Source organism: Cervus elaphus, chromosome 11 (assembly GCF_910594005.1).
Source record: "Cervus elaphus chromosome 11, mCerEla1.1, whole genome shotgun sequence".
Lineage (NCBI taxonomy): Eukaryota > Metazoa > Chordata > Mammalia > Artiodactyla > Cervidae > Cervus > Cervus elaphus.
This window is the reverse complement of record NC_057825.1, coordinates 6,584,003-6,870,005: the sequence shown is the minus strand read 5'-3', so window position 1 is coordinate 6,870,005 and position 286,003 is coordinate 6,584,003. Positions and strand designations below refer to the sequence as shown.

General features: G+C 46.4%; 6 protein-coding genes across 30 annotated transcripts; 2 read left to right on the top strand and 4 right to left on the bottom strand.

The window, feature by feature from the left end:
• Positions 1-7,561: 7,561 nt before the first annotated feature.
• Positions 7,562-20,517, bottom strand: PTGES (prostaglandin E synthase). Its single transcript, XM_043916619.1, has 3 exons — positions 20,239-20,517; positions 15,912-15,994; positions 7,562-8,190 (listed from the first exon to the last, which is right to left on the bottom strand). The coding sequence occupies exons 1-3, from the start codon at positions 20,365-20,367 to the stop codon at positions 7,941-7,943; spliced, it is 462 nt and encodes a 153-aa protein (XP_043772554.1). The 5' UTR covers positions 20,368-20,517; the 3' UTR covers positions 7,562-7,940.
• Positions 20,518-72,316: 51,799 nt separating this feature from the next.
• TOR1B (torsin family 1 member B) lies at positions 72,317-79,568 on the top strand. 2 transcript variants are annotated; one of them, XM_043916615.1, is made up of 5 exons: positions 72,317-72,589; positions 73,224-73,489; positions 75,202-75,377; positions 76,969-77,096; positions 77,554-79,568. In XM_043916615.1, exons 1-5 carry the CDS (start codon positions 72,391-72,393, stop codon positions 77,793-77,795), a joined length of 1,011 nt encoding a protein of 336 aa, XP_043772550.1. In that variant the 5' UTR covers positions 72,317-72,390; the 3' UTR covers positions 77,796-79,568. The 2 variants fall into 2 exon arrangements, 1 of the variants encoding a protein (XP_043772550.1); XR_006343308.1 differs by lacking the exon at positions 75,202-75,377 and having other exon boundaries at positions 77,554-77,710.
• A 1,982-nt stretch (positions 79,569-81,550) lies between these two features.
• Positions 81,551-89,758, bottom strand: TOR1A (torsin family 1 member A). Its single transcript, XM_043916616.1, has 5 exons — positions 89,273-89,758; positions 88,360-88,625; positions 85,544-85,719; positions 85,318-85,445; positions 81,551-82,150 (listed from the first exon to the last, which is right to left on the bottom strand). Exons 1-5 carry the CDS (start codon positions 89,451-89,453, stop codon positions 81,900-81,902), a joined length of 1,002 nt encoding a protein of 333 aa, XP_043772551.1. The 5' UTR covers positions 89,454-89,758; the 3' UTR covers positions 81,551-81,899.
• Positions 89,759-90,995: 1,237 nt separating this feature from the next.
• C11H9orf78 (chromosome 11 C9orf78 homolog) lies at positions 90,996-99,558 on the bottom strand. Its single transcript, XM_043916617.1, has 9 exons — positions 99,401-99,558; positions 98,962-99,021; positions 96,656-96,707; positions 96,457-96,527; positions 95,839-95,916; positions 95,094-95,291; positions 93,972-94,108; positions 93,768-93,866; positions 90,996-91,657 (listed from the first exon to the last, which is right to left on the bottom strand). The coding sequence occupies exons 1-9, from the start codon at positions 99,481-99,483 to the stop codon at positions 91,566-91,568; spliced, it is 870 nt and encodes a 289-aa protein (XP_043772552.1). The 5' UTR covers positions 99,484-99,558; the 3' UTR covers positions 90,996-91,565.
• A 120-nt stretch (positions 99,559-99,678) lies between these two features.
• Positions 99,679-141,776, top strand: USP20 (ubiquitin specific peptidase 20). 3 transcript variants are annotated; one of them, XM_043916614.1, is made up of 26 exons: positions 99,679-99,785; positions 110,027-110,142; positions 113,033-113,129; positions 117,528-117,581; positions 119,405-119,467; positions 119,776-119,907; positions 120,890-120,986; positions 121,344-121,413; positions 122,569-122,682; positions 123,741-123,819; positions 125,644-126,091; positions 126,612-126,752; positions 127,100-127,209; positions 127,497-127,669; positions 128,314-128,408; positions 133,636-133,669; positions 133,849-133,894; positions 135,041-135,221; positions 135,422-135,548; positions 136,070-136,239; positions 136,320-136,401; positions 137,372-137,480; positions 138,340-138,442; positions 139,534-139,605; positions 140,117-140,293; positions 140,538-141,776. In XM_043916614.1, the coding sequence occupies exons 3-25, from the start codon at positions 113,049-113,051 to the stop codon at positions 140,275-140,277; spliced, it is 2,742 nt and encodes a 913-aa protein (XP_043772549.1). In that variant the 5' UTR covers positions 99,679-99,785; positions 110,027-110,142; positions 113,033-113,048; the 3' UTR covers positions 140,278-140,293; positions 140,538-141,776. The 3 variants fall into 3 exon arrangements, with proteins under 3 accessions (XP_043772549.1, XP_043772547.1, XP_043772548.1); XM_043916612.1 differs by having other exon boundaries at positions 140,427-141,776; XM_043916613.1 differs by having other exon boundaries at positions 99,773-99,908; positions 140,427-141,776.
• Positions 141,777-146,706: 4,930 nt separating this feature from the next.
• FNBP1 (formin binding protein 1) lies at positions 146,707-280,112 on the bottom strand. Of its 22 annotated transcripts, none has more exons than XM_043916591.1 (18): positions 279,824-280,112; positions 233,517-233,632; positions 221,065-221,121; positions 220,212-220,359; positions 204,430-204,492; positions 203,890-203,994; positions 178,243-178,371; positions 176,440-176,586; positions 175,072-175,269; positions 173,929-174,111; positions 170,928-171,011; positions 168,116-168,130; positions 164,443-164,552; positions 158,595-158,727; positions 156,215-156,336; positions 155,759-155,898; positions 153,492-153,650; positions 146,707-149,661 (listed from the first exon to the last, which is right to left on the bottom strand). In XM_043916591.1, the coding sequence occupies exons 1-18, from the start codon at positions 279,845-279,847 to the stop codon at positions 149,654-149,656; spliced, it is 1,941 nt and encodes a 646-aa protein (XP_043772526.1). In that variant the 5' UTR covers positions 279,848-280,112; the 3' UTR covers positions 146,707-149,653. The 22 variants fall into 22 exon arrangements, with proteins under 22 accessions (XP_043772526.1, XP_043772527.1, XP_043772533.1 ...); XM_043916592.1 differs by having other exon boundaries at positions 155,759-155,895; positions 279,824-280,111; XM_043916598.1 differs by lacking the exon at positions 170,928-171,011 and having other exon boundaries at positions 155,759-155,895; positions 279,824-280,111.
• Between the last annotated feature and the right edge of the window lie 5,891 nt (positions 280,113-286,003).

Sequence of the window (286,003 nt, the reverse complement as noted above, 5' to 3'; positions counted from 1 at the left end):
AGGCTGGGAGACTTTGGAATCCTCCTCCCTCCGCCTCCCCTTTGCCCATTTGGCCAAGCAGGCTTGGGACGGGGCATGGTGTGCCTCGGCTTCTGTTTCTGTTTGAAAGACGGGAACTTGAGAGAAAGAGGGAGAGATGGAAGGAAAGGCAGCCTCTGGCTCTTCTTGCCAAACCCAAAACCTGAGAAATAAAGACCAGAGTTTTACCTTAGGCGAGGCACATCTCCAGGCCTCAGTTTCCCCCCTCTGTGAAATGGGGGTGACGACAGAAGCCACCTCACAGGACTGTTGGCACGGAGTGACCCTCCATCAACAAGCGCTTTGGTGGTTTTGGTGGAAAAATACAGAGCGAGGGGTGGAGTTTGAGGAAGTCAGCATACTCCCCATTCTGGAGTAAAATTGGCTTTCCTTGCCCAGAGAGTCTGGCTCTCCCCCTTGCCCCTTCCAAGCACACACTCCGTGGGCATAGCTGGGGTCGGGGGCCGGGTACCAAAGCAACATGGCACCCCCAGCTTCTGCACTTTTGCTTCTGGCCCCTGGAGGGCGCTGTGGAGAGCTCTGTGTCTGTTCTCCCACTAGACACAGAGCTAGGAAAATCAGGGCTCTCTCCCACACAGATGGCCAGAGCCGGCCCAGGCTCCTGACCTGAAGACAAAGTAGCAAGCAAGTCCCAAATCACCAGCAGGGGTCCCTGTATAAACACCAACACAAGCATTTTGGAAAATGTACCAACAGCCTCAAAAACGCTTGCATGCTTTCACCCAGTAATTCCTTCTCTAAGCCCTACTTCAAAAAGTAATCCAAAATAAGGGGGCGGGGGCGGGGAGGGGGTAGCAATGTGTGCCAAGGTGTTTGTCATACATTTTCGTACATGCAATGTAAAAAACCTGGGAAGACCCAAACCAGAATGCAAATACTTTATAATGGCTCACAATCCACTTGTCTCCATGTTTTCTGTAATGAGATTAATAACCTCACAGGGAAACAAGACAAGCAGGCCAATGTGATCGTCCCAGCTATATAAGTAGCTCTTTGAAGTAAGAGGAAAAAAGTGCTTTCTTCCCTTTTATGTCCCTTTCATGGTGCCTCAGTTCAGAGATGGACTTGTCTTTTCAGTGACTATTGATGAGTGAGTAGCCCCCATCTGAAGCTCTCCCCTTCACTCCTGTTACCCCACTGGGAGTCCTCCAGGTCTTGAAGCTTGTGATTATCAAGAATTCCCTTCTCTCTTGAAAGTGCTGGAAAGAGTGTATTGAGAGCTTCTTAACATTTAGCTCACATCTTAGAAGACGTGGGAATGGATTGAACTTGGGAATATGAGGGGTCAGGAGTGGGCCCCTAGAACTCGAAGGTGCCCTTGAAAAAGTAGTGTGGATGGCATAATTCTAGGATGGCCCCATGATTCCCACCCCAGGCAGACACACTCTTCGTCATACCCTCTCCTTGGGTAGGGGTGGAATCTCTGACTTTATGTGATTAAGGTGCCTACTCAGTTGACTTTGATCAAAAGGATTGTCCTGGGTGGGCCTGGCCTAATCAAGTAAGCCCTTTAAAAGACAGTCCAGGTCTTTTCCCTGGAAGAAGAGATTCAGAGCAGAGAAGGAGGCTCCCTCTAGCCTTGAGAAACAAACGAGAAACCAATCCTGCTGACGTCTGTATGAGCTCAGAAAGGACACTGAACTCCAGATGAGACCTCAGCTGGGGACTCCTTGACTGCAGCCTGAGAGACCCTGAGCAGATGACCCAGTTAAGCTGTGCCCAGGCTCCTGACCTATAGAAACTGTAAGATCATAAATGGCTTTTTTTTTTTTTTCTTTTTGCTGTGCCACACAGCTTGTGGGATCTTGGTTCCCCAACCAGGAGACCAGGGATTGAACCTGTGCCCCCTGCAGCGGGAGCAGAATATTAACCACTGGACCTCCAGGGAAGTCTCTGGATGTTATTTTCAGCTGCTATGTTTGTGGCAACTCGTTACCCAACATCAAAAGCTAAAGCAGATGGAGACGGAGCTTGGAAGTCCACTTGAGCCTGGCTTCTCTCTACCCATGGCACACCCAAAGGACCCCAGACCCATGACACAGACCTGAAGCCTCTGCTCAAATTACCTGCCATCTTAGCACTTTCTGAGCCATTCTGCGTAAGACAGATTAACTGCCCTAAATGACAGTCTTGATCAAGTTCCTCTCCTTCCTAAAGCCTCCTGGGGCCCCCCAGGACCCTCCCAACAAGGTCCCATCACCCAGATCAGGTGTTGAGGTCCTGGCATCCAGCTCTACTCTCCATGTCCAGCCTTAAACCCCTCTTGTTTCTACCCCAGATTCTTCAGACAATCTTGACAACTCATCCCCTCTCCCCACGGTGTCCCCTCCTCCCACACTCCCCTAGCAGCAACATTCTGCCCACCCAGTCCTCCTCCTCCAGTGAAAACGTATTCCTTGGAGGGTTACAATGTAGTGCACATTTTTTTTTAAAAAGCAAGTTAAGGGACTTCCCTGGAGGCTCAGTGATGGAGAATCCATCTACCGATGCAGGAGACACAGGTTCGATCCCTGGTCAGGGAAGATCCCACATGCTGCGGAGCAGCTAAGTCTGTGTGCCACAGCTACTGAGCCTGTGCTCTAAGCCCGGGGAAACGCAACTGCTGAGCCTGAGTGCCCTAGATTCGGGGCTCTGCAACAAGAGAGGCCACTGCAACGAGAAGCCCATTCACTGCAACTAGAGAGTGGCCCTCGCCCACCACAACTAGAGAAAAGTCCACCCAGCAATGAAGACCCAGCACAGCCAAAAATAAAGAAATTTTTTTAAAAAAGCAAGTTGAATTCTAGACGGCAGGCCCATCCGCATGTCTGAGGAGATGTGTGTAGTATGAAACAGGATAATCCAATGTCATAATTTTATATTCAGAAAATGGAAAGAACAGCTCTATTATTTTCATAATTCAAACTGTGAAAAAATGAAGCTACTTTACATCTTCTTGGTGGGCACACAGACCAGGAGGAGCAACCACTGTCTCCTGGGTGGCCACACAGCAGGATCTCTGGGAAAGGGAGGTAATATAGAAAGTATAAATATCATGTGTTTAATATGCATAAAATATATGCATATTACATATTTTACATACAGTTTGTATGTTTATTTAATAAGCATAGTTTAAAAATCTGGAAAGTCATAGCGTGAACTGTTGTTTTCTCAGGGAGGTAGATTGTGGGTGGTCTCTATGCACACTTGTAACATTTCCCTACTTGGGTACTAAAAGTTGACAAAACTCTTTTTAGAACCCTATTCAAATTGGAACCATCTTTTTGGAGAACAATATATACTATACACCTTAAAAACAGGCATGCCTTTTGGCCCAGTAATTTTACTTCTAGTAATGTACCTGAAAACAATAGATTGGCACAGACATTTATGTTCGAAGGTGCCCATGAAAGCATTGCTTATGCTGATGCAACTTGGAAAATTAATTATCCAACAATAAGGGCAGATAAATAAATGATGAGGGTATCCGGGATGATGGAAGGCCAGGGAGCTGTTAAAATTCATGGTATGGACCATCGAAAGCCCTGGGAGGAAGTGCAGAGGTATTATTAAGGAAAATCTCAAACAATGACAAAAGGGCCAGATTTTGAGCTCCTGAGAACAAATATCACCTGCATCTATGACACACCAGTGACATCTCCCCTATGCCAAACACCCTCAATTCATATTTTTCTGTTGTGGAATTCCATCCGGGATAAAACCAGTTCTGAATCCCTATGTCTATACTATGTGTACACACACACACATATGCATTTATTTTACACATCATTCGTTCATTAATAGACATGCCCTAGAAGCCAGGTGCTCTTACAAGCCCTGGGGACACAGGTGCGCAGGGAACGACACAAACCCAAATTTCTGCTCCCCCAAAACGCACATTCTAGAGGGAGAGGCGGACGAGGAGGAAGGAAGATGCTGCGGGGCTCGCCAGCCCCCGCCGAGTGGGAAGAAGCCAGCAGAGGGCCTGGCACACACAAGCTTCTGGCCCCAGAAGCCAGTGGCCTCTTGGGACACGCACAGAAGTCCCAGGAGCCCTTAATGCTGTGGGGCTTGGGCTCCACCTTCCGAGGGGGACCCCAGGTTCCGATCCTGCCTCCAGGGCTGAAAACCAGCCCCTTTGTCCTCTCATCCTGGCCTGTTCCTCCAAGTCCCTCACATACCAGGGTACCACGTACCAAGGACCACATACTCTTGAAGGCTAGAGCCATGAAATTCATTAAACGAGGGAGCCCCAGCGGTTCCCCCAAGGGGCCTCCTAGAAGACTGGGGAGTCCAGTTGGGGCCCACCGGCCATCACCTGGCGTGGGCTTCCTCAGAATGGGTGTGTCCTGGGATGGGGGAAAAGGTTCTACCGCATTAAACCATATTGGCAACATTTTGAGGTGACGGCCTCAACTCGCAGCCCAAGGGCCCTGTGACCCTGGGGTCTGTGTGACATCCCGGCCCTGCTCGGGGCTTTCACCTGACTCAGAGCCGAGGAGAGGATGCCCCCTTCCCAGACACCAAGCCCCAGCCAGGGGTAGCCGTGTGTTTCCAGGCCCGGACTGTGCCCCAAAGTCCTTGCCTGCACCCTGGGCCTTGGTTCCAGAGGCCCCAGGCTCCGCACGGCCTCTGCTTTGCTCCACCAGCCTCCCCGCCCCCGCCCAGGGTCAGGAGGAAGGTGGGGGTCTCATGTGCGGGTGGAGCCCAGGAGGGTGAACGGGAAGTCAGAGGAACTCAGGCTGGGGCCCGAGGGCAACTGGCGCTGGTGCCCAGCATGGCCTGGGGCAGGGTGGGGGTGGGGCTGAGCACTGGTCAGCAGACCCCCCCTGCCTCACCGGTCTCACCCGCTGCTGCCCAGGAGAGGCACACAGGCTTTCGTGGCCTGGGTGTGCGGCCACAGGGGCAGCTGCTCCCCACTGGGGAGGTCGCCTGCAGCCCTTCCCCAGTCCTGGAGGGTTGGGTCTGTTCTGGAAAAGTCACCTGGCTCCTGCCAGCTGCCCCTGGACAGCAAGCACCCTGGGGCGGCCCCTCCCCGCCACTGGGCTGCACGCACCTCTCTCCTGGGCACCCCCCCCCAGCTCCTGGAGGGGCAGTCAGGCACCGTCTGTACCACCCGGGGATCAAGGGCCACTGCCCAGCTGTTGACCTCACTTCACTGCCCTCTCTCTCCAAGAGAGAGGGTTTGTCAAACAAACCCAGATCCCCAAGCCCACACCGGCTTGTCCCCAGCCTGGCCCGGAACCCCGCAACAAGGCTCCAAAGCTTCGAAGGAGCCCCGTTGCCGCTCACCCCTTTAATCTCCTTCCCCTCCTCATCCACAGCTCCCCCCTCAGTCCCACCGTTCATCAAAACCCCATCATCCTCCCTTCATGCCCCCCCTCCCTCCCACGCCTCCCCTCCACTTCCCAGGCGCTGACCTCAGGGGGCTGAGCTCTGCTCGTCTTTGTATCTCAATTCCTTCAGCCTGATTGGACAACCCCCCCCAAAAAACAAACCAGCCTGACTTACCCCCATCACAGGTGAGTTGCCACCTCCTCCAGGAAGCCCCTCCCCAGCAGGGATTAGAGGCCCTCCTGGGGCTCCCACTGCCCACCCCCCCATTAGGGCGCTGAGGGCTTGGAGTTGTCACTGTCTGAAGTCTTGCTGTCCGCCCAGCCCCACTGTTGCGGCTCAGCGACCGAGGCAGGGCACAAGGGGCTGCGGCCCCTGCAGCTCCGAGGGGCGGCCCCCTCACCTATTTCCAGGGTCACGCAGTCCCCGTGAGTGTCGGATGCCCTCCTCACCCGGGTCTGATCTGGGCACTTTGCCTTCTCAGCCCCTCTTTCCCCAGAAGGGAAAATATTAAAATACAAGCGCACACACTAGGTCCGTGCTTCTGTTCCACCCCAGCTCAGGGACGCTGGACAAGCCGCGGTTCCTTTCAGAGCCTTTCCTCATCAAAAAGCAGAAATACCTCCCTCCTGGGATGTGTTTAAGCTTCAAGTGGGGAAAAAAAAGTTGTGAACACCACGCCCAGCCCCTGCTTAGCGGACAGCAGGCACTGCTCACGGGGCTGTGCCTTCCTGTTTCCCGGATGTGCAGCGGCGGCCTTGGAAGGGACGGTCCAGTGGTTTAGATTCCATGCTTTCAATGCAGGAGACGCAGGTTTGATCCCCGGTCGGGTACGTAAGATCTCACATGCTGTGGTACAACTAAGCCCATGCACTTTAACAAAGACTCGATGCAGCTGATAATAATAATAATAATAATATAAATAAACATTTTGGGGCTTCCCTGAGAGCTCAGTTGGTAAAGAATCCGCCTGCGATGCAGGAGACTCTGGTTCGATTCCTGGGTCGGGAAGCCGCTGGAGAAGGGATAGGCTACCCACTCCAGTATTCTGGCCTAGAGAATTCACAGTCCATGGGGTCGCAAAGAGTCGGACTCAACTGAGAGACTTTCACTTTTTCCCTTTTCCTGAACAGAGGCTCATCTCACCACCAGGGGGCAGTGTTACCCACTGGCAGTTCCCAGCGCGGCCGGACGGGGCCTAACTCAGAATTCTTGTGAGGCCTGGGGTCCCCAGGGAGGCCCGGCCCACTCCCGCCGCCCTACTAGGCAAGCCCGGCGGTCCTCATCAGTCTCCCGGGGCAGAGGTTCAGGGGCTGCAGGGTGGTGGGAGGGGGCATCCCCAGATCCTAGAAGAAAGGGGCAGTGCTGGGTGGGGGTGGTGGGTGTGGAAAGTGAGGCCGGAGGGCGCAGTGGTTAGAGCCGGTTTGGAAGCCAGACACAAGCTGGGTTCAGAGCTGATCCTGCACTGCACGGAGTCCACTCTGAGCTTTGATTTCCTCCTCTGCCAAAACGCTGGCTGAGTGCCCCTCCTACTTGCCCGTGGCAGGAGGTGGAGAGGGTGTCTCCCAGGAGTCTGCTTGCATTCTGAGTGGTGTAACGCCCTAGTCTGGGCGTGTTTGTGTGTTTGCCCCAGACACAAGCCCACAAAAGTGTCCAGGGAGCCAGAGCCTCGGCCAGCCCGGACAGCAGCGGACGGCCAGGAAGCAGCAGGCAAGGCGCTGAGCTGGTCAGACACTTCTTAATGGCTGAACCCACACAGTCTTAGACCAAGGGTCCAGGGGCACATCGGCGGTTTTCAAACCTCACAAATATGGAAGGAGCCAGAAAATTTCTTCTAGCGGTTGGTCCTTCAAAGCCCATCATTCTTGATTGACAGCGCTTTGGAGCAACTAAAGCCTCAGGAAGAGAAGGCCAGCCTTACTGGTGGGCCCTCCCAATCAGCGCCTGTGCCAAGGAGAGAAACGTCGAGCCAAGGAACGTGTCCGGAACACAGGGAAGTGTCAGCGGGGCACGAAGGCACACAACCCCACCCCCACCTCACTCAACTCCCATCCTAAGGGAAATTCACACCCTGCCTGCCCTGGGCCTCCCCAAGACAGAACTGGCAATGATACCCAGGTCCCGCCATTGCTGGGACTCTCAAGGGAGCTTTCTAAAAATGCAGATGCCCAGGCTCCCCTCTTGACCAGCCGAACCAGAATCTCTGTGGTGGAGGTGAGAAGTCCTCATTTATTACATCCCTGGATTCAGAAGGTCATTAGGTTCCAAAACCTGAACCGAGCCTCTGTTCACTTTTCTCAGCATTGGGGAGGAAGAGGGAGGCAGGTTTTTACAGTGGAAAAATTTTCTATCAATCATGACAATCCATCTCTAAACGGTTCCAAAATCGGCCGCTTCACCCAGGAATCCAGGGGACACACGGGCAAACACACACAGGGCCCCCGGGCCCAAGATCATGTGCTCAGTCAGTCGCCAGGAAACCAGGCCCCGGGGCCTGTCACAATCTCAAAGGGGCCATCGGTCCCCCAGGTTCAGCCCCGGAGGCTCGTGGCCAGCGGTCTGGCGGCCGAGGTGGCGTCCGCGGCTGGTCACAGGTGGCGGGCTGCCTCCCAGACAATCTGCAGGGCCATGGAGGCACAGGGGAGCTGGGCCAGGGTGTAGGCCAGGGAGCGGGTGGGCGCCCGCAGTTTCCCCAGATAGGCCACGGTGTGCACCATGCGGCCCAGGAAGAAGACCAGGAAGTGCATCCGGGCGACGAAGGGGTTCGGCCCGAGGAAGGAGTAGACAAAGCCCAGGAACAGGAAGGGGTAGATGGTCTCCATGTCGTTCCGGTGGGCTCTGAGAAGGCAAAGGGGTGCGGTCAGCCAGGTGTCAGCTTTGAGAATGTCCTGGATGCTGGGACCCTCTGCCCCCAAAGGCCCTGCACCCCTGGGAATCATCTCTGGGGTGCCAGACTCACGTCCGTTGTGGCCGGGACAAGGAGGTACCCCAGAGGCAGAGGGGGATCATGACTCCAAGCTGGTGCCTGCAAGCAGCTCAGGAACTGCAGCCCTGTTAATGGCCTGGGAGCCACGAAGGGCTGCCGCCTGGGTTTTCCTACCAAGCCCTAGGGCTCGCCAGGACCCAGCACCTGCCATGGTCTCCCCCGTCCTCCCCTCTGGCCTTGGACACCAGCAGGGGAAAGTGGGGCTCACTGGGGTTGCATGAGAGCTGGGGTGGGGCCTAGGTCTGCCTCCAGCCCCTGATCTTTTTTTTTTTTTTTTTCAGTTTTGGCTGTACCACATGGCTTATGAGATCTCAGTTCCCTGACCAGGAATTGAACCCAGGACACAGTAGTAGAAGTGCTGAATCCAAACCACTAGATTACCAGGGCACTCCCCAGTCCATGCTGTGTACCTTTCCCCAAGGCAGGGCTTTTCTGAGGCCGCTTCCTTCTGAATGCAGGTTCCTGGGCCCTCCCCAGTAGGACGGGCTAAGAACACATGTCTGACAGCCACGCCTGGCTCTGTCTTCTTCTGCCCCTAAATCTAAGCAAACCCTTCCTCCTCTTGGGGATTCAGGGATAACAGTAACAACTTCCACTCATGGAGCCAGCCAATCGCTGGACAGTAGTGAGGCTGTTTCATCTGTGCTACCCTGCTTCTTTCTTTGTTTAAAATGATCAAGTGTGTGTGTATGTGCGGTGATGGGGGTGAGCGTGGGGGTGGCTGTGTTTAACCCGGCCATAAAAAAATGACCAACAAAGAAAACTCATCCACTTCAGCTAAGAGTCGGTTCACATTTTCCATGACTCCTGCTAATGGGCAGCTTCCTCTGTGGAGGGAGGTCGAGTCCCATAAATTAGAGACTAAGCAAGAGACCAAAGCCAGAGATGGCATGCTGGAGGCGCAAATAAACAGGAACACAGTGCCCGAGCTGTGACCTCCCCTGAGGACAGGCCACATGTGTGAGGCGTGGAGATGCTGCTGGAAGTGAAGCCCCTTCTCCAAGCCTTTCAGCTGGAAGGTTTCACCAAGGTTGCACCAGCAAGCCAGGCCCAGCCCAGCAGCCCCTAAGTGGGGACCTGCTGTGGTCCTCCTCTTCCCTCCCACTCTTGCAAAGAGAGTCTCAGCCAAGGGCCATGGTATGTGGATGCTAGGAATTGGGCAGGGCGGGGAGGAGGAGCCCTCCACAATCCAGGGCTGCAGGGGTCTCTGCAGCATGACTAGGGTGGGTGTGGTCAGGGAAGGAGACATTTGTGGTGAAGCCTGAAAAGTGAGGGGCCATCTGTGCAGGGATGAACTCTCCAGGGAGAAGGTGGGCATGTGCAAAGGCCCTGAGGTGGGAATGAGCAGAGTGTGTTGAAGGCTCTGGAAGTGAGCATTCCACATGTGTCTGGAATGTGGTCATAAGAGGGAGTGAGGCAGGATCAGGATAAGCTGGGGAGAGAGCCCTCAAGAAGCAGAGTAAGGGGTCTGGAATTCCGTAAACCTATCAGGGCCTGGATCTTTCTTACATCAGACTCGGGACATAGCAGTTGGTGTCTCTGTCCCCATATCTTGGACCAACCAACCATGGGTCTTCCTTCTCCTTATCTCACAGAGCCTGACCTCGGGACCCAGCCCCAGGGAACACAAGTCTATAGCAGGGTTGGTCTCACAAGCTGGGGGAAATACTGCTAGATGCCCATGTGAAAGAAGCCGGCTGGGTTTTGGCTTCAGGGACAAAGTGGGGGGGAAACTGGGGATGGGGGCCACTCCAGCTCCTCAGTCGAGCAAGTCCCTTATGTTATCTGGGAAGAGGCAGCAACTGTGGCTATAAAATCATCCCATGCTATGGAGAAGGAGCTGTGTAACAACAACCCCCCCACACACACACTCAGACAGACACCTCGGAGAACCTATTTCTCGTGAAGTCTATGTGTCCCAGAAAATGTGGTCTGCCTCCCACAGGTGATTCATGAGATGGTGCCAGCTGGGAGTATTTTTGTCATCCTGGATGTTTCTGGGAAAGTTTCAGGAAAAGCATAACTAGCATATGATACCCATTCATTCAGGCACTTCTCCTTAAAGGAGGTATTTACACTTTAAGGGTGAGTCACTTCTCAGAAAGCTGTTGAGAGGATCCTTGGCCAAACCCCAAGCACAGGTGAGGTGAAGAAATCAGGGGACACAGGGCGGGGAGAAGGCGTAAGGATGGGAGGTGTGGCCCCACCTCCTGGCCCCTGCATTCAGGACTAGAGGATTGAGGGGGTCACCTTCGAGGGAACAGAGGTGTCGGGGAGCTGATAAAGCCCCTCAGCTCTGACCTTCGGCCCCTGGGGTACCCAGTCTCCCATCCTCCTCCCTCTGGTACACTGAAAACCACAGCGGGGCCCCACAAAGCCACAAGTGGTAAGGATGGAGGAGACGTGGGGCATTCAGCTGGATGAGGCAAGGTAACTCATGCCCTCCTCCCATCCCAGGATCTGAGCAGAGAGACACGGAGAGAGTCACGTACCAGACAGAAGCTTGGGCAAAAACGTGTCATTCCAATAACAACCACTTTTTTTTAAGGTAAAGGTCGCTCAAAGCTGTTTCCTGCCAGACTGGACTTGCATGGCCTCCTGCAGCATCAGGCCGGCCCCTTCCCCTCACCAGATATTGCAACACTAGCTGCACTTTCCTGCATCAAGTGACAGGGGTGGGGAGAGGGCCCTGTCCCCGTCCCCACCAGCTCCTCCTGGGCAGGGATGGCGGCTGGCAGCCAGCCAGCTCTCTCCTCTTGTGTTGGGCCCATTCTTATCCACCCAGAGGATTTCTTGGAAGTCAGGTTTGATACGAGGTAAAGGCTATTTAGTTTTAAAGGCAGGTATAAAATAGAGTTAAACTGCATTCTTGCAAGGAGGGCAGAGCCCATATCTGACGGCCTGGGCTCAACGGCAGCTTAGCCATCATGAGCGATGTGGCCTTGGCAGACCGGCTTCCTCCACTATAGCTACTAGTTCCGCCCTTGGAAGGTTACTGCCAAGTGGACGAGTTGGTCCCTATTATGCTTAGAACCCTGCCTGGCTCTGAGCTCGTTGCTGTTTAGTCACTTGGTCATGTTCATCTCTTTCGTGACCCCAGGGACTGTAGCCCACCAGGCTCCTCTGTCCATGGCACTTCCCAGGAGAGAATCCTGGAATGGATTGCCATTTCCTTCTTCAGGGGATCTTCCCGATCTGGGGATCCAACCTGTGTCTCCTGCACTGGCAGGGGGATTCTCTACCACCGAGCCTCCAGGGAGGCCCCCTGGCACGGAGTAGCTTTGCCCTGATCTAGCTGTCTCCCTCTTTGTCATCATCACCATCACCAGCCCCGTCCTGGACACGACTGCTAAAGCTGTTTTGCCAGACTCCCAACCACCCTCAGAAGGGCAGGCCAAATTAATAAAAAACATTTTATGGCACGGGGGCGGGGGGAGGAAGTGTGCGAGGCCTGCAGCCTGCAGCTCGCTGGGTGCTCATTAGACACTTGGCCTTGGCCAAGTCTCTGTCTCTGGGCATCTGTCCACCATCCACAAATAATGTGCTGGGTGGTGTCTTAAGGGACTTCTAATGCAGAGATGTCGGGACCCAATCTCCTGACAAACTAGTTCACTCAGATGTCATCTACACGCTCCAGATAATCAGAACTATCCCAAAGCTTGGGTCAGGTGCTTATTGTCTTCCTTTCTCGGGGCCACTTAGAGAGCCCCCCGCCCCACCCACCCATAGCAGTTGCATTCACACAAACTCAGAATTTGGTCAAAAGGCACAACGCCAGACTTCGATGAAAAGTGAAAGTGTTAGTCACTCCATCGTATCCAGCTCTTTGCGACCCCATGGACTGTAGCCCACCAGGATCCTCTGTCCACGGGGATTCTCCAGGCAAGAATACTGGAGTGGGTTGCCATGCCCTCCTCCAGGGGATCTTCCCAACCCAGGTCTCAAACCCAGGTCTCCTGCACTACAGGCAGATTCTTTACCATCTGAGCCACCAGGGAAGCCCAAGAATACTGGAGTGGGTAGCCTATCCCTTCTCCAGGGGGATCTTCCTGACCCAGCAAATGAACTGAGTCTCCTGCATTGCAGGTGGATTCTTTACCAGCTTAGCTACCAGGAAAACCGGAGAAACTTAATAGGGAATCGCTAACAGGATGAGCCTGGGTTTCAAAGCTTTCCTTGAAATCTGTTTTCCGACTTCCCCCAGAGTGGGGTTCATGTTTGGGCTCCAGCCTACGCTCATCCACAAGGCAGATCTGTGCTCTAAGAACCAGGGCCTAAATGTTTTCCTGTTTGTGTAGAAGGTGGCCCTGGCTGCGCTAAAAGCCCTGGTCTAATATTTAACTCACTTTTGCTTCCAGGGCATCTCCCATCAGGTTCCAGCCAGTTCTCCGGTAGCGGATGGCAGGATGTGTGATTCTCTGTACCCTTGAGGTTTCATGAAGTTTTGTGAAGTCAGGAGGAGGAGCCCTGGGGGGCCCAGGAGCCCCTGGGTCTGGCATAGTAAGTCCCAGTAAATACCAGTCCATGGAAGGTCCCCAGTAAACACTCACTGAATTATATAAAACATTATCAGATAAGAGGTGCTCAGAAAGTACTGAACTGAATTTCAGCCATTTGAGCCTTCGTACAGTAGATAATAGGGGCTTCCCTGGTGGCCCAGTGGTAAACAATCCACCTGCAATGCAGGAGACATGAGTTTGTTCCCTGGGCCGGGAAGATCCCCTGGAGGAGGAAATGGCAACCCACTCCAGTATTCTTGCCTGGGAAATCCCATGGACAGAGGAGCCTGGTGGGCTACAGTCCAGTCACAGGAGTCAGACATGACCTAGTGACTAAACAACATCTGTAGATCATAGGTCCTTTTGTTCAGAAATAAAAATTAAATTGTGTGTGTGTGGGGGGGTGTTGGCGGTGTCTCGGCACCAGGCAGGTGTGTGGTCTCTCCCTGGCATGGTTACAGCCAGCAGAAATAAAGCACTCAGGAACCTGTGTAACTACTCCTGTGCCACAAGTAAGCTTTGCTACGCAGAACTACACACCCTGGGAGAAAACAAACACTCCTCTGGGTGGATGTTCTGAGCTGGCTCAGGGTATACACAGTCTTGGCAGCCTGCTGTCCCTGCTACTAATCACACCCTTCCCCACAAGCAGATGGCCTGAGGGTCACGTATGGATTATCGTGATGGGTGAGGCTTTTGTTCACCAAAGTACAACTAGTGCTTAGCACAGTACGTAACACTTAGGAAGTGACGTGAAAGTCGCTCAGTCGTGTCCGACTCTTTGTGACCCCATGGACTATACAGCCCATGGAATTCTCCAGGCCAGAATACTGGAGTGGGTAGCCTTTCCCTTCTCCAGGGGGTCTTCCCAACCCAGGGCTCGAACCCAGGTCTCCCGAATTGTGGCCGGATTCTTTACCAGCTGAGCTACCAGGGAAGTGCCTGATGCTTAGGAAGTGCTCATTAGATGTGGAGTGAACTAACAGATGGACAGATGGACGGATGGAACTCATGTGAAGGACTGTATCCTGTAATTACATTGTCGTTGTGGCTAAGTTGTATCCAACTCTTTTGAGACCCAACGGACTGTAGCCCCTCCAGGGTCCTCAGTCCATGGGATTCTCCAGGCAAGAATACTGGAGTGGGTTGCCACTTCCTTCTCCAGGGGATCTTCCCGGCCCAGGGACTGAACTCATGTCTCTTGCATTGCAGGCGGATTCTTTACCACTGGGCCACCAGGGAAGCCCATAGTTACATTCAGTTCAGTTCAGTTCAGTTACTCAGTCGTGTCCAACCCTTTGCGACCCCATGAATTGCAGATTAGAAAGTGTGAAATAGCAATGAATCTCACTTTCTATATTATGCATTTCTGTAACTTTAAAAAACCGCAAGTACATGTGTCATCTTCAATGGCCAAGAAAAATGTAAGGAAAAACCCCACTGACTTTCTTTCAGTAAAAGAATCTCTATTATTTTTACTGCTTTGTCCCACCCATGTCTGCCTGTGACTCATGGGAACGTGATAAGAACCATGTGAGGGTTTGTCTCCATCTCCCTCCTGTCTAAGCTGCCCATCCTTCCCATCCCCATTCCACTCCACTGACAATCCCCATCCCCGGGGAGGGCCTCCTCCTGGTTCTCCAGCCTGTTGGTGTAAAACAACAGAGGAAACTGCCAAAATACCCACTGAGACCAGCTTTGTGATTAACATCTGATGGAATTTTACACAGCCCCTTCCTTTTCTTGGCCGCACGTGAGGCTGGTGGGATCTCAGCTTCCCGACCAGGAATTGAACCCAGCCCACAGCGGTGAAACCACTAAGTCCTAACCACTAGACCACCAGGGAACTCCCTACACAGCTCTTTTTTAAGAATCACTTTTTGAGTAGTATTTACTGACATGGAAAGTGCTCATGAAATAGCATTATTTGAAAAAATGCAGAACCCCAAATTAGGTGTACAATGCACGCCTTAGGCTATAAAAAATATTTAGACAGACGGAAAAGAGGAGCTAGAAGAACATGTCAACAGTGATTGGATTTGTGAGTGGTTTCCCCCCTTATCCTCTACACGTTTTCAATATTACCAAACTGCAATGAATAGTTCTGATCTCTATAAGAAAAAACTGGTTTTGATTGACTGGGGAAAGCTAAGCCTACGAAAAGATGTTCAGCTTCATTCGGAAATGCAAAGTAAAGGGGCTTCCCTGGTTGTCCAGTGGTTAGCCACAACTAGAGAAAGCCCATGCTCAGCAACAAAGACCCAGCGCAGCCAAAAAAGAAAGGAAGGAAGAAAGAAATGCAACGTAAAAGTGAAAAGGGACATACATTTTCACCCGTCATATTGGCAGGAGCATAGAGACACATCTCACACACCAGTGGTGGGAATGGACTTAGGCACCATTAGACAGTATTTCTTACCATTTGAATGCATCCGGCAGGTTTGTTCACACGTACACACAAAGGCAAAGGAAAGAGGTTTTGATGCACTCTGTTCATAACAGAGAAAGACTCAGCCTAAATGCCATCAGAGGGGAAGAGGTTGGATCAGTTACGGACCATCCATTCAACAGAGAAACGGCATAAATACGATGGCACCGATGTAATGAACGAGGCCCCTATATAGGCTGATGTGAAACAATTTCTGTTGTTACACTAAAAAAAAAACCCACAGTATAAATAAGTGGGTAAAGGGTGATCCTTTGGGGATACAGTGGAAAAAGCACAGCGTGTGTGTTGTAAATGCAGAAGAAGTTTCTCCAAGAAGATGCATAAGACACCGGTAACAGCGTGAGCCCCTGGAGAGCAGATTCTTCAGGTCAGAGGTTAGAGACGGACTGAATAAATTCACACTGAATAACCTTTTCTAACTCTGTCATGCTGAGCCATGAGGACATACTATAATACTTTTCCTAACTTTTCTTTTCTTAACTAATACTTAACTAGAAATGAAAACTGTTTAAGAGGATTCAGAAGACAGAAGATCTTGGCTCCTGGGCATCCTCCAAGCGCCCCATGTTCAGAAGAGGGTCTGAAAGAACAGGCTGTGATCTGGCCAAGGACCAAGGGTACTTGCCTGAGGCAGCGTTCCACATCTGGGTCGTTCCGGCAATACTGGAGGCCTCCATGTCTCTGAGCATCCTCGGGGTTGGCAAAAGCCTGGAATACATCAGCTGAGAATTACTGTTCATGAGATGGACGGCCCAGTGGACTAGGTCTGTGGCGATGCAGTCACATACATGTCCATTCAGCAGTGTCCGTGAACTCCACTGTGTGCCCAGCGCTGGGGACTCATTGTGAACAAGGCTGCTATGAACTAAATGCTCGTGTCCCTGCGAATTTCCTGTGTTAAAACCTGACTCCCCCCCCTCCCCCGCCCCCAAAAAAAAACCTAACTCCCAGTGTGATGGTGTTAGGAGGTGGGGCCTTTGGGAGGTGATGAGGTCATGAGGGTGGAGCTCTTTTGAATGAGATCAACACTCATAAAAGAGACTCCAGAGAGCTCCCTTCCCCCTTTGCAGTGTGAGGACCCAGCAAGAAGACCGCCATCTATGAACCAGGAAGTAGGCCCTCACCCGACACTGAACTTGCTAGTGCCTTGACCTTGGACTTCCCAGTCTCTAAAACTGTGAGAAATAAATTTTTGTTGTTGCTAGGCCACCCAGTCTCTGGTATTTTTTTGTATAGCAGCTTGAAAAGAGTAAGAAAAAGGCCCCCTTATCCCTGCTCTTGGGAAGCTCACAGTGTAATGAGGGACTTGCCAATGAACCAGAAAAGATCAGGTGGTCAGAGTAAGGAAAAAGAAGACAGGGTTAGCTTTGAGAATGTTCATGGGAGACCCGACCAAGTCTAGGAATCAGAGAAGGCTTCTCTGAGGCAGTGACAGTAAAGCTGAGACTTGAAGGATGAGACAACATTAACCGGAAAATGGGAGGGTTATAGCAACCACATTCAAGGCATCAGGAACAGCATGTGCAAAGGCCCTGGGGTCGGAAGAAGAACATGTGTGAAGAATAAAAAACCAGCATGGCTGGAGCAGTGACAAGCAAGGGACAGAGTTCCAAGATCAAGTTGTAGGGGTCCAAGAGGCATCCTAAGAATTTAGACTTTGAACTGAGAGCAGTGAGAGAGCCTTGACAGGCCCCAGTGAGAAACCCAGCCCCACAGGAACTAACTGCAGGTATCTGAACTTTCCTGGGTCTCAGCTTCCTCATCTGTGAACTCCAGATCACATTGAGATCATCTACCACACGAAGGAAGTTAAGTGGAGATGCCATGGCACAATGCCTGGTGCCAGGAGGGCGCTCGATGAATTGTCACTGCAAAGCAGGGAGGGACCTGAGGTTACACACACTCAGGTCATCGAAGTCCACACCTATTGCTTCTGCTCCACCATTGCCTGTGGGCATCCAGCCAGCCCACCCCACCAACCCCTCAGCAAACTTGAATCTCTGTAGCATGCTTTCTACATTGCTCATCCAATGACAGATCCTACTGCTTCCAATATCTGGCCCCTCAGTCGTGACCAACTCTTTGCGGCTCCAAGGACTGCAGCCCGCCAGGCTCCTCTGTCCACGGGATTTCCCAGGCAAAAATTCTGGAGTGGGTTGCCACTCCCTTCTCCAGGGGATCTTTGTGATCCAGGGATCAAACCCAGGTCTCCTGCATTGCCAACAGATTCTTTACCATCTGAGCCAGCAAGGAAGACCCTAGTCTGTCCCCAAGTGTTTGCTTTTCTTCCCCCCACCCTGTCTGATGGGTCTGGCCCTCCTCACCCTGGAGGTGAATGCAGTGTCTGTCATGATCAGGAGCCCCCACAACCGCAATTCCTCTTTGCTGGCCCTTAAGTCACAGAATCACTGGTTCTGATGGCCCTGCACACAGTACGTGGGCCTGTGACACTTTTCACAGGGTCTTGGCATTCAGTGGGCAGTCATCCTAGGTGCCCACAGTCCACGAGGCTGCTCACCCCCGAAGACAGCATGAATACACGTTGGCTGGGTCAGGAGCCGCGGCAGTGCAGGCATTGGAAGCAGAAGCACTGCCTCCAGCAGGGACCGGGGGTGGGGTGGGCAGGCCTTGGGATGTACTCCCACCAGGAGACCTATGGCCGGTCATGTTAATTCCAATTGTTAATAAGTAATGAAGATGGAGTAGGAAATGGCAACCCACTCCAGTATTCTTGCCTGGAAAAGCCCACGGACAGAGGAGCCTGGCCAGCTACAGTCCAAAGGGTTACAAAAGAGTCGGACATGACTGAGCGACTAAACATACATATATGTATATTTTTTTTCTTTTCACAGAATTGGGCAAGTAAAGCACTTGTAGGCTTGCCTAGTGAGTTTTTCATTATGCTACAATGTTTTAAAGTATTCTTTCAACGGTTTTAGTAAATCCACAAAGTCCGGTATAACTCATTCAACTAGGGCTTCCCTGGTGGCTCAGTGATAAGAGATACAAGTTTGATCCCTGATCTGGGAAGACTCCACGTGCCTCAAGGCAACTAAGCCCGTGAGCCACAGCTACTGAACCTGTGTTCCAGAGCTTGGGAGCCGCAACTACCAAGCCCATATGCTGCAACTACTGAAGTCGGTGGGCCCTAGGGCCCGGGCACTGCAACAAGAGAAGCCACTTCAATAAGAAGCCAGCGCACTGCAAATAGAGAGTAGCCCTGCTCATCGCAGCTAGAGAAAAGCCTGCAAGCAATGAAGACCCAGCACAACCAAAATAAATAATTTATTCGGCTATAAAAAAAAAAAAAGTAATGAAGACTAACAATGGTGGGGGCATTTGCTCAGTGCCAGGCACTGAACTCTCCTGGTACTACGTGACTATCCTGAAGTTTACCAATGAGGAAATCAAGCTCTCAGACTTACCCACAGTCCCCAGGCTAATGGGTGGAGGAGCCAGAGCATCCCCGAGTCACCTCCCCATGGGGTAGTTCCCCCAGCTCTTCCCTGGCTGCCTGAATGCAGGGAGCAGGAATGAGAGGGAAATTCACAGGGTTGGGAGAATACAGGGACAGCCCAAGTGGTTTCCTTCTGCCACGCCCTACTGACCCGACAGAAAGGCACCCCAACAGGTTTGACTCTTCCTTCCCTAATCCTCGTGAAAAGGAAAGCTCTGGGCCCAGCACGGCCCTGGGAGAACGCCATCCCCCCATGGCAGGGTGTGGGTTCTGGAGCTGGGCACCTGGATCCAAACCCTGCCGTCACAGGCAACATCAGCTGTCGGAGCCCAGGTTTCTGGTGTGGATCAGAAGTTGAATACGGCCCCCTCCTCCCCACCATGATGGGGACTAACGCTCACTCCAAGAAGGACTCAGTCTGTGAGGAAGACTCTGTGAGGCTGTCCCCACGCATGGGGTAGGTACAGGGCACGGGGAAGTCAGGATGACCAGTGTGCCTCTCTCTGCTCCAGGAGTTTCTTCACCTGGGAGGCCGACCTGCCTTGTGTCCTGTCTGTACCTGCTGAGACTCGGGGCTGAGCAAGACCCGCCCCGGCTCCCCCGCCGACCGTCCACCTTCAGGACGATGTCCGAGCCAGCCTCGACTTGCCTTTGAGCTGGGCAAAGGGGCAGGGCCGGGGATATCTCCTCTCTGAAATACCTGGTAGATAATCAAATATCCCTCGTGGCGCTCAGGATGGCTGGCGAGCTCGGCCAGAACGTTTCCCCCGGCTCTGGCTGGAAGCAGCCCTCCCGCCCAGCGGCTCCCCGCGCCCCGCCTCACCCCACACAGGCTCAGATCTTGGCGTCAATCTTTATTGTTGTTTTGGCTCCGGGACTCCGATCGGTGGGGGAAATTCCTCTCGGAGAACTCCAGGGGAGCCTGGCCCAAGATCTGCCGTGCGAAGGCTGCGGTGGGTTTGGGAGCGACCTCGCCCGGGGCCAGTCGGGAATTTCCACTGAAAGGTTTCTCGGGGCTCCTGCTCGGCCGGTTTCCATCCCACCCAAATATCAGCTCTTCGGTGCGGGAAACCGCCGGGTCAGAGGGAGGCTGAGCGCCCCTGCAGTTTCAAGTGGGACTCGGGAATCTGGCTGTGCCGAGAACTTACCTGGGGACACAGCAAGCGGGTAAAACGCTCTTAAAACGCAGAGCCAGTGCTCGCTTAGGCGGCGCCAATACTGAGACCGGAGCGCTACCGAGGTGAGCACGGCCCCTGCGCAAGGAGAACGTGCAAATTCGGGTTAAAACAAAGACAACCACGGGTCACGGACATGCGGGCCACAGAGGAGCCATCCCACAGGGCTGGGAGGGGCAGGTCCTTCCCAACCCGCTCCCGCACGCTCCGGTGCCGGGATGACTTCCTGGCAAAGGGTCCGCGACTCCAGCCTTCCCGGCGGCTGCCGGAGACGTGAGCGCACTCACGCGGGACTGGGGGTCCCAGAGAGCCGCACATACCTTCTTCCGCAGCCTCACTTGGCCGGTGATGATGGCCACCACGTACATCTTAATGACCAGCAGCGCGCTGCAGAGCAGAAAGGCGGGGAGCACCTGGCCGTTCATCAGCTCCAGGCCGGAGGGCGGCATCTCGGCGGCGGCGGCTGGGGGTAGAGACGGCGGGCAGAGAGCTCGGGCGCGTGTGTCTCCGGGAGCAGGGAGGGGCAGCGAGAGCGCAGGGAGGCTTGTCCGTACTCTGCACCCGCCCACTACCAGCCAAAGGCAGCAACTTCGGCTCTAGGCTCTAGGGTTTTGGAAGAAGCAGAGTCGCCGTGGGGGGTTTGTGGGTGGGGGGGCTGTCCCTACTGGGCCTCTAGCCCCGCCCCACCCCTCCAGGGCAAATCCTTAAACGCTTTCTAGTCTAGGAACTGGAGGGTTGTATGGCCCTGCCTGCCTGCCAGGGGGTGCAGCAAAGCCAGGAGCCTGCCCGACCTCCACGGGGTGGTAGATTCACTAACCCGGGCCTCCCTGAGGGTCAGGGCAGGGAGTGAGCTTGAGATCCGAACTCTCTGCCCCCACGTTCGGCCTGGACACTTGAACCGCAGCGTAAGGACACTAAAATGTCACTTTGTTGAATAGTGTGCCCCTCCCCCCCTCTCCCCACTCCCAAAGATGTCCAGTCTGCATCCTCAGAGCGCGTGTGTATGTTAGGGAACATGGCCAAGGGGCTTTGCAGGGACTAAGTCAAGGTCCTAAAATGGGGAGATTTTCCTGCATTATCCGTGAATCCAGTTGAATCAGAAGAGTCCTCCTGGCTCAGTGGTAAAGAATCCACCTGCCAATGCAAGAGACACAGGTTGGATCCCTTATCCAGGAAGATCCCACATGCTGTGGAGCAACTAAGCCCATGCCCCACAACTACTGAGCCTGTGCTCTAGAGCCTGGGAACCCCAACAAGAGAAGCCCGCACACTGCAACTAGAGAAGAACCCCAGCTCGAGAAAATTCTGCACAACAATGAAGACCCGGCACAGCCAAAAGTGACAACAAATCAATAAAAAGAAGTGTCCTCCTAAAAAAGAGAGGCTATAGAATTGGGGGAGAAAGCTGTGAAGACAGAAGCAGAGGTCAGAGAGAAGAGAAGATACTACACTGTTAGCCTCAAAGGTGAAAGGAAGATGAGCCGGAGAACGCGGCCTGGCGGCCTCTAGAAGCCAGACAAGACTAGGAGAAGAATTCTCCCCCAGAGCTTCTAGAAGGAACCAGCCTTGTGGGTACCGTAACTGTAGCCTACCGAGATTGATTTTGGGCTTTTGGCCTCCAGAACTATGAGATAACACATGTGTGTTGTTTTATGCCACTAAATTTCGGGTAATTTATTACAGGACCCATAGGAAACTAGCGTACTGTTCTACTGTCTTTTAGTATCACTTTAGTTTTCCAGGAAATTCCCAGGCAAATGGTTTGATTGTTCATTACAGGAACTTCTCAAAAGATCCATCAGCTCTTCGGTGATGATCAACAGTTTGTGAGCCCTTTGAATTTCTTGCTTCAAAATCCTCACCCACCTGTGTCCTCCCCTCCCCATAGCCCCTCCCCAGGTGTGCGGTGGGACCTCGGCAAAGGCAGTGATCTTGTTGCTTTAGTTTTCCCAAGGTGGCTGGCTTTGCTAGGGGGCTTCTCGATGGCTCAGCAGGTGAAGAATCTAATCCCTGGATCAGGAAGATCCCTGGAAGAGGAAATGGCAACACACTCCAGTATCCTTGCCTGAAAAATACCATGGACAGAAGAGGCCGACGGGCTACATAGTCCATTGCGTCACAAAGAGTTGGACATGACTAAGCACTCGCCTGAGACCCTGGGGAAGTGGGGAAGATGGAAAAATTACTTTCTTGTGCCCACTCTGACCTTGGACCTGCCCAGAAGGATAGCACTGTCAGTCTGGTGACCCTAAAACTGGGTTCCCCCTTGGTGGGTGTTGAGTCAAAAGACATACCAAGCCAAAGATCAGGAGAAGGAAGGATTTATTTCTTGCAGCAAGTAAGAAGAACACTGGGTATCTTTCAGCAATCAGTGTCCTCCCAACAGCATAACTGGGGAAGTTTTAAGTTTAGGGTGTATGCGCATTCATAGAGGGGCTTGAGCAGAGGACAATCCATCAGAGAATCATGGCAAAGAGTCCAAGCTCTGAGAGTGAAACTGAAGTCGCTCAGTTGTCTCCAACTCTTTGTGACCCCATGGACTGTAGCCTACCAGGCTCCTCCATCCATGGGATTTTCCAGGCAAGAATACTGGAGTGGGTTGCCATTTCCTCCTCCAGGAGGTCTTCCTGACCCAGGGTTTGAACCCGGGTCTTGAGCATTGTAAGCAGGTGCTTTACTGAGCTGGGGAAAATGCTCTTAAAACACGAGGCCCGTGCTCGCTTCAGTTCAGCCCAGTCCTCAGTCGTGTCCGGCTCTGTGCAACCCCATGAACCGCAGCACGCCAGGCCTCCCTGTCCCTCACCAACTCCCGGAGTTCACTCAAACTCATGCCCATCGAGTCAGTGATGCCATCCAGCCATCTCATCCTCTGTCGCCCCTTCTCCTCCTGCCCCCAATCCGTCCCAGCATCAGAGTCTTTTCCAATGAGTCAACTCTTCGCATGAGGTGGCCAAAGTATTGGAGTTTCAGCTTTAGCATCAGTCCTTCCAATGAACACCCAGGACTGATCTCCTTCAGGATGGACTGGTTGGATCTCCTTGCAGTCCAAGGGACTCTCAAGAGTCTTCTCCAACACCACAGTTCAAAAGCATCAATTCTTCGGTGCTCGGCTTTCTTTCTAGTCCAACTCTCACATCCATACATGACCACTGGAAAAACCATAGCCTTGACTAGACGGACTTTTGTTGGCAAAGTAATGTCTCTGCTTTTTAATATGCTATCTAGGTTGGTCATAACTTTCCTTCCAAGGAGTAAGCGTCTTTTAATTTCATGGCTGCAATCACCATCTGCAGTGATTTTGGAGCCCCAAAAAATAAAGTCTGACACTGTTTCCACTATTTCCCCATCTATTTCCCATGAAGTGATAGGACCAGATGCCATGATCTTAGTTTTCTGAATGTTGAGCTTTAAGCTTTCTTAATGTTGAACTTTTTCACTCTCCTCTTTCACTTTCATCAAGAGGCTTTTTAGTTCCTCTTCACTTTCTGCCATAAGGGTGGTGTCATCTGCATATCTGAGGTTATTGATATTTCTCCTGGCAATCTTGATTCCAGCTTGTGCTTCCTCCAGCCCAGCGTTTCTCATGATGTACTCTGCATATAAGTTAAATAAGCAGGGTGACAATATACAGCCTTGATGTACTGCTTTTCCTATTTGGAACCAGTCTGTTGTTCCATGTCCAGTTCTAACTGGTGCTTCCTGATCTGCATATAGGTTTCTCAAGAAGCGGGTCAGGTGGTCTGGTATTCCCATCTCTTTCACAATTTTCCACTGTTTATTGTGATCCACACAGTCAAAGGCTTTGGCATAGTCAATTAAGCAGAAATAGATGTTTTTCTGGAACTCTCTTGCTTTTTCTATGATCCAGTGGAGGTTGGCAATTTGATATCTGGTTTCTCTGCCTTTTCTAAAACAGCTTGAACATCTGGAAGTTCACGGTTCATGTATTGTTGAAGCCTGGCTTGGAGAATTTTGAGCATTACTTTACTAGCATGTGAGATGAGTGCAATTGTGCAGTAGTTTGAGCATTCTTTGGGATTGCCTTTCTTTGGGATTGGAATGAAAACTGACCTTTTCCAGTCCTGTGGCCCCTGCTGAGTTTTCCAAATGTGCTGGCATATTGAGTGCAGCACTTTCACAGCATCATCTTTCAGGTGGCGCCAATACTGAGACGAGAGCGCTACCGAGGTGAGCACAGCCCCTGCGCAAGGAGAACGTGCAAATTCGGGTTAAAACAAAGACAACCATGGGTCACGGACATGCGGGCCACAGAGGAGCCACAGGGCTGGGAGGGGCAGGTCATAGCCACCAAGATGCCGCCCTCCTGCCTGAAGCTGATGAACAGCCAGGTACTCCCCGCATTCCTGCTCTGCAGCGCGCTGCTGGTCATCAAGATGTACGTGGTGGCCATCACCGGCCAATGAGGCTGCAGAAGAAGGTACGTGCGGCTCTTGGGGACCCCCAGTCCCTTGTGTGTGCACTCACGTCTCCCGCCGCTGCCGGGAAGGCTGGATTCGGGGACCAGAAGTCTTCCCGGCCCTGGAGCATGCAGGAGCGGGTTGGGAAGGACCTGCCCCTCCCAGCCCTGTGGGATGGCTCCTCTGTGGCCCGCACGTCCTTGTCCCGTGGTTGTTTTTGTTTTAACCCAAATTTGCACATTCTCCTTGCACAGGGGCCCTGCTCTGGGCCACCAGGGAAGTCCAAGCGTTAGTTGATTGAAATTTCAAGGCTCAGAAAAAGTTATTAACATTCCCCAGGTTTCAGTTGATCTGGGCACCAAGCATGTAAGGAGGCTTTAAAATCCGAAAAAAACCACCTAGGAAGGTGCTCCAGGCTAATTTTTATCATGGAAACTTTACTTGTGAGTTTTTACAACTCCTCCTGCCTGATAACAGTTTGTTCTTTGGTTCCCTTAAACTCATTATTATTGAGACCTGTTCAAGGACTAGCACTGTGGCCAGGCTTAGACCACAAAATGGCTTAGGTCAAAATGGCTTCTCTTGTGTCAAGAAAACTATATATGGTTCTTTTCTTCTGGGGATGCCCTACCCTATCTTACAGCCCAGCCTGTGCTCCAAAGCAGCAGAGACCAAGGAAACACCTATAATAGTAGTAATAGTAGTGTTAGTCCCTCAGCTGTGTCCGACTCTTTGCGACCTCATAGGCTACAGCCCATCAGATTCATCTGTCCATTGGATTCTCTAGGCAGCCACACTGGAGTGGGTCGCCATTTCCTTCTCCAAAACTCAATGGCTTATAGACTCTTTGCAACCCTATGGACTGTAGCCCGCTAGGCTCCTCTGTCTGTGGGATTTCTCAGGCAAAGAATACTGGAATGGATTGCCATCTCCTTTTCCATTGGAGCTTTCCAAACCAAGGATCGAACCCATGTCTCCTGCATTGGCAGGCAGATTCTTTACCACCGAGGCACCAGAGAAGTGCTCCAAAGCAGCGGAAACCAAGGAAAGACCTGAGCAGAGGGCAAAGACACTGGCCGTGGACTCTGAAGCCAGATGCAGCTGGCCTCCCTCGAATCCCAGAGCGAGCCCTCAGTGACAGCTGTGTAGCTTTGGGCAAGCAGCCGCCCTCTCTGAACCCACTTATTCAACTGTAAAATTCAGCCGACAGTCAATCACTCCCCACAGTAGTTGTGGGAATGAAGAGGAGTCATGTCTGATTGTTAGCACGTGGTGCATAATTGACCCTCCATCAGTAGGAGCCTCTGAACCTCTGTTTCCTCCTCCAAATGGGGATAGTGATGGCTAGCTAGCAAGGTTGCTGGGAGGGAGACTCTTGGAAAATGCCCACTCTTGCTGCGGGTAACAGTGGGTTGGAGGGGTGGGGGAGGGGAGGGGAGGGGCTAGCTTCTTGTCCATTTGTATGTGCCAAGCCTTTCTTTATCCGGACAAAAGATGTGTTTGTAAACTGATACCCATGTCACTGGAGCATGGGGCTGCCAGACAGATTGTCCCAGCCTCATGAGATAAATGGTAGGCCACAATCAAGGACCATCACAGAAAGCAATGGATGTCCTGAAACGTGTTTTATCTCTGACAGGAGACGGGGAGGAACTGTACTAACTTGCTCATTGCTGATGTTTTGTCTGAGAAGAGAGGCTGCCCACCTCTCTTGCCCTCAGCTCAGGAAAACCACTGGAGGGGGCTGTCTCCCTCATCCAAAAGCTCAGGTATGGGGCAGGGGTCTTTCTCTGCACCACCCCAGAACCGTGGACTGGAGACAGCCAAGGGGAGACCCTCATGTTCATCCCTCCTTGGGCCAAGGGGCATGCTTGGCCTTCTCAAATAGCTAGATAGAAACCTCACCAGAAGAGGCAGGGAAAACCAGGGTAGACCTACTGTACCTACTGTAACCTCTAGCTGAAAATAAGAGGGACTTTGTAGGGGAGGCCCTTCTGACCTACGTGTGTGACTTCACGGTAGGAATCTTTCCCTCATCGTCTGCTGAAATGAACCAGCTAAGCCAGGGCCCAGTAAGGACAACAAACCCTTCTCTGATCTTCTTTCAAGAATTTCCCTAAAGCCTCCCTCAGCCTGCGGAGCTGCCTGTTGTTGTTTTTGGTGGTGGTGTTAATTTTCTCTGAGCTCCAGTTACATTCTTTGCCTGTAAAATGGGATCCGTGCCCCGCCCCGCTCCACTCCTTGCAGGGGGGGTGGGGGGGGGGTGGGGGCGGTGCACGGCGGAGAACAGGAGGTGGGAGCGTGCACCATGGGCCTGGCCCTCAAGGCCTCCAGAAAATACAGGGGTGAATGCACAAAAATGAGGGCAAGAGAAGACCCAGAGCCACCCCGGGAGGAGGCCTGCCTCCTGGGCTTTGTAAATATTTTGTCTTGCCCCAGGTAGTAGTTCCACAGGTGAATTTCCTAAAAATTCACCAAGGTATAGTCAAAATGTGTTACATTGCTGTATTAAAAAAAAAAAAAAGCTACAAAAGTCTCCCCGTCCCAAGTCTACAACCCTGAGCAGACAGCAGCTGTTGTGTGCCAGCCTTCTTCCAGCTCACCCTCCTCGGCATTTCCCGAGGATCAGAGACCAAGTTCTTCCCGCTGTTTCAATTGTCTGTGACTTCAGAGAAGGCTTAGAGAGACGAGGAAATGGCCCCACCTCAGTTCCTGACCTCAGTCTTTATTACTGGGGTTTTCTCCAGCCAGGGATGGGGAAACGCAGTGATTAATTAAAAAAAAAAAAAATTAGACTGTCTCAGCATCATGACTTTTCAGAGAAGCAATGTTTGTGAAATGTGGTATGTGGTCAACGGGAGAAGGAAACCTGGATGAGTGAATGATTTCAGATTGCTCGGCACCCTCTCCTGGGGCAGAGGCCACCAGGTGGGAACCCTGAGCTCCCCTTGAGACGAGCAATTCAAGGAAGGGCTGTTATTTTTCACCTGCCAGCTCAGCTCTCCTTTCTGCCTTCCTCTGGGAAATCACAACTTTCATTTCCTTGCACCCCAGGGTAGCCATGTGACCCAGACCAGCCAATCACAATGTTCTTAGCATCTGGCCACTGAGATTGGTCCAAGCAGAGCCAATCAGGAACGTTCCCTGGGAGTTTCTATTCCCACACTGATAGAGAAATCCCTCTAGCCTCCAGGTTTGGGGGTGGGGTGGGGGTGGTGTTGGCCTGAAGTTGTGTGCAGCCATTCACGCTCGAGCTGTCCCTGCGCGGCACAGGCTGTTATTCTCAAGGAAACAAAGAGGCTCCAATCTCTGACTCACCCAGCCTAGGAGTCTAGGCGTTTCCTTTTTAGCTTCAATAAAACATCACTCAAATCACATCCCTCCTCTGCTCCAAACTCTGCAGTAGTGCCCATCTCACTCAGAATAAACGCCAAAGTTTGAACAATGGCCCATGGCCCTAGCCCATCTGGTCCCCATCTGGTTTTCTATGAACTCCTTTTTTACTCCTTCCTCTCCTCATTCATTCAGCTCAGTCACACTGCCCTCCTTGCTGGTCCTCAAACATAGACCTGACACTGTCCTTTCTCTGATCCTCTGCCTAGAATTCTCCCTTCCCAGGCATCCGTTGCATTGACAACTCACCTTCAAGTCTTTGCTTAAGTCTCACCTTCCCAATCACTCTGAATCAGTTTTGAAGCCTGTCTCCACCCCCAGCTCTCCTGATGCCATTTCCTTATCTCCACTTTTTCTTTTCTTAACACATATCACTCAAAGATACATCAGATAATTTATTTAGTACCCTTACCTCACAATTCATTCCAGTATTCTTGCCTGGGAAATCCCCTGGACAGAGGAGCCTGGCAAGCTACAGTCCATGGGGTCACCAAAGTGTCAGGCACCACTTAGTGACTAAAATGCTCTAATACGTGGCTTTCTTGGGCAGGGGTATCTCTTTTGTTTACTAATGAACCTTCAGCATCAGTCCCAATATGCCTGACACGTAGACACCACTGTTACTTCTTGAACGGAATTGAACTGAAGTAAGATGATTTGATTTGGATATCTTTATAAATATATCTAGAGTATGAATCTAGTCCAAAATAAGTAACGTCCAAGAATTTAGTTCTGCATTCCAACTCCTATCTGCTTACTTCTTGGAATTCCCCTGCAGCGAGCCTGGCTGTCTCTTCTGCCCGCCAAAAAGAGAGCCCAAGAAGAGGACTAGGTGTCTCTGAGTGGGACTGGCTGCCAAGCAGGTTGGGACCAGAACAAGATTGCCCCAGGACACCTGTCTTTGATAACTATTCAGTTAAGGCTGGAAAAGAAAATGTGATTTTAAATTTGGGTAGTTGGCATGTTGACAGCACAAACACTCACCCAGCAGTGTAGAAATACAGAAGCTGATCTTTATTGACAAGGATAAATGGTTAAGACCGGAAGCCACCTGTCAGTGAATCAGGCCGATCTGGGGCTTCCCGAAAAGCTATGACAAACCTAGACAGCATATTAAAGAAGCAGAGACATTACTTTGCCAACAAAGGTCCATATAGTCAAAGCTATGGTTTTTCCAGTAGTCATGTACAGATGTGAGAGTTGGACCATTAAGAAGGCTGAGTGCCAAAGAATTGATGCTTTCCAACTGTGGTGCTGGAAAGGACTCTTGAGAGTCCCTTGGACAGCAAAGATTTCATACCCATCAATCCTAAAGGAAATCAACCCTGAATAGTCACTGGAAGAACTGATGCTGAAGTTGAAGCTCCAATACTTTAGCCACCTGATGCCAAGAGCTAACTCACTGGAAAAGACCCTGATGCTGGGAAAGATTGAAGGCAGGAGGAGGAGGGGAAAACAGAGGATGAGATGGTTGGATGGCATCACTGACTCAGCAAACATGAGTTTTAGCAAACTCCAGGACATAGTGGAGGACAGAGAAGCCTGGCATCCTGCAAGGAGTTGGACAGGACTTAGCTATTGAACAACAACAGGTGGTGCTACTCATAAAGAGCCCACCTTCCAATGCAAGAGATGAGAGAGACTCGGGTTCAACCCCTGGATCAGGAAGATCCCCTGGAGGAGGGCATGGCAACCCACTCCAGTATTCTTGCCTGAAGAAGCCCATGGACAGAGGAGCCTGGTGGGCTACAGTCCATAGTGTCACAAAAAATCAAACATGACTGAAGTAATTTAGCATGCGTGCATGCCAAGCTGTCTGTCTAGGCTCCTGAGCCCAGCCTGACCCTGAAACCCATTCTTGAGATAACCTTCAGGGATTATGCCATCCCACTAAGGACAGGAGTCGGATGCGATGATGGCCCCAGGATCACTGTGGCATTGCCCTCACACCCGACACTGGGCTAATCACAGACATCATGATATTCAACCTTCCTGAGAAGAGATGACTGTTAGACCCACTTTTGAGATGCGGGGCCCAGATGGAAGCTATACTTACCATGGATCCTACAGCTGAGTTTTGGTCAAGGAGGACATTCTTTTCATTTATTTACTTATTTAAGGCTGCACTGGGTCTTCGTTGCTCTGCATGGGCTTTCTTTAGTTGCGGTGAGCAGGGGCTACTCTTCGTTGCTGTGTGTGGTCTTCTCATTGCGGTGGCTTCTCTTGTTGTGGAGCACAGGCTCTAGATATGCAGACTTCAGTAGTTTCAGCCTGTGGGCTCAGTAGCTGTGGCCCATGGGCTTAGCTGCTCCACGGCATGTGGCATCTTCCTGGACCAGGGATCAAACCCGTGTCCCCTGCATTGACAGGTGGATTCTCATCTACTGCCCTACCAGGGAAGTCCAAGGTGGACATTCTTGTCACAGAGTCAGTGCTGTTCTGCCAGGCCCACAGGAGCTGGTATGTGGCAGGCACTCCAGAGGCAGCAACCTTTACTGTGTAATTAAAAATTGTTTTTGGCCTCACCATGTGGTCTGAGGATTCTCAGTTCTCTAACCAGGGATTGAACCTGTGCCCTTTACCATAGAAGCATGGAGTCTTAACCACTGGACCACTAGGGAAGCCCTCTGTTATAAATCAATTTTTTTAAATTTTTAAATAATTTAATGTGTAATATAGGGTCCTTTCCACTCTCTCCAAGCTTCTCCACATCAAGAAACTCTCAGGAAGCTCTTCCTAATGAGAAATAGCAGGATTGCTCAGGTGTAAAGGCCAGTGACTATCCAGAAAAGACTGGATAGTCACACAACGGAATATTATTCAGCCATTAAAGGGAATGGAGCACCGATACAGACTACAGTTCGGATGAATCTGAAAAACATCAAGACAAGAGAAGGGAGCCAGACACAGAAATCCACTTACTGTATGATTCTCTGGATAAGTGTCAACTACAAATTGGCACTTACCAAGAGCACTGCCAATGACTGAACAACAAAGGTGTTTGCTATCTGCCTACATGGAGACTGAACCCCATGCTGCCATAGCTGGTGACCTTCAACAATCCCTGAGGGAGGTCAGGGTGGAGTGAGGCACTCTGTGCTCCAGGGAATCTGGTGGGACAGGCCTTTAGCTAGTTGGATGTTTTTAGGAACAGATTTTATTATCTCAATCCTTGCATCTCCACATATCTAGAGAAGCACTAAATCCCTTCATGGTGACATCAGATCCTCATGACTAACAAAAACCTTTTGTAAAATGAGTGCTTCATGGCATTGAACTCCCCCTTCACAGAACCTTCAGTTCAGTTTAGTTCAGTCGCTCAGTCGTGTCCAACTCTGCAACCCCACGGACCACAGCACGCCAGGCCTCCCTGTCTATCACCAGTCCCGGAGTTTACTCAAACTCATGTCCATTGAGTCAGTGATGCCATCCAACCATCTCATCCTCTGTCGTCCCCTTCTCCTCCCACTTTCAGTCCTTCCCAGCATCAGGGTCTTTTCAAATGAGTGAGCTCTTTGCATCAGGTGGCCAAAGTATTGGAGTTTCAGCTTCAACATCAGTCCTTCCAGTGAATATTCAGGACTGATTTCCTTTAGGATGGACTGGTTGGATCTCCTTGCAGTCCAAGGGACTCTCAAGAGTCTTCTCCAACACCACACAGTTCAAAAGCATCAATTCTTCAGCAGTCAGATTTCTTTATGGTCCAACTCTCACATCCATACATGACCACTGGAAAAACCATAGCCTTGACTTGATGGACCTTTGTTGGCAAAGTAATGTCTCTGCTTTTTAATATGCTGCCTAGATTGGTCATAACTTTTCTTCCAAGGAGTAAGTGTCTTTTAATTTCATGGCTGCAGTCACCATCTGCAGTGATTTTGGAGCCCCCCCAAAAAAGTCTGTAACTGTTTCCACTGTTTCCCCATCTATTTCCCATGAAGTGATGGGACCAGATGCCATGATCTTAGTTTTCTGAATGTTGACTTTTAAGCCAACTTTTTCACTCTTTCACTTTCATCAAGAGGCTCTTTAGTTCTTCTTCGATTTCTGCCATAAGTGTGGTATCATTTGCATATCTGAGGTTATTGATATTTCTCCCGGCAATCTTGATTCCAGCTTGTGCTTCATCCAGTCCAGCATTTCTCATGTTGTACTCTGCATATAAGTTAAATAAGCAGGGTGACAGTATACAGCCTTAATGTACTCTTTTCCCTATTTGGAACCAGTCTGTGGTTCCATGTCCAGTTCTAACTGTTGCTTCCTGATTTCTCAGGAGGCAGGTAAGGTGATCTGGTACTCCCATCTCTTTCAGAATTTTCAACAGTTTGTTGTGATCCACACAGTCAAAGGCTTTGGCATAGTCAATAGAGCAGAAATAGATGTTTTACTGGAACTCTCTTGCTTTTTCGATGATCCAGTGGATGTTTGCAGTTTGATCTCTGGTTCCTCTGCCTTTTCTAAATCCAGCTTGAACATCTGGAAGTTCACAGTTCACGTACAGCTTCTATTAGGTCCATACCATTACCAAAACCTTATATATTGACTTCCCCACTGCCACTTTGGAGCAGTCTCTCAGAGCTATCTGAGATGCTGCCTCCCGGGTTGCAGTCCTTATTTTGCCCCAAATAAAACTTAACTCACAACTCTCAAGTTGTACATATTTTCTTTTTAAGTAAACCTAGGCAAGTGTCCAGGAGAGGCAAATCCAGACAGAAACAGATGGTGGTGGCCAGGGCGGCATGGAGTTGGGGGTGGGAGTGAGGGTTTGAGGCTCACGCGGTTTCCTTGTGGGAAGATGAAAATGTTTCAGAGAGGGTTGGTGGTGATGGGTGCACAACAGTGGGAACGCACTTGATGTCGCTGAATTGTACACTTTAAAATGGCTAATTTTCCATGAAAAAGAAAAGCCAAGGTGGCCGTCTTGTTTGTGGCTGTATTTGCACACCTAGAGCGGTGTCTGCATAGAGCTGTGCCGGGTCAGCATTTGTCGGGAGACAGACCGCCTGCCTGTGTGCACAAAACGCTGGTGAGTTGCTGGGGCCGGCCATGGCTCCCATCCTCGTCTGTCTCGGGAGAGGGAAACGCCCTCCGGACTCTTCTGAGCTCTGACCCAGCGTGTCCTGGATGGACTCCATTTGCTGCTCCTGGGCTCCGGGCCTCAGATCCCGGCACTGATGTCAGGAAGAATCAGCAGTTCCTGGAAACAGCCTGGGGACACAGCCGAGAGGAGCAGGCGGAGTGGGTAGGAGAGAGGAGAAATGTTTGTCTCAGCATGAACCACGGCCAAGAGGTTTCCAGGGAAGTGGCAGTCAGCCTGAGCGTGGACTCCAGGCAGAGGCTCCGGGATCAGCCAGGGTCGAGACCCTTCCCGCGTCCAGCTCTCAGACACATCGGGAGCCCATTTCCTAGGAGGCCCTGGAGGGGCTCTTGTGCATTCCTGGGATGGCGACAGCTGGCTGAGGTTTTCAAAGGCAAGAACGACGGGAACACCCCCGCCTCCCTCTTCTTCAGCAGCCTCCAGGTCCCCAAAACTTCCTCCGCTCCACCAAAAAAAGCACCACCCCGTCTCCCTCCAGGACAAAGACAGGCTTTTATGACTGTGGGTTTCTAAATGAATCCTCCAGATATGCCAGATGCTGAAACTGTCCAGGGGGCAAAGGGGTCACTTCCTCCTTTAGCTCCGGTGCAAGGGTCATCTCTGCAAGTCCCGGTTGGGCCATCTCCACCCGAACCCTGCCAGTTTGGGGAACTCACTGTCTTCCAGTAATAATAACAAGAACAACAGCAGCAAGGGCAGCAGCTGTTAGCATAGGTAACCTCCCAGGAGCCAGGCTCCCTTTACACACCACAAACTTGCCTTTTATCTCTAGCACTTCGCCCTGTGTTAGGGAGCATTCTCAGGCCGGTTTCCTGCATGTGAAAATGGACTCAGGGCTCTGAATGACCTTCTCTAAGGTCACAGATTTGGGCAGAGATAGAAATACCCCAAGACAGAGCCCAAGCTCTCAGCCTCCAGGCAGAGCTGAGGTTTGAACTGAAGTCAGCCATTCCCGTCCTGCAAAGCTCTGTTCATAATTCTTCCTTCACACAGAGCTGGATCTGCCCTCCTGCGCCACTGAAAATACTGCTATTCCCTTCTTCTCCCCAGTGCCCTTCAGAAATTGGAGGACACGCTGGGTCCATCCCAAATCTCCTCTTCCAGGTGAAACAGCTGCCACCCCAGCCGCTGATCCTTAGAGTCCATGTTTTCCAGCGGCCACGATCCAGTTCAGAGAGATTCCTCTTAGAGGGGCCATCACCCCATGTGCCACTGAGCCAACTCAGACCAGAGGGGAAAATTCTTACCCTTCGTGACTACAGACACAGGATGCACGGTGACCCCAAGCCGGTCTGGTTACCAAGTTTGTGGGCCCCAGTGCAAAATGAAAATGCAAAGTGCCTTGTTCAGAAGTCATTAAGAAGACAGCAGGGCAGTAAATCAAGCTCAGGACCCCGTGTGAATGCAAGAGACTGGCCCTGAGCTCAGGGTGACTGAGTGTGGGGTGAGGGAAGGAGGCAAGTCCTAACCAAAGCCAGAGAAGGAATAACATCAGACCTTGATAGGGCCTTTCAGGGGGCCAACATCTTAAAATAAGAACTCAAACAGTAATTGTTGTTGTTTGTGGTTCAGTTGCTAAGTCACACATGACTCTTTGCAACCCCATGGACTGTAGCATGCCAGGTTCCTCTGTCCTCCACTATCTCCTAGAATTTGCTCAAATTCATATCCATTGAGTTGGTGATGCTATCTAATCGTCTCATCCTCTGTCGCCACCTTCTCCACTTGCCCTCAATCTTTCCCAGCATCAGGGTTTTTTCCAGTGAGTTGGCTCTTTGCATCAGGTATCCAAAGTATTGCAGCTTCAGGGTAACTTATCCTAAGAGCTAATGAGAGGTCTCACGACAATCTTTTGGAGCTAATACTCATAATGCCAAGATTTCCGATATTCATAGAGGATTCCTGAGGTTCCAGGGAGAAAAACAGCAATAGTAACAGGATCACAAGTGGAGAATTCAAATCCTGATCCACAGAGTTGCAGACCCATGCTCTGAGCCCCCTTTGCAGTCCAGCCTCTACAAAGACAAGAGGTAACATGTCTGTAGGGTGTTGAATAATGTCCCCAGTAAAGATATGTCTGAGTCCTAACCCACAGCACCTGTGAATGTGACCTTATTTGGAAATGGGGTCTGTATTAGGGTTTTCTAGAGAAACAAAATCAGGAACTTCCCTGGTGGTCCAGTGGTTAAGAATCCACCTTCCAAGCCAGGCGACAAGAGTTCAACCCCTGGCCAGGGAACTAAGATCCCACAGACTGCAGGGCAACTCACCCCGAGTGCCACAACTGCTGAGTCTTAGTGCTACCATGTAGATCAGACACCTCTCCCCCAAAAAACCAATCATCAATCAAATCATATATATCTCTATATATGTATATATATATACTACAGACAGAGAGAGGAGAGATTATATGACTATATAGATATAATCTAAGTGGCTTCAGTTGTGTCTGACTCTTTGTGACTTTATGGACTGTAGCCTGCCAGGCTTCTCTGTCCATGAGATTCTCCAGGCAAGCATACTGGAGTGGGTTGCCCTTTCCTTCTCCAGGGGATCTTCCCAATCCAGGGAGCAAACCCGAGTCTCCTGAGTCTCCTGCACTGGCAGGGAGGTTCTTTACCACTAGCACCACCTGGGTATCTATATATAATCCATTTAGAGTTTGTCTATCTATCTATCCTCTAAAGGGATTTAGAGGTTATAAATGAGAAATTAGCTCATGTGATTATAGAGCCTGAGAAGTCCTGTGAATTGCCATCTGCAAGCTGGAGACCTGGAAAACTGGTGGCATAGTTCAGTCCAAGTCCAAAGGCCTGAGAACCAGGGGGGTCACGGGTTTAAACCTCAGCCTGAGGACTGGGGAAGTGAGTGAACCTGGGAGACAGGAAAAGAAGGGTGAATCGTCATTCAGCCCTGGTGACTGGACGAAGCCCACCTTTGCTGGGGGGGCGTCCTACTTTCCTGAGTCCACTGATTCAAATGCTGATCTCATCTGGAAACATTCTCACAGACACCCTCAGAAATAATGCTTAATCTGGGCACCCAGTGACCAGTCAAGCTGACACATTAAATTAATCAGCTCGGGGTCTTTGCATATGTAATTAACTTTGTTGTTGTTCAGTCACTAAGCCATGTCCCACTCTGTGACCCCACGACTGCAGCATACCAGTCCTACCATACCTCCCCTATCATTCACTATCACCTAGGTCCTTGATTAAGTTAAGGATCTTGAAACGAGGTCATCTCAGATTTGAGGTGGACTCAATGCAATGGCTGGTGCCCTTGAGAGAGAACAGAGAAGGAGACTCAGACTCAGAAGAAAGGCCATGTAGAGATAGAGGCAGAAATTGGAGTGATGTGGCCACAAGCCAAGGAGCACCCTGCCAGCCGACACCTGAAGCTGGGAAAGAGGCGTGAGAGAGACTCCCCCAGCGGTGACCAGCCCTGCCTACACGGGGGTCTCAGACCGCTGGCTTCTAGAACTACTAGAGAAAAAAAATTCCGTTGTTTATATGCGGTAATTTGTCACGGCAGCCCCAAGAAACTAACAAAATGTCTTTCTGTGTTTTTAAAAGGGTTTGCATGTCCACAGGACACGTGTAACTGCTTCTTGGATCTCTGGAGAGTGCTTACTTCATGTAATCCAGCCAAAGACCAAAGATATCTTTAACCAGTACTGCCAACCTAAAAATAAATCTGCAGGCACCTTCCTGGATCCACAGAGACCCAAGGACTGCAGATGGGAAGTGTGACTCTGGTTCAACACCTTGTTGAACAAGGAGCCAGAGAGGAGAGGTGGCTTCCTTTCCTTGGAGAAAGGTCCAAGGTCACCACGATGGCCAGCCACAGTTCGTAAGTAACAATTTTCTAGTAGCCATGTTAAAAAAAAAAAAACAAAACAGTGAAATTAATTTCAATAACTGTTTGAATTCCCCCAGAATATTGTAACAAATCACCAGAGATTTGGTGAAGTTAAAACAACAGAAACTTAACTCTGTCAAGTTCTGGAGGCTGAAAGTCTGAAACCCAGGTGTCAGCAGGGCTGTGCTCCCCCCACCCTCTAGGAGAAAATCTGTTCTTGTCTCGTCCAAAACCTCCTTGGCTTGTGGTTGCACTCCTCCCACTTACAAGGAAGGAAGCCTGGTGTACTATGGTCCACAGGGTTGAAAAGAGTCAGATGCAACTGAAGTGATTTAGCATACACACAGTAATGTATTTTATTTAACCAATAGATCCAAAGTATCATCTTAACATGTAATCAATATTTCAAAATGATTAATTAGATATTTAACTTCTTTTTTTCATATTCAGGTATGAATTCTATACTCGTGACACATCTCAGTTTGGACTTTTCACATTTCAGGAGCTCAGGGATCATTTCTGGTTTGAGGTTGCCATAGGGACAGTGCAGCTCTACATAAAATATTTTAGGACTTGTCTTTCTGGTTCTTTTATTATTTCCTTAAGACACTTGATATAAAAGTCACAGATGTGATTAGAATCTCAAGCGAAACTCATGCCTTTCAGTTCAGCTCCCAGGACCTGTGAATCAGTCTGTCGAAGCTGCCTGTGAGGTACCCAAATCGGGGGCTGATTTCGAGCAAGTTGGACTTAAAAACTTCAACTCTGAAAACCCCAGCTTATCGCCAAAAGAACAGAACTCTGCTTCCTGTCTGTGACGATGATGCCAACCCAGGAGTTGAGTTTTAGTTTGAAACGTGCTGACTTTCTGTGACCACTCTGTGTGTTAAATCTTCTTATCCCACTTTTGAAGAAAGTAAAACTGGGACCTGGAGAGGCCCAGTGACCTGCCCTCGGGGCCAAGCAGCAAGGAGCACAGGCCTGAGTCAGGTGCTGCCGGGCACCACCTGAGCCTCACTTTCCCCATCTCTACAGTGGGTGTGAGAATAGACCTTCCTCTGAGGATGACTGAGCTAATCCAGGTATAGCACGTAGCATTGTGACTGGCATTACATGTACATGGCTGCTGCTGCTGGTGTTGGGATAGGTTTATTTAAGTGATCCAGTCTAACTCCAGAGGCAGAGCCCTCGGGCTGGGACGTGAGTGTGTGTGTGTGTGTGTGTGTGTGTGAAGGGCCACCTGCCCTCCAATTGTCAACTCAGTGGGGATCAAGACTGATATTGAATTAATTACCTGAAAACAGGATAAGAACCATTCATAGGGACTTTCCTGGAGGTCCCTTTGGATATTCCCATCTGAATGCAGAGTTCCAAAGAATAGCAAGAAGAGATAAGAAAGCCTTCCTAAGTGATCAATGCAAAGAAATACAGGAAATAATAGAATGGGAAAGACTAGAGATCTCTTCAAGAAAATTAGAGATACCAAGGGAACATTTCATGCAAAGATGGGTTCGATAAAGGACAGAAATGGTATGAACCTAACAGAAGCAGAAGGTATTAAGAAGAGGTGGCAAGAATATGAAGAAGAACTATACAAAAAAGATCTTCATGACCCAGATAATCACGATGGGGTCATCACTCACCAAGAGCCAGACATCCTGGAATGTGAAGTCAAGTGGGCCTTAGGAAGCATCACTATGAACAAAGCTAGTGGAGGTGATGGAATTCCAGTCGAGCTATTTCAAATCCTAAAAGATGATGTTGTGAAAGTGCTGCACTCGGTATGCCAGCACATTTGGAAAACTCAGCAGCGGCCACAGGACTGGAAAAGATCAGTTCTCTTTCCAATCCCAAAGAAAGGCAATGCCAAAGAATGTTCAAATTTGCACAATTGCACTCATCTCACATGCTAGGAAAGTAATGCTCAAAGTTCTCCAAGCTCGGCTTCAACAGTGCGTGAACCATGAACTTCCAGATGTTCAAGCTGGTTTTAGAAAAGGCAGAGAAACCAGAGATCAAATTGCCAACATCCACTCGATCATCGAAAAAGCAAGAGAGTTCCAGAAAAACATCTATTTCTGCTTTATTGACTCTGCCAAAGACTTTGACTGTATGGATCACAACAAACTGTGGAAAATTCTTCAAGAGATGGGAATATCAGACCACCTGACTGCTTCCTGAGAAATCTGTATGCAGGTCAAGAAGCAACAGTTAGAACTGGACATGGAACAACAGACTGGTTCTAAATCAGGAAAGGAGTATGTCAACACTGTATATTGTCACCTGTTTATTTAACTTATATGCAGAGTACATCATGCAAAATGCCAGTCTGGATGAAGCACAAGCTGGAATCAAGATTGCTGGGAGCAATATCAATAACCTCAGATGTGCAGATGACACCACCCTTATGGCAGAAATCGAAGAAGAACTAAAGAGCCTCTTGATCAAAGTGAAAGAGGAGAGTGAAAAAGTTGGCTTAAAGCTCAACATTCAGAAAACTAAGATCACGGCATCTGGTCCCATCACTTCATGACAAATAGATGGGGAAACAATGGAAATAGTGACAGACTATTTTTTGAGCTCCAAAATCACTGCAGATGGTGACTGCAGCCATGAAATTAAAAGGCATGCTTTTTTAATTTCACCAAGACGTTGGTTCGAGCAGCAGGAACAGATCAAAGAACACTGAGAAAAGGCCCCTCCATGAATCTGCTTGTTCTTTGAAAAGAAAAGCTCTGCCCAACCTAGACAGCTTATTAAAAAGCAGAGACATCACTTTGCCAACAAAGGTCTGTCTAGTTAAAGCTATGGTTTTTCCAGTAGTCCTGTATGGATGTGAGAGTTGGATTATAAAGAAAGCTGAGCGCCGAAGAATTGATGCTTTTGAACTGTGCTTGGAGAAGACTCTTGAGAGTCCCTTGGACTTCAAGGAGATCCAACCAGTCCATCCTAAAGGAGATCAGTCCTGGGTGTTCATTGGAAGGACTGATGCCGAAGCTGAAACTCCAATACTCTAGGCTCCTGATGTGAAGAGCTGACTCATTTGAAAAGACCCTGATGCTGGAAAGAACAGAAGATACCAAGAGAGATGGAAAGGTGGGCATGGGGATGGAGCCTGGACCACAAAGAGGAATCTGAGCTCAGCAGTCTGAGAAGTCAGTGGGAGCAGCAGCAACAGATCAAAGAACATTGACAAAAGGCCCCTCCCTGAATCTGCTTCGGGTCCTCGCCAGCCCTGGCATCCTCACCTGTGTTCCCATGTCCCCCCGGAGAGGTTCCCCTTGCACCGCGGCATCTCACAGGAAGTCCCTCGAACCCCGAAGCCTCAGTGCGGCTCTAGCAACCAGGAAGCTCCCTGCCACCAACCAGAGATAGTCAGTGCTGGTCTGCCGCCTGCTCTAGTTGGGGCCGGGATCCCCCGGAGACTAAGGCCCCACAGAAGAACTTTTCAGGTCTGGCTTGTCCTCTGAGGACCATAGGATAAGATGACATTTTCTATGCAAGCCTCTCTCTGCTTCCCTTCCCCGACCTGACCCTAACTCCTCCTCCCTGAAGGCCTCCCTGCTCTCACTTCATCCCAAGAGCCAGATCCCCCCTAACAGATAAGATCACAGTATTGACCCAGGCCCACCCCTTCCAGCCAGCAGCCGCCTCCTCACTGTGGATTTGCTACCTGTCCATTCTCTGGGCAAGATTCTGGCCATGTGGACCCATCAAAGGCCACTAGGGCAGTGGGTGCGTCACTGTTGACCATGTTGGCAGCAGCAACTGAGATAGGAGACAGACCAGCACTCTGGGGAGGGGGTGAGACCCCAAGGACACGCAGGCAAGTGTGGCCCCAGACAAGAGTGAGACCTGGCAGAGAGAGCTGGCTTTCCCTCCCAGACAGGCCAGCTGAGAGACGGAGCTTCAGTTTGAGCTGTAACCACAAGCAGGGCAGTAAACTTAGTGATGAAGTAAAAATTGTTACATAAAAAGATTAATAACAATGAGTCAACTTTAGCTGCCGGACTCTGTGCTCAATACTGTGTATACACTGTCTTAGTCAATTTTCTTCCTTATTCCCATTTTAGAGGTGAGGAAGTTGAGGTTCAGAGGAGTGAAATGACTTGATCAATTTCCATGCTAAACCACAGTGAGATCTACATACATATACCTGATATATGTGAAAAAGGCTTCAGAGAGCTGGGGGGCGGGGTGGAGGAAAGGACTGAATGGGCTGATGCTCAGATGGTGCTGACCCCCTACAGGGCCAGCTGGACGCTTTGACCTTTCCCACAAGTTCCAGGTTCCAATTCAAACTGTCCACCTCAGAACTGCAATCAAGTGTGCCCTCATCGACTGCTCAGCCCAGAGCACTGGGCTATGGAGGGGCGTAGGATGCTCGAGAAGCTCCCTGAGCTTGGGGCCAGGAGAGGACGGATCAGGTACGCCCCCACCCCCACTGTTCCAACGCAAGCTGCAGCCAGGGACCCGCGCAGCTCGGTTTTAAGCACCTCCAGAGGCCCTGTCCCTCCTACCTCATCATAAACCATCCCCTCCCACTCGGGAGACAACACAGTTTTGGCCGCAGTTCCGGCACTAAGGAAAAAGTGCTGCTTCCTCCTGGGTGGAGGTCGGATCTGCTCCCAGTTGTCAATGATCCCCCAGCTCTGCACAGAGCAGGTGAAAAGTCAGGCGGGTGATCGGAGTGCCAAGGCCAGCCCCCGTGGGAACCAGGGACCCGTGAGGCCCAAGAACAGTTTTTGTGTGTGTGTTTGTTTTTGGCTGTGCCACAAGGCTTGTGGGATCTTAGTTCGTTGACCAGGGATTGAACCCAGATCCTCGGCAGTGAGAGCTCAGAGTCCTAACCCCTGGATCAACAGGAAATTCCCAAGAACAGCCATTTCTTTCTATTTTTTTCTTTAACATTTAATTAGTTGCCATATGTGGGATCTAGTTCCCTGACCAGGGAGCAAACCCAGGTCCCCTGCATTGGGAGCATTGAGTCTTAGCCACTGGCCCGTCAGGGAGCTCCTGAGAACAGCCGTTTCTGCAGGTTGCAGAATTTAAGTGGGAGACTGGAGTGCCCAGCCGAGGTGCCTTGCTCCCTCATTCATTCACTGATTCGTCCATTCAAGTCCTGGACCCTGAGTGCTTACGTGTGCCAGGCACTGCGCCATAAGCCCGGGTCACAGAGGTCATATCAGAGGCTCCCGACATTGGGAGGGGTTCAGGGCTCTCTCTGAAGCCATCACTTGACCTGGTGACCTCTCTCTAACCCAGCCCTGGAGTTCCTCTGAGCCAGTCTTGGCCCTCCATCCTGCCTCATCCCTTGTCCCTGGGTACCCTTTGCTGAGCTCACAGGCGCTGACTTCAGTGATGTAACTGCTGGCCTGAAATCTCAGGGGCTTGGGGCTTCGCTCTTCTCCAGCGTGACTCAGGCCGGGACAGGACCTGGGATGTGGTAAGGTTCTCCATTTTTACGCAATTGTTTTCTTCACTCAAACCACAGGCCTTGTAGGGGCCCCCCTCCCACCCCCGCTTCTCAACCCGGTGACAGTCAGGGTTTAGACATTGAGTAAATAAAGAACCTCTCCTCTGCTGGGCTCAAGGCCAGTCCTCAAGAAAGTGCCGCAGTGGAGGCAGGCTCCGTCCAGAAACACCCTCTGCCCCGCAAGGCTGGGACCGCCTCCCTCCCTCCTCCCCCTCCTCCCTCTTCCTCCTCCCCTTCCCTTCGCCTCTTTTCCCTCTGCCCCAGGCAACAAAGTGGTCTCACGTTCCACTGCTTAGCAGTGGGAGATCTGATTTTTCCTAAACTTACTGTATTTCCTTTGGTTTTATTTTTGTTTCTTTATTTATTTGCACGCAGTGGGGTCATGTGCCGCACAAGGGATCGTCCATCTTCGCTACAGCATTCGGCATCTTTAGTTGCAGTATATGGGGTCTTCAGTTGTGGCATGCCAACTCTTAGTTGGGCATGTGGGATCTAGTTCCTTGACCAGGGCTTGAACCCAGGGCCCCTGCATTGAGAGTGAAGAGTCTTAGCCACAGGACCACCAAGGGTAGTCCCTGGGTCTCTATATTTCTGAAAAAGAAAACCTGAATAGATGAATGGATGATTCATTCATTCGCAGAGCAGAGTGTGTTAATAGCACGTGTTCAGGAGTCAACCCGTTGGTGTGTCCAGCTTCCCTGCTTGCTGTCTTTGCGATCGTAGACCGGTGGATCCCCATTGTGCCTCCCTTCCCTTACATGGGGTGTGGTGAGCACTGAGGAGGGCTTCCCAGGCGGTGCTGGTGGTAAAGAACCAGCCTGCCAATGCAGGAGACATAAGAGACGCAGGTTCGATCCCTGGGTTGGGAAGATCCCCTGGAGGAGGGCATGGCAACCCACTCCAGGATCCGTGCCCGGAGAATCCCATGGACAGAGGAGCCTGGTGGGCTACAGTCCGTGGGGTCTCAGAGAGTCAGACACGAGTGGCTTGCACACACGCACTCAGGAGATGGTGTCGGCGAGGTGAGGATTAGCCAAGGTGCTGAACACCTCCCTGAGGGCACTAGGAGCCTCCGAGGGTCTCAGGCCGGGGGGCGAGCGGTCAGGTCTCTGGCTGCCGGGGGGACGGGATGCCAGAGGAGAGGGGACAAGTGAAGAAGCCGGTGCTGTTGCCCGGGTGGGAAAGGATGAGGCCCGAGAAAAATGCGGCACAGAGAGTGGCAGGCCTGAGCCATGGGCTGGCCATTAGGTGTCAGAGACAGAAGTCAGAAGAGTGGGTCCCTCTGGGTGAAGGAGGGGAACCAACTGGGATGAGGCACAAGGGAACTTCCTGGGTGCTGAGAAATTTCTCCGTCTCCATCTGGGTGGTAGTTACATGCATGTCTACAAAGGTTTAAAAAATTTTTTTTTTGTGGAGCTGTCCCTTAAGGTTTGTGTAGGTTACTGAGATAAATGGTACCCCAATAAAACAATAAAAGGAATCCCCTGGCGGTCCAGTGCTTAGGATTCAGCGCGTTCACTGCTGGGGCCCAGGTTCAACCCCCTGGCTAGGGAACTAAGATCCTGCAAGCCAAGTGGTGCAGCCAAAACAAACAAACAAAAAAAGTAAATATATGAATTTAAAGTAAAATCCCAGTGCCCATATCTAGGACTTGAATAGCTGAGGAGATGGGGATGTCATTTCTGGAGGTGGGAAGCCTGAAAGAGATGATGACTTGAGAGAAAAGATCAAGAATTAGGGGGGACTAATTTGTGGGACTCCCCTGGTGGTCTTCTAGTGACCAAGACTTCAGGCTCCAAATGCAGGGGACTTGGGTTCAATCCCTGCTCAGGGAACTAGATCCCACATGCTGCCACTAAAAGATCCCACATCCTGCAGCAGTCAAAATAAATAAATAAAATATTAAAAGAAAAAACCAGTGACTGCCGTGAGAGAAGGGTTGGCAGTGGGGAAGGAAAGGGATGAGCTGAAAGTCCTTTGAATAAATCAGATGTTATCTTGCCTGGGGGACTTTTCATTGAAGCTCTCCGAATTCTCCACATGGAGCTTAACAGAAACTTAGATATTAAAAAAAAATGTTTTTTAGTCAGCAAAAGCTCATGTGATCTTAGGTTAGAGTGACAGAGCCCAGGACCAAGCCATGGAGAGATGGCCCAAATACATGACTTTTCCATTTCCAGAACAGCCATTGTATCAATCCCTTTCTCCTACAAACAAAAGCAAAGAGCCACACACAGTGACAGTCGTACATTTCTATCAGGGGAGAAAAAGCGCGTGCTAAAAGACCCCCATGCTGGGAAAGATTGAGGGCGGGAGGAGAAGGGGACGACAGAGGATGAGATAGATGGTTGGGTGGCATCACCGACTCAATGGGCATGAGTTTGAGTAACTTATGGGGTGGCAAAGAGTCGGACACGATTGAGCGACTGAACTGAACTGAAATCCCCTCAGTTGTGTCTGCCTCTGCCACCCCATGGACTGTAGCCCTCCAGACTCCTCTGTCCATGGGGTTCTCCAGGCAAGAACACTGGAGTGGGTTGCCATTTCTCTCTCCAATGCATGAAAGTGAAAAGTGAAAGTGAAGTTGCTCAGTTGTGTCCGACTCTTCCCGACCCCATGGACTGCAGCCTACAGGCTCCTCTGTCCATGGGATTTTCCAGGCAAGAGGACCAGAAAGGCCCGTTGCCTTCTCTGAAAGGAGGGCACTAGCTTATAATCTCAAGGCTGTATGATCACACGTGATGCACAGCCCTGGGTTGAATATCAGCGGGCACAAACCAACCGGAAAGGTTGACTGGAGAAATCTAAATAAAATCATGTTTTATAAAAGATGAACATTTTCTGAAATGGAGACATGGAAATCATTGACTGATGAAAGCAGCTCATAAAACTGTGTATTTTGTTCCCCCAATGAATTCACACCAGGATCGTTATATCAGGCTCTCCCAAGAACAACATTCTCCTGTAAAAATACAGCATCCCTGTCATCCGGTGATCTGGTCTTGTGAGGTCTTTCTGTCAGGAACACGAAACCCCAGCACGAGCGCACACATGCCCGATAAAAGATCCAGAAGGCTCCGGTATTTGACCAGAGTCACCTGACCTCTGGGGTGTTAGGGAATGAGGGGGTTGAGTTTATTTTTGATCGTTTGTATTTTACATTTTTTAAAAAACATGTCCTGTTTCTGTAATTTCAGAAAGTACATATATTTATGTGTGTGTGTGCTTAGTCGCTCAGTCATGTCCAACTCTTTGCGACCCCATGGACTGTAGCCCGCCAGGGTCCTCTGTCCATGGGGATTCTCCAGGCAAGAATACTGAAGTGGGTTGCCGTGCCTTCCTCCAGAGAATCTTCCCAACCCAGGGATCGAACCCAGGTCTCCCACATTGCAGTTGGATTCTTCACCTTCTGAGCCATCAGCGAAGCCCAAGAATACTGGAGTGGGTAGCCTATCCCTCCTCCAGGGGATATTCCCGACCCAGGAATCAAACCAGGATTTCCTGCATCGCAGGCGGGTTCTTTACCAGCTGAGCTACGAGGGAAGCCCACACATAAGGGTCTCCCCTGGTGGCTCAGACAGTAACGAATCTGCCTGCGATGGATAATATACGTTTGTAAAAGTTTATTTAAGTGTACACACGCATATTACAGGGTGTTTTTATTTTTAAAAAACTCTCCAGTCAAAGAAGTGCTGGGTGGCCACCCAAGGCTTCCCATTCACCTCTGTTTGACCCTTCACTTGGTTGCTGCGTGCATGCTAAATTACTTCAGTCATGTCCAACTCTGCGACCCCATGGACTGCAGCCTGCCAGGCTCCTCTGTCCATGGAATATTCCAGGCAAGAATGCTGGAGTGGATTGCCATTCCCTTCTCCAGGGGATCTTCCCAACCCAGGGATCAAACCCAAGGTCTCCTGCACTGCAGGGAGATTGTTTACCGTCCGGGCCACCAGGGAAGCCCTCACTCTGTTGCTGAGGGCCTTTGAAACCTGTGTGAGTTCTCAGATGAAGGGGAGGTGCCATCAAGGAAATCAGAGACTCCCTACAGGTAGGGCGCCTGCGCCCAGTGGCGCGCCCCCTGGCGGTGGGCCCCGGCTGCGCCCCAGCGCCACCGCCAGACCAGCTGTGCGTGTCCTTTGCTCTGGGCTCTGGCATCCCACCTGTGTGCCCCTTGCAACTTCCGTACTGAGACCCCCGGGCACGGCCAGATGCTGCGCATCACAAAGGTGTTGATGTGTGAGCACAGCTCTGGCGGCTGCGCTGCGTTCCCGACCCAGGCGCCTCCGGCTATAGCCAAGCGCGAGGTGGAGCAGACGGGCGCCAGGACAGGGCCCGAGGTGGGCTGCAAGCAGGATCCGTAAAGCCAGCCAGAAAGCAAGTGCCTCAGCCTCGAGGCGCTCAGTTCATTTCAGTCGCTCAGTCGTGTCCGACTCCTTGCGAAACCATGGACTGCAGCATGCCAGACTTCCCTGTCTATCACCAACTCCCAGAGTTTACTCAAACTCAGGTCCATCCAGTCGGTTATGCTATCCAACCATCTCATCCTCTGTCATCCCCTTCTCCTCCAGCCCTCAATCTTTCCCAGCATCGGGGTCTTTTCCAATGTTCTTCGCATTGGGTGGCCAAAGTACTGGAGTTTCAGCTTCAGCATCAGTCCTTCCAATGAATATTCAGGTCCTTCTAGGGAATATTTAGGACTGATTTCCATTGGGATGGACTGGTTGGATCTCCTTGCAGACCAAGGGACTCTCAAGAGTCTTCTCCAACACCACAGTTCAAATCATTAGTTCTTTGGTGCTCAGCTTTCTTTATAGTCCAACTGTCACATCCACACATGACCACTGGGAAAACCACAGCTTTGATTAGGCGGACTTTTGCAATGTCTCTGCTTTTTAATAAGCCGTCTAGGTTGGTTATAGCTTTTCTTCCAAGGAGGAAGCGTCTTTTAATTTCATGGCTGCAGTCACCATCTGCACTGATTTTGGAGTCCCAAAAAAGAGAAGTTTGTCACTGTTTTCACTGTTTCCACATCTATTTGCCATGAAATGATGGGACCGGATGCCATAATCTTAGTTTTCTGAAAGTTGAGTTTTAAGCTAACATTTTTACTCTCCTCTTTCACTTTCATCAGGAGTATCTTTAGTTCTTTGCTTTCTGCCATAAGGGTGGTGTCATCTGCATATCTGGGGTTATTGATATTTCTCCAGGCAATCTTGATTCCAGCTTGTGCTTCATCCAGCCCGGCATTTCACATGATGTATTCTGCATATAAGTTAATAACTTATATTATTTAATTGACAATATACAGCCTTGACATACTCCTTTCCTGATTTGGAACCAGTCTGTTGTTCCGTGTCAAGTTTTAACTGTTGCTTCTTGACCTGCATACAGGTTTCTCAGGAGGCAGGTCAGGTGGTCTGGTATTCCCATCTCTTAAAGAATTTTCCACAGTTTGTTGTGATCCACACAGTCAAAGACTTTGGCGCCTAGAGTCGGTCAAACGTGGCTTCACATTAGGACTCCTTCAGGTTCATGTGGGAGGACACAGGCGAGGTGTTCCAGGTCCCAAACCTTGCTTTTCTCATCTACCAAACCCAGACGAGGGCAGCTCAGCTTTCGACACCACCTGCCACCTCGCCTCCGGAAATGTGGGCAGCAGTCCCGGCCTGGCTCTTCTGAGGACTGAGTGACTGCTCTGGCACTTCCCTCAAAAGCCTGCCCCATGCAAGTTCTCACACGGATTAGCAATCTGCATTCATTTTGGTTCAGTTCCAAGTCTGGCTTCCGGGCATGCGTGTTGGTCCAGTGGTTAAGAATCCGCCTTGCAATGCCAGGGACACCGGTTCAATCCCTAGTCTGGGAAGATCCCACATGCCACGGGGCAACTAAGCCCGTGTGCCCCAACTACTGAGCCCACAAGTCACAGCTCCTGACGCACACCTAGAGCCTGTGCTCCGCAAGGAGAGGCCAGCGCACGGAGAAGCCTGAGGACCTCGGCTGGAGAGTAGCGCCCACTCTGCAACTGGAGAAAACCCACTGGCAGCAATGAAGCTTCAGCGTCGCCAAAAAATAAGAACTATTCAAAAGGGAAAAAGAAGTCTGGCTGCTCATGACAGCCAAAGGCAAGCCTCAATCCTTCATTAGCTCTTGAGTTAAAAACAACAACAACAACAAAAAAAAAACCCTGAAGGATGTTACTGACATAATTGGGGAAATTTCAATGTGGACCACATGTCAGATAACATCGTGTTGAAATTAAATTGAGTAAGATGATGGTGATTTTAGATGCTGTCCTTAACCTTAGGAGACTCGTGATGAAGGGTTTAGGGCTGGAGTTTAATGATCTCTGCTTTCAGATGGGTCAGGGAAAAAAGAAAGAGGAGCCCAGATGGGGACTTCCCTGAGGGTCCAGTGGCTAAGACTCCGTGTTCCCAGTGCAGCGGGCCCGGGTTTGATTCCCCCCTCAGGGAACCGGATCCCACATGCCACAGCTAAGGGTTTGCATGCTGCCACTAAAAGACACCCCATGCCACCACCAAGTAAATAAAATTTTTTAAAAATATTTCTTTATTTGACTGTGTTGGGTTTTCATTGTGGCACACAGGATCTTCAATCTTTGCTGTGGCATGTGGGATCTTTACTTGCGGCATGCAAACTTGTAGTTGCAGCATGTGAGATCTAGCTCCCTGACCAGGAATCTAACCTGGGCCCCCTGCATTGGGAGCAGAGTCTTAGCCACTGGACCGTCAGAGAAGTCCCCATCCTGACATCACAGAAGCTGTGATGCCCACCCACTGGCCCTAGGTTGAAATTTGGTGGGCTAGACAGAAATGGGAAGCAACCTAAATGGCCATCAACTGGCAAATGGAGAGACAAAACTCCAACTACCATGGAATACTATTCAGCAAGAGAAAAGAATTATCTACAGGTACACACTGCGACCCAGATGAACCTCAAAAATATGCTTTGGAAAAGAAGCTGGACACAAGACACCACGTATTATACAGTCTGTTTATGTGAAGTGTCCAGAAAGAGCAAAGCTACAGACAGAAAGATTAGTGGTTTCCTGGGGCAAGGACAGGAACTAGCGGTCAGTGTACATGAGGGATCATGTTGGGTTGATGGAATGTTTTAGAACTGATTTATGGTGATGGTTGCATAACTTGGTAAATTTGCTAAAAATTACTCAATTGCACACATGAAAAGTGTGAACAATACGGTATGCAAATACGCCTCAATACTGTTGTTTTTAAATGTCCCTGGGCCGGAGCACACTGACTAACAGTTTCGGGGTTTCAGACGCTCGGGGTCCCGTCACCCTTGCTCGGCGACCTTCTCCCCTGCCGTCATCTTCTTCACCCTCCGGTCATCCTGGTGCTGCCCCCACTGGAAGGCGGGGCCGGGTCTGTTTTGCTCACACCACACACCAGGGCCTGCTCGAGGAAGCTGCTGTCTAAATATTTGTCTAATGAGTGAAGGGATGGTGTCATATTCCCCTTCGGGAAATGGCAGGGTTTCTACTTGCCCCTGTTACAGGGTCATCAGATATTTCACCACTATCCTTTTCCATGGCTGTGTGTGTGCTAAGTCACTTCAGTCGTGTCAGACTCTTTGCGACCCCAAGGACTGTAGCCCGCCAGACTCCTCTGTCCATGGGATTCTCCAGGCAAGAATACTGGAGTGGGTTGCCATTTCCTCCTCCTGGAGATCTTCCTGACCCAGGGATTGAACCTACGTCCCTTATGTCGCCTGCATTGGCACATGGGTTCTTTACCACTAGCGCCACATGGGAAGCCCCCTTGGCTGAGTACCTGGGAATACCTTTATCCCTCAGGAGAGCATTAAATTCTGTTCATCATGTTGCAGTTTGAAACCTTGTCCTTGTTCCCTGGAATTGCTGACTTTAGAGTGATTTCAGGGCCTCCCTGGTAGTCTAGAAACTTCCCTGGTGGCTCAGATAGTAAAGACTCTGCCTGCAACGTGGGAGACCCGGGTTCAATCCCTGGCTCGGGAAGATGCCCTGGAGAAGAGAATGGCAACCCACTCCAGTATTCTTGCCTGGAGAATCCTGTGGACAGAGGATCCTGGCAGGCTACAGTCCATGGGGTCACAAAGAGTCAGACACGACTGAACAACTCACACTTTCACCTTCACTGGTAGTCTAGTAGTTAAGACTCCATACTTCCAATGCGGGGGCCATGACTTGGATCCCTTGTCAGGGAACTAAGAATCCACAAGCAGCATGACACAGCAAGAAAAAAAAAATTAAAATAGAGTGATTTGGGCTTTAGGGTCTAACATTCTACCATTTACCAAAGGCTTACCGTGTGCAGGGGCTTCATGTGTATAATTTCATTCCACCTTGGTATGAAGTTGCAAGTTCTGTGGACCTGTTGTTATTATTTTCCCTAGTTTGCAAATCAGAAAACCGAGGCCCAGAGAGGTTAAAGCAGTCACCCAAGGTCACACAGCTGGGCAGAAGCAGTGTCAAGATGTGAACTCAGGACCTTCCAAGTCCAGGCCCTTGAAACTAAACACACATCTGAGTCATTCAGTGAAATGATATCCATCAGACACAGGGGCAGGGAAGGGGGCTTGAGAACTGGAGTTTCCCTGAACCCTTGTTGACATCTGTTTTAATGCCCACAGACTGCATCTTGGGTAATTTTAAGAACTAAAAAAGAGATACTTTATTAATATCAGTGAATAGTATAGCTACTTCAACGAGGGGTCCTTTTGTTACCTGGGTGCCGCTGTTTTCTACCTCTGCTTGTCTCTCAAGATCGCAAGTAAATTTTCTGCCTTGGCTCTTCTTTTGCAAAATTTCTTCCTTGTTGAAATCGCTGGGGTGAACCCAGATTTCCCGTTTTCTAATCCTGCGTGCTGGCCCCATCTAGTGGTTAAAGTTGGGAACTACACCAGCCTTCCTCTGACAAGCTGCGGGGTGAGGCGAGGTTTTGGGGCATGAATGCCTCCTGAGCTCACTTCAGTCGCTCAGTCGTGGCTGACTATTTGCGACCCCATGGACGGCAGCACGCCAGGCTTCTCTGTCCTTCATCATCTCCTGGAGCTTCCTCAAACCCATGTCCATAGAGTCGGTGATGCCATCCAACCATCTCATCCTCTGTCGTCCCCTTCTCCTGCACTCCAGTGGTCATGTATGGATCTGAGAGTTGGACCATAAAGAAGGCTGAGCACTGAAGAATTGATGCTTTCAAACTGTGGAGTTGGAGAAGACTCTTGAGAGTCCCTTGAACTGCAAAATCAAGCCAGTCAATCCTAAAGGAAATCAACCCTGAATATTCATTGCAAGGACTGATGCTGAAGCTGAAACTCCAATTCTTTGGCCACCTGATGTGAAGAGCCAACTCATTAGAAAAGACCCTGATGCTGGGAAAGATTGAGGGTAGGAGGAGAAGGGGGTGACAGAGGATGAGATGGTTGGATGGCATCATTGACTCAATGGCCATGAGTCTGAGCAAATTCTGCGAGATGGTGAAGGAAAGGGAAGCCTGGCCAGCTGGGGTCCATGGGGTCGCACTGAGTCAGACTGAGGGACTGAACAGACAAGCCTGCGTGCTCTCTCCATCTAGTGGTGAGAGTTGGGAAGCACACCAGCCTTCCTCTGACAAGCCGCAGGGTGAGGCAAGGTTTGGGAGAATGGATGCCTTCCAGTGCTTCTGGGACAAAATTAGCGACAGCCTTCAGGTCACCAGAGCCCAGTTTCTCCAGATGCGTTCTAGCTACCTTTTTGGAGGTCACCCTAACTCTATTATTTAATTATAAACTATTTCATCAAAGGAAACAACATAACATCCTAGGTGTAATATTTTGCTGTATTTCCTGCAGCTCTCAGAATCTTCAGTAAAAGCGGACCTCTAAGCCCCATCCCTTTGGCCTTCCTCCCAAAAAGTCATCAGTTGATTGATGCCAAAATTGAGAGCATCAGTTCCTTGTGATTATATTTTTTTTGTTTGTTTTATTTGGCCTAACTGAGTGGCATGTGAGATCTTAGTTTCCCCATCAGAGATCAGATCTGTGCCCCCTGCATTGGGAAAGCAGAGTCTTAACCACTGGACCACCAGGGAAGTCCCCCCCTTTTTTTTTTTTTGGCTTTGCTTTAACCACACGTTACATGGGCATCTCTGGTGGCTCAGACATAAAGAATCTGCCTGCAAGGTGGGAGACCCAGGTTCCATCCCTGGGTTGGGAAGATACCCTGGAGAAGAGAACAGCTACCCATTCTAGTATTCTTGCCTGTAGAATTCCAAGGACAGAGGAGCCTGGTGGGCTACAGTCCGTGGAGTTGCAGAGTCTGACAGGACTGAACAACTAACACTTCACTTTCACACGTTATATAGCCATACGCAATGTGCACTTGAAATATGTAGAGATTCCCTGGTGGTCCAGTGGGGGCTTAGGTTCAATCCCGGCTCAGGGAACCGAGATCCCACCAGTTACTCATCAAAGCAAAAAATGCAAACCCATAAATCATGTACTGTACATATCCTTTTGCTACTTTTTCTTTGTCACTCAGCTTTGGTTCCTGAAACTTACAGATAGTAATCCACATAGTTCTAGTGCAGCCATTTTTATCTTCTGTATAACATCCCATTGTAGGACTAAACTATGGTTTGTTTATCCTTTCCTCTAGTGATGGAAAATTAGTCTTGATTCCAATTTTTAATATTACGAATAACACTACAGCAAACATCCTCGCATGTGTCTCCTTGTGTCAGTGGGTGGGTTGCCCTAGGACTGGGCTTTGCCAGGAATGGGTTACAGGTGGGCAGGTGGGAAGGGCCAGAGGCAGCCAGACCCCTGAGCCCAGCAGATGGAATTTCTGGGTCACAGGGCATGTACGTCTTATGTCTTCAACTTCGCCAAGTATTGCCAAATTGGTCTAATCTCCAGTGCTACCTCTTTAACTGACATCCGGGGGCTCTAGTTCCCCCAAGAGATCTGGGTGGCTGCCATTTCCTGGGTATATAGCTTAGCCCTGGAGTGCATGCCACCATCTGCTCATTTCACAGATATTTCTTGACATCAGCTGTGCCATGAGTCATACGATCCCTGTGTCTGACCCAGGAAGCTCGTGTCTTTGACAGCCTCTGTGAAGCTGGCAGGCTAACGACCTGTGAGCTTGCCAACAGGGCAAAATCTGAGACCCTTCCCCACCATGTGCAAGGCATTGCCACGAGCCTGCCGGGGGCAAACAGAAGGGTCCCTCTTGGCCTGTTTTGAAGCTTATGATGGTTAATTTTATCCATCAGCTTGAATGGGTCATGGGGGTACTCATGTATGTGTGTGTGTTAGTCGATCAGTCTTGTCCGACTCTTTGCAACCCCATGTACTGTAGCCCACCAGGTTCCTCTGTCCATGGGATTTTCCAGGCAAGAATACTGGAGTGGATTGCCATGCCCTCCTCCAGGGGATCTTCCCAACCCAGGGATTGAACCTGGGTCTCCTGCATTGCAGGTGGACTCTTTACCTTCTGAGCCACCAGGGAAGCCTGAGGTGCCCATATATTTGGTTTAATGTTATGTCTGGGTGTGTCTGTGAGAGTGTTTCTGGATAAGATCAATATTTTTTTCTTTTATCATACCTCATGGATTGCAATATCTTAGTTCTGTGACCAGGGATCGAACCCAGACCCCAGAAGTAGAAGCACTAAGTCCTAACCACAAGACCACCAGCGAATTCCCAAGATCAATGTTCAAATTGGTAAACGAGTGAAGCTGATTGCCCTTCCCAATATTGGTGGGCTTTATACAGTCCATTGAAATCTGGGTATAATAAAAGGCTGAGTAAGAAAGAAATCTCTCTCTGCCTCAATGATTTCAAGGTGTGACATTGAACTTTTGCCCTAGAACTCAGACTCAGGCTGAAGTTCTTCTGGGGTTCAGATATTTCAGCCTCCATAATCATGTGATCCAATTCTTTGTAATAAATCTCATACACACACACACACACACACACACACACACACACACACGTGCTTACCAGGTGGCTCAGTGGGTAAAGAATCTGCCCGCAATGCAGAAGACACAGGAGCTGCAGGTTCAATCCCTGGGTTGGGAAGATCCCCTGGAGAAAGGCATGGCAATCCACTCCAGTATTCTTGCCTGCAGAATCCCATGGAGAGAGGAGCTTTGCGGGCTACGGTCTATAGCGTCACAAAGAGTCAGACATGATTGAGAGCACATATCCATCCACACATATACATCCTGTTGGTCCATTTCTCTGCAGAACCCTGGCTGGTACAAGGGGCTCATGGTTAAGAAAGAACTTCACACCGCACCCTGTTTTTTCTAATAGCATTTGTTACCATCGGGTGATCACAGCAGTGCTTTTGTTCCTTTGCTTATTATCCATTTGCTTATTATTCACAACCCCATGAAAGGAGGTCCCTGGTCTGTCTTCTTCACCCTTGCAGAGAGCCTGGCATGTGGGTGATGCTCAAAGAATCCCGGCTGAGTGAATGAATGGATAAACTTAGGCGCTGGACCAGAGCAGAGTGAGAAAGGCGTGGTGGGTGTGGACATGTTGTACTGGAGGAGGGTGGGAAGTAAGTAATCTGCAGATTCTGAGCATTTACGATTCCCTACAAGTACCACCCCTCAGTTGCCTGCGCTCGTGGCAGGAGGGGCGTCCTGTGCTCAGAAGCCAGCACTGGAGCGGTGGATGTGTAGTAGGTTCCTTTGGTGGGAACAGCCCTCTCCTCATCCCACAGTTACACTGGGGGCAGCCGTGGTCATACCAGGAGATGCCGCTCCCACCCCAGGCCACAGCTGATTGGATCAAGAATCACCCTGATCCAGACTGGGCCAATCAAATCGCTTCCCTGGGAGTTTGGATTGGGGCTAAGCGTCAACAGGGAGAAAGAGAGAGTGATTCATGGTTTCTGGGTGTGTGTGTATGTTGGGACCTGCACATATAAAACCAGGTGCTGTGCAGAGAAGAATGGAGTGGGGCCACACCAGGGAGCTGATGAGAGAGGAGGAAGAGAGAGGCAGGCACTCTGGACCTGACTCAAGTCCTTCCTTGGCCTGTGAGCACTTGCACTTGGGCACTGAGACCCCACTGGGCCTGATGACCCAGTTACTTTTACCGCTCAATCCAGTTCTGGTGTTTTCTTTAGCTTGAAACCCACAGTCTCTGTGGATGCAATCAATGTGTGAACTTGCCACTTGGGTGTGTGTATCCACCTGGGAGGAAGATCCTCTTTCCTCTTTGCGTTTTGCCTGTTAAATGGGAGGGCAGCCCTGGGCCCATGCCTATTGGGAGGTCAAAGCGGGTGACTAGGTCCCAGGGGGAGAAGAAGCCAGCTTTGGGTTAAACACATTCCATAGGGAAGCCAGACCAGCCATTCCCGGACCTGGCTCTTAGCCGTCCATTTGTGATTGACTTGGGGACCGGAGGTGGCACTTGTTTAGGGAACAACGGTGAGAGACCTGAGTGGTGTGTAGGAGCAGAAAGAACAAGAAACTTCTTCAGGAGGTTTTTCAACAACAGCAGTAATGTCTTGGGGTGTTTCCCAGCAAGACTGTGTTTATAAAGAATTCTCCATGGGGCAGCTGGTCAGTCTCAGGCAATGTTCGTGGGACTTGGAGGGATCATAAAAGTGAGATGGAAGAATACTCCCTCCCCAACACACACAGCCTTGATGATACTGGATTGTAATTGCTGGGACCTCCCCCCTCCCCCCACCCCCGCCAGAAGGGCACCCTGATGGGCAGCACCTCCCAACATTGTAAATCCCTAGGGGTATAGATACAGTGCTTGACAGAGAAAGCCTTGGACTGCTAGAAGGTAAAGGAGTAGAACAGACGAAAGACATCCAGAAGGACTTCCGTGGTGGTACAGTGGTTGAGAATCCCCCTGGCAATGCTGGGGACCCGGGTTTGATCCCCAATCCGGGAAGACCTCATATGCCCCGGAGCAACTAAGACTGTGCGTTGCACTACTGAGCCCATGTGCCGCAGCTGCTGAAGCCCAAGCACCCTAGAGCCCGTGGTCCACAACGAAGAGTCGCCCTTACTCACCGCAACTAGAGAAAGCCCGCGTGCAGCAACAAAGACCCACCACCGCCAAAAATAAATACATAATTTAAAAAAAGAATAGGGTTTGGTGAAAGTCTGTACCAGAAACAAAATCGCAGAAATGCACAAGAAAAGAGAAAATCAGAGAATCTCCTGGGGTAGCCTCTTGATTTGATTTCTTTAAAAAAAGTCACCCAGGAGTGCAAGGAGAGAACTTTCCAGAAGTCTTGCCTTCCACGCCATCTGCTCCCTGCCCACCTTCTAGGTTCCCACCCCATCCTACACGTCCATCTCACTGTACTCACGTCCCATGACCACACAGCTACTCCTCCGTCTTCCCTGAGCCCTCTGCTAAGAGCCCCACACTCATCCTGACAGGTGACCTGTAAGGCAGGGGCTATGGTTACAGCCATTCTACAAATGAGGAACCAGGGCCCAGAGAGCAAAACTAACCTGCCCAGGGTCATATGCGTGGCCGTAGCAGAGGCAGAATTTGAACGCAGGCAGTTTCTTTCCTGCAGGTTGGAAGAGAGAGGGAGGCAGGGCAGCGGGTGAGGAGGGCTCAGGGGGCCTCCCAGGGTCTGAGTACCCATCCTGACTCCACCACTGTCTACTCATGTGACGAGTTTCTTGGGCACATCATTCAACCTCTTGGAATAAATATTCCAGCTGTAAAATAAAGATTTCCACTTCACAGGGCTGGCTGAGAATTAAATGAGATAATGACTCTAATGCACCCAGAACCTGGCCCTTAGCAAGCTCTTAAATAAAACAACATATAATAATGTTATTTTAAAAACATATGATAGTCTATAAAAGTGTCCAAATCCACAGTGATTGAAAATAAATCAGTGATTGATTGACAGGGGAGGAGGCAGAAGGGGAGAGATGAGAATTACAAAATGGCAAGGGGACTATTCTGGGGGTGTTGGGCGTATAAATGTGTCAAAACTTGGTTTGATTTGTTGTATGTCAACTTTGGATCTTGCCTGGTGGCTCAGTGGTAAAGAATCTGCCTGCCAATGCAGCAGACTCAGGTTTGATTCCTGGGTTGGGAAGATCCTCTTGAAAAGGAAGGAAATGACAACCCACTCCAGTATTCTTTGCCTGGGAAATCCCAGGGACAGAGGAGCCTGACGGGCTACAGTCCATGAAGTCAGACATGAAGTCCGAGAGGTCTTCAGTCCATGAAGTCCACAGAGAGTCGGACATGGCTGAGCGGCTAAACAACAACAAAGTGTTGTTTTTACCTCAATAAAGGTAATGTTTGAAGACATATGTAATACTCCATAACCATTAAGATTTTACAGAAATAAAACGGGTATCTCTGTAAAAGGTAACAAGAAAAGAACACCAAATGTCATGTGCCCCGGGAGAGCACCGCCGTATGAAACAGACACTGGTCAGACTAAGATGAGAACAGCGCTTAGGGTGGGCAGCTGGCTTTTTATATAATCTAGGAGTGTGAACTTCTTCTGTCGCCTTTTTTCTAAAGGGCACGGAGGTAGTGGGAGTGGGGATGGAACCCAGGTCTCTGAGCGCTCAGTCCAGCAGCTCACCAGCACCCTCTAGTGCCTCTCTCGGGGCAAGGGGCCTCCAGCCTGGAGCAGTTTCCCATTCTATCAGCCTGGTGAAACCTCTCCTTACCGTCAACTCGGGAGCGCTCTGGGAAACAGGTGTGGACCAGGGGGGCGCTGTCTCTGGTCCTGAAAATCTCCTCCAGCTGCGAACCCAAGGGCCGTGCCCTTGCCCGCAGCAGAGGTGCATGTTGCGGGTGTCAGTTGCTCAGTCATGTGCCCTCTTTGCGACCCCACAGACTGTAGCCTGCCAGGCATCTTTGTCCACGGGATTTTTTTCAGACAAGAATACAGGAGCGTGTTTCCATTTTCCTCCTCCAAGGGATCTTCCCAACCCAGGGATCGAACCCGAGACCCCTGCGTCTCCTGCGTTGCAGGCAGATTCTTTACCAGCGGAGCCATCAGGGAAGTCCCATCCTGCGCAGAAGCACCCTTCCAAGACTTTCCTGGTTGCTCTTTCGAGTTATGATGGCCTTTAGGAGTCAAGCTGGTGGTTCTGAATGTTTCTTATTATCAATGTAAGCATTGTAGGTGATGCTCCAAGAAGGAAGTGATAGAAAGTGTAAGGGGGAAAGGGACGTTGTAGGGACCAGGGGACGGTGGGAGTGAAGGGGTCAGGCTTCCAGGGACAGTGATGCAGGATGGCAGCTACCATGGGCTTGGACAATTTATGAAGACGGAATGTGGATGTGAAATACCCAGAAGCACTCCCCTTTGTAAGATTTATAACAAAAACTAATATGAAGTGGAGGACTTCCCTGGTGATACAGTGAATAAGAATCTGCCTATCAATGCAGGGGACGTGGGTTCAATCCCTGGTCGGGGAAAATTCCACATGTCTCAGAGCAACCAAACCCATGCACCACAACTACTGAATCCTCACACCCGAAAGCCCGTGCTCCCCAACAAGAGAAGTCAGTGCAATCAAAACTAAATAATTAAGCTGATTTTAAAAATATGAAATGGAGTTAACAGTTCTGATGGAGTGGCCACCCAGAGCCATATCTATGCTACCAAAACGGAAGAATTCATGTAGATCAAACTTGTCCACAGACAGCTTCAGTGCCTGATGTTGTCTGAAGAAAATATGAAACTCCCTCAGTCGCCTGAAGGACAATATTATAGCAATTAATAATAATAATAAAAAACCCCACAGGCTCTCCACCACCATCCCCCCAATCTGATTGCTTCATTTTCCATGGCAGCAAGTTTTCTAGGTATGCCTTGCAGATCTCAGAGTACTAGAAGCTCCCATTCAAAGACAATTTCTCTCTCTCTCTCTTTTTTTTTTTTTTGACAATTTCTTTTAAGATATTCTTTTGTTTGTTTGTTTTTAAAATATTTATTTTTATTTGGCTGCACTGGGTCTTAGTTGCAGTATGTGGGATCTAGTTCCCTGACCTGGGATCGAACCTGAGCCCCCTGCATTGGGAGTGCAGAGTCTCAGCCACTGGACCACCAGAGAAGTCCCCACAATTTGTCTTAGGATTCTCTAAATGGACTAATTTTTATCTTAAGATACTCAGTGATACTGGAAATATGTAAGTGGTTTTACATTAAAAAAAAAATAAAAGCTTTCTTAAAAGAAGAGGAATGGGGCCTTGTCAAGATCATTATGTAGTTGAGGGACATGTGGGGGGTCAGTTATGTCCTCCTGAAGCTCAGATATGACCGGATTGTCCAGAAAGGTCTTTGTGAGAGGTTTTGAGGTCCTCTGCCCTGTGGTCATCTTCCCATCCTCCATAAATTCCAGTGGCCATCTTCAAGATAAGTGGCCAAATGACAAATGAGGAAATATTCACATTTTCAAGGGAACAAAATGCCATTTGAGAAAGCACAATAGCACAAATGGGGAGGGTTACCCAGGTACCACAACAGCCTTGCCCATGGCTAGCTGATCCAAGGTCAAGATACTGGGGTTGGGTCCTTCAGCTTCTCTCTCCATGGAGGCAGTGCCAAGCCAATAGGGCCTCGGAGCCTCCACCACTGACACCCACACGCCCCACTTCTGGGATCCTCTCTCCCAAGTCGGGGGTCACTCTGTTTTTTACATTTCCATGGGCCACCCTGGATTCTTCTAAGACGCCCTGGAGAAGCCCAAGCCAGTCAGTATCAGCATCTGTTTCTCGGAAGCAAAGAACCTCAACTGATAGCACAGGTGGTAACAAGGGCGGGGAGACAAGCTCGGGGAAACGCGGGGTTTGGACTTGATTACTGAACCCGTGTGGAGACACTGCAGGAGGCACCCCATCCCCACCCTCCATCTTCCAAGAGGGGAGACCCAGAGCTCAAAGGGACCAAAAGCAAAGCAAGCATCACCCCAGCTCCCCTGGGGACTACGTGCTCACTCAGGAGAAGAGCTCTAGGACTCTGAGAAGCTGAGACCAAGAGCCCCCTCCACCACCACCATCACCAGGACACGCTGGGTCCGAACAAAACTGGAAAGTGGAAAGCAGTTGAGAGACACATGCACATGTCAGCATCTTGCCTCCGAGGCCCCCAGGCCTTTCTCTGAAGAATTGTCTGGGAAAATTTTCTACTGTATCCAAAGGACCAGGACCTCTGGAGAGTTGACAGATGGGTCCTATGGGGGCTAAACCGCACTGTGGTCTAAAATTCCATTTTTCCAGATCTTTGCTAGAGAAAAAATGGGGTGCGGAAAATTGCGTAATGGACATCACGATGGGCCGTCTGGAGGCCTTGGGAGAGCTGGAGCTCCAGACCCTCGGAAATGCCCCGACGACTGCCCTGGTGGTCCAGTGGAGGGGACAGAGGTTCGATCCCTGCTCCAGGAAGATTCCACAATCGGCGGAGCAACTAAGCCTGCGAACCACTTCAACAGAAGCCACTGCAGAGAGAAAACCAGACACTTCAGCCTGAGAGTGGCCCCTGCTCGCCAAAACAAGAAAGCCCATCTGGGTCAACAAAGACCCAGTGCAGCCAATTAATTCACTGAAAAGAGAAAAGAAATGCCACCTCTGAAGGAACTGCGGGAATCCGCTATTTCACGTAGTCAGGCCATCTGGGGGAGGGGGGTGCGGGGTGTGAGAGCTATAGATTTTGAAGGTTATCCAACCAAGGAGGGCTGGCAGAACTGGGGACACACAGGAGACTCTGCAATGGGGGGGCTGGCTCAGCAGGCCAGGTGACCGGGGATCAGGCAGCATTGGAGGCTGATTAATGCAAACCTGGACCAAAGACAGACCCTGTCACATGACATCAAAGGGCATAAGTAGGGCTGGAGCCTCACACTTCAGGAAGCATACCCCTGGGTACTGCAGACTTTCCAAGGAGAGCTCAGCATGAATAATGGAAAAGGAATCAATCCTTAGATCCTCAGCTTCCACTGAACTCCTTCCTAAAATTGATCTCCCTTTCTCAACCTGCCCTTTTTGCACAGTACAGAAGAAAGAGCTGGCTTTCAGCCACCCCATCTCTGACACCATTTGAGAAACTGAAGCTGTGGGTACCAGCGACCCACAGCTTCAACCATGGCCCCCACGATCGATGTATTCATTACTTACCAAAAGGTTAAAAACATATTCATGCTATTTTGGCTGTTGTGGCTAAAGGACAGTTAAAAGGATAACTCAATCCAGAAAGAAAATTTCGACATTCAGAGGGTTATAATCAGAGGAACTTAACATTTTTTTAAGTTAAAACAATATTTTGTTGTGGTTGGGAAAGACATATCATATGATGTTATGCATAAGTGGAATCTAATTTTTTAAAATGATACAAATGAACAGAATGAACCGAACAGAAAAAGTCTTACAGATATGGAAAACACACTTGTGGTTACGAAAGGGGAAGCATGGTGGGGGGATAATTCAGGAGCTTGGGATGAATATATACACAGTACAAGAAGAGTCCCCTGGAGGAGGGCATGGCAAAACCCAGTCCAGTATTCTTGCCTGGAAAATCCCACAGACAGAGAAGCCTAGCGGGCTACAGTCCATGGGGTCACATAGAGTCGGACACGACTGAAGCCACGTAGCAGACACGAACACATATTTGTTGTCGTTGTTTAGTCGCCCAGTTGTGTCCAGCTCTTTGCAACCCCATGGACTACAGCACACCAGGTTTCCCTGTCCTTCCCCATCTCCTGGAGTTTACTCAAACTCATTTCCATTAAGTCAGTGATGCCATCCAACCATCTTATCCTCTGTCGTCCCCTTCTCCTCCTGCCTTCAATTTTTCCCAGCGTCAGGGTCTTTCCTAATGACTCAGCTCTTTGCACCAGGTAGCCAAAGTATTGGAGTTTGAGCTTCAGCATCAGTCCTTCCAGTGGATATTCAGGGTTGATTTCCTTTAGGATGGACTGGTTTGATCTCTTTGGAGTCCAAGGGACTCTCACACATATATAAAACAGATAATCAACAAGGACATGCTGTATAGTACAGGGACTCTACTCAGTATTCTGTGATAACCTATATGAGAAAATAACCTTAAAAAAGATGAATACATGTATATGGATAACTGAATCACTTTGCCGTACACCTGAAACTCACACAACATTATAAATCAAGTATACGCCAATAAAATTAAAGTTCAAAAAAATTTAGTTGTAGTAATAGACATAAAACTTGCCATCCGAACCATTTTTCAGTGTATAGTTCAGTATCGTTAAGCACATTCACGTTGTTGTGTCTCCAACTTCCAAAGCTCTTTTCATCTGGCAGAACTGAAACGCAACACCCAATAAACTCTAACCTCCACTGCCCGGCCCCCAAACCCTGGCACCCAGCATTTGGCAGTCCAGTCTCTACAAATTCAACTATTCTAGGGACCTTGCATGAGCGGAGCCATACAGTATTTGTCCTTTGTGACTGGCTTATGTCACTTAGCATAGGGTTCACAGGAACTTTCATACACTTTACAATTTTAGTATATATTTCCACTTCTGTTGCCCCTATGTATGACAGGTGATCAGTAAAAAGAGTGTTTTATCACTTTAACGATTCATTTTCATGGGTACAGAATAGATCATTTATCCATTTCACATCCATTGCATTCAACCATTTGAGCATTCTCTGCCCATCAAGTGCAATTTATACACTCTCACAAACCAATTTCAGTTTAGAAGAAGCAAAACTTTTACATGATTATGATTTTTACAGTATCACCAACAGTGAGACAGTAGCACATACAAAGCTATCTTTTTTAAAGAAAGAAATCTTTTATTTGAGAATAGTTTTAGATTTACAGGAAATTTGCAAAGTTGATACAGACAGCTTCCATATAGCCCACACACCTAATTGCCCCTCCCTCCCCTCTTTTTTTGGGGCAGCCGCTGCACCGCTTGTGGGTTCTTAGTTCCCTGGCCAGGGACAGCACCTGAATCCCCTGCATTGGAAGGGAGTTCTTAACCACTGGACCATTTAAACTGACAATGAGGAAGTCCCTCATTATAAGTTTAAATGTTTGCAAAAGACTCCATATCCTGTCTATTATTAGCATAGACTATTTTAAGATAACATTGTTACTTTAGTCTTCTAGGTACGCTCAGTGGAATCTGAACTCCATGGTAGTTTCACCTGCCTTCCTCCATTTATAAAATGCAGGAACAATTCAGATATTTACAATCAGTTTTTTGTACTTGAATTCATTCACATTTCTATCCTGTTACCCTATCGAATGTCATCCTAATGAAGTGTACTTTCTGAAAGAAGTAGTTTATTAATCATCCCATCTAATTTATCTAATATATATATATATTTACGTACACACACACATATATACTACAAGTTAAAATTTAATAGGAAACTTTTTCTGGTGACCACAAAGCTCTAAGTGTTTAAACATTTCTTCTGGACTACTATGCATTAGTATGTGCATGCGTGCTAAGTCACTTCAGTCGTGTTGACTCTTTGCAACCCCATGGACATCACCCGCCAGGCACCTCTGTCTGTGGGATTCTCTAGGCAAGAATACTGGAGCAGATTGCCATTTCTTTCTCCAGGGGATCTTCCCATTCCAGGGATCGAACCTGTGACTCTTTATGTCTCCCGAAGTGGCAGGCAAGTTCTTTACCACTAGTGCCACCTGGAAATACTGTGTTTAGTACATAATCAATCAAAGCAACATAAATGTGTAACAAATTTTAAAATAAAAAATTACTACACCAAAAAGTAAAATTCTTATGGAAGGTGTACCTTTTAATGAGATAGACAGGGTTCTCGCTCTCTTTTTCTTTCCCATTTACTTTGAGTTTCTGCAGGGAGAAATTACTGACTGACTTTTCTTCTTTCCAAGGACTGAGGTAAAAAAGGGGAGGTGAAAAAGGAGCCTGCAGCAGGCTGGGCTGCTGGAGTCTTGCTAAGGAAGGAAAGAGGAAAGGGGCTGAGTTTCTACTGTATGGAAGAGAACTATACTCAATATCTCATAATTATGTATAATGGAAAAAATCTGAACAAGAATATATATACATTATATATATTTATTATTATATGCTGTATAATAATATATAGAATATATTATATATTAATATAATATAAATATATTATATAATTATAAAACATAATTTATATATATTATATTAATCATTATACAAGTATATCATAATTATTAATTATATGGTTATAGTAAATAATTAAATTTAATCAATATTAAAATTAAAATATTTATAATTAAAATGTATATTTATTATTTGATAATAAAATATAAACTAATTAAATATATAATTATGTATACTATAAATTATAATTTATAGTATACATAATTATATAAATTACATTATATATTATATATTTAATTATATATGTAAATATATAATTATCATTATATAATTATATAATCTATATTAAATATATATTTAATTATATATAATATATTTTTAATATATATATTATTTTATAATAAAATATAAATTATACTAATATATAACATATATACTTTATGTTATATAATATATTAATATATTATATATAATTATGTATAAATATAATTATATAGTTAATGATAATGATATAATTGTATATTATAACTATAATTATATACATTTATATAATATAATTGTGTATATGGTATATATAATATATATTTATAATATAAATTATATATAATTATATATGTATAATTATAATATAATAATTGTTATAATTATATTATATTGTTATAATTATATTATAATATAATAGCATGATACATATTATAATTATATAATTAAATAATTAAATATAGTTATATATTATATAATAAATAGATATTATACATTTATTATATTATATATATTATATATAATATATATAATATATTATATATATAATTCAGTTCAGTTCAGTCACTCAGTTATATCTCTTTGCAACCCCATGAATCGCAGCATGCCAGGCCTCTCTGTCCATCACCAACTCCCAGAATTTACTCAAACCCAAGTCCATCGAGTCGGTGATGCCATTCAACCATCTCATCCTCTGTCATTCCCTTCTCCTCCTGCCTTTAATCTTTCCCAGCATCAGGGTCTTTTCCAATGAGTCAACTCTTCTCATGAGGTGGCCAAAGTATTGGAGTTTCAGCTTTAGCATCAGTCCTTCCAATGAACACCCAGGGCTGATCTCCTTCAGGATGGACTGGTTGGATCTCCTTGCAGTCCAAGGGACTCTCAAGAGTCTTCTCCAACACCACAGTTCAAAACCGTCAATTCTTCGGCGCTCAGCTTTCTTTCCAGTCCAACTCTCACATCCATACACGACCACTGGAAAAACCATAGCCTTGACTAGACGGACCTTTCTTGGCGAAGTAATGTCTCTGCATTTTAATATGTTATCTAGGTTGGTCATAACTTTCCTTCCAAGGAGTAAGTGTCTTTTAATTTCATGGTTGCAATCACCATCTGCAGTGATTTTGGAGCCCAAAAAAATAAAGTCTGACACTGTTTCCCCATCTACTTCCCATGAAGTGATGGGACCAGATGCCATGATCTTAGTTTTCTGAATGTTGAGCTTTAAACCAACTTTTTCACTCTCCTCTTTCACTTTCATCAAGAGGCTTTTTAGTTCCTCTTCACTTTGTGCCATAAGGGTGGTGTCATCTGTATATCTGAGGTTATTGATATTTCTCCCAGCAATCTTGATTCCAGCTTGTGCTTCATCCAGCCCAGCGTTTCTCATGATGTACTCTGCATATAAGTTAAATAAGCAGGGTGACAATATACAGCCTTGACGTACTCCTTTTCCTATTTGGAACCAGTCTGTTGTTCCATGTCCAGTTTTAACTGGTGCTACCCGACCTGAATATAGGTTTCTAAAGAGGCAGGTCAGGCGGTCTGGTATTCCCATGTCTTTCACAATCTTCCACAGTTTATTGTGATCCACACAGTCAAAGGCTTTGGCATAGTCTATAAAGCAGAAATAGATGTTTTTCTGGAACTCTCTTGCTTTTTCGATGATCCAGCAGAGGTTGGCAATTTGATCTCTGGTTCCTCTGCCTTTTCTAAAACCAGCTTGAATATCTGGAAGTTCACGGTTCACGTATTGCTGAAGGCTGGCTTGGAGAATTTTGGGTATTACTTTACTAGCGTGTGAGATGAGTGCAACTGTGTGGTAGTTTGAGCATTCTTTGGGATTGCCTTTCTTTGGGATTGGAATGAAAACTGACCTTTTCCAGTCCTGTGGCCCCTGCTGAGTTTTCCAAATGTGCTGGCATATTGAGTGCAGCACTTTCACAGCATCATCTTTCAGGATTTGAAATAGCTCAACTGGAATTCCATCACCTCCACTAGCTTTGTTCATAGTGATTCTTCCTAAGGCCCACTAGACTTCACATTCCGGGATGTCTGGCTCTAGGTGAGTGATCACACCATCGTGATTATCTGGGTTGTGGATATCTTTTTTGTACAGTTCTTCTGTGTATTCTTGCCACCTCTTCTTAATATCTTCTGCTTCTCTTAGGTCCATATCATTTCTGTCCTTTATCGAACCCATCTTTGCATGAAATGTTCTCTTGGTATCTCAAATTTTCTTGAGGAGATCTCTAGTCTTCCCCATTCTGTTGTTTTCCTCTATTTCTTTGTTATAAACAGTTATATCATATATAATCATGTATATATAATTTATAATATATGAATATATAAATTAGGAATATATAATTATTCTGTATAATAATAAATTATTCTGTATAATAATTATATAAAAATATATAATTATACTGTATAATGTAATTGTATATTTAATACAATATGTATATACAATATATACAATATAATTGTATATATATTATATATCATATAATATAAATATAATGTAAATAATATTATATAATATATATTATATGTATTATATATAATATATAACATAAATATTATAAATATGTGACATATTTAATGTATATAATATATAAAATATTTGTATATCATATATTTATATAATTTATATTATTTATAATTATTATAAATTATTATATAAATATAATATATTATATGAATATATTTATTTATAATATTTATATATTTATTCAATTTTATATATTTATTTATATTTATTAATATATATTTATATTTAAAGTTATATACATATATACAGAATCATTTGCTATAGACCTGAAACTAATAAAACATTGTAAGTCAACAGAGAGAGTCAATTCCTAGGCAGGTTGAAGTCCGGGGTCCCTGAGGAGATGAGAGGGGTCTGGGGCTCTAAAGGAAGAGGTAGGGGTGTGAAATTCTCAAGGAGGAGGAAAGGACAAACATCTTTTTTCTTTCTCTACATTCCTTAGTCTTAGTCACATAAAACATTTTTTTCTTTAAGCCCGGACCTGATGATTACACAACAAACAACTCAGTTTAAACTCTGTACTAAGAATTATATAACAAAAATGTATCCTCCTTGAGGACAGTTTCTCTTTTCTGAAAACCTTCTGGCTAATCCTGTTATCTTAAAATGTAAATTATGGGAGTGGGTCTGGTAAATTTTTCACAAACTTGAGACATTGTTTTGATTTATTGTAATAATTAATTAAAAAGTATAACTCGCTTGCTAACACTAGCGAGGGGGGCGCTCTCCGTCCCCCTTCTGATGTCTGTGTCAGAAGTTTTCTCTGCCCCTCTTCACACTTTAATAAAACTCTGCTACACAAAAGCTCTTGAGTGATCAAGCCTGGTCCCTGGTCCCGAAGCTAAATCTTCTTCAGAGATCATGAATCCAACACCGTTCACCGTAAGCTATCATCAAGTACATGGTGGGTGCTCAGTTGTGTCCGAACTCTGCAACCCCATAGACTGTAGCCCGCCAGGACCCTCTGTCTATGGAATTCTCCAGGCAACAATACTGGAATGAGTTGCCAGTCCCTCCTCCAGGGGATCTTCCTGATCCAGAGATCAAACCCACGTCTCCTGCATTGGCAGGTGGATTCTTTACCACTGCTCCACCTGGGAAGCCCATAAGTCAGCTATATTAAAAAAAAAAAAAAAAGAAAGAAAGTGGCTGTATTTCTGGTGTATTGCATCCTTACTGTGATCCATCCCACATGACCTTGAGAAGTCACCTATTATTCCTCCAGGGACTCACATACCCCAGGCTGAAGATGGCTAGCCTAGTACAGAGAAAGGCCCATACAAGGGCTGCCAACCTACGCCCTAAAGGTAGGTGTGCAAAGCACCTCTCCTAGGACCCCCTGACAAGCTTTCTCCACCAGGGCTGGTATGAACAGGTGGGCTGGTATGAACAGGTGGATTGGCTGCCAGACCCTATCTGTTGAGTTTAATCAGTTCGCCTGCTGTCTCTGAGGACAGTGGCTGACTCAGGCATGCAGTTGGCCAAGTCCAGCGTGTTCCCTGGGGTGCCACTGTAAGTGACGGAGGAGCAGCTCTGTGGCCTCCGGGGGCCTCCGTGCAGAGAGAAGGAGGTTGGAACTGTGGAAGTCACAGAACCTGGTTCACTCCCTCTCTTCCTAGCTGAGTGGCTCTGGATACAGGACGTCCCTTCTCTGGGCCTCCATTTCCCTGTCTGTAAACGGGATGACAGTGGTCCTTCTTGAAGTTGTCTGGGTACCAATGAGCTGATGCAGATACAGCCCTTACTGCTGCAGACAGTAAGAGGTCAAGAAGACCTTTTGCTGTGACTGTCACCTCTTTTTGACCCTCTCAACAAACCCGTGCAGCTCACAAGTCAGTTCAGTTCAGTTCAGTCGCTCAGTCGTGTCCGACTCTTTGCGACCCCATGGACTGCAGCACAACAGGCTTCTCTGTCCATCACCATCTCCCGGAGCTTGCTCAGACTCATGTCCATGGAATCGGTGATGCCATTCAACCATCTCATCCTCTGTCATTCCCTTCTCCTCCTGCCTTCAATCTTTCCCAGCATCCGGGTCTTTTCCAATGAGTCAGATCTTCGCATCAGGTGGCCAAAGTATTGGAGTTTCAGCTTCAACATCAGTCCTTCCAATGTGTATTCAGAACTGATTTCCTTTAGAATGGACTGGTTGGATCTCCTTGCAGTCCAAGGGACTCTCAAGAGTCTTCTCTGACACCATGGTTCAAAAGCATCCATTCTTTGGCACGCAGCTTTCTTTATAGTCCAACTCTCACATCCATACATGACCACTGGAAAAACTATAGCTTTGACTAGATGGACCTTTGTTGGCCAAGTACTGTCTCTGCTTTTTAATATGCTATCTAGGTTGGTCATGGCTTTTCTTCCAAGGAGCAAGCGTCTTTTAATTTCATGGTTGCAGCCACCATCTGCGGTGATTTCGGAGCCCAAGAAAATAAAGTCTGTCACTGTTTCCATTGTTTCCCCATCTATTTGCCATGAAGTGATGGGACTGGATGCCACGATCTTAGTTTTCTGAATGTTGAGCTTTAAACCAACTTTTTCATTCTCCTCTTTCACTTTCATCAAGAGCCTCTTTAGTTCTTCTTCACTTTCTGTCATAAGGGTGGTATCATCTGCATATCTGAGGTTATTGATATTTCTCCCAGCAATCTTGATTCCAGCTATGCTTCATCCAGCCAAGCGTTTCTCATGATGTACTCTGCATATAAGTTAAATAAGCAGGGTGACATTATACAGCCTTGATGTACTCCTTTTCCTATTTGGAACCAGTCTGTTGTTCCATGTCCAGTTCTAACTGGTGCTTTCTGACCTGAATATAGGTTTCTCAAGAGGCAGGTCAGGTGGTCTGGTATTCCCATCTCTTTCAGAATTTTCCAGAGTTTATTATTACCCCCCACCAAAACAGAAGCCTTCCCCTTCCAGTCTCTGCCTAGCTCTCCATTCTCACCAGCTTCCACCACGTGACATACTTTCAGTTCCCCAAACCGCACATCCTGCATATTCTATTCTCTACATAGCACACTCTGAAGAAGGAATTCATAGGGCCTTGACTCCATCTGAGGCCTGTCCATGCTGATCGTGCTCGGCCACCTCTCCAGTGGACTCTGAACTCTCTGCTTAGTGCCTGTGGGAACGACAATGGAAAGATAAGACCCCCTCCGGACAGGGGAACCTTGAAGATATCCAGGTTACTCGTCACCTAAGAGAAAACAGACACTAATCACCCCTGCCTCCGGAATAGTCCAGACAGTATCTATCAGAATGTAACTACAGGCTTATCGGTTATTAACTGGTTGGAATGTAACCGCAGGCTTATTGATTATTAACTGTTTGAACACATAACACGTGAATGATGGGGTTATTGTGATTGTATTTACCCTTCCTTTGTAAGCCTCAAGGGATTTGGGGTGGTGGGTTTGGACATGTACACATGGGGTATAAAAGATTTTCACAAATGCTGGTCAGGTTCCTTGTATAAGAGGAGACTCTGCCTTGGGCCCGCCGGTGTAATAAACTGCACTCCACTATCTGCATTGTCCTTCTGAGTGAGTTTGTTTCCCGGAGAGCGTGGCTATAACACTCTACTCCTCACTTTCACTTGGTTAACTCTTTCGAGTCTAGACAAATGCCTTCCCTTCTCCAGGGCCCCTGAGCTTCAAAGAGCTCAATATGGACCCTCATCCACTGACTGCCTCCCCCAGAGGTCCAGAGGGTAGGGGCAGCCCCCTCTATTCCTTGCTGTCTCCCAGCATCCAGCAAGGAGCTGGCCTTGTAGCAGCTCAATGGAAGAATGCACACGGTTCGACTGCACACATCTGCCTTGCTGTAGCCCCAGGCCTCAGCCTGGGGCCCGCAGTCCAGTGCTCAGCAGCTGTTTCAGGAAGGCAGGTGGGTGGGGAGAACTTGACAAACGCTGCAGAGGAAGTGAAAGGAGGGATGACCAAGCAAAGTGTGAAAGATCTGGGAAGAAAACAGAAACAGTAGAAGTTACGCCTGAGTTTTGTCAGGCGAGTGTACACACCTCGGTTTTTGTCTCGTCACAACAAAGATCTGGAGTGACGGACATTAAAGCCCCCTAGGCGTGTCACAGCTCTCCGGTCTTGGACAGACCGTGTTATAGCTCTTAGACAAATCAGTGTTACAGCTCCGTGTTACAGCTCTATTTTATTTAGAAGATAGCAGGAAAATCCATCTTCCAGGCGTGAGGGCATGTCGATCCAAAGACGCGATGAGAAGAGCGCCCCATCACGCGGGGGCGGGGGTGAGGGGGGAAGAGAGAGAGAGCGCGCGAGCGAGCTTTGGCTCCTCTCTTTATATGTTTCTCGGTCCCTGGGCCTGTCCTATGTAAATTGGGCCAGCCAGGAGTGCTGTTTGTTTTACCTGAGATCCTCACTCCGGTCCTCGGACCTTCCTTTGTTCTATTTTCATGGGCTTTTCCCTTCCAGGTCTTTTAGCTACCGCCATTTTGGACTCCTTTTCCCTATTCTAACCACCTAACAGTTCGAAACAGAAGCTAACCACTCTAGTATTGTTGCCTGGAAAATCTCACTGGACAGAGGAGCCTGGCAGGCTACAGTCCATGGGATCGCAAGAGTTGGACATGACTTAGCGACTAAACCATCACAACCACCAAACGGGTCCCTAAACGGCTTTTCTAGACGGTTTTTCCAGTAGGCATGTATAGATGTGAGAGTTGGACTATAAAGAAAGCTGAGCGCGAAGAATTGGTGCTTTTAAACTGTGGTGTTAGAAGGTTCTTGAGAGTCCGTTGGTCTGCAAGGAGATCCAACCAGTCCACCCTAAGGGAGATCAGTCCTGAATATTCATTGGAAGGACTGATGCTGAATCTGAAACTCCAATACTTTGGCCACCTGATGCGAAGAACTGACTCATTGGAAAAGACCCTGATGCTGGGAAAGATTGAAGGTGGGAGAAGAGGACGACAGAGGATGAGATGGTTGGATGGCATCACCGACTGGATGGACATGAATTTGAGTAAACTCCGGGAGTTGGTGATGGACAGGGAGGCCTGGCGTGCTGCAGTCCATGGGGTCGCAAAGAATCGGACAAAACAGCGACTCAACTGGACCAAGCTGAGACGACTTTCGTGCCACTCACAAAGATGGCGGCACAGAGCCACGCCCCTGAACGGAGACGGCTTTCGTGCCACTCACAAAGATGGCGATACCGAGCCACGCCCCTCGCCAACGAGGCCGTCCTATGGGGCGGGCGGACCTGGACGGCAGAAGTGACGCTACCGGAAGTCCGTCCCACCGCTCTGCTGCCTAGGGGACCCAGGCTGCTGCGAAGGCAATTGCGGCGGGCGGCCCTGTGGGCTATGCGGTTGGATCCGCGGCTTGGGGGCGCCGCGGCGCTCCGGCTGCTGCTGGCGGCCCACGTAGTGGCGGCATTCGAGCCTATCACTGTGGGCATCGCCATCGGGGCCGCGTCGGCGCTCACCGGCTACCTGTCTTACAAGGACCTGTACTGCCGCTTCGCCGAGTGCTGCCGCAGCGAGCGGCCGCTCAATGCGTCGGGTACGGCGGGGCTACCCTGGAGGGGCTCGCGGGGCGCGGGAGACAGGCCACCCGCGGGCGTCAGCGCCCCGGCATCCCGCTCTCACCCTTCGATGGGGTAGGAGGGAGGAGAGGTGGAGTTTCGGTCTCGGCTGCAGCCTCGGAAGCCGCGTCTTCGGAGAGAGCCTCCGGATCGCGGGGGGTCTGCCCAACTTCCTCCCTAAAAGTTTGCATTCCTTGGGAGGACAATAAGAAGAAACTGAAAGCAGCCGCCCTGCTGCGCCGTGTCGACCCTGTTAAGTACTTTTCAGACGTGCAGCGTCCGCCCCGAAAGCCATCTGGCCCTCGGTTTTCTTCCAAGCCGGTAGGGGTGGCTGGGGGAATAGCAAAGCAGCCCAGTCGAGAGGGCCCGTCCTTGGATGAGCGAACACATTTAGTTAGCTTACTTCTCCAGTGCGTCTCCTTGGAAGTGGCCTCGTGTGACCGCAGCCCCGTGGTTCTGCCTCGGTGCCAGCCCTGGGGTTTGGCAGAGATCCCATGCTGGACCACTTTGCGAACCTGTGCCTCCCACTTTGGCCAGCTGGGACGAGCGCTGCTCTTCTGGTGCGTGTTTAATGTGTATTTTTCTCTCTCGTTCTCGGGCTGGCTCCTGCAGCCCTCAAGCAGGACTTGGAGGAGAAGCTGTTTGGGCAGCATCTGGCCACAGAGGTGATTCTCAAGGCGCTGACCGGCTTCAAGAACAACAAAAATCCCAAGAAACCACTGACTCTCTCGTTACACGGCTGGGCTGGCACAGGCAAGAATTTTGTCAGCCAAATTGTGGCTGAAAATCTTCACCCCAAAGGCCTGAAGAGCAACTTTGTCCACCTGTTTGTGTCGACCCTGCACTTCCCTCATGAGCAGCACATAAAACTGTACCAGGCAAGGAACTGTTATCCCATCCTCTGGCTTCTCCGACTGGTCTGGGTGACCGGCTCCCTGACTCCAGCCTCTGTTTCTTTCTTTGCGCTGCAGCAGCCCCAGGCCCCGCTGGTTTAAGGCACAAGGCCCCCACCCTGGCGACCCTTTGCCATTTGCAGTTCTCCTGCAGCTTCTGCCTCACCGATTCCAAAATAATACAGGGGGGTGTGGGCGTGCTAAGTCATGTCCAGCTTTTGCCACCCCATGGACTGTTGCCCATCAGGCTCCTCTGTCCGTGGCATTTTCCAGGCAAGAATACTGGAGTGGGTTGTCATTTCCTTCTCTAGGGAATCTTCCCGATCCAGGGATCGAACCCGCATTTCCTGCATTGGCAGGTGGGTTCTATACCACTGAGCCACCAGGGAAGCCCAATACAGCGGGGTGATGTTCCATTAAAAGATGGAGCCAAGAGCGGGAAGGCGACTCGCCCCCCACAGTCTTTGTGACCTTATGGCAAATGAGAAACTGGAACCCGAATCTCCTGTCTCCCAGTCTGCAGGGTAGCCATGCTGTGCAGTGAGTATGCGCAACATCCCCGTCACAGCCCTTGGTTAAGTGAAACAGACTCAAATGGCTTTATTTAAGGCTCCCTTGGGAATTCCTTGGTGGTCTCCTGGTTAGGACTCCATGCTTTCACTGCTGAGGGCACAGGTTCAATCCCTGGTCAGGGAACTAAGATCCCTCAAGCACAGCCAAAAATGAAAAAATAAGATTCCTGCCTGTGATGTAGCTTCAGCTTGGCCTCTGCATTTAAGCAGTGAGAACCAGAAAAATTTTTTTTCTCCTCAGTAATGGTTTTTCCCGTTGTTCCCCCCGTTCTTCACATTCTTGGCATTGTATTGTTAACTTGTCCAGTCGGGCTCTTGTTTAAATGGACATTCTTGTAAAAATTAGTGTTCCTACTTAGTGTTAGGTGGGGACTGAAATAAGGAATAGAAACTGAACAAGGAAGTAAAAGTGGATATTTGCCACATAAACAGTAAGACAGGGAAGACAGCCAAAAAGAGAGTAATTTTCTTATTTTCCAAATTCTTTCATAAATCCCTAGAAATACAGGCACAAATGCTTGTCGTGAAATGTCATCTAGGTCAGCGTCTTTGTTCACTGTGCTTGTAACACCATTTTAAGGCACTGGTCTTGGACATGGCACCGGGCTTAGTCTAGTTTCTCATTCCTCAGTATGTCTAGTAAAATTGAGATTTCCATCTACAGTGAGATGAAAATTACCGGTTGTTTACCAGTGAAACGATAAATATTCACATATCTTATACTTCTTATACTTTTAAAGAGTTGCATTGTGTACCTCATTTGAGTTAGGAAAACACTTATTTGCCTTTTAGCACGCATCTCTGCCGGTTTTCCCCCCACTTTTTTTTTTCTTTATTATTCTTTGAAATTTATTTATTTTAATTGGAGGCTAATTACTTTACAATATTGTAGAGGTTTTTACCATACATTGACATGAATCGGCCATGTTCCCCCCCACTTTTTATAGATGAATTTTCGGAAAAGTAGCTACCCCGTGAGTGGAGGTTAGGATGTGGTTTTTGTTGTTAAACTCCAGAGAGCTCTGATTTTTCACCCTCCTGAGTGTGAAGAACAGCGTAGCACTTCTCCCCTGGGCATACCCTTTGAGTCCCCGTGTCCCATTTCTTCTTTTATGGTTGGTCTAGGACCAGTTACAGAGGTGGATCCGGGGTAACGTGAGTGCGTGTGCGGGCTCCGTGTTCATATTTGATGAGATGGATAAGTTGCACCCGGGAGTCATTGACGCAATCAAGCCGTTCCTAGATTACTACGAGCAGATTGATGGCGTGTCTTACCGGAAGGCCATCTTCATCTTTCTCAGGTCAGTGGGCGGCATTTCTTGAGTGGGGATGTACAGAGCCCTTCATTTTCCCAGGGCTAGAATGAGGTTCCGGGGACAAACGTGCCAGCCTGGCAAAAGTATCTTGCAGACTTTTTCCAGGTTGCTGATGTCAGCATGGCACTGGGCAGAGGCAGGAGGAAACGAATGAAGGAAATTGTTGCTGATAATAGGCAATTTTGCTACCTACACATGTCATCTCTGGGGTTTATAAAAAGTCGTAGCGTTACACACCAAGTTGTTTTTTTTCCCCTCTTCCTGAGAAAACGGATTTTCAGCTCCTGAGGGCAGATGCTTTTTTTTTTTTTGTATACCAGTACATAGTAAATACTCCTTGATTAAAACTAAACTTTAGAGAAATATCACAATCTGATTCCATCTTAGAAAACTTTACAGTGTTTCCTGATAATAAGTGACATCAGTAGGAAGTCATTACAACCCTTTAATACATCTAGACTGGTTTATATATTTAACTTTAAAATAAGCTGCATAGAAACTGAAAAGGAAAAAAAGAAGAGTAAACTTAGAGCAGGTACGTTTCCTGATTAGACAGTCTTTTTCTTAAAATTAATTTTTATTGGAGTCTAGTAGTTTCTGTGGTAGTTTGTTGTTCAGTCGCTCAGTCATGTGACCTCTGTGGCCTCAAGAACTGCGCCACACCAGGCCTCCCTGTCCTTCACCATCTCCTGGAGTCTGCTCAAACTCATGTCCATTGAGTCAGTGATGCCATCCAACCATCTCATCCTCTGTTCCCCCCTTTCCTCCTGCCCTCAATCTTTCCCAGCATCAGGGTCTTTTCCAGTGAGTCAGCTCTTCACATCAGGTGGCCAAAATATTGGAGTTTCAGCTTTAGTATCTGTCCTTCCAGTGAATATTCAGGACTGATTTCCTTTAGGATGGACTGGTTGGATCTCCTTGCAGTCCAAGGGACTCTCAAGCATCTTCTCCAGCACCACAGTTCAAAAGTATCAATTCTTCAGCACTCAGCCTTCTTTATGGTCCAACTCACATCCACATGTGACTACTGGAAAAACCATAGTTTGGACTAGACGGACCTTTGTTGGCAAAGTAATGTCTCTGCTTTTTAATATGCTGTCTAGTTGGTCGTAGCTTCTCTTCCAAGGAGCAAGTGTCTTTTAATTTCATGGCTGCAGTCACCATCTGCAGATTTCTTGGAGCCCAAGAAAATAAAGTCTGTCACTGTTTCCATTGTTTCTCCATCTGTTTGCCGTGAAGTGATGGGACTGGATGCCATGATCTTAGTTTTCTCAATGTTGAACTTTAAGCCAACTTTTTCACTCTCCTCTTTCACTTTCATCAAGATACTTTTTAGTTCCTCTTCACTTTCTGCCATAAGGGTGGTTTCTTCTGCATATCTGAGGTTATAGCAAAGTGTTATATACATATATACACTCTTTTTTGATATTTTTTCCCATCTAGGTCACCACAGAGTATTGAGTAGAGTTCTCTATGCTATACAGTAGGTTCTCATGAGTTATCTTTTATATATAGTAGTGTGCATATGTCATAAAGTCAGTGTGTGATTTTAATCTGGTTTCTTTGGCAAACTCAGCAACGCAGGCGGGGACCTCATAACTAAGACGGCCCTTGACTTCTGGCGGGCCGGGAGAAAGAGAGAGGACATCCAGCTGAAGGACCTGGAGGCCGTGCTGTCTGTCGGAGTCTTCAATAACAAACACAGTGAGTCTCCCCGAGTGGGTGCCCTGCGCCCTGCCCAAAGCATCACCATTCTCTCTCTTTTTACTTTTGACCCTGTGGCTTGTGGGATCTTAGTTCCCCAATAAGGGATCGAACCCGTGCCCTCTGCAGTGGAAGCTCAGGTCCTAACCACCGGGCCGCCAGGGAAGTCCCAACCATCTGTCTCTTTAAGCCTTTCGCAAGACCACAGAATCCGCTTGCGCCTGTAGCTTGGCTGAAGTAGGGACTTTCTTTTTTGGAGGGCATGCTATTCTAGAAGCCAGTTAGCGGGGGTAGCCAACCAACCGTTACATCAGGCTTGACCAAAAGAGAGTCTTGAGGGCTGCAGACGTGGGAAGTGTGCTGGGGTGGGGATCAGGACAGGCCCTGCAGGAGCCGCACACTGGCAGGCTGACAAGGACAGAAGTGGCAGGAAACGCAGCCATGCCCTGTTTTGCAGGTGGCCTGTGGCACAGCGGCCTGATAGACCGGAACCTCATCGACTACTTCATCCCCTTCCTGCCCCTGGAGTACAGACACGTGAAGATGTGCGTGAGGGCGGAGATGAAGGCCCGCGGTTCCGCCATCGACGAAGACGTCGTCACCCGAGTGGCAGAGGAGATGACGTTCTTCCCGAAGGACGAGAAAATCTACTCAGACAAGGGCTGCAAGACCGTGCAGTCACGGCTGGATTTCTACTGAGCTCTCGTGTAGGCAGGCTGAGACGCGACCGGGCGCCCAGCAGACCTGGGGCCTGGCCCGAACAAGCACTTTGAAGACCTCTTCGGGGTTTGCACATTTGCACCTGTGGACTCGTGGGATCCGGAAGGTTCTAAGGGTTGATTTGTGAAATCACACTCTGCTGTCAAGTGAACTTGTGTTGCAACATGACGGCAGCCCAGCTGTTCATCACAGTTGGAAATGAACTTTTGAAATCTCCCCTCCCCGCCCCCGCCCCCCCCACACTTAACTGCCCTTGACAGAAGTGCCTTGAAACCAGAGGCCAAGGACTCTTTCTGACCCAACGGTACCCACACCACAGAAGCTGAACTGAAGTTCAAGGGCTAATGCAAGCCAGGGAGCATTGGTTTTCACCTGCCAGAAACACTCTTCAGCTGAAGTTCTTTTTCTTTTACAGAACACGTTCACCAAGAGGAAGTATTTTCAGGTAACACTGGTGGCACCTTCAGGCACAGATTGTCCCGTGGGAGAACCCAGGTCTGAAGGCCGAGCACACGGCTGGGTGAACCGTCTGCTTGTGGGGTGGGGGCTCCATGCCAGGCCCCTGCGGCCCCGCAGAACGGGCAGGACCTCTGCTTCTGTCCGTGGCTTTGCTGCTGTTTACAACCCTCATCATGGATTCCATCTCCAACTCTCACTTGGTGTTGACCGCAGCCTTTCTGGTACTCCTCCTCCTCCTGAATTTCAGCCACGGCTCTGGGTCCCACCAGCCATCTCATCTCTAGAGATGGATCAGAATGCAGCCGTTGGCTTTGAGTTTCAGTCCTTGGTTCCCACGGTGGAATGTTTGTCTGTTACAGTTTACATGTGGGTCAGCTTTTCACTTGACTCCACAGAACCATTTGAAATCTGCAGAACCGCATCTCTCTCCACAGATGACACGTGCCAACTGAACGGTCAGCTTGCAGGTTCTGCATTGCCAAAGAGGAAGTACTGTACACTAGAAATGCTTGAGTTTTCAAGGATATGGCTAATTTTTAATAATGTTTTTACTTGGGAATCTTAGATAATGGAGATACGAAACGTTGCTTATTTTAAAACCTGGGAAGGGATAATTGCCCGTTCCTTTATCAGATGCCCTTAGATGATTGTGGCTGGTCCTGGGTGTCATCTAAGAATGATGTCCTTTATGGTGGTGCCAGGCTGCACTGCCCTGGCCTTGGGGAAATAAGACTTTGATTCCAGCCAGTATGAATCACTCTATCTTGTGGTTGCAGTGCAACTGAAGACACATAATGAGAACATGCAGCTTTTTTATATTCATAAGATGTGGCAGAAGGAACGTTCCTTCAGCATGGCAGTGCCTTATAGAGGATCACACTCAGTCTTTTAAAAAATGCCAAGGTGAGGCTTGAAACTTTTAGTACATGTCCTCAAGTTGGACCCAAGTTAAATTTCATTTATAACCTTTTGGGTGTCTGGTCAGGAGGAGATAAGATTTCTTGTTTACAATGATGCAATAAACTCAAGACGTGTTGGCTACCTTTGGACTGCTGTTATTGACTTGTAACTTGAAAAGGCCACAGATGCCCACGGCCCAGCCTCCTCACCCTGCATAAGACGTAGATGAGCTTGGACTGACCTGCTAACTCACTTCAGTCTTGTCCGACTCTGTGTTACCCCATAGATGGCAGCCTACCAGGTTCCGCCGTCCTTGGGGTTCTCCGGGCAAGAACACTGGAGTGGGTTGCCGTTTTGAATGTCAAACAATAAAGCTTAAATTTTATCATGAGACGCCACTTGCAGATTTTTTTTCTGCTTTATTTGGGAGCTCTGAAAAGTTTGAGCTGAGAAGAAAGGCTCTTTATTAACTCGGGTGAATTAGGCTTACTGGACATGCTGGTTGGCTGTCTTCATGTCATACAGAATCAACGTTTACCTTAAAGGCTGTTCAGTACAAAGTTAAGTTGGATTAGATGATGAGTCACAGCCCAGCTAATTTTCGTGGATGTAAATACCATCAGAAAGAGCTGGCCTTACTTTATTTTTTGGTCGCACCCCACGGCATGTGGCACCTTAGTTTCCCCACTGGGGGTCAGAGCCACACCCCCTGCACCGGAAGGCAGAGTCTTAATCACTGGACCACTGGGGAAGTCCCAGGCTGGTTTTCTTTCTAACAGATATGTTCTAAAATTAATGCAAGCAGGAAAGCGAGGCACTAAAATGTGATTCACGGCTGCCATTCTGCACCTAAAGCGTGGCTGAGCTGAGACCAGGAAACCTTGCCTGGTCTTCCAGCCCAGAACCTGGAAATAACAAAATCCTTGTTATATTAACCAGATCTCAGCTTAATCCCTCAATCTGGGCTCTTCGGTGAGTGATTTGTTCACACTGGCCCTTCCCAGGACTGAGGATGGAGCCCTTTCTAGAAAGTTGAGAACTTCACCATCAGGTCACCCACTCCCCCCGTTTCCTGGTTGGAAGTGCTCACCCCATGAGCCTGCCCTTCCATCTGGGTGCCAGGCTACTGCGGCTTCCACTTACCCCCACGCAGCCTCATCTGGAAGACTGAACTTTCTAGGTGAGTCAGGGGATCCCAGTGTCCCCTAGTAGGGACTCCCAGGGTCTGGGGACTTGCTCAGACGAATTGATAGCCGCAACCCATGACTCCTGGGGACATGACAGCAGGCCAGCTTCAGGGCAACATCAAGAGCTTTCCAGTGCTCAGGGCTGCCTTAGGGGCCTGGGTGGCCTTAAGGAGTTCCCGAACTGGGTGCGTAGCCCTGAGGCAGGGGGTCCCCTGTCTTCTGTGCCTGCTGAAGACCACCCCTGTGAGCGCTGCAGACACTCACACCCACAGGAGCCCTTGCAGGCACATGTGTGTTACACAATACAAGGTATTTAGGCGCCTACACCGCTCTGCTGCTGCCTGGCTTCTCAGTTGGGGCTGGGTCTCCAGACTTGGATGAACTTCACAGCTGGGAGTTGGGAGCTCCATGAACGCGAGACACCGTGACACCCCAGGGCACTGAACAGAGCCGGAGCCACCCAGTTCCTCAGCTGTGTCACACTCCTCCCCATTTCGGCCTGGGATGCTCTGTTAGGTCTCAATTCACAGCTCAAGCACAGAAGGTAGGGCCTCGAGGTGTCTGTTTTTTCACTTAAAAAAAAAATGTATTCACGAATCATACCATTTTGTTGTAAAGTGGCATCATTTGCATTTAACAAACAAACACTGCCCAGCATCATGGGGGCAGCTAAGGTTTGGGGAGTTCTGATTAAACATGATGAAAATGAGTAAAAAAAATATGAAAAACCATATTTTATGAAAATATGGCAAAACCTGCCACTGAGTGCATGACTCATTCAGGAATGGAAAGCAGAGAGGGGCCTTTGCAAAGCTGACTGACAGGCAAGCGACAGGCTTGCAGACAGTTTTCTTTCCAGGAAATTCTGTTTCTAACAAATTGTTCACAGTGTTACTAAGATCATTCACAGTGTTACAGTTCACAAGGTCACTGTGATGAACACTCTTGGGAAGGACACTTGGCCCTTATCTGTGATGGGCCTGAGTGTGTCTTCTATCTAAAGGCTCATTGCCCTTGCGATGGTCATCCCATGACAGGTCTGCTCGCCGCTCTAGCCTCGGTCCCCAGTCACGCCATCCTACAGAGGACAGACTGAGGGCGGCAGGCTTGGGCATTTATGCAGTAGTGACATCATGGCGTATGTTGTAATGATAGGAGATTACTAAAAAACACACACAAGTCAACAACTTAAGAGTCTGAAAAGTTTCTCATAATGTTAAAAACCATTTTAAATAAAAATTATCACATTTTCCAGTAAAACTGATTCATCCTTCCTTGAAACAGAAACACTTAAAATTAAAACATGATTTTTTAAAAAAAAAAAAATCATGAGCCCTGGCTTGGCTGGGCGCTGGCTCCTCCCCTCCTCTGCAGGCCCCGGGGGCTGCTCCCCATCTGCCTCTGTCACTGACAGCCTGAAGGTTCTGCTGGATGAAAAAACAATGCCCGGGGAAGTGCCTGTCCTGTCACGCAGGAAGAATTCACCTTGCTCCTCTCCAGGGCCGGAGCGGGGGTGCGGGAAGCTGCCCTGGTGCCATCAGTCATCGTAGTAGTAATCTAACTTGGTGAACACGGTTTTGCAGCCTTTGTCGGAGAAAACTCTCTCCTCTTTGGGGAAAAATGTCATCTCCTCGGCCACCCTGCTCACAATGTCCTCGTCCACCCTGTAGCCGCGGGACTGCATTTCGACTCTGATGCACATCTTCAGGTGTTTATATTCCAGCGGGAGGAAGGGAACGAAATAGTCGATGAGGTTTCGGTCAATTAAGCTGCTGTGCCAGAAGCCACCTGGGAAAAAGAAAAAGGTGCTGTTCATCCACTGTCCGTCCGTCCGTCCGCCCGGCCACATGCATCGGCCGGGTGTCCACCACGAGGTGGAGCCCCGCGCCTGCCCTCCAGGGGGCTCAGTCTAAGGAGCAGGCAGACTAACCAGTGAGCTTGCCCAGCTTGCCCAGCTCGACAGCGGGGGTGAGACTGCTGGGGTGATGCTCCTACGACAGCGGATGACAGGGTGATGCCACGGTGGGCGGGGAGGCCTCTCAAGACGTGAGCTCAAGACCTCAAGTGGGAAGGAGGCTCACTGGCCGTCCCAGGACAGACAGGCCATGCAGGCGAGGGACCAGAGACTGGCAGGTTCCTGGGAAAAGACCAGCCTCTTGGAAATTTGCGACTGGCTGGGGTTCCTGTAGCTGGATTAGCGACAGGGTGGACGCTCACTGCTGCCGCCACCGTGTCCAAACCCTCCAGAGGGTTTGGGGGACCAAAAGAGCCCCCGTCCCGGTAGGTAATGTGTGAAGACAGTGCTGTTCCAGCTGCAGGGCGCGCGCTTTCCCGGATGAGGCCTGAGCCGCCCGCGGTCACGGGGCCCCCCAGATCCCCGGCCTCTGGACCGTCCCACTCCCTCTGAGGCGAGGCAGCACCCGCTGGGTCGCAGCCCGAGGTTCTTCAGAACTGTCTCCCCTTCCGCCTTCCCGCTTCCGGCCTGTGCCTTAATCCTGGTCTGGCTCTGCCGCCATGCCCACCTGGGTTTCTCCCCCACACTACCAAGCGCTTCTCTGACACCACCCGGAGGTCCTACAGTTCCCCTCGGTTCTGATGACACCGCACCCGGAGACTGCGTCAGGTCCCACAAGACGGCCCCCCAGCCCCCGACCGGAAGCTCCGGCTGTCCCCTGTGCTTCTGAGGTGCCGACGCCGCCCCCTCCTTGGGTTCAATTACTTTGCAAGTGGAGCTCATGGAACTCAGAGAAACCTTTTATGACTAGATTACCGGTTTATATAAAAGGATGTGACTCAGGAACAGCCAGCTGGAGGAGATGCACGGGGCTCCCGTGAACTCTGAGCCTACCGCTCTCCCCAAATCTCTGCGCCTTCACCAGCGTAGAGCTCTCCGAACCCTGTTCTTTAGGGTTCTTACAGAAAATTCTTTACATAGGCATGGCTGATTAAATCACTGGCCACTGGCGACTGATTCAGCCTTCAGCCGCCCCTCCCCTCCCCAGGGGCCTGAAAGGGCTGGAGACTGAAAGCTCTAACCCTCCAATCCAGGGCAGTTCCCCTGGAAAGCGCCCCCCACCTTAGGTATTCTCCAAAAGTCACCTCACTTAACACAGACTCCGGGGTGGCTCAAAGGGGCCTGTCAGGAACATCAAGACACCTTTATGGCTCTTGCCACTTGGAAACTCCAAGGGCTTTAGGAGCTCTGGGCCAGAAAAATGTGGACAAAGGCCAGACATGCGTTTCTTACTGTCAATCATGGCATCACCACTGGGGTTTATCCTTTTCCTGCCCAATGGGGCTTTGTACACAGCTGGTGCTCGGTGACACCTGACTGCCTGGATGGGGTGCAGTCTGTGGCCGTGGGAAAGAACCAAACTGAGGGCTGAGCGGTAGGCCCGCAGCGAGTGGGACAGCCCTGGCCAGTCTCCTGAAGGCCTGCTGGACTTGCCTGAGGCTGGGGACGGAGCCCAGCCAGGCAGACGCTGACCTGCCTCCCGGGGTGCACAACGGAGGAGCCGCCCAGTCAGCCAGTAAACAGACGATTCCAGGTATTGCCAACGGCTGTGAATGCTCACTGGGGCCGTCAGGCAAGGAGGGCGGAAGGCTAATCAGCCAGGGAGTCAGGACAACCAGGACCCCCAGAGACCCCTGAAGATCGCTCAGGTGCAGCAAATGGCCTTACATAACACTGACTGATCATTCCCTGGTCGATCCTCAGCCTGACCGCCCCTCCCCCACGTGCCCCCACCCACGTGCACTGGGACTTCAGCGGCCTGCTCCACACCTCTGCTCCCACGCCTCCAACGTGTTATTTCCCCTGCTCCCTGCAAACCTGCTCCTCCTGGAGACAGTACCCTGAACGAACAGGGCGGGCAGGGAGGCCCTGCCAAGTGCTCAGGCCAGATCCTCAATTCCTTTCTCATTCCCACACAGTCCTTTAGGAAATTTCACTGTTTCTACCTTCAAAATACATGCCAGGCCGACCGTGACCTCCCACCCCCAAGCCACCAGCATCTCTCCCCCGGGTTGCTGGAGCCGCTCCTCGCTGGCCTTGCCCCTGCCCCCGGTGCTGCCTCAGTCTGTTCTCCACCTGGCAGCCAGGCAGCCCTGTTAAAACTAGGTCTGAACAGGGCAGTCAGCTCAAAACCCTCCAAGGACTCCCTTTTCCACTTGCAGTCAAGCCCTGCTGTGGGTCCCCAGGCCTTCCACGATCTGCAGCCCACCCCTGGCTCCAGCTCTTATCTGGCCTCCCGCTCTTCTCCTATGTTCCTCTTCGTCCAGGCACATTCCCACCTCAGGGGCCTCACATGTGCTGTTCCCTCTGGTGCGATGCTTTTCCCTCTTGTTTCCACATGGCTCCCTCACTCCTCAGGTCAGCCCAGATGTCACCCTCACATGAGCCTTCCCTCACCACTCTATTTAAAACTGCAGCCCATCCTTGTCAGGCTATTCCTCCGGGGCACAGACCCTCAGAGTTCCAGGGTAAGGCAAGAAAGCAAGGGACCTGACGGCCCATCTCCATCAGAGCATCCCCAGCAGCCTTCCTTGTTCCACCACCTGCTTTGACTTAGCTGAAGAAAACAGGAAGCAAATTTTCGAGATCTTGAGGATCAACAAAGTTCCTCTTTCTTGAGTGTGAGTAAGTCACCTGGAGTTTGTTTACACAGATTCCCTCAGGAATTCAGACCTCAGCAGGCCTGGGGAAGGGACTGAGAATCGGTCCCAGGTGATGGGGAGGCTGTCAATCTAAAACAGGGATGCAGGATCATGAATGGGGCCAGGGGAGGGGTTTGGTCTTGGGAGCAGATAACTCCATTTACTGTGCTTTCTTTTCTTTCACTGCGCTGCACTGCGTATGGGATCTTAGTTCCCTGACCAGGGTTCGAACCCACGGCCCCTGCATTGCAAGTGCAGAGTCTTAACCACAGGACCGCCAGAGCAGTGCCCCCACTTACTGTTCTTGTTATTGAAGGCCGACACAGACAAGGCATGCTCCATGTCTTTGAGCTTGATTTCTTCCCTCTGCTTTCCACTTCTCCAGAAATCTAAAGCCACGTCTGTGATCCTTTCTGCTCCAGCATTGCTGCGGGACAATTCCAATGAATAAGGACTGGGGTGTTTCTCCTCGAAGCCTCCAGGGCTGGGGCTCAGAGCTCAACCATGTCCCGGCCCCGACTTTACCTGAGAAATATGAAGATGGCTTTCTGATAGGAGACCCCATCCAGGTTGTCGTAATAGTCTAGGTAAGGCTTGATGGCGTCTATGAGGCCAGCGTGCATCTTGTCCATTTCGTCAAATATGAAGATGGACCTCGCACAGGCACTCACATTGCCGCGAATCCACGACTGTAACTGATCCTGAGTGACAAGGGGGAAGCCAAGAGAGATTCTCAGATGTGTGACCGACACAGCTGAGGTGGGGGGGCACTATTACACTACAGTTGGGGTCTACAAAGCCTGCATTTACAAGAGCTTACTGCATGCTTCCCGCTGTGCTGAGAACTTCACGCGAGCTCTTCTGTTCCTCACCACAACCCCACATGGTGGGCATCATCATGCCCATTTTACAGATGAGAAGGCCAAGGCACAACGAGCATAATCAACTGAGACTCCAAAATTTCCCCAATGTTACAAAATTGGTCTGTAACAGAGGGAAGATTTGAACCACACCCTGCCTGATTCCAAGGCCCCGCACCCTGATTATAATTCTTGTCCTGTGACATGTCACATGGATGCTACATTGCTAGTACTCTGTCATCAAAATGAACATATTAAAACATATCCTGTGGACACCAGCCTTCTTGGGGGAAGGCAGAGACTGAGTAACCTCTTCCTTTAGTAAGTCCTTGGAAGAACCAGGAGAAGGGCTCTAACGTTTCCAGAGGGGTAAAAAGACCTCAAGAGCACACATGCTCGAGGATGAGTGTGGGGAGGAACACTCCTGAGTTTCTGAAACAGTGTCTGGAGGCCACTAGAATAAATCTGCTTTATTAAATGGAACATTCCCTACAAACATTATGTAGGTACTTCTTATATTAAGCAATCAAGAGGAGGAGAGAGAATGCTTTTCATCAAAAATTTGAGCTATGGTTTTTCACAATGCTTTCCTAGATGTTTTCCCCTCCGATAAGGAGAGGGCTTCCCAGGTGGCTCAGTAGGTAAAGAATCTGTCTGCAACGCAGGAGACACAGGAGACCCAGGTTGGATCGCTGGGTCAGGAAGATCCCCTGGAGGAGGGCATGGCAATCCACTCCAATATTCTTGCGTGAAGATTCCATGGACAGAGGAGCCTAGCAGACTACAGTCCATGGGGTTGCAAAGAGTCAAGACACAAGTGAAGCAACTGAGCGCACACACAAGTAAGAAGAAAGAGTTAGCTGTTAGTTTCTGAGGAAAATTCTGGAAGTTACAACATAGGTCTTGACTTCTTATGATCTGGGGTTTTGCTTGGCTACTCAGACCATGGATACAGTGTTCCATGGGTGTCTTTTAACCAAAGCAGTAACTTTGCTCTGTTTGTGAAAAATCACTTCAGTCGTGTCTGACTCTTTGTGGCCCCATGAACTATAACCAGTCAGCTCTCCTGTCCATGGGATTCTCCAGGCAAGAATACTGGAGTGGGTTGCCATGCCCTCCTCCAGGGGATCTTCCCAACCCAGAGATCAAACCTGTGTCTCTTACGTCTCCTGCGTTGGCAGGTGGGTTCTTTACCCCTAGCACCACTTGGGACGCCCAACTCTGCTTTGTAGATGTGAATTAACCTCTATTTATAGAACAAGAACCTCAGGAGAGCTGGAGTGACTTGAACAAGGCCACAAAATAAGTCACTGTTTATATGAGGATTCCCTCAGGTCTGGCAGGCTCCAGCAGCCAAGGCCTTCCATTCTGCTCCTCCCTCTTACAGACAACAACAGAGAACGTACATGGAGCACTCAGTATAGACAAGACCCTGTTCTAAGCACGGTTCACCTGTTTTATTATGATCTTCCAAAACCCATCAAGGCAGTTAACTACTGCATTTTCTATTTCACAGACCAGGAAACTGAGGTGCAGGGAGGTTATGTAACTTGCTCAGTCACATAGCTATTAAACAGTGAAGATGGAATGCTAACTAGGAAGACCAACTCGTCCCTATTTGCCTGGAACTTTCCCAGTTGTAGCAGCGAAAGCCTCACATCCCAGGAACTCCCGGGCAGTCAGTGACCCTGATGCTCATCCAAGCTGAAGGGAAAAATGTGTTCACACAGGTGAGACCAAAAAAAAAAAAGAGGCAATAAGTTACCAGTGATCTGAATGCTCATGTGCTGAGCATCATGTTGAGCACATAAGCACATATTCGACAGGTTTAAGAGCTCAAGAAATTCTCAGACTTCCCCTGGTGATGCAGTGGTTAAGATTCCCAGCTTCCACTGCAGGGGGTGGCACGGGTTCAGACCCTGGTCAGGGAACCAAGACCCAACATGCTATGTGGCATGGTCAAAAATTCTTTAAAAAGAAATTTTCACAACTGCCATTTGACAGATGAAGAACCTGAGTCTCAAGAGAGGTCAGGTGACTCTCCCAACATTACATAGCTTATAGGTGGGAGCCTGGGGCTCAAATTCAGGTGTGTCTGCCCCGGAAGCCAGGCTGTTAAATCAGTGAGTTCAAGTGTAAAACCAAACTTAGGCCTCCCTAGAAATGTTTCTCCTTTTATAAAACATGTTAGATTTGAAGAGCTTTAAACTGGATTTGATTATATCCATCTCTAAAATCCTACCATGCCGCTTACTGAGTACCACACGCAGTCTGTTTTCAGAAACCACCACAAGCTTTGATGGTGTCATTGTCCTGTCATCTCCAACCCTCTGTAATTTCCACACTTTTTAAAGGAAAACGACACGTGTGGCTGTTTTCACAGTTCACTCCTTTCAACACAGAACATCCAAATCCCATCCCCCAACAAAAAAACCCCAAAGCCAGCATCATCCGGGAAGGATCCCAAAATTTGGCCCTTGCCTTATACAGGGTGATATTCGAGATGTGTGGGAAGTGCAGCGTGGCCACAAACAGGTGGACATAGTCACTGTTCAGACCACCCTCGTAGATATTCTCCGCGATGATCTTGCTGACAAAATTTTTGCCAGTGCCTGTCCACCCGTGCAGGGAGAGGGTGAGAGGTTTCTTGGGCTTCGGGTTGCTGATGAAGCCAGACACAGCATTTAAGATGACTTTCTTTGCAAGATGCTGTCCAAAGAGCTTGCTGTCGAGATCCCTCTGCAGCGCTGCGAAAAAAATCAAAGCCAGTCAGGCAGGGAATAGGGGGACACACCTGGCAAAACGTAGTCCAGTTTACAGGTTCACGCAAAGCCAGCAAAGCCCACCAAGGTCTTCCAAGCGTTTACTGGGACGCAGACGTAGGTAGGCACTCGGCACAGGTGACCCGTGAGTCCAGGAGGCCCTCCCTCTGCAAGTCCTGCCCACTCTTTCGGATGAGACCCCCCTGGCTCCAGTGCCTCCGCCAGCAGCGCGAGCCCCTCACCCCACCCCTGTCCCACCCCACCCGAAGGCCGGCAGAAAAAAAAGGGCAGCGTAATTCGGCCCCGCTGCTCCGCGTCGGGAGAACCCCACCAGCCTTCCCGTCTCCGGCGAGGAACGAGCAAAAAAAACCTCTGAAGGAAGTTTCCGATCGTCCACCCGCCCGCTTTCTGGGCGAAGGCGCAGCTGGCGTCCGCAGGTCTCAGATCAAAGTCCGATCGGCCTGCGGTTGTGGTCCAGGAGCCAGGCCCTGTGCCGCACGCCGGTTCCGGGTCCGGGCCCGGGCCCCACCTCCAGCCACCGGCTGGGCACTGCCCGGGCTTCCGGGCCTCCTGGCCGCCCCCCGCCTCTGACCCCCTTTCCAGCTCTCGCACCAGCCCCCGGCCCATCCTACCTTCCCGGCTGAGGCTCCGCTTCGGGCTGCAGCACTCGGCGAACAGGCAGTAGAGGCGCGGGTAGGAGATGTAGCCGGTGAGGACGCCGGCCAGGGCCAGTCCCAGGCTGATGGGCTCCACCGCCCGCACCGCCAACGGCGCCAGCAGCAGCAGGCCCAGCGCAGCCCGCCCCAGCTTCATGCCGGGACCCGCGCCGCCCTGCGCGTTCACGCGCCTACCGCCGACCGGCGCCGCCACCAGACCGCGCTTCCGGTTCCTCCCGCCGGCGCCGACATTCTTCAAAGAGGCGGATCGCCTCCGACGCCGGCGGCCGCCATCTTTGTGAAGGGCAAAGCCCTTTCCTGCTTTGGGCGCTGGGGTAGTTGGAGGGGCCAAATTTTTTTCTCTTTTAGTAAAACTTGCTTTTGGGGAACAGTTTTACATGGGCTTTCCTGGTGGCTCAGACGGTCTGCCTGCAATGCTGGAAACCCGGGTTCGATCCCTGGGTCGGGAAGATCCCCTGGAGAAGGAAATGGCAACCCACTCCAGTACTCTTGCCTGGAGAACCCCATGGATGGAGGAGCCTGGTGGGCTACTGTCCACGGGGTCGCAGAGTCGGACACGACTGAGCGACTTTACTGACTTACGTTTATAGAAAGGTTGAGGGGACTGAACAGAGAGGTTCCATATTACCACACCCTCGCACGCAGTTTCCGCTATTGTTCACATCTTACACTAGTAGGTTTTGTTGTTGCTGTCGTCAGTTATGTTGCATTTGTTAAAATGAATGAGCCCATGTTGATACATCATAACTAAAGTTTTTTATTTCCTTGTTGTTTAGTCGTTCAGTCGCTCTTTTTATGCGACCCCATGGGCTATAGCCCAAGCCAGGCTCCTCCGTCCACGGGATTTCCCAGGCAAGAATACTAGAGTGGGTTGCCATTTCCGTCTCCAGGGGATTCCCCACAGCGAGGGATCCAACCCGTGTCTCCTGTTTTGACAGGGGGATTCTTTACCACTGAGCCACGTAGGAAGTCCTAGTCTTTTATAGGATTCTCAACTACTGGAATTTGATGCTCTTCTTTGATTGGAGTTATGGGTTTGGGGGAGGAATATACTTTACAGAGATGCTATTTTTATAACATATCATAGGTACATATAATCAACATGATTTATGACTGTTGACATTGACCTTCCTCACCTGGATAAGGTAGTGTTGGTCAGGTCTCTCCCAGGTAACAGTTACTTCCTCTCATTCATTCATTCATAATTTTGAGGATCTCCTATGGACTAGATCCTGGGGATTGAAGAAAAAAAAAAATGAGGTGCAGGTGAATCCTGGCTTCACTGACCTTGCATTTGAGTGAAGGGGGAAGAAAAGAAAATCTCTTACAGATGAGAAAACAGGCTGCAAGGCAAACGGATGTGTCCATGGATTTAATAAAGAAGCTGTGAGGACTCAGATCCGACTCCAAAGCCAAATGTCAGTAACCACAAGATACCTGATTTAAATCAGCCCAGGAGTCAACCAACCTGTTCTTTCCTCATCACAACCTGTGTACCTACCTCACGAAAAGCAACAGCACAAGTGGCACCAACCTGATAGCTCAAAGTTTGGTGCCTATCCCAAATGAGAAAAACCCCTCTCAATGACTGAAGTTTGCTTTTGAGTTACCCAAGCCCCAGGCGATGAACACATGATCTGAGTCACTGCTGGTGCAAGGAGACGCAAAACAAAAAAGGCTGGGTCCATTTCATGTTTAATATTTAAATGCTTAAAATGATAGAAATTACTTTTTCTTTCTTTAATGAAAAGAAACATAACTGTAAAAGTCAGAAAATACTAGTGTTCCTTTGATCGTCTAGATTTTTCTTTCAGCTGGATCCACTGTAAACAGTGAAGGAAGCATTTCTGAATCTCACTCTAGATATTTGAAAGCAAGAGACAATGACTGCATATATTATAATAAAAGCCCAATCGAAAGGATATTATCTCACTCTGAAACACAGAGCTGTTTCCTCCTGACCCAGGGCAAGTACTAAGAGAAAGTCAACATATTTACAAACAAGATTTAATAATGCTCACAAGACTAGTTTGCCCCCAAATAGGAAAACTACACATTGTTTCAAAAGGTTACAAATTCAATGCCTGAAAACCCCACAGGTAAGCAGCAGGACTGATAGAGTCTGTTTTGGGAGCCATCTGCTAGCCAATGAGCAGGCTTCTGTCCAGGAAATCTTTTATCATGGGGATAAAGGGAGTGGACAACAGTATTTATATCCCATGCTGCAACTCTCCCCATTTAGCCTCCCTCAGTACCGCCTGTTCATCTTCTTGAACTTCTCGTAATGATAATCATCCGTGGCCTTCTCATTAGCAGGACGCTTGCGGTTGGGAGGGGACCCTGAGAAGGAAAAGAGGAAAAGCTGTTTGCCATGCTGGAAGCCACTGACAGGCTTAGCTCTGCACAGGCCAAGACAACCATACCTTTGTCTCACTCTCAAGAGGCGCCCCAATGCCTACCCTAGTCAACAGGAACACAGGAAGGCCTCAGTAAGTATGTGTTACTGAGTGAAGAGCAGTAAGTATGGTGGAGTCAGGTGCCAGCTGAAATATGCTGACTTTAGTGTTAGACCAGGTGAACAACAGAGTCCCTTGGACTGCAAAGAGATCAAACCAGTCAATCCTAAAGGAAATCAATCCTGAATATTCACTGGAGGGATTGATGCTGAAGCTGAAGCTCCAATACTTTGGCCACCTGATGTAAAGAGCTGACTCACTGCAAAAGACCCTGATGTTGGGAAAGACGGAGGGCAGGAGAAGGGGGCGACAGAGAATGAGATTTTTAGGTAACATCATTGACTCAATGGACATGAGTCTGAGCAAATTCCAGGAGACAGCAAAGGACAGGGAAGCCTGGCGTTCTTCACTCCACTGGAGTCACAAAGAGTCAGACATTACTCAGCGAATGAACAGTAACAAATTCAGCAACCTCTCAACTGCATTGAGAGTCTGACTAGGTGTCAGGCATGGCACAAATGTTTTTAGACATGACTTCCTTTCACCTGCCCAGAAATCCCAGCAGGGGCATGTTACCATCTCTCCTCAGAGAGGTTAGCTGACTTGCTCAAGGTCACTCAGAAAGGGACAGGAAGCTAAGCATTGAACCCAAATCTGGTGCCTCTAAAATCTCTGTTTAACAGATATTAATAACAGGAAACTCTTTGGGAATCAAAGACTACTCGGCCAAAGTGTTACAGAAAATAATTTTTGAAGTAGGAAGGGAGACCCAGAGAAGTCTCAGCAAATGTAGCATTTCCTGAGAATTGTCCCATTGTTGATGAAAAAGATGACACCGCCTGGTGCTAAGAGCATGTGGGGAAGGGCACTGCTGGATGCGGCCGGTGGGAGAACACATCAGCATCACGCTTCCAGAGGATCATTTGTCGAATTCTCAGAAGACAGCATTAAGGACACGATAGAGTCAAGGATGATCATCATTAAATAGGGAAACATGGGAAGCAAGCTGAGTGTCTCGCCAGAGGGAAACGGTTGGACTAAAGGATTTCTACCTGTCCAGCACAGCGTGATATGCCCATTGAAAGGGAAAATGTAATTTACTGTAATGAAGAGACAGGTAAAAGACACTAAAGAGCGGTGATATCCTATTAAGTATGTATACAATACATGTATTTTTTTTAAAAAGTCAGGAAGGTTACACAGTTCACCCTTGGTATCCATGGGTTCAACAACCAACCCCAGGCTGTGTAATGCTGCATTTACAATTGCTGTTGGTTGGAAGCCGTGGGTACCGAGGGCTGACTGTGGAACTTGGGCTTGACCATCCACAGATTCTGGTGTTGGCAGCAGGTCCTGGAACCAGCCCCCTGAGAATACTGAGGGTTAACAATACGTAACAGTGTTGTGTATACCAGAAACTAACAGGGCAGTGGAAAGCAATTATATTACAATTTAAAAAAATAAATAAAGAGAACCCGCTGTACAGTTCAGAGAGAAAAAAGATCTGTTGTACAGCACGGAGGACTATGCTCAATATCCTGCAATAAACCGTAACAGAAAAGACTGAAGAAGGACATGCATATACATGTGTAGCTGAATCACTTTGCTATACAGTGGAAATTAATGCAATGCTGTGAATAAACTATGCTTCAATAAAATAAATTTTAAAAATAAAAAATGTTAACTGTGGCCTTCTTTGGGTGGTGAAATCACAATTAACGTTTGTTTTTGCTTATTCAAGTTTTCTGAGTCTCTGTTATATTTGATAGCCCAGTAAATCCTTAGAGCAACCGCAAGTGGTACATTTTATTACCAACCCCATTTTAAAGGTGAGGAAACTGAGGCTGGGAAAGGGGATGGCACACAACCATGGTCCAGAGAAAGAACTAGACCCAGATGCCTTGGCCCCAAGGCCCAAGCGCCGCCCCTCCCCGCCTCCACGGACCCTGGGCCACGGCCGCCCCCAGCGGCCCTGAGGCCCCTGCTGTACTCACGCTCAGGCTCCGGCTTCTCTGTGTCCCCCACGCGCAAGGGTCGGGCTTTGGGCTCCTCTTTGTTTCTCCGTATGGGAGCGTTGAGCTCCTCATGGTAAACTGGACCGAAGGAGACCAGGGGGCGTGTCAGACAGAGTAGGGGGACCCGGGGACCTCAGCCCAGCGGTGCAGGGTGGGGCCGCCCCCCGGACCTGCAGCACTTACAGCGGTTGTGCTGCACGTAGTTCACCGCCATGTTGGTGGGCACGAACGAGGTCTCGCTGTCTTTCTTCTTGTTCTGCTGCTCAGCCAGCAGACGGGCCTTGGCGTCCTCCGTGGAAATGATGTTTTTTATTTTCGCACTGTGGGGAGAGAGGGGCCACACCACGGTTAGCGCTTTGCAACTGTGGGCCTCAGATGGAACTGACTGCGGGCTCCAAGTACCCCCCCGCTCAGCTGCATAAGGATGTCACCCTTCTCAGGGTGACATCAGAGCCTCTCTGCAGCTCACCAGCTTCCCTGTGGCCGGAGTGTCACTGCGCTCTCATGGCATCAGAGATGCAGGACTTACTCTCTTCTGATCGAGGGGAAACTGAGCCAGAGGTCAGGTGAACTCCCTAAGGCTCAAAGCCAGTGAGGCCAGCAAGGAGGTGAGAACCCAGAGGTCGCCCAACTTTCTACCACACCTGAAGAAGATTCTGACCCTGTGTTTCCTCCATAAAAGTCCCCTTTTAGAGCAGATGCTTTGTAGTTAAAACGAAAGGATCATGGGGTGGGTGAACCTTATCACTGCTCCTGCTGAAGAGAGCAGGAGAATACAAGGACCTATTGGAAGAACTGTGCACAAAGGCTAAATAAAAACAAACACTTTTGGAACTTCCCCGGTGGTCCAGTGGTTAAGAATCCACCTTCTAATGCAGGGCACTTGCATTTGATCCCTGGGTGGGAAACTGGATTCCACATGCCATGGTAAGCCTGTGTGCCACAACTAGAGAGAAGCCAGCATGCCACAATGAAAGATCCAGAATGCTGCAACTAAGACCCGAAGCAGCCGAATAAATAAATAAATAGAAAGAAAAAACAGAAAGTATCCCTCTACTTTATAAGACAAACCAAATACTTTTGTTTTTGGTGGTGACAGTCCCTTGTGTCTTTAATTGCTCTGACCAACCCAGAGAAACTCTGGGCAACAACCATGTCTGCAGACCAGAGAGGGTAAGTTTGTATCTGTGGGTTTCCAAGGAGACAGGTTAAGAAACAGCCCCCTTAACTGTTAACTGGAAAGCAGAGAGCTGACCCTTCTGCCTAGGGGCGGGAGAGAGGCGTGACCGTGGGTCTGAAACTCACTCGATGCCGAGGTCCACCTCGGGGATGCCACTCAGCATCTGGTTGGAGAGCATCTCCTCCGTCTTCTTTGCTGAGGAAACCCGGATGTTTTCCGGCAGCTCATAAAGGCAATCCTCTGCATTCTTTGGCTTGACTTTCTGTTCCTCGTGTTCCACGATCCCTTTCCGCTTCTTCAGCTCTGTCTCAATGTACTTCATCCTGAAACAAGATACCCGCAGGCCTCAGGGAGGGGCAGAACAGCTCCAAGCCTGGCCCAGAGCCATGATGGGTGATGATGGAGTTGTCGTCATTCCACGGAGAAGTGAGAAAAATAAAAATAACTTTTGAGTTTTTAAATCAAGCTAAAATCTTTCAATTTAAAGCACCAATATATATAATGAGATCCTGTCTCACCACATCATATGTAAGTTTCTTTGATGGCAGTTTTTATTTAACAGCCTTGGTGGCAAAATGAAAAATGGGTAAGTCCAATGTTTCTCCCTGCAATTTTTTTTTAGGGGGTGGGATGGGAATACTACTAGCCAAGGAATCTAAAAATTCTAAGAACCACGTTCTTAAAGAATTCTTGAGGATTTCAAAGTTCTCAAGCCTAAGGTGGTGGGGTAAGGGGGACCAGGGACACAAGAGAGGTCAAATTTGCTGTTTTTGGATAAGATTAGAAATGTTATCTGTGACTAAATGTCTTAGACACTATCTGGCTGGAGACCACCCCCAATCGCTCACTGCTGAAAAGACTGACACCTACATGTCGGCATCCTCGTCCCTTCGGTTGGTTTCTGCGGAAAATGATGTCCCCAGATGGAGGTCTTCCTCTTCGCTGATCCTACAAAAAAGAGAACAGTGAAGGAGAGCCTTAGAGTCACAGATAAATGAGGCTGAATAGGATACTACATGAATAAAACAAGTATGCAATGAAATGTATAACATCCTGTCCATGGTTGGAAAACAATAAGATACATATGTAACATGTAAACAGAAGGAACTCCAGGAATATACGCAAGCATGTTGATGGCCTCTGGAGATACTTCAGGGGGAATGAGTAGATATATTTATTTTTCACTTTTGCATTGCTTATATTATTTTGGTAACTGTGTTTCTGTTTTTCCTGAAAATGAAAAATAACTTCCACATGGGTTTGAAAGACAATATACAATGCACCTTTACAAGAGGTGCCTACCTACATCACACTAAGTTAACTTTTGAAAAGTTTTTGTTTTCTTTTGCTTTTAAACAACATACTCTTTACAGAGAACAAAGGGTACTCCAAGTCGTGTAAAAGCTGCAGCACACCCCAGCTCCTGGGGGACACAGACCCAGGCAAGCGGTGCAGGCGAGTTTGATTCTGAGCCTGTTTTGCACGTACTTATCTTTGCCCCTTTCCTTTAGTTTCTTCATGTCCACCATCCCGCCTGTCTTCATCTGAAAGGGATCATCCTGCAGAAAGCAAACAGCAGAGAAGAAGCATCTGTGTAACTCGCAGTGGAATGTTTGAAAGAAAACTCAGTCACCCACTGAAGAGCAGTCACATCTTCCCAGTGCCCAGGGAGGGTCCCACAACTCACCACTAGAGTGGTCTCTTCTTGTACTTTCTCTCCCACCAGCAGGGCAACAGCACTGAGAATAACCAAAAAGCAGAGGAGAGAGAGAGAGATGGCACAGATCAGAGATGAGGAGGAACATTCTGGAAGTCTGCAACATTACTGCGGGGTTAAGATTTGAGGATTGCACACCAAAGCCAGATGGAAAAGCCTACAAGAATAACAGGGATCAAGAGACACTGTAGGGACCTCCCCTGTGGTCCAGGGGCTAAGACTCCTCGCTCTCAATGCAGGGGCCCTGGTCAGGGAATTATCCCACATGCAGCAACTAAGAGTTTGCATGCTTCAATGAAGACGGAAGATCCCATGTGCCACAACTAAGACCTGGTGCAGCCAAATAAATAAAATAAATTTTATTAAAAAATAAAAGAGAGCGAGAGGGACACTCCAGATGCTAGAGGTGGGGGCAGTGTTCACCTAAGTGGTACACTTTCCTACAAAGTCATTTGGGATTATCTTAGCTTAGAAACCTCATTTCTAAGATTTTGCCTTCATGGAAAATGAGGCTAAAGACAAGTGTAGGAAAATACTATTGCAGTCTTAGGAAAATACCATTGCAGTCTTATTTGGTGGTGAAATTTTGCACAATGACCTACAGATCCCAAAATAGAGGGGATAAGTTAAATTATAGTATGTATATCTGGTGGAATATCATGCAGCTATTAAAAAGGTTTTTTGGGGAAAAGATTACCCACAATGTGGATGAATACCCACAATATCATGAGTTGAAAATACAGTAGTCCTCCCCCTTAGCTGTGGTTTCACTTTTCACAGTGTCAGTTATCTACAGTCCAAAAATATTAAATAGAAAATTCCAGAAATAAAAAATTCGTAAGTTTTAAATTATCTATCAGCTATTATGAACAGTGTGACGAATCTCTGCCCTCTTGCCTGGTCCGACAGAGAAGGTGAACCACCCTTTTGTCCTGAGGGTCCACAGTGTATACACAACCCACCCATTAGTGTGGGAAAAAATACTCTGCATAAGATTTGATACTATTCAAGCTTCAGGCATCCACTGGGGGTCTTGGAACATAGCCCCTGTGGATAAGAGGGGACTACTGAAGCATAGAAAAAAATAAGGCTGCTCACAGTCTTTACAAAAGAGAGAAAACAGACAGGGAAGAACATTAAATGTCAACACTGGTCACCTCTTTATGGGAGAATTATAGGTACTATTTATTTTCTTGATTATACCTTTCTAATTTTCCCAAACTCTTAACAATCAGTGTGCATTTCACAATTAATTTAAGTGTAATAAAAACACTAGTCTGGAATTCCCCGGTGGTCTAGTAGCTAAGAATCCACCTGCCAATGCAGGGTACATGGATTTGATCCCTGGCAGGGAAAGATTCCGCAAGCTGAGGGGCAACTAAGCTTGTGAGTCACAACTACAGAGCCTGTGTGCCGCAAGTCCTGAAGTCTGGGCACCTGAGGGCCCGTCTTTTGAAACAAGAGAAGCCACTACAACGAGAAGCCCAAGCATCACAACTAGAGAAAGCCCCTGCATAGAAACGAAGACCCAGTGCAGTCAACAGTTCAGCTCAGTCGTGTCCAACTCTTTGCAAACCCACGGACTGCAGGATACCAGGCTTCCCTGTCTGTCACCAACTCCTGGAGCCTACTCAAACTCATGTCCGTCCTGTCAGTGATGCCATCCAAACATCTCATCCTCTGTCATCTCCTTCTCCTCCTGCCTTCAGTCCTTCCCAGTATCAGGGTCTTTTCCAGTGAGTCAGTTCTTCATATCAGGTGGCCCAAGTATTGGAGTTAAAACAAAAACAAACCAAAAACACTAGCAATGACCTGTAGCTCTGGAAGAAGTGAAACTTGCTCAGTCGTGTCTGAGTCTTTTCGATCCCATGGACTATATAGTCCATGGAATTCTGCAGGCCAGAATACTGGAGTGGGTAGCCTATCCCTTCTCCAGTGGATCTTCCAGACCCAAGAATCGAACCGGGGTCTCCTTCATTGCAGGCAGATTCTTTACCAGCTGAGCTATCAGGCAAGCCCATGGTAGCGCTGGAGCAAACTTCAGGACCACAAGGCTCAGGGCATGTCCTGGTTGAACATTTGCAAAAAAAAAAAAATACACAACGCTTGAGTCCCTCTCTAGGCAGTACAAAGTATAAAGTGTCTCAAGAAAAGGAGCTGTCTATGTCTGAGAATATATTTGTGACAAGGACCCGGGTGGGGGAGAGAAGTTGGGGGACGTGGTGTCTCTGTCATCCCCTCCTGTTCTGGGTCCTCTACTCCCAAGTGGTACCCACCTCACCCCGTTGGGCCTCTTCCTCAAGTTCTGCACCTCTCGGGTCTCTTCCAGTTTTAATCTTGAGAGAGAGAGAGAGAGAAAAAAAAAAAAGGCAACGCACAGGTTGAGGTACGCTTCACGGAACTCAAAGAGTCAAAAGGCAGCTTCGAAGGACACCAATGACCGGCCGTCGAGCCGCCCGCAGGGGTCCAGAGAGTAGAGTGACTGCGTCTTGACCCACCACCAGGAGTCAGATCTACTCCGCATCCCAAGGACACCCCTCCCAACCATGAGACCTTGGGGCAGCGGTCTCATCCCTAGGAGCCTCGTTTCCTTCGCTCGCAGAGGGGTAACGACACCGCTCACAGCAATGGTGTCAACGAGGTACCCGGCTGGTCGTGAGTCCCCCCTAGGTTGCTTCTTTCTTCCTGCCCTGTAGGATCCCGCCCCAAACGCACCGAACCTCCTCTGAGTCCTGCTCATCTTCCTCCGACTCCGAGTCGGCGCGGCGCCGGCGGAAAGTCTTCCCAGTGACCGGCATAGTTGCACCGGCCCCGCGGTCTAGAGCCGCCGAGCCTCTGCGCCGAGATCTAGGCTACTTCCGGCGCGCGGCCGTGAGGTCAGAGCGCCGGCCCGGCCCGGCCCCGCCCCCAACTCCGGCCCCGCCCCCGGCCCACACGCCCATCTGACCACGCCCCCGTCCGCGGTGTCGGCCTCTCCCGATTGGGCAGCCCAGGGGGGAGGAGGCGGGGCGCGGCTGGCAGGGCCTCAGGACCCTGCGCCCGCGGCTCGGAGGGCGCGCTTGACTGACAGGCGGCGGTGGCGGCGCGGTTGCGACTGCAGGTGAGTTCCGGACCGCCGCCGGCTGCTTCAGGGGGCCGGGTCTCTCCGAGCAGGGGCGACCCCAGTCCGGCTCCGGGCTGGCGGGGACCTGGCCCTGCCTGGTGCGCAGAACGCCGCGGCCAGGTGAGCGGAGCCCGGGACCCCCCTCGGCCGCCACCGCCCTGACCCCTCCTCCGGCCGGCGCCCAGGCTATCTTCTCGGGCCCCGGGCGCCCCACTTCGAGCCCCTAGGGCTCATTGATTCTCCGGAACAGGGGGCGCCATCTCTTTCATTTCTGCCTGGGCCTGACCCAGCGTTGAAAGCACGCTTGTGGCGTCTCGGACCGCTGACTTCTTTCCTCCGGGTCTGGGCCCTGACGTGCACTTTTTTTTTCCTGTAGGGACAAAAGATGACCACTTCTTAGCCGTGATGAATTAAAGCCCCAGCCCCGACTCCCCCTCTAACGATCGCTTCCAGCCACTTCTCCCGGAGGAGAGTCGTGTCTGGTGTTTTGAACCCACTCGGGAGGGTTTGAGGGCAGAGTGTGCTTGCTGGCCGCTTCCCGGGACCTTCGTGGGCCTTGTTTTCGTCCTTTGTCACGAGGACTGTCGCTCTGGCCTCCGCCCCTTCTAACCGAGGATGCTTTGAGGATTAAGTTTATTTGAAAAACAGGAATCAACCGATGCTTAGGATATAACTAAATGCATAACTAATGGCTTGCGGGACATCTCGGAAGCCCTTATTAGTTTTCCTTTTTTCAATATGCTGTCTGTCCTTTCCTTAGCAAGAGCCACCTCTTATTAAGCGCTTAACGTGGCAGGCACTGGACTCAGCTTTATTTCATTAAATTAATCCAACAATCCAAGGAAGTAGAGTCAGTTATTGTTTCTCATTTTGCCAAGGAAGACACCAGGGCTTAGAGAGGCAGTATGTACCTCAGGGAACACAGCTGGAAGGGGGAGCAGAAATCAGTTACAGGCCTCCCTCGCTGCACCTTGCCACAGTACCTGGCACAGTAAGAGTTGGTTTTCTGCAGGTTCCCTCCTCGGGAAGACCATCCGGAAGTAGGGCAGCCTTTCTGGAATGCCTTACTGTTCTCCGGAACAGTCTCCTCTGAGGTTGCCATCCTCTTCCGTGTACTGAGACAGATAGACTCAGGACTTGTTGGAACAGACTTGTGGCTTTGATGAAAAGCCATAGTTTAAAAGTGTGCAGGTCTAGCCCTCTGCAGTCTGATTCAGCCAAAGCCAGATGCACATGGGAGTTACTGGGCCCCTTTTCCGTGATGGCTGAAGGAGAGGCTCCTTGGGAACTGCCGCAGGAACCCGGGGAGTGGATGTCTGCAGCTCTCATGCTCTCAGAGTTGGCTCCAATTTTGCCCATCCAGGAGCCCTCCCACCAGTGGGTACTGGACAGCACTGAGGAGAAGGCTGCAAGGCCAAGGACATAGCTGCTGATATCCCAGGGAGGACCATCTGGTACAGATGTACTGTCCCTGCCGGGCAAGACCAGCGTGCCCACTGATAACCTCGGTCTGACTGAGTCGAGTTCAGCAGAAGTGATACTGCAGAAGTGGCGGGGGTGAATCTGGCAGCCTGTGGCTGGGCTGAGGGACTGCAGATCCTCTGAGCTTTGCTGGGCCTAAAGGGGGCAGGTTGCAACTGCTCGGAGGGAGCCTGTGAGAAATCTGAGTTTTCTTCAGTTCAGAGAAATGCCATGTTTTTAGTTTGGTTTGAAGGTTTGGTTCTTGAAGAAAATGTCCAGGTTGGGCTTGAGTTTGGTTTCATGCACTGGCTCCTGGAACCAGGTGAAATGTGAGCTTGTCTTGGTGAGCATTAATGTCCAGGTCAATTTGGGAATCCAGCAAAATGATTGCAGCTCACAGCCTGGCCATCGTAAGCATTCATTGAGTGTTTGTGGGACAGACTTACTTATTCAGCAAATATTTACTGCGCTTTCAGTATACGGAACAGGCACTGCTTAGGGTGCTTGAAATACGTCAGAGAGCAAAAGAGACTAAAGACCCCCTGAACTCATGGACTTTATGTTCAGATAACCTGATAACTATGAAAGATATTAGAAGGATGCTATGGGGGGAAAAAAAAGTAGAGCAAGGGGAGGGAATCAGGATCGAGAGAGAGAATTGACTTGCATTTTTTAATTGGTGTTCTGGTTTGTGGTTTGGTCAGTAACACAACAAAGCAGCAGACTGAATTGTTGGCACTGGGTTCAAGAACCAGTTCTGCCAGCTTGCTGTGTGAGCCTGGACAGGAGCCTTTCCTTCTCTGAGCCAATTTCCCCACCAGAGTCCCTGCTCTACCATTCGCTGGTTGTGTGACTTCAGCATGAACCTCTCCCATCCTCTCCTGCTTCCTGGTTTTATGGGTCCTGGTCTGAGTTTCTGCTTTTACTTACTCCAGGGATGCAGCTTCTCAGCCACCTTGCCCAGTCACTGCCTCTAGCCTGTCTGCCCCCAGGGACTGCCAGCATGGAGCAGCAGTAACCCCAATTAATGGACTCTTACAGACCCTCGGACACAGTGCAGTCCCAGGCTTCAGGCTATGCAAGGATGTTATCCTAAACTTAAGGAACTGAAGTTGAGCAGAAAAAAGTGCTGTGTGAAGAATGACTCAGAAGAGGTGCTTGTGAGGAAGGCCAGGGGAAGCTACTCTTGGGGTGTGGGCATTTGGGTCCGAGGAGGTGAAGGTCATCATCCCTACTCCAGGCTGTTCGGCAGCTGGTAGAGCTGACAGTTCAGAGCACTGATTTCCGGGCAGGCTGTCCTGGGCTTGAATCCTGGCTCGGCTGCTTGGTAGCTGTGTGACCTGCAGCCAGTTCCTTCCCCTCTCTGAGCCTCAGCCTTCCCTCTTTTAGTGACGGAGGCGAGATGGATTTCACTCTCAATGTTGCCTGACGGGTTCTGAGGATTTTGTGAGGTCTGTTAGTATCCGTTTCCAGTTCACAGGTCCATCCTGAATGGGGGCAAGCAGAACTTGGCAAGGAAGAAGTTCTTGCCTTGAGAGTTGAAAGGACGGTGGACTCTGCGAATTAAGACTGCTTAAAGAAAGGAATTTGGGGGCAGGGGGGTGGCTTGGAAGTAGAGTGGGGAGAAGGCAGGAGGGGGAGGGCAAGAGGACATGTTTTGTGGGGTAGAGGGGAGCGTGGAAGGGTGTGGGCACAGGTGTGTGGGGTGGCCAGTGTGGTGAGGATCAGGGCAGGGGGGTGTCCTTGTGTTGGTGGCAGACTTGGCAGCATTGCCTTTAAATCCTGAGGAGCTGGGCTCTCAGCTGGCAGGAGGATGTAGCCAGAACCTCCAGGAAGTTGATGAGTAATGGGCCCCTGAGGCCTGGTCTCAGCGGTGGTGCCAGGCCCAGAGGTGCTGCCTCAGTGCCTGCGCCCCTGTGTGGGGCTGAAGTGGGGGTGACTTTCCCCATCACTCCACGAAGGCCCCGGGGAGGGGGGGACTCGCCCGTCCTTGTCCAGGACGAAGAAGCCTCTTAGATGTCTCATCCGGGGCCTGCAGTGGGCAGGCTGTCTGCCAGACCTGCCAGCCTGCCTCCTCTCCTCCTGCTTTCTCATCCCTGAGAGAGGAGGTGGGTCTGGTGGGTCAGGGGGAGAGGTGCCCCAGGTGTCTGTAGCGGAGGCGCAGCCCCTTGGCTGGCATCTCGCATACCAGCTCTGGGGCGGTGACTCTTAACAGCACCGTGGAGCTGCTGCTCTCAAGAGGACCCATGCCCAAACCCAGGCCTCCCCGCAGTGGAGGTTTCTTTCCTTTTCAGTCTTTATTAAACACCTGCTGTGTCCTTTCCATGTATTTTGCGCAGAGGGAAGGATGGGAAGGCGGACCCCCACCTGGCTCACTTCCCGCTGTCCCACTCCCTTGCTCTGTGGTCTCGGGCAAGTGCCTTCCCTTCTCCGAGCCTCCGTTCTTCCTCCATAAAATAAGAAACAGCAGCCCTCACCCGAGAGTGTGCAGTGAAGCGCTGTGCATCATGCCTGGCTCAGAGTAGACACTCGGTCCTGGAGCTCCTGTTGTTGAGCTGTTGTTCAGTCGCTCAGGCGTGTCCGGCTCTTTGCGACCCCATGACTGCAGCACGCCAGGCCTCCCTGTCCATCACCAACTCCCGGAGCTTGCTCAAGCTCATGTCCGTTGACATGAGTTAATGTTACCGTTTCCAAAAGACCCTTCCCTGCTCCCACCTCAGTGAGATAAAAGGAATCTTTAAAAAGTTTCTATTTTCATCATGTAAGTGCCTGTTCAGAGTTTCAAAATTTTAAAATGCCAAATATTTTCATGCTCACTTGCATGTAGTAATCTGGAAAATCTTCAAAGAAAAATTGAAAGCCAGTTGTATTTAACCAGCCTCAAATTGTGCAACCATGATGTGTAATAAAGAATTTGAAACAGAAAAAAAAAGTTTCTATTTTGAAAAAAATCAAACCCAGACAAGTAAAAAGAGTCATAAAATGAAATCCCATCTACCTTTCATCTGTATCCACCAATTATTAATATTTTTGCCCGTTTACTCTCTGTATTTATACATTCATCATCATCAGAATTATTCTTGCCAATCCATTTAAGAGTAAGTTGCAGATATCACAACCCTTTGCCCCGCAATATTTAGGAGGAATTATCTAAGAACAAGGATACATAACCAGAAAGTGGTTTTCATCTTGAGAAACTTTTTTTTTTTTAGCTACATGAGGGCTTAGTTGCAGAGCTTGGGTTAGTTGCCTGGAGGCATGTGGGATCCAAGTTCCCTGACCAAGGATCAAACCCACATCCCCTGCAGTGGAAGGCGGACTCTTAGCCACTAGACCGCCAGGGAAGTCCCCATCTTCAGAAACTTTAATGTTGGTCTAACGCCGTGTCAGGGATTGGGGGCAGGAGGAGAAGGGGATGACAGAGGATGAGATGGCTGGATGGCATCACTGACTCGATGGACATGAGTTTGAGTAAACTCTGGGAGTTGGTGATGGACAGGGAGGCCTGGCGTGCTGTGATTCATGGGGTCGCAAAGAGTCGGACACAACTGAGCGACTGAACTGAACTGAACTGAACACCGTGTCAGTTTCCCAGGACTGCCATAACAAAGCACCACAGGCTGGGTGACTTACACAACAGAAATTTATTTTCTCACAGTTCTGTAGGCTGGAGGTCCAAGAAAGAGGTCAGCAGGTTTGGCTTCTTCTAAGGGTTCTCCTTGACTTACAGATGGCAACTGTCTTGCTGTGTCCTCACATGGTCCTTTCTCTTGGTGCCTCTTGGTTTATCCAAATCTCCTCCTCTCATAGGGACACCAGTCACGTTGGATTAAGGTCTGCCCTAAAGACCTCACTGAACTTAACTACTTTTGGGGGGGATAGTTTACTTATTTTTAGTTGGAGGATAATTGCTTTACAATGCTGTGTTGGTTTCTGCCTACATTAACATGACTTAATTACCTTTTATTTAAAATAAATAATTTAAAACAAAACCAAAAAGACAGCCAGTAACATACTTTACAGGCTTCCCAGGCAACACAGTGGTGAAGAATCTACCTGCCATTGCAGGAGACCTGGGTTCGATCCCTGGATTGGGAAGATCCTCTGGGGGAGGAAATGGCAACCCACTCTTGCCTGGAGAATTCCATGGACAGAGGAGCCTGGCTGGGCTACAGTCCATGGGGTCGCAAAGAGTCGGACACAACTGAGCGACTGAGCACCACAACAGACTTTATAGGACCAAGCATTTTTTGAACATTCTTCTTCTTTTTTAAAAAAATTTATTAAAAAAAAATTATTTATTTATTTGGCTGTGCTGGGTATGGGTTGCCACACATAGGATCTTTAGTTGCAGCATGCGGGATCTAGTTCCCTGACCAGGGATGGAACCCAGGGCCCTGTGTTGGAAGCTCGGCATCTTAGCCACTGGACTAGTAAGGAGGTGCTTGAACATCCTTGCTGTGCAGGTAAACAAACTCTGAGCATGTCCCTATGATCAGAAGTCATCATGCTAAATCCTTCCTATGTGTTGTCCCGCCTCGTTCTCTCAGTCACCCTACCGGCTACCTGCTGTCTTTGTCCCCATTTTCCTGGATGAGGAAACAGGATTGGTGATTTTAGCTAAAGACACACAGCTTGTGAGTGACAAGATCGAGGAGCTGAGCTCAGGGCTAGCTGTCCCCATCGTTGCCTTCCGTGATTGTAGTCAATTCCAGGGGTGACGCCTGTGGAGCAGCTGGCTGTGCTAAGAATGGAAAGTGGCTCCCGTTAGTGATTGTAACATCCTTCGTGGCTGCACACAGGCACCCTGGGGTTGAAGCAGGGAACTCTGTGTCCCGTGAGGGCAGCGCCCGTGCCTGGTTTGTTTCCCATCACCCAGGAAGGTGCCGGGTCGGCGTTGTCTGGGGACCGAGATAAAGCAAAAAGACAGCGTTTAGACAGCTGGGGTCAGCAAAGTGTGATCCTCGCAGACTCGTGCACTTCAGATGGTTCAGGTCCTGCGTCGAATATTAACCACCCAGTTTTTGATGCTACCACTTGACATTTCCCCGTGTCTGGTTTTCTTAAACGGAAGTCTAGTTGGTTTACATTGGAGAAGGAAATGGCAACCCACTCCAGTGTTCTTGCCTGGAGAATCCCAGGGACAGCCTGGTGGGCTGCCGTCGCTGGGGTCGGCCAGAGTCGGACACGACTGAAGCGACTTGGCAGCCGCAGCAGCAGTTGATTTACAGCGTCATGTTAGTTTCAAGTGTATAGCACAGTGCTTCAGTTATACATACATGCATGTATTTATGTTTCATTCAGATTCTTTCTCCCTGTAGATTATTACAAACTATTGAGTATAGTTCCTTGTGTTACATAGTAGGTCCTTATTGGTTATCTCTTTATATATAGTAGTGTGTGTGTATATTTATCCTGACCTCCTAATTTATTCCTCCCCCACTTCCCCTTTGGTAACCATAGTTTGTTTTCTTTATCTGTGGGTCTATTTCTATAAACTGATTTTTAAACATTAACTTTAAAAAAATATTAGTAAGCCTTAAACTTTCCATGTTGCTCAGGGGGAAGCCAATAAATTTATATAATGTTTCTGAAGGAAAATTTGTCAGTATATATCTAGTACTTTCAAAACAAATATTTTGACCCAGTAATTTTTCCTTTGATCAAAGATGTAGCCAAAGACTTATATTCTAAAATAATCCTCACTGCCATACACACACACACTCACACACATATCCTGTGTCTACCAGTAGGAGAATGATTGAGTAAGGTATTGTAGAGCTTAGATTATATGTGGTATAATATTATCCAGCAACTAGAAATGAAGTTGTTGAAAAAAAATTTAGTGATGTGGGAAACATATAAGCACACTCAGTCATGTTAGGGTCTTTGCAACCCCGTGGACCATACTCCATGGAATTCTCCAGGCCTGAATTCTGGAGTGGGTACCCGTTCCCTTGTCCGGGGGATCTTCCCAACTCAGGTCTCCCGCATTGCAGGTGGATTCTTTACCAGTTGAGCCATGAGGGAAGCCAAGAAATGAAGTTGTTGAAAAGAAACTTAGGGACATGGAAACATAGACTGTAAACCTCCAAAATCTATATACAAATTAAATCTGTTATGTTTTGGCTTGTGTTATTTAATATTTATTTATTTGGCTGCAGCATGTGGGGTCTAGTTCCTTGACCAGGAATTGAACCCTCTGGCTCCAAAGCATGGAGTCTCAACCACTAGATCACTAGGGAAGTCCCAAGTGGTTTTTATGTCCTTTTTTGCTCACCTGCATTTTCTACACTGACTTTATTTTTTTTGACTGTACTGGGTCTTCCTTGCCTTATTGGGCTCACTCTCTAGTTTCGGTGTGCAGGCTTCTCACTGCGGTGGCTTCTCGTTGCAGAGCGTGGGTGTAGTTGCAGACGTGGGCTCAGTAGTTGTGACACACACACAGGCTTAGTTGCCCGTTGGCATGTGGAATCTTCCCAGGCCAGGGATCAAACCCATGTCCCCTGCCTTGGCAAGCAGATTCTTAACCACTGGATCATCAGGGAAGTCCCTTCTACAAACTCTGTGATGAATTTGTGTTGCTTTTGCAATAGGATTTCCCTGGTGGCTCAGATGGTAAAGCGTCTGCCTACAATGCAGGAGATCTGGGTTTGATCCCTGGGTCAGGAAGACCCTCTGGAGAAGGAAATGGCAACCCATTCCAGTACTCTTGCCTGGAAAATCCCATGGATGGAGGAGCGTGGTAGGCTATGGTTCATGGGATCCCAAAGAGTTGGACACAACTGAGCAACTTCCTTCACTTTGTAATACAGACCCTAATAGGTTACTTTTAAGTATCATCTTTAAAGTTTCGAAAATAAGAGGAACCTGTGTCTGGCGTCCTCGGTACATGAGGTTCCCCTCTTGCGTCTGTGCTTGTTTCTCCCCAGACCCCTGAGAGCCCCCCGGGGAGCAGAACCTCCTCCCCTGGAGATCTGCAGGCCCACAGAGCATGAACAAGACACTTGGGGGCCATTTCAGAGAAGGGCAGCAGCCCCTGAGAGGTCCGGGAAGCCCCTCCCCAGGAAGCACCCCAGGCTGCTACCTGGCTGGCTTGGGAGTGCAGCTCCTCCACCTGTGACTCATCCAGAAAAGGGTCTCCTCTTCACTCCTTTGTTTCTGCCTCATTAATTTCTGTGCTGGATTAAAACGTTTCATCTTCTCCTGCCTAGCCTGTAAATAGAAACGGGCCGTTTGGTTTGGTTTTAATAAAATTAACCTACGTGATAAAGATCAGCGTGGCGTGCAAAGCCTGAAATATTTCCTACCTGGGCCTTTATAGAAGAAGTTTGCTGACCCCTGACTTAGAGCAAGGCTGGGCGCTGGACAGACCAGTCAGGTCCCGCCCACTGCTTACTAGTCCAGGATTGATCTTGGCCAGGTTCCTGGCTCCTTAAACTCCAGTTCTGTTTCTTCATCCGTAAAGCAGGGACAGCGACAGCACACAGGTCTGTTTGCCACAGGGCTTTTTTTTTTTCTTTTTGTAACTGAAGTTGCAAGAACCTGGGTCGTCTGATGGCACCTGTGAGTCAGGAGTGGGCCTGTCAACCATTGTCCTTGTCTGGGGCAGTGTTCCTGGCATGGAGTCTCGCGCTCATGACCTGGCTTCACCATCTAGCCCCAGAGATGGGGCGCATACCAAAGACACTGAAAAACCCACATACAGCAGCTTAAAATAGTGCGAAGCTGGCAGCCGCCCAGCGCACTTGACCTCAGTGGAAACGAAAAAACTAAAAGTCTGACTTCAAGTGAGGAGCCTTGGAATTCAGAACCTTGAGCCCTGTCATTGTCACGTGACCGTTTTAAATGGTAGCTTCTAACTGCCTCTCCCTCTCTGAACTGCTCACACCTAGAAGACGTGGCCCACCAAGGCAGGGGTCAGTGTTGACGTGCAGACGCACGGCGCTGTGTCTGTAGCCTAGGCTTGCTCACGACTCAGGGGTCAGCAGTTCTGAGCAGTGGAAAGTTCTCGGGAGACTGGAAGGATGATCTGAGGGTCTCACTGACACTCGTGGAAAGGGTGGACCCTCCGATCCTGCGGGGAGCAGTTGTTGGAGCGGCCCCCCGTGGCCCTCCGCTTCCCCACCGTCTCTTAGGGATCACAAAGGTAATGCCCAGCAGTGACTAGTGAGGGGTCTGACACCCCCCCGGGGGGAGGGCTGACCCTGTTTGCCTGCTCCACCCAAGCCTACTTCTGCCCTCCCAGCAGTGGTGTGTTTTTATTGTCCCTGGAGACAGACTGGGGAGTATGTCTAGCCTGTGGATGCCCCAAATGTCCAAAAATTCACTCCCCCCACCCCGCAGGAGGAATTGTGGGCTGTTGATAGCTTCTGCTTGGTGTTGAGAGTGTTTCTTTTTCAAGGTTGATTTCTGTATTTTATTTTGATGTTGGCTGTGCTGGCTCTTCGTTGCTGCTAGCACGCTTTGTCTAGTTGCACCCGGCAGGGGCTGCCCTCCGTTGCAGCGAGCAGCCTTCTCGTTGCAGTGGCTTTCCTTGTTGCAGAGCACAGGCTCTAGGCGCGCGGGCTTCAGTAGGTGCCGCTCCTGGGCTCTTCAGCACAGGCTCAGCAGTTCTGGCGCAAGGACTTAGTTGCCCCAAGGGATGTGGGGATCTTCCCAGACGAGAGATCAAACTGGTATCCCTTGCATCGTCAGGCTGACTCTTCCAGGGAAACCTCAAGAGTGATTTTTAAGGTTAACAGAACTACATGAAGTGTGCTGGTTTGTCTTCCCAGGTCCCCCAGCGGAAGCCTGGTGCTCACCCCAGCCCAGCGCAGCGACTCCCCACTGTCGGCCGGGACCGAAGGATGCGGAGGGTGACTGCCTCCTGGGGCTGCCACTTTGCACAGAGGTAGGCCCACAGCCTCTCCCACTCAGGTGTCGCCCTTACACATGGACGAAGAAGGAAGTACAGATTTTTCTTTTTAGGTGAAATGATAGAATCGTGGTTATGTGGTTTTTTTTTTTTTTTTCTTTTTTGAGTCTCATAGAAAAACATATGTGGATGAAATGATGTGATATCTGGGATTTGCTGCAAAAGGGAGGACGTGGCAGGTTGAGATGAAGCAAGGTTGGCCATGGATTAATTGTGAAGCCAGGTGATGAATGCGTGGGGGCAGGTTACACACTTCTGTCTACTTCCGCATATGTTTGCATTTTCTGTAAGTTCCAAAGAGTGGGCCAAGAGTCTGACCTGCTTGGGTTTTGGCCTCAGTCCTGGAGCTCCTTTCTGCAAGACCTGGGACCAGAAGGTGTCCTGTTTACTCATCTGTAAAATGGGGCAAAGCCCAGCCTCTGAGATGGCCGGGGAAGCTTTCAAGGGAAGAAGGCACGGAAAGAACTTAGTCCGGGACCTGGCCCCTCGTCAGCACCAGTCACCCCTGTTCTGTCGTGGAGTCTGGGCCAGTTCACCGCTGGCAGATTCTTCGGGGTGGGGAGGGGCTTGCAGGAGGGTGCCTGGGGGAGGGGTTCACCTCCGCCTGGTGGTTGCACAACCTCTGCCTTTGATTAAAGCACTGTCGGCTTCTCCTGCATCTTTGATTGATTGGGCCTTTTTTCTCTGTAATAGTTTGGAGCTAGAGTCAAAAGCCAGGTTCCTGGGTACAATTTCTGCTAAAATATTGGGTGGTGGCAGCATTTACTTATTTATTTTTAAACGTTTTCTTTCGAGATAATTATAGATTCACAGTAAGTTGCCAAAAAATGTTCCGGGAGGTTCCATGTTCCCTTCCCCCAGAGTCCCCCAGTGGTACCGCATCTCCGGTGTATCCGTAGTAGAGCATCATGACCAGCAGAGTGACCCGTACACCCAAGGAACTCATTCAGATTTCACCAGTTTTACCCTTACTCATTTGTGTGTGTGTGTATGTTTATGTGTGTGTGTGTGTTTATGTGTGTGTGTGTTTGTGTGTGTGTGTGTTTATGTGTGTGTTTGTGTGTGTGTGTGTTTATGTGTGTGTGTGTGTGTGTTTATGTGTGTGTGTGTTCAGTTCCAGGCAGTTTTCCCTGGTGGCTCAGATGGCAAAGCATCTGCCTGCAATGCAGGAGACCCGGGTTTGATCCCTGGGTCAGAAAGATCCTCTGGAGAGGGGAATGGCAACCCACTCCAGTATTCTTACCTGGAGAATCCCATGGACAGAGGAGCCTGGAGGGCTGAAGTCCATGGGATTGCAGAGAGTTGGACACGACTGAGCGACTAATAACATACAAATGCATACAGATCCATGTCACTACTACCACAGTCAAAATACAGAGCTGCCCAGACCACCAAGGAGTTCCCTTGAAGGAAGCATTTGCTTTTCAAACTGAAATAGCTGTTTTTCCTTCTGATTTAAAAAAGAGAAGAATTATATACAGAAGAGCGTCAGGATGGAAGTTTGCCACAATATCATCAGCAATTTATTTTACTTTATTGTTATTGTTGTTTAGTTGCTAAGTTGTGTCTGACTCTTTTGTGACCCCATGGAGTCTAACCCTCCCAGGCTCCTCTGTCCGTGGGATTTCCCAGGCAAGAGTACTGGAGTGGGTTGCCATTTCCTCCTCCAGGGGATCTTCCCGACCCAGGGATGGAACTCTTGTCTCCTGCATTGGCAGGCAGATTCTTTACCACTGAGTCACCAGAAAGTGAAGTGAAGTTGCTCAGTCGTGTCCGACTCTTTGTGAGCCAATGGACTGTAGCCTCCCAGGCTCCTCTGTCCATGGGATTTTCCAGGCAAGATTACTCGAGTGGGTTGCCATTTCCTTCTCCAGGGGATCTTCCCAAGCCAGGGATTGAACCTGGGTCTTCTTTTTTTTTTTTTTTTGAACCCGGGTCTTCTGCATTGCAGGCAGACACTTTACCGTCTGAGCCCCCAGGGAAGCCCTCTATTTTACTTTATACCTTGTACTTTAAAAAGTATATCATCTGAGTCTTGTTTTTATAATTGTAAAAAAAAAAAAGCAACGACAGCACAGTTCTTATGAAATCTCTCACCCAGATACACCACCATTGGTGCTTCAGTGAACATCTTTCAGACCCCTTTCTAGCTTGGTTTGCCCGCCCTTCTCTGTGACTTTCTAGTTCTCAAATAACATTTTCTGGAGGAGCTGCTGCTCTGACTTCCTCCTCTAGTATCGTGGCGTTTAAAGATTCTTCTCTAAGTGGGGTTTCTCACAGGAAGTGAGATAAGTGGCCTTTGGGTCACCTGGCCCCTCGGAAACTCTTGAGAAGAGGGAGCTTGCTTGCTCGTAAAAGAGGGTGGTCCCCTTCTGTTCTTGCCTTCCTACTTGGTTTTCAGACCTGGCCTCTCCATCCTGCCTGCTGCTGCCCCCTGGTGTAGAGTGGTCTCCAGGTCAGGGAGCTGGTCTCTTTCAACAGAAGGACGGTGGTTTTAGATTCCCTAACAGATAGCTCCCCAATTGCAAGAAGCACCCTTGCGCCTTCCCTATCAACAGTTCTCATCATCACACCCAGCGCTTGAATTCTAATCATCTCCCTGCACTTGCTGTCCCTGGGCTAGGCATTTCACTGATATTTCCTCCGTGAATCCTCTGAGCAACCTTTCCGGAAGGTGTTATCTCCTTCCCCAATCCTCAGGCGAAGAGGGTGAGGCTCAGAGCAGCTAAGTAGCTTCTCCGGGTCACCAGCCAGTACGTGACACATCTGAGGCTCGAGACCCAAGTATGCATTTAACCCCCAGCCTCTCCTGCCTCCAGCAGGCAGGGGCTGCCGTTAACCCAGGATCCCTTGTGTTTCCTTGTAGGTGAGCCCGGGCCAGCATGGGGGACTCCAGGGACCTTTGTCCTCATCTTGACTCAATAGGGGAGGTGACCAAAGAGGACTTGCTGCTCAAATCCAAGGTAAAGGGTCAGACCTTCTGGGGCTGAGGCCCACACCCAGGGCACACCGCCCCCCACCCCCCGACCCCTGCCACATTCCTGGGATACAGACATTTCTGAAGCCACGGAAGCACTGGCTCCCAGCAGTCTCTGCTTGGCCTTTTATGTAAATGGAAAAGCTGGCGTCTGTTCAGGAGGCCTTCCGGGGCTGCGTCCTAACAGCCATTAATTACCACGCAGACCATCCATTTGGGAGCACTGATGCCCATTAGTGGCTGGAGCAGGTGCAAGGCGGAGAGTCAGGCTCTGAGAGTCCATGGGCATTTCTGCACACTTGACCTGAGAAGGGCTCAGGGAGGTTCAAAGAGAAGAGGTGGGCCATTGGTTTTTTTTTTTTTTCTTGTCTATACTGTGGCTTGCAGGGTCTTAGTTCCCTGACCAGGGATCAGACCCATGCCCCCTGCAGTAGAAGCTTGGAGTCCTAACCTTGGGACCCCCAGGGGATTCCCAAAGGTGGGCCACACGGAATAGGGAGGATGTGTTTTTGTCTGTTTGTTAGATTAAAAATTTTTTTAAGTAGCTAACGCTTTCACATGGAAATGACGTAAGAAGAAAAATGTGAAGGGGTCCCCCTCCCACCCGCCCTGTGCCCACCCTCTCCATCCCACCCTCCAGACAGCCACAAACATTGGTTTCTTTTGTATCTTTTCAGAGTTTGTTTTTGGGAATACGTATTTTTCATTTTCCCCTCTGTTACATAAAAAGTAGTGTACTGTAGCTGTGTTGGTCACATGCTCTATTCACCTGGCAGTGTATCTCGGAGCTCTCTGGCCTCAGCATGTGGATCTCATGGTTTGCGTCATAGTTCATTGTGTGGACTCCACAGCTGATCCTCCGTGGGTGGACATCCGGGCCCTTTGCAGCCTTCTGCCTGTATAGTGTCATTGTGTTCAGGGGCAGGGCCGTATGTAGGGGCCGTTCCCGGGGAGGGGGTTGGGCCAGACTCCCAGACAGGTTTCTGGGTCTTCTTTCCAGGCACCTAATGCTGGTCATTTAGCCTCCCTGCCCCAGCAGGTGCTGGGTGGCTTTTGGCCTGAGCTGGTTTAGTCTCAGGCGTGATTCTTCAAAGTTCCTGCGGCTTCTTTTGAAGTTGTTTTGCTTGCTGTTACTGAACCAGGTTCATTTGCTGATTCATAGCAAGCCAAATGCTGAGACACTGAGGTTTGCGGCAAAGAAAGGGTTGATTCACAGGGCAGCCAAGGGAGGAGACAGGAGAACAAGCCTCCGATCAGCCTCCCAGAAGGCGAGGGGCGTGGGATATTTAGATAAAGAAGCAGGGTGGTCTTAGGCATGGGGAGAGATGAGGTCATCAGTGTTCTGCACAGGTGTGTCTGAGTTACGTGCTTCTTCCTAGGATGCGTGTTCAAAAATTGAGGTGCTTAGCATGATCTGAGGCTGGAGTTTTGGGCCCTTTGACATCAAAAGGTCATTTATCGGACACTTACACCCAGTTTTAGGGTTAGTGGTCCCAAACAGTCTTAGCCGGCTCGAACTGGACAAGACTTCAAGTTTCTGAAAAAACAGCTTCAACCCTATTACAATAGCGACCCATACATCAGAGCTCTTATCTGTAGGGATGGTTAGGGAGTCTTGTGATGTATAGGGTATATGAAGCATAGAGGGTTTGCAGTTTAAAAAAAATAATAATTAAGGTGAGCTTGCTCAGTGAAGGCAGGCTTCAGGCAGAGGGGTTTTTTACCCAGCTGTTCCCTTAGTTGCTGTTGTGTAAGACAAGTTCCATTTCTGTTCATCACCAATTTCTGTTAACCTGTGGAGCACGGCTTCAGTGTGGTCAGGAGGAAGAGCAGAGCCAGGCTGCGGTGCACTTGCACTGTCTACCGCCGGGTCTCTTCCTGAGTCTGCACAAAGGAATAAGTGAAACAAACTGAGTTTCTTGGGAAATCTGAGAGCAGGGAGGAGATGAACAAGGCGGGAAGAGGGAGGCAGAACTTGCGGGACCGGGCTGGGACATGGCAGCCTTTTGGAAATCTACAAAATGAAACCAACATGGTTTTAAAATACCCAGAAGGCGCGAGGATGGAACCAGGTAGCTCACAATGGAGGCAATGCAGATGGCTGAGAAACTCTTGAAAAAAGGTGCTTGGCTTCCCTGGTGGTCAAGGATTTCGCCAGGAAACCAACACGGCACCGTCTCAGATGCATACGGCACATACATGCTCTCACTCAGAGCCGACAGAGGGAGGGAAGTGGACCTGACGTTTGTAGTCGAGTTACCGTGACTGCAGGGTTCAGTTCCCACTCTCGGAATGTCTCTAGTAGCAGTGTATGCACCAGTTAGAAGATTCAAATACAGCAGTGTTTCCTGAGCATTATCTGTGAAAGGGAAACACTGGTGGTCATCAGCGTATTTACCAGGAAGGGAATGAGTGAGGCAGTTGTGGCGTCTGTGCCCGTAGTGTGGGCCCCTGTGTACTTATCGCAAAGAATGGGATGGGGTCTCTGCGTTCAGACATGGAAGGATGGCCCTAAATAGGGGGCAGAAGCCTGTTACTGAGAAGTTTGTATAGTGTGATCTCATTTTTACTAGCCAAAGGCATGGAGAGAAATACTTCAAGTTAATACAGCATATATATATTATATATAGTACACTACATATTATATAGAGCATATATGTAATACATGATACATTATGTACAGTGTCTGTGGGGTCACACGGGGTCGGACACGACCGAAGCGACTTAGCAGCAGCAGCATATGTACAGCGTACATGTATATAATGTATGACACAAATACAGCATGTATATTTTATATGTAATATACTACACATTATATACAGCATATATGTATTGTATATAATATGCTACATGTTATATATAGCATATGTGTATCATTTAAATTGTTGAAACAAGCATATAATACTTTTATCATTCGTAAGACTGAAATGAAAAAAAAACTTGGGAAGATGGGAGTGAACTGTGAAATCAGAAAGTCACAAAAGAGATGACAGATTTGGAAAGGTCAGGAGCAGTGACTTTGAGTCTACCAAGCAGACTGGTCTCCTGCCACCCTTAGCATCCTTGGCAAGAGACCCTAAGACACAGACTGCAAACCTCAGCCCCACTGATGGGATGCGTTGCGCCTTCTCAACCTTACTGAGAGAGCCATGTTCAGAATTTTTACAAACACAGCCAGAATCCAGGCTTAGTGAAAAGAAGTTCCCATGGAGGCCTGAGGGTCGATGTGGCCACCCTTGGGGGGAAACTGGGCCTTTCCCGTAAGTTTGATGACCCTGGCTCCTCAGCTGACAGTGCTTCTGACAATAGGGTCATGACCTCTCCAAACCTCCATTTCTCATCTGTAAGAAGGGGTTCTTGGGACCTGTTGCAGAGACTGTGATAAGGATTACATGAGCAAGGTCCAAAGAACTTAGCTGGATACCTGGCTCATTGTGATCCCTCACCAGGGATCAGCTCTGCAACTGCTACAGAGACCAGTGCTTAGAATTCATCTCACAACTGGCAGAGACACACTGGGTATTGTGGAAGCTCAGCTGGAAACTGCCATTCTAGACAGGCACAGACAAAGTTACTTAGGACAGTTTAAATTATAATGAAAAGACCTTGAAATATAGTGAGTTAAATGAGATAGGAGTTTACTTTTCTCATTGAGCAGTCCAGATGTAGGTAGCTCTGATAGAGTGGCTCTGTCATTCTTAACACATGGCTTTCACCTCCAGGTCCAAAGTGGTTGCTTCAGTTCCTGCCATCACATCTGCATTCCCACCAATGGAAACAGTAGAGAGACCAAGGGTTGTGCAAAACTCAGAAGTGGCACATGTCACTTTTTACTGTTACGCTGTTGACTAGAACTGAGCCCTATGATCACAGTGGGGGCTAAGACACATAGTCTGTAGCTCACTGACCATGTGCTCAGCCAAAATACATAGATTCTTTTATTAAAGCAGGGAAGAGAGATATCAGTGGACCAGAAGCAGGCTCTGTCATCCTGATCAACAGACACCTGGGTGTTTCTGTGGTGAACAAATACACTCATCTGGTTTGTACCAGACTCTGTGAAGTTGCAGGGGTAGGCAAAACAGTCCATCCTTCCTTCATGGAACCCATAGTCTAGGCGGGCAGAAAGGCTTAAATAAATGAGTGTCATGAAGGAGTAGAAGGTGTGACAAGAGCATATTAAGGGGTCTCTTTGCTTAAGCTTTAAGTGATTGTGTTGAAAATGTTTTTTCAGGCACGTGAAAAAACAAAATTCAAACAGTAAAGCTTAAAGTGCCCCCATGGGCTGGCTCTCTGTGAGGCAAAGCCTCTGAGCTGAGTCTGATGGCACACATTCTGGGGCCACTCACACCCTCCTCTTCCTCTCTTTCCCCACCTCACACAGAGCACCTGTCAGTCATGTGGGGTTTCTGGACCCAACCTGTGGGCCTGTCTCCAGGTAAGTTTCCTGCAGCTGTTGGGGCCCTGGAGCTGGGTCCAGACTCTGGGCTGGGAATACCTGTCCTCCGTGGGCACTGCCTGAAACCTTGGGCAGGGACACAGGGCATGGATGTCTCGGGTGTGGTGCCCAAGCCAAGAGGGCCCCGGAGTGCGCGAGCCCCTGGGCTGCCTGCCCTGGCAACCATTAAAGATGACGAGGGAAAAGCAGCCTAGAGAAGACTCTGGACTGAATGAGCCCATTGGCATGAAGGGGAAATTTCTGTCCAGCATGTGCATGTGAGACGATGTAGTGTCTTGGCTGTGAACCCTGGTGCTTGTTAGTGGCAGTTTGTGCTGGGGCAGGGGATTGCCAGGTGACTCAGTGGTACAGAATCCACCTGCAATGCAGGAGACGCTGGAGACAAGAGTCTGATCCCTGGGTCGGAAAGATCCCCTGGAGGAGGAAATGGCTACCCACTCCAGTATTCTTGCCTGGAGAATCCCATGGACAGAGGAGCCTGGTGGGCTATAGTTCATGGGGTTGCAACAAGTCAGACATGACTGAGTTACTGAGCATTCGCCCACCCACTCACACATACGCACACACACACACACGCAAATGCACACATATCCCTGGGCCAGTCTGGGTCTTTGTTTTGCCATCTATAAAGCAGAGGCCACAACACTGACAACTGCCCCCGCCTTGTGGAACCCCCTTAGGGTAGAATTTGACGAGATGGTGCCTGTGATGGCCTTAACAGGGGGTGTGGCCTGTAGACAGTGTCCAGTAAAATCTGGTTGTGATTATCATGCTCACCCAAAAGAGTAACAGTAGATGTGTGAACAAGTGACGGTTTTCTCTGGGGGTTGCAGAATTACAGGTAATTCATTTTTGTCTATAACTTTGTAGTGTTTTCCAACTTTCCTGCAAGTATATATCACACTATATAATCTTAATAAAAATTTCTTTGAAAACAAATACGAGAGACAAAAAAAGGCAGCCGATGGGCACACAGGTCACAGTTTAAGTCTCTTTGCAGGAGACACAGGAGCCTCTGTAGGGCTCTGGCCTCGTCCTTTTGGGCCTGTCGCTCAGGGTAAACCACACTGCAGGACGCTGTCTGGGGCCCGGGGACGGCCCACGGAAGTGGGAGTCACGGCCCCGCCTCCCAGGAACCCACAGACGCCCCCCGAGAGACCGAGACGGAACGTGACGCAGCCTCTGTGACAGCCCAGAGCGCGTTTTCTCGAAAGGCCCTCACCAGCCAGTGCAGTGTTGACCACCACTCAGGGTGCACCAGAGTTCTCCTGCCGTGAAACAGTCCGACAGCCAGGGCCGGGGCTGGAGGCCACGAGCTGGGCCTCGGGAGCTGGGTGGATTTGGGGGAGGAGAGCGTAAGGCCAAAGGCAGGTCACCAGGGGGCACGGGGTCAGCACAGGGCCCCCTGGCTGCCTTTGCCCATTCAGTGTCCCCTGTCAGAAAACGGCCATGAGGCCCAGGCTCCGCCCGCCCCTGACCAAAAGCATGGTCCTGCCAACTGGCCCATCAGGAAGTGGGGTTTTGGTGGAAAAGGGGCGAGTGGAGGGGGAGAGGGTCAGGGCGCCCAGCAGCCAGGCCTCTCAGCCCAGGGCCCACCGCCCATCTTGCTCAGAGGCGGGGCGGCTGTGTGGCGGCCAGCCGTGCCCAGCGCGCACCTTGGGTGTGCAAACCTGTGTCCCCTCCCAGCGGCCGGGTCTTGGTTCCTGGGGGTGCCAGGGGATGGCGGCGGGGACACCCCCTCACAGCGTGGCCCTGTCTGTCCTCTGGGCCGCCCCCTCCGCTCCCCTTCCTTCTCTCCCCAGGTCTCTTGCTCCTACGTCGGCTGCGGAGAATCCTTCGCTGACCACAGCACCCTCCACGCACAGGTGAGCGTGGTGACTGGGAGCGTGGGCCCCGAGGTCAGACAGCCCAGAGTTCAGGCCCCAGCTCCAGCCACCCCCTGGCTCCACCCACCTCTCTGGGCCTCGGAGGTTGTGTGTGTAAAATGGGAACAGTCACAGCAAAGAAGGAAGAGAGAAGGCAGCCGCAGCCCTTGGCACGCCTGGCCGAGGTGGGGGGGAGCAGAATCTGAGATTCCTGGAAATCTTGAGATTTTCCCGAGCCCGCATTGCGGAGGCAGCCTGCGGCCCGGGTAGGCCAGTGTCTTCTCCTGCCTTTGCGTCTTGCCCTCTAGGCGAAAAAGCACAACCTGACGGTGAACCTGACCACGTTCAGGGTGTGGTGCTATGCCTGCGAGAAGGAAGTGTTCCTGGAGCCGCGGCTGGCGGCCCACCCGCCTGGCCCTGCGCCCAAGTTCTCAGAGCAGGTGAGGGGGCGCAGGGGCCAGCTGGCGGCAAACGGAGGGCGAGGACAGTGGGTCCCCGACGGCGTCTGTTCCCGCTCCAAGTTCCCAGGTGGCGCTGAGGCTCAGGTCAGCTAATGCCCGCTGAGCCCTGGCCCTGTCCAGGGCAGTGTGAGGCTCAGGACGCAGAGGTGACTGGGGGGGGGCGGGGCGGCTTTGGGGGTGCCCTGGGCCGAGGCCGGCGTGGGACACACCTGGACACCCTCCCCCAGGCAGTGCACCAGGCCAGGAGCCATTCAGGCCCAAGGCGGGTGGGGGAGCCCAGTGCGGAGCTGGCCCTCAGGGAGGGGCATTCAATCAGCATCTGAGCCCCCGGAGAGGCCTGACGTGTCTGGGTGCAGTGCTGTCTTTCCTCCATGTTGACACTGAGGGTCACATAATAGGTGCTCAATAAATGTGTATGGACTGTGTGTGGACATACATGATCAATATATATGATTTTTTTTTTTACACAAAAAAGTATATACAAATCCTGTTTTGGGTGTGTGTGTGTGTATTAACAGTTTATATGTAACAGAGATCCAGTAATCAACAGTGTTTGTCTCAGAAAAGTTGGGCTGCCTATTTTTTCTTTGTTTCTGTTTTTTCTCAAATTAATTATAAATATTATTACTCATTATGGTAAGTAAAGTACAAGTCAGAGAGTTCCCAGGGCAAGGCCACTAGGTCAGTTCAGTTGAGTCACTCAGTCGTGTCCAACTCTTGGAGACCCCATGGGCTGCAGCACACCAGGCCTCCCAGTCCATCACCAACTCCCGGAGTTTGCTCAAACTCAGGCCCTCTCTCACCCACCATGCCCCCTGCTCAGGTGGGCTGACTGAGGTCTGGGGTCTGGGCTTCTCCCCCGACACCCCAGCGCAGGGATGGACACGTGGGCCTGCCCCCAGCCCCTCTCCCTTCTCACCCACTAGTCTTCCTGACTTCTCACCCTGGTTCTTGAACGCAGGACTCTCCGCCGCCCTCCCACCCTCTGAAAGCCGTCCCCATTGCTGTGGCGGACGAAGGAGAGTCTGAGTCAGAAGACGATGACCTCAAGCCACGAGGTAACAGCCCCACGAGGTGCCAGCCCCGCGAGCTGTGCTGCCTGGGCAGGTGGGGCGGTGTACGCTGGTCTCTGTGACACGGGGGCTTCCCTGGAGCCCCGTCTCAGCCCTGTGCCCCTGGACAGGCCGGCTTCTTTCAACCCGGGTCGCTGCCCTTGCTCAGCGTGGACAGTGGGCTGCACGGGGTGGAGGGCGAAGGGGTCCATGGGTTCCGTCCACCGTGGTAACTGGAGCTGCAGGGAGTAGGACTCCATTGGCTGACTCGGCAGGTTTCCCGGGCAGGTCCCGGGGGGCTCGGGAGCCACAGCTCCTCTCCGAGTGCTCACCGTCCCCTCCCTCTGTGTGCTGGTTTCACAGGCCTCACGGGCATGAAGAACCTCGGCAACTCCTGCTACATGAATGCGGCCCTGCAGGCCCTGTCCAACTGGTAGGTTTCACCTCATCTGGGAGTTGGGGGCGCCCTGGGAGTCGGGGGAACAGCAGCTGCTGCCCCCAAGCTGGGTCATGTGTGTTGCTCACAGAAGCCTGGATGTGGGCACACATCAAGACGCCCCAAACCACACCTGCCCTTTGACCTAGCAATCCCTCCTATGGGAATTTATCCTAAAGGAGGTTCCAGTACCCAGAGAGGTTGAGAAAGCTGTCCGCGCTGTTCCTCACACTGCTGTTTATTGGAAGCATGTTCAATTCAGTTCAGTTCAGTCGCTCAGTCGTGTCTGACTCTTTGCAACCCCATGAATCGCAGCACGCCAGGCCTCCCTGTCCATCACCAACTCCGTGTTAAAGGCCCATAAAAATCACAAATTTAGTACAGACCAGCTTTACGTGAGTTCAGGAAAATATGGTGCAGGACAGTATTTGCTGAAGCGGGGAGGAGTTCGGAATATGATAAGTAGAAAAAGGTTGTGAACCTTTGTATGGTGCAGTCCCATTTTGGGGGTGAAAATATTATTTTCCATCTAGGACACCCTCTACCCCTTGAGGCTGGGCCATCTCCTCTGTCTGGCACTCAGGGTCTCGCACAGAACTCAGGGTTCTGTGTGTGGGTGTGAAGGAGGGGAGGGATGGGGCTCTGCGTGCATAGAAAATTCTAGGAGGATATGCCCCCAAATCTTCAGAGTAGCTATCTGAAGGTCAGTTACTATTGTTTGCTTATCTGTATTTCCTAATTTTTCTATAATAAATGACTATTTCTTATGTAATGAAATAACAAAAACAAAGAAAAAAGAAGTGGGGGAGAGGCCTTCAGGCTCGGGAAGAGTTTCTGAGCAGGGGCCGACGAAAGGAGGGGTGATGGTTCCTCTAATTTTTACACAACAGTCTTTAAAGGAAGACCTTATCTCCAGTGCAATCACATTCTAAGGTGGGGGGGGGGGCTAGGACTTCAGCGTATGAATTTGGGGGGGATACAGTTCAGTCCCATAACAGGTGGGGTCTGTGAAGTCACCTACAGGTATTTATGACTCTGGGGGGCCCTGGTATATCCCCACACAGGACACTTGCTTCTCCAGCCAGCTCTTGTAAACGATGCCACGTGCCCCTTCTCTTCTTTGCTGACCTGGCTCCCTGCCCCCTCCCCCAGCCCCCCGCTCACCCAGTTCTTCTTGGAGTGTGGAGGCCTGGTGCGCACAGACAAGAAGCCAGCCCTGTGCAGAAGTTATCAGAAGCTGGTCTCTGAGGTCTGGCACAGGAAACGGTGAGTGACCGAGTCCCCGACCTCGGGCAGGGGTGTGGGGACAGGCTTTCTTGATGGGGCCCCTGGTGGAGCACTTCCGGTGCCCTCAGCCTCTCACCATCACGGGCCACACTTCCCCCTGCATCGTGCTTACCGGAGCCCTTCCAGGTGTAGGTCACAGCCAACTCTGGCTCGCAAACTGGGGAAACTGAGGTTCAGGGAGATTGAAGCGTCTTGCCCAAGGTAACACGTCTTGTGAAAGGCGCAGCTAGAACTTGAACCTGGCGTTGACTGCAGCTGGCAGCGCTTCAGAGTGTGTGTGCTGAGGTCCGGAGACACGCGGTGACCACTCCTAGGTATCAGCCACGTCTGTGCATGTTGAATAGGGTTTCAGAAGTGGCGGCTGACGCTGACCAGATGGGGGCTTTACCTCAGTGTAAAAGGAGTTTAAAGACCAGATGCCTGAGGTCGATCCAGGAAAACGTTAAAATTGGGAATAAAGTGAGTGCATAGAAATATATTAAATTAAAAGCAGATTATTAAACAGCCTGATGCCATACAAATGCAACTTTAAGCCACATTTAAGTGTTTACCTGCGTGTAATTTTGTGTCTGCATTGTCAAGGAAACGTCTGGAAATCATGGTGGTTATCTCTACAGGATGCTGCTAGTGTAGATGATTCTTTGCTGTGCTTTTCTGAAATTTTCTATTTTTTTTTAAATTTTCTATTTTTAAATAACGAACATGTGTGACTTTTGAAATTAAAAAACCACAGTAAATATTTCAGAACGAGAACAATTTTAAAGGAGGCATGTCACGGGCTGGCAGGACATGATGCCATCCTAGTCAGGAGCTCTCTGCCTGGCTGAGCCATGACTTGATGTTTTCCTTTCCTGACCTGAGAGATGTGCAGACCTGCTGAGGCCCCTGGCCGGGCCAGCACCGCCCAACATTGCAGTAAATGCCACACAGAGCCCGATCTGGCCATCAGGGTTGCCCAGCTGCCCAGCTGTCCTCGCAGGCTTGAGGAGCTCAGAGCCAACCGCCACCGTGTACTAATGGATTTGGTCTTCCTACAGCCCCAGCTACGTGGTTCCCACCAGCCTGTCCCACGGGATCAAGTTGGTCAACCCAATGTTCCGAGGCTATGCCCAGCAGGTAGGCCATCTGAGCTGCCCTGGGAGATACCCAGGGCTGTAAACCAAGATCAGTGTGGAGAAGACCAGGGGTTTGCTTTGCCAGGCGGGACTTCTGGACCAGACTTGCTGCTCGAGCCCTTCATGGGTGCAAGGACCTCAGAGCCTCCCAGCAACCTTCTGGTGTTCTCCCCACCCAACAGATAGGGAGACTGAGGTTCAGCGGGCAAGTCCTCACCCAGTGACCACGTGCCAGTTACATAGCTGGTACAAGGCAGAGGGGAGAGTTGACCTCAGGCAGCCTTGATTCTGGGCATGTGTACCTCCAACTACTCACATTGGCCCATGCTTTCTCCTTCCCTGAACCACAGGCAAATTTCACTTTTAGTAAACTAGGCATTTTGATGGCGAGTTTCTGTAAATCTAGAGAACCCCTCTAGAATCAGTGGTATCTTTCTATGGCATAAATTCACAGACTCACGGTGAAGCAGAATGCAGCCACACACTTCCTGCTGCCCCGAGCTAACCATTCAGGTGACCCAGGTCCTACTCCAGATGGGGTCTCGCTGCTGGGCTTGCAGCTGGGGCCGAACCTGCTTGACACTCTGCTGACGAAATCCACCCAGAGCCGGCCCCTCCCTCGGCTAGAACTGAGAAAACAAGGCCCCTCTCTCCATGTCAGCAAGCTGAGGCTTTGGGTGTGCGGCTGGCTCTGGCCATTGCATAGTTGCAGCCTCGTGTGGGTGGGATGTGGGCCCTAGGGGCTGCTTCTGACATCCAGGTCAGGGACTGTGAGGGACAGGACTGGACTTTGAACCCAGTGGCCCTGCATGGGCACCAGGGGCCCCCAGCTGCCCGCGGCCCGCCACCATCATCTTCTGACCTTCTGAAGCACCTCCTGTGTGCACCGCTCCTGCCTGGGCCAGTGGGCAAGGCTGTGCCAGAGGCCTCGCTGCCCTGGCTCCCCCTGGGCTTGCGTCCTCGTCACAGAGTAGTCAGAGTAACAGCAGCACTGCTGGGATCAGAGGCCCAGGCAGCCTGCAGGGGCAGCTCTGTCCTGCCCACTTCCTGTCCGGGCCACTGAGTCGTGCCCAGGCCTGTGGGACGCCTGTCCCTCCTGCCACAAGTCACGGGAAGGCATGGGCACCGGGGCTGGCGAAGGGCCAGAGAAGCAGAGAGCGCCAGGGGCGGGTTAAGATTATTGGTGGCCTGGCCTGCCAGCTGGCGTTGCTGCCCACAAAACTCAGCTGGGCGCTCACATGCACACACCCCCACGGCGTCACCTGTGTGCTACTCAGCTCTGTGCTCACACTCACTTCCCCTCCTTTTGGGAGCAAGGAGAGTTTCATGGCTGAACGCTTACATCCACTGTCTCCCGTGCTGAGTCAGAAGCAGGGCTGCAGAGCGGGAGCCTGGAGTCAGGCAGACCTGGGTCACCCCGTCCACTCTGCCACTTCAGAGCGCGAGACCTGGGAAGGGTCAGCTGGCCTCCCAGCCTTTGCGTCCTCTGTAGAAGGGGTGGAGAAGGAAATGGCAACCCACTCCAGTATTCTTGCCTAGAGAATCCCGTGGACAGAGGAGCCTGGTGGGCTGCTGTCCATAGGGTCGCCCAGAGTCAGACATGACTGAAGCGACTTAGCATGCATGCATGCACTGGAGAAGGAAATGGCAACCCACTCCAGTGTTCTTGCCTGAAGAATCCCAGGGACAGAGGAGCCTGGTGGGCTGCCGTCTACGGGGTCGCACAGAGTTGGACACGACTGAAATGACTTAGCAGCAGCAGAAGGGGGTCAGGTGGGCCCTGCAGGGAAGGGGTGCCCATGCTGAGGCCGCCCTGGAATTCCAGGACACCCAGGAATTCTTGCGCTGCCTGATGGACCAGCTGCACGAGGAGCTCAAGGAGCCCGTGGTGGCCACAGCGGCAGCGCTGACCGAGGCGCGGGACTCGGACTCGAGCGACACGGATGAGAAGCGAGAGGGCGACCGGAGCCCCTCAGAGGACGAGTTCCTGTCGTGCGACTCCAGCAGCGACCGCGGCGAGGGCGACGGGCAGGGCCGCAGCGGCGGAGGCTCCCGGGCCGAGGCGGAGCTGCTGATGGCGGACGAGGCGGGCCGCGCCATCTCCGAGAAGGAGCGCATGAAGGACCGCAAGTTCTCCTGGGGCCAACAGCGCACCAACTCGGAGCAGGTGGACGAGGACGCCGACGTGGACACCGCCATGGCTGCCTTGGAGCAGCAGCCCCCGGAGACGGAGCAACCTTCCCCGCGCTCCACCAGTCCCTGCCGGACGCCAGGTACCAGCCAGCCGCCGGGGAACCGCGGCCCCGTTGGACCCCAGCCCTTACCCTGGGGGGCTTAGTAGGGAAAGAATCTGCCTGCAGTGCAGGAGACCTGGGTTTGATCGCTGGATCCGGAAGGTCTCCTGGAGAAGGGAATGGCAACCCACTCCAGTATCCTCGCCTGGAGAGTCCCATGGACTGAGGAGCCTACAGTCCATGGGGGTCGCAAAGAGTTGGACACGACTGAGCGACTAACACTAGGGGGCTGCCCTCCCACTAGACCTGGCCTCTGCGTGAGCAGCCAGGTGAATAGCATGTCACTTGGTTGAGAAAGAGTGAGATAGGAGCCCGCCCTGAGTTCAAGCCCCCACCGGGAATGGGAAGTGTGTGGACACATGTCCTGTGTAGGGACTGGGGAGTGGGCTGGGCTCGGTTCAGGCCTTGGTGCCCCTCGGAGGCGCCGGAGGTCTTCCTGACCAGGCCGGGGGCTGGCCCAGCCGCCCAGCACGGTCCCCCTCGCTCTGTCCGCCCCCAGAGCCGGACAACGAGGCGCACATGCGCAGCACCTCCCGGCCCTGCAGCCCCGTCCACCACCACGAGGGCCACGCCAAGCTGGCCAGCAGCCCTCATCGTGCGAGCCCCGTGAGGATGGGGCCGGCCTACGTGCTCAAGAAAGGTTCGGAGGCGCGGGCAGGTGGAGAGGGGAAGCGGGCAGGGCCTCGCCGCCTGGAGCTCGGGGCGGGGCACGGGGGCGGAGGTTGCGCCCCTGGCGGCGGTGTTTAGTTTGCGAACACTTGCTGCCAGGGGCTGTGCCGCGCGCCCTTCACGCGGTGTCTCTGAGCCGTCCTGACATGGCTGGGTCCTGAGTTGTGGGGGGAGGCCTCCCACAGACCCAGGAGGTGGCGCGGGAGCCGGTCACGTGACTCGTAGAGGCGCGACCCCCCAGCGCCCGCCCCTAGCTCCCCGGGCAGGCGGGAGGGGCGGGGCCTAGTCCCAGGTCTAGCCCAGACGCGGTGCCCCCAGCCCAGGTCCCCGGCAGCCGGCGGCGGAAGGAGCAGAGCTACCGCAGCGTCATCTCAGACATCTTCGACGGCTCCGTCCTCAGCCTCGTGCAGTGTCTCACCTGTGACCGGGTGGGTGCCCCGCGGGGAGGGGAGCGATGCACGGGGCTTTCCACTCAGCTTGGGGCTGGGGCACTGGCTCTCCGCCCGGTACCCCCCACCCTGCATCTCTCTAGAGGCGGGCCCTGGTCGTGGGGCTCCCCATGTCCCAGGAATGGGGAGCAGGCTCTCTGTCCCACACCTGTCACCTGGCAGCCGGGGTCTGGGGTCAAGACCCAGCCTGGTCTGGGCAGGGCAGAACCTGGCAGGTGGAGAGCCAGGCTGACCTTCAACCTTCCCCTCCCACCCCCCGCCCCCAGGTGTCCACCACGGTGGAGACATTCCAGGACCTGTCACTGCCCATTCCTGGCAAGGAGGACTTGGCCAAACTCCACTCGGCCATCTACCAGAACGTGCCAGCCAAGTCGGGCACCTGCGGGGACAGCTATGCTGCCCAGGGCTGGCTCGCCTTTATTGTGGAGTATATCCGACGGTGTGTCCACCTCCCCGCCTGCTGGAAGACATAACCACCCTTGGCCTGGTCTCCTGGAGCTGGCAGCCTGACGGCCGACAGACCTTTAACAGCAAAATACTAGCTTTGACAAGGATGAGGGTGTAGTTCGGAAGGGGCTTGAGGCTGAAGCATGCTCAGGAGTTAGCATGTTCTGTGGCCGTACTGAGGTGGCCTGGTTTGAGCCGGGCCGTGGATTGGAAGGCAGTAGTGATGGGGAGAGTGACCCGGTGGCAGCTAGAAAGGAGGGCGGTGGCTGAGTGAGGGCCTGGCCCTGCAGGGAGAGCGGGTGGGCTTTCTGGAGCCCCCACTGTGTTCCACGAAGCCTGCTTTACCCTCCTGATGTCAGGAACCTGTGCTCTGCCCTGAAGACAGGCCAGCATGGCCAGGACCTCTTCACAGACAGGGGAGGCAAGACTCAGGGGGAGGTGATGTCACCCTCGCAAGGACACTGGCTGGTGGTCCCAGGTTTCTGGCTCCAGACCTCAGCTCACTCCATGCACCAGGCCAGGCTACCTCTCTCAACCTAAACAGACCTCAGCCCCCAGGCCCCCATGTCTTACTCTTGCCAAGAGCCTGGCAGCAACCCCCACCACCATACATACACTCCCTTTCTGTCTCTGTAGGTTTGTGGTATCCTGTACCCCTAGCTGGTTTTGGGGGCCAGTCGTCACCCTGGAAGACTGCCTGGCTGCCTTCTTTGCTGCTGATGAGCTGAAGGGTGAGTGGACCGGGCTGGAACGGGGCTGGGGTGGCTGGGTCAGCATACAGTTCAAGGTTTCTGGGACGCAGTCTCAGTGCCTCACCCCTGCCTACTGGGCTGGGTCTGGGACTGCATACTCTCGCAGTCCCACCACCTTGAAGCTCTTAGGGGTTCCCTTATTTTCTTTTATTTACTAATTTGGCAGACAAAAAGGATAGCGTTCTTTAATTTTGTGTTTCCTTGATTATTGATAACCTCAAACATTTAAAAAATACTGACTGTATTTCCCAATTTGAAATTTCCCGTTCCTGTCCTCTTCCTGTTTTTCTCTTCAGTGATTGGCATCTCATTAACCTTTGGGAAAACTCTTTTTAATTTTTAAGTGTGATAAGATATTTATTCCCTTCGGCAGAAGGGAAAGGCTACCCACTCCAGTATTCTGGCCAGGAGAATTCCATGAACTATGCAGTCCATGGGGTTGCAAAGAGTCGGACGCAACTGAGTGACTTTAGCTTAAGATATATATAACATAAAATGTACCATCATGACCACTTTTAAGTGTTCAGTTCAGTGTAGTATTGACTATATACATATTGTCGTGCAACTAATTTCAGACCGTTCTCATCTTGCGGAACTGAAACTCTCTGTCCCTTAAATAGCAGTGCCCTGTCTCCCCTTCCACCAGCCCTGGGCAACCACCATCCTACTTTCTGTCTTTCTGTATTTGACTATTCTAGGTGCCTCAATCCAAGTTGAATCATACAGTGTTTGTCCTTTAGTGACTGGCCTGTGTCTCTTAGCATAACATCCTCAGGGTTCATCCATATTGTAGCAGGTATAGAGTTTCCTTCCTGTTTTAAGGCCGGATAATATTCCATTGTGTGAATAGACCACGTTTTGTTTATTCATCATCTGTCAGTGGACCCTTGGGTTGCTCCCACCTTTTGGCTTTGTGAATAATGCTGCGGTGAACAGGGATGCACAGAATACTCTTTGAGACAGTGATTGCATTTCCTTTAGTTGTATACCCATTAGTGGGATTGCTGGGTTTTGTGATCGTTCTCAAAATTCTGGCTTATTCAAAATTCTCCAAGCCAGGCTTCAACAGTACGTGAACTGTGAACCTCCAGATTTTCAAGCTGGATTTAGAAAAGGCAGAGGAACGAGAGATCAAATTGCCAACATCTGTTGGATCATCGAAAAAGCAGGAGAGTTCCAGAAAAACATCTACTTCTGCTTTATTGACTATGCCAAAGCCTTTGACTATGTGAATCACAACAGACTGTGGAAAATTCTTAAAGAGATGGGAATACCAGACCACCTGACCTGCCTCCTGAGAAATCTGCATGCAGGTCAGGAAGCAACAGTTAGAAGTGGACATGGAACAACAGACTGGTTCCAAATCGGGAAAGGAGTACATCAAGGCTGTATATTGTCACCTGCTTATTTAACTTATATGCAGAGTACATCATGAGAAACACTGGGCTGGATGAAGCACAAGCTGGAATCAAGATTGCCAGGAGAAATATCGATAACCTCAGATACACAGATGATACCACCCTTATGGCAGAAGGCAAAGAAGAACTAAAGAGCCTCTTGATGAACGTGAAAGAGGAGAGTGAAAAAGTTGGCTTAAAACTCAATATTCAGAAAACTAAGACCATGACATCGGGTTCCATCACTTCATGGCAAATAGATGTGGAAACAATGGAAACAGTAACAGACTTTATTTTCTTGGGCTCCAGAATCACTGCAGATGGTGACTGCAGCCATGAAATTAAAAGATGCTTGCTTCTTGGAAGAAAAGCTATGACCAACCTAGACAGCATATTAAAAAACAGATATTATTTTACCAACAAATATCCATCTTGTCAAGGCTATGGTTTTTCCAGGGTCATGTATGGATGTGAGAGTTGGACTATAAAGAAAGGTGAGCACTAAAGAAAAAAAAAAAAAGAAAGGTGAGCACTGAAGAATTGATGCTTTTGAACTGTGGTGTTGAAGAAGACTCTTGAGAGTCCCTTGGACTCAAAGAGATCCAGCCAGTCAATCCTAAAGAAAACCAGTCCTGAATATTCATTGGAAGGACTGATGCTGAAGTTGAAACTCCAATACTTTGGCCACCTGATGCTAAGAACTGACTCATTGGAAAAGACCCTGATGCTGGGAAAGATTGAAGGCAGGAGGAGAAGGGGATGAAAGAGTATGAGATGGTTGGATCACATTACCGACTTGATGAACATGAGTTTGAGTAAGCTCTGGGAATTGTTGATGGACAGGGAAGCCTGGCGTGCTGCAATCCATTGGGTCACAAAGAGTCAGACATGACTGAGTGACTGAACTAAACTGAATGATTGTTCTATTAATTGTTTTATTTTTTTGAGGAACTACTATGCCATCTTCCATAATAGCTGCTGATCTACAGTCCCACTAATAGTGCACAAGGGTTCTCTTTTCTCTACATCCTTGCCAAAACTTGTATTCTCTTGTCTCTTTAAAAAATCTCTTTCTGGGATTTCCCTGGTGGTCCAGTGGTTAGGCCTCCACACTTTCACTCCTTGAGGGCCTGAGTTCAGTCCCTTGTCGGGGAATTAGGATCCCACAAGCTGTGTGATGCAGCTAAAAATAAATACACAAGTAAGTTTTAAAAATTGAAAAGCTAAAAAAAAAAAAAAAAAAAAAAATTGAAAAGCTTTCTTTTTGATGATAACTATTCTAACAGGTGTGGGGTGATAACACATTGTGTTTTTCATTAGCATTCCATGATGATTAGTCATGTTGAGCATGTTTTATGTACCTGTTGGCCATCTGTATATCTTCTTTGGAAAAATGCCTGTTTAGGTCCTCTGCCCATTTCTAAGTGATACTGTTTGTGGTTTGCTATTGACTTGCATGAATTCTTTATATATTTTGGATGTTAACCTCTAATCTGATATATGATTTCTAAAATATTTTCTCCCATCCTGTAGATCCCCTCCTCATTTTGTTGTTTGTTTTTTTGCTGTGCAGAAGCTTTTTAGTTTGATGTAGTCCCACCTGTTTATTTTTGCTAATAAAAAATTCTATCCAAAAAAAATCACTGCTAAGACCAATGTCCATGAACTTTTTTTCCTTCTGTTTTCTTGCAGAAGTGTTACAGTGTCAGATCTTATGTTTAAGTCTTTAACTAATTTCAAGTTTATTTTTGTGAGTAGTGTAAGATGGGGTACAATTTCATTCTTTTGCATGTGAATATCCAGTTTTCCCAACACTGTTTATTGAAAAGATTATCTTTTCCCCATTGAGTATTTTGGCACCCTTGTCAAATATTAGTTGACCATATATGCATGGGTTTACCTCTGGCCTCTCAATTCTGTTCGTCATTCTATGTATCTGTTTTTATGCCAGTACCATACTGTTTAATGACTAAACTTGTAGTAGAGTTTGAAATCAGGAAATGTGATGCCTCCAGCTTTGTTCTTTCTCAAGATTCTTTTGTTTATTTGGGATCTTTTGTAGTTCCATGTGAATTTTAGGATTTTTTCCTATATCTATAACAACATCATTGGATTGCATTGAATCTATAGATGGGTTTGGGTAGTATGGACATTTTAACCGTATTTATCATTCTGCCCCATGACCACAGGATATCTTTCCATTTATCTGTGTCATTGTGTGGGAACAACTCAGTATTCCTGAGTTGTATCCTACCATTTAACTTGATTTTGACATTTTCTACTTAGAGACAGCCTCAGAGTCCAACGTTAGAGACTCAGTCCTACAAGACCTCCCCCTCCCCAACTTCAGACGCCAGTCACAAGTGCAAGTTGTCACCCGGGCTTCTGACCAAGTGTCTGCAGATGGGGAGTTCCAACAGCCCCCTCCTGGGGTTCAGTTAGAGCAGCTTGAGCAGCTTGCAGAACTCAGAGAAGCGTTTTATTACTAGACAACTGGTTTATTATGAATATAAAAGGATGTGACTTAGGAAGAGCCAGATGGAAGAGGTGCATCGGGCAGGTCATGCGGGAAGCTGTGTGGTATTTCCTTTCAGATTTTCCATTTCCTCATAATTCAGTCTGGGTAGGTTTTATATTTCTAGGAATTCATCCGTTTCTTCTAGGTTATCCAATTTGTTGGTGTATAGTTCATCAATATAAAGTCTCTTATGATCCTTTATATTTCTACAGTGTCAGTTGTATATCTGATCTTTCATTTATAATTTTGTTTGCGCCCTCTCTCTTTTTTGTTGGTTAAACTGGCTAAAGATTTGTTAATTTTGTTTCTCTTTTCGAAAAAAAAACCCAAAAACTCAGTTTCATTGGGTTTTTTCCCTATTGTCTTTCTAGTTTCATTTATTTCTGCTTCAATCTTTATGATCTCCTTTCTCCTGCTAACTTTGGGTTTAGTTTGTTCTTTTTCTGATTGCTTAAGGTGCAAAATAGATTGGGAACTTTCTTTTTTTGCTTTTGTTGCCTTCCATAAGTGCTAGCATGTTGTATCTTCATTTCTGTCTCAGAATACTTTCTGATTTCCTTTGGATTTCTTCTTTGACCCATCAGTTGTTCAGGAATGTGTTGTTTAATTTCCACATATTTGTGGAAATTTTTAGGTTTCCTCCTATTACTGGTTTTTAGTTTCATACCATTGTGGTTGGAAAAGATACTAGGTATGATTTTGGGCTTCTTAAATATGTTGGGGTTTATTACTGTGAGCCAACATAAGATCTATTCTGGAGAATGTCTGTGTGCACTTCTGAAGAACAGGTATTCTAGTGCTGGTGGACGGAATGTTCTGTTTATGTCTGTTAGGTCCATTTGGTCTCTAGTGTTATTCAGGTCTGCTGTTCCTTGATTAATTTTCTGTCTGGATGATCTGTCAAAGTTTCCAACTGTTACTGAATCGCTGTGTATTTCTCCCTTCAGCTGTGCCTTAGATGGTCAGGCGCTCCAGTGTTGTTCACAGCTGTTACGTCCTCCTGATGATCGGACCTCTTTATCACTGTATGGTGACCCTCTTTGTCTCTTGTAACTGATTTTGGCTGAAAGTATTTTATCTGATATAAGTACAGCCACTCCTGCTCTCTTGTGGTTACCACTGCATAGAATATTGTTTTCCATCCCTTCCCTTTTAACTTCTGTGTGTCCTTGAAGATAAAACACAGATCTCTTGTAGGCAGCATGGTGTGGTTCTGCTTCTAAGTCATTGTGTGCACTTCTCCACCGTGTCCCATCCTTTCTAACCTTTGTCTCTTTGTTTTACTGCCCAGGTGACAACATGTACAGCTGTGAACGGTGTAAAAAGTAAGTGTGTGCATTCTGGAGGCTTCTCCTCACCTTCTTGTCTGCATCTGTGGTCCACACACTTCCCCCTGGCCTTCCCCAGAGAACGCGACCCCACGGAGTGCCTGGGGTGGGAGGGGCACTTCCCTACCCCTGGCCCCCTCTCCAGGATGCTCACGTCTCCTGCTCTCTCCTCCCAGGCTACGCAACGGGGTGAAGTACTGTAAGGTCTTGCGGTTGCCGGAGGTGAGTGGGCAGCTCCCCGCCCCCTCGGCCTGCTGGGCCTTCTCCACACCATGCACAGTGCCGTGCAGGGCAGTGGCTGACCCCCTCCCAGACCCAGGAGACCTGTGGAGACTCTGCTGCTGAGTCTTGAGAGACCTCCCCACCCCCACCACCCCCCCAGCCCCGGGAGGGTCTGGCTGACCCCAGGAAGGTTCGTTGTGCAGTGTGTAACGCGGAGCCCAGTTCTTTCATCCCTCAGCACGCCTTGTGAGGGCAGGAGGCGGGTGTGGGGGCGCCGAGCTCACCCTCTGGGGTGAGGCCGAGGCAGGGCTGCTGGGAAGGCCTTTCTGAGGAAGTGGTGTCTGAGTGGGGCCTGCGGACGTAGGCAGGTGTTGGCCTGGTGGAGCGAGACCGGGGGAGGAACCGGTGGGGGAGACCTTGAAGCAGAAATGGGCCTGGCTGAGGCCTGTGGCTGCGATGAGAGGTGTGTGTGACCCAAGACACAGGTGCCGGGGTTGGCTCAGCCGGTCTGGGGGGAGCCTTGGCCGAGAAGCCTTCTACAAGTCGGCACCCACAGAGCTGGTGATTAGGGTTCTTTGGGTGGTCGGTGCGATGGGCCAGTGACAGCTTCTTGTCCAGACCAGCCCAGTGTTGGAGGACAGCCCTTCCCAGTCCTGGCGGTGCAGCCCAGTCACACCTACTACCTCTGGGGGCTGGAGGCTGGCCTGGGCCCACTCCCACCCATGGTTCTTTTTTTTTATTTTAATGGCTGTATTAAAGGCTGTTAATCTAAAATATAACCAAGTTACAAGTAGTCAGTAAGGATTTTCCATCCTTGAAAACATGTATCGAAGAAAGGGAGGCTGCTCAGACACTCAGGGTGGCCAGCTGGGGTGGGCAGCACACCCCCAGGCACGTTCTTTGATGTGTTCACACGGAGTCAAGGGCCGGACCATCAGCCGGGCCCGGCCTCCGCAAGGCTGTAGCCACTTTCTTGTAGTGACCTGGGGAGCAGGGCCTGAGTGGGTCACGCAGTGGGTTGGGTGGGGTGGGGGGGTAGGGGGGGTCCCGGAGCCCTGACTCCAGACCTCCATCAGGTGCCTGGGGTCATGGGCCCCTGGCCAGCCCACAAATGACCAGCATCTCTCCCCCCGCAACCCACCTCAGATCCTGTGCATTCACCTGAAGCGCTTTAGGCACGAGGTCATGTACTCTTTCAAGATCAGCAGCCACGTGTCCTTCCCCCTCGAGGGCCTTGACCTGCGCCCCTTCCTCGCCAAGGAGTGCACGTCCCAGATCACCACCTATGACCTCCTCTCGGTCATCTGCCACCATGGCACGGCAGGCAGTGAGTCTGCGCCCGCCCCTCACCCGCCCCTGCCCCGACCCCGCCCCTCACCCGCCCCTGCCCCGACCCCGCCCCTCACCCGCCCCTGCCCCGACCCCGCCCCTCACCCGCCCCTGCCCCGACCCCGCCCCTCACCCGCCGCTGCCCAGACCCCGGCCCATCCCCCCGGGCTTCCGTCATGGCCTGAGTCTCCCCCGCAGGTGGCCACTATATCGCCTACTGCCAGAACGTGATCAACGGGCAGTGGTATGAGTTCGACGACCAGTATGTCACCGAGGTCCACGAGACGGTGGTGCAGAACGCTGAGGCCTACGTGCTCTTCTACAGGTGCGGCTCATGCAGCGTGCCGGGGCCCTGCCCAGCAACCTGCGGGCCTAGCGTCCCGCACCACCTCCACGGGACTTCACCTGGGTGCAGGCGGGGAGCCTGCGAGGGCTTTAGGCCAGGGAGGAGTGAGGATTGGGGGTTTTAGAAAGAGCCTGTTGCTCTGGCTGCTGTGGGGAAAGCCGGAAGCCCACGTAGTTGAGTTGGGTTTTCTGCAGTGGTCCTGGTGGGAGATGATGACGCTGGAACTCTGGCAGGGGTGGTGGGGCCTATGAGATGCAGAGGGTGCTGAGATGTGGAGGGCGCTGAGATGAGGTATGCTGAGATAGGGAAGGGTGCTGAGATGCAGGAGGGATGCTGAGACATGGAGTGTGCTGAGATGAGGAGGGTCCTGAGATATGGAGGGGTGCTGAGATGCGGAGGGTGCTGAGATGTAGAGGGGTGCGAAGGGGCCTGAAATGCGGGGCTTCCTGCATGGGGCGTGGCTCCCACTCCTGATCCTCCCTCGTCCCACCCCACCCCAGGAAGAGCAGCGAGGAAGCTGTGCGCGAGCGGCAACAGGTGGTGTCCCTGGCCGCCATGCGGGAGCCCAGCCTGCTGCGGTTCTATGTGTCCCGGGAGTGGCTTAACAAGTTCAACACCTTCGCCGAGCCAGGGCCCATCACCAACCACACGTTCCTCTGCTCCCACGGAGGTGAGGCGGCCTTTTTTGTGCCAGGGGTGGGGCAGGGTAGGGCTGGTAGGTCCAGCTCCCCCGCGTGCCTTCCTCCGCAGGGATCCCGCCCAACAAATATCACTACATCGACGACCTGGTGGTGATCCTGCCGCAGAACGTGTGGGAGCACCTTTACAACAGGTACGGCGCCCGCAGCGTCCTCTTCTGTCCAGGCTGGGCAGAAGAGGAGGGCCGGGGAGGGGTGCCTCCTTGATCCCACGCTGTCCTCACCCCCACAGCAGAGCAGCATGGAAGCGGTTTGTGGTGGGGGTGGGGCTCCCCCTTGCAGCCGTGTCTGCCTGGGGCATCCAGCCAGACCCTCCCAGGCACAGGGGACAGAAGCCTGGCCAAAGAGAGCATGCGGTTCCCTCGCAGTCTCTTGTGGGGCTGCTGGCTGCAGGGCGGGCTGGTAGATGTCTCTCCCCACCCCGCGCCTCGCTTGGGGCCATAAACACCTGCTGCCTGGGGCCCTCCAGTTCAAGTCCCTGAAGAGCCTGTGGATCTCTCATGGAGCGGCAAGCCCCTGCCCAGGCTCGGGTCACTCTGCACGCGGCAGGCGGGCTGTGCCATCGTGGGGTGATCACATAGATGGGGAGGGAGAGGCTGCGGAGTCCCAGGTGCCCCCACTCCTTGGAGTGGCTCGACCCCACCCACTGGCAGGTCAGACGTGGCCTGTGCCCTGATGGATGGGTTAGAACCCCACCAGAGCATCCCCAGGCCCGGTGGAGAAGCCCCCCACCTGCCTGCAGAAGGACCTGCAGCCTTCCTTCGACATTGTCCTTTAGAGTCAGGTCAGGCGGGCTTCGGCCACCGTGGCCACTGCCCAGCGGCAAGGACAAGAAGCCAGAGTGTTGAACGGTCCTCGTGAGCACACAAGCACATATTTGTGACGCCCCTGCCCTGGGGCGGCGCGCAAATGCGGGGGCAGCCCCGCCAGTCAAGTGGGGAAGGTGAGCTGAGTCAACAGGCCGTGTGCAGGGTGCTGAGGGAGCCCGAGGCCTGGGCCAGGGCCGCACTAGGAGACCTCACTTTCTGGCAGGTTCTGCTGCCTCCCCCAGCGGGGCCCTCCCCTCAGGACTCGTGTCTCTCTCTCCCGCCCACCCGGGTGCAGGTTTGGGGGTGGCCCCGCCGTGAACCATCTGTACGTGTGCTCCATCTGCCAGGTGGAGATCGAGGCTCTGGCCAAGCGCAGGCGGGTGGAGATCGACACCTTCATCAAGGTGCGTGGGGCGGGGGAGCCGGGCAGCTGGGACGGAAGAGCCCAGTGCAGTCAGGCTCAGGTGGGAGCCTTGTTCTGTAGGAGACCAGAGGGCCAGAGGCCAGGCCAGATGGTGAAGGGGTTCACCAGAGGGAAGGGTCAGGTTTAGTAAGTTCAGGTGCCTCCGCTCAGGGGACTCCACGCAGCTATTAAAGGATGGGTGCTGCTGCTTGGGGATGGATGGTTCTTTACTGTGCCGGTGGTAGGATGTTTAGCAACTTCCCAACCTCTGCCCACTTGATGCCCGTGACAGCAAAAATGACCCCCAGATGTGGGCAGGTGTTCCCCCGGGAAAACCGGGCTCTGTGAACTGACATGGAAGGGCGCATTGAGTGAAAACAGCAAGTTGCAAGATGGGACCCAGTATGATCCCGTTTAGGAGAAAGACTCCTGCAGGTCCACCGGGGTGTGTGAGAACCAAGACCCCTGGTGCTGCTCACAGGGGTGGGACCCAGGGGCCCTCCATCATTTGTTAGTCCGGGGTTGGACGTTAGACACCCGGCTTCGTGGCTGTTAAAAAATGATATGTCCGGCTAGTTAAGGAGTGAGCAGGGGACCAGGTTCTGTTCAGTGCAGGGAGGGGAACAGCGTCTGCCGTGCGATCTCAGCTGGGTTTTTACAAAGTCACTAACGAGACTCATCCAAGTGTTAGCCGCAGTCATCGGCATGCTGGGAGCATGGCGGAGAGGGTTCTTTTCTTTGAACTCCTCTGGTGGTTTGAAACTTTCTCTGGGTGTCCGGTGTTTTGTAAGAGTCCGGGGCAGGGCCCAAGGAGGGTTGGATGTTCTCGCTGACCCTCCCCTCGGCCCCGTCCTGCCCAGCTGAACAAGGCATTCCAGGCGGAGGAGTCGCCCAGCGTCATCTACTGCATCAGCATGCAGTGGTTCCGAGAGTGGGAGGCCTTTGTCAAGGGCAAGGACAACGGTGAGTCCGGGGGACCTGGCCCGTGCCCTGCCACTCCCCGCACTGGCAGGGACTTGGGGCTTGTCCACCTCCTGGGAGTGTCCCAGGAGGCTTCGGCTGGCGCGCCTGGGTCTGAGCCTGACCCACAAGTTTTTGGTGCCTCCCTTTCCAGCGCTTGCCCTCTGCTCGGAGCACAGGTGCTCTCCCCGCCCCATGCTGGGATCAGGTCCCCGCCCCGGCCGGGCCTTCTGGTTGCAGCAGGACAGGAGCTATCTCATGCTGCCTGTTCCGCCCCTGCCCCTCTGCCCCAAGGTGACCTCGTGCCCTTCCTCCTGCCAGGCCCTATCCTCTGGGGACTCCGTGGCCCTAAGCAGTAGATGTTAGTTGTTGGATGGCTTCAGACTCTTAGGACTTGGACGCTGTGTTCTCCAGTCACAGAGGTGGAGACAGCGGGGCCATCCATTGAGACCCCGGGCTCGCTCACCTGCACGCGGCTGTCTCCCCACCCCTTGAGTCCCACCCTCGACTCCCAGACCAGGGTTTGGAGTCTAGCGGGGTCAGCAGAGCCAGGAGCCTCTGAACACTGGATGTTCATTTCACCCTTTCAAGCATAAGCGCTGGACAGGACATGGGGAAAGGAGGGGTGCCGCACTGCCATCCACATACCCCCACCCCCCACAGCGGCTTCGATTGATCAGGAACCCGGCTCCAGAGTTGCAGCCCCATCTTGGGCCCAGGCTCTCAGATGAGGGCAGTGTCCAACTGACACTGGACGTCTGTCTTCCCCCTCCACCCCTGCCCCAAGCTAGGGTCTGAAACTGGGGCCTGTGTCCTCAGAATTCCCCTCTGCCGGGTCCAGGGACACCATGAGTGCCTCCAGCTCTTAGACTCGTATAGATGAGCCTTGGGAGCCCTGAGCACCTCACCCCAAAAGACCTTGACCCTCACTCCGGGGGCCCAGCACCGCCTCTCCAGGGTCACAGGTGTGACCTCACACCTGGAGAGCGTCTCTCATCTGCTGGGAGTTGGAGGCACCCACTGGCTGGGGACTGGGTTTCTGCGCACCGCTGCAGAGGCCCAGAGGCCCTGAGCCCACGCCGTGTCTGTTGCAGAGCCCCCGGGGCCCATTGACAACAGCAGGATCGCACAGGTCAAAGGAAGCGGCCACGTCCAGCTGAAGCAGGGTGAGGCTCAGCCCTGCCCCGCCTCCTCCCAGCTGGCCGGGCGCCCCTCCTGGCTCCTGGGAGCCCCCTCTTGCCACCTCCTGGCTTCCAGCTCCTCCCAGGAGCCCCCTTCCCCCCGGTCAGGCTGCCACATCCATCCAAGTCCAGGCCCAGGACTTGAGCAGAGTGGTCGAGGTGCTTAGCCTCTGCGTGGGTGCCCCAGCCCCTCTGTTCCCTTCCCATGCCCTCTGCCCCCTCTGCCGCCTCACCTGCCTGTCCTTTTTGCATGACCCCCACCCCAGGAAATGAGGGGCTGCAGCCACAGATGTGCGCTCCGGGGGTCCTCAGGAGATGGACTTTCCCCTGGAAAATCCCAAGATTCCCATTTACACTTTGGCACAGGAGCCCATGGTTGTCCTCCCCCGCCCCCCTTCCTTGGGGCCTGGTGCTCCCAGAGCGCCCCCCGACTGCCAAGGCGGCGGCTCCAGCGAGGGCCAGCCCAGCCTGAGCGGCAGCCCCTCGGGCCCTGCAGGAGCTGACTATGGGCAGATCTCCGAGGAGACCTGGGTGTACCTGAACAACCTCTACGGCGGTGGCCCCGAAATTGCCATCCGCCAGAGCGTGGCTCAGCTCCCGGACCCAGAGAGCTTGCACGGCGAACAGAAGATCGAAGCAGAGACCCGGGCCTTGTGACTCGGTGGGCCAGTCTGTAAGTCCCCTCCTTCCCGGGCAGAGACCCTCCCGTGTCCCCCGAGTGTTGGGGAGCGCCCTGCGTGCACACACCCCTGCCCTGAGGCTGCTCAGAAGGACCTTCTTGAGGGATGACCCAGCTGTCCCCACAGGCCCCCGCCTTTGCCCTCCGCCCTGTGGAGGGTGTGTCTGTCCCCGGAAGAGAGGCCGGCCGCTCTGGAAACTCAGATGTGTAGAGGCAGGAGAGTTGTTTTGGTTCACAGTGAGTAACGCCGAGCTCAGAAATACACCCCCTTCAGGCTTGTTGAAACGACCACGGCTCCGCAGCGTTAACTCGGGTCCCTGCTGTCATGTCGTCGTCGTCACCAAACCTGCCCTCTCGCTGGCTCGGGCCTAGCCATGGTCCCTGGAGCCCTCAAGTTGGGGGCCGTGGCCTCAGGACAGGGGGGTCGTGGAGGGGCTGCTGCTCCTCAGGCGTTGCCCACTGGCACCTGATCCAGCCCCGGGTCAGAGCCCCGAGCAGGGTGCCGCGCGCCTGGCCCTGAGGATGCCACCACCGTGGGTCCCCACGCCAATTCCTGCCGAGGCCCCGCTTCACCCCGCACCTCCCAGTCATCACAGAAGTCTCCAGAATCCTGCTCTCAGCGTTTCTCCCGTAGACTTAACAACTCTGGATTCATTGGCAGTTGGGACACGAGGGCGGGCTTGGCATTCTGTCCGTGGGGACGGTTTCCGGAGGCAACTGTTCCCCTCTCACCCTGCCTCGCCCTGCCCCGGGCATCGCCGGCCACTTGCCCCTGCCAGGGCCCCAGATGGTGCAGCAGGAGTCCCTCGCGTTCCTGGGTCTGCAGTTAATGCAGCTTCCGCAGGGGCGCTGACGCTTCTCCTCACCACACCACCGAGCACGCAGGGCCTCTGGCCCAGGGAGGGGAGGGCCTGGGCCAGCGCACACAGGCGGGTCCCAGAGGGAGTCTTGTAGATGCTGGGAGAGACTGCCGCTGGGGTGCTGGGACCCCTGAGCGCAGCAAGGTGACACGGAAGCCCCTGGACGAAAGAGCCGGGTGGAGAAGCCTGTCTCATCGGGGCCGCAGTGAATGAGGGGCGGGAAGGGGTCCTGGGACCAAAGCCCCCCATCTGCTGTGGCCTTCGGTCTCCGTAGAAGAGATGCCCACGGAACTTGGTGGCCGGCCGCCCTGGCAGAGCCCCTGAAGCTCTCACAGTGTGTCGTTCACGTCTGTGATCTCGTTGCACCCGGATCTGGTTCCTTCCACACTGAGGCAGAGCGAGATGAAAGAGCAGGCCGCTGCTGGAATCTCTGGACATTTGCCGCAGCCCTCTGGAGGTTGGCGCTGCCGCCAGCAGCCACCCCACCCTGCAGAGCCCGGCGGCCGCCTGCTGCCCGTTTTGTGACGTGGACTCCGCCGTGCAGGCTGTACTCGCCCCATGTCTGCGTCCAGCGTGTGCTCAGAGCGTCCCAGTAAACACGTGCCCGCGTCTCTGCATCCTTCGCACTTAATTCTGTTCCTGGGAGGGGTGAGGGAACCCGGCTGCCGTGGGGGAGGGCCGTGGAGCCAGCGTGATGAACGTGACAAGTGACCAGATGTGGCGGAGGGCTCTGCACGGCTCCCCAAGAGGCTGCAGGAGTGGAAGAGGAGACTGCGCTGCTTTCAGCCCCTGTTGGCCTCTGTCCTTCCTTTCCTGGGACGCACCCCGGCCCCAGAGAAGGGGGGTCGGTTGTGGTTGGGGCTTGAGGCCCCCACAGCCCACAGGCCTCTTCCCCTGCTGGGGTCGCACCACGGTCTCCTTGGAGCAGTCAAGAAGCAGGGGTTCTTGCTGGACCCTTCGAGGGCTGCAGTGCCTGGGGTGGGGGTACTGTCTCCTCCCCAGCGGCTGACCTTGGCACCTCTGTCATGGCATTGTGGTTGCTCCTGTCTGGTACCAGGGGCTCCCTGACACTTAAGTGACGCTAGTGTTTTATAGCCTCTGCGGTTTGGGTTGGTTTTGTTTATGCTTTGGGGGTATCGGGGGGAGAGGAGAGCTTGAGATTTTATGTATGACTTTAAACATTTACCTGTAAAATCCCATCAGACGTCATCTGCAGAAACATCTTCGACAGCGTGATAAAACAGGCAGCAGATACCCGCCACCAGGAAGGACTCTTACAGTCCCACTGAAGTCCCTCCAGAGCCTCCGGATCACCCCCACCTGCCCCAGCCCACCCTAGCCCGCCCCAGCCGAAGCTCTTTCCTGCATTTCCTTCAGCCTCAGTTCAGTTCAGTCACTCAGTCGTGTCTGACTCTTTGCGACCCCATGGACTGCAGCATACCAGGCGTTCCTGTCCATCACCAACTCCTGGAGTTTACTCAAACACCCGTCCATCGAGTCGGTGATGCCATCCAACCTCTCACCCTCTGTCGTCCCCTTCTTCTCCCACCTTCAGTCTTGCCCAGCATCAGGGTCTTTTCCACTGAGTCCAGTTTTTGCATCAGGTGGCCAAAGTATTGGAGTTTCAGCTTCAGCATCAGTCCTTCCAACGAATATTCAGGACTGATTTCCTTTAGGATTGACTGGTTTGATCTCCTTGCAGTCCAAGGGACTCTCAAGAGTCTTCTCCAACACCGCAGTTCAAAAGCATCAGTTCTTCGGTGCTCAGCTTTCTTTATAGTCAGTGTCACTCTTCTTTATACTTTGACCATGTGCGTGCTGTGCGTGTGTGTGTGTGTGTCTGCATGTATGTGTCTGAGTCTCATTTTAGCTTTGCTCACATTTGGATGGGGGAATCTCATGGTACAGATAGGATGACTGGCTTTTCCTGTTTAACATGGAAGATGGGACGGGGAAAGTTTTGTTTGGAGGGTTGAGTCATCTGGAGGCTTGGAGACATTGATTTGTTGTAGGTACCACAGGAGGGCGGGGCTTCCCAAGTGGCACTAGAGGTAAAGAACCCACCTGCCAGTGCAGAAGATGTTAGAGATGCAGGTTCGATCCCTGGGTCAGGAAGATCCCCTGGAGGAGGGCATGGCAACCCACTCCAGTGTTCTTGCCTGGAGAATCCCATGGACAGAGGAGCCTGGTGGGCTATGGTCTACAGGGTTGCAAAGAGTCGGACACGACTGAAGCGACTTATCAGACACATAGGAGGATGAAAGGGAGATATAGGTACCAGTTGGCCTTAAGATGTTTCCTCTGTGTTTTCCCTTGAAATACCAGGCTGGGCCACACTGAGATAGAGTGTGAAGGCAGATCTGGAGGGTATGGTTGGTGAACTTGGTTCACAGACGAGTGGAGATGGGCAGCGCTGGGCAGCAGAGGAAGTCGCCTCTGTCTTCTATCTCCCGCACGCCATCCTGTGGCCTGGCTCCTCCCTCCAGGCTGGCCAGGCCTTGCTCCAGCGGCACCTTTTAGAGCCAACAGCCGCCTGGCAGGCCGGGGAGTCCCTGTGTCTGCAGGCCTTTCCACCTGTCTGTGCTTCTGCTCACAGAGCTTCATCAGAAAATACATGGTAAGGTGCAGCCATCCCCCAAGTGTAGCTTCCTTACCTTTCTCCTAGTCGGAATTCCATGCAAACTGTAAATTATCCTGCGAGTCTTGCCCAAACCACATTTTGAGTCCCTGAGAGCCTCGGGGAAGGAAGTGGTGTTTTCGGAACCATACCTTCCTCTGGCTCTCTTCACTACGACACCTGTATCTGTCCACGGCTGACAGGCTTGTTGGTCATAGCAAAGGCACAAGATGCAGAAGAAATTAATGCCTTTAGGAAAAGCTCCTAAAGAGAGCCATCTGCATTTTGGACAAAGCGTGTCCAGGAAGGCTGCCCCCAGGATGTATATGTTCTGATGCAGCCTCCAGGCCTTCTTTGGACCAGACACAAGCACGCAGCCCTGATGAGGGCCGTCTGGAGAGCCGGCACTGCAGGCAGGGCTCTCGGCCTGGCCTGGTGGGAGGATGTACACCCACGCGGGTCATGAGGCTCCTGGGGCAGAAAGCGCAGCACCCAGGGGATTCTCCCCTCCCCGGTTGCTTCCGGGGCCCAACAGAGGAAAATGAGGAAATCCCCGTGTCCTCCGGCAGCTTTTGGCCCCCAGGCTCTGAGGACAAAGCCACATGGGGGCGGTTCTGTTTCTGCTCCCATCTCCAGCTCATGGGAGGCCACATAAGTAAACACCACTCGTTCTACCATCTGGACAGAGACAGAGTGTTAGGTCCGAACACGTGCAGCTGTGGAGAAATGACTCCTGACCCCAAGAGGCTGCTGAGTGCCATTCTGCAGACTTTGCACTTTAATCCTGGGTCTCAAAGGGTGCGGCAACAAGGCTTATGCCTCCCCTTCTCAGAAAAGGCCACAGAGGCCAGGGAGGACGAGGAGAGGCCTACTCTAGGCCAGGCGGGCAGAGCCAGGGTCTGGACTTCCTCATTGCCCAGGACACACAGAGACGTTAACCCCCACGCGGCGGCTGGGCCTGCTGCTGGTCACCATCCAGGCCTCCTGCTCCTTCCCTCACTCACACCTGCACCTGCATCCATTTCTTTTGCTGTCCTGTGGATCGCACAATCCAGAGATCTCTTTCGCTTTAAGTTTAAAAGGGAGGGCATCCTGGAACCACCCCTCCTTGCCTCTGCCCACTTCCATTTCCGGTCTGGTCGCGCTCCTGGGGACCCTCGTCCTTCCCTCCTCGCAGGCCGGCTTCTCTGCCACTAGGGGTCGCGCGGGCGCCTCTGCGCAGCGGCGGGCGGGGGCGGGGCCGGCCGCCGGGGGCGGGGAGGGACGGAGAGGGGCGGGGCCTGGCCGGGGCGGAGGCTGCGATTCCCGGACCCACCCGAGGAGCCTGACCGATGGGTCTGAGTCAGGGCTTTCTGCGCTACCGAGGCTGCTTTCGGGAGCGCACCAGAAAACCAACGGCCCGCCCCTCCTACTACGTCACCGCCCCTGGTTTCCGACCCCACAGGGGCGGGAGGTGGGTCGCAGAAGGTTCAAGTGTCATCTCCCCAAATGCTTGAACCAAGTAGCTGCATAAAGATGGGCCTAGCTGGGCGGCGGGCGGTTCAGTGTTTCAGACCTGCGCGCCCAAAGTGAGGTCACAGAGCTCCCAGCCCTGAATTCTGGCCAGGGATCAGAATAACACCATCACGGAGACTGGAGTGAGCTCCCGGTCAGAACTGACATCTAAGCTGCAGCTGTGGCGTCGACCGAGTGCTTTCTTGCCGGCCTCCTGTCCTCACCCCACTACCCCGGAACCGGAGGCCAGAGAGGTGGCGACAGGCGCCCCAGGCTGACCCAGCTCCCAGCTCCTCGGTGCTGGCCGGTCCGGCCGGCGGGAGCGGTGGGGGTGGGGGTGCGGGGAAGGGGGCTGGCGGTTAGGGTGGAGAGGGCGGTTCTAAGTGAGACAGGTGGAGACATTCTGCCTCTTACAGACTGCTAGAGACTATTCCCCAAATATGAGAAAAGTCCAGAAAGAACGTGCTGGCAATTCTTCCCATACTAGCCTTTTGCCAACAACCTGGACCAGAGGGCCTCGGCAGGACAGTCATAGGCCGCCTTGTTCCCTTGACTACCCTGTCTCTTGCCCGAGAACCCTGCCTTGGCTCTCTGACACTATCCTCCCCAGCACAGAAGACATCAGCCTTTGCTGAGAACTTGGCGAAGCCCTTGCTTGAAAGGCCGAACACATGTGTCCGTAGGAGGAGCTGAGGCCACAGAGAGGTGGCCTCTCATTGGTGGCCTCCCCTCCCACCCCCTCAGCAAGTGAGTGGCACTTGGCATTAGCTAGGGCGCCCTGCTCACTTAATATTTCACTCCCTCACCAACTGTTTTCCTAACTTGGCTCTAAAGAGCCTTAAGAAACAAAGAGGTCTGGGCATGAACCAGTCTCCCCCTGACAAAACCCGGAGTGAGACTGTCGGCGCTGGATATGGAAAGGGCCGGCGGGCGCAGGCACAAGGCCCTCGCTCTTAAACATGGCACGCTGTCCTCAGCTCCACACAAGCCAGTGATTATTCCAGCCAAGCTGCCAAGAAGAGGATGGGCTTGAGCACTCGTGACACAGACCACGAATGAAATGCAAACCTGCTGCAATTTCACGGCTCCTTCCATCCCCCCCGCCCCCGAGTCAGTAGGGTCCCCAAAACCCCAGTGTAGCTGCTAGCCAAATTTGCATGCAAAATGTCCTGGACTGAAGGAGCCTCCCCAGATCTCTGCACTGAGTCGACCTGAACCCCGCATCACCGAGGTCTCTGACAGCTTTTCCCTAGTGGCCAGGGTGGAATTTCTAGCTGGCTGGGTCTGAGGCCCCTCTCCAGGCAGATGGCGCCGGGACTTGTGTCCAGTTTACACCGTAAATCAATGACCTGATCAGAGCTCAGCCTCCAGCCCAGGGGACTCTGATTGCTTCCAAGACTGGGGTCACCTCTTTGCGCAACAAAGCAGTCCTGTGATACCGTGCCAGAAGTTACACTTTTATTTAACATTTAGAGGATTAACATATAGTTACAAGGTCAATATAAGCCTTCCAATGGAAGCACTTTATTTGGTTTAATTCCATCTCTAGAGACAAACGGGCAATTCCAGAACCTTTACAATGGCAGTGGGCCGTTACAACACTGAAACGCCTCCAAAGTTTAGAATTAGTGCAACACACACTGATAAACCACGAAGTTTAAAGGTGCTGGACACCAGGTTAAAATAGAATTCTGGGTCACTTTTTAAAGTTTCTTTTTTTTTTCTTTTGATGATATAAGCACAGGAGGCAGAGCCATTAGGAAGTATGAAATTGAGTTTTCTGGAAAAATACTTAGCATCCACATAACCTTTTCATGTTCAGTAAACTTTTCCCCAGCAATTATAGATGTTACCAAAAGGAACTGAGGCCTCTGTACTAACCGCTGGAGAGACAGACTCCTCAAACCCCAAAGCTTCAGGGTGTTCATGATAAAAGCCCAAAGGAAAATACCATCCCAGCTTACCATGCCTTTTTATTCTTTCCTGTCCTGCAAAGGAAAAATTGGGTAAACGACAAGTTCCTCACTTTCTGTTTTTAAGTTCTTTTCAGAGTACGTTCTTTAAAAATGAGTCATTCTTACGGCATAACAATAGTCTAGCATCGGTGGAGAAATGATGGTCAGTGGATACGAGGGAAGGCTGAGAAAGCACACGGCAGGGTCCACGTTTCTACTCTATGTGAACTGCTCATAATAATAGACGATTTCACAGTAGGATTCCCAGAGTAAATGATAAATCTCAACTAGCCTAGAATAACTTATTTCCTTGACTAAACCCCAGCTGGTACAGCACTCTCCTTTCCCCGTAGCCACACAGACTGGCAGAGAAGCAAACAGCAAGGTGAACATTGAAAAGCACTTCTTATCCATTCTTTTTTGGACGCAGGTGGTACAGAGAAAAAGAAAGGCACAGGGAATACAAGAGGATACCAGCATAGTCCATATTAGGTTAAACAGACATTTAAAAGAACAAATTACTGCAGTTTATACCTTTCCCCCTAACTCGGAAGAAGTTATTCTACCCTGACCCCTAATATGAAAGATGCAATGCACATGCATTCCCAAGGCTCTAGAATCCAATTTTTTTTTTCTTTAAAAAAAAAAAAATTAGCATCCTTGTGGAGTGGAGAGTGGTCAGCTTGACTTGGTGAAATTCAGAAGTTCCTGGAGATGCCTGGTCACCTGGCTGATGGACCAACCCTTTGTGGGGCCGCTGGGGCTGCATGTAGGAACCACGCGCCTGCTGGTTTGCAGGGACGCGGGTGAAGCCCAGACTCTTCCTGTCCTTTGGCATCCTGGCTTTGCCGTCATCTGCCAAGACAGTCCTCTCGCGAGCCTGAGAAGCCTGGGACAATGGGGCTTAACAGAGGGGCCCCCAGACGCCCACAGCTGCAGAGGCTCACTCTGGGGAGGAAGGAGTGAGAGGGGCCCAACGCCTGCTCCGACCTGAAGCCACTTCCTCTTCCCCTGCTCACACTTGGCGTTTGTTCCCCCGTGGTTTCCTGTCACCCAAGGTTGACTGAGCAGCTTTGAGGCTGTGTGGTCAACCCTGGTTTGCTGAGAAGAACCATTTTCCTACCCCTGAACCAAGGCCCAGCCTCAGGACCCATCTCCTCTCTGTACCGGTCCCTTCAGCTCCTGTCAGATTTCCTTGTCTTAGATTCAAAAGTGTGGCAAAGCAGTGAGGAGGCCCAAGATGACCGTCTAGTCACCAAAAGCCGAGCAACAGGAAAGATGCCTGATGGCACCCTGGGGCTTCTGACGGGATCCTTGTTCACAGAAACCCACAGTCCAGGATTTCTCTTGACTGTTTTGCACCAGGTAAGTAGAGAAGCTATGCTGCTCTAAGGCGTGAGCGGCCCACTGGGTACGGGACCTCGTGTCTTCCTCAAAGATTCATGAGAGGAAGGAGATTTAGCGCAAAAAACAAAGTCGATTAACTCTGCGTGGCCTGGAGAGCACACGGTAAAATGTGGAAGCTGCAGCCACAGGGTCACTTGACGGACCACGAGAAGCACAGGGGCTTTGGTGATGACGGCACTGGGGTCCTCAGATGCGGACCTTGGAATTCACAGAAAGGGGAGGCTTCCTCTGGCCATGAGCTAACGCTGAGGCGAGACGCTCATTCACGACCCGCAGTCCTCATTGATGGGTGGCCAACGGGGCGAAGGTGGGCTGGGACCTTCCTCGACCCCATGAAAAGGGAGGGGACACAGGCAAGACAGCGGGACTGGCCCAAGAGCTGGAATTTGACTTTCGGTGTGGACTTTTCTAGGCCACTGAAGACAGGACTGCAAACAAAAACGTGTGTGTGTGTGTGTCCACCACGGACACTCAAGCCGTGAAACATTTCAAGGGCCGATTGTTTAGTACCTGGGGAGGGCCCATACTCAGGAAAGGACCACTGAATACCCAATGGACTTGGGAAAAGATGAGTATTTTCTAACGTAAGGGACACATCAGTGACTTTTGGGCACCCAGTCCACCGGGCGCAAGCCTGACCCTCCTCGCCCAGATTCGGTTCGTCTCACCGGGAGACCAGTGGCAAAGTTTTCACGGAAAGGCACAGTGTGAATCGTGGACGGGCCGGGTTTGCGCCAGGTGGACCGAGGTCGTGGGACAGGGACAGCCCTCCCCCTGCCAAGAGGCGGCCAGACTGGGCCAGGGCGGAGCCGGGCTCCGAGGAACATGCTGTGAAAAGGAAAGAAAAGAAGAAAGCGAGCAGCTGCAGGTGGGGATGGATGTCAACTTCAGGCTGAGGGGCCCAGGGCCACACAGCAGCCCAGGCCCAGGGCGTTGGCAGGCGCCCAGGCCTGTGGAGACAGGCAGACCGAAGGGTTTCTCCTGGGAAGGCTCCCCGAGGCTCTGGCTCCCGGAACCACCTTTAGCAATCTACAACACAAAAGACAGAGAAAGAAAAAGGCAGTTAGAGTGGAGGGCTGGCAGGTCAGGGGCGGGCACTCCGCTTTTCAGGCAGACTGCTCCGCCCTGGGGAGGGCGAGGGGAGGGGGCATTTTTAGAGCACTTGGTTACCGCAGGGCACGTCTGAGATAAGGAACTTTCACGGTTTTATCTGCAGTCAGAGCAGCTAGCCTTTCCTTCAGGGGTAAGAGAAAGCACCCAGGAGACGGTGCACCCCTGCATGCCCCCAACTCATCTTTCCCATCAATCAAGTTCTGAGACAAAGAAAGAAACCAGCTTCCCAGAAAGATGTCAGGAGCCCAAGGACCCGGTTCTCTCTGTGACCGACACTCTGGGTTCCTTGGCAGTAAAAGGCAGCATCTTTGGTGAAAAGGAAAACCTACTGCTTGGCAATAAACAGTGAAAGTTCTTCATCTGGGGGACAGAAGAGAAAGGAGAGGCAGACTCCCGAAGCCCATAGGTGCAAACAAGGTGAGAAATAGAGAAAGTGTCATCATTTAACAAGGGGGAAAGGGCAGAGTTTTTCTTTTTTTAAAAAAGCATTTGGCTAGAAATCTCCCCATTATTGAAGACGAGAGGGTTAAATGCTTGGATTACACAGAATTTCTCGGAGAGGTGAAAAATCATTTAAAATACACAACACTGAGAAAAATATAACGTTTATTAGAGAGGCAGATACGAGGGTACAACTACAAGGTCACACAGATTCTTTTCTCGGAAGATAAGGAGGAGAGAGGAAACAGTCACGTTGGTCGTATTCAAACAAAACTTACTCAGAACCCAAGTGTCTACAATAAACTCAAGTGCGGATCAGCCGGCAGGGGACCTAGCTACCAGTGTAACCGTCCTTCCGGCTTCCCCAGCGGTTACAAAAACAAAAAGGTCATTAGGCAGCAGAATCACCAATAAAACAAACAAATAAAAGAGTAAAACGTTAAAACAACGAATTCAAGTAATCCTTTTAGTTTTTCTATTGCAGTATATACAAATAGATTGGGGGGGGAGGTTATGGACATATTTCACAGAGAGCAATTAAAAAAAAAAAAAACAGAACAAAACAGAACCATAAAGGAGGACAGTCACAATTCAGTTGGCCAATGGAACTCACTCTAGTCTAACTATTTTGGCAGCTACTAAATAGTCACTTGGTAGACACACACACACACAAAAGTGCGCCGGCATTACTGACAGTAAGACAACTCCTCTTGAGTCTCAGGCATCGGAAAGCAGCAGCCCCACCCGGCTGGGATGGGCTTGAAGGGAGGGCAGTGTTTGTGGGGCAGGCTGAACAGACTTATGAACAAGGTAGGGGAAGGAAAGATTCTACATCCATTATTAGCTTCTAAGTGCCTCTCTACATAAAAGGAGAAAACTTTATACGCAAGCTGAGGCTTTGCTACTTTTGACAGATTAACTGTTAGAAGAACACAAAGTGTGCTTTGGGGGTGGAAATGGAAATTCCTGACTCTTTGGGAATTGTTTTAAGACTTCTGCTAATCCTTTGCACACTGACTTAGATGGACCTGAAACTAAAAAAGCATCTTCTGCCGTTGAGTCACTAGGACCCAGATTTATCTGGTTGAAGGTACTGAGGCATACAAGCTAAAATAATGATCATAATTTATGTGCCCAAATCGCCCCACCCATATCCAAAAGACAGTTGAGCTATTTCCTGAATTAGGTTTGCACAGCTCTAAAGAGGAGGGGAATAAAAGCAAAACGAACAAACAAATAAATCAAAAATCAACCGACTTCATGGCATGCCATACTTTTCAAGTCAGGCTTTAAAAAGCCTAATATTGCCTTGCCTCATTTTAAGACTTTTTTTTCAGTGCCTAGTTTGTTTTCTCCAATACTTCAGTCTGGAAATGAGTTCATCCTGGGTTTTAACGTCTTAGGTATTTACTTGGTTACATGCCCAAGGCTGTGACCATCTACTGGGTTAAGGGCCAACTGATTTTCTTTGCTGTGGTATGGATGAAATGATTCTCCTGAGAGATCTGGGGTCAGGATGGTGGCTTTATTGGTATTACGGCAGCAAAGGTATAATAATGCAAAAGAAATTTAAATGACAAAATTATACTAAAAAAACAAAATCAGGCTGGCCAGTGTCAGTTTCCTGTTTTTGGTACTGGATCACAATTATGTCAGATGTAACCACTTGGGGAAGCTGGATAAAGGGGATCTCTCTACTATCTTTGCAACTTCCTGACAATCTGTGATTATTTAAAAATGAAAAGTGTTTTAAAAATCAGGCAGTCATTAGGTAAAGGTTACTACATTCCATTTTGGTGGCCCTTAAGGTGTTAGCCGTTCAGTCGTGTCTGACTCTGCGATCCCATGGACAATAGTCGCCAGGCTCCTTTGTCCATGGGGATTCTCCAGGCAAGAATAATGGAGTGGCCCCTGGGAAATGTAAAAGAACTTTCTTCTAGAATCTGCCACAGGCACCCATAACTCCTGCCAGGTCCTAGACCCCATAATGCATTGCTGTCGGTTTTAAAATCAAATTTAAATCGACCTGACTTTCTAAAAGGAGTCCACAGTGTAGAAGCAAGGAGCTGATTTCCTATTTAAAAGTAGGAAGGAAATGAATAAATAATTTTCAAAGCCAAAGAAAAAGAGAATCTCAATCCTATGCCTTTACTCTGACTCATTTTTAGCTGGTTCTCTGTGAACTCAGGCAAGACTCTAGACATGAGCACAACCATTGGGAATGTCCCGTTTCACTACCTGGCCTGCTGATTTAAAAATGCAAATCCCCATGTGACCCAGATTCCTTTAAGATGGTGAAATGCTTCATTATATAATTAACCACTTTATGGTTATTACATAAAAGGATCTAGAAGTTCTAAAACGATTTTCAGTAAATATACACTTTGGGTCTTAATGATGCCAATGATTAAAACACAAACCAAAAGAACCTTAAAAAGTGATGTGCTGGGTTCTGTGTGTTGCTTACAAGGGTCTATTCACAGCCCCACCTGGGCACAAAAAACCTCCAACAGAACAGAATGAGGAGAGTTGTTTTTACGTAATTTATCTAAACAGCTCTAACACATCTGATCAACTCTGTCAACTGGCAAAAGACAGATCAGTAGTCATATGTGAAAATCAACTGGTTGAAAGACCAAAGTTTTCCATAATTCAATTGGTTGTTTAGGATCATATTGACATAACCGGATAACACGGTGCTCTAACAATGATCTTAAACATGTTTAAGGAAATATACACACTTGTGGTACCAACATCATTCTTTACTTACGCTATTCTTTATTGATGACTTCCTCCAAAATGAACAACTGTAAAACTTAACAAACTAGCACAGTTCAGTTTATGAAGTTACAAACTGTAACATTCTAATGTGGTTCACTTTCTGGCAGATACTAGATATTAATGAGAGCTGAAGTCTTCCGCACCCCTAGGACGCGCATGGGCTTTTAGATTCAGAAATACGAATAAGAAGCTAGAAGGCAACTTTTTGGTTATCTACAGTCGCTGCCCCAAGAAGAAATGTTTATCAGATTTCAAAGGACACAGTTGTAAATTGGCAGTTGGCAGCTTTCCACGGAAAATGTCATGAGCAAGTAACACTGGATTATCATCAAAACCAGCCCAGGAAATTCAGGTCTAAGATGCCTGAACATCCACTTTGTGCCTAAAAGAAACACGCACGGTGATGCTCCCCATCCAGTCTTTTGAAGAACTGCCTGTAACAGTCATGATTGTGGGGAGAAACAACTCCAATTTTAGTTTTGGGTTTTTTTTTTTTAAGTTGTATTAAATATAAGTCTTAGCACCTTTGGCATTTTTGTCCAAATAGACTTCGACGTAGGAAGTGGGAACATAACCCTCTTCATCTTCATTTCTCCGAATTCGGGTCCACCCGTCGCCCTTGTCTTCCTCTATTACGTACAGTGTCTCTCCTTCAACTACTGAAATGGTTCCTTCATTCTGACCTGAAAAAGCAAAGTCAGGGTAGTTTAGGTTTCTTGTCAAATCCGGGTTTGGAGCAGATGGCGAGTCTTGCAGTGAAACAACTGGAGAAAAGACTCTCCTCCCATCCAGCAGCTGCCAGGTCCTCACCCTGCATCTCTAGGACCCTTCTCCAATCCCCCGTGGGAGCCCTCTGTCTCCTGCCTCCCAGAACAGGAGGTATCTCCCCCAGAGGAAATCTTAGGTCCTCTTCTCTACCCTCCCCTGAGGTGCTCCTTTGGCATCAACGACACCTCTTTACACAGCACCCCCACTTTTCTTTCTCCCGTTCTGGTTCTTATCTGAGGCGAAGGTGCCACCATGCCTTCTCTCCGAAGCCCATTTCCACCCTGATGGGGCCTGGGCACCTGGGACACAATTGGGGTGAATCTGGACTCACTGTTTTGCCTCCCAAACTAGATCCTCCTCCCACTTTCCCATCTCAGCGGACATCTCCATCATCCCAGGAGCGCAGCTTCAGGGATCAGCTGCGGATTCCTCCCCACTTTGTTTCCAACTTCCAATCAGCCGCGCATCTGAGCGTTTTATTGGCTGCAGCATCTCTGCGTCCATCTGTCTCCTAATCAAGGCCCCCAACACCATTCACTAGGGTAATTTCAAAAGACTAGTCACCACTGCCCAAGCAGTGTCCCGAAAGGCAGACTGCTTAGGGGGCTGTTAATAGCAGTAACTGTGGACACAGGGGGAGAGGGATGGTGTGGACCTGAAGTCACACTGGGAGCACTGAACCCGGGGCTTCTCTTCTTTGCCATGTCACAATGAACATTTAGTTTATCAAAGGCTCTGAAAGTCCTACAGTAAAGGGGATTTCCTGGCAGTCCAGTGGTTAGGACCCTGCACTTCCACTGCAGGGGGCATGGGTTTGATCGCTGATCGGAGAACTCAGATCCTGCGAGTCAAAGAGGCAAGGATAAAAGAAAAAAAGTCTTACAGCAAAGAAGTTCACTCATCCCAGGGTTTCTGAAAACTATCTGAGCTCTGATTGCTTCTTTCGCAGCATCCTAACCAGCATCCCGCAGGACGCTGTTTCAAGGCTCATCAGTTTGGGAACCATGAGGTTAGGCTTCCTAAGCATTTGCCCTGTCTTCTAACTGATCGCGCACATATGACGACAATAAATGTCTAAGGTACAGCTCTGCTTGTGTCAACAACCTGCTCAAATACTTTCTGGAGGGCCTGATGTTTGCCAGATAAGAGCCAAGTGTTTCTCCTACCCGTCCCCCACACTGGCCCCAGCGCCCTCCTCGTCTTATATTCCACTATTGCCCCTAAGACATCTGAGCTCCAGGCACACACACCCCATGCCTTTCCTGCTCCATGTTTGGCAGTGCCTCTGACACCCTGCAGCATGGACAGTTCAGTGGATAAGAATCCACCTGCCAATGCAGGGGACACGGGTTTGATCCCTAGTCCGGGAAGATTTCACATGCCACAGAGGGGCTAGGCTTGTATGCCACAACTATTGAGCCTGTGCTCTAGAGCCCAAGAGGCACCACTGCTGAAGCTCGTGCCCTCTAGAACCAGTGCCCCACAAGAGAAGCCACTGCAGCGAGAAGCCCTTGCACCGCAACAAGAGAGGAGCCCCCGCTCGCCGCAACTAGAGTAAGCCTGTGAGCAGCTATGACGACCCAGCACAGCCAAGAATAAAAATAAATCAGTCCCCTCAGGCAAGGGATCATATCCTCGTGTGGACCCCCCCCCCCATCACTCCATCCCTCTCTTCTATAGAACCCTCCTCTATGTGTGTCTGCTTTATTTCCTCCCAGGGCGGATGCCAGACCATGCCACCTGCCTCCCACCCTTTCAGGGGTCTTTGCAAGACAGGAGTTCCATAAGTATTGAAGGCGTGGATGAAATAATCATCATTCCATACCATCTGCTGAGATTAAGCTCACCGAAAGTTGGTCAATAGTCCGGACCCAAAGGCAAAATATACAGCCATCAACCAGAAAGAAATCAGAATCACAGATACTACGTGCAGAATGAAAGAGTCCTGAGAGGAAGGTTCTGAAGGCTTCAAAAGAAAGTCTGACCACAGAAAGAGAAGAGGGACGCAGACAGTCGGTGTTACCTTCAAACGTGTAGAGGGCTTTACATGTCCCTATGGCAGGGAGAGGCTCCTCGTCATCAAATTCGTCATCGAAGTCTGTGGCCAGCACTTTGACCTCACTCTCCTGACTCTGTTCCTCTGTGTAACTGCCATCGGGGCTGCTCAAGAAAGCAAAACACACAGCAACTATAGCAACTGACCCCAGCGAGGGCTCGAGGGCAGCCCCCGTGACAGCCAAGTGCTTGCAACTCTGGAGCGTTGTAACCAGGGACCCCCCGCACCCCACAGGCTCCAGCAGCATCCACGGGGCATCAGACAGCCGCACTGTGGGAAGAACCACAGGCCAGTCATCACAGACTCATGGGACCCAACAAGGACCTCGTGCTCATCTCTGATTTCAGAATTGGGCAGTAAATACAAAGCCCCCCCCCAAAAACAACCCCAAAACCCCAAGCAGGCGCTGTACAGATACTGTACCTCTCCCGATCCTGCGCGCAGTTGTTGACCGAGGGGGCATTCTGCGTCTCATACATCCCACTCTGCCGACGGGCCTGGTCGCTGCGGGCTGGGAGTCGGCCTTCGACCTCAGCCAGCCAGGCCTGCAAACAGAAATCAGGAAAGACTCTGGTCTGAGCTCAGCTGAGGGCCTGAGCAAGCAGGGTTCAGGCCCCAAATCTGAGCTGCTGGCTGGTCCCTGAAGCCGGCTGGAGAAGGGCCCCGTGGCGGGGGTGAGGAGCCTCCAGCCTGCTTGCCGTGACTGTATAAACATGCGTGAAGGCAAAGCTGGAGGTGTGCAAGCAGACTTTCATTCAGCCGTTGCTCACACAGTGACAGGACACCGGCCTGTCTTAAACTTTCGGGCTTTATTGCACGGCATGTGGGATCTTAGGGCTTCCCTAGTAGCTCAGCAGTAAGGGAACTGCCTGCCGATGCAGGAGACACGGGTTCGATCCCTGAATGGGGAAGAACCCCTGGAGGAGGGCATGGCAACCCACTTCAGTATTCCTGCCTGGGAAACTCAATGGATAGAGGAGCCTGGTGGGCCATGGTCCACGGGATCACAAAAGAGTCAGACACGACTGAGCAACTAAACAACAACAACAATATGAGATCTTAGTTCCCAGACCAGAGATCGAACCCACGTCTGCATCCCTGCATTGGAGTCTCCGCCATTGGACCACCAGAGAAGTCCCCAAGACTCTCGGGCTTTTTAAGCAGCTGTATGACTTCTGATAAGTCGCTTCTAGTTCCCCCTGGTTCCAAAAATTCTGTGACCATGACGTCACTGGGAACCATGAGGGTCCTGCCACACTTAAGCAGTGACTCAGTTTAAAAGCCACACTTCCCTTTTTTTTTCCCCCTTAGGAGTGTAATGTTTTTTTCAATAGTGAAGAAAACTTGTACACAGGAAATCAAAGTAGATCAAATTTTCTTCAGCAATCTTTGAAATAGTGTAAAAATGGCAAAAGAATCCAAATGACCAGAAAAGGACATTTCTAGGTTCTAAAATCTCAACCAATAATAACTTATTGACAGATTCTAGAAAGAATGAAAAAAAGTCATATTTGATTTTTCATGGCTAGAAATAATCTATTTTGTTCAGAATGATCAGTTACTAATCTATTTTTCTAGTCTTTACATTTTGGGGCCGGGGGGAGAAGACTTTTGTTCACAGTTTAAACGATTCATTATGTGTGTTTCTTCTTCAAGTCTCATGTGTGCTTCCTACTGGTTTTCATCTTTTGATAATGGGTCTTTTGCAACAACAATGACATATTTCAATGGTTTCCCCCCACAACCTAGAAATAAACCCTTGTATTTATGATTAATTGGCTTGTAACAGAGGTGCCAAGACAGTTCAAGGAGAGAAAAGGTCTTGTCAACAAATGGTGCTGGGAGAACTAAAAAAGAATGAATCTGGACCTCTATTTTTAACCATACACAAAAATTAACTCAAAATGAGCCAATATAAAGGTGAAAACTACAAAATTTCAAAGAAAACATAAGCATAAAGATTTGTGATCTTGGATTAGGTGCTTAGTTTATGCCACCAAAAGCACAAGTGATACAGAGGAAAAAATGTGATAAATTAGGATGAGATTTCCTTTCATCATTAATATTAATTTCATCAAATTTAAAATGGTTTGGGAGTTCCCTGGCAGTCCAGTGGTTAGCACTCAGTGCTTCAACAGCCAGGGCCCGAGTTCAATCCCTGGTCAGGGAACCAAAATCCTGAAAGATGTGTGCCATGGTCAAAAAAAAAAACAAAACTTTTATGCTTCAAAGGACATCTTGAAGACAGTAGAAAAACAATACACAGAATGGAAAAAAATATCTGCAAATCATAGATCTGAAAAGGAATTTGCATCCAGAATATGTTTTGAAAATGTTTACACTGATACCAAAGCCAGACAAAGACACTGCAAGACAATTACAAATATGAATGGCTTTCTTAAAATTGTCTTTTTGATTCACTGAGATGATGGACAACTGTATACGCCCAATTATATCCACTGTCAACACAAGATGAAACAAAACAACTTGGGTGAATTCAAGTGAAACACTTAAATGAAAAAAAAAACACAAAAAAAACACCCGTATGTAACTATAACCTTAAACAGTGTCTCCTTTAAGGGACACCATTAACATAGGATACGCTGAAAAGCAGAACACCAAACAGATGAGTGTCTTTTTCCTTTCATCAAAACTCGTGAAAACCTGACTTGTCCAGCGGCATCCCTCACAGGGGAAGAAATGCTGGCGCTCTACAACCTCATGTGTCCCATGACCCCACACCTACTTCTGTCTCTCTTTTTTTTTTTTCCAACAAAGCTTTTCCACAACAGCTTTTTCCTACCTCAAATTTCTGGGCCTCTAGTCTCAGTTTCTCTATATTTTGGCTGACTTCTGCTAATTTGTGATCCAAACTGCTGGGGTCTCCCATCTGCGGATTCTTTAGGTAGACATCTTTCATTTTTGTGATGGCATCTCTGAAAAAGAGAAGGGGCAGAATGTGGTCCAGTTAATGCCGTGTTAAATTTAGAGCAAATGACTCCCTGCCAGGCAGGGGCCTGGGGGGGGGTGGGGTGAACAACTTTCCTGAACTTCAGCAAAAGAAACTCTACACCAATCGCCCAACACAAGACCAATGACACCAACTGCATTGCAAGTCATGGGAAATAGCTTAACCAAAAATACAGAAATAAGTGGAAAAGAATTTCTACATCTTCACCACCCCTCCACCTGCCTGCTCGCCTCTGAGCCCATACATCCTGCTGCCCATTGACGGGCACCATGAACCATCTGTTCTCTATAGGAGCCGTCTACCCACTTGCCCCCCCAGTCCACATACCCTGTTCTATCTTTTATATATATATGTATATATTGGCCATGCGTGCCATTAGGAATCTTATTTCCCTTGTTGTTCAGTTGCCAAGGGGTGTCTGACTCTTTGCAACCTCATGGACTGCAGCATGCCAAGCTTCCCTGTCCTTCATCATCTCCCAGAGTTTGCTCAGACTCATGTCCATCGAATTGGTGATTATATATAACCATTTCATCCTCTGCTGCCCCCTTCTCCTTTTGCCCTCAATCTTTCCCAGCATCAGGGTCTTTTCCAATGAGTCGGCTCTTTGCATCAGGTGGCAAAGTATTGGAGCTTCAGCTGCAGCATCAGTCCTTCCAATGAACATTCAGGGTTGATTTCCTTTAGGATTGACTGGTTTGATCTTGCTGACTTGACCACGGATTGAACCAGGGTCCCAAACATTGGAAGCTCAGAGTCTTAACCAGTGAACCACTGGGGAAGTCCCATCACTCTACTTTCTTTTATTTCCACTGCATATATTACTTCCCAACATTACATGTCTTGTTATTATGCTCATTGCTTATTGTTTGTCTCTTCCTCCTAGAACAGCGGCTCTCTGAGAGGCTCTTTGGGCTCAAGCCCTTTTGTTAACATGATACACCCCCAGTGGCCAGACCACACCTGGCACACAATAGATGCTCAACAAGTATGTGACCTTCCCAGGTAGTGCGGTGGTAAAGAGTCTATCTGCCAATGCAGCAGACGCAAGAGATGTGGGACAAACTGTACGGTCATCCACAGGTTCACAAGTCGTCTCTTGACTTCACGATCTAGTCCTCCAACTACTGCCCTATTTCTCAGTAAAACTTCTCAACAGAGGTGTTTAAAGTCATTATCTCCCATTCCTCTCCAGAAGTTTATCATTTTTATTAATCTTTTCAAGGTACCAACTTTTGGATCTGTTCATTCTCTCTGTTGAATATGTGGTTGTATTTCACTAATTGGTACCCTTTCCTTTATTATTTATCTCCTTTTTTCTGTCTTCTTTGCTTCAATTTGTTTCTAATATGTATTGAAAGCTGTCAAGTTCCCTTTATAAGCATTGGCTTTAATGACATCCCCAATGTAGGTGGAGAATGTGTGTTAAGTTCTGTTTCACATATTTTCTAATATCTATGATGATTTCTTCTTTAATCTATGTGTTACTTAGAGCTATATTCTTTCTTTTTTTAAAGCAGTAAAAACAGATTTTATTCAAAACTAACTGCAATTGGGGGAAAGAGGAGAGTGAAAAAGCTGATTCGAAACTCAACATTAAAAAGACTAAGATCATGGCAGTGGGTCGCATCACTTCATGGCAAATAGAAGGGAAAAAAGTGGAAGCAGTGACAGACTTTATTTTCTTGGGCTCCAGAATCACTGTGGATGGTGACTGCAGCCATGAAATTAAAAGATGCTTACTCCCTGGAAGGAAAGCTATGGCAAACCTAGACAGCATATTAAAAAGCAGAGACATCACTTTGCCAACAAAGGTCCGTATAGTTAATGTTATGATTTTTCTAGTAGTCATGTGAGAGTTGGACCATGTGAGAGTTGGATCATATAGAAGGCTGAGCACTGAAGAACTGATGCTTTTGAATTGTGGTGTTGCAGAAGACTCTTGCGAGTCCCTTGGACTGCAAAGAGATCAAGCCAGTCAATCCTAGAGGAAATCAATCCTGAATCTTCATTGGAAGAACTGATGCTGAAGCTGAAGCTCCAATAATTTGGCCATCTGATGATCCTGATGCTAGGAAGGATTGAGGGCAGGAGGAGAAGGGGGCGACTGAGGAGGAGATGTTTGGATGGCATCAGTGGACGTGAATTTGCACAAACTGCGGGAGACAGTGGAGGACAGAGGAGCCTGTTGTGCTGCCGTCCAAGGAGTTGCAAAAGAGTCAGACACTACTTAGTGACTCAACAGCAACAAAGCTGGGTCCTCACTGTTGTGTGGGCTTTTCTCTAGTTGAGGGGGTGGGGACCACTCTCTAGTTACGGTGCACAGGCTTCTCACTGCAGTAGCTTCTCTTGTTGCAAAGCACGGGCTCTAGAGCACGGGCTCAGTAGTTGGGGTGCACGAGGTAGCTGCCCCACGGAATGTGGGATATTCCTGGACCAGGGATCGAACCCATGTCTCCAGCATTGGCAGGCAGATTCTTTACCACTGAGCCGCCAGGGAAGCCCTGAAGTTGATCCTTTTGAACTGAATAGTTTGGGGGCGGGGGGCGGTTATTTGGCTTGAAAGTCAGTCTTCTCACACCAGCTTCCTTCTAGTTGACACCTGCATGGTCTGTCATTTCCCATTCTTTACTCTCCACCTTTCTGCACCTAATGAGCTGGGTGTGTCGTTTGTAACCAGCACACAAGCAGTATGCCAGTTTTAGGTTTTTGTCCAGTTTGAAAATCTCTTTTAATTGGAACATGTAGTCTGTTCACATTTAACACACTGATTCATTTTATTTTACAAACACAATATGCCAGGCACTGTCCTCAGCCCTTGAGGTACCCTGATACACTTAATCCTCACACGGGCATATTAACTCCCTTTTCATGGTGAGGAAACTAAACCACCAAGAGGTTAAGAATCTTGTCCAAGGTTTGCAAATGAAACAGGTGGAACCGGATTGGAACTGGGGTGTCTAGTGTGCTTGGTATTTTAAATCTTCCACCCTAATTTGTGCTTTGGATTTGTCCTGCCTATTTAATATATATTTTTGCTTTCCTATCTTGCCTTTTTGGATTGATTATTTTAAACAAAAATAAACCAAAAATCCAACCTTTTCCAGATCATGTCACCTCTGTGCAAAGCCTTTCATTTTCTGTTTGTCCTGCGTAAAATGTAAGTTGCATGAGAACAGATGTTTGTGATGTTTTGTTCATTCTTTATCCTCAAGGCCTAGAATATTCTCTTATACACAGTAAATGCTCAATAAATAGAGGTGAAGTGAATGATGAAGGTGATTTGCCTTATCACTAGCAAGCGCTGCTCTGGGGGTTCAAAGGTCATACCATGGTCACAACCCAAGTGACAGAAACTTTTCTCCACGAAATCAAACAATTAGGGAGGGTCTGTCAGTCACTTATAAAGTGGCATTTCAGATATCTGAGTCATAACATCCATGGAATTTTCTAGGCAAGAGTACTGGAGTGGGTTGCCATTTCCTTCTCCAGGGGATCTTCCCAACCCAGGGATCGAACCCAGGTCTCCCGCATTGTGGGCAGACACTTTACTGCCTGAACCAGCAGGGAATCCCCATAACCTGCTACTCCAGTGCAAAGTATAACTGCTCACTTAGTAAACAGCATGAGGTTTATCATGGATTTATAAAGCCTTTTATATCTAGTCCCAGATGTTATAAATAGTACAAAGACAAAATTTTTATTTCACAAAGTATATTTTTAATTCAAACCTAGAACAAAGTTCATTATATGTGTTCTTCTTTTTAACATACTGTAACAATGTTTATAAAGTGATATGTTTTTCAGGAGTTGCTCTCCCAGGGATTAAAAAAAAAATTAAAAAACTACTTTTCATTTGCAAACTGACAGCCTTGCCAACTTTGTTTATTTTTTTAATAACTAAATTGTAACCTCAGCTTCAATATCACTGGGCTTCCCTGGTAGCTCAGCTGGTAAAGAATCTGCCTACAAAAAATAAAAAAAGTAAAAAAAAAAAAAAAGAATCTGCCTACAATGCAGAAGACCCTGGTTCGATTCCTGGGTTGGGGAAGATCTGCTGGAGAAGGGATAGACTACCCACTCCAGTATTCTTGGGCTTCTCTGGTAGCTCAGCTGGTAGAGAATCTGTCTGCAATGTGGGAGACCTGGGTATGATCCCTGGGTTGGGAAGATGCCCTGGAGAAGGGAAAGGTTACCCACTCCAGTATTCTGGCCTGGAGAATTCCATGGGCCACATAGTCCATGGGGTCACAAAAAGTTGGACACGGCTGAGTGACTTTCACTCACTCACTCAGCATCACTGAATTTATGCAGGACTATCATGTGGCCTACTTCATGCCACACAACATGTGGAATCTTAGTTCCCCGATCAGGGGTTGAATCCATGGCCCCTGTATTGGAAGTGTGGCGTCTGAACCACTGGACTACCCGGGAAGTCCCTCAAGTTATCCTTTAAGTTCAAATCTCCACTAATAAATGATTCACTTAACTCCCTCAGTGAGAATGTAGAAAGTGAAGGACAACAAAGTGGCTTTTCTCTTTTTAAATTAAGTATAGTTGATTACAGAGAAGGCAATGGCACCCCACTCCAGTACTCTTGCCTGGAAAATCCCTTGGTAGGCTGCAGTCCATGGGGTCGCTAAGGGTCGGGCATGACTGAGTGACTTCACTTTCACTTTTCACTTTCATGCATTGGAGAAGGAAATGGCTACCCACTCCAGTACTCTTGCCTGGAGAATCACAGGGACGGGGGAGCCTGGTGGGCTGCCGTCTATGGGGTCGCACAGAGTCGGACGTGACTGAAGCGACTTAGCAGCAGCAGCAGCAGCATAGTTGATTAACAATGTTGTGTTAGTTTCAGGTAGGCAGTGAAGTGATTCAGTTACACATACATATCTAACTTTTCCTTATTGGTTATTACAAAATATTGACTTGCTGTTGCTCAGTCGCCAAGTCGCATCCGACTCCTTGCAACCCCAGGGTCTGCAGAATGCCAGCGACAGCAGAAACAGAAATGTCTATTTTAAGTGCTAATGCAAAGGTAAATGAAAAGCGCTTTTTAAACCTGTGCAGTATGTTTATCTTCTCGACAAAAATCATAACTATTAAACTGAATAAATTGCCTATAATGGAAGGTGATTTATGAATAAGGTGGCTTGCTCAGACATCATACAGACTTTGGTATACCACAGAATGTTTTGCTGTACTTGTGAAATTCTCTGATTTAAGCTGATTTTATATTCCATGGTGACAACATGGTAAATGTAGTGTTACTAAAGTAAGTGAACATATAAAAAAAAAAAGGAGAGAGATAACCATAATGCATTTTGTTCCCCAAACTTAGAATAATACCTATTTGTTGAAAGAATCCTCCCTGTCTTTATTTATTTTCATAATTATTATTTTGGCCATGAGGTGTGGCATGTGGGAATATGTGATCTTAGTTTCCCCACCAGGGGTTGAACCTGTGCCCCCCTGCATTGGAAGCACAGAGTCTTAGCCACTGGACCACCAGCAAAGTCCCTAGGAATCCTCTCTGTCTTTAATAAAGCAATCCAGGAGACTAGCTATGGCCAAACACATGGCTAAAATAACCACCTAAATTAAAATCTAATTTAGGGCCTCCCATCTTTCCAAACTGAACTCGAATTTCTTAATAAGTCGTTTCGATCCACTCTACCTTTGATCCATCTCCTTTTGGATTTCTTTATTTAATTCATCGACTTTCTGTTGGAGCTTTTTCCTTCTCTGTTCGGGTGGGAGGTTGCTGAAATCTTCTGGTGTCGCGCCCTGCAGATACAAACAGAAATGAGCCAGAAAGCCTCCTTGAAAAAAAGACACCGAGAGAAGCCTGCAGGGAGATTCCCCAGACACCAGGGCGATGCAGATGTCTGCGTGTGCTTTCATGAAATAAATTAAGCTCTTTCCCACAACACCCAGCTGAGATGCAAAAATCCGTGCATGCAAACTGCAAAGGCCCCGCAAACCGTTTTCCATGCCGGCCCGCCGCCTCCGACAAGGAAGGGAGCCTTGAGACAGGAAGATAGACTTTTGACCCCAGCGAGAATCAGTAAGGAGCAAGTCTGGAGACTGAGTCTGCACCTAGCTGTCAGTGTGGGTGGCAACACTGAAGCTTTAGGCTTATGTTTTCTTCCTACAAAAAAAACTGGTAAGTGCCCCCATCAACTGTTTCATGTCGATGGCACTTTTCCTTACCCCACCCCCACCCCCATCCCGTCTGAGTATTCCTTCCCGTCTCTGCACACAGGCTGAGGCCAAAAGTTTCCATCCCTGTGAAGTGACAGATGGGACATCCAGTTCCTCCGAGAATGTGGGTGAAGAGGATATTAAGGGAAAAAATCCTCCCCCCACTCCCATCCACTCTCCTTGCCTCTGCTTCCTCTAAAAGGCCCGTCACTTCTTTTTTGTCACCTTTAGGATCATCTAAGAGAATTCTCAGAGAATCTCCCCCACCCTCATCCCCCCAGTTTCAAAACCAACTTTCCATAATGTCTGAAATCAGCCTCAGCTGTTTCTAACTCATCAGAAGAGGTACACTTGGCTTTTTGCTGCACTACATGGCATGTGGGACCTTAGTTCCCTGACCAGGGATTGCACCCACGCCCGCTGCATTGGAAGGCAGAGTCTTAACCACTGGACCGCCAGGGAAGTCTTGGAAGAAGTATTTTTGATATCTTGATTCCCTTTCAAAAACAACTGCTCTCTTTCCTCTGTGTATGTGTTGTAAGTAGAAAATATCAACCGTGAGTTGCCAGACTTTTACCCACGCTTACTTGTCATTTCCTTAAATGAGGCTATTTTCATAAAGAAAGAGAAATTTGCTCAATAGCCAGGGATAAGCCAGGGAATTTGAAAAGATATTTTGCTTTAGAATCCCTTTGAAAAAAAGGCAAGATGGGTTTGCTTGGGAGTGGATGGAAAAGAAGGGACCTGGATAATGTAATTGCAAAATCAGCTTGAGTTTGCCAAGCAGCTTACACGGGGGCTTGTGACTGAAGTTCCTAGGCTGCTTATTAGAAAATGCCAGGCTGCTGGATTGGAAGTTTGTGATTCAGCAAATAGTTCACCACTAAGGTCACCAAAGACCTTTCAGCTAATATTCTCAAAGACTGTGTGTGTGTCTGTGCGTGCGCATGCATGTGTTTGAGTGGGACGAGATCTGAGTGAAAGCAAAATAGAAGTGATTATTCCCTAATGCCAAACCAAGAAAGTTCAACTTGCTTCTAAAGCTAAGATGAAGCCAACTAATCTTCAATATAATAATAAAGCAGACTTGTTTTTCCTTTTCCATATAATACCCGAAACTTCAACTGCTTTCCAATTTTCTCAACTCAGTCACTGAGCCCGAAAGCTCAATAGTTTTTTCTCATGCTGAATTGACTTAAATCAGCATGTTTTCTGGAACTGGAAATTTTGTTTTCATTTTTGTTTTAATGCTAGAATGTGACAAAACAGTGTAAGACGCACTGCTTCAGAAGTCAGGAAACCTAGTAAGTGGTCGATATTCATTCATTCAGATGCTCTGAGCCTCACTATGGGCTGTGAGAGCCAAAGACCTTTCCACGATGATGGAAATGCTTTCACAGGTCCACACTGTCCGACCTGGTAGCCGCACATGGCTGCTGAGCCCTTGAAATGTGCCCAGTGCAATTGTGGAACTACTAACTTAAAAATTTTAGTTACATGGGAGATTCAGGTCAACAGTTCTTCTAGATCCAAAGAAACTCAGGTCTCTGGACAGTACCTTCAAAAGTTCATTTTGTCCTATTCGCCTTTTGAAGCTTGAATTCTTTCAAATGATACTCTAACCTATGATTTATTTTGCCACGAAGGAATTTTTATTTCTGCCTTCGAGTTGGAGTAGATTTTCTGAACTCTTTGGAGGGGCCCCAAAGAGACTGACCCTACCAGGGTTTGGAAGAGGGGCTGCAGGCAAGTATGTATATTTTCAATGGCTGTGACTCTAAGGAGATCTTGTTTTACCTGCTACCCCAAACACTTGCTCCCTTGACATGAGCTTCTTCTTGAGATTTATAATTTTTATACCCACTCTGTCTTTGCGTAACTTCTTTATTAGCTTCAAAGTGAGGGCATCAAGCAACAATATCTCAAACAGAAAGACTGTCTGATAATACTATCTTTGGCCGCCAGCACCTCAGCAAAGAACAAATAAAGGGCAAAAAAGAAGCCCTGGAATCTGACAGATTCCCAGTTAATTGATCCACTTTCTCCCAAATTCATACTGATGTTCATTTAAACATCTAGATCTTTCCTTCTTGTAGACACTTTAATCGAGAACTCTTCTCAGGATTTTATTTTACCCTCTAAGAAATGTTTCATTTAATAAAAAATTCTTTCTCTTTAGGGCTGGATCAGTTGTCAAATACTGGGTCGGGCTGAAAAAATGATGTATATACTTTTATATGTGTACTCAAACACATGTATAAGTACATACATAGAGAGATAACCATAAAATACTGTCCTACATTCTCAGTAACAGTGCATAAAATGCTGATGTTATTCCTGGTTGAACTGTCAAGTTCATCACTGTCTGTGATTTCAGGATATTCTCAGCTGTGGTGTTTGAGATTACTCTATAACTTACACATATCTGAAGGACAGTACGGGTTATGTGGTTAAGAGTTTCTTTTAATAGATTTAATGATTAGTTTGACTATTTACTAGGGCTATGAAATTAAAAGTAGAAACACCGAACACTAAAGAAATCATTTTAGAAAGGCTTAGGAGGCTCTTTTCATTGTCCATAAAATTGTCTTTGATTTCTTGAATCAGCTATGCACAAGGCACCAATGTATTTACGGAGCGACTTAAAAGTTTCATGACCTTCAATTCTCGAAGGTGCCTTAGACCTGAGTCTGAGCCCAGCATCATTCCTGCATGCCTCCCTCAGGTCCCCAGTGTTTTTCATCTGCTTTTGTGGCTCCTGGAGAGGAGCAGCTTTCAACTATTAAATTTGCTTTCATTTAGAATGATGCAATATATAAACTTCTTCATATTTAATATTTATATTTATGTTCATATTTAAATAAAGCTTATCAACATCTGTCATCCTCTTAAGACTCCAGTAGTAAAGAAAACCAAATCATGAGTTAAGCGTTAATTTTCTTAATGGGGAAAGATTATGATCACCTCTGTTAAGAGTCTGGATCTTGGTATTCCAGAGGTCTAATAAGGAAACACCAACAAAGGCACACAAGGGAAACACACATCAACAGTTAACTCTGAAGATAGGTTGCGCATGGCCCAGCACCCACAAAACGCACAAAAAGACCTGATTAGATTCAGGACATGCAGGGAGTAGTTGTGCTTACCAGCTTGAGAGAAAGCTTCATGTAAAAATCGAAGGGGTAACAGGGAGAAAAAGAGAGAGAGAGAGAGAAACAACAACACATGAGAAGAAGAGGAACTTGGTCCGTTCCACTGAATTAACATAACACGTAAAGTCAACCTGGCGATTTGTGAACATGACTTGTAGCGGATCTGTGCCAAAATTCCCAAGAGGGGCCAATCTACCCAAGCCTTTCTTTAGCAGCCACGTTGCCAGAGCAAAGTATATAGGCAGAAAAGGAGAGCTTCTGTTTACCGTTCTGGACTGGTCACGTCGGCCTGAGTATAAACTAATACAAGTTTGCAGTCGGTGACATATCATGATTATAAAAGATGGAAATGATCACAGAGCCTTTTGTTCACCAAATTTCCCATGGAAAGTTTCACACAGACTAAAAGAGTTGGGAAACCAATGCATTCCACAACATACCTGTAATATTTTTATCTTAAGGGACTCTAATAATCCGAACACTGGCATTTCCTAAAGGTATTAAGGCAAAGTCTCAAATCAGTAAATGGGAACCAAGGACTGGAAGATGCTCTGAAACCTGACCTGCAAGAACCAGGAAGCCTCTCAGCACCAGGCTGGAGATGAATGCTCTCTCCCACCTGTGTGCTGCCGGCACTGCCTACTATATAGAAGATGTCTTCTGGGGCTTTCTATCAAACTGGGGGCCCCACCCACAGAGGTTGCATAGCACCTGGGGTGTTAACAGAAGTTGCTGCTCTTGCAAGTGACTTTTAGGAAACAGACTTTTAGGAAACTGTCTTTACTACTGAGGGGTACTTACTCCTCGCCGCTGTGGATTTCCTATTAATTACCAGGACATAGCAGCTTGCAATTCTGCTAGTCCTGGAGGTTGGCAAAACTGTACCAGTATTGTACTACACTGGATCCAAAACCAGATTAAAAGGTATCTCAAAATTAGGAAAAGAAACATTGATTCTTCAGTGATAGGTGAGACATGCTTTTTGGCAATAAAGCTGTATTTTGAGAGTTTGGTGCATATATACTCGGCTGTTGTAATCCTAAAAGTTCAGGCTATCGGGGCGATCCAAAAATACATTAAAGATAGAGTAGCAGAGAAAGTGCCCCTTGAATTTGTTTACTTACTTAGGTATTTATTTATTTGGCTGCACCCAGTCTTAGTTGTGGCATGTGGGATCTCTAGTTTCAGCAAGCAAACTCTTAGTTGCCCCATGTGGGATCTGTTCCCAGATGAGGGATCGAACCTCGGCCCCCTGCATCTGGAACAGAGTCTTAGCCACTGGACCACCAGGAAGCCCCCAGGGCCCTTTGGTTTTAAATTGGGAGGGAACAGGGTGTTAAAAATTCCTTAACTAGATTTTTAAAATCTTATTATTCAGATTAACTCAAAGTTGATACTTCATTGTGAATAGGCATTAAGCTTTTAAAGAAATTTTCCCTCTGGGGGAAAAATACTTTTAAGGAAAGGCATAGCAAGACAAAATTTTGGGAAGAAAAGGTACAGATCGTCATATTTGTGATAGCTCTCAGACAGACAACCTACATAACGCCTCAAGCCCTCCTGTAAATTTTAGCACAGATCTGTTTATCACAATTTGAGTTTTTTACAGACAACGCTTTCGGTGCACAGCAGAAAACTTTGCAAATATCTTCCTTGCAAAGCAGATGACCGTACACAAATGTTTTCTCACACATCACCATGTAAATATTGCTAATTTGAACTTGGCACTGTACTTGCTGTCTATTCGGCTACTTCCATGACTTAAAGTAATATATATATATATATATTTAAAAATTTATTTATTTTTAAAGTAATATATTTTTTTCTTAGCCATTCCAAAAACAGAATTCTAACATCAAGACTAATAACACAGGGCTATTACCACTTCATAATAAAAAATAATTTATTAGGATTGAGAACCGATCCCAATAGAAATAGGCAATATTGAATTCTCAAGTCCAGTTTTCTGAAGTGGATGATGATGGATAATCTACAAGAAGTGCCATCAGGTCTACAGTATAATCTTTTTAATGACTATAAACTGGTTTTTGGTCTTAAGTTGCAAGCCAGCCAGTTAGATCCTTTTAAATTAAAAACTGAATCACCTGCCAAGAGAATACTTTGAAAGGCTGCATTAAGTGCGTTGCGCGACACCTGAGGTACTAAAAAGCTGTCAGTTTCAGGCAGCGATTATGGAGCCTGGGGAGCCACGAGTGTCAATAACACATGAGGGCACACAGAGCCGGCGGATCCATGTGTTATCGGGCCGTCACAGGTACTAACCTCAAGTACAGAGAAAGGGGACAGTGAACATGAAAATATAAGTGTCTGTGATCTAAGGTCCACGGAAGGTCATTTCACCGCTCTGTGACCTTGCTCAGGCTTCGCTGATTTTTTTTTTTGGTTGTCCTTTACGGACCCATCTGTTTCAGACGTGCATGTGGGTAAGGGAGCCACACAAGGCCGTCTGCGAGAGTGTGATTCTCCCGTGACCAGCTGCGTGTTAGGGGTGAGGTTCTGCCGTAAAATCATACTCAGTGACACCAGCTCAGACAGCGGTCCCCATCAAAGCAAGGGGAGAAACGCAAGCTCAGCCCACTGACATTTTTAGGAAGCTCGTTATTGGGAAGTTTGGCTCCTTTTTCCACGCAACTTTCCGGGATGAAGGAGCCTGCGGTTGGGTGGGTACGAGGAGGCGTCTCCTGGCGTCTGGGTCAGAGAGCACCTGGGTCCCCAGTCTCGCTGCTGTCACAGGGGTTAGTGCCTGTGCCGTGACCGCATGACCTGGCGTCACAGGTAAACTTACAACATAGTCCCTAGCTTCAAAAGCATACGTGGGTTTCCCTATCGTCCTCTTCATGAGTTCTTTGTGAAAACAGAGAGACTGAGTCTGCCAATAATCAGCAAGAGAACAAAGTAAATCAAATGAAATTAACCAGAAGACTGTAACATCCGACAAACAATTGGTAGGGATTTTCAAAATCTTTTGATCAACGTTGATGGTATTTTTCCATACAATGAACTCTAAAGTGCGGGGAGGGGGGAGATACGTCCATATTTTAGATGTAGAAGGCCCTTACTCAGATCAGGAAATCTTAAGACAGTAAAGTCACACTTCGTAGATTGCAAATTGAGAACACACAATCACGCTTCATTTTTCTTTGACTTAAAGATGAAATAGTGGTTAATAAGGGTGGCATGCCAATCTCTAAAGATGTTCAATGAGACATTTTCTTACAAATGTGAATGATATACAACAAAAAATAGTTTATCCTACTTAGTCAGAAACAAAATCAGTTATGTGATGAAATATTTACATTGCATTTACACATTCTGATAATCAGAAACAAATGATTAAAATCTAGATCAGAAAGCTGCAGAACATGATAAAAGACTCATTAAAATCACAGATTTGTTATTCTCCTAGAGTCCTTTTCCTGTCTTTGGCACAATAATCTTGAAGTTAAAAAGTGGAATAAATGAAATACTAGCGAGGACTATGTCATTTTAGTTAGGGATCCTGTTAAACCACGTACCTTCTGTTTTGAAATTGCCTTAAAATCAAATTTATTTCCCCAAACTTCAGATTTTTTTTAAACTTCCTTATCTTACTTCTATGATGCATTTCCTTTTCTTTTTTCGCACTGCTATTTCCTGAAGAAAAGCACATCAAATCTGACCCTAAAAACAGATCAACTAAAAATGAGAGAAGCAAAAATATGTTTATATTTATTTACTGATGCTTCATGTGTGTGTGTATTTATTCTCAAAAACACACTCACCGTTTAGGAAATTTAAAGATAGAGGTTTGCTGAGCACAGATTTGAGGTGTAAGAAATAAAATTTATTTTGCTAATTATGTTTTTTTTTTTAAAGAGAAGGGCATTGCTTCAATTAATCAAAATAACCCATTTCTCATTTCACTGTTTTTGTTTTCAAGTGTTTATTTTTTTCCTAGTCATCTTTTCTTATGCTTATTGATTACTGACATTCTTGGTCTCTTCCTAAACATTTAGAGAACACCATGAAACATGCTTTAGAAACCATTTTCCACCAATATTGTGATGTTGACAGAAGAATGGACTAGATACATATACAAACAGTGAACAACCATGAATATTCGACATTTTTCATTATGAGATCCCAAAAGACAATGCAGACATATTTTCATAAATATAATAAATGAGTGCTCTGTAAAGGTTTTGGAAGCAGCAGAGGTGGGGTAACTGTTTTACAGTTAATGTAAAATTTCCTAGTTGATAGTCTAGTATAGCGACCTATAGTCATTTGTTGGAGATTCTTCCATGAACAAGGAGCAGAGATGGATGGAGAATTAATTCTAAAAGCCAGCATAATGGAGATCTAATTATAGAGTTCAACATGAGCCATCATCCACTGCTGAAGCTATATTCTGCCTTCTAACAAGGGCGCTCTTGAAATCTTTAGGAAATTAAATTCTAATTCTTACCCTGATATGCTGGGTAACCTTAAAACAGGATAATTCCACCAACTACACTCTTTGCAGAAAACTTTCAGATTCTATTACTAAAGGAATCAACATATAAAAAAAATGAGGGTTTTGCCCCTTAATTTAAAAGGTAACAAGGTAGCTATTTTTTAAAACATCTTTTATACACAGAGGAAAGGAAAAGTAAAAATTTGTTACAAGGAACACATCTCCACTACAACCATATTGCAACTCTCACAGAACAGAATAAAAGCAAACCTTACCACATATGCATTTAATGTTTGTTTACTCATTATTCATTATAAAGAGTATTTTGGGATGGCTTAGACTGACCATTTAGGTTTATTCAAGAGGCTACAAATGAATGACCTTGTTCCAATTTTTTTCTAAAAAACCAAACTGGTATCTGCTTTGGACTGCTGATCAATTCCATAAAACCGTATGACTTAAGCACATGTGAACTTAATTAGGATGGCAAAACTGAGTCAATCAGAATAAAACAGTTTCTTCTTGAGTGTGAACACATAGACTCTCAGATCATAAACAGGTTCTCTGGCTCTAAATCCTGGCTATATATCTTCCTAGCTTCATCTTTGTAGGTACCAGTTTGCTTATCAGTAAAATAAAGAAATCTTAGTACCTAGGTTCAAAGGGTGGTTGACAGAATTAAATGAGCACATAGAACAGAGTCTGGCCAATGACAAGTATACGATAAATATCAGCTGCTATTATTTCACCCTTTCAAGATACATACTGCGCTAGCTCTTATGCAGTCAGATCTGTTACCAGATGTTTGATCCACAGCTTGTAAATTCACCGAAACAGCTAAAGAAACCCCTGTAATCCATACCATTTCCCCGCAGACCCGGAGGCATAGCTCAGAGAGAAGTACCCTCTTTATACACTGTTTCAGTAATTATTAAGCAAATTTTTTCTGACTGTGCAGTGATTTCCACCTCTTCAAATGTTGCTAGCTTTAGAAACCGAATCTAAGTTTCCTTTTTTTGGTAAGATCATGGTAAAATATTAATGACTTAGATATTTCAGAAAGGAAATGAAGCAAGGTCCCACCAAAATGGATTACAGACAATAAAGAACTCTGGCTGGCTGGCTTCCCCTCCCTCTCCTTCCATCCATCCTACTTCCTTCCGTTATTTTGTTTTCTTTTTTTGCTCTCTCTGTGGCTCTTCTTCTTTCCGGCTATAATGAATCATAGGTTCTTATTGTTTTATGTTATGGGAAAACACAATGGAGTCATTCACAAACAAAATTAAGTTATGCAGAACAAAACATGCAACCAAAGCGCATCAGAGAGACAGAACTTGAGAGGTGAACTTACCCCACGCTTTAGACTCCTGAAGCAGTGGATTTTGGGTTTGGAGGTCATGAACTCGTTGAAGCGATGGGAGAGGGGTTCCTTTTGCTGCTTGGGAGACTGGGGGCCGTTGGGAACAGCAGAGGGTGAGGCAGAGGCAGGGGGAGGTGGGGGAGGCTGATGGGGGGATGTTAAAAGGGACATAAGCTACGTGTAAGAGATGGAGCAGTGACAGAGTAAAAAATCAGAAACAAGAAGATAAGACACAAAACAAAAATAAGCATCAAATAATATTTGAAATCCAAAGCAAGTCAAACACAAACAATTAAAAATTTAGGCCATGGTCCAAAAGAAAACATGGAAGGACATGTTAGATGGAGAATATGGTGAAAGTGGGAGTTTTAGTAAGTAAAGCAACAGAGGAAGAGCAAGAAATATCTGACAAGAAGCTCATGCGGACTTTCACATGCAAACTACCGTTCTAACTAGTTACTCTAAACCAGTCTAAGCCAGAAGGGTAAATATTTCTAAACCACCTAGACTAACACAGCTAGATGGGAGAAAATGAAAGTCCTTAAACGCTCAGGTTGTGAAAACAGCAAGACAGTCTTTTAAAATGAAATTTTAAATTATTCTAAGGTTAAAGCGGTCCGTGTCGCCTCGATCACACCCTTTATGCCCAGGTTAATGCTGTCATGCACCTACGTATCACACTCTAAAAAGAAAATAAAAAATGTTCATGGATACATTTGTTAACATGAGCTCGAAACTAGGTTATTAATCCATGGAAACCATTTCAGTTAGAGATGCTGATACATGGTTATAGAAATGTGGCACAACGTCACTTCTCAGCCCAGGGAACCAGCAATCTAGGAGACTTAGGAGTGAAAGGCATGATGCGAAACGGCCAGAGGTCAGTAGTCTGTTAGTGTGGGTGACACGGTGCAGGTGATAAATGCGTCTGAAATAAGACAAATGGCCATGGCCAAGGTACCACCACCAAAGAGAGAGATTGTCTTAAAATAAAACAGCACACTAGCCTCCTGTTTGCATTCTGAAACTACAAGCTTAAAAAAAAAAATCTTCGTTCCTTTAAAGACTAAAAGATAGAGTGAACATCTCCACATCTTGTAACACTCATATCACACTGGGTCCAGTCATCAGTACCTTATTTTTTTTGATGAACGGCCATAACTTTCCTTTGGATTTGCCACCAAATTTGAGCTCTGATTTGCCTTCTCCTCTGGAATTTGAAAGGCTGTTATCTGACACAGTGCGTTTCATAGGCTGAGTGTAATCCTCAAATTCAATGTCTCCCGGAGGCTCGAACCCAGACTTATAAGCTTCTACGACCAGCTGTGAATCCTGCAATGACACCCATCACACACAAATATGTTCCAATCCATGTAAATACTTTCCACACACTGAACTATGATGCCCTCACACAGATGACATTCTAAGGAAGTTATATTGATTAACTGATTTTTTCTAGTAATGTATTTATCATTTGAAAGAATAACTTGTAAAGCTATACATCTAGTTGAGATTTCAAGATAATTTTAATAACTATTTTTCTACATTTAGAGAAGCGAATATTAAGAACAACTTTGCCAAAAAGCAGACAAATTGGGTCATTTATTATGCAATTCCGTTGAAAAATTGTTGCTGCTTAGTTGCTAAGTTGTGTCCAACTCTTTGCAACCCCATGGACTGTAGCCCTCCAGGCTCCTCTGTCCATGGGATTTCTCAGGCAAGAATATTGGAGTGGGTTGCCATTTCCTTCTCCAAGGGTTCTTCCTGATCCAGGGGTCGAACCCACATCTCCTGTTTGGCAGGCGGATTCTTTACCACCAAGCCACCTAGGAAGCCCTTCCCTCGAAAAATACAATAATATAAAAACTGATTCTCATCAGAAGGTCTTAAAGCAATTTGGCATACACACAGTCAAAGCAAAAAAAGATCCCCTCTCCAATTTCTTTGGTTCACTGTGGTTCAAAGATAGGAATTTACTGAATAATTTTCCTTTATATATATATTTGTTCAAAGTCTCTCCTCCACTAGAATGTAAGCGCCCTTCTGTTTTTCCTCCACGGCATCCCTAGTACCTGGATGATGCCTGATGATAATGATAGAATAAATGTTAGCTGAATAAATGAGGGAACTGACTGCCTACTCTGTGGTGTCCCCCTGCTAGGAACTTTGAGTTCAGAGTATTTTTGGGGTCAGGTGATGAAGACCAGTGTGTAAGGAAATGACAACCATTGTGTCCAAGATAGACAGATGTATAGTTAAAGTGTTACAGTAACAACAAAACTTATACTAACATCCTCAGTCCCAAATGTGCCAAGGACTACACTAAATCCAAACCATGGAGGGCTCAATTTAAAAAACTCTAAAAAGGTATTGCTATTGTTGAAAAGTACTTGTGACCACTGAAAGCAACTACTTTCAGATGATTAAATATGGTCACTGTGGAAAGGGACAGGGAAATAACGGAACCACAGTTATACATTAAGTCCAAACTATAGTACTTACATTTTTCGGATCAATTGACTCGGCTGCTTTTACGATTCCATCCAAGCATTTCCCAATGATGGGGATCACCTGCCGGTCCAGCTCTGCGTATGTCTTCACTGATTCTCCGATTCTCACTATCCTCCTCTCCTCCATCTCTTGTATTTTCTGCAACATTAGAGTTTGCATAAAATTAGTTTGGTTTACTATTATTTAAGGAAGTTGTTTTTTGGCAGCATTGTTACCTCTAAAAAATTCTCTAGGAGGGAAATAGGCCTATAAAAAGGTTCGGGTTAGGGACTTCCCTGGTGTCCAGTGGTTGAAACTCTGCCCTTCCACTACTATGGGCACGAGTTTGATCCCTGGTCAGGGAACTAAGATTCTTTCGTGACACTTGAGGTGGGCAAAAACAAATTTAAAAAGGTTAGAGTGAAAGCAACCATAAATTTATTGTGCTTCTACTTTAGCCAGCTGGACACATATTTTACTAATTGTTAAGCTGTCTAAATGTACACTTTACACAATTCCATTCCAATTTCAGTAAGAACCTGAAACGAAGGTAGTTTTACTACTAATACCATTTGATATTAGATTTCAAATATTTCCTCCATCGTTGAGCCACTGATTCATCCTTTACCAAAAGCATGGCATCAGGATTAATTGCCTTGACCCAACACAGGCTGAGATTAACTAGCGCACCTTCCTTCTACAAGTTGGAGGTTTGGTTTTTTTTTTTTAATTTCTTTTTAATTGAGGATAACTGCTTTACAATATTGTGCTGATTTCTGCCACATAACAATGTGAATCAGCCATAAGTGTACATATGTCTCCTCCTCCTTCAACCTCCCTCCCAACCCCTCATCTCATCCTTCTAGGTGGTCATAGAGTACCTCGCTGAGCTCCCTGCATCATACGGCAAACCCCACTCCCCATCTATTTTACATATGGTAATGTGTATGTTTCATTGCTACTCTCTCAATTTGTCCCACCCTCCCCTTTGCAAGCTGGAAGTTCCTGTTTGCTGTGTAGACACCCTGATACAAATTTTTGTTATTTTTTCTACAGTGGAACTTGAAGTTGTAAAAAATTCCCAAAGTGGGGAGAACAGTATCATGTATCCTTTCTCATACTATTCTTGACAACTTAACGTAGCCCAAAGAAAAACAATCCAAAGGAAAGACAACAGGACTGTCAAAACAAGAGGGAACTATCACTTCACACCTGTCAAAATGGCTATCAGGAAAAGTCTACCAATAACAAATGTTGGTAAGGATACAGAAAAAAGAGAACCCTTGTACACTGATGGTGGGAATGCAAATTGGTGCAGCCCTTTGAAAGCAATATGCAGGTTCCTCAAAAAAATAAAAATAGAACTACCATATGATCCACTCCTGGGTATACATCCAGAAAAAAAAAAAAAGAAAAAGAAAACATTAATTCCAACAGATACATGCACCCCAATGTTCATAGTCATCTGTTCAAATCCTACGACTGTCTTAATGCTGCTCTGATTCCTAAAGGTAAGTCTGGCACTTTTGTAAGTAGAATGGTCCTTTTAGCAAAAAGAGTGTTAATGTAAGAATCCCAGTTCTAAGTCTGACCAAGAACGGCTGCAGGGTCAAACCAAGGACACTTACAAAGTCTATTGATTAATCTTGGGATTCATGTCATGTTTCATCTTAATGTCAGTATGTGCTTAATCTGAATGTTTTTTAAAAGTGATTTGAGTTAGAGGAAATTTAGAATGCTATAAATACTTGGAAATCGTGATTCCAAGTAACATGTTTCTAAGCCAAGCAAATCTGAGAGAGCTGAACCACTTACCTGAAAGATATTGGGAATGTGAGTGTGGTAATATTCATGCTGCTCGTGGTTGAATTTCTGAAGAACTGATGAGTAATCTGCTTTGCTCTCCTCCGCCATTTGATGACGCGTTTGAGCTTGCTGTCGTGCCTTAGGGCAAAAAATGAGAACTTCCCATGTTTACACATAATATATAAAAGCCTAGGATTACAAACTGGAGAGACTGGGGGGAGTGGGTGTCACATTTTCCTCAAACGTATTCTATTTACCAGGTGCTGTTTTTTAAAAAAAAAAATTGTTTAAACAACCCAATCCAAAATAGGGCAGAAGACCTGAAGACACATGTCTCCAAAGAAGACCCACAGATGGCCAATAGGCACATGAAAAGATGCTCGACATCACAAACTATTGCTGCTGCTGCTGAGTCGCTTCAGTCGTGTCCAACTCTGTGCGACCCCACAGACCGCAGCCCACCAGGCTCCCCCGTCCCTGGGATTCTCCAGGCAGGAACACTGGAGTGGGCTGCCATTTACTTCTCCAATGCATGAAAGTGAAAAGTGAAAGTGAAGTCGCTAAATGCAAATCAAAACAGCAGTGAACTATCGCCTTGCACCTGTCAAAATGGCTATTAGGAAAAGTCTACAAGTAACAAATGCTGGTGAGGATGTAGAGAAAAGGGAACCCTTGTACACTGTGAACGGGTACAGCCCTATGGAAAACAATATGCAGGTTCCTCAAAAAAATAAAAATAGAACTACCATATGATCCAGCAAGTCCACTCCTGAGTATACATCCAGAAAAATAGATATGTGCACCCCAATGTTCACAGCGGCGCTATTTACAACAGTCAAGTCATAGAAGCAACTCAAGCGCCCACCAACAGATGAATGGATTAGGAAGATACAATATACATACACAATGGAATATTGGGTGTTAGTCCAACTCTTAGCGACCCCATGGACTGTGACTTGCCAGGCTCCTCTGTCCATGGGATTCTCCAGCCTAGAACACTGGAGTGGGTTGCCATTTCCTTCTCCAGGGGCTCTTCCTGACCCAGGGATCAAAACCGGGTCTCCTGCATTGCAGGCAGATTCTTTACCATCTGAGCTATGTCTTGGAACACTAATGGAATATTACTCAGCCATAAAAAAATGGAAATACTTCCATTTGTAGCAGCATAAATGGACCTAGGGACTATTATGCTTACTGAAATAAGTCAGATAGAGAAAGACAAATACTATAAGAGAAAAAAATATTACAAATGATTGTCAGACTCACAGATAGAAAACAAACTTGTGATTATCAAAAGGGAGAGGGACAAATTATGGGTATGAGATTAACAATTCAAACTACTATATTTATAATAGATAGGCAACAAATATATACTGGATAGCACAGGGAAATATAGCCAACACCTGAAACTAACTTAATATTATAAAACAACTACTGTTGTTGTTCACTCGAGAAGTCGTGTCCGATTCTTTGTGACCCCATGGACTGCAGCATGCCATGCTCCTCTGTCCTTCATTATCTCCTGGAGTTTGCTCAAATTCATTTCTGTTGAGTCAGTGATTCTATCTATCCAACTCATCAACTACACTTTGATTTTTCACAAACCCCACCATTCTTGCCTTAACGCAGCATTACCTTCTAGTTTGAAACGTACCAACATTCTTTATTGTCTACACTTGGCCCAATTCACATATTTATTACCAAGATTTAGGTTCCCTTGTGGGAACCTCTGATCATATTTTTTATTTTTTGAGTTGGGGACAGGGGATCCATAATTTTTTTTTATCCAGTTATCAAAGGAGTTCATGAATTAAAAAGGCATGTGACCCACTGACCTATAGGGGTCTTTCTAAAACTCTGCACTGTGGTTTTTTTCAGAATATATTTTAAAGTAGCCCTAAGTATGGTGCCCTCTTTGCACTGTGTGTGTGCGTGTGCGTGTGTGTGTGTGTGTGTGTGTGTGTGTGTGTACGTGTGTGTGTGCGCGCGCACTTCAGTTGCTCAGTTGTCTCTGACTCTTTGTGACCCCGTGGACTATAGCACGCCAGGCTTCCCTGTCCTTCACTATCTCCCGGAGTTTGCTCAAACTAATGTCCATTGAGTCAGTGATGCCATCCAACTATTTCGTCCTCTGTCACCCTCTTCTCTCCTGCCTTCAATTTTTCCCAGTATCAGAGTCTTTTCTAATGTTTTATCGCATTGCTTTTCTCCTAAATAATGATAGAATTCCTAAATTTGTTTCTCTCTTTTAATTCATATTTTGGTTAATTACACACAAACAAGAAAGAGGCTGTTAGCGACAAGCCGCATAATCGATTTGAAAGCTCAAACAAGAATGTCTGAAAAGCCTAAAGTCCTCCACAAATACCAGTGATTGTTATGCTGGTATTAGCTCCTCAGATTCCTTGGAGGTGCCTTGATAAATATAATCTCATGAATCTCTAAGATGATCTGAGGTCCACGCAGGGCAAAAACCACCTCCTGCCAGATGAAGAGATGGCTTGGCCCGTGTGCTTGGCAAACTTACCACACCAAGCCAAGAACACAACAGGAGAAGGGCCTTGTTCCAACACAGCCAAGGCAACTTTTGTCTGTTTGCTTGTTTTGCTTTGTTTTACTGAACCTAATTTTTTTTTTTTAAGATAAAGAAAAAACAGAGAACCATCCAAATGCCAACACGAAGAGGAAAGGTTGGAGCTGTCTGTCTGTCCTACGCTCTGTCTGGTCGCTGGTTCCAGGTCAGTTTCTTTGCATCTCAACGTCCTTTATTGGTTTCCTGCCTCTGTGACTTGAAGGCTTAACCTGATTTCACTTCCTCGACACGCTTCGCTCATCTGTGTATCCGTGAAGCCACGGTGGGTCATTCAGACCTGCTTCCTTTATTCCCTTCTCTGTTCCTCAGTAAACACTTCCCTAGTGCAGGTATCAATATTAACATTTCCAAACTGATTTCCTTATTTCCTGAGATTTCTTAGTTTCTTAAGACCTTTAGGTACTTAAAACCCAATTTACCAACTTCTCATCTCCCCTCTGTTATTAGTTCAGCTGCCACGTTCTTCCTCTTTGTCGGCGGCCTCTTAACTCCCTTCCTGACCATATGCTTCGGCTTCCGCTTTACTGTGCTCCCCAGCACATGTATTAGCCAGCGCCCAGCTACCCTGTGAAATCCGTGCCCTTCCAATACACAGTAACCCTCCTCCGTTTAAACAGTAGCCTCCCCACCTACGTGCACTCCATCTGTTCCCCTGATGCAACCAACTCAAAAACCCTTTTAACTCTTTCAGTTACCTAGAGTTTTATCATGTCTCACTCCGCTAGGACTATGGGAAAAAAGCGACAATGACAACCCACCACCAACGAAATTCCCAGGTAGACCCCCCCCCATTTCTAAAAAATTCTCTACTTCATTCACAAACCTTCTTCAGAAAAAGGTCAGAAAATCCCCAGGGCAGGCAGGTTCCTTCATCTCTTTTATAAATGAAAAGTACCAAGGTGGGGCATCTCCTGATTTATTTTGGAGAAATGATCCAACTTGGTGAAAAATGAATATAGCTTAGTTCTGAAACAAGGATCAGAATGTCATCATTAAATATGCACATATGTGTGCGGGTACACACACACACAGCCCACATATGCAGATCAATGCTTCCCGGTAATCACTCCCTCATAACGACTGTGGAATATTTTACTCCTGAGAACTGGAGGCGAGCCTGTCGGAGGTGCCCCAGGACCAGCTCACTGGAAGGGCCTGTTACCCTCCTTCCTCTGAGCTCCCCAGAATCTCTAACAATGTTTTTGCTTTGGCTATATAATTACTTTCTGTGGTTGTTTAGCTGCTAATTCGTGTCTGACTCTCTTGTGACCCCATGGACTGTAGCCCACCAGGCTCCTCTGTCCGTGGGATTTCCCAGGCAAGAATACTGGAGTGGGTTGCCATTTCATTTCCTTCTCCAGGGGATCTTCCCGACCCAGGGATTGAACTCAGATCTCCTGCATTGGCAGGCGGACTCTTTACCAGTGAGTCTCCAGGGAAGCCTATAATTGCTTTTATAAGCATATCAACTCATAATTGTTTCACAATGCCCCATACGCTGTAATCTCAAAATACAACTCGGTGACCGCTACATGTAAACTACAGAAGGGACTGAGATAAAGAAGAACATGGATAAAATCCAGCCTGGAAAGTGAGAGAACAGAAGAAAGCAGACTCCAGAGGGAACGAACGGGTCTGCCTTTTATGAAAGAAGCATTATGTCTCGGGCCGTTTTCTGAAAAGAAAAAACTTGGCCATCAGTACAAAAAGTCTTCGTATATCTACAGTCTATCTCTGACCCATTAAAAAGATAAAGCAACATTTAGAAGCAGCAAAATATCATCGCATATCACGCTCTGCAAGACCACAGTGGGAAGACAGGGCTGTCTTACTCTCATCCCAGGATCCAGCTGCTTTGAATTAATACCCACTGTTGAACCCCAGGCCCAGGAATGCGCCATTGTTCTAAGATTTACTATGGAAATCTATTTTTGTTTCATAAGCTGTGATGTTTACTTTGCACTGGAACTTCAACAGTCTCTCTCAAACACCAGGGCTGAGTCAGTTACTCATTATTACAAATATGCTTTTAAAAATAAAGTATTTTCAAAAACTTATTTGGAGAAACTGCTAAATAACTAGATATTTTCGAGAGGGCATCTCCTCATGCCTAAGGCTGCATGAAGATTAGAAACATCACCATTTCCCAGCTCTTTGTAAGTCTGTCTAAAAATAGCAACTGTTATCTTAAAGAGGTACAGTACTTCCATCCTCAGCAAGACCATCAGCTATTTTTTTTCATTCAAGTTCCCATTCTAAGAATAAAAGGTACAGCATCTTGTAGCAACATTACTGTGGGGCAGAGAGAAGTTCAAAGGTTGTTGTTTTTTTTTTTTAACGAGTCAGAGTTGCAGAATTTAGAGATAATATTCTAAAAAAGTCCAGAATGACCACAATGGCCTGAGGCCATAAGTCACAGAGATCTTTAAATAAGAGCTACACCACTTTCACTGTCAGTCAGAAAGACTGAACTTGAACTGTGCAATTTCTTTAACAAATCCTTGGGAATCTCCCCAAATAAATCCAAATTGGCCTAAGTATGTATCACTTAAGTGTGACTTCACTGCTTGGTAATTCTTAACATGGTCTTATCGACATCTGCTTCAAAGGTCAGAGTTACAGTTTCTAAATAAAGGAAACAATATTTTAGAAACCAAGCTGCAGCCCAATGCTTCTAAATCCTAATGGGTTTAAAGACAAAAATACTATAATCCATTTAGTTAGTTAAATTTAGATGATCAGCCTGGCCAAAATGTGCAGCTACTTCCTGTTCAATTCATTAAGAAAAGAACACTGCTGGCTGAGTCTCACTCGTCATAAACAGAGAAAATGGGCCCTACTAAGGGATGTGTTTACTTTCATATGGGGACCGTGGTAGATTTTCTTACTATGTTATACCCTCACATCTTTTACCATTACTTCTTATGGCTTTTGACCTTTTAACAAAATGAGCAAATACAGACTGGTTTTACTCATACACATCAGTTCAGTTCAGTTGCTCAGTCGTGTCCAACTCTTTGTGACCCCATGGACAGCAGCATGCCAGGCTTCCCTGTCCATCACCAACTCCCCGAGTTTACTCAAGCTCATGTCCACCGAGTCAGTGATGCCATCCAACCATCTCATCCTCTGTCATCCCCTTCTCCTCCCGCCTGCAATCTTTCCCAGCATCAGGGTCTTTTCCAATGAGTCAGTTCTTCACATCAGATGGCTAAAGTACTGGAGTTTCAGCTTCAGCATCAGTCCTTCCAATGAATATTCAGGGTTGATTTCTTTTAGGATCGACAAGTTTGATCCCTATACCCTATACCCTAACTCATACATAATGAGATGTAACATGGCTTCTCTTGTGTGGCTCAAGGACTCCAGAGCATGCCCACTCAGTAGGTGTGGAATGAGGGATCTTGGGCTTTCCAGGTGGCACTAGTGGTAAACAACTGCTTGCCAATGTAGGAGATGCAGGTTCGATCCCTGGATCGTGAATTTCCCGTGGAGAAGGGTATGGCAACCCACTCCAGTATCCATGCCTGGAGAATCCCATGGAGAGGGGGAGCCTGGCAAGCTATGGCCTATAGGGTCCCAAAGAGTCAGACATGACTGAAGCGACTGAGCATGCATGCATGGGGGATCTTAGTTCCTGGACCAGGGATCGAGCCTGTGTCCCCTGCATTGGCAGGCAGATTCATAAGCGCTGGGCCACCAGGCAAGTCTCCTGAGATATATTAATTTTTTGAACATGTCCTCAGACTTCTCAGGACTGTATCCATTGCTGTTCCTTAAACAACAAACTATTTATTGCAGCAGAACTCAGAGCTTTGAAAAGTCATTTTTTCCCTTGGCTTGAAGTATGTAGTATAACAGCTTAGAAAGGCCTTCCTTGATTACCAAAAATTGGGGGAACACAATGGAGAGGGTTTCATCAGTCATAGCTCCAACAGCAGTAAGTATCCTCTTGAGAAGCTGGACTTTCAATATTTTATTTCATCATCATCATAATATTGTTTAGTCACTCAGTCGTGTCCATCTCTTGCAACCCCATGGACCACACCACACCAGGCTCCTGTGTCCTCCACTACCTCCCAGAGTTTGCTCCAACTCACGTCCACTGAGTCAGTGATGCTCTCTAACCATCTTGTCCTCTGCTGCTCTCTTCTCCTCCCGCCTTCGATCTTTCCCAGCATCAGGGTCTTTTCCAATGAGTCGTCTCTTTTCATCAGGTGGCCAAATTATTGAAGCTTCAGCATCAGTCCTTCCAGTGAATATTCAGGGTTGACTTCCTTTAGGATCGACACGTTTGATCTCATTGCAGTTCAAGGGACTCTCATCAAGAGAAGAAACCAATTGCATTTTAGGCCAGGAGGAAAAGGAAGGCTAAATCAAGATTGTATTCTGCATTTACTATTCTGCACCACAGCGAAGGCTGCCCATATTTATTATTCAATAGCCAGCACCTTGCAGCAGCTCCACTTAGGGGGCAGATGGCCTGACCGCCAGCCCCGGAAACCAGCCCAAAGGGCACACAGGCGGGACTGGAGGCACAGCAGGACTGCGGCAGGGCGCCTGGCTCGAGACTCACCCTCCTGCAAGCTACCTGAGCTGCTGACTTCATGTCACAGATAAAAGTAAACTCACCACTTTAATAATCTGGGTTATCTGACCTCTCTCCGTCTTCATCAGTTCTTTTTTTTCACCTGATTACAAAAATATGCTTGTGGTAACTAATTCAAATTTATAAAATGGTAAGGTTTAGAAAGCAAAAGTCCCTGTACATGCCACCTTCTGATAATCACTGGTAACACTGACATCAGGAGCTAGGTGCCATGGAGAGGAGGTAAATTTCCTGGTGAAAGTTCCAGGAACAGAGCAGCAAGGGCGTCACTAGACAAACGATACCACCAGGCTCCAGTGACCGCCAGTCCACAGCTGGCAGAGCTGGTGTGTCTCAAGAGGCACCAGCAGCTCCGGCGATTGGAGCACCTTGCCTTCTGGATGTGGCCAGCTTAATGGGAAGAAACGCACACGTTTTCACGGCATACAAGGATATTACAACCCATTTCTTAGGTTGGTTGGTTGGTTTGGCTGTGCTGGGTCTTCACAGCTGTGCGGACTCTTTTCTAGCTGCAGCGAGCGGGGGCTACTCTTCGTTGCAGTGTGCCGGCTTCTCATTGCTGTGGCTTCTCTTGCTGTGGACCACGTAGGACTCGTGGGCTCAGCAGTTGTGACTCGGTTGCTCTGCGAGATGTGGGATCTTCCCAGACCAGGGATAGAACCCACATCTCCTGTGTTGGCAGGTGGATTTTTTTTATGACTGAGCCACCAGGGAAGCCCTAGGTATTTTATTTTTTAAATTTACTAATTTTGCTGCACCACGCGGCATCTTAGTGCCCTGACCACGGATCAAACCCATGCCCGCTATGATGGAAGCACAGAGTCTTAACCACTGGACCATCAGGGAAATTCTGATAGGTATTTTTGAGATCAGAAAAATAGCACTCTTTTAAGAATCCCTGAAACTTCTAACTGCTAGACTGAATTTCTCTAAGATTTGTTAATGATTAGAAGCAAAACTGATTTCACCCTAGTCTTTGACTTAGCAATTCTACTTCTGTGGAATTTATCCTAATGAAATAATCTTCAATGTTCATAAAGATATCCACAAAGTATTGTTTATCATAGCTAATAATTTGAGACAAATGTCCAGTAATGTAATTGATTAATTATATGTCATACTATTTTGTAGCACCCTGCTTATTTAACCTATTGTATATACATCATGCGAAATGCCAGGCTGGAGGAAGTATAAGCTGGAATCAAGATTGCCAGGAGAAATACCAATAACCTCAGATATGCAAATGACACCACTCTCACGGCAGAAAGCAAAGAGGAACTAAAGAACCTCTTGATGAAGGTTAAAGAGGAGAGTGAAAAAGCTGGCCTAAAACTCAACATTAAAAAAACGAAGATCATGGCATCTGGTCCCATCACTTCACGGCAAATAGATGGGGAAACAATGGAAACAGTAACAGACTTAATTTTCTTGGGCTCTAAAATCACTTCAGATGGTGACTGCAGCCATGAAATTAAAAGACGCTTGCTCCTTGGAAGGAAAGTTATGACAAACCTAGGCAGCATATTAAAAAGCAGAGACATTACTTTGCCAACAAAGGTCTGTATAGTCAAGGCTGTGGTGTTTCGAGCAGCCAAGTATGGATGTGAGAGTTGGACCATAAAGAAAGCTGAGCACCGAAGAATTGATGCTTTTGAATTGTGGTGCTGGAGAACACTCTTGAGAGTCCCTTGGACTGCAAGGAGATCCAACCAGTCAATCCTGAATATTCATTGGAAGGACTGATGCTGAAGCTGAAGCTCCAATATTTTGGCCACCTGATGCAAAGTGGAGACTCATTGGAAAAGACCCTGATGCTGGGAAAGATTGAAGGCAGGAAGAAAAGGGGGCGACAAAGGATGAGATGGTTGGATGCATCACCGACACAATGAACGTGAGTTTGAACAAGCTCCGGGAGATGGTGAAGGACAGGGAAGCCTGGCGTGCTACAATCCACAGGGTCGCAAAGAATCAGACACGACTGAGCAACTGAACAATAAGAAAATTGCGTGGCTTGGAAGAAAAAATAATTTGAAAGAGTATGGAATAAGGCAAAGTGAAAGTTATATATGATTTATGTTTTCAAAGCAGTATTTACAAAATACCTTCATTATTATTTAAAAAGCCCATTACTAATGATCACTTCTGAAAGTGATGAAGTTATAGTTTAGTTTGCTAAAAAGCTTAGTGAAAGAGGCAAATTCTATGCAGAATTTCAGAAACAGTGAAAGACTGAAGCAGTATGTCTGTCTCTGAGGTACGTACACACACACACACACTGCTCTGAGAAGTATAGTAGGCGGGGCATTAACAAAGGAAGAGAAGGACCTCTCTTTCTGGAGTAATGCTGTTGTATGATAGATGGCATTGTTTCAATTTCCCAGCAAACTGTTGCATCTAGAATACATTTTCAGTTCAAGACTAAGAATGCATTTAAAAATTCCTATTCAGACAGAGTGCTGTGAGTTTTTGTTGGAGGCTTCCAGACCAGGGGCTTGCCAAAACAATGAGCCTGTCTTTGATAAATTATAAGGCCAGCTAAAATACAGAACAGAGAAAAACTTCAAAATAAGTTAACCAAAGAAATATGCCTGAAGTATTCCAGCAATTTCCTGATTTTTTTTTTTCTTAAACAGGCTTACAACTTCTAGCCCCAGTATTGTAGGTTACTTTGGTACCCGGTCACTAAAATAGAAGGGTGAGAATATGGAAAGATAGCAAATGAGACCAGCATCTCAACCTCTCATGGGCCATTCACTTGCTAAGCAGTTTTTAAGAAAAGGCTTCTGTTTCCCTACACCCCAGTTGCCTTATTCAAAAAGCAGAATTAGAAGGTGAGCTACAATTTCTGCTGGAAGTGAAGCCGCTGCTGATATAGTTTGTCTTGATGCTGGCATACCTCCAAGGTAAGCTGGTGAAAACAAACCCGGTGTGAGCTCAGAGATCTCAGTCAAATATAAACCATGGCCTCCAAGACTTGATCCCCTCCTCCTCCCTCGTTTCTAACACATTCTATTTGCAAGGGTCTTTTTTAGTTATAGCAGATTGACATTGATTATTTCTTTCTCTTCCCTTTTCCCCCTTAATGAATAATGCCACCCCAAACTATGACACTCATGAGGTTCCATATATGCACAGCTGATGAGAACAGCTGAGATTCTGGAAAGTTAATGACTTAACTGTATGATGATAAACAATGGTCGTTGTTCTCTGTGGCTGTGGCATTATTATGAAGAACAAACATAATGAAAGCACTATGGAATGCAGTTCTACAAAAGATACATTCCATAGAAGAGTGAAAAAAATTAATCATGTTATATACCCCAGGGAAAGAAATGAAATACCATGAAATCTGAGATACACACACACACTGAAATATTACTTAGCCATTAAAAACGATGAAATAATGCCATTTGTAGCAACATGGATGGACATGTTGAGATAATCACAGTAAGTGGAGTCAGAGAAAGACAAATATCATATGATATAACTTACATGTGGAATATATTTTTTAAAATGACACATATGAACTTATCTACAAAACAGAAATATACTCGCAAACATAGAAAACAAACTTATGGTTCCCAAAGGAAAAAGGTGAGGGATAAATTAGGAATTTGGGATTAACAGATACATACTACTATATATAAAATAAACAATGAGGACTAACCATATAGCACAGGGAACTATATTCACTACCTTGTAATAACTTATAATGGAATAGAATATGGAAAAGTACATATATATACATATATATGGGCTTTCCTGGTAGCTCAGCTGGCAAAGAATCTGCCTGCAATGCAGGAGACCAGTTTGATTCCTGGGTCAGGATGATCCGCTGGAGAAGGGATAGGCTACTCACTCCAGTATTCTTGGGCTTCCCTGGTGGCTCAGCTGGTAAAGAATCTGCCTGCAATGTGGGAGACCTGTGTTCGATCCCTGGGTTGGAAGATCCCCTGGAGAAGGGAACAGTTAGCCACTCCAGTACTCTAGACTGGAGAATCCCATGGGGTCGCAAAGAGTTGGACATGATTAAGCAACTTTCACTTTCACACACACACATATATATACACACATATGTATCACTGAATCACGTTGCTGTGTACATGAAACATTATTAAAAAACTACACTTCAATTTAAAAAAAAAAGAAATCTGAGGTGTTTGGTGAGCAGCAGCTGTTCATCCTCAACCCAAGTCACAATAGATATTTCCTCTAGGATTCCCAGAGGAAAAAATCTATCCCTTCTGAAGATACGTTCATACAAAAAGATAATAATATTAACAATCATAAAAGCACAAGGAAATAAACCACTGTGAGAGCTGACACAATATGGAGAAAGACTAGCACCATAAAACTTGAGTTAAGGGACTTCCCCGCTGGTCCATTGGTTAAGACGGCACATGGATGGAGGAGCGTGGTAGTGTATAGTTCACAAGGTCGCCAAGAGTCAGACATGATTGAGCGACTTCACTTCACTTCCAATGTAGGGGCCCAGGTTTGATCCCTGGTCAGGGAACCAAGATCCCACATGCTGAGCAGCCAAATAAATAAAGTTACTGTTTACAAAAAAAAAAAAAAATCTTGAGCTAAAAGAACAATTTAAAGAAAATACTAAAGAAGATCATTTAAAAATGATTAAAGAAATAAAAGAATTACTAGAAATCATAAGAAAATGAGAGACACAGAATGAAAAGTTTCACACACATCTGAGTCCCAGAACTGACAATTAGAAAGAATGAAAAGACAGGTATATTTGCAGAGTTAACACCTGAGAATTTTCCTACACAGATGAAAGAAACAAAGCCCCAATGAATCCCAGGCAGAATAAATGAGAATCAAAAAGTCTGTACTTTGAAATAACATAGAGATGTCAAAACACCAAAAGAACACCAAAACACCAAAAGTAAAGATAAGGTCTTAGCAGATAGGGTGGACAGTCAAATACCTACAAAAGGAATGTTATTAAGTAGTTAGTCAGCTTCCCAAGAGGAATAATCAAGGATAAAAGACAATGGAATGAGGTTTTCAGAATGTTTAGAGGAAAATCTTTGTCAGCTTAGAATTCGATACCTAACTCAACTATCATACTAGAGCACTGCTGCTGCTAAGTCGCTTCAGTCGTGTCCGACTCTGTGCGACCCCATAGACGGCAGCCCACCAGGCTCCTCCGTCCATGGGATTCTCCAGGCAAGAACACTGGAGTGGGTTGCCACTGCCTTCTCCCATATTAGAGTGAGGACACAATAGAAACATTTCAGACAAATAAAGAACTTATGATTCACAAGTGAAAAGAAAGTGTTAGTCATAGTCGCTCAGCTGTGTCCTACTCTTTGTGACCCCATGGACTGTAGCCCATCAGGCCCCTATGTCCATGGAATTCTCCAGGCAAGAATACTGGAGTGGGTTGCCATGCCCTTCTCCAGGGGATCTTCCCATCCCAGGGATCGAATCTGGGTCTACATTGCAGACAGATTCTTTACCATTTGAGCCACCAAGCCCACGTACCCTTATGGAAAAAAATGTAAACAAGATCACTCAGGAAGGAGGAAATTTAACTGAGAAGGGAATAATATGCAAGAAGGAACAACACTAAGTCTGCCTGAGCACATGTCTATGCCTGCGTGGATAGATGGCGAAGATATGGCTGCCCCCTTTAGATCATCCCTGGGGCCCAGCTCTCCTTACTGGACCCCTTGTATACACTGAGGCTTCACGTCAATTGCTATTTATCATGTATCCCAGACCACTATCCCTGGCCAAATTCTGTAGACAAGAGCAGTGGTTAACAACAAAGAGCTCATTTATTATATAATCCAGGAGTGAAATCGTATGGTGCACTGGCAGGAACACTGAATTCAAAAATAATTCATCGAAATATGCATGCTTCAGTCTCAGCTCTCCCATATCCAGCAGGGCCACTTTAGGTTAATGGCAATTTAACATTGATAGCCTCACCTTTTTTTTTTTATCTATAGAGAGATAAAAGAATTATGGTAAGGACTGAAATCCTTTAAGAAAAAATAAAACATGTTCCCAGCGTAAATTTTTTGAGAAGTTGGTTCAACAGCATTTCACGCGGATCACACTCATTCTCCCATTTTACTCTTAATATCCTTCACAATCTGTTCTCACATCATCTCTCCAGGGGACCCTACTTAGCCCCCTGTTCTATTAATATCATCAGCATGCTACCCTCAGTGCCTGTGATGAAATTCTCTTCATCTCAGAGGCTACCTCTTTGCTTTATCTATTCAATTTCTACCCATCCATCACACTCAAGTCCTGATTCTTCCTTCAGTTCTATCCCAACAATCTTTAATCCATGTAGGGCTTTTCCAGATGCTGAATCTATGAGCAACTTTTGAGCTCCTAGTATTTGCTGGTCACAGGACTAGGTAATTTCACATATGATGTACCTCATTATTTTTTTTTAATTATTTGGCTGCACCAGGTCTTAGTTGAGGCACATGGGATCTTTTAGTTGTGGCATGCAGAATCTTTCTTTTTAGTGTGGCATATGAATCCTTAGTTCTGACCAGTTTTCTGACTAATGATGGAACCCAGCTGGACCCCTGCATTGGGAACACGGATTCTGAGCCACTGGACCACCAGGGAAGTCCCTCATTAATAATTTTTAAACTACTGCTGCTCTGAATATTTTCACCACGGGCGGCTTTGCACATATAAACATTATCTTATTCTGTAACTGAGTTTTCCTTATCTCTCCATCTCTTCGTTATCTGCTAACCAAGACACTTATGAAAGATATTCCTTTGTAAACTTACTGATGCTCTGAACTATTGGTTCAATAAATACCCTGGCAAATGCCTTGGATGTTTAAAATATACTTAATCAGGGACTCCCCTGGCGGTCCACTGGCTAAGGCCTTGTGCTTCCACGGCAGGGAGTACAGATTCAATCCCTGGCTGGGGAACTAAGATCCTACACGCTGTGTGGCATGGCCAAAAACAACAACAAGAAGATAAAATAAAATATACTTAATTGATTCACAGTAGGTTGAAGGGAGAAGAACTAAGAAGAGTCCGAAGTAATCAAAAGAACCCCAACAGGGAAAATACAGATGACAATAGTGTCAACTAATGAACTTGCATCCAAACATAGGCTCTGTTTTCCCATATCATGTTCTCAGCCAGCCCTTGAAGTGTATAATATTATCCTTATTTTATAGAGTAAGAAACAAGCTCAGAGATGAAGTAAATTGCATCACACCAGACCATTATCAAATGACAGGAATAAGATAAGAACCCTTATCTATGTGGAATAAGACACAGCTCCTGGCCAAGTTAGACCATTTACCACTAGTAAAAATTAAAACCTTTCATTAAATGACTTGCCATACAAAAGCCTTTAGAACAGTGAAGGGCACGATGGAAATGCCAAAAATTGAAGCTACACACACACATACCCAAATAAGTCAATACCATTTTTATTTAAATTCATTTTATTTTACATTCATGTTCATATATGCATATAATGTGAGTGTTTGTATTCACTTTATGTTTTATTCCATTCATTTTTACTTTCATATCTAGGGTATGGGAATGAATTATCATCCTCATCCTGTTGCTATTTTGCATGTTTACTTAGAGGCTTGCTGTTAGGAGTACTAAAGCAAAGCTAAGATAGATCTTCATGTTAGCATTTTCATGTAAATCACATAATGTATACTGGAAATATTTCATTGAAGAGGCTCTTAAAAGTATTTATTCTTTTTTTGGGGGGGGGCATGCCACACAGCATGCAGGATCTTCCCAAACCAGGAAGGACCAGGGATCAAACCCGTGCCCCTTGCAGTGGGAGTGCAGAATTCTTAACTGCTGGGCCACCAGGGAAGTCCTAAAAGTATTTAGTCTTTACACAAATTCACTTTGGGCAGCACCCCCACCCCCAACATTTCTGATACTGAGATTTTGACATTTTGACTTTCCTGTTTCTTTTTAAACGTTTATTTACCCAAACTTCATTTGCTGAGCAAAAACCACTTATTTCCAAAGCAAATAAACAAAAATTAAGGTCAACAACATAGAGACTGGAGTAATCACTAGCAAATGAACGAAAACTGGGAGCTGGGAGCTGAATGCAACTTTAAGAGTATCTGGTATGTGAAACATTTAACCATAGTAAATAGTTTTATGTTTTGACACTTCTATCACAAATTCAATTTTTAAATATTGAGTGTAGCCTTTAAAAAAAAAACTTCATCATGCTAATATTCATTTAAGACATAGATCAAAGTCGTGTCCCATTTCCAAATATAGACACATTTATTCTACATTTAATAATTTGGGGGAATTTCCATTAAACTCCATTTCCCATGGGAAGCATCAAAAGAAGGAAACACATCCATTATTACTCAGGACAAATATTAAAGCATCAAAACAATTGAAACCGATGTTCATTCAATAAGGGTTCACTGAGAAGCAAAATAAAACAAACTCTACAGATATGATTGCTTACAGGACATATGTAAACAAGAGGGTAACGAAAGTGACTTTTTTGGGCATCTTTGATTTGAACACTGATCTTCTTTTAAAGAATAGTTACAGCAACAATATCCATTTTAAGTTCTATACATTTTCTCTTGTTGCAAACAAAACAATTTTTAAAGTAAAAGATCAAGCTGCCGTTGCAAAATTTGTTTCCTGCGTTCATGCTAACCACTTCCTCTTTTGGAAAAAAAAAATTGTTTTCTAAATTGTTACAGTGAACAATCCCTTCAGATAACCAGGCAGACATTTGTTATAAAGCAAATGTGGGGAAAGCGCTTAAGATATTCACATGTTTAATAAAGATGTCAACCTCGTAGTTACAGCAAGGGAAGAGAAAAAAATTTAATAGTACAATTCCTTATACGTACAATGACTAAAGTAGTCATCTTGCTAGAGAATGTTTCCCCAAATGGTAGAAAAATTTAACACTCTGCTACTCAGCTGGCTTCAGTTAGAACAACTTTGCCCTGTTTGTGCTTCACAGAGCCAGCATCTCTGATTCCAACTGAAGGCAACCTCCTCCTAAGCTAGTAAATTTAATTTGCTTTGTTAAGATAAGTATCAAACTGATAATCATTCAAAGTAAATTCCTTCATTCTTGCTTAATACTGACATAGATTCTTTACTAAAACTGTATTTTTCCCTTTAAGAGATTCTATTTTGTAATATATGACACATAAAAACAGTACCTGTCTATTTTATTGTAATTAGAAACATGAAATTTTATCACATACTTCTTAGACTTCTACCTTTATTCACAGATGACTCAGTGTCTTATTCTATAATACTTCATGATGGGGCATTGATGAAGAATTTAAAAGCTAATAATGCTCAAAGTCAAATATTTTTAGAAGCTATCACACAAAAATGGAATGCAAGCTTCCTAAGAAATGGATACACTGTTCTAAGGGCTCATGGTCAGCATTCTAATCTAATATAACTTTAAAAACATTTCCTTAAATCAGGTGATACAAGAAAACTCATGATTAGGCCAAATAAGGCAACTTCTCACATGGTATAGAGAATTCTTCTGGTTAGTCAACACTCAGAATTGCAATGAATTCGAATTAAGAAGCCAAGTTAACCATTAGATGGCAAACAACTGCCTAGAAAACGAAGATGTTAGCAGTCAAAGAATCAGACGAGTTAAACAACACTAGACCTGTGTAAGAAAAGGAGAAACTGATGCCGGAGTTTAAAAACCATACCTCGAACTCACTAACCATTTCTGCAGCTACTTGTAACCAAACGAACTGCAGTTTCTGTTAAACAATATCTTATTTTGCATTTAGAAATTATGTAAGAGCCTACAGTCACAAGGCGAGGGCGAGCTGGAGAAAGGGAATTATTCATGGCCTGACATGGATGAACTCAGTTTAATGCATGCATTTAGAAAACACTGTGCTCTCTGTTCGGAAATATTAGTCCACATTCCATTCATTTTGATAACCTTTTCCTTTTCATCCCAGCGCCGCACTAGCCAGCTGCAGCGTTATCAGGAAGCAGAGACTATGCACCTCTTCTCTTCCACGTCTGTCTAGCGTGTTACTATTCCAAAGCACAGGGGCAGATAAAACCCGACTTTAATGTGTTTGTCACAAGAATGGCATTCAAGAAGTACTTAGGGAACACGTGGGAAAGTTCACCATACAGTCCCTGAATATTAGGAAGAGAGTGAAAGGTGAATTCCTTAAGGTCAAGGAGGCAGTGATTCCATGATGGTATCTGTGTCAACCCCACACCTGGCCAGGATGTAGGCCAGAGATAATGGCTGAGGGGATGAATCAATGGATGGGAACACGTCACACACAGCTCAGGAATTTTGACAACAAAGGGAGATGCTACTAACACAAAGATATAAAGCAATCATCCCCCAATTAAGACATAAAGTTAAAAAATGGTAACCCTCCCCCCACAGGAAAATATGACACAAATGAACTTGTCTGTGAAACAGAAACAGACTCACAGCTTAGAAAAGAGACTCGTGGTTGCCAGGAGGGAGGGTAGGTGAGGCAGGGATGGACTGGAGGGTTGGGGTTAGCAGATGCAAACTATTATACAGAGGATGGCTAAACAACAAGGTCCTACTGTATGCACGGGGAAAATTATTCAGTATCCTGTGATAAACCATATGAAAAAGAATGCATGTATATGTATAACTGAATCATTTTGCTGTACGGTAAAATTTAACACACTATTAACCAACTATATATCCATAAAACAAATTTAAACAAGTTTTTTAAAAGTGAGAATAAGACCATGAAATCCTGATTCCATCAGAAATCTCTTTAAAAAAAAAAGTATGGAGGAACTCATTTGGGGGGGCCTATGTTTACATAGAAATAGACAAATTTGGAGTTTAGTTGGATTAAGAACTATTCCAAATGAAAGGAAACTGCAAGAAAGACATTACTAGAAACATTTTTATAAAAATAAATTAATGGCTACTTAGAATTCTGATTCTTCACAAGTAATCTCCAAACTGTATAAAAGCTTGAAATATTGACTCCGTTAAAAAGTAGTCTTGGGACTTCCCTGGTGGTCCAGTGGCTAAGGCTCCCTGCTCTCAATGCAGGGGGCCCAAGTTCCATCCTTGATCAGGGAACTAGGTCCTGCACACTGCAACTAAGAGTTTGCACGCTGCAACTAAAAGATCAAAGATCCTACTTGCTGCAACTAAGACCCAGCATGGTCATATAAATAAATATTAAAAAAAATAGTCTCCTGTCCACTTCTTTATACACTGTACTCTACCACCATCCCCCCCAAAAATCGAGACTATCTGAAGAGTTTAATGGTGACAATGAACAGTGGTCCTTTGGTACCATGTCCACTCTGATGGCCCTGGTGCTGGGCTTCTGAGAGATGGGGCCACAGAGAGCTGGGCTCTCTGTACTTCTAAGCCTAACCTTTATAAATGTGTGACTTGGAAATGATAATATTCCAGTTGCCTAGGCTTTTCCCATCACACAACAATATTTCAATAGTAGTGATGAAAATTTTAAAAAGCTCAGCCACATAGTAATTAAAAGTGTAGCAAAAAGCTTTACTGGGGTAAGTAAAGATAACTGTATAATTATATACATACATACATATGTATATGGCTATCCAGGTGGGTCAGTCGTAAAGAGTCTACCTGCCAAGCAGGAGTCACAGGTTATATCCCTGGGTCAGGAGTTCCCAGGGATCCCTGGGTCCCCTGGAGAAGGAAATAGCAACTCACTCCAGTATTCTTGCCTGGACAATCCCATGAACAGAGGAGCCTGACGGGCTACCGTCCGTGGGGTTGCAAAGAGTCGGACACAGTTTAGCAACTAAAGCACCACCACCACCATATGCTAGAAAGAAGCAAGTCTGTTTTTAAAATAAGCTAAAGATGTGGGCTCTTTACAAAAAAGGTTATTATAACTGGCACATAATAGCATGTGAAAAGATGCTCAACATCATTTTTCATCAAGGAAATACAAAGGTAAATTAAAGACACTACCAGAATCCACTCCACACTCATCAAAAAGGCTGAAATAAAAGGACTGAGACTACCAACCCCCGATGTGGGTGAGGAGCAGCTGCTGAAGGGGTGTCCACCGGCAAAGCCACCTTGTCAAGGTCTGACAGCACCCGTGACTCAGGGTTCCACCTCAGGCACGCTTACACTGAGCAGGAGGGGAGGCCGTGTCTGCCAACTGAGATGCACAGAAATGTTCATGCGAGCTTTGTTCTTAATTTGGCCTCAATATGGAAACAATCCAGACATCTACCAACCCGAGAATGGATAAACTGTACATCTGCATGATGGACACCACACAACAACACACACCTCCCCCTGTGAGAATATGAATCTCACAGACACCACATTGAGTTAGAGAAGCTAGGCAGGAGAATACGGATGGTGTAACTTGTATGAAATATAGAAACAGGCTAAACAAAGATATGTCACATGTCAGGATAATAGTTTATTATTATAATAACTTTGGGTGGGGGTAGGGTCCCAGGGAGACTGCTGGGGTCCTAGGAACATCCCTTATCTGGGGTCCCAGCACACAATTTCATTTATATGCAAAAACTCATTGAGCTGTCCACATAAGACGTGGCCACACTATGGTATGTACATCTCACCTCAATAGATACCCATTTGAAAAGGTCTAGGGACCTCCCTGGTGGAACACAGGGGACCTGGGTTGGCTTCCTCATGCCAGGGAGCAGCTGGGTGTGCACACCTCACCTACTGAGCCCACACACTGGGGAGCCCACCGCCACAGCTAGAGTCCATGCACCTCAACGAAGGACACTGCGTGCGCCAACTACAACCCGATACAGCCAAATAAACAAATAAAACATCTTTCAGGAAGAGTCTAAAAGGACACACATCATGTGGCAAAAGTGACCACTCCTGAGAAGGGTCTGGGAAGGGGAGGGCTGGACAGCAGAGAATACTTCACCTTATCCTCAGTGCTTCAATTACTTTTTTTTACATGAGACTCCTATAGCTGAGTAAGACATAATAAGGTTTGATTGTTCCGTGTTCCCTTGCAGTCCTTCGACCTCTCAATATTACAAGACAGAGAGTAAGGATTATCTTTTCCATCTCATTAGAAGGAAGGGAAAAATTCTGGTTTCCCTTGAACATGTAGGTCACAAGCCACAAGATGACCTATTCCACTCTGTACTGGTTCTCTGACAAACTCAGCTCCGCTCATTTCAAATCACTACAGCTCATTTCAAGTTTTCAAATTCAAAACTTTCTGATAGCAGCCTCTTGGCAAGGGAAAAGAGATTGCCTAAGCTCCTTGAGTTTTTACCACCAATAAAAACCATTCCATTGAACTGACTTTCTTTCCGCATCATTCTTCTAAGGAACATGGCATGCTCACAGCATCCAAATATGTTCACTAGCCCAGAGACAAGAATTCCAGTGGGTTTTTTTTTTTAATGTCTATTTCTACATATAAATTTATACTTAGTTAAACTGGGCACCTCAAGGCTAACACACGACCTCTTGTAAGCAAAGGATGAAACACCTGGCCACACATACTCATGGTGAACCCAAAGCCAAAGTGTGGGCTGGGCTAGATCTGGGCAGTGTGAACACAGCGCCAGTCTCTCTGGGGAACATTAACCTCCCCAAAGGAAAAGAAAATCAGGCTCCCACCCAGATCCTACGCAGCTTAGAAGATGCATCATGCACATACAGTTCCCATGGACGGTGTCATCAAACACAAGCGCAATTTAGGAAAGTCCGTCCTACTCGAGGTGGGAGCAGCGACAGTGTCTTTGTAAACGCAGGCTTATCATCCCAAGGGCTGCGGAGCTGACTGCCGGAAAAAGGGAGGGGAGTCACCGCGAAGACAACTGGGTAATTGAATCATTTGCAGAAACTGGAAGAAAAGACATTTATATTCGAGCCGAAGACTCTCAGAAGTCAAGGTGGGAAATTACATTAAGTGTCCCTAAGAACTGAAACACTGCATCCTTTCCGCTTGATCCTGACAAGAAGCTTCACTGGTGACAGATAATGCCAAAACAAATACAACAACCAAATCATGGCTTTGCTTTGGGGAAATTACAGTGGTTCAAGTCACACTCCTAAGGAGAATAACTTAAGAATTCCGATGTTTATTTATTTTTAAAGTGTGAAGTGCCCTAGTTTGCATTAGAAGAAGCACAGTTGTTGTTATTATTGTTTTTTTAAGTATTTATTTATTTTATTCATTTGGCTGTTCCAGGTCTTAGTTGTGGCACACGGGATCTAGTTCCCTGACCAGGAATTGAACCCAGGCTCTTTGCAGCGGGAGCACTGTCTCAGCCACTGGACTGCCAGGCAAGTCCCAGAATTCCAACATGAGACAGTGCATGTCCTTAGGGAGGAGGTATATAGGACTTCCAGGAAAATAACAAAATGACAGTCAGTATAAGAAATAACAGTGCATCCTTGGAAATACTAAAATAGTTGAGAAGAGCAATTCAGTTTGGTAGTACCTTTGAAAAGTTCCAAAGCTGCAACCGGACCTAGAAATTGTGCTCTTGATACATCAACTCTCTTGGACCCGACCCAAGGGAGGAAAACTAGAGTCACCTTGGAAAAATTTTCAATCACAAAGGACCAGAACTCACCCAGCAGGTGTGGAATCCCGAACCCCAAGTGGGAAATTCAGACTGATGTGGTCCTGGCCTCGCTGTGATCCAGGAAAAGACAGCTTCCCGGAGAACCCACTTTAAATGTGGACCAGAGTGGAAATTCCAAGGAACACACATTTATAATCACACACACTGTCTTCTCAATCTCACAGGTTTTTCTGCTTGTGACTTCTACCTTCTTATGTGACCCTAACCCTAACCCTAATTATAAGGCAAATATAAGGCAGTGATGTTGGTATAGGAGGCTTGCCAGTCTATATGCAATTTTTCATACTCAATTAATAGTTGGAAGCAATCATGGGTAAGCCTTTACAATGTCATGAGATCTTAACTAACACAAAGGTGAAGTACACCTGAAACTAATATAATATTGTAAGTCAATTATACTTCAATTTTTTAAAAAAAGGAAGAAAAAGGCTAAAGATTGCAAATAGTGATGGACTCAGTGGCTTCAAGTGGCTATAATGTGCATTCCGTGAGCTCTCTAGAAAAGCTGGGACTATGAATGCAAAATCTGGAATGATATTTCCACCTGTGTAAAAACAACAGGTAAGTGCAGGAAACTACATGTGGGATCAGATTTTTCATTTTGCTGAAAGTGAATGCTTTCAAGGACAATAAAGAAATTAGGTCAGTAGTTAGAAACTCTCCCACTATAAAGTATTACAAAACATTTAAGAAACCTAATTTCCTCTCACACATATTATTTAGAAAATAAAAAGGAATACTCCAAAACTAATAAAGCAAACTAGAACAGCCAAGAAAGAAAAATCATAGGTTTCTATTTCAATGAACCAGAAAAACATCTACTTCTGCTTTATTGACTATGCCAAAGCCTCTGACTGTGTGTATCACAACAAACTGTGGAAAATTCTTCAAGAGATGGGAATACCAGACCACCTGACCTGACTCCTGAGAAATCTGTATGCAGGTCAAGAACAGTTAGAACTGGACATGGAACAACAGACTGGTTCCAAATCAGGAAAGGAGTACGTCAAGGCTGTATATTGTCACCCTGCTTATTTAACTTATATGCAGAGTACATCATGAGAAATCCTGGACTGGATGAAGCACAAGCTGGAATCAAGATTGCCGGGAGAAATATCAATAACCTCAGATATTCAGATGACACCACCCTTATGGCAGAAAGTGAAGATGAACCAAAGAGCCTCTTGATGAAAGTGAAAGAGGAGAGTGAAAAAGTGGGCTTAAAACTCAATATTCAGAAAGCTAAGATTATGGAATCTGGCCCCATCCCTTCATGGCAAATAGATGTGGAAACAATGGAAACAGTGACAGACTTTATTTTCTTGGGCTCCAAAATCAGTGTAGATGGTGACTGCAGCCATGAAATTAAAAGACACTTGCTCCTTGGAAGAAAAGTTATGACCAACCTAGACAGCATATTAAAAAGCAGAGACATTACTTTGCCAACAAAGGTCCATCTAGTCAAAGCTGTGGTTTTTCCCATAGTCGTGTATGGATGTGAGAGTTGGACTATAAAGAAAGCTGAGTGCTTAAGAATTGATGCTTTTGAACTGTGGTGTTGGAGAAGACTCTTGAGAGTCCCTTGGACAGCAAGGAGATCCAATCAGTCCATCCTAAAGGAAATCAGTCCTAAATATTCATTGGAAGGACTGATGCTGAAGCTGAAACTGCAGTACTTTGGCCACCTGATGTGAAGAAAAGACTCATTGGAAAAGACCCTGATGCTGGGAAAGATTGAAGGTGGGAGGAAAAGGGGACAACAGAGGATGAGATGGTTGGATGGCATCACCAACTCAGTGGACATGAGTCTGAGTAAGCTCCGGGAGTTAGTGATGGACAGGGAAACCTGGCATGCTGCAGTCCATGGGGTCACAAAGAGTCAGACGTGACTGAGCAACTGAACTGAACTGATTTCAATGAACATTGATCCAAGATCTCAAGTAAAATGTTAATAATGTAAATTCAGCTCTGTATTTAAAAAAACTACATCAAAATCTAGTTACACTAGTCCCAGGAATGCTAATTTGGTTCAATATAAGAAAATTTAATAATGTAATCTGTCCATTAATGGATTAAAGGAAACAGAAAAGATATTTGATGATATTCAATATCAAGTTGAGTTTTAAAAAAAAAAAACCTCTTGGCAAAATAGGAAAAGAAGGGAAATCCCTCACCCTGATAAAGGCTTATTATAATCATGTTTAATGGGGAAACATTTGAAGCACTCTCTTTATCTAGAATGAGATAAGGAAATCCACAATAACTGCTTCTGCCAGCATAAAAGAGGTCATAACCAGCAGAGCAAGATAAGAAAAATAAATAAAAGGCATAAAGACTGAAAAAGAAGAAATAAGACTGTCATTATTTGCCGATGTTACGACTGTCTCTATGGAAAACCCCAAAACAGAAATAAAAAGAGAGTTTATTAGCAAGGCATCTGGCTCTAAAATGAATATGCAAAAGTTTTATGTTCATTTAACCTCAAATTTTTTTAAAAATAAACTTTGGGTCCATCTATTTTAATTGAATAACATATTAAATACTTTGGGGAATTAACATTTTATGAGAACTTATGGTAAGTTTATGGTAATTTATGGTACCTTTTGGGGCTTCTCAGGTGGCTCAGTGTTAAAGAATCTGCCTGCTAATGTAGGAGACTCAGGTTCAAACCCTCGATAGGAAAGATCCCCTGGAGGAGGAAATGGCAACCCACTCCAGTATTCCAGCCTAGAGAATTCCGTGAACAGATGAGCCCAGTGGGTGGCAGTCCATGGGGTTGCAAAGAGTCAGACACGACTGAGTGACTGTTACGTTACTATGAGCATGGTAATGAATGTATCTTTTGGTAAAGTAAATATCCCCACTCAAGATCAAATATAGATATTAAGAATGTGTTTTCTAATATACTAGGTAATTTTAGAGGAAGGCATACTAATCTACGCCTAGACTTTAAGCAAGGAATTTGGCAGAATTGGGCAAATAACTAAATACCTAATTTACACTGTTTTCCAAGCAAATTCATCTCCAAATAATCTGGCAAAAAGTGAAAGAAATCTACGAAAATGCAGTGCTTTTTCCCCATGTAAAAGCATGAAGCTACGAATGCCAAAACAGCCCTGGGCAGTCAGGAATGAATACGGTTCTTTAACAGCCTAATTTTGTTTACACTCATATTGATGACTTTTATAAAAAGAAAATTTAGCTTCTAGGGAAAAAACACACAGGGGACCACAAGAAGACACAGCACAAGCTTTATAATAATATTCCTAATTGCCAACAACACAAGCCCATTTTGGGAAAAGCTTTGGAGAGGACCTCCCAATGCAAGCCTTGGGTTACAACCTGTCAGCAACCTGAATGAGACCATCAGAATCCGGCCACTAGTGTGAGTCTCTTTATCTTTTTATCAGAAACAGTGCCAGCAGCCAAGCTCTTTCAGATGGCGCTGGGCGGCCTGCTCCAGCTTTTGAGAGGTCGATTTTTTTCTTTGAAAAGCCATTAAGAGAGAACCACAGTCTGCGGAAACCACCCCCTAAGATAGGTTCATGGTTTGTCTCCACGTTAATCGTCCTGGTGACTAAAGAAATCAACACACTGCTCAAATCATAACACTGAGGATTCCCCCGAATTTTAGATTCCTCCCCCAGCCTCCTACTAATACCCCACACCCCAAGTTGACACGAAACGAAAATAATTCCAAGTTGAGTGGCCTTTTGTGGCTGCATCAGAAAGAAGAACTTGGGGACCAGCAGTCTGGGAGGATATGTGACAAGCGTTAAAAGGGGAAATGAAAAAAAAAAAGACTCTCGCTTTCACCTTACCTTTTCAACATCTGCTTTCGTAACATTTATGTCAGCATCCATTTTCTCAAAGTACTGCTGGGCTCGGTCGGCCTCTTTGCAATCCCGCTCAAAACGTCTTTTACTCTAAGAGCAGAGGAAGATGGTGACAGGGAAAGTGATTGTTAATGAAACCATGAGATTACTATATGAAGATGTAATTGTATCATAATTTTATCGGCATTCCCTGATTCCCCCTCCCCAAAAGCATTGTTTTCTGAACTGATTTGTTCCATGTCATCACTTCAGGAAGTTATTTTAAAATCCGCCTTTATTTCCATCCAAACTGTCTAATCTTTGTCCTTCCCTATGATTTTTAGAAAAAAGGTTCCACTTGGGCTCTTTGGGGCTCAACATTTTACTTTCAGTAATAATCTCTAGAAATCAATTAAATTCAAATTGTAAAAATCTCTAAAGATGTTAGGGTCTCTGTTTTGTACTTAGTGTTGATTCAAACTTAAGTTAAATTCAGATCAGAAAAATCTGTAAAGACATTTCTTGAGCGGTTGGTTTTTCACTTACTGATTCTAGTTGCTTCCAGCACGTCTCTATGTGTTGCTGTGCCTTCCGTCCATCGTGAAAGTGCTGGGGGGGCGGGGGGGGGGGCGGAGCAGAGACACACCCATGATTAGTACTCTGTCTTTCTCATATTAAGACTTGAAAAAAAAAATTCACCCACTCCAAGGATATTTAAATATTGAATATCTGGCCCATGTGCTCGGAAGAAATGTAAGACTTAAAAAATAAATGAGAAATGAAAACAGTAATAAGTCAATAGTCGCAGAGTTGCATCTCAGACTTTAGCTATAATCATACTGAATGCTAAGAGTTATTTATGCTACTTGTGAAAATGACAGCAATGCTTTACAAAGATGGCAATCAGATCTTTATTTTTAATCGCTCTGAGATGTGATTCATATACCATACGATTCACCCATTGAAACTGTTCAATTCAGTGGGCTTTAGTCTAGTCACAAAATAGGCAACTCTCATCACAATCGATTTTAGAACATTTAAAAAAATTTTCTGGTCATACCTCTGCCACCCCACCCTCCCAAGGCACGTGCGATCATAGTTCTTCAATCGGAGATCGAATCCTCACCGCATGCATTAGAAGACAGAGTCCTAACCACTGGATTGCCGGGGAAGTCCCTTGAACATTTGTATCACCTCAGAAAAAATGCTGAACCTCTTGGCTGTCACCTCCCATCTTCCCCAGCCCTAGGCAAACACCATACCACTTCCGGTCTGTATAGACTTGCTTATTCGGGATATTTCATACGAATGGAATCGTACAATATGAAATCCTTTGTGACTGATGTCATACTTTCAACATTTCATAATTTTCACTTAGCCTAACGTTTCCAATGATCACACATATCAGTACTTTATTCCTTTTATTGCCACATGGTAATTTTTTGGATGACCCGTTCCCAGTTTGCGGCTATTATGAATAATGCTGCTGCAAATACTTGTCTAAGTTTTGGGTGGATAGATGGTTTCGTGACTTATATTTTCTTAGACTTAAATTCACCTCCCTGCCATCTGCAAAGGCCCTGTGGCAGGTATATGCTTGGTGTTGACCATCAGGGACATCAGAGAGTCAGACCAACATGAGTCTCAAGAATGTGAGGAGATGGGGTCAGAGAAGAAAGGTGCAGCCTGGGCAGAGTCTTGTAAGCTTTTTGTCTGCATGACCTGGGAAGGCATGACCGGGGATGTCATGCAAGAATGTTCCAGGTGGGAGTCCCTCTCTAACCCTGGAAATGATGGACACTTGGACCCTGGGGCAGCAGTGCAGGTGTTGACAGAGGCTCAGACTCTGGGTGTCCTTTGATTGGGAAAATTACCAATAAATCAGATCAGATGTGGCTTGTGAGACACGGAGTGGTCAGAGTGATTCCAAGGATGTTCTGACCTGCATGGACCACGTGCATGAAAGCACCTTCCCCCTGGTTTTGTTAGACTTGACGGGTTCTGGCAGATCAGAGGGCGGGGAATTTCCATCTGCACCGCCGCTAGGATGCAAAGAGCTGACGAGGTCTTTTGACCAAAGGCCACAGCTCCGGCCTGACAGTGCCCATAGCTCATCTCTGAAGTTCCTACAAGGCTCCCCTACCCTTTGAGACCCAGGGCCATGGCAGCTCCCCACTGTGATCAGCCCGGGGTGGGGTGGGGGTACTACTCCATCCCTTAGCTCTTCCTGAATCCTCTCCACAAGTGCTAAATGGTCCTTTTAATAAATGACCCTCCTCAGATGACTAGGCGTGAATGTGCTGTCCGTCTCCTGGCCGAGGAGGTAAGTTCAGCTGGGAGGGGTGTGTAGTGGAGGAGGGAAGCGAAAGGGTGGAGAGGTCTCCTCGGTACTCACAGCCTTTTCTTTCACCTCATCAGAACCTATGGCTTAGCCGAGATACACAAGGTAACTGACCCCGGGAGGCCGGCGAGGAGGAGACAAAAATCAGACTCTTTTTTTTTTTTCTTAAAGAACAGTGTTCCTTTATAAGGGAATGTTTTCTTGTCTCTCTTCGGAGGTCACGTTTCACCATTTTAAGTGCCTCTTGACAGCAAGGTTTACCCATCTGGCAATTTTTTTTTGGTCTGGAGGAGCCCCGTGGGGCTTCGTATTTTGAGTCTCATAATAGACAGAGGGATACGACAGAAAAGAGATGGATACGACCAAAAAGAGATGGAGTCGAAGGTAGGCATAAACAAGTAAGAAAGGATGGGCTTTAGGGAGGCGTAAGATGAGCCGAGAGCAGAATTGAGGCGCTTTGAGGGGAAGTACAGAATGTGAGCGGGTTTTCTGAAAGCCACAGACGTCCCTTTAAAGAAGGCGCGGGGGCGGGGGAGGACCTGGGGAGGCAGAGGAGTGAGGGGTCCGGGAGGGGGACGGAGGCTCAGCTGTGCCCCTCGGCCCCAAACTGTCCAGAGGACCAGCCCCATTTCCTATGCAGGTCTCTGGTGTCCTACAGTTTGCTGAAAAGCTATCCCCATTTCTCCCCAATCTGACTTTGAGATTCAAAGACAGACACAAACAGAAAACCTCGGCACCCAGTTCAGAGCTGGGCTCTAAGCTTCTGCTCCAACTCGACAGCAGCTCTGAAATGAACGTTTTCACGAAACGAAAGCTCCCTCACAGCCAGCGCCATCCTGACCGAGAGGAAACGCACACAGAGGATGTCAGGAAAGGTGGATCGGGCTTCACCAGCAAAGGGATCAGCTCTGAAGACCACAGTCTTCCAAAAAAGGCCGTGTTTTGGAAGCACGAGGGGATAATTCGATCGAAAACCTACTAGATAGTAGATTCTCTTGCCGATTCTTCATTTCCAGGTTGAATAATAAATACACATTTATTTACAAGCACAGTGTGGACCTCAACTTTATTGATGAGCTTTTTCCCGGGAAGGCTCCTGTTATAACACTCCCCGCCCACCCCCCCCAGCCACACCAAAACAAGAAGCACACTTGTGATTGCATTTCCTGTGGCTTAAGAGAGAGAAAAAAAATTAGTGTCACTGATTTTCTTTCTAGCCTTTCTTGCCTAGTATGTGTTCTCCAAAATGGATTTGCCTACAAGACACAAAAACTGTGCTGGCTGATCCCTTAGGAAGCCAATGGACGGAACAAAAGCCCTTCTGATGGTTGGGAGCATCCCACGACCTAAATAGCAGCGGCCCTTTGTAGCCAGCTAGATCTTCCCTCCTTTAATGGCTTTATTTCAACAGTTGCAAAGTTAAACAAACCAACCAGCTTGCCAGATGTGTTTCTTGTTTATTAACAAACAATGGTCAAACATTTCTTCGCGGGGCAGTGACCAAGTGTGGGTCTAAAAAGTGTGCCTCCAAGCTCTAAATAAAGACGAATTGTTCTCGAGAAAAAAGATAATAGGCACTTCTTTTGGAGCCACGGAGTGAAGTCATCACAGCTCTTTGCTCCTATCAGAGGAGAGACAGGAAATGCCATCTCTAGAGACCCAGGAAAAAAAAAGCTCTTTGCTTTCTCCAGTAATAAGATGCTTTAGTTTCTCTGCAAACATAATAATAGACCTTTTTAAATGCCTGATGGTATCTGGGTGGCAGCTGAACTTACTTTCAACTTTTTGGTTGAACCTTAAAAATATACAGGTAAAATCTATACAAATCAAATGAGCCTTCAAAAATTTTTCAGAAATTTCCCAGAGACCAGGAGTAGCTGAGATTAAAAAAAAAAAAAAAAATCACAGGAAACCTAAAATAGGCAAGCATTAACTCAAAGCAAAATGACAAAGACAAAGCTTCGAAGCAGATTTAACTGTGCTGCAAGAAATCATCCTTAGGCTGAAGAGATAAACGCTGAGAATATTTGTTACTCACACACTGCAATTAGGTACAACAGCTACTCATTTTACTATATGTATAAAATAGATCATCAATTTTTAAAACTACACTAAAAAAGCAAAATACAGCATTAAGGTGAAAAGAGCCACTTCTTTAAAAAAAAAAAAAAAAGTGGAAAAAAAAATTAACAGAATAAACACTCAACTAAGGACAGCCAGCCAGCCAGCCATCTGGAATTTTAAATAAAACTCAGATTCTACAGATGAAAACAAAGGAACACAAAAAAACTTTAAAAAGGGAAGAAGAAAGGAGTTTCCAGAAAATATATCTGTGACAAATACTAGAATTTCCAAAAAAAAACCTACAGTGTGATGGGCTTGAATACCAGTGGGCTTCTAGTGCTAGCCTGACTCGAGGTTAATTAACCTAACGATAAATCTGTGTGTGTGGATATGCGTGTGGACTGTGTAGCGAATCTGTGAAGCACCTTCAGAAAGCTTCAGGGCAGTTGCCACTTCAAGTGAAGCCCAAAACTATAACCCTAGAAACACTCGTGATGGGAATTGCCTTGTGCTTTTCTTCAGTAAGACCTATTTCCTCTAAATTCATTTATAACAAAAATACTTTCTCAGTGGACTTGCTTAAAGTTCCTAAAATGCCTGCCTCCCTGTGTCACGTGCAGTTACTTAACTTCCCCATAACCCTGACGGTCTGGGCACGGGGTAGCCCCCTACTCCCACCCCAGTCCAAGTCTAGCAGCTCTGGCCAAGTTTCCATCACCCCCTCTCCTGCTGCCCCACATCCCGCACCCTCTTATTCTCCTGCTGGCTTTCACTCCCCAGAACTCTCCACAAACACACTTTTTTTTTTTGGTCTGCACACGAGGCTCGTGGGATCTTAGTTCCCCGACCAGGGATTGAACTTGGGCCCTTGGAAGTGAACACACAGAGTCTATCCACTGGACCTGCAGAGAATTCCCCGAGTCCACACTTTTTACCTAGACTCCAGTTGTCTTTTTAAAACTTGTTCTTCAAAACAATCCCTTTTTTCACATTCCTTAAGATTCTAATTCCTCTGAATACTGATTCACTCAGGATGAAAGGATCTACAAAGGATCGATAGTAAGCAGCCAATGGCTCAGATTCTTCACGTGATCTCTTCCAAGGGTATGAAACTGTTCTTCCAAACCAAACCAAGGGAAATCACCCTTAATAAGGGTTTTAGATAGAGTGCTAGGTTGACAGGTGAAACTTCAGGGACAGTCATCCTTCCCTGAGCTGAAAGGTTTTAAAGTCTAACTCGAATCATTCATTTAAGTGTGTTCATTGCATACCCACACGGGCAGGGTGCAACATTGCTTGTGAATAAAACAAAGCTTCTTTCCTTGTGGACCAGCAGACACAGCAGTAGAAGAGGGTAAGGAACTAGGGAGGGACGGGTGCGGGTGCAGGCAGCGTTTGGACGGGGCGGTCTGGGAGGATACTGAAGCAGAGTCTTGAATAAAGTGCAGGAGTGAACTTGCCAAGTTCTCAGAAACACCCTTCCAAGCAAGCAGTGGGAACAGCTAACAAGGGTGCTTTGAACTGGGAAAGGGCTTGGCCTGTCCAGGGAACCGAGAGATGCCAGTGCAATTAGACTGAGAGGGAGGGTAAGGCAGGGGAAGCAGGCAAGGGCCAGACCGGGGACGGCTTCCCAAGCCCCATGAGCACCGCGGAAAGCTACTGGAAACATGTACGAAGGGAAGTGACATGGTCTGATCTGCCTTATCGCAAGGCTGCGCTGCCTGCTGTGTGGAGAACGTGCTGAACGGGAGCAGGAGGGGCAGCGGGACCAGGGAGGAGGCTGCTGCCCCTGCCCCAGGGGCCGCTGGTGGTGGAGACGGAGATGGGGCGCTGGACCACTGACCAGGGGGCAGGCCTGGAAGCAGAGACGAGCTAAAACTAAAAGGCGTAGGACAGTCCACCAGATGAGAGATGACGAGAGACTGCTTGTGGAGGAAGTGGTGAGAAGCGTCTGCATTCAGAACACTTACTGCAGGTAAAGCTGACAGGACCTGACATCAGCTAGAAGACGGGGCGTAAGGGAAAAATAAGCCTTGGGTGCCCCACGTTTTTGGCCAGAACAACTGGGTTAAAAAGGATTGCCATTCACAGACGGCGGGAATTGTAGATAGGAATGCTGTGCTTAGTCACTTAGTCATGTCTGACTCTGTGACCCCGTAGACTGGAGCCTGCCAGGCTCCTCTGTCCGTGGGATTCTCCAGGCAAGAATCCTGGCGTGGGTTGCTATTTCCTTCTCCAGGGGATCTTCCCAACCCAGGGATCAAACCCAGGTCTCCTGCATTGCAGACAGATTCTTTATTGTCTGAGCCACCAGGGAAGTCCAATAGGATAGGACTGGGGCAGAATGAAGGATAAACTCTGGGAACCCAGAGTTTGTTTTTGGACAGGTTGAGTGGGCCACCTCACCACAGAATTCTGGGACATCCTTTATACTCTTCCTGGGCTCCAGGGCCTCCACTGACAACGATGCTGCATCGGTGAGTCAGGGGAGAACAACTTTCATCAAGGAATTCTCACAAATTTTAGAAGAAAAAGGTCTCATTCCTACTTACAAGGGGGAAATACAAAGTCGCATTTCAAATTCAGGAAGTCAAGGACAAAACTGAATGATCCTGATAACTAAGTATGTCATGCCATAAATGAGAAAATAGAATTTCTTTGCTTCACCAGACCAGTGGTTTTGCAGGTGACAGAACCACAGTGCGGACAGGGTCTTAATAGAACGCTGGTATCACATGTTCTTTGAAAACAAAGAGGACATAACAAAACAAAATAGACTTTCTAGACATACATTAAACCCGGGACTATTAGTGGGTGTTGTATAAACATGACTCACAAAAGACCAACTAGTTTTGTAGGTTTCCTGCTTTTTGCGGGGTTTCCCAGGTGGCTCAGTGGTAAATGAGCAATGCAGGAGATGCAGGTTCCATCCTTGAGTAAGGAAGTTCCCCTGGAGGAGGAAATGGCAACCCCCTCTTGCCTGGGAAATCCCACGGACAGAGGAGCCTAGTGGGCTACAGTCCATGGGGTTGCAAAGAGTCAGAGTCGGATACGACTGAGCGACTCAGCACAGAAACACCAGTAAGGAAGACCTAACTGCTCTTTAGACCCACTGCTCTTTTTCCTGATCATGAAGTCTAATATCTGCCTTGCTTTTCTGCATTTTCTTCCTACAGGTTCTGGCTTTATAACTGAGTATCCACAGCTGAATCTCAACAGGACTGAATAAATCAAAAACAGATTTGCAATTAGCTTGATCACACAGATAAGCTCCTTTTACTTTCTGCTTTCCTTCATGCTAAGTTTTATCTGTTCAGTGTCATCTCTTATAAAAACACGTTCTAGGGAGTTCCCTGGCGGTCCAGTGGTTAGGATTCGGTGCTTTCACTGCCGTGGCTGGGGTTCAGTCCCTGGTCAGGGAACTGAAATCCCCCAAGCTGTACGGCAGGGTGCAGCCAAAACAAACAAACAAAAAAAAACCATGCCCTAGACATAGTCGAGTCAGTCTGGGCTGCAGAATTGCCTTATAGGCAATTAAGTTTGTTTTGTAAGTTTCATAAACAGAACTTATCCAACACCTAACTTTAAGAAGAATGCATGACTTCTAGTTATCAATTTTTCAACATCTCTGAAACCTTGGGGAAATTTTTCTTACGGTCATTTCTCAGTAATGTGGGGTCTTGCAAGCATTATCTGAGATTAAGAAAAATTTTAGTGAGTCACCGAAGGCATTGTATAATTATTTCCTCTAGAACTCTTCAGATAACCATTGCCAAAAAGTGATTCTGCTCCTGGCCAACATTTTGAAATGAAGCATTCTTTCCACCTGCCAGGAGAAATGTAGTTAGAGGTTCCAGTAAATGTTGGCTGGAACCTCCTGATTCCCCTCCTGGAGCTATAAATCTCCATAAATCCCTCATATGTGGTTAGTGGTGACCACTGCAGATAACCCTACACAGACTCAGAGGCTGGAGCTGAACTCTGTTCTCTAAAATTATTTAATTACTATAGCCACTAAAATTCTAATTATGAAAACTACATATTTTCAAGACTTCCCAGGTGACACTAGCGGTGAAGAATCCGCCTGCCAATGCAGGAGATGCAAGAGACCCGGGTTCAATCCCTGGGCTGGAAAGATCCCTGGAGAAGAAAATGGCAACCCACTCTAGTATTCTTGCCTGGGAAGTCCCATGGACAGAAGAGCCTGGTGGGTTACGGTCTATGCGGTCACGAAGAGTGACCTCATGGACTGAAAGAGTTGGACAAAACTGAGTGACTGAGCATATACACAGAAGGAAACAGAAAAATGAGGATTTTGATTGACAAGGATTTTGAGTTTTTATCCTTTAATTCAGAGTTTTTGTAAAATTTTAGCAACTAATAAACAAATCACAGTCACTCTACCCAAAAAGAAAGAATAAATAAAAGAAATTGAAGTTTTCATTGCATGTGGTCAGCTTACAGAGATAATGAATATTGCTCTCCTTGTAAATTTGTAAAAATCTAGAAAAACCAGCCCAAGCTTCCTGATAGCCCAGAGATAAAGAATCTGCCTGCGGCGTAGGAGATTCAGGTTTGATCCCTGGGTCAGGAAGATCCCCTGGAGGGGGAAATGGCCACTTACTCCACTATCCTTGCCTGGAAAATCTCATGGACAGAGGAACCTGGTGGGTACAGTCTGTGGGGCTGCAAAGAGTCGGACATGACTGAGCACTCACTCACTCACTCATGAAAAGCAAGCCAGTATAAAATTTCCAGATTTTACACATTAAAATTCATCATGCTGCCTTAGAAAGAACTGTTGATTTCCCAGTTATTTCTACCCATGATCACTGAACACCAGTAAATCCCAGACACTGGCACAAAATCAGATGTGTTAATTTATCTTTGAGAATAAAAGATTGAATGCGAAGCAAAGGAAACAGTCACTGTATATTTTGACTTATACTCAACCCAAGGGCAGGCTACTGATTCCATCACCTCTAAAGAGAAGGTGAGCATCTTGCCAAAAATACAATTGCCTTAAGTGGAGCCCATTAGGTGAAGAAATAAAGAGCCCCTCCTCCGCTCAGGCTTCCAGAAGTGTTGGTGCTCCCTAATGAGGACTGCGGCTGGAACACCAGGCAGGAAAGAACCTAAGGGCTATGCTGTTGCAAATGGCAAGCCAAAGCTCTCTTTTAAAGAATTTACTTTCACAAAATCAACACATCTTCGTCAAAAGAAGCAAACACACTTTCATGTGTCAGGACAGACACTGGTTATTCATAATACTAGGTGAGTGAGCTCCCTACAGAACAGAGCGTGTGTGGAAACTGCTGCATAAAAATCGTATTTCCTCAAGTCTGCAAATAACAAATGGAAGAGAGAGTAGGGAGAAAAGGGAACCCTCCCACACTGCTGCTGGGAATGTAAATTATGAACAGTATGGAGGTTCCTCAAAAACCTAAAAATACAGTTGTCATATGATCCCGGGGCTTCCCTGGTGGCTCAGATGGTAAAGAATCTGCTTGCAACGTGGGAGACCTGGGTTCAACTTCTGGGTTGGGAAGATCCCCTGGAAGAGGGCATGGCAACCCACTCCAGTATTCTAGCCTGGAGAATCTCCATGAACAGAGGAGCCTGGTGGGCTAGAGTCCATGGGGTCACAAAGAGTTGGACACAACTGAATGACTAAGCATACCACAGCACATAAGATCCTGCAAGTCCACTTCTGGGCATATATCCAGAAAAAACTAGAACTCAAAAAGATACCTGTACCCCAATGTTCATAGCCGCACTATTCATAAGAGCTAAGATATGGAAACCTAAATGTCCATCAACACAGCAATAGATAAGGAAGACATGGTACATATACAAAATGGAATACTACTCAGCCATGAAAAAGAACAAAATAATGCCATTTGCAGCAATATGGAGGGGCCCAGAGACACCATATGGTATCACTTCTATGTTGAATGTAAAATATGGCACAAATGAATTTATCCTCAAAACAGAAACAGACTCATAGACATGGAAATAAGACGTGTGGCTGCCGACAGGGAGCAGGTGAGGGAGAGGGATGACTGGGATTTGGGGTTGGTAGATGCAAACTATTACATTTAGAATAGATAAACAACAAGGTCCTACTGTACAGCCTGGGGAACCGCATCCAATCTCCAGGGGTAAACTATAATGGAAAAGAATATTTTAAAAGAATGTCTCTACGTGCATAACTGAGTCACCTTGTACAACAGAGATTGGCGCAACATTGTATACCAACCATGCTTTGATTAAAAACTGAAATAAAATTTTAAAAATCATCTTTTCTCCTAAAAATATGAACAGTGAGCATCATTCCATCTTACAGTTGGAGATTTTTTTTAATTAGTTTTTTGAAACTTTCAAGTTGTACACTTTTTTAATTAAAAAAAAATATTTTTGGCCACGTAGCATGTGGAATCCTAGTTTCTGCTCTACAGCATAGTGAATTGGTTATATCTCTAAGACTTCAAGATTTTGCTTAAGATCAGACAACTCACTTGTGAGCACAATATGGCCCCAGAGGCAAGGAGAATGTCCGCATCGCCCTGTCATCTCTCACACTAGCAGCGTGCGTGCTGTTGCCTCAGCCACGTCCAACTCTCTGCGACGCTATGGACTGCCACCTGCCAGGCTTCTCTGTCCGTGGGATTTTCCAGGCAAGAAGACTGGAGTGAGTTGCTGTGCCCTCCTCCAGGGGATCTTCCCAACTCAGGGACCGAACCCGTGTCTCTTACATCTGACCTGCATCGGCAGGTGGGTTCTTCTACTCCCTTTCCAATCCATCCAAAGAAGGAAGGGAGCCTCATCTTTTGCGTACTGAGCCATTTCTCACCTTGTTAGAGATTCATGCGTCCAAACATAGAAAAATCTAGATGAAAAATGATTTTCTACTGGCACTGGAACTGAACGTGGAAACACTCTATCGGTAGTAATGAGATCCAGCAGTAATCCTGTAAATTCTAAATTGTCCCTTTGGGCAGGGAGGAACTTGCCACTGTATTAAGTGGCTCAGAAGGTTTTAGGCTGACAGTTAAGAATGGTACTTCAGCAGGTCCGTATTTCCAGTCAGCCACGAGAAACAATAGCTTGACCTAAAAATTTAAAAGCAGCTTGTTTTCAGTGCCATCCGCCAAGTCAACGTTTTTAGAAAGGCCCTTTTAAATGCACTGGACAATACTGTTATGACACGGGTCACAAGGAGACCTGCAGATGCTTCTGTTTTCTGTTGTAAACCCTGGTCGAACCCTTTCTCTGGAGTAGGAAGGAGATTCTGTATTGAGAAGCAGAAGGACCTGATAGGAGGTACTGGATATGCAGTGCCTATGCATCAATACCAGTGAGGTACTAAGGCGGTTGGTGCCTGTGTTATTGTGACCCTCCTGGCAACTTTGGAAGGTGGTTAATTACAATCAGTCTCAGTTACAGATTCAGAACTGGTTGCTCAGAGAGTTTTATATCCTGACTAAGGTTTTCTAGCTACTGGGGCTGTCGGAGTCCTAAGCGGGTTTGTTGACTGCAGACCCTGGGTCCCTTCCTCGCCTCCCCAACCCCCAGGAGCTGAGGCTCTCCTCCCCTCTCCTCGCAGGAAGATCTGAAGTTCACTGTCAACCATTCACAGTCCCTCAGCGAAGCGGCAACTGGATTTGACCCCAGAAGAGCTGGATTTGGGCTCTACCTCTCTTGGGGTCCTTCTGCTGATAATTACCATCACCAGAAGTGGAAGTGATAGCAGTCCACTGTGGTTTTGAGAGTCATCCTGAAGAAAATTAGATCTCTTACTAAGAAAAGTCAGGGTAACCAAAAGTGAAAGGTCACAAGGAGAAAGACGGCTTAGGACGAGAGGACCCCAAGAAGCCCTTTCTACAGCTCTTTCTATGCCGCGGAGACCTTCATACCCGTCAATCGGGCATCCTTGGATGTAAGTTCAAGAAAATAAACTCAGTGGGAACAAGAGCATGTATGTGAACAACCAGTGCCCAGAGAGGTGGGCTGGCTGAGGACAAAATGTAAGACAATGAGCAAAACGTGTAACAGCCCGCCCCTCCTCATCAGTTATTATCACCTATCAAAATGAACACTTGAGGCCAAATGATTAAATATCCAATATTATAAAAATAATTTTTGATATTAGAGCATCAACATACTGCCATATCACGCAGACATTCAAAATAATGGTAACTATTACCATGTAATAAAGCAAAAAATGTATTCATAACACATTATATTAAAACACCGCAAATGTACATGTATTTATTGATATTCTTTCTAGAATTTTAAAAAGTTTCAGTTTCCTAAATTTTCATCTGAATAGAATTACGAAAGGCTTTAAGAGAGTATGTTGTTTACATCTCCTCCCAACAGAACGTCTGACTCAGAGAGATGTAATTCTCCCTAAAGTAAAAGGAATGCTAAGTATTGCAAAATATCATTTAATGTGTGTCTGTCCTACCTATCATTTACTCATTAAATTACTATAATTTTTGATTAAAGAAGGGAAAGAATTCAAAGTACAGATATGACAAACTGTAAAAAAGACATATGATTAAGAGTGAGTAAATTAAACAAAAGGATGCAGTCATAACACAACAAAGAAAATACAGGACCCCAGCTAGTAAAGTCTAACTGAGAACGAGGCTATGTCAGAGACGGCTGCTCTACTTCTCAATTCTTTCTTTCACTCCAAGAGTATTGATCGAGAGCCTGACACTCGTCACTCTTTCAGGGGCTGAGAAAAGAAATTCCTTGCCCTTGTGGAGCTTCCAGTGTGGGGTGAAAGAGAAACAAACAAGTAAACACTTAAAACGTTAGATGCTGCTGCTGCTGCTAAGTCGCTTCAGTCGTGTCTGACTCTGCGCAACCCCATAGATGGCAGCCCACCAGGCTCCCCCGTCCCTGAGATTCTCCAGGCAAGAACACTGGAGTGGGTTGCTATTTCCTTCTCCAATGCATCAAAGTGAAAAGTGAACGAGAAGTCACTCAGTCGTGTCCGACTCTTAGCAACCCCATGGACTGCAGCCCACCAGGCTCTTCCGTCCATGGGATTTTCTAGGCAAGAGTGGGAGTGGGGTGCCATTGCCTTCTCCTGTTAGATGCTGTTATGTACTAAAGAAGGCAAGAGGAGAAGGGGGTGGCAGAGGATGAGATGGTTAGATAGCATCACCAACTCAATGGACATGAATTTGAGCAAACTCTGGGAGATAGTGAAGGACAGGGAAGCCTGGTGTGCTGCAGTCCATGGGGTCGCAAAGAGACGGACCACAACTTAGTGACTGGACAACAACAACAACATAATGCTATTTACATAAAAATGCAAACATGAGCATCTATCTTAGCTTTGCGTTAGTACAACAAGTTAGGTGACTGAACAACAAGGGCTAAAGAAAAATAAATAAATAAAGCAGTGGGACGTAGCATAAATGAGGTGGAGAAGGTGGGAGGACCTTGTAATTTTTTTAAAAATATTTATTTATTTGGTGGTGCTGGGTCTTAGTTGTAGCATGTGGGATCTTTAGTTGTAGCACAACAGCTTAGTTGCCGCACATGAGATCTAGTGCCCTGACTCGGATGGAACCTGGGCCCCTGCACTGGGAATGCAGAGTCTTAGCCCTTGGACCGCCAGGGAAGTCCCTATAATCTTAAATAAGATAAGCAAGACAGACCTGAATGAGAAGCTGATATTCCTGAGAAAGCAGTCGGGAAGTGGGCTTTGCGGATACCTAGGGAAAAGTTTTACCAAGGCAAGAAAACGCAATGCAAAGGCCCTGGGTCAGCATCACAGAGGGCATGGGTGAGGAGCAGCGAGGAGGCCATGTGGTTGGAGGGGAGGCATTTAAAAAAGCAACAGGAGGCCAAGTCACATGGACTACACATTTCACGATTCACTCCAGAAAAGAGAGTGAATATTTGCTACTAAGGCAAATGCATGGAGTTTCTAACTTAGGGTGTTGGTTAAAATGCTCAACGGTATGAGTGAAGGCAGGTCAGTAAGAGACACAAGGCACCGGCCAAAGGAGCAAATAAGAAGAAGGTATTTAACATAGACTTTGCAGGGGCGAGGGAAATTCTGGACCCAGGGAAGCAGTCCAACATCGCATCCAGATTTACTGTGTTTATTTTATGACTGTATGAGGGATTTTGCTTCATTCCAAACCTTAGGATTCTGTTTCGCTGCTTCCTTGCCGTCATGTAAAAGTTCCCCTTTCGTGAACAGTCTATAGAGCCCGTCACCCCACTGGAGCTCAGGTGCAAGTCTTCTCAGCCAAGACGGACATTCTGGGTCGGGTAATTCTTTGTCGTGGAGGCTGTCCTGTGCATTATGGGATGTTAACAGCACTTCTGGGTTCTACCCATTAGATGCCAGCAACAGCCCCCACCCCCAGCTATAATAACCCAAACAACCAAAAACATCTCCAGACGTTGACACATATTTGCTGGGGTGGGCAGAAAAAGCTGTGCCCTCTTGGGAATCACTGCTCTAATGTGAACAGACAAAAACCTCATCTCAATTTATTAACTTTGTTCCAAATACTTTCCTGCCTCAGGGCCTTTGCACGGCTGTTCTCTCTACTGAATCTTTGTCCCAGGCGACTCCTACTCGTCCCTGAAGTCCTCTGGGGAACTTTCCCCTGATCTGGAGCATGAGCATGTCAGGTGTTCCCATTATATGTTCATTTGTATATATATTTTTTTAACTTTGTTGAGACTACCACAGTTGCAATTAAATAATTATTTTGGTCATTATTATTTAATGTCTCCTCCATTTCAGCAAAAACTCTATCAGTCTTATTGGCTCATATATCTCCAGAGCACTCAAAGAAGGACTCAAATTTATACAGAAAAGCATTTTGTTGTTGTTCAATTTCTCAGTTGTGTCTGACTGTGACCCTACAGACTGCAGCATGCCAGGTTCCCCCGTCCTTCACTGTCTCCCAGAGTTTGCTCAGATTCATGTCCACTGAGCCAACCATGATGCCAGCCAACCATCTCATCCTCTGCCGCCCCCTTCTCCTGTGGCCTTCAGTCTTTCCCAGCATCAGGGTCTTTTCCAATGAGTCGACTCTTTGCATCAGAAAAGCATGTTACTGGCCAACTTTGGTATTTTATTACAACAAATTATTACGTGTCTCATATCAATCAAAGTACAGTGATACAGACCATGGCTTAATGATAAATCTCTTTGGTCAAAATCTTGACTATGAATACACTTTCCTTGAGGGTACATTTTTCCCTTTTGTTAACAATAAAAGTCATGCAAACACTGTAATGGTGATGAGAGGAACAAAAAGCCCTTTATTAGATGGCAATGAATGAGCCAGGGAACAGAGTGGCTGTAACTGAGGCCATCTCTCTGGCTCTTCTGAACTCCTTATAAGCATTTATTTTAATACAATTTATTCCACACAGCAGACACCATATTATATTGCTTACTCTTGTATGTCCCAGAGACTCAAATATATTTAAATTCATCATAAGAGGTTAGTATTCTGGGGCCCACAGATGAGTTGCAGAGTATATAATGGACCCTTGAAATTGTACATAAAGACCTAGAAACACTTTCTAGGAATAGGGTCTGGAATTTTTATATGCCTCTCAAAGGTGACAATATAAGACCCACCGTCTCATATGGTTTCATTTAACTTTAAAACTTCTTGGGAGGGACTTGCCTGGAGGCCCAGTGGTTAAGACTCTGCACTTCCAATGCAGGAGACACAGGTTTGATTCCTGGTTGGGGAACTAAGATCCCACATGCCTAGCGGCATGGTCAAAAAATAAATAAAATATATAAGCAACAAGGATTTACTGTATAGTACAGGAAACCATAAAAACAAACAAACAAAAACTTGGAGGGATAGTCCCATCATCTTTGCCCCACCTCTTATGAAGAAAAACAAATTTTAGTTACCGATTTCCTCTCCTGCTTCAGTTCCTGGACGTAGCGAGCTAACTCCACAATGATCTGAGAGGTCATATTCTCGGAGATGACTTCATGCTGCCCAGCATAATCGTTCATTTCATTCAGGGTGGAAAGGAAGGCTTTGCAAGCCGTATACCTACAGAACAGAACACACACCACTCCTTTTCAAACAGGGCACATCCTCTCACAAACGGCTTCCCGCCAGCAAAAAAGTAAGTAACATTAATATCAGGGTGATGTGCCTCCAGGTCCCATAGGGTCTTGACAAATTCATTACACATCAGGGTGTTCTCATCAAAATGGAGCAGAATTAATTACAACTGGAACATTTTTCATTTTGCGAAGCCAAATTGCTCTATATCGGGCAACATTTGGCTTTGTTACTAGCTCAGGTAAAACCCAAGATACATATACCTATTATATGTACTAATGTCATGGATATTTAGATCTAAATTAGAGATGATACTTTTGCGCTATTCATGTTAAGATGTCTTAACTGCTGTCTGAAACGGACATATTTCCTGGATGAATGAGACACCTGATATTATCAAGATGTAGAGTGCACAGTCCATCCACACTTCCTGTATTTGCTTATAGGCTAAGCTTTTCCTAATTACCTTAATTGAAACAATCTGGACTAGGTCTAGCGCCTCTATAAGAAAAGTTACTTGAGTAAGTTTTTATTGTCTTTCCCCCAATTTAAAAATTGACATAAATATGAATGAGGAATGCAATTTGTCTTTGTAGATACCCTACATCTACCGAATATATGTAGATTTCCTTTATAATCATCACCAATGACATATATATACAGCCACATAACAATCAATGATAAACACACCTGTATTCTTCTTCCTCCTTCGAGTTCTTTTTAGGTTGGTATTTCTTTGATAGATTCCTAAAACAAAAAGGCAGACATGTCACCTTATACAGAAAGATAATTGAGAAATCAGGGATAAAAGATGAAGGTAGTGTTTTTGTTTAGAAGTTAAAAAGTCACAAAATGTTCACAGCTGAAATCCATTTATTTCCTTCCATCTTTCAACGTGAAAGACTTGCATAGGTTTGAATCTTTTAGCTACAGATAGAGCAAATAAGAATAGACACGGTCACCAGCTGGTCACTTACCTGGATGTTAAGACCTGACATTATTTAACTAGAGAGGGCAGACCATGGGTTTCTATGCAGTGGCTTTTATTTACAGCACTGAGCTGGGGTAGTTTTTCTTACCAGGTCACCATCCCGTATACTCATCCTCAGTCAAACATTATTGCTCTAAATCCAAGGCAAACATGCGGACTGGGTCCGAATGTTTAAAATTAAAATTCAAAGGGCATGTTTTCAAGGCTGTGTGGCTTCTCTTTCAAAGAGCTAATGAAAACCACTTGTGTGGATAAGTCTCCTTGAAGGAAGTAGAAACAATATTTGGAGGGATGTTTATGCTAAGACATTTAACTAGGAGAACTTTTAACCTGTGTAGCAGGCTCACACTGAACACACTCAGATTAGCCAAAATTGCTCTAATCTCTCTTCTTAATCCCATCTCCAGGTCAAGAATCCAAATACTCCCCTCTACATTCCGTGTGCCTAAATTTTCATAAAAACTAAGAGTGATCTTGAAAAAAGAAAATTCACCAATGGCTCCACTGATTGATTTCTCTCAGGCCCTATTTTGGCTTCTGTAGTTAGAAGAACAGCCGTAGATAAAGAAGGTGTGGTACACATGCACAATGGAATACTATGCAGTCATAAAAAAAGCATGAAACAATGCCATCGGCAGCAACATGGATGGACCTAGAGACTATGATACTAAGTGAAGTAAGTCAGAAAGAGAAACGCAAATACCAGAATACGGCACAGGGGAACCTGTCTATGAACAGAAACAGACTCACAGACACAGAGAACAGGCTTGTGGTTGTCAAGGGGAGGGTGGGAAGGGGAGGCATGGATGGAGAGTTCGGGATTAGTAGATGCAAACTATTACCTGTAGAATGAATGGATGATAAGGTCCTACCGAATAGCACAGGGAACTATATTCAATGTCCCGGGATGAACCATAATGGAAAAAAATACGCAAAAGAAGTGACTCAGTAAGTATATGTGTAAATGAGTCACTTTGCTATACAGCAGAAATGGATACAACATTGTAAACCAGCTATACTTCAATTTTTACAAAAAAGAAGAAGGGGAGGAGAAAGAACAGTCCTAGGAGGTGACTAGCGGTCCACAGTGAGACTCTCCAAATGACACCATTTCACTATTCACTTCTCTTTTTATTCCCTATTGCTATTCCTCTTTCATAGTAGCTACTTTCATTATTTCACATTTAATTTCTTTCATTTCCCCTGAATCTACAGATGTGCCTAGAGAAGTATACAGTAATAAATTTGCAATTTTGACCATGGTACATTTTACAGACAGAGTGAAACGTGAGTTCATCTCCAACAGGTGTTACTAGATGGCACGAGAGGCAGAGGACTTCAGTAAAAAGGGCATCGCTCTGGGGATCCAGAGAGCATGTGTCTGGGTGGCGTGACCTCGAAGAAATCAACGGGCAAGTCTGTGCTTCCAGTTCCTCATCTCTAAAACCCCGAGGCAGGGGCGTGAAACGACCTCTCTTGTCCCTTACAGTTTTGAAATTCCAAGGGAATATATATCACCCAATAGAATAGTGATTGCTGCAATTACTTTAAAAAGGCAGGGGTACACAACAATTTAAAAGTAGACAAACTGATAAAAGAAAAATGTACTGACTTGGAGGTTGCTCTCACATGACCTGTGCTTAAACCGCATCGTGTTTTCTCTACTGACACTCTCACAGCAAAGATTGTCTGGTAGATTTAGACTCAAAAGACTGTGAAGAAGCAAGATTTCCTAAATATTAAATATCTAAAGCAAGTGCTTTAGAGAAAAACAATAATGCAGAAAAGAGAAATCTTACATATCGAAAACACAGTGGAATTCTTTGAGTTGGTCTACCACATTTCATCTTTAAAGATTTGGGGACTTCCCTGGTGGTCCCGTGGTTAAGAATCTGCCTTCCAATACAGGAGATGTGGGTTTGATCCCTGGTTGGGGAACTAATATCCCACGTGCCTTGGAGCAACTAAGCCCTACACCACAATGAAGACCCAGTGCAGCCAAAAAAAAGATAGATCTAATAAAAACAGTAGCTCCAATTTACATGCACCAGGAATATTAAAAGGGGAGCCATGTAAAGCAGATGACTAGATAATCAATAGATTCTTTTGCAAATATATTTAAAGCAGCATATATGTGATCTGCACTATTGAAAAGCCTAGAGGTTTCATGAGCTATTTTTAGTGCATGGTTTTAAATATTGACCATTTCTTCTGCTAACCATAAACTACAAATGGAAAAATGCCACTTCTAAATTCACACCTTATATAAAAACCCATTCAAAACTGTTATTATAGAGGTTTATTTAAACTCACACTTTCTTTTTAGCTTCCAGTCCTTAGCCATAAAAATAGTTCAAATTTTATACCTAACTGAACGAAGCAGAGCTTGACGAGATCCAGGAGAAACCAGTACTTTTTATAGTTCCGTTTTCCCAGTCAAACCCCAAACAGGATTAAAGACCTGTTGTGGGTGATCTCCAGTAAAGATGGTCCAGTTCTGTGCATGAGCATCACTTTGACAATGTTAAACGTATATAGCATTCAAACGCTTCTTAAAAGCATCAATGAATAATTCACTCTATAAATGCTAACAGAAAACTAAAACCTTAAGAGGTCTAGAAGAGAACTTCAGATCCAAAGATACTTCTGTCAGGGACCACTACAAAAAAAAAAAAAAAAAAAGGAGCAATTGCCTTTCCATTCTCTCGAAATGGGCTTTCTTGCCCTATTTGTATGAAGTTATTTTAAAAATAAGCAAGCAAATAAACCACCAAAAGTAATTTTAAATTTATGAGATCTTTCTGAGAAACAAGTGTTTTATATATTTGCTCTTCAGATAGGCTAATTAATGGGTAGGAGGAAAATACACATCTTTTAATAAAAACACTAGACTTAAATTTGACTGTTCCTAAGAGCTGCCAGGCGGCTTTTAAAAAGGAGATGCTTAGGCACCATTTCAGATCCTCTGAAATGGAAGGTCTAGGGTTGGACCCACGAAATCTTTTTTTTCTATCTTTCTTTTATACTTTTAAAAGCTCACTGCAGATTTCCAGATAAAGATGGCAAAATAAAATCTCATCAGAGAATTGTGCTTTTTTTCCAACAAGAGGTGAAATAAAAGCCAGGAAATTTTCCAGAGCAGAAAATAAACCAATGAAGAAAGGCACATAACCTCAGTCTACACACTTTGAGAAGTGGTGGGTCATGTGAGGGATGGTAGGTTCTAGAACAGTGTACAACAGATGCTTGACCCCTCCCTCACAGTCACTGGAAGGGGAATAAGTCCAAGGAACATGGACTGACTGAAAATCGAGTCGGACAGAAGTAAAATGAGGGCTGAGCCAGCACTCAGGGAACAGAGACAGCAAAGTTTGGGGAGGAAGACAGAAAGACTGAGCACCCAGAATCCAGGACTTGGCTGGGGCTGGGGCTGGCCACCTGGGTTTCCACCTCCCGGGGCTGCAAGCCGAATGCCGGGGGGAGATCACCCCAAACCTAAGGATGCCCAAGGAATAGGAGTGAATGCTTGTGACCTAATAGAGTGAATGTCAAACCAGAAACACTAACAAAATTTCAGAAGAGACAATGAAACTCAAGAGTCTCAAAGACAAGAGGTACAAAATTAGGCACCCCATGGGGTTAACCGAAACTGGTGACTGATACAAATTCTTGAGCTTGCCTTCCAGTTTGTTAAAAACCCCTCCGCTTGTAACCTGCCTTCACCATTCAAGCTTGCCTTCTTGCTACAAAAGCCTTGCTTGTCTTCCAAGCATCATGCAGCTGAAAACTGTAAGATGTTGCCTGGGTTGTTTTTCAGAAACCTGGAGTCAGCTGTGTTGAGCTCAAGTTCAAGCCAACTAACACTGCTTTTGTGTCTTAGTTGCTCAGTCATGTATGACTCTTTGAGACCCCATGGACTGTAGTCCACCAAGCTCCTCTGATCATGGAATTCTCCAGGCAAGAATACTGGAGTAGGTAGCCATACTCTTCCCCAGGGGATCTTCCCGATCCAGGGATCGAACCCAGATCTCCTGCATTGAAGGTAGATTCTTTACCATCTGAGCCATCAGGGAAGCCCCACCTAAAACTGGAGCTGCACAGGTGTCCAGTGAATGGCCTTTTGATGGCATAGGGTCAGAAACTCCACCCTCAGATCATGCTAAGCACCTCCATTTTGAAACATGCATCCCACAAAGAAGCAAGTAACTCAGGTATACCTGCACAGAAGACGAATGACCTCATCCTACCTGAAATCATCTTTCTCCACACCTAAGATCAACCACCACCCTGCTTCCTTAATAAATATCCCAAGCCCCTCGCCTTCCAGGAGGCCGATCTGAGACTTGTTCTCTTGCCTCCTCCCTTGGCTGCCTTGTGAATGAGCAATTTCTCTGCTGCAAACCTCGGCATCTCAGTGTTTGGCTTACTGCATGTTGGCCAACGAACCTGGTTTGGTAACACTTTCCCCTACCCTTACCCTGTAATGGAGACAAGGCAAGACCAATGGCACCAGAAGCACAGCAATGATCGTTCACCAGATCAACAGGAGCACTGGTGACTCTTGTTAATACCAAAAACATGCTTAGATGTCAGCCTAAAACACTTACATGCTTTATCTCATTAAGACCCCTCAACAACCTTGTAAGGTAGGAAAGATCATCATCCTTATTACTCACATACTACAGATGAAAAAGACAAAGCACATAGAGTAATTTGCCCCAAATCATTATTACTGTTAAGTGGAAGAACATTCCAGACACTAAGACTCTAGAGCGGGGTCGCCCACCTCCGGGATCTGATGCCTGATGATCCAAGGTGGGGCTGATGTAATGATAACAGAAACAAAGTGCAGAATAAATATAACGCGCTTGAACACCCGAAACCATCCCTCCCCCACCCCAGTCTGTGGAAAAACTGTCTTCCACGAAATTGGTGTGCCAAAAAAGGTTGGGGACCACTGCTCTAGAATCTGTTACTTGTAAGCACTTCACTAAACTGCCTGCATTAAATATAGGCAAGGTGAAAAGATGCAATGCAATACAGAACACAAGGGAGGAGGAAAATGACAGAGAAAAACCCAATCTGGAAGAAAATATATAAGGGCATGAAAAAAAAACTGACTTTGCAAATGAAAATGCTGTAAGGAAAATTGATAAAGAGGGATCAACCACAAAGCTTTGCTTGGAAAAGTTACCAAACTGCTAAGTGGCACAGAAAAGTTCTTCATAGAATCAAAAAAGGAAGCCACCTACAAAGAATAAATATTTGGTTGCCCCTAGACTTTTCCACCAGAAGACAATGTAGCAACAAAGTTTGGAGAGAAAGAATGACTAGAGATTAATTTAAGTCACATTGTTGTTAGGCTCAGTCTATCCTCCTTATCTGTGGGGTCCACATCCATGGAGTCAATGAACTGCAGATCAAAAATATTGGGGGGGGAGGGAGGAATTCCAGAAAGTTCCCCAAAGCAAAATTTGAATTTGCTTCATGCTGGCAACAGTTGACACAGTATTTACATTGTATGAGGTATTATAAGTAATCTAGAGATGATTTAAATATTGGGAAGGATATGTGTAGGTTATACACAAATACTACGCCTTGTTATATAAAGCAACTTGAGCATCTTCAAATCTCTGTATCTGAGGAGGTGGTTCCTGGAACCGACGTTCGCAGACACTGAGGGATGACTGTAGAGTGGTATTCTCAAACAAGAAAGAGCTCGGAGAGCATGCCAAAAGTTCCCATCAGGGGTAAAATATCCCTGTTTTTCTTGATGCCAACAAACAAGTGCAGAGGCTGTGGTAGAAGGAATGGTGATGAACATGTATCTGTAATTAAGACAAATTAACTGTGAGACTCATTTTATAAACCAACTTATATAGTTATATAACTCAATTAGGAGAGGAAGTAAAAGAGGTAAACACTCTTTTCTTTATCTTTCCTAGCAGTGAGTCAACTGAGCCTGCTTAAAATTACAACATGAGTTAAAAACAAACAACCACAAAAACACACACACAAAAAACCCCACCAAACAGTAAGGACAACCTGCTTTTTTTTTTTTTTTTTTGCTAAATCTTGTAAGAATTTAATATTTCAAGCTTGGTAAATCCGTCAAGTTTCACTTCAATATCTTGCTAACTGTTCAAGTAAATTTAAATTCAATACCTTGTATATACAATATGCAGTATATTTTATAAAATGACTTTGACAGTTTCCTTTTATTTACAATGGGCTCCAATTAAAAAAAAAAAAAGAAAGAAATTGACCAGGATAAGAATGGTTCAAGAAGAAAGTACAAATGACTCCAACGCATAAAAACATATTCAACCTCATTTTTACTAAGAAAAACATAAATTACTGCTCAGATCTAGCAATTTTTACTTATCAAATCAGCAAAGATTAAAAAAAGGCAGGTCACAAGAAGTACTGAGGGTCAAGGCAAGTAGCAGTGCCATGCACTCTTGAATGGTGATAATGTTACAGCTTCCAAGAAGGGCCACTTGGCAAATGTTACCAGAACCAAAGTGCTACTTTTAGGAACATATTCTGTAGACATGTTTGCCCAAGTGTTTCATTCAAAGTTATTCGTTGCAACTTTTCAAAGTTGCAAACAGCTGGGAACAATCAACGTATCCACCAATCCAGTACAACACTGAGTAGCTGTAAAAGATGAACATGAACTCCTAGAATAATCTGCAGGATGCAGAAAGGCAAGGCCACCCTGAACTTCAGGGAAGCAAGGATTAGAAGTTTCAATCACATGAGTTCATTACCTGGTCATAACAAATAAGTCAGTGTTTTTTTTTTTTGTTTTGTTTTGTTTTGTTTTTTTTAAGAAACAGTTGCTAAGGGGCAATCAATAGTTGGTTCTCTTATATAGGTCATATAACATATTTTAAGATTATATTAAGAACTTAACCCTGCCTTGAATGGAGGGGCTTCCCCGGTGGCTCAGCATTGAAGAATCTGCTTACAATACAGGAGACATGGGTTCGATCCCTGGGTCGGGAAGATCCCCTGGAGGAGGGCATGGCAACCCACTCCAGTATTCTTGCCTGGAGAATTTGATGGACAAAGGAGCCTGGTGGGCTATAGTACATAGGGTTGCAAAGGGTCAGGCATGTCTGAAGCGACTGAGCACTCATGCACACACGTCTTGAATGGAGTGTAACTATAGCAGGTGTCAGCAAACTTATATAAGCATATATATTTTTTATATATATATATACTATATATATATACATACATACACACATAAGCAAGCTTAGAAAAGACCAGACACTAAATATTTTAGACTTGCAAGCAAGTCATGGTCATGTCGTCTCTGTTGCACTATTCCACTGCCATATTTTTTTTTGTTGTTGTTGCAAAAGCAGCCACAGACAATACATAAATGAATGGATGTGCCTGTGTTCCAATAAAACTTTATTTATAAAACCGGGCAGTGATGGATTGGGCCACAGAGGTGGCCAATAGTTTGTTAACCACTGACCTACAGAAACCAAAGCCCTAATTATCATCTTCTAATCTAAAATAAGTTAGCGTTTTTTTTCTTCTAATGCAGAAAAGAATTAATGACAGACATCTCCCCCAAAAAGTGATGTTTTTCAACATCATACTGATATTTCAAGCACATCTTTGTTGAATATGCTCCAGTCACAATGGCCTTTTCATTCCTCGAACTTTTCACCACTTTAGGAGCTCTGCACTTGCTGATTCCTTGGCCTGGAAGAACGACTCTCAGATCTTTGCTTGCTGTCTGTCAGTTCTCAGGCTATGGATTTTCCCTGGCCAGTGTGACTAAGTAACCCTTGCCCCATATCAACCTTTCAGGAACCACTGGTTTTACTTATTCAAGGTGATAAAATGCTATCTTTAAGAGATTTACAGCCTTTTTCATTTGCATGTGGTCAGTTTTCCACAGTGAGATGAGCCCCTCAGGCTCTGGCACTTCCTGCGTCTCTTTCACTAGAATCCACTCCCCCAACCCTGTTGACACATTGTTAGTTGTTCTGTTTTGTTGCTAAACCCTCATCTGCTCTTACATGCCTGTGCCAACACGTAATTCTCCTTGAAACAGTGTTGACCAAATATTGCAGACCTGTTCCCGTTGATTCACTCTTTCTACAACTATTTACTAAGTACCTAGTATGTGCCAGGCACTGTTCCACACTATGTGGATTCATCAGTGAACACAACTCAAGGAGCCCTACCCTTGAGAGGTTTATATTCTAGCAGGAAGGAAGTGGAAGGTGATGATGAACAGTATATAAGAGAATTATACAATATTAGGAAGTTAACAGCACTTTGGAAAAACTGGAATGTACAGCAGGGAGGCAAGGAGGCCCTCACCCTGCAGGTGACATTTGAGCAAAGACTTGAAGGAGGTGAGGCAGTTGGCCACGTGGATCCTGGGAGATAAACCTCTATGTGATCCATATGAACGGCCACACAGCATCCCTGGGGTGAGAGCAGGTCTGGCACATACAAGATTGAATAAGGAGGCGGGGATGGTTAGAGCAGAGATACGAAGGGAAAGAAGATGGCAGAGAGGGTGGGAGACCGCTCACGCCGGCTTTGTAGTACATCCACCATAAGGATTTCCGATTTACTCTGAGGAAAACTGAGTGGGGGGGGAGGGAGAACTGGGCTGCAGAGATGCAGATTTTGAGTGGAGAGATGCCTTTTCAGATACATTACATGCGAGATGTTTTCTAGACATCCAAACGGACATTCTGAGCAACCTGCTTCTGGAGTTCAGGACAGAGGTCTAGCTTGCAGACACATGTCTGTTGCCATAGAGACCATCCTGGATGCCAAGAGACAGACAAAATCGCTGGGAGAGCATGGGCTGAGAAGGAAAGATGACCGGGAGTTGGGCACTGGGGCAGATCGGGGTGAAGGGGCGGGAGGAGACGAGGAACCTCGGGGGAGGCTGAGCAGAGTCTTCCAAAGAGCTTTCGGTGAGATAGGAAGGAAGCCTAGAGATGGGGGTTTCAGATGCCAAGTGAGGGAAGTGTTGAGGAGGCAGCATCCACCCCATCAAAGCTGCTGAGGGGTGAAGGATGGCGAGGACTGAGGACAGGCGACCGGCTGGGACAGGATGAAGGTCATGGGCACCCCAAGGAGCAGTTCACTCAGGTGAGCTTAATAAGGAGAGGAGGGGTGAGCTCAAAAGGAGTTTTGCTTTCTTTGTGGATTTTCAACAACGGGAGACAGTGGTGCGTTTTTGTGCAGACGGGGATGACCTAATAGAAAGTGAAGCACTGATAATGTGGAGATGGAGCAAAAACTAGTGGAATAGAGTTCTGGGAAAGCCTAGTGTGTAAGAGGTGGGCTGGGATTCGGGCAGGAGCATCCAGGTGTGGGAACAGATTCGGACAGGTGGGTTATAGAGTGTCAGACTCTAAGGACATTTTCCTTGGACATCTTCAATTTTCTCAGGGGAGCACAAAGCAAGCAGTGAGGATAGGAAGGAGATGTTGGGATGTGTGGCAAGAGAAGCCATGAAAGACTCAGGCAAATGGAAAAGCAGATCAACGAAAGACAGTCTGATTACTCCTCAGCACCAAGGGCCCTGCCCAGATCTCAAAGATTAGAAGACATGTCCAGAGGATTAGTAATTGTCTTGAAGGCAAGGTTCAGTTACTCATTATCTGTTTTTGTCAACCTCTCCCAGAAGCACAGGGCTTTCCTGGTGGCTCAGAGGGTAAAGAATCCACCTACAATGTAGGAGACCTGGGGTTTGATCCCTGGGCTGGGAAGATCCCCTGGAGGAGGGCATGGGAACCCACTCCAGTATTCTTGCCTAGAGAATCCCTATGGACAGAGGAGCCTGGTGGGCTACAGTCCATGGGGTCGAAAAGAGTCGGACATGACTAAGTGCCTGAGCACACAGCCTAAGCACAAACTTAGATACTTTGCAGGGATGGAGTGAAACAAATGTTAACGTTTAAATCTCAGGAAAAGGACTTCCCAAGAGATAACGGCCACAGCAGTAACACTGCTATTCTAGATCTGAAACAGGGGAAAATGGTCAATGGAAAGCCATTAAATGTTACTCAAAACCTATTGCTGGAATTGGGAGTCTTTGCCAATAGCCTCCAGTTTTGTTACCTAAATCCTCGATCACAGAGAGTGATGAGAAAGGGCTGGGAGACAGGTGCTTCCCAGAGGGCAGCAAAAGCAGCACCTTTCTGTCTTGACACAGAGCCGATGGAGAAGCTTGCCGAGGACAGACTTCATGACATCAGATGGCAAACCTCCCAAGCAAAACAGGACAGTGGAGGAGGCTCCAGGAAAGAGGAGATGACACCAAGAGAAAAAGTCAACAAAGATAGGGAAATCCATCAGGGGAGACTAAGGACAGCACAGCACACTTTGGCTAAAGCTGTTATGTAACCCATTTCCACAGGAAAGACAGCATTTTACGGCAGTGCAATGTTTAAATAATCAACACGGAGCAGCTCCTTCACCACTCCCACTGTCAGTTACAAAGCTGTAAACTGCTAATGAGGCTGATACACATACAAGGCATCAGAAGTTCATCTGGAATAAAATTTATTTATAAAAACAAGTTTATTTATTACATTCTTATTGAGTAAATTTAATTTTACTTAAATTTTATTAAGCAAAATTAAATAAAGACAATTTAATTCATGGTAAGTAAATTATCAAATTATTATTGAATAATGTATTTATCATTAAAGAAATTTGTTGTTACTTCTGCTCAGTCGCTATGTCATGTCCAACTCTGTGACCCCACAGACTGCAGCACGCCAGGCTCCTCTGTCCTCCACTATCTCCCACAGTTTGCTCAAAGCCATGTCCATTGAGCTGATGATGCAATCTAACCATCTCATCTTCTGCCGCCCCTGTCTCCTGTTGCCTGCAAGTCTTTCCCAGCTGTACTATTAAGCAAATAAATAGTAAATTTATAAAAAGTTCTTTATAAAAATGATTTCATTGAGCAATATATATTGTATTTTTTTTACTCAATGGAAACAAAACTTATCATCCATGAAGTGTACCAAACGTACCACTTAGGTGCTTATTAAATGACAGCAAGAGCTCTTTAAGATGATTCTTTCAAAGATACCCGATATTCACCTTGTCCAAATGGTCTTTGGATTAAAATGAAATGTTTCTAAATCAAAAGTCATCTAGATATTCACAATCTGCACAAACCAACCAAACAAGAAATCATTAAAGATCTTGCCACTTCAAGTTTAGTTCTGCCAGCAACTTTTAAATATTTTACATAAGAACACAAACTTCTTGGATAATTTTGTCCTTGGAGTTATAAGAAGGGCTGCCTGAGGACCTCTCAGCCGCTGCTGGAGGGAACATGAATCAGACGAGCTCTCTGGAAAATTGACTCCGTCTGCTAAATCTAAACACACACAAAGCCTAAGACTCGGGGATTCCACTCCTGGACATGTACTTTACAGTCCCAGGTTGGAAACAAGCAATCTCCTGGTGACAGTAGACCAGACAAGCTCTGACACATCCATCAACCAAAACAAAAACACCACAACCTGTAACATGAATGAATCTCTCAGATGTAAAGAAGAACAAAAAAAAAAAAAAGAAGAAGAACAAAGGAAACCAAATACAGACAGTGCCTAACAAATGATAACATTCACCAAAGCTTCAAAAACATGCCAGACCAACCCATGTGGTCAGAGATCAGTAGAGTGGTCCACCACGGGGGTGGGGGAGGGGGGTGAAATGGGAAGGACTGGGGGAGTGGGCCTGAGGCTGGTAATTTTCTGTTCCTTGACTTGGGTGCTGATCACAAAATTGTATTCACTCTGAAAGTTTCTGGAGTCATACACTTATGATATGTATACTTCTCTGTTGTTATGTTTCAAAAAAAGTTTCCTGGGGAAAAAAAAAAAGCTGCTCCAAAATTCAGCTGCTAACCTTTTAAGCAACAGAGCATAAAAGCCATAACTTGGTTTTTCTGTTTACTGTGCTCTGAAAAATAATTTTCTATATGAAAAAAATTGCTTTTACTGAAATATAAGCTTTCCTGAAAGGGGAAAATCAATATTTAAAGGCTTACACATTTATGGTATAAAATGAGGATATAAATGACCCTTACATTCATTCTGCAGTTAACAAACAACCTTTCTCAATATCAACTTACCTGAGTTGCTTTGCATAGCTGAGTTCAATCTCTGTCCTCTCCTTTACAAATTTGATGTATTTCTCAAGAATATCAATTCCCCACTGTGTGTGTTTTTCTAAGTTGTCAAATTGATCCTGTTAATAAAAAAAAAAAACAAAGGCAGAGCTTGTAATCTTTCTCTGTGATTAACATAACTTCAGTGCACAGTTCTCTCAACAATATATCAGTACGTAGAAAGCAGTTCTAACATTTTCCATGATTGTACTTGGGTGCTTTTTCGTTGAGCAATTTTAAATCAACATTACCAAATTTGGTTTGAAAACTGCCTGAGATATTGAACTCTGACCCATCCGTTCACGTTCCCTATTCCTGTTTAGAAACGTGGTATTTGGATATATTTAATGTATTGATGCAAAGCAGAGTGTCTTCTGCAGATACCAAAAACTGAGAGATGAAACATACTCCCGAGTTAACTCAGCCACACTCTTAGCACCTTAAGGGTCATTTGCAAGTTAATTTTCAACATAAGCTCATTGAAATTTGGGGCAAAGAAGTGGGAGGGAGAAGAGTTACAAAATACTACTTTCTTCAAACAAATAAAATGACTCACGCAGACTCTATTTAACATTCAACCATGTGTCAGGCCTACAGTGTGGGGCAGGAATGGCGACTGGGGCTGGCGAACCAAGAAAAAAACATAGCCCCAACATGCAGAGTGCCTTGAGAATGGCAGTCTGGAAGAGTGAGAGCGGGCAGGTATTCCAGCCACAGTACAGTACAGTGAAGTCGCTCAGTCGTGTCCGACTCTTTGCGACCCCGTGGACTGTAGCCCGCCAGGCTCCTCTGTCCTTGGGATTCTCCAGGCAAGAGTACTGGAGTGGGTTGCCATTTCCTTCTCCAGGGGATCTTCCCAACCCAGGGATCGAACCCAGGTCTCCCGCATTGCAGGCAGATGCTTTATCCTCTGAGCCACCAGGGAAGCCCCAATTCCAGCCACAGCTAACGCAAAGGCAGGGGGAGGACCAGGAATCAGTGGACTGGTCTTGCTAGAGACCGGTGGGGGTAGGACGCAAGGGAACGAGTGGCAGTGGCTGATGGAACCAGAGGGTCCGCGTTGAATCACCCAGGGCCTTGAATGCCGAGTTAAGGTGCCCAGACTCTCTGGTGGGCACCAGTGAGCCACTGAAGGGCTTGCAAATGGAGGGGCACTGCCAGAGATAGGTTTAGCATCACCAGGAGCTGGAAGTCAGGGGACTGTTCAGTAATCCAAAGGCGAAAAACCAGGAGCAGAAGGACGGAGTCCACAGATCATGATCAAAGAATCAGCGAGCGTGCAAACCATTACCTTTAGAATGCATGAACGAGGACCTAATGCATAACCCAGGGAACTATATCCAGTATCCTGGGATAAATCATAATGGAAAAGAATGTTTAAAAATGCATCAAACAGATTATAAGAAAAGAATAGACACATGAGTATAACTGAGACACTGCCATACCGCAGAGATGGGTGCAACACTGGGAATCAACTATACTTCAGTCAGGAGGGCGTCCCTGGTGGCTCAGATGCTAAAGAATCTGCCTGCAATGCAGAAGACCTGGGTTCAGTCCCTGGGTCGGGAAGATCCCCTGGAGAAGGGAACGGCTAGCCCCTCCAGTATCCTTGCCTGGAGAATCCCATGGACAGAGGAGCCTGGTGGGCTACAGTCCATGGCTCGGACGACTGAGCTCAAACTCAGCTCGCCTTCGTGACAGATTAGATGGAGAGCTGGAAGGGACGTGCAGGGGAGAATCGTAGGGTGACTGCTTGGTTCCACTTCATGGAAGCCTGACTCAACAAATCACTTCACCCCAAACTGCCACCCCTCTGCCTGTCTTCTCCATAAAGTGGAATCCAGCCCCACAGAACAGTTGGAGAAACCTCAACTTAAGAAATTCAGAAAAAATAAATAAATTAATTAATTTTTTAAAAAAAAGAAATTCAGGTTTTCTTGGACTTCCCTGGTGGGGTACAGTGAATACTCCACCTGCCAATACAGGGGACATGGGTTCGAGCTCCGGTCTGGAAAGATTCCTCATGCCAGCAAGACAACTAAGCCACAGCTACTGAGGCTGTGTCCTGGAGTCCGTGAGCTGCAACTACTGAAGCCCATGGGCCTAGACCTGTGCTCTGAAACGAGAGAAGCCACTGCAACGAGAAGCTCGTGCACAACAGAACAGCCCCCACTATCCCCAACTAGATAAAGCCCCTGCAGAGCAGTGAAGACCCAGCACAACCAAAATTAAACAAATTAATTAAAAAAAAAAAAAGAAATTCAGGTTTTCTTTTACTAGAATGTTTTCTAATTAAAAATTAGCACTGTAAAATATTTATCTGGATACCTAATAATGTTTACTATTACCATAAAAAAATCAAGTGAAAGAAAGTGAAAGTTGTTCAGTTGCGTCTGACTCTTCGCGACCCCATGGACCATACAGTCCATGGAATTCTCCAGGCCAGAATACTGGAGTGGGTAGCCTTTCCCTTCTCCAGGGGATCTTCCCAACCCAGGGATCGAACCCAGGTCTCCCTCGTTGCAGGCAGATTCTTTATCAGCTGAGCCACCAAAAATCAAGGACCAATATTAAAGACTTTGATTGATTCCTGGTCCCCAATAATAGATCTCACAAACTCTGAGACTTCACTGCTCAAGAAGGTTATTTATGTTACCTCTAAGGACAAGGATGGTCAGGCAAATTTATAGTGTAAACAAGACTGTAGATCTCTTTAAACTACTTGAGAGAACAAATATACAAACAGTTCAAGTAATGACTGCAATCATTCCTAGTTATTCAGAGCAAGGCTTCTTCTTATTTTTAATTAGCCATTTTATTTGATTCTTTATTTTGACTGCACTGGGTCTCTGTCGAGGTGCATCAAGGCCTCTCTAGTTTTGGGGCTCGTGGACTTAGTTACCCCACAGCATGTGGGATCTTAATTCCCCAACTAGGGGTCAAATCTGTGTGCCCTGCATTGGAAGGTGGATTCTTAACCACTGGCCCACCAGGGAATCCCCAGAGCAAGACTACTTTATAGCTTTCTGCTAATCAGTAAACTGTTGTTAATACAGTTTTATAATTACTTCATTTATTTAACTCCTTTTCATACCCCTCCCTCCATTTGAGACCCCTCTCTCTGTATAATTTCTACCACCAGAGCCTTACTTTTTTTTTTTTTTTTTTTGCCCATGCTACAGGGCATGTGGGATCTTAGTTCCCTGACCAGGGATCAAACCCATGCCTCCTGCATTGGAAGTATGGAGTCAACCACTGGACCATCAGGGAAGTCCCCAGCCTTACTATTTTTAAAGGTAGAGATGTTTCCTTGAAAACTTATTGAGATCATCTGCTCTTGCTAACAACCAAACTTCGTACTTTTCCTTACTATATTATTTTGCAATTCTTTTTAGCACTAATATGTACAATATAAAGCAACAGCTTTTGAGATCAAGAACTTTTTAAAAAATTTTACACTTGAATTGAACCTACCTTAAAAATTACTGGCCTCAAACAAACAGTATGTTTTCAATAAAGTTATCTCTATTCAAGACCATTCTGCAAGCTGTAATAAAGCACTTACTAAGATAAGTGTCCAAATAAGATAGAAGATCTTAATAATAAAAAAAAAAACTTGACTCAGTAACAAGCTAGTGCTTCCTCGTGAATATAGCATAGATCTTTTTTCTGCTATATTACAACACCTCAATGATGCAAGACTCTACTGTTGCTGTCACATGGAGGTCACAACATGGACTTCTTGACAGCAGCTACAAGAAAATTCAAAACAGATGAAAAACCAATCAACCTGCTTACATTCTTGATGAAAATGTGGAAAATTTAATGGGGAAAAAAACAACCCAAAACCCTCCAGATCTTAAAAAGACTCTTTGGTGAGCAACTATTGTAGGTGGTATTTTTCAAAATAGCCTTTACTACTTTGCAGATGGTACCATGATCAAAAATGAGTCCTTTCCATTTTCTGTGAATTATACTTGATTTAAAGAGAGGGAGGGAAAGAGAGAGAGAAAATGTATCCTTTCCTGTTTGATGTCACATTGCAGCAGTTTTGAAGACTCCTTTGCCCTCTTAAATTCATTAAAGACCCCAAAGAGCCTTTGTTCATCTAATTTTATTATATACACATGTGTGTATGTTTATTTGTTTGTATACACACACACACAGAGGCTGAGCTGGGTCTTAGCAGCAGCATGCAGGACCTTTTAGCTGTGGCACATGGGATCTAGTTCCCTGACTGGGGATCAAACCCAGACTCCTTGCATCAGGATCGAGGAGTCTTACCCATTGGACCACCAGGGAAGTTCCTGTTTATCTGGTTTATAGCTATCAATATTTACTCTATCAGAAATTAAAAGCTGAAACACTTAAAAAATATCAATTCATTTTAAAAGAATAATAAATTTGTTGTATATTAATTTACCTAGCATATATATATGTATATATTATTTTTAAGAACTTTACTTAAAAAGAAACCTCTCCCCCCCCAAAAATGAGAAGTATGGCACTGTTTTACATGTCTGCAAATCTCTTTAATGTCTGGTTTAATAGAAAACAGCTGGATTCTCATCTTTCACATTCAGTCTGTTGTGGGTCCTTATTTTCGTGGAAGTATATAAAAAAATACAACTTAACCCAGATATGCAATGGTTAGAAAATGGAGGCGTATTTCAATGCCCTTTCTAGATAATTGTGGATATTCTTATTTGATACCATACCCAAACTCAACAAATAGTAGTTTCTTAAAGGCTAGCTGCAACGTGAAATTTGAAACCATGGCAATGAATTTTTCATACCAGTTACAATAAAATGCACTAGTCTGTCTTGCACTTTGAATGGATCTCTTACCTGGGCATGACTATAGTATGCTCTGGTCATTTGGAAAATATTATTTCAATGATGTATGCAGATCTTCCAAGTGTTGACACATTTCAACATAAACTATTTTAGAATCACATGTCTATATCACTATTGATCTTATCTGATGAGTCTTTAAATATGTGGTAACAGTCAAGGTCACAGTGACAAGGGTACATTTTTCAAAACTTTAATTTCCACTTAAAAACTGGGATTTTATCATTGGCTACAAATACTATCAGTTGTTTCCTTGGGGTGACAGGCTTGCTTCATTTATTTTAGAGAAAATGTCTGCCAAACACCCAAGAGTTCATTTGTTGATTATTCTCTGAAGTAAAAACGACATCCTATGATGAAAGTGGGCTTCCCTGGTGGATCAGTGGTAAAGAATCCACCTGCCAATGCAGGAGACTCGGATTCATTTTCTGGGTTGGGAAGATCCCCTGGAAAAGGAAATAGCAACCCGCTCTGGTATTCTTGCCTGGGAAATCCCATGGACAGAGGAGCCTGGTGGGCTACAGTCCGTGGGGCTGCAGAGAGTCAGACACGGCGTAGCAGCTAAACACAGCAGCTGAGCTGTGCTTAAGTCACTCAGTGTCCGACTCATTGCAACCCCGGGGACTGCAGCCCGCCAGGCTCCTCTGTCCACGGGGATTCTCCAGGCAAGTATTCACTGGAGTGGGTTGCCATGCCCTCCTTCATTTGGTCTTCCATGGTTTCCCTCATTGCCGGGCAGATTCTTTACTGTCTGAGCCACTAGGAAAGTCCAAGAATACTGGAGTGGGTAGCCTCTCTCTTCTCCAGGGAAATTTCTGGACCAAGGAATCGAACCAGGGTCTCCTGCATTGCAGGCATTTTCTTTATCAGCTGAGCTACCCGGGAAGGCCCCTGATAAAAGCAGCTAGTCCAGCTCAAAATACAATCACTTAAGTATTCTGGTTTAAGGATACTTCCTGTCTTGCCACACTATGAAAAAGATGTATGATGTATATTCAAACATTGAGATTCAATAAAATTATTCATCTTTACTGTTTCATCAAAGACACTTAAAAATAAAACTGATTTTTTTTTAAATAGGTAGTGATGAGAATACAGTAACCACTACCACAACTTGGAGCCAGCACCCTGATTCCTGCTAAGTCACCAGTCATCTTACCCACCACTGCTTTTGCACCATTAGTGCAAACGCCCACACAGTGAAAAAGACAATCTCTTAGTATCATTATGGAAATAGTTTTGACCTCGTGGACTCCATGAGAGGGTTTCTGGAACCTCCAGAGGTTCAGAGACGCACTTGAGGAACCACTATCATATGACACATACTCTAAAATTTCTACTTGAAAGCTTCATATTGCCAAAGATGAAGAAAGTCAGATAATGTATGACCTAATGGAAAATGTTTGATTTATAAGTGTATACTATATATACACTCAACAAATAACTCCAAATTTGCCAAGAGAACTGCAAATGGATGTGTCCAAGTAACTGATTGCAACCTCACAGGCACCTTTTCAGAATCTCCTTCCCCCTCCCCCTTACCAAGCCTTCTCTTGAATTCTCCTTGCTCCTTTGAGTTCTAATGAACCAAAGGCTCCTGGCAGGAGCTTTCAGCTACCAGGGGCTGAGTAAGCCGAAAAGACAAATGAGGAAAGTGCAATTGTATTAATTGGTATTTTTATTTTTTCAGGCCTGGTTTTATGTCCTAGACTGTGATTAAGCTCCTTTATATATTGAAGATTGAAAAAAAAAAAAAAAAAAAAAGATTGAACAATGAAATAAGCATGAACTCTGGCATTTGTTTGGGTCATGAAGTTATCTTCATCAGAGATTCTAAAAAATCATGAAGTTTATTTATTTTTTTGTATTTTGGGTTTTTTTTTTTTTCGGCTCCACCATGTGGTATGCATGACCTTAGTTCCCTGACCAGGGATTAGCATTGAGAGCATGGAGTCTTAACCACTGGACTGCCAGAGAAGTCCCTAAATCATAAAGTTTAATACAAACAAAATTTGCCTTCCCATAGACCTACAGTATCAGTCAGAGTGAAGACTGGTTTCTCTAGGTCAGATATAATGACTATTCTTGCTTACTCAAGAAGACTTCTGAAATCTGATTTTTTTTTTTTTTCTTCAAATGATGCCAAAGAACTGATGTAGGAAATATGAGCACAAAAGCTACTTAAGAGGAAGAGACCCAAATCGGCCACAGCAAAGCTTTCTCCAAAGTACATGTCCATTTTTTTTTTTTTTTTTTTTACATGTCCATTTTTAACATGCTACTTCCTCTAATCAAAAAGGATACTAAACAGACACATCAAAATCCCTGGAAAAAGCCAATCTAAGAAGAAACTAAGTTGCCAAAGTCACCTCTGTATAAATGGCTCAGACTGGAGAAAGGGGATCCAAAGGCAGCCCTCCTCCACACGGAAATGTGGAAATCCATCCCCCTGCCGGAAGTTACTTCCTCAGGAAAGGGAATTATCCCTTCCCTGTCACTGGGCACTTCCATGTGGTATCAAGGTACTGTTTTAGGATGCTCTAATTCTGTAAGACACCCGCTTTCCTAAGGATTTGGGCACTCTGAGAAGCACCAGATCCTAAATAGCTCTATTCCTTTTTCTCTTTTGGCCGTGGCACGTGCGACCTTAGTTCCCCAACCAGGGATCAAACTTGTGCCCCCTGTAGTGAAAACTAGGCATCCTAACCACTGGACGCCAGGGAAGTGCTCCAAATGGCTCTATTTCAACAGAATCCCTTGGGATGATATTACTGGTGTTGGCTTCCTCTTCTCTTTGAGGGAAGTGTTAGAAGAGATTTGAAAAAAGGTAGATACAGGTATATGTGTAACTGAATAATTTTGAGGTATACCTGAAACTAATGCAACATTGTTAATCTACTATTGTGTGAGTGCCTAGTTGCTCAGTCCTGTCCGACTCTTTGAGACCCCATGGGCTGAGCCCACCAGACCCCTCTGTCCATGGGATTTTCCAGGCAAGAATACTGGAGTGGGTAGCCATTCCCTTCTCTAGGGGACCTTCCTGACCCAGGAATCGAACCCAGGTCTACATTGCAGGCAGATTCTTTACCATCTGAGTCACCAGGAAAGCCCTGTTAATCTCCTATACTCCAATGGAAAACAAAAAAATTTTTAAAAGAGTGTCAGAGCAACCTAGATGTCCACCAACAGATGAATGGATAACAAAGTTGTGGTACATATATATAATGGAATATTATTCAGCCATAAAAAAGAACATATTTGAGGCAGTTCCAGCGAGGTAGATGAACCCAGAGCCTGTTATACAGAGTGAAGTATAAGTCAGAAAGAGAAAAGCAAATATCGTATATTAATGCATACATATGGAATCTAGAAAAATGGTACTGATGAACCTGCTTGCAGGACAGGAATAGAGACACAGACACACAGAACCGAGAGGGGGCAGAGCACACAGCAGGGGAAGGAGACGGTGGGGCGAACTGAGAGGGCAGCAATCAAACAAACAGATTACACGTGTGAAACAGCTGATTGGAAGCTGCAGTGTAACAGGGACACGACCTGGTACTCGGTGAGAACCTAGAGCAGCGGAATGGAGTGGGAGGAGGTTCAAGAGGGAGGGGACAAATGCATACTCATGGCGGATTCATGTTGTTCTACGGCAGAGGCCAACACAATATTGTAAAGCAATTATCCTCCAATTAAAAATGAAATTTTTTTAAAAAGTCACTACCTACGCATACACAGAAGTGTCAGATGATATAGATTTACCCAGACTGAATGTTAAAAAACCTCACTTAAAAAGTTTTTAAAAATCCATTTGAGTCTGAATATTCAAGTGGTTGCATCTACAGAAAGAACAACAACAAAAAATTATAGAACTTTATAAACAAAAATGTGTCATCCAAAATACCATCTGCAATTCTATTTCTTGAATGTTTAACAAAGATTTCAATTCATTTCCTTGGACAAAGGAAGACTTGTCCTCATACATTAAATTAAAGGCAGAAATACCCCAAAATATAGGTTCAACGTAAAAGTTGTCAAACCTTGAAAGTGATGAAAAACCATTACCCAAAGTGACTTCAGTGTTTGTCCACAGTAGATAAAATGTGAGAGACAGCATTAGAGAGGGTTTCTTTCAAGGAGCCAGATAGCCTTGTGTTTTGACAATACAGATTTTTGCAGATTCTATCAAACCATGTATACATCTGCTGATTCTGAAGTGGGTCCAGTGAATTGGGGTGGTGTGGCTCCTTGGGTTGAAAATGCCTACTCAGGCAAGAGCCTATAACACAACTGACAAAAGAGGGGCTCTGATGTGACAGGGTCATGGCTGGACAGTCAAGTTGGTACAACAGATTTTAATTAGGAAGGGGATGCATGCAAAATGAAAGGTTTTCCTGAACTTGAGATCTCTTTAAAAAGCAGGTCTAGGGATTCCCTTGTTGTCCAGTGGCTAAGACTCCGTGCTTCCAATGGAGGGGACCTGGGTTCGATCCCAGGTCAGGGAACTAGATCCCATGCGCTGTAATTAAGAGTTCGCATGCTATAGGGTGTACAATGCCAGCTGCAAAGAAAAATTCTGGATGCTGCAACTGAAAGAACCCGCATGCCACAATGAAGATCAAAGATCCCGCATGCCACAACTAAGACCCACTGCAGCCAGATAAATAAGTGTTTAAAAACAAATAAGGAAGTCTATAGCATGTCACTGTTTTTGGAGGTGGGGGGGGGGGCTCCAAAATCACTGCAGATGGTGATTGCAGCCATGAAATTAAAAGACGTTTACTCCTTGGAAGGAAAGTTATGACCAACCTGGATAGCATATTAAAAAGCAGAGACATTACACTGCCAACAAAGGTCCGTCTAGTCAAGGCTATGGTTTTTCCAGTGGTCATGTATGGATGTGAAAGTTGGACTGTGAAGAAAGCAGAGCACCAAAGAATTGATGCTTTTGAACTGTGGTGTTGGAGAAGACTCTTGAGAGTCCCTTGGACTGCAAGGAGATCCAACCAGTCCATCCTAAAGGAGATCAGTCCTGGGTGTTCATTGGAAGGACTGATGTTGAAGCTGAAACTCCAATACTTTGTTCACCTCATGTGAAGAGTTGACTCATTGGAAAAGACCCTAATGCTGGGAAGGATTGGGGGCAGGAGGAGAAGGGGACAACAGGATGAGATGGCTGGATGGCACCACTGACTCAATGGACATGGGTTTGGGTAGACTCCAGGAGTTGGTGATGGACAGGGAGGCCTGGCGTGCTGTGATTCATGGGGTTGCAAAGAGTCGGACACGACTGAGTGACTAAACTGAGACAGCACGTCAGAATAAAACAGGTACAAAGTCAGGTATATTTGCTATAATGAGTCACTGTTGTGAACTATCTCTGTTGTAAAAATGAAAATACTAAAGAATTAGTCCATGTTCTTTCCAGCCATTGCTCTGGAAACATGAGAGGTAAGGACATAAACATGAGATGAAAATATATGTTCAAGTCAAAAACAAAAACTAAAGCTGAAGTGTAAGAGGCAACAGCGTATGGATGAAGTTATTGACATAAAGAATGTGGAAAGGCGCACAGAACGTGAAAAGTTGTGTCTTGGAATTTTTCTAACAATAATTACATTGTGTACAAAGGGCAGTAAGGAGGCTGGTGCTGGCTGGATGTACAACGAATGAAAAGCCCCAGAAAGCAGAAGACTTGGGCCAAAGAATGCGGGGTGCCCTCAGCCGACTGTAATGTAATTTTACCCTGTATCCTGAAGTGAAAAGACAAGGTAAGAAATCCTATGTGTACAAAAAGCACCCAGATTCTGACTGCACTGGAGACCAAGCAGATGAGACTTGGAGGGGAAATTGCTCTGGAATGCACTGCTTTAAGAAGCTGCAATAAGCTTCTGGCCTATTTCAATGTACTTAGAACACCTTAATCACTCTCTGCCCCCTTCTCTGTTCCAGTAAAAGCAATAAACAAACAAAAACAAACATCTGTAACTGCCCCAAACAGGCTGCGTGAAAGACACAGCAAAGAATAAGATTTTCAAAGAAAAAAACATTTCAAGGATGGTTCACTATTTTTCATTAAAAAAAAGAAAAAAGCGCTAACTCTGTAAGTGATATTTCATGGTAATATATTTTTTTTAATTGGAGGAAAATGGCTTTACAATGTTGTGCTAGTTCTGCCTGTAAATGATATTTTCAACGGTACTCCTCCAGATAGACATTGTCAAATATTTAAGTAGAGGAAGAAAAGAATTAAGCGTGATGGGTAGGGTGGGGTAAATTAGGAGTTTGGGATTAACAGATATATACTATTGTATAGGGCGTCCCTGGTGGCTCAGAAGGTAAAGAATCCACCTGCAATGCGGGAGACCTGGGGTTCGATCCCTGGGTTGGAAAGATCCCCTGGAGGGCATGGCAACCCACTCCAGTACTCTTGCCTGGAGAATCCCCACGGACAGAGGTGCCTGGCGGGCCACAGTCCATGGGGTCGCAAAGAGTCCGACACGACTAAGTGACTAAGCACTACTGAATATAAAGTAGGCAAACAAGGACCTACTGTATGGCATTGGGAACTATACTCACTGTCTTGTAATAACCTATAACTGAAAAGAATCTGAAAAGAAGATATATATATATATATATATAAAACACTGAATCACTGCTCTGTATCCCTGAAACTAACATAACATTATAAATCAACTATACTTCAATGAAAGAAGGAAGGAAGGAAGGAAGGAAGGATGATGAACCTATAAAAACTAGGTTCAGAAAGCTGGGTCTAGCTTGAAATTGTAGTGGGCTGCATCAATGCTAATTGAAGACGGAAATTAGTCAGAGAACAAAACCTTGCTCTTTATAAGAAAAAAAAAAAAAAAAACGTTCTCATTGTGACAGAACACTAGAGGGGCTTAGTCAAGTTTGTTAAGATGAACATTTTTAAAACAAACACTCGGGATCATCACCAGCTGGCCTCGACCTGGAATGGAATCTTCTCATTCATTTCCAGGTTTCTGCACATCAGCTTGAACATCGAAGGCTGTCTAAATGTGAACTGGTTTCTTTCCTGGACTGGCTCCATCAGCAGGTGCAAGAGTTCAGTCCCCTCCCCCTCCTCCAGCTGGCCAGCCGTTCTCTAAGCCCTAGAGAACTCACTGTACCTCTCAAACATCCCACACCATCCTCCACAGGTTTAAGACTAACCCAAGGGCAGAAGAAAAGAGGGAGAGGGAGAGAGGAGGAAACCACATTCTAAATACCAGGAGGAACTTTGAAGGCAGTCCAAAGACTAATGAAGAGCAAAGTATATAAACTAAACTTTTAATGAGAACGAAAAGCCAGATTTTAAAACTGACTTACTTCTAAACTCTATAAATTATTTCCAGGTGTGTGTGTGGGACTGGGCACAATATTAGAGAAATACCATAGTGGAAAACTTCTTTTTAGCCCTGGAACCTGAAACTTAGTTAACACCAATGAAAAAGATTAAACACGTAGCAATTAACTCACCACCAACGTTAAGTAAAGAAGGTTCGGGGACTTCCCTGGTGGTCCAGTGGTTACAAATCCACCTTCCAGCATAGGGGTCACGGGTTCAGTCCCTGGTCGGGAAACTGAGATTGCACATGCCACAACTAGAGAATTTTTGAGAGCTTGTTTTGCGTGCGACCAGGAGAGCTCTTACTTGTACGAAACAGTTTTAAAAATACAGAATAAAATAGTTTTATTTCTACTATTATTCATAACATCTGGTCCAAATACTACATATTTTTAAAATACTTAAGTTTAAAGAAGACATGTTAGAAAACCTAATGAAAGATCCTGCATGACGAAGACCTGACACATACAAATAAATAATAAAAAAGTATTTTAAGAAATATTAATTCATCTAGTGACAAACTTTACCCAAGCCTATTTATAATCTTGATTTGTCACACTTACTGTGATTATTTTTATCTTTCATGGTAGAACCAGATTGATATTACATTACATGATATATTTACTGTAGTTCCTTCCTAAATTTTAAAAAATCTGGAATTCCAAACACACCTGGTCCCAAAGGTTTTGGATAATGGATGTCAGACCTAATTTGGGGAAATCAGTTGCTCAATAAGACAAGATAGGGAAAAAAAGTATCAGGATTGGAAAGGAAGAAATACGTCATTCACAGAGCATATGATTAACTGTGTAGCACAGACAAAAGAATCCAGTGATAACTTTTAAGAACTAAGAGTTTAATACAGTTGCTGGATATAAAATCAATGTATAGGACACAACTGCTTTTCAATACAAGAGCAACAAGCCGAACATGAAGTTTTAGCAACCATATCATTCACAATAGCATGAAAAATTGCAAGTGGGTAGAAATGAACTTAATAAAAAATCTGTGAGACCATCAGGGAGAAAATAATAAAACCTTCTTGAGACGTTAAAGAAACCCAGAAGAAATGAAGAGATACAAGGCTCTATAAGGAGAATATAACAAATCATTCCCAAATTATCTATAGATCTAATGCAGTTTCAATTAAAATCCCAACAAGTTTCCGGAGAATGTAATTCAAAGACTAAAAGGAGCTGCAAAAGTCAGTCAACAGACAAAACACTCTAGAAAAGCAAGGTGGGGGTACTGGCCACATCCAACACAGACTTACTGTGAAGTTAATTAAAAGGCTGTGTGTTATTGGCCAGGGACAGAAAAATAGGAGAATGCAAAGAAGAGAAGGCCAGGAACAGGCCCAAGCCAAAAAAGACTTTGTCTAGAAAACAGGTAATCGTATAGAAAAATCAGAGAAGCTGGACCCAGAGGAACCAGAAGTAGGACCCGGAGGCTAGAATGAATTGATTTGAACTCCAGCTCTTTGAAGCTTCCCTGGACACCACAGTTCAAAAGCATCAATTCTCCAGAGCTCAGCTTTCTTCACAGTCCAACTCTCACATCCATACATGACCACTGGAAAAACCATGGCCTTGACTAGATGGACCTTTGTTGGCAGTGTAATGTCTCTGCTTTTTAATATGCTATCTAGGTTGGTCATAACTTTCCTTCCAAGGAGTAAGCGTCTTTTAATTTCATGGCTGCAGTCACCATCTGCAGTGATTTTGGAGCCCCCCAAAATAAAAGTCTGACACTGTTTCCACTGTTTCCCCATCTATTTCCCATGAAGTGTTGGGACCAGATGCCATGATCTTAGTTTTCTGAATGTTGAACTTTAAGCCAACTGTTTCACTATCCTCTTTCACTTTCATCAAGAGGCTTTTTAGTTCCTCTTCACTTTGTGCCATAACGGTGGTGTCATCTGTATATCTGAGGTTATTGATATTTCTCCCGGCAGTCTTGATTCCAGCTTGTGCTTCTTTCAGCCCAGCGTATCTCATGATGTACTCTGCATATAAGTTAAATAAGCAGGCTGACAATATACAGCCTTGACGCACTCCTTTTCCTATTTGGAACCAGTCTGTTGTTCCATGACAAGTTCTGTTGCTTCCTGACCTGCATATAGGTTTCTCAAGAGGCAGGTCAGGTGGTCTGGTATTCCCATGTCTTTCATAATTTTCCACAGTTTATTGCGATCCACACAGTCAAAGGCTTTGGCATAGTCAATAAAGCAGAAATAGATGTTTTTCTGGAACTCTCTTGCTTTTTCGATGATCCAACAGATGTTGGCAATTTGATCTCTGGTTCCTCTGCCTTTTCTAAAACCAGCTTGAACATCTGAAAGTTCACAGTTCACGTATTGCTGAAGCCTGGGTTGGAGAATTTTGAGCATTACTTTACTAACATGTGAGATGAGTGCAATTGTGCGGTAGTTTGAGCATTCTTTGGCATTGCCTTTCTTTGGGATTGGAATGAAAACTGACCTTTCCCAGTCCTGTGGCCACTGCTGAGTTTTCCAAATTTGCTGGCATATTGAGTGCAGCACTTTCACAGCATCATCTTTCAGGATTTGAAATAGCTCAGTTGGTGAGGGTCCCTTGGACTGCAAGGAGATCCAACCAGTCCATCCTAAAGGAGATCAGTCCTGGGTGTTCATTGGAAGGACTGATGCTGAAGCTGAAACTCCAATACTTTGGCCACCTCATGCGAAGAGTTGACTCATTGGAAAAGACCGTGATGCTGGGAGGGATTGGGGCAGGAGGAGAAGGGGACGACAGATGATGAGATGGCTGGATGGCATCACCGACTCAATGGACATGAGTTTGAGTAAACTCTGGGAGTTGATGATGGACAGGGAGGCCTGGCGTGCTGCAATTCATGGGTTCGCAAAGAGTTGGACACGACTGAGCAACTGAACTGAACTGGGGGACTCAGATGGTAAAGAATCTGCCTGTAGTGCAGGAGACCGGGGTTCAGTCCTTGGGTTGGGAAGATCCCCTGGAGAAGGGAATGGCAACCCACTCCAGTATTCTTGCCTGGAGAATCCCATGGACAGAGGAGCCTGGTGGGCTACACAGTTCATGGGGGTCACAGAGAGTTGGACAGGACTGAGTAACTAACACTTTCACTTTAGCTCTTTGATAGACCAGCTTTGTCACATGGAGCAAGTTACTTAAACTCTCTGCATTTGTTTCTTGTCTAAAAACTGGGAATAGTAGCAGGATCTGTTTGTAGGGATTTGTATAAGGATTTGCATAAGCTATCTCACACTTAGAACATTGCTTGGTACATGGTCAGTCCTTAGTGAATGTTAATATTAGCATCATGACCACCATTATACCATCATTATCAGAGGTCAATGGGGGAAGAAACAAGCTGTTCAATAAAAGGTGCTGGGATAATTGTATATCTGTTGGGAAAAATGAAATCAAAACACTCTTTTACAATATATACACAAAATAATTTCAGGTAGATTAAGGACCTAAATGGAAAAGAGCACGATGGTTAACACTTTTAGGAGACAATATACAAGAATGCTTTTCCAACCTTGAGGTAGGAAAAGATTTTTAAACAAGATACAAAACTGCATGTACCATAAAGAAAAATAAATTGATAAAGTTGTCTGTGTAAAAACTAAAAACTTCTGTTCCTGAAAAGATACCATGAGGAAAATGAAACAATACATGACAAGCTGGGAGAAGATATTTGTACTACATTATCAACAAAGGATTAGTAAGTATCTACAATATATTAATAGAAGAAACTCGTCAAATCAGTTTTCTTTTTTTAATTGAGGTATAAGTGACACATAACATATTAGCTTCAGGTGACAAAATAATTATTTGATATTTATATATATCCTCAAATGACTGTCACAGTAAGTCAACATCCATCACCATACACAGTTACAAAACTTGTTTTTTTTTTTTTGAGATGAGAACTAAATTAAATTTCTCAAAAGGAGGAAAGAAACCCAATAGGAAAGAGGGGAAATCATAATAACTTTAAGAATGAATATCAAGTCACAGAATTGACAAAACTAAACTATTGTTTACTGGTATATTCATAAGTGATGAAAAACTACAAAGAAAAACTGAAGAGTATTTTTAATACAAAATTTTGAATAATGCTCAATTAGGGCAGTACAACGGGAAGGGGAGATGTTATCAGGCTCACAGGGGACTTCTGGATGGAGTAAAGTTCTATTTCTTTTCCTGGATGAAATGCTCATGGATGTTCATTTCACTGCTATTTCTGTACATACCATTCTATCCATACACAGTTTCATACATTTATTTGTAATACACCATACTGCTCAATGCTCATGCATGCTCAGTCATGTCCGACTCTCTTTGACCCTGTGGACTGCAGCCCACCAGGCTCCTCTGCCCATGGGATTTCTCAGGCAAGGATACTGGAGTGGGTCGCCATGCCCTCCTCGAGGGGGCCTTCCTGACCCAGGGATGGAACAGGCATCTCCTGTGTCTCCTGCAGTGGCAGGTGGACTCTTTACCCGAAGCTACCCAACTCAATTATATCACACTAATTATATAATTTAAAATATCTAATTATTAGTTCACAGTTTGATTAATGAGGAAAGCTTCAGTACAAGAAGAACTTAAGATCATTCAAACCTCTGCCAATGGGAGATCAAAAATGAAGATACATCTATGAAAGAAAAAAAATGAAGTCCATAGAAAAATCTATTACATAGAGCATTGAACTACAACTTTTTCCTTGATTGATGTACTTCTTAGTTTGCTCCCATAAAAAATATAAAATGTTCTTCAGAAGATGGGCATCATTGAATACCCAAGTATGGACTGATTACTGATTGCAAAAAATACTTCACACTTAGAAGGAAAAAACTTTTTAAAAATCCAAGACTATTACTGTCTAAGAGCCAAAAATATTTTTCACATACTATCACAGGAACATCATAGATAATTTCTTTCAAATAAAATGTTGATGAAGGTTAAGACAACACATTATAGAGTAAGCAACATACGCTATGTCTTCTCTATACCAAAATCACATTCATCCATTCATTCATTCATTCATCCAGTGATATTTTATTGAGCACCAACTATGTGTCAAACACTGGAGGGCATGGCAGCAAAGAGAAAACATAAATTTTCTATTCTTATGGAGCCTATGTACTAGTAGATCTTCACTGTATTAAACTATAAAAAAAATCTCAGAAAGATTAATCCAAAATTAATTTAGTTTACATTCCCATGAGAAGCTACTAGGTCTCCAGATAACATCATTTTAAAACCCACTGATACCTATTAGTAGAAGTGACAGTCAAAATATTTAACAACCAAATATCAACAGATTCCCCATCCAGTCAGAACAGAGGTCAGCTCTGCTGGGGCATCCTGACTGAAAATCAGCCTCGTCTGTTGCCCAGATCTCTTCCAGAAAAGGTGGACCAGTTACAGTTACACCCCACCAACAGAGAATAAGGGTCCCTATCTTACTAAACAATGGCCAGAATTTAATATTACTATTTGAAAAACAAATGGTGCTGGGAAAACTGGACAGCTACGCGCAAAAGAATGAAATTAGAACACAACCTAATGCCATACACAAAGATAAATTCAAAATGGATTAAAGACCTAAATGTAAGACCAGAAACTATAAAACTCTTAGAGGGAAACATAGGCAGAACACTCGATGAAATAAATCAAAGCAAGACACCTAAGGAAACAGCGTAAGTAAATATCTAGTGTACTGGAAGTAACCTCTACCTTCACGTTACTGTATTATCATTTCCTTCCAGGCTGTGTGTGTGAGTCGCTCAGTCGTGTCAGACTCTTTGCGACCCCATCAATGGTAGCCTGCCAGGCTCCTCTGTCCATGGGCTTTTCCAGGCAAGAATACTGGAGTGGGTTGCCATTTCCTTAATTCATGATAAAATAGCATAAATGTTGCCATTTTATTCAAGTTTGGTGCTTTTACTAAAAGGAAAAACATCACCATGGACTTATGTACATTAAAGAGGAATCCATGGCTCACTTTCAAATGTCTTTTCTTCTAAATTTCTAAATCTGCTGCCAAGTGCCGATACTTCACAGTAATCCATTTACCAAAGATGCACCGGGCACTCTTACCTGTAACCCCAACACCAGTTGCCTCTTTCACGGAGCACGGCCTCATCTGAGCCTGGCTCACCACGTCTTGCACCATCAAACAAGACTAACATGGTGCGTGCCACCAGGGGGGCTACTGTTAAATATCTGCGGAATAGATGAATCAGTGGAAACTTCTTCAGCCACAACTGTAACTCTTTTGCTGTTTAATTCCTTCAAGCCCATGATCAGAGTGAGTTTAGCTCACATACGTTGTTTTTATCCTGGATTTTAGGATAATGTGTGCTAGCCTTCCTGCCAAGAGCTAGGGCTGCCGTTGTGAGCAGAAAAGTACCCTGCTCTCATGAAGGCATTAAACATGTTACTTTTGAAGAACCTGCAATAACATGAGATTTTACATATATAAGGTTGGGTTTTTTTTTTTGGCCCTGTTTTTACAACTTTCAATCATAATAATTAGGAGAACATAAGTCCCTGAAAGTCACTCATCCATGTTCGACTCTTTGCTACCCCCATGGACTATACAGTCTATGGAATTCTCCAGGCCAGAATACTGGAGTGGGTGGCCTTTCCCTTCTCCAGGGGATCTTCCCAACCCTGGGATTGAAGCCAGGTCTCCCGCATTGTAGGCAGATTGATTCTTTACCAGCTGAGCCACAAGGGAAGCCCAAGAATACTGGAGTGGGTAGCCTATCCCTTCTCCAGCGGATCTTCTCAACCCAGGAATTGAACCAGGGTCTCCTGCATCGCAGGTGGATTCTTCACCAACTAAGCTATCAGGGAAGCCCTTAAGTCTTTGAGCTCGGGTGCCAAAAAAAAAAAAACACCTTAAAATTCTAGTACATGGCTGCTTTCCCCAAGCTGTTACCAAGGAATTTGAGACAGCCAAATGTTTACAAATGTTTAGGTACCTATAATCCTGGCACAAGAGTTTTCTTTTCATTAATTATACATGAGTAGTCAGTTTTCTTGGCTACCCAGGTGGACCCACCTGCCAATGCAGGAGACGTAAGAGATGCCGGTTTGATCTCTGGGTCAGGAAGATCCTCTGGAGAAGGAAATGGGAACTCCCTCTGATATTCTTGCCTGGAGAATCCCCATGGATAGAGGAGCCTGGCGGGCTACAGTCCATACGGTCACAGAGTTGGATACAACTGAAGTGACGTAGCACACAGCATAGTTGGTTTTATTAATAAGTAAAAGCTATTCAAGTTTTAAAAATAAACACAAACAGATAAAGAAAACCCATCATGTTTGGTTCTATTTTTGAGAGGTTGTAAAGTATTTCTAGCTGCATCTTATTCCACTCTTCTGAGCTATTTCTGTGTTTGTCTTTAAAAACGAACTAGAATGAGTAAACTAAAAACATACAGCGTTGCTAGGCAGACTCAGCTTTATTGCAGGTGGAGGGAAGGAGGTTTGTGGATGCTGCAGCTGAGACTCCAGTCTCAGCGCCCCACCATGCTAACAGTGTGAAGTCACATAACTTCTCTAAGTGCAAATACCACTCTTAAGGCCATTGGACTGTACACTTAAAAGTGGTCACAACGGCACATTTCATATTATGTCTCAGTTCAGTTCAGTTGCTCAGTCGTGTCGGACTCTGTGACCCCATGGACTGCAGCACCTCAGGCTTCACGGTCCATCACCAACTCCCGGAGCTTGCTCAAACTCGTGTCTTAATAACTAAAAGCTACTGAAGTTTTACAAATAAACACAAACAGGTAGTTCAGAGAAATATTATGTATATTTTGCAATAAAAAAATTTATGCGGACTTGCCTGGTGGTCCAGTGGTAAAGAACCCCCCTTCCAATGCAGGGGACGTAGGTTTGATCCCTAGTCTGGGAAGATTCCACATGCCTCAGAGCAACTAAGCCTGTGAGCCACAGATACCGAAGACACTGCTCTCTAGGGCCCTAGAGGCACAGCTAGTGAGGCCCGCGCGCCTAGAGCCTGTTTTCTGCAACAACGGAGACCACCACAATGAGAAACCTGGGTACTGCAACAAAGACCCAGAGCAACCATAAATAAATAAATAAAACCTGTGTTTATTCCAAGTGAAGGAAATAGAGTCCAACAACACAAGAAGAGGTCATAATAATAATTGGTACTATACACAGCAATTGAAACAAAAGTCAAATTCAAGTTTGGCTTTAAGAAAGATTAAAACATAATAGCTATTAACCTTGTTGTTCTCATCTGAGTGACCCAAAGCACCTCCAACATAGATTTCGGCTTGCAGAGTTACTTGCTTTTTTAGTTATTCCAAATAAATGAATAGCAATACTGCCCAACAGAGTGAGCAAACCATACCCCTTGTTATTGTAATACAACACCATTATATATTTGAATATTTTAATGTTCTTGAAATACACTCTTGGTGCAGTACCAAATTTTAGGGGTTGTACCAAATGTGACTTTTTTACCGTCTAGTAAAGAATTTGCCTCCAGTGCAGGAGACCCTGGTTTGATTCCTGGGTCGGGAAGATCCCCTGGAGAAGGGATAAGCTACCCATTCCAGTATTCTTGGGCTTCCCTTGTGGCTCAGCTGGTAAAGAATCTGCCTGCAATGTGAGTAGACCTGGGTTCAATGCCTGGGTGGGGAAGATCCCCTGGAGAAGGCAAAGGCTACCCACTCCAGTATTCCGGCCTGGAGAACTCCATGGACTGTATAGTCCATGGATCGCAAAGAGTTGGCCAAGACTGAGCAGACTTTTTTTTTTTATAGTTTGCCTTCTCCAAAATGTAACATAGTTAGAATCAGACAGTGTGTAACTTTCTCAGACCAGTTCTTTCACTTAGCAGGATGCATTTAAAGTTCCTCCATGTTGTACACAGACCTACTATATAGCACAGGGAACTCTAATCAATATTATGTAATAACCTATAGGGGAAAATAATCTGAAAAAGAATGCATATATTTATATGTATATGTGTGTGTGTGTGTCCCCATATAACTGAATCATTGTGCTATAAACCTGAAACTTACATGATACTGTAAATCAACTATACTTCAATTAAATTTTTTAAAAAGTTCCTCCATGTCTTTCTGTGACTTGATAGCTCATTTCTCTTTATTACTGAATAATATTCCATCGCCTGAATATACCAGTTTGTTTTACCATTCACCTATTGAAAGACATCATGTTTCTTTCTTGAGTTTTGGCAATTATAAATAAAGCTGCTATAAAAAAATAAATAAAGCTGCTATAAACATGGGTATGTCCATCTGACTGATATTTTCCCTTCAGAAAAAAAAAAAATCTTGAATAATTTAAGGTGTGGTAAGTTGTAGGCCTGCCATGCAATTTTTTTTTCAGGCTGTATTTGTAAAGATAGCATAAACAACCAAGATGGTATTCCCTTCCCCAGGGAAACCTCTTGAAACTCCTAGTCTTAGCTAGCTCCCCAACCATGGTCTCGTAACATGATATACCTCTCTCTGTGGTAATGATAAGAGTATAAATCCACACTTATCTGGGATGTTATTTGATTAGTAAGCTCTATGAGGGTGGACACCCTCCATGTGCTCACCCCTGTATTCCTCCAGGGTATAACAGAGTGAGTATCTTGGCAAAAAAACTATTTTAATAATATCAAAAGAGCCAGCGTTAGTGAGAAATTTCTTAAACTTAAAAACATTCCTGGTTTTGAAAAGATTCAAACAGCGTCTCATATACAGCTAATTAAAAATTACTGCAGAAAGAAAAAGACAAAAAAGAATTGCTAGGCTCACTGCAATTTTCACTACCTCAAAATTTTGTTTTCAGGCTTGTCCTATAGCGTACGGAGAATACTGGGTTCTTTTTTTTTTTTGGGTTCTTTTTTTAATTGGAGTGTGACTGCTTTTCAGAACTGTGTGAGCTTCTGCTGTACAAAGTGAATCAGCTGTGTGTACGCACATGTCCCCTCCCTCCCGCCACCCCCTGGATTATTTTAAACGCAGTCAAGAAGAGTCCACTTTTATGCACAGGTACTTACCACTTACTAAAAGAAGAATATATGAATAAAGATATGTGATGTATATATAAGCAATGGAATATTATTCGGTCATGAGAAAGAAGGAAATTCCAACATTTGTGACACATGGATAGACTCGGAAGGTATTATGCTGAACGAAAGAAATCAGACACCAAAAGACAAAGACAAACATTGTATAGTGTCACTTATATGTGGAATATAAAAAAGCCAAACAGAGAGCAGGATGGTGGTTACCAAGGGCCAGGGGGTAGGATTAGGGGTGAATATGAGAATGGTGAGATGTTGGTGAAAGGGTGGAACCTCCCAGTTAGCAGGTGAAAAAGTTCTCAGGCTCCAATGTACAGCATGGTAATTATAGTTAATGATGCTATATTACATACCTAAAAGTCGCTAAGAGAGTAGCTCTTAACTGTCCTCGCCACAAGAAAGAGATGATAACCACGTGACAGGATGGAGGTGTTAGGTAACTATGGTGGTAACCACTTTGTAATATATAAGCATCAAATCAACAAGTTGTACTTCTTAAACTTATACAATGTTATATGTCAATTACATCAATAAAGCTGGGATAAAGAATGTAAGGTAGCTAAATTGTACTAGAAGAATTTCTACAAGCTGAAAACTCTGCCCCATGAAAATCTGAAGTGGGGAATTTATCTCAAGCAAGTAAGTATCAGCTTTTGCTAGCTAGAAATAATAAAATAACACATCAAAGAGACAATCAAATTGTTATATTTTTCCCCCAGACAAAAGCCAACATATACCAGCCAAGATGATTTCCTGGGTTAAACCAACAATGGGATTGCATTGGTTTCATAAAAAGTTTTTGTGAGTTTAACAGTGATTTTGGATGAAAGATACATCATGGAGTGATTTAAGAAAATATTTTGGAGTATCAATTTTGTAATTTGCTCCTGTGTTTACAAAAATCAATGAGTAAAGCTCCAAAAGAGCTGACTGCTCCATCTGGAGCCCAAAGCTGCCACACAAATTCCTATTTGACAATAATAAACCGGAAAGAAATAAACAATACCACTCCTGCTTGTTTGTCTGCTTGTTTTGGTTTTCTGAATGATGGCTGGTCAGGAAGGAACCTCAAGTTTTTCAAGTGGCCAAATGCACAGTGCTGTTCGTATCTCTGTAAACAGTGGACTATGTTCACAGGACCCCACTAGATTAAGCAAAAGACTACAGAACCTGAAAGCAACCTGGACATCCCTCAGGAGGCTGTTCTGATGATCTGCCTTCTAGGCAACAGAACTATGTTCTAATCATATTTCTCCATGTGGATACTAAAGGGGAAATTCCCATTGGCTGTCAGCACCCTAGCATGATACACAAGGTACGAACAGCACTGATTCTGCCTAGGAGAAAATGTCATACGTGCTTATTGTCACATCAGCAATATATGCGAACATTGATTTTCTCATTGAATTCGGGTACTTTAGAATTGCCCTCTAATTATTCTTGTGTTAGGCATTTTTCCCCTATTTTGGTTTATTAAATGTTGTCTATTTGAGACTAATAGTACAATAACAACTTTAAAATGGCGGTTTCTGTAATATTTAAACTACCTTGAAAAGTGAAAGTGAAGTTGCTCAGTTGTGTCTGACTCTTTGCGACCCATGGACTGTATAGCCTCCTAGGCTCCTCTGTCCATGGGATTTTCCAGGCAAGAGTACTGGAATGGGTTGCCATTTCCTTCTCCAGGGGATCTTCCCGACTCAGGGATTGAACCCTGGTCTCCCTCATTGCATGCAGACGCTTTACCCTCTAAGCCACCAAGGAAGCCCTTAAACTACCTTACATCAACATAAAACCGAAAGGCGGGACTTCCCTGGTAGTCCAGTGATTAAGACTCCACCCTTCCAATGCAGGGGCATGGGTTCAATCCCTGGTCAGGGAACTAAGATCCCACACGCCCCATGACTTGGTCAAAAAATAAATAATAATATTAATAAAATTTTAAATTACAGGAAAAAAATGGTACTAAGAATTTATTAAGAAGGAAGTGTTAGTTGCTTAGTTGTGTCCGATTATTTGCAAACCCATGGACTATAGTCCGCCAGGCTCCTCTGTCCATGGCATTCTCCAGGCAAGAATACTGGAGAGGGTTGCCATTCCTTTCTCCAGGGGATCTTCCCAACCTAGGGATCAAACCCCAGGTCTCCTGCATTGCAGGCAGATTCTTAACTGTCTGAGCCACCAGGGAAGCCCTAAGAATTTATTCACAACACCAAAAATTGCCAATAGGAAGACAGCATTAATATGCTATGCCAACTCAGCAAAGAGAGAGTCCAATTCAGACCTTCAGTTTCTTGTACTCGGCTCTGAATGCCTTAACAGATTCAAGGGAGGGGAGCACTTCAGGACTTTGAAAAGCTGCCATCTTTTCAAGTGGCAGGCAGTCTTCAGCCCTTCATTCCCACTGCAGGAACAGCAGAGAATAAAAGGCCAACTGGCCCCTGTAGATCGTGCGTGTCAGGACGCAGCCAGGTTTAGTTCTCACATCCTCTGTTACTAAGACAAACCAAAATCACCACTAATAGATACTCTAGATCCCCACCTGTTAAAAAAAAAAAAAAAGCCTTCTTCAAACAATGTCAAATTGCTGGCTATTTCTCCAACATGCCTCTGACCTCACAGAAAACTGGCCATTCAGAACAAATGGGTTTTTAGGTATTGAAAAATGATGATAGCAATTTCTAGAAACCTCACACCCCCTCGGACAGAGGTCAGATCTTTTCATATCCACCCCCTCGGCACCTCCTTCCGTGCTTTGCACACTGCATGTTTATGGAAGCGAGTTACAACACAGGTAAACTGCATGATGTTTAGAGTCGATCTAACTATAGTAGCTTTAAAAAAAAAACAAAACCACGTAGCTATTTTTAGTCCCACACAGTAATTACAGTAAGATGTAAAAAGTCAACCTTGACTGCTCACCATCAGCTCCATTCTCTTCTTTAGAACACTAACATTAGCCAACTTAACTGAAAGCCACTAACTACTGGTTTGGGTAGATAGCTTAACAACCGATTTGGTGAAAAATTAATTTGCAAAGAGAACAATTCCTAATTAATTTTTCGAGCCTGGGCTAATGTTGTGGGTGTATTTTTTTTTTAATTGCACCTAATATACCCTAAGAACCTGTTTTGCAACAAAAGTTCTCAGACAATCATTAAGAAGACTTCAAACACAACACAGCAATCGTTTAATTACTTGGGAGAAAATTTCTAGAACCCTTCCAAGGAGTTTAAGCTCAACTGTTTTACACAGTGTTTACAATGGCTTTTAAGTGTTTACAATGGCTTTTAAATTTCCAAAGATCAAGAAGCTTCCCAGATTAGTTGTTTGTCATCTTAGAGATAACAAATATGCCCAGTACCAATCTGCTTTTCATCTTTTTTTGTCTTAAACTGAGATGAAATTTGCCTAACGTAAAATTAACAACACTCAATTGTTGAACACATATCGAGACATTTGATTGCACACAGTAAGGAGAACTCAGTACGTGCCTGGTGACAACCCAATTGTCAGACCTCTCTGGAGGGTGATCTGATGACATTTATCCAAGTTTTTGGTATTTATCCTTCAAATATACTCACACCGATGCAAAATAACACATAGAAGACTATTAATTTGCACTATTTCTAATAGGAAAATATACTGAAGACAGTTTAATGACTATAGCAAATTTCAATATATCAGTAGGATAGGATTTTATTAACTAAAAGTTAAGTTACATTAAATAACAGGAAATTATACTTTGTTATAGTTTGTTATCAATATTTTGTTATAATCTATAAGGGAAAAGAATTTGAACAAGAATATATACATAGTTAAATACATAGTTATATATATTTATGTAGACACAGTTTTATATAAAACTATCACTTTGTTGTATACCTGAAATTAACACATTATAAATCAACTATGCTTGAATTTAAACAAAAAAAAATAAAAAAGGAAAAAAGGGACACACAAAGAATGAGGTAGCTAAGGAAAAAGACAAAACAAAATACCAAGATATTATAAGTGATAAAAGGTAGCAAAAAGTGAGAATAGTTTGCTAACATTTCTATGGGGGAGTCGCATCTGTTTATAAACATTTGATAGCTCACTGGAGCTATCCATCGTGTACAGATGTGAGAGTTGGACCATAAAGAATTGATGACTTTGAACTGTGGTGCTAGAGAAGACTCTTGAGGGTCCCTTGGACTACAAGGAGATCACACCAGTCAATCCTAAAGGAAATCAACCCTGAATATTCATTGGAGGGACTGATGCTGAGGCTGAAGCTCTGATACTTTGGCCACCTGATGTGAAGAGCTGACTCATTTGAAAAGACCCTGATGCTGGGAAAGATTGAAGGCGGGAGGAGAAGCGGGTGACAGGATGAGATGGTTAAACAGCAACACCACCTCAATGGACATGAATTTGAGCAAACTCTGGGAGAACATGGAGGACAGAGGAGCCTTGTGTGCTGCAGTCCATGGGGTCACAAAGAGTCGGACATGCCTTAGCAACTGAAACCCAACAACGGCCCACTGGAAGAAGTCACAAAAAAACACCAGTACGGTATATTAACGCATATATATGGAATTTAGAAAGATGGTAACAATGACCCTATATGTGAGACAGCAAAAGAGACAGATATAAAGAACAGACTTTTGGACTCTGTCGTAGAAGGCGAGGGTGGGATGATTTGACAGAATAGCATTGTAACATGTATATTACCATGTGTGAAATAGATCACCAGTCCAAGTTCAATGCATGGAACAGGGCACTCAAAGCCAGTGCACTGGGACGACCCTGAGGGATGGGGTGGGGAGGCAGGTGGGAGGGGGTTTCAGGACGGGGACACATGTACACCCATGGCTGATTCATGTCAATGTATGGCAAAAACCACCACAGTATTGTAGAGTAATTAGCCTCCAATTAAAATAAATAATTAAAAAAAAACCCAAACTACTAACAGTGATTGTCCCCAGGGAGGAAAAAGGGTGTATCGCCTATTCAAATGCACAAATAAATTCAGTACATAAGTAAGAAATAAATTATTCCTTTGAAATCATGACTTTTCCCCAGTTTGGCTGCTTTAACAGTCTCCTCTCAGGGCTGAACTGGCAGAGTTCATTTAAGTGTGGAAATCCACGCAGGATATTACAGGGACGAAGGACACACAAGGAGGGCTGGCGGGAGGGGGTGAAGAGGCACGAAGCCACTCTGGGCAAGGGTGCTCCTGGTGGAGGGCGAAGCTGGGACAGAGCAGTGCAGAGCCCCGGGGAGAAGCAGGCTGGTGCTTAGGAAGGAAGGCAGATTTGGCTGGAAGAGAGTGTCTAGGGATACCGGGCAGGCTGGCAAGGTAAAGGGTTGTCTAATTACAGATTTTTTTTTTTTTTTTTGATGTGGACCATTTTTAAAGTCTTTATTATAATGGTGAAATAATTGTTTCTGTTTCATGCATCGGTTTTCTGGCTTAGAGGCATGTGAGATCTTGGCTCCCCAACAAGGGGATCGAAACTGCACCCCCTGCATTGGAAGGCAAAGTCTTAAACCCTAAACTGCCAGGGAAGTCCTCTTAAATTCTGATTTTACTCTGGGATGGTAAGACCTCCTTAAGTTTGGGCTCAGGTCTGTGCCTCACCTACTGCATAGGAGCTAACCCAGATTTCTACGTGTTCTCCCCGCAGTATCCCTTGAAGCTGCCTACATGATCCCAAGTATGGGTCATCTTTTTAAATCTGGGTATTTAGCATTTTCCCTGTTTCCCTGAGCTCAACCTTCTACTGACGTCAGCAAACCCGACATTCTTCCTATCTAGTCTTTCTTTCCTTTCATCCCATAGGAGATTGCCTGGTCCTCAGGATGAGCCCACAGTTCAAAGATGACCAAGTAAATAGTGTAAAAAATCCTTTAATCTCCTTTTGAGCTATCCCAGTCTCTGCCACATTGTAAAATCAAGATACGTACAATCTTCAGCTTGGCCTACGTTTGCAATCATTTAACAGCCAGCCCCATACTCCAAGCATGTGACCTGAGTGGGGTCTATACCTCAAACAAACCTGATTTATTTTTAATCAAACAGATCTTTTTACAGACTACGGGACATGGATGACACTTAACCGAACACTGCTGATGGAGATGATCCTTTGCCCATTTCTGCAAATGACTTTTTAAGTTTTTCTTTTTTCCAATAATCAAAGCATGTGTAGATCTGCTTGGAATTATCAGGAACATTCTTTATCCCAGTGTCTCTCATCTAATGGAGGGTTTCCTTATTCAATTGGCTGTTCCTTCCACTTTCTCAATTATTAGCACTTCATAAACCAAAAAATAATCCAGAAAGTAAAGAAGAAAAAAGCCGCCAACCTGCATTTCATTTCCATCAGTGTCTGAATACTTTTACCTAGAAACGAAGCACTGACGGCCTAAAAGTTTTTCTGGAATGGTCTTATGTATCTACCTTATTTACCTGCATCTACCAAAGTGACAAAATAAGTTTAACATCCAGCCTTTCAGGTTTCTCAGCCAAAAACCATTTGTTCAGCAAAATAGTCCCTGATATTTCTGCGTATGGAGTCACACCCAAGACATTTAATCCATGTATGCAGCACCTAACAATTTAGGGAATGGGTCTAATGATTCTATTTACATGTCACTTTTTGATTTGTTAAAACTTTTACAAACCTCCGATTAAAATTATTGGCATCTCTTTGAGCTACAGTGTGGGAACTGTATGTAAAATTTCTAAATAGAGTTGCTAGCCTTGGAAGTAGTTATCCGACCATAATTGACCTTGATGTTTTCTCTGTGTATTATGAATCATTACTCTTGGGACAACCACCTCTAGGGTCAATTGATCCTGGAACTCAGATTACCCTAGAACACTTGAATTGAAGGGGCCCGAGGTCATGAGGTCTAATTTACACCCAATTCATCAGTCACCTCCACAAAACCCCAACAAAGAAAGGAGTACTCATTCAGTTTCTTCTCAACAGAAAACTCAAGATCCTCACAACATGGAAAGGTGAATGGCAACACACAATGCTCATAAAGCTTACTGTGTCAGACATTTACTGCTCTAAGCATTCATTAACTCATTTAATGTTCTCAATACTCCCATAAAGCAAGCACTCTTATTTTCCCCATTTTACAGATGAAGGAACTGAGGTTGGATGACTTGTCCAAAAGTACTCAGCTAGTTAGTATCATGTTATGAACCAAGTAGTCACCCTCCAATCCCATGCTGTTGAACAACGTGGTGCTGGCTAAATTGTGGAAATCTTGTAAGAATAAAAGAACTTTAAGCAATCATCAGAGGCTATCAAGCCCAAGTGGTCCACTCAGAGAGCAAAGACAGAGTGAATGAGCAGCAGAGAGACGAGATGTATCTGCTTAGCTTTAATCTAACAGGTTCATTGCCTCCAGAATATTTCACAACTAAAGCAACAGAAATCATTGCATTTTACTTGATATTTCTTATATAACACTTCTTTAGTGGATCAGTATGGCTTACATTTCAAAGGAGAGAAGATGCATTTTAGGGGAAAAAAACTAGAAAAACTATTTCCTGCGAAAAGGAATTGCAGGGAAATGTCCTCTTCTGTGGGTCCATGGATATGACAATAATGCAGAAACTCCTGAGGCTTGGTAAAGAATGGCACAGTATCATCGTATTCAAAGTTTAAAATCTCATGACAAGAACCTTAGGACAAACTTAGTTTAAGGAGTTTATTTTCTCCTGTATCTGCCTGCAATGCAGGAGACCCCGGTTCGATTTCTGGGTCAGGAAGTTTCCCTGGAGAAGGGATAAACTACCCGCTCCAGTATTCTTGGCCTTCCCTGGTGGCTCAGACAGTAAAGAATCCGCCTGAAATGCTGGAGACCCGGGTTCGATCTCTGGGTTAGGAAGATCCTCTGGAGAAGGGCATGGCAACCCACTCCAGTATTCTTGCCTGGAGAATCCCCATGGACAGAGGAGTCTGGTGGGCTATAGTCCACGGGGTCGCAAAGAGCCGGACATGACTGGGCGACTAAGCACAGCATAGTTTAAGGAGTTTATTTTCTCCTATAAGTCTTCATGTTAGAGCTCCTCAGTTTCCTATCCTACCATCTTCAGAAAAAGTAAGCATAAATACTATTTGAATATTCCTCAACTTTTCGATTTCTTATTCTAAGGAATTTCTTTAGAAAGGTATTTTATTTTATTTTTAGATAGAACAAAAAAGACAAACAGTAGCTCTATTCTTAAGTAAATGAACAATGGTAGTATTATTATCAAGCATGGTACCCAAGGATATTGTTTTAGTTGTTACTGTGTAAGAAATCACCCCTAACCTTAGTGGGGAAGAATCATTTCTAGGCCAGCAATTTGACAGGGACAATTTGTCTCTGATCTTCCACGGCTGGACCCCAACTGGAAAGGCTTCAAGGCTGACTGCAAGAGGGTACAAACATCTTAGACCTTCACTAAGGCTGGCTGCTGATTACAACTGTTTGCCAAGCCCTCAGTTGGGCTGTCAGCCGGGACCCCTACAGTCGACTTCCCCACATGGACTCTCTGCTCGGACAGCTTATTCATTGGAAGGACTGATGCTGAAGCTCCAATACTTTGGCCACTTGATGCAAAGAGCCAACTCACTGGAAAAGATTCTGATGCTGGGGAAAATTGAGGGCAGGAGAAGAAGGGGGCAGCAGAGGATGAGATGGTTGGATGGCATCACTGACTTGATGGACATGAGTTTGAACAAGCTCCGGGAGTTGGTGATGGACAGGGAAGCCTGGCGTGCTGCGGTCCATGGGGTTGCAAAGAGTCAGACATGACTGAGCAACTGAAAAACAACAACATGGGCTGCTTGGGTTTCCTAACAATATGGTGTTGAATTCTAAGAGTAACCACCCCCAGAGAGCAAGGCCAAAGTGCATGGTGTATTTACAATCCTGCTTCAGAAATAACATGGTGTCACTTTTACCATATTCTACCGGTCAAGGAAGTCACAAGGATCTGCCTAGGGTCAAGGGAAAGGGACAGAAACCTTCCCCTGCTCCTCAGTGGGAGGAATCTCAAGGTGACATTGGAAGAGCAGGTAGAATGGGAGATACTGTTGTGGCCATCCCTGCAAAACAGAACCTGTCACACGTATGAAGTAGAATCCCGCCCTCCCCGCCGTCCAATCTGATTGATTTTGTGATCTAATATTTTAAACTACATCTGAGAAATGCAAAGGGGAATATTAGGCCATAAATCAGGCATGAGAGAGATCCCTAAGTCAACAGAATGCAAACTGAATAATTATAAACATTCTTTAATCATCTCCAAAGCACATGGGGAGCTTTCAAAGAAGTACAATTGAAACTCAGACTGTCTGCAAAAACTTATTAAAATGATGCATGTGTGACATTAATTTCTGATTATTACCAAAAACTCAAAGCCCATCAATGGCCATTTACTTTTATTTTTTCATCTATGAATCGGTACATTAGTTTTACTTCTATGTCTATCGAAGCTTCAGATCTGTTTATTTTGCTCCTATAACAATTTACAAAACCAATCAACGTTTAATAGTCTATGCCCCTCCTAACCTAAAACAAGTCTCACATTGTGATTCTTAGTAAGGTTTTCTTTTTTCTTTTTGCTTTTGTTTTTGTTTTCAGCCATGCCATGCAGCATGTGAGATCTTAGTTCCTTGACCAAGGATTGAACCCTCATTTCTTGCATTAGAAGCACGGGGTCTTAACCACTGGACCACCAGGGAAGTCTGGATTCTGATTAAGACAAACAGTGGAGCAGAGAAAGCACAGCCACTGTCCAAAAGGGCAGCATATTATGACAGTCTTTCTAAGTGACAGAGTTCTAAAGTTAAATAAGAGTGCTTGCAGGAATATAACCATGTCAAGAGCTTAGAATTTTCTGATTCCCCAACCTTATATTGAATAATCAGATCCAAACAGACCCAAACAGCCTGGAGCCCAGAGCTCCAGATGCATATATTTAACTAGATACTTAGATATCTAAGAGCATCTGGCAAAATGTCCAGCACTAAACTTCTGTTCTTCCCCCCTCCCTGCCGCTGTCAACCTTAATCCTGTTCTCAGTCTCTCACGGCCTCATTTTTCTCCACGGCATTGATCGTTATTGGATACATTAGATATACCCTTATACTTGCCCTTCGATCGCACATACGAGGGCAAAGTTTTTTTTACCGTTTGGTTTATTGCCACTTTCCCTATGCCCAGAACAAAGCCTGACATATAGGAGGTGGTCATTAATATTGCTGAATGAATAAATTATGACTTACCTGGTCCCTGAATAAATCACAATGAGAGAACCATAAGGAATAAAGAGAACTGGACTTCCCTGGTGGTCCAGTCACTAAGAATCTGACTGCCAATGCAGGGGACAAGGTCGAGGAAGATCCCACATGCTACAGGGCAAATAAGCCTGTTCATCACAACTACGGAACCTGTGCCCTAGAGCCCGGGAGCGGCAACTCCTAAAGCCCATGTGCCCTAGAGCCTGCGTTCTGCAACAAGAGAAACCAACGCAGTGAGAAGCCTGCGCTCTGCATCCAGAGTAGAAAGCCCCTGTGCAGCCATGAAGTCCTTATTCAGCCAAAAATAAATAAATAAACATTTTTAAAAAGAAAAAAGAAGTGACACCACGTCATGTCACTTCAAAGGAAGAGTACCTTAGCCTGATTATGTTTGTAAGTGGTTGACAGGGTAAGAAAGTAGCTCCAAAGTATTGCTAGATTTTAAACTTGTTATAAAGGATAAAATGAGCAAAAACTGAGGATGTATGAAAAAGGAATCTTAGTGTTAAATCATGCTTCTTCAGCAACATCAGAATTACCTAGGAGAGCTTTTAAATGGACAGATGCTCAGACATGCCAGTCTGGGGAATGCTGGGAAGGGAGAAGATGATGAACACCCAACACCCAACCTGGAAACTCTGATGGAATCTCAGGACGCAAGATGGAATAGAGATTAGAAACTCTGACTTAAGTAAATACGCTATAGTCTGTCTAAAGAAATAATAGGTTAAAGGAAAGGGAATAATCTACACAGCATCAGTAAAACAGACTCTCTTGTTTAGTCACTCAGTTGTCTGACTCATGGGATTTCCCAAGCAAGAATTCTGGAGTGGATTGCCATTTCCTTCTCCAAGGGATCTTCCTGAGCAGGGATCGAACCCGTGTCTCCTGCTTGGCAGGAGGATTCTTTACCACTGAGCCACCAGGGAAACCCCAAACAGACTCCATTCTATCCTTAATGTAGATTTACCCCTCCAGAAGAAACAGATGCCTCAGGCTTCCACAGCTTGGCGTCACAATCCATTAAATTCCTCCAAATCTATTTTGATTTTATGCTCTCCAAGAAACTTGGTATAGAATTTAACTTTCCACAAAGATTAGCCTTCAGGGAGAAAAATGTGCACTTCAGCAAATATGCATAGCTTAGTCTCCTCATAGATATACTTCTCATTGTAAATTTGAAACTTTGCATTCTGGTTTGTGCATCAGTCTTGGGAGTTTGGTTAATGTGAGTCACCTCTAAGGCATATTGAAAATACCAACACTGTTAGGTGAAAAGAGCTGAGAAGCAGACCTCAGTAGCCCTATCAGGGTTGCATTATCTGAGCACAAACAAAGAGACAGCAAGAAAGAAGCGACTGTAGGTTTGCAGTTTGTGTCCAACTGGGAGAGAAAACAAAAATGAACTAAGGCCGATATACTGTTTAACCCATTAGCCAAAGCAGTGAATTGACCTCATCCTCCCAATGCCCTGGCTCACCATGCACGAGGTACACTGCCAGGTCTTCCCTAAGCAACTAGACTCCCTAGCAAATCATTTACACCAATTCCACGCTTCAGTTCAGTTCAGTCGCTCAGTCGTGTCTGACCCTTTGCGATCCCATGGACTGCAGCACGCCAGGCTTCCCTGTCCATCACCAACTCCCAGAGCTTGCTCAAACTCATGGCCATCGAGTCAGTGATGCCACCCTTAGAAAAATGTGAAGGGGTGCTCTCTGCTCCAAACCAGGGGATTAATCCAATCGGCCAATTAAGCCTAGTCTGGCCCGCAGCTTTGTCACTGCTTTCCTACCTTCTCTGCACTGCAGCAAGGAGACTGAAGAACTAGCCCCATAGCAATTGCTTTCAGCGGTTCAAGGGTGGAAATCTTATTATGTCCCCAAGGTGAAGCCATTATCCTCATCTGTTTTCAGCCGCAGTCTACCTTTTCAGGCTTCTCTTCATGGCTCGGTGCATTCTGGAGCTAGGCGTTCTGTTGTACTTGTGGGTCTTTGAACCTGGCATGTGATCCCTCCTCCAGGAAGGCTGTCCAGATCGCCCTCCCAACCTGATCACCTGTCTTCACCTGTGTAACCTACCAGTCCTTCAGGACAGCACAGAGATGCCAGTTCTTCCCCAACTGAGTTATACTCCCGTGTACAAGTTTCCAGGTAGCTTACCCCACCTTAGTTCTTATCACACTGTACTGCAATGTCCTATGTATGTTTCTGTCCCCTGACTAGACTGTAAGCCAGTGGGCAAGAACAATGTCTCGGCACTTCGCAGATGCTCAAAGAATAAATAAATACTGTGGACAAAATATGAAGTCTCAGTCATTCTCAAGGTGTTTGTCTCTCTCATCTGATGTAATTTTTTCTAATTTTGGTGTCTTCCTTTATGCACTAAAGTCGTAATTATTTGCCACCAACATCACTGATCCTCTTCCTGAAAATGGTAATGACAATTAAGAATTACATCTATCCTAAGATGATAGACAGACTTTTCATGTAACCTTAGTATCTTTTGAAAATTAAACAATGCAGATAACCTAGGTTTTTAAAAAATTTATTTATTTTTAATTGAAGGATAATTGCTTTACTTTTAAAGATAAGTAAATTTTAAATTTAAAAATTCAGAGTCATGCTGAAAAATATATTTTACATATACATGTACATTCATGAAATCCAAATTTCTTTGCACAAACATTGTCAGTCATTTTCAAATGTATCTGTCCTAACACAAACATTTTTAAAATTCTTAGTTCTCTTTGCTAAGAAGAAAACAGTCTCAAACTAAGCTGATAAATAGAATAATTCATTAGCTGCCTCAAGCAACAAATATCCAGCTTCTGCAGGGGAGGGGGGAGGACAATGTAACTTCGGCAGAACTTTTTTTTAAATGGTAAGAATAGCCACAAAGAATTATGTCCACCTGAGGGATAATATTAAAATTATACCTTAAGTAGATCCAAGTATGTTGCTAAAAAATTAGAATGGTTAGAGTCTTATCTCTTAAAGAAAAGAGATAAACATGCACGCATAGTCTCCTGTAATTCAGATTTCCTTTCCAAAGCACTTATTTCCAGGCACTTTCCTACTATTAGGTTACTTTCTGGTTAACATGAAAACAGAATTTTAAATCAAAGGACAGCCTGTGCCATGCAAACTAGAAATGCTCATTTTTCAGAGACTAGCTTCCAGCAGAACTCTGCAATTTGTTCCCAAGGAACAGGTTTGTCTGTTTTCTTCCTCTTTAACCTTCCCCCAGACTCTAGTTGGACGGTAAAGAAGGCTGAGTGCCGAAGAAATGATGCTTTCAAATTGCGGTGCTAGAGAAGACTCCTGAGAGTCCTTTGGACTGCAAGGAGATCAAACCAGTCAATCTTAAAAGGAAATCAACCATGAATATTCATTGGAAGGACTGAGATTGAAGCTGAAGCTCCAATACTTTGACTATTATTATCCTTCCAAGAAACTCCAATACTTTGGCCACCTGATGCGAAGATCTGACTCATTGGAAAAGATCCGGATGCTGGGAAAGATTGAGGGCAGGAGAAGAAGGGGGCAACCAAGGATGAGATGGTTGGATAGCATCACTGACTCAATGGACATGGGTTTGAGCAAACTCTGGGAGATAGTGAAGGACAGGAAAGCCTGATGTGTTGCAGTCCACGGGGTCACAAAGAGTCAGACACGACTGAGCAACTGAACAACTAGACTCCTAACTTCTATTTACCCATCCCCTCTCATCCAACAATTTCAAAGCACTTCACAAGCAAGCAGGCACTCATCTCTGCACTTTCTTGTGAAGAAGAAGGCAAGCTTCACCATAGCACTTTATAGATAAGAAAAACGAGGAGCAGAGATGAAGATGTGCCCAGCACTAATAAGTGCTGGATGGGGTAAGCCGTGCAGTCCTGGCTGAGTGCTTCCAGGCTGTCTCATCCATCTGGGCGTGCCCACACCATTTCTCCCAACGACCCGTAGGTATTTTATTGCATTTCAGAAACTGTCAGTTTTGGTTGTGCAGATAGAAGTACAAAGGGTATAGATTCCTGTAAAGGTGCCGGGTTTTCTTTTGCTGTTGATATGAAGGGAAATATTTAATTTCTTGTTTCTAGGGAACCAAAACTTTGAGGTACAGCCTGGAACAGCCAGATCACCCCCAAAGTGGTCAGTATCTAGTTCTCTTTGCTCTGTCTCAATTTCATTAAAAGTACTTTTCACCAAGACATAATTTTGTTAGACCCCCAGATCAGAAACTTGATTCTGCCCTTTACAAATTAATACTTTTATTTAATTGTAATACAAATTAATAATTACAAATTATAACACCCTTACAGGGCTTCCCTTGTGACTCAGCTGGTAAAGAATCCGCCTGCAACGCGGGAGACCTGGGTTCGATCCCTGGGTTGGGAAGATCCCCTGGAGAAGGGAAAGGCTACCCACTCCAGTATTCTGGCCTGGAGAATTCCACGGACTACAGTCCATGGGGTCACACAGAGTCAGACACGACTTGAGCGACTTTCACTTTTATTCTCTTTCACAATACCTTTACAAATTAATTTCTTTAAAAAGAAAAATAACCTTCAGATTTACAGGAATGGGGGGATCATTAGACATACATGAAACACCTGCTAGAACAGAAGCTTCATTCATAGTAGTTTCTGTTGTGATTACCGAACAGCACTGTGAGTCATTAGTTCTCAATGATTCTCAACGTGAGCAACAGCAAATGTTTTAGAAAGCAAAACCTCCATCAGTGGTTGGGGAAATATGAGTGAGTAATGGGGACAGCAGGGAGATTCAAACAGTCCATCCTAAAGGAAATCAGTCCTGGGTGTTCATTGGAAGGACTGATGTTGAAGCTGAAACTCCAATACTTTGGCCACCTGATGCGAAGACCTGACTCATTTGAAAAGACTCTGATGCTGAGAAAGATTGAAGGCAGAAGAAGGGGATAACAGAGGATGAGATGGTTGGATGGCATCACCGACTTGATGGACATGAGTTTGAGTAAGTTCCAGGAGTTGGTGATGGACAGGGAAGCCTGGTGTGCTGCAGTCCATGGGATCACAGAGTCGGGCACAAATGAGCAACTGAACTGAACTGAATGGGGAAAGAGGGATTATGAGCCACTAATACAGAAGATACATTTTTTAAAACTACATTTGTTTAGTGTTAGGAGAAAAAAAAAAGTAAGTTCCAGCACTGGTATTCATTGTTTGGGTGGGTCTGGTCTATAAAATGTGAATAACAAACTCACAGGGTCCTTATTAGTTTAGAAAGCATGTATTTAAATCCCTTAATCAAGGTATGTCAAGCACTGAACAAGTTGGTTCTCTCTGTTTTCATACTTTAAAAGATGGAGGGACAATTTGGGCTCTTTGCATGATTCCTTAGAAAAGGAGGTAGCAGAGAGGTTTTACGATGTGTGGTGGGGAAGACCGAAGGATCTAAAAAAATCACATGGGGGCAAAAAGATGACACAAAAAGATGCCAAAATACTGATAATCTTGAAGCTGGGTGGTGAGTACGGAGGGATCCATCATATTTTCTCTATGTATGTTTGAAAATTCCTATAATTAAAAAGTTCAAACAGTAAAAAAAATGTTTGTATGGCTGAGTCTCTTCCCTGTTCACCGGAAACTATCACAACATCGGCAGTTGGCTATATCCCAATACAAAATGATTTTGGTGTTAAAAAAAATAAAAATACAGAATAAATAATAAAAATAAAATAAATAAACAACAACAACGAAAAAACCATTTTGATAGTATTAACTTGGAAGAAAAAGAAAGATGAGGAGAGCTCTAGCATCCCAGACCTGGGATTGAATCTCTGCTTTCTGCTCTGTGAATTTGCTAAGTTATCTTACTGTTCTGTGCTTCGATTTCCTCTCTTGTAAAAGGATAATGATGGTGTGGTCAGTGCAGAGCTGTGTCACTCAGATCCTTCTTCCAGAAAGGACTTGCTGCCCAGCTGCATGGGGTGTGGTTAGCAGACAGCTTCCTTTAGGGTCTGCCTTGTCTTCCGAGCCAAACTCACATTGTTCTTGGGGTAGCCCTTTGCCAGTGAACGAGCAAGGCAGTGGTACAAGGGCCTGCCCATTTCTGCCCACTGTGAGACTCCCTGAATGGATAATCTTCGCTCTAGAGCTTCTCGTTGGCTTGGTGGAGACTTTCTCAGGTAGCATTATGGTCTGATGGCTCCCTCAGCCCAATCACACTTACTCCCTTTTCCTTTCACAGGTGTTCCTTCCCTACAAAGCTTAGCACTCCTAGTTCCATCTCAGAATCTTCTCAGATGCTGGCCCAAATGGTACTCACCTTCACTGGATTCTTGTGAAGAATCAGTGAGATGATGGATGGCAAACTTTCACAGCACCTGAGGCATGGTAAGCTCTCAGTAAGCAGCAGTGTTTTGTTTTGTTTTGGCTTTGGTTTTGTTTTTCTTCCAGTTTTATTAGGATATAATTGACATACAGAAAATAAGTGTGAGGTATACAGCATGATAATAATCAGCAATGTTGATAACACCGATTCAACTGTTTTTAAGGCATGGTGCGTGTGAAATTATTGCAAGAACTACAGAGTTTATGCAATGATAATCTATTTCTATTTTTAAGACCCGTAGAGTAGAGAAGTAAAGGTGGAAACTGTTACTGCTGAATTGTTAACACACTAAAACCATAGCTTTAGTCTAAGAATTAATTCTTATTAAAAATTTCATTCCAATCATTAGAATAGTGTGTTCTAAGTTTTAAAAAGAAACCATAATATAGTGAATGTGATATTACAGTTTTGAGGTGAACAAATCTTATAATTTGTGCAACAAGAAATTTTAAGTTTCATCTATTTTGTTGTTGGTGTTGGTGGTGGTATGAATCTAGTTCTAGTTTTAGGCAATTGAGGTTGTTAAGATTTACAGAAAGTTAGCACAGAATCTTACAGATGAAGTTTATGAGTTAAAAGAATCAATATTAAAAAACATGCATATTCCCAACTAACTCTGATATAATAAACACATTTGGCCCTTTATGACTTTTTAAATTTATTAACCAGACACATCACTAGGCTCAGGCCGGTAAGACTATATATCACTAAATCAGGAAGCAAATATTTCATTACAAACACTAATTCCAGAAGACTTCACACCCACATTCCAAAATCTAATTAGATTAACTTCCTAGGGCATACATGTATTCTTGGTAGCTTGCAATTTTTAAGTGTCAAAATAAAGCCTTATTTTAAAATGTGGGCGGTGTTGATGAAACAAGTATGAGTAATACTTGCAGGAAACACAATATTAGCTTAGCAAGGAAGTGGGTGACACTTGAACAGTCCTTCAAAGAGGCACTTTCCATGTCGCGCCAATGTAAAGCAAGAGTTCTAATCTAGTCACACAGTAAGCACAGGCAAAACCCCTTACGGTACTTGAAATACAGCTTTACCTACCAAAAATGCAATGTTCAGGAAGATATCTGACTATAGGGTGAAAGCAACAAACTGATGGGTAAATGTCAACCACAAAATCACCAGATCGCCCGTGTTTTGTTTAATATCTACTAACCAGAGAGACAAATATCATATTACTTATAAGTGGAACTTAAAAAAAAGAAAATGACACAAAGGAACTTACAAGACAGAAATAGACTGGGGCTTCCCTAATAGCCCAGTGGCTAGGACTCGGTGCTTGAGTTCAGGTACAATCCCTAGTCAGGGAACTAAGATTATGCATGCCCTGAGCTGTGTGGCAGAAAAAAGAAAAACAGAAATAGACTCAGAGACATAGAAAACAAGCCTATGGTGACCAAAGGGGAAGGTTGTTCAGTTGGTAAATTGTGTCTGACTCTGCGACCCCATGGACTGCAGCACTCCAGGCCTCCCTGTCTTTCACTATCTCCTGGAGTTTGCTCTAACTCATGTCCATTGAGTCAGCAGAGGGATAGATTAGGAGTTTGAGATTAGCAGATACAAACTACTATATAGAAAACAGATAAACAACAAGGACCTACTGTGTGAACTACATTCGATATTGTGTAATAATCTATATTGGAAAAGAAACTGAAATACACACACACATATATATATATATGACTGGATCACTTTTCTGTACACCTGAAAATTACAAATCAACGATAATTCGATTACAAAACATAAAGATAAAAATAAATTAACATTTTAAAAAATCTACTATCCAGAAAAGACTGTGCAAACCCTGTTTTAATAGAAATACAGAGGATGAGATGGCTGGATGGCATCGCCGACTGGATGCGCATGAGTTTGAGTAAACTCCGGGAGTTGGTGATGGACAGGGAGGCCTGGCGTGCTGCGATTCATGGGGTCGCGAAGAGTCGGACACGACTGAGCGACTGAACTGAACTGAGGGTTGACAGAACTACACTTGATTTGATTTTTTTTTTTTGGTCTGTCTTCTGAGGTGGTTTTGCTCACCCTAGTTCCAGGATTTATGTCTCCCATGTTGGTCCTGCCGTGTTTATCCCAAACAGAAACCTCTGAAGGGTTAAAGAAGAAAAGAACGGGAAGAGAGCTATGAACTGTTGTTAATACTCTGCTCCATTGAGTACTGGGCAGTAAGAAAAGGTAATAATTCTCCAAATCCTGCAACTAGTTAATTATGTCAATGTTAAAAAAAGAATCAGTATTGTCTAGGTTAAAATTTTAACACACTATAAAGTGTTCCTATGGGTTTCCCAGGAGGTGCAGTGGTAAAGAATCTGCCTGCCAATGTAGGAGATGCAAGAGATAGGGGTTCCGTCCCTGGGCTGGGAAGATCCCCTGGAGGTGGGAATGGCAACCCACCCTGGTACCCTTGCCTGGAGAATCCCATGGACAGAGGAGCCTGGTAGGCCACAGTCCATAGCATCGCAGAGACTTGACTTAGCATGCACGCACGCTACCACACACAGGTCTCCTGGGTGGCCAAAAAACAAAAAATGGTCTAGACTGTGTTTGTGTGGAAGGAGTATATGAGAAATCTCTGGACCTTCTGCTCATTTTTGCTGTGAAACTAAAACTGCTCTAAAAAGTAATCTATTGGGACTTCCCTGGTGGTCTAGTGTCTAAGACTCCAAGCTCCCAATGCAAGGGTCCCCAGTTCATCCCTGGTCAGGGAATTAGATCCCAAATGCTGCAATTAAGAGTGCAAGCTGCAGCTAAGACCTGGCACAGCCAAATAAATAAGCAAATAAATATGTATCAGAAAATTTTTAAATAGTCCATTTTTTACAAAAAGATGCCTGGATTTTTTTTTTTAATCTTTACACTGCCAAAGTGAAGAAAGGCATTAAAACTATCCTGCCATTACTTTAAAATAGCAAATGTTAAAACAAAAGGGAAAAAAAAAGGATTCACTCATTTATTCAATAAGTTATTTCTGGAACTACTACTGTGAGGCAGGCATTGTTCCTGATCCAGCTGGTTGACAACTTTCACTGCTGCCTCTTAAAAGTGAACACCACAATCAATGTCACTATAGCCAACAAATTGTGGAAAACATGATACACCTGGCACTGTCCTAAAAACAACAGGTTTTTAAAAAAATTAAGTACCATCAACACAGGTGGCTTAACATAGTAATATGTTAGCCAATATGTATTATTTGGGTCTCTACTTTCTTGTTATTATTTTGGGCTGTTCCATTTCTTATTAGCATCAAAAGAAAAATAAAGACAGCAGAGAGGACTGCTGCTGCTGCCGCTGCTAAGTCACTTCAGTCGTGTCCGACTCTGTGCGACCCCATAGACGGCAGCCCACCAGGCTCCGCTGTCCCTGGGATTCTCCAGGCAAGAACACTGGAGTGGGTTGCCATTTCCACTAGGAGATAAAAGTAGATTCTATCACTTAGTAATTTATTAGCCACAAAGAATAGACCATTATAAGGCAGGTTAAAATTTCCAACGGATTTATTTTTACTTCACATTAATGATCAAGCTTAGAAAAAGTTGAGCTGACACTTCAATAATGCCTTACTTCTTTTTAATATGCAAATACAAATAATACTAAACCCCAAAAAATTCAAAAGAAATTCTTGCTTTGCCATTTCTCCAATGACCAGAAACAACTTCAACAAGTCAGTACAAACTAGATAGCCTCTTAACATGACCTTTTAAACAAAGCCTTGAGTAAATGCATTTTGGTTAATCTTGGAAACAAATCTCTTTTTTGACTTTGAGGTTGTAGGCTAGAGTTAAACCCGATTTTACATGCTTTCACTGAAATAGGCAGATTCCCTTCAAAGTATATAAAGTGAAACAACAGGCCCCTATCGGTCTTACATACAGTAGCTGTTCAATAAAAAAGTTAAAAATTGACTAAAATGCAAATTAGGAAGAGATGTACAGAAACAATTTTGTTATATCCTAGTTGCTTTACTTTTTAATTTTTAAATTAATTTTTATTGGAGTATAGTTGATTTACAATATTGTGTTAGGGTCTGCTATGCAGCAAAGTGAATCTGTCATACATATATAAACTGATATATCCACTCTTTTTTACATTCTATTCCCATCTGCTCAATACTCTGTAATGACCCCATCACTTCAAATCAGCCATTTTATACTTTGTTACAACCTACTGATATAAAATAGAAAGCCCCAATTTTCACACAACCTAGTAAAGTTATTACAAATTATGGGTTTTGAGTTCATTTTTATGATTGCATGAGAACTTCCTGACATTTCCCGATTTCTCACAATCAGGAATATCAAAATTCATGCCGATGAAGAGGTTAAAAGAAAAAAGAGAAGAGAACGGTTTTACTGTCTACAAAGCAGGATGTGGCTAAGAACAGAACTTTAATGTAAAGTGCACGTTAGAAATGTGTCCTTTTGAAAAGCCTACAGGACGTTGACCAGCGTCCTAAAACGTGTGTAAAACCTGATGGCGTTTGTGAAGGTCTGTGAAAGCTGCAAAGACCTGTCGCAAAGAATTCATGGCCATCCAAACCAGAGCTCCATCTCTCTCCATCTAGAAGCATCATTCTGCCAAGTTAGGCTTGAGTGCCCCGTCATTATCTCATTACCCCTGTGCAAGATCCCACAGCCACCATTCAGGGAAAACCCTCAATCAGGGCTCTGTCAGGCGGCCCCATGCCACCACACCACGGAGTCGCTAACCACCAGAGAACTGGAGGTTCATTTTTCAGAATTCTTCTTTTTTTTTTTTTTCAGAATTCTTCATTTTTTAATCTCACATTTTTCTTCTGTTTTTTTTATTTCTTTTTTAATCTCAAATTTTAATGAAATGAGGCAACTGAAAACAGACATTTTGGTGCCCTTATGCTTCTTGGAATTTAAACTCAGATTTTGCACTTCTCTTAGTACAAATTACAAGTTCCATTCTTTTCCCTTTATTAACCTCTAAGCCACTCAAGGGCAAAGGGCGATACTGTAGTAGAATGCCTTTTTCTTTTCTTTTTTTAACTCTTCATGGACAGGTCCTTCCTAGAAACAACAGATAACTAGTTCTTTCTCGTAAACCTTAACAAGTGAGAAAAAATTTCAAGTATTTTACACACCTTCTCCCTTAAAAATCTTTTCCGATTATTTTCACTGTAGGAAATTTCATTCCTAGAGAGTAGAAAGCCTAGTATCACAAGTGCTTCTGTACCCCTCACCCAGGTCAGCAGTGACCAGCTCTTCAGCAATTTCATTTCATCCACATTCCCATCCACTACCACCCCAAACTCTTTTGAAGCAAATCTAAGGTTTCCTTTTACTTGTATATATTCCAATTCCTACTGATTTTCAACAACTTGTCTTTGCCTTCCTTTCCACCCTCCACCTGCCGAAAGAAGTGCACAGAATAACACAGGGGATTGAGGCTATTTTAGCTGGTGGTTCCTCATAACTACTATCCCTCTGCCCATCCCTTTCTGGATCACCTTCTGTAACATTCACCAACATCACCATGAAATGGCCACCATGGTGTTCAATCCCTAAACTACAGCCTATTTCACTTGGAAATATATTGTATTCCCCCCTCCCAATAAACCCCTTCTCTTGTTTGAACAAGTGAAAATAAAAATTGTGCCAAAATTTCTATTCTGTTGATAAAAATTTATTCTGATTCGTTCCCCCAGATAGGGTAAAAAGAGGCAAAGGGAGTGCAGAAGGAATGGAAAAGGAATGAAATCCAACACTTAAAATGGTAGACTCTGCCTAACTGGCTGTGTATAAATACTTACGACCATCTGCTACTTTAAGAATGAATATTTGTAAACATCAGTCAAAAATTTGAGATCCTTTTAGACAGAGGATGTTTACAAAATGAATTATCATTTAAGGGAACTACTGCCTTCAGAATTTTGGTATCAATAACAGTAGCTGCTTCTGAGCCTAAGAAGTGGTTATGTAAAAACAATTAAAGCAAAAAAAAAAAAATTAATTAAGGGAGGATGCCCTCTGTTTCTATAGCTGCTCTAACCTTCTTTTATTTTGACGTGAAATTTCTTGGCCTCCACTCAGATAGCAACCACCATCCCACACTTTCTTCACACCGTTTACAAATGGAATTCCGAAAGGAGGCACTTTCGAGTTCCTCCTGGGAAATGTCTCATCTTGAGGACGTCTCGGTGTAATAATTGAGATTTCATCTCCTCCTTCCTCTGCACTCCGCTCTGCCCATCGCTTGTCCAGAGATCTCCTTAGAAATCCAGAGGAAGCAAGGAATCCAGAGGAAAACAAGCCCCAGTCCACAAGCCACAGACTCTCCTCCCCAGGACCGCCAGTGCATCGCCTTGGCATCCGGGTCCGGGGAGAGAGGAGCTTGCAGACACCACGCCGCTTGTTTATCCATTCGCGCCCCGCGTTAAACATCCCGGCGGGGCGCTCCCTACCGCATTTCAGACTCTTTCCTCCCAGCGGTTAAAAAATACAAAACTGACCCCGCTAATGTCTCTTCCCGCAGGCGGCAACACAAGGCGTCCCTCCAACTCCTACTACTCTCCCCTCCAGGCCGAACGCCGCAATCCCCACATCAAATCCAAGATCTAAGTTGCCCCTGGGAGAATCACAAGCGCACCCCAAACCACCACAGGGCAAACGTCCTCGCCACTAGAGGGAAGACACCAGTTCTCACTCACCCCTGCAACCCCAAACCCAAGCCCTGGGACACGGCCCCGCCAGGGCCGCCCCGCCCCCCGGGAGAGCGCCCGACCCACCCGCACCTCCTTGGACAGAGAGCAGAGGAGGACGGCGGGTCTGGGCGCCGAATACCTAACGCAGCCCTGAAAATCCCCGGCTTTCCACGCCCCCACTGAGTCGGCCCGCCGCGCTAAGGAGAGGGGGGTCCCGCCCGCGCCTGTGATCGGGAGGTGCGGGGACCCAGATCTGCGCCCCGCGCTCGGGCCGCTGGGGGGACCCACACCAGCGGCCCCTGCTCTGGCCGCCGGTGGGGGGGTGGGGGGTGGCGGTTCACTCCAGCGCCCCCTCACCTCGGGAGGGCAAATCTGGCGCGCACCTCCAGCTCCAGCCGAGGCCAACGAGAGGCATCCGGACCTGCACCTCCCGCCAGGGCCGCCGAGACCACGGACCGGCGCGCGATCTCGCCCACCGGGGGCAGCCCGGCCCGTGTCCCCCAGGCCAGGAGCGCCAGGCACCTTTCCCCCACCTCCCTGCATCCTAGCGGGCCCGGCCCCTCACTCACCCAGAGCTCGATGCCCCAGCTCATGGTGCAGGGGGCGGGAAGGGGCGCGCCGCGCGGCGGGGCGCGGCTCTCCGGTCCCCCTCCCCGGCGATCCCGTCTCCCCGGGAGATCCCCGCGATCGAGGAAAGCCCGTGCCCCGTGCGGCCGCCGCCTCCTCCGGCTCACTGCTCCTCGCCTAGGGTCTCCGCGGCGCTCCTCCTCCCCGGTCGCTCCTCGGCAAAATGGCCTGAGGAAGCAGCAGCCGCGGTCGCCGCAGCGCCCGCCCGCCCCACACCCGAGAGCGAGGGGCGGGGGAGGGGCGGGGGTGGGGCGGGGCTGCGCGCCGGGGGCGGGGTCGGCCTGACAGCTCGCGCACGCGCGCGCCCCGCCCCCAGTCCAACCTCCCCCCGGGCGCCCTCCGCCCCCCCACCCCGGCCCCCCGCCCGCGTGGCCTGGGGGTCCGGAAGGACTTGCAGAAAGCAGGGGGCCCTGGTGGGACTTGGAGCCGCCGGCTTCCCCGCTGCCGATCTTTTTATTTTTCTTATTAGCAGCCACACTCTCTGCTCTTAGGGACAAACCACTCGCCTCCGAACGGAGCCGGCCCCTGTTATTACGGGGGCTCTGCCGAGGCCTGAGGTTGCTCCCCTGCGCCGAGCGCCGCTTTGAATTTAAGGACCATGCTTTTCGTTGCTCAGCCATCGGAGCTCGCTCGAGCGGGTCTTTCCCCCCACCGCCCGGGGAGCCTTGGAGGCCCGAGCGGCTTTCGCAGCCTTGCGCGGTGGGCGTGGGGCCAGGTGCGGGGCTGTCTGTGTACTGCACACAGAAGGACTCGGAGGCCGAGAGCGACCTAGCAGAGTGGCTGGGGAAAGGAGTCCAGGGGCTCACAACCGGTGATTTCTAATCTCTGAAACCGGTGATTTCCGACTTGTTCGGCCAAGAAACTCTCAGACGTTGAAATCACGTTGCCGCGTAGTGGGTGAAAAAAGCAAAGGCGCTGGGTCCACTGATCCGCGTTTCTGTCTCCAGTCCCGCCACCCGCACTCACTAGCTGGGTGGCCTAGGACAAGGCCTCCACCTCTGTAGAAGCTCAGAGCTTTCTCCCCCACCTCCCGCCAAAGGGAGGCAGTAACTAACTACTCAGCTCAGCGAGAGGAGACGACCACCTGTTACCCGGCCAGTGGTTGGTAAACTGAGAACTAATTTTTAAGTAGATACGGACTCCTTTTTCCCTGCACTCCCCAAGTATACACAAATAACATTTCGGGATTGTGTGTGTGTTGCTCAGTCGTGTCCCACTCTTTGCGACCCCATGGACTGTGGCCCACCAGGTTCCTTTGCCCGTGGAATTCTCCAGGCAAGAATACTGGAGTGGGGTGCCATTTCCTTCTCCGGGGGATCTTCCCCACCCAGGGATCCATGGGGTCTTCTGCATTGCAGACGGATTCTTAACTGTCTGAGCCACCAGGGAAGCCCAATTCCAGGATTGGGACTGGAGAACTGTTTGGATTCTGACTCCTTCCTCTGAATCACTAGACCCTTTCTCCCCCAACTTTTCTTTCTTCCTCAGCTAATCCTACTGACTTTTCTATCTGTGAACTCCTAAAATGGGCCCCATTTAAGAAGAATTTCAGCTGCCTGTCTCTCTAATCCCACTACACCCAGCCTCAACCAGCTTATCATTCTTCTCCAAGACAGGGTGGAGCAAGGGTTGTGTTCTACTCTTGCAGATAAACCAAGTCTACTTCCTTTGTTGGACAGGATTACAATAAATATAAACTGTCAAACCTGTTTTGGTCTGTCTTTTTTCAGTAAGGAATTCCTTCCATCAGTTTGTTTTTAGTGTGTGTTTTAAATATTTTGTTCTCAGTTACCCTGTCTGGAAACTCTGTACTCCAATCCTGCTAGACCTGTAACCATCAGAACAGCCAGCCACTTAGCTCCCAAGGTACATTTATTAACAGCTTCATTGAGGTGGAGAGGTCAGAAACTCGATCAATACTGCACGCTTTAGTTTGCTATTTGGAAATGCTGAGTGAAATGCAGGTAATCTAACAGGACCCTGCCTCACAAATCACCTCAATTTCTTCCTGCCAAGATTTACTATTTTTTCAAATACAGTGATCTAATCTTGACTGCCTTCTAGAAGACTTCTCAAAAACAGTGACTTGTGAAAAGATGCTAATCAGGAGGAAAAACAACCTGCAGCTCTAAAGACGAGAAAGGGGGGGACAAAGAGCAAGAGAGAGAGACCACATTAAAAGGAAACCTTTTAAGATGAGTAAGCAGGAAACAGTTATAGGAACCCATTAAAAGCCACAGCAGCAGTACTGTATGGAACTGGGTTAATTAGACCACACTGCAAATACCTTTAACTTCATTAAGTCTGGTGGTAACTGAAAAAAAAAGGGTTGAAGGTATCAGAATCGCCAAGAAATAAAAGGTCACCACTGATTTTAAAGCAATGGAAACAAACAGGATTCAGCATAAAAAGAAATAAGCTAGCAAAGTAAAAGATTAAATACAGCACAGTATTTTTTAGGAGGAACTAAATCCATTTCAGTTTCCCTTATAGTAAAAGGGAGTGAGTTTAACAGAACTTCTATTAACAAGTCACTGTAACTGACCTACTTAGGAATCAGTTTTCACAAGAGGTATTGTAAATCCTGTGGCTTCCCCACTGGCTCAGTAGTAAAGAATCCATTTGCCAATGCAGGAGACAGGGGTTTGATCCCTGGGTCAGGAAGATCCCCTGGAGGAGGAAATGGCAACCCATTCCAGTATTCTTGCCTGGAAAATCCCATGGACAGAGGAGCCTGGGGGGCTACAGTCCATGGGGCTCCAGGAGAGCGGGACATGATTTAATGCCTAAACAATTGTAAACCTTTATTATTTTTTTTACAGTATTGTTTTATTTACAATAAACAATTGTAAATACTGAAATGACCTCAGTTCAGTTCAGTTCAGTCCCGCAGTCGTGTGCGACTCCTTGCAACCCCATGGACTGCAGCATGCCAGACCTCCCTGTCCATCACCAACTCCCATAGTTTACTCAAACTCATGTCCATTGAGTTGGTGATGCCACCTAACCATCTCATCCTCTGCCGTCCCCTTCTCCTCCTGCCTTCAATCTTTCCCAGCATCAGAGTCTTTTCCAGTGAGTCAGGTCTTCGCATCAGGTGGCCAAAGTATTGGAGTTTCAGCTTCAGCATCAGTCCTTCCAATGAATATTCAGGACTGATTTCCTTTAGCATGGACTGATTGGATCTCCTTGCTCTCCAAGGGACTCTAAATTACCTAGGGAGTCGGTTTGGGCTATATATACCTGTTTCACCTTTTAGAAACACGTGGAGAATACTGATTTACAAAGTTATGATCTTGGCAGGTGACTACATAAATTTCCACTGAATAATCTGATCACATGGATGTTATTAGCACTGAAATAAGGTATCTAGAAAATATAGACTCTGTATAGTTGCCATGGAGCTAGAGGTAAACAATTCTAATAGAGTCAGCAACTCCAATGCGTCTTGCTAGTATAAACATCTGATTCAGGGGCTTAGATATAGAGATATCACTATCTAATCTATTTAAAAGGCTTCCTTGTTGTTCAGTTACTAAGTCATGTCCAACTCTTTGTGATCCCATGGACTTCAGCACGCCAGGCTTCCCTGTCCTTGACTATCTCCCAGAGTATTATCAAACTCATGTCCACTGAGTTGATGATGCCATCCATTGAGTTGATACCATCTCATCCTCTGTTGCCCCTTTCTCCTCTTCCCTCAATCTTTCCCAGCATCAGGGTCTTTTCCACTGAGTTAGAAAAGTATTGGAGCTTCAGCATTAGTCCTTCCAATGAATGTTCAGGGTTGATTTCCTTTAGGATTGACTGGCTTGATCTCCTTGCTGTCCAAGGGACTCTCAAGATCTTCAGCACGACAGTTCAAAAGCATCAATTCTTTGGTGCTCAGCCTTCTGGTCCAACTTTCACATCCGTACATGACTACTGGAAAAATCATAGCTGTGACTATATGGACCTTTGTCAGCAAAGTGATCGCTCTGCTTTTTAATAAACTAAGTGGTTTTGTAATTGTTCCATTGGGATCCAAGTGTTTCACTACTTATCAGGTATGTGGCCTTAGACAAGTTACTTAAACTCTGAGAACTTCACTTAAAACACGGATCTCCAAGGTTGTTGTGAAGCTGAAAGAAGGGAGCTAGCAGTGAGCACAGAGTGGATAGCCCCACGCAGAAAGCTCTAGAGCTTTGGTTGAATTACTTCCCTTCTCTAGGCCTCAGTTTCCTCCTCCATAAAATGGACATAATGCTTTGCTCGAAAAGTTACTGCAAAGATGAAAAGAAAGAACACACGTAAAATGCTTAGCACATGGGGGCACATATTGGTTCCCTATTCTTTCCTCTTATTTTTTGGAGGATTTTTACTTCTTCTATCAAGGAAAGCAATCCTTTAAGCACTGCTGATGCAGCAAAACAGATTGCCTGAACTACCATTGATTGGTTGTCTATCAGTGAAGTACTCTTCTTAATGAAATTCTCAGGATTTTTTTTTCCCCTTTAAAATAGCTTCCATCAGTTTCCAGCTTAAAATTCTCCATTTGTTTAGCATTCAAACTACTTACTAAGGACCCAAGAAAGCAGCGGAGTGGAAAAAGTTGGAGTGGGATAAAAGGAGAACTCTGTCGTGAGTAGAATCTTAAGACTGCAACCAATTTTTGTACTCAATAATGGAATTCCCCTGTAGGTCTATAAAGATGTGCATAAAATCAGGAAAAACCAGTTGTCCATGGCTGAGCAAGTTACACACTGTGCCACCAAATTGAAGAGAAGTGGACTGGAAGTTTTTCTCCAACCTGCAGGATTCAAGATGTGTCAGGGGCTAGCTTTTCCAAGAAGATGACTCTGCAAGGAGAGTCTGTGGGCATCCCCCAAGCCCCAAGAAATGACATTTCAAATCAAAGAATGAAAGTGACATTTGACTTCTGAATATATTGCCAAGCTCTAGTTTGAACTCTGGTTCCCTGTACTGTGTTTATACAGAACTTTGATCGGAAATGTCATCTCTTTCAATAAGAAAGACAAGCAACAATCATAACTGGAGAATATTAACCCCATAATTACATTAAACATCTCTGGAAATTTCTAATCTGATGTCAAACATTATTAATCACACTAGATTCAAACTCCAAATTCTGCTACTAGTGGCAAACTTCAGTAGATCTTGCAATATTAGAGGAGACAGAAAAATAAGACCCACTTGACTAAGAGGGTAAGGCTGAAAGTCAGGTTTAGGATAGTCTTTTCAGCCTCTCAAGGCTTTCTCAGTCAGTACCTTAAAGTTTAATGCCCCTTTGAAAATGTTGCCAGGGAGAGGCAAACCTAACTTGTTCTATTACTCAACAGGTTTGTTCCCAGTTACACTATCATGATTATGCAAATAATCTGCTCTTGAAACTCTGAAATTATGTGCCTAAGTAAAATTGCCAAGATATCATTTTCACAGAATTTGAGAAGTAACTGTCTAAAACACCCTTCACTTTTAGTTCAGTCCAGTTGCTCAGTCGTGTCCGACTCTGCAACTCCATATGGACTGCAGCACGCCAGGCCTCCCTGTCCATCACCAACTCCTGGAGTTTATTCAAACTTATGTCCATTGAGTCAGTGATGCCACCCAACCTTCTCATCCTCTGTCGTCCTCTTCTCCTCCCACCTTCAATTTTTCCCAGCATCAGGGTCTTTTCAAATGAGTCAGTTCTTCGCATCAGGTTGCCAAAGTATTGGAGTTTCAATTTCAGCATCAGTCCTTCCAACGAATATTTAAGACTGATTTCCTTTAGGATGGACTGGTTGGATCTCCTTGCTGTCCAAGGGATTCTCAAGAGTCTTCTCCAACAATACAGTTCAAAAGCATACTTCACTTTAACTCTTTGTAATTTGTGTTCCCTTTCTTTTGTTGTTCAGTTGCTAAGTTGTATCTGACTTTGACCCCATGGACTGCAGCATGCCAGGCTTCCCTGTCCTTCACCAACTCTTGGAGTTTGCTCAAATCTCTCAGTTGCAAACTAATGACTGGCACAATATAGTTCTCAAATACCTGAAGAAGTTATTTCTCATAAACTTCTGGACAGATGCCACTGGTATGTGACCCTGTGAAAGTCACATAATAATTCCCAAGTGAAAAGGAGC

Coding starts and splice junctions, on each gene's coding strand:
- FNBP1 (XM_043916589.1), bottom strand. CDS start 279,847: ATGAGCTGGGGCATCGAGCTCTGG. Junction 158,728..164,442: donor CAAAAGGAGATGGATCAAAG/GTAGAGTGGATC, acceptor TCTCTTTTTCAG/AGATGCCATCACAAAAATGA. Junction 153,651..155,758: donor AGCCCTCTACACGTTTGAAG/GTAACACCGACT, acceptor TTGCTTTTTCAG/GTCAGAATGAAGGAACCATT.
- TOR1B (XM_043916615.1), top strand. CDS start 72,391: ATGCGGTTGGATCCGCGGCTTGGGGGCGCCGCGGCGCTCCGGCTGCTG. Junction 73,490..75,201: donor AGCACATAAAACTGTACCAG/GCAAGGAACTGT, acceptor TGGTTGGTCTAG/GACCAGTTACAGAGGTGGAT. Junction 77,097..77,553: donor AGTCTTCAATAACAAACACA/GTGAGTCTCCCC, acceptor CCTGTTTTGCAG/GTGGCCTGTGGCACAGCGGC.
- C11H9orf78 (XM_043916617.1), bottom strand. CDS start 99,483: ATGCCGGTCACTGGGAAGACTTTCCGCCGGCGCCGCGCCGACTCGGAG. Junction 95,292..95,838: donor AGGGACGAGGATGCCGACAT/GTAGGTGTCAGT, acceptor ATCTTGTTTCAG/GATGAAGTACATTGAGACAG. Junction 91,658..93,767: donor AGAGAAGCCGGAGCCTGAGC/GTGAGTACAGCA, acceptor TTTCCTTCTCAG/GGTCCCCTCCCAACCGCAAG.
- TOR1A (XM_043916616.1), bottom strand. CDS start 89,453: ATGAAGCTGGGGCGGGCTGCGCTGGGCCTGCTGCTGCTGGCGCCGTTG. Junction 85,720..88,359: donor CGAATATCACCCTGTATAAG/GCAAGGGCCAAA, acceptor CTTGTCACTCAG/GATCAGTTACAGTCGTGGAT. Junction 85,446..85,543: donor GCCATCTTCATATTTCTCAG/GTAAAGTCGGGG, acceptor ATTGTCCCGCAG/CAATGCTGGAGCAGAAAGGA.
- USP20 (XM_043916614.1), top strand. CDS start 113,049: ATGGGGGACTCCAGGGACCTTTGTCCTCATCTTGACTCAATAGGGGAG. Junction 120,987..121,343: donor CGATGACCTCAAGCCACGAG/GTAACAGCCCCA, acceptor CTGGTTTCACAG/GCCTCACGGGCATGAAGAAC. Junction 127,210..127,496: donor AGTGTCTCACCTGTGACCGG/GTGGGTGCCCCG, acceptor CCCCGCCCCCAG/GTGTCCACCACGGTGGAGAC.
- PTGES (XM_043916619.1), bottom strand. CDS start 20,367: ATGCCGCCCTCCGGCCTGGAGCTGATGAACGGCCAGGTGCTCCCCGCC. Junction 15,995..20,238: donor AAGTGAGGCTGCGGAAGAAG/GTATGTGCGGCT, acceptor GATGTATTCCAG/GCTTTTGCCAACCCCGAGGA. Junction 8,191..15,911: donor GATGTGGAACGCTGCCTCAG/GCAAGTACCCTT, acceptor TTGCCTTCTCAG/AGCCCACCGGAACGACATGG.